At 47.6% G+C, this 288,358-nt stretch overlaps 2 protein-coding genes across 6 annotated transcripts; both read right to left on the minus strand.

Moving 5' to 3' along the window:
- Positions 1 to 7,631: 7,631 nt before the first annotated feature.
- l3mbtl1 (L3MBTL histone methyl-lysine binding protein 1) lies at positions 7,632 to 155,093 on the minus strand. 5 transcript variants are annotated; one of them, XM_072515026.1, is made up of 23 exons: positions 154,928 to 154,997; positions 121,175 to 121,292; positions 118,706 to 118,876; positions 117,296 to 117,504; positions 98,010 to 98,160; positions 82,383 to 82,533; positions 77,965 to 78,112; positions 67,845 to 67,959; positions 52,888 to 52,982; positions 49,192 to 49,296; positions 39,774 to 39,909; positions 35,966 to 36,057; positions 31,275 to 31,426; positions 29,999 to 30,075; positions 27,164 to 27,249; positions 26,914 to 27,024; positions 25,316 to 25,430; positions 24,470 to 24,572; positions 20,076 to 20,273; positions 16,669 to 16,730; positions 10,668 to 10,837; positions 8,723 to 8,785; positions 7,632 to 8,386 (listed from the first exon to the last, which is right to left on the minus strand). In XM_072515026.1, exons 3-23 carry the CDS (start codon positions 118,839 to 118,841, stop codon positions 8,252 to 8,254), a joined length of 2,610 nt encoding a protein of 869 aa, XP_072371127.1. In that variant the 5' UTR covers positions 118,842 to 118,876; positions 121,175 to 121,292; positions 154,928 to 154,997; the 3' UTR covers positions 7,632 to 8,251. The 5 variants fall into 5 exon arrangements, with proteins under 5 accessions (XP_072371127.1, XP_072371128.1, XP_072371125.1 ...); XM_072515027.1 differs by lacking the exon at positions 121,175 to 121,292 and having other exon boundaries at positions 10,668 to 10,765; positions 154,928 to 155,093; XM_072515024.1 differs by lacking the exon at positions 121,175 to 121,292 and having other exon boundaries at positions 154,928 to 155,093.
- A 2,584-nt stretch (positions 155,094 to 157,677) lies between these two features.
- Positions 157,678 to 181,394, minus strand: LOC140428492 (serine/arginine-rich splicing factor 6-like). Its single transcript, XM_072515029.1, has 6 exons — positions 181,181 to 181,394; positions 176,661 to 176,842; positions 175,956 to 176,074; positions 175,658 to 175,860; positions 172,809 to 172,904; positions 157,678 to 158,891 (listed from the first exon to the last, which is right to left on the minus strand). The coding sequence occupies exons 1-6, from the start codon at positions 181,285 to 181,287 to the stop codon at positions 158,519 to 158,521; spliced, it is 1,080 nt and encodes a 359-aa protein (XP_072371130.1). The 5' UTR covers positions 181,288 to 181,394; the 3' UTR covers positions 157,678 to 158,518.
- Between the last annotated feature and the right edge of the window lie 106,964 nt (positions 181,395 to 288,358).

The raw sequence follows: 288,358 nt of genomic DNA on the forward strand, positions 1-288,358 counted from the left end.
TCTGCCTCGCTCTGGGGACGTCTCACTCGCGTCGTCAGCCATGTATATGGTGGATAACCATTGCCACCAAGGATCCATCCAGAAATTGGACTGGCACTTCAAAAACCTGTAGGAGCGGTGAGTTATGCACGATGCGTAGTTAATGACAGCTCCCTTGGAAATTAGCACAGACCTGCATTATTCTCCTGTGGTCGCATGATAGTTGTATGATGATGGAGTGAAACCTTTTACAATTTACAAATGCAGCCTGTCTGTTGCCAGGGAGCTTTTGTTGCCACATCAGTACTATTGAATATACCTTGCACGCAATGAAACTCAGCTATGACACTGAAAGTGGCTGATCTTGCAGTCTGGCTGTCTTTATGGGTTGTGAAGTGGATAAAATTATTGGCCTTTACGATCCAGGACATCGGTCACCTCTTTTGCGTACCTATGTATGACAGTCTGTGAGATACCACATATCTCATCCATTGTGCCCTGGAAGTCCCCATGAGAAAGGAATTGAGTGCCGCTGGCTTGGAGTTCCCGCCAAATCAATGTGGCTGTATGTCTTGTTAATCCAACATAATTCGATCACCATTTCCCGGGACATCCTCAGACCGTCTCTGGCATCACTTCTCGGATATCGGAACATGGCTAGTTCTTGTCTTGCCGATGCCTTCCCTGGATATCTACGGCCAGACCAGCTTCCCAAACCAGCCTTGTCGCCTCACCTGTTGCACAGCAAGAGCTCTCCTTTTTTGCTTGCTCTCTTCCTGCTTCCGAGGTTGTATGAAAATTGGGTGAATGAGACCCATGGTTCTGGAAGTAATGCACTGTGAGAAGAGGGAAGACATAAAGCGCAATTTCATCCAGGATTTTCATTCATTTCACTGTTTATTTGGGAGTCAATACAGTGCAAAATAACTTACCCACCCAGAACAACCTGCCTCCCACTTCAAACAACTGGCATTCAGAAAAGCTGAGTTTCACACAGGACCTGGAAAATATCGAGAGTGTTATATTCTACTCCACGATCTTCCACCCTCCCACTTTCCACCCTTCCTTTCCTCCTATGCACCGACCTTCACTTGAACACTACCATTGTCGTGTTATGTACTCTGGGATAACACAGGCTGCAACTGGATGCAGCTTTAACCAAAAGATACTCAACCTTGAAGTTAGTTCAATTTGATTTATTGAACCAGTAGCACAGTTAGCACAGCTCTCTATGAGTTCGACTCTCTGCTAACCTAAATGTGGTTACTCTGTCTGTCTGAACCAGACTAGCTCTTAGCCACGTGCTGGAGGTGTGATACTGTACATACACCCTGACTCACTCTGTAGATGCTCATCAGTGGAAAGAGGTGGAGTATGAGTGCCTTCTGCCTTTTATAGTGAGATAACACCCCTGAGTGTCCTGCCTGCTCATTGGTCATGTCCTGTTCTCTGTGTTCATTAGCTGCCTGTCTGTATATCATTATCTGCATGTCTGCATATCATGACAACCATCTGTCCACCCTCCTTTCCCTCCTCTGCACCTACCTTCACCCAAACGCCAGCCCTCCAGCACCCTGTGCTACAGGAAATGTGCTTACCTCATGGACAACTGCACCAGGCTGAGCAGTGCATATTACCCTCAAACAATCCTCAGCTAGATGCCACGAGATTAACGTGCATCGCTGACTTTATCTGAAGGTAGGACTTAATTGTAAACTGTAACACGTTAATGAGTATTCATGGCACGTAAATGTATTACAAATAGGAACCTGACACAGGCCGACATAATTTTAAGCATGCCACAAAGATGTCGCTGACTTTATCATTGCACCTGAACCCACCATCAGGAAACCAAAACTTTGCTTCCCGCCTAATTAAGTCACCCTGCATGCCACGCTTCCCACTCATGTGGGCTCTGTAAAATTCCACCCTTAAGCTCCAAATGATTATACCACGCATAAGTGTCACAATTGTCTACAAAGACTGAAAGGTAATTGTAACAAATTATGCTCTGAACATTATACTTTTCAAATTATTAGGGCAGCACGGTAGCCTTGTGGATAGCACAATTGCTTCACAGCTCCAGGGTCCCAGGTTTGATTCCGGCTTGGGTCGCTGTCTGTGCGGAGTCTGCACATCCTCCCCGTGTGTGCGTGGGTTTCCTCCGGGTGCTCCGGTTTCCTCCCACAGTCCAAAGATGTGCGGGTTAGATGGATTGGCCATGATAAATTACCCTTAGTGATCAAAATTGCCCTTAGTGTTGGGTGGGGTTACTGGGTTATGGGGATAGGGTGGAGGTGTGGGCTTGGGTAGGGTGCTCTTTCCAAGAGCCGGTGCAGACTCGATGGGCTAAATGGCCTCAAAGAACAAAGAAAGAACAAAGAAATGTACAGCACAGGAACAGGCCCTTCGGCCCTCCAAGCCCGTGCCGACCATACTGCCCGACTAAACTACAATCTTCTACACTTCCTGGGTCCGTATCCTTCTATTCCCATCCTATTCATATATTTGTCAAGATGTCCCTTAAATGTCCCTATCGTCCCTGCCTCCACTACCTCCTCCGGTAGTGAGTTCCAGGCACCCACTACCCTCTGCGTAAAAAACTTGCCTCGTACATCTACTCTAAACTTTGCCCCTCTCACCTTAAACCTATGCCCCCTAGTAATTGACCCCTCTACCCTGGGGAAAAGCCTCTGACTATCCACTCTGTCTATGCCCCTCATAATTTTGTATACCTCTATCAGGTCGCCCCTCAACCTCCTTCGTTCCAGTGAGAACAAACCGAGTTTATTCAATCGCTCCTCATAGCTTATGCCCTCCATACCAGGCAACATTCTGGTAAATCTCTTCTGCACCCTCTCTAAAGCCTCCACATCCTTCTGGTAGTGTGGCGACCAGAATTGAACACTATACTCCAAGTGTGGCCTAACTAAGGTTCTATACAGCTGCAACATGACTTGCCAATTCTTATACTCAATGCCCCGGCCAATGAAGGCAAGCATGCCGTATGCCTTCTTGACTACCTTCTCCACCTGTGTAGCCCCTTTCAGTGATCTGTGGACCTGTACTCCTAGATCTCTTTGACTTTCAATACTCTTGAGGGTTCTACCATTCACTGTATATTCCCTACCTGCATTAGCCCTTCCAAAATGCATTACCTCACATTTGTCCAGGTTAAACTCCATCTGCCATCTCTCCGCCCAAGTCTCCAGACAATCTAAATCCTGCTGTATCCTCAGACAGTCCTCATCGCTATCCGCAATTCCACCAACCTTTGTGTCGTCTGCAAACTTACTAATCAGACCAGTTACATTTTCCTCCAAATCATTTATATATACTACAAAGAGCAAAGGTCCCAGCACTGATCCCTGTGGAACACCACTGGTCACAGCCCTCCAATTAGAAAAGCATCCCTCCATTGCTACCCTCTGCCTTCTATGGCCTAGCCAGTTCTGTATCCACCTTGCCAGTTCACCCCTGATCCCGTGTGACTTCACCTTTTGTACTAGTCTACCATGAGGGACCTTGTCAAAGGCCTTACTGAAGTCCATATAGACAACATCTACTGCCCTACCTGCATCAATCATCTTAGTGACCTCCTCGAAAAACTCTATCAAGTTAGTGAGACACGACCTCCCCTTCACAAAACCGTGCTGCCTCTCACTAATAAGTCCATTTGCTTCCAAATGGGAGTAGATCCTGTCTCGAAGAATTCTCTCCAGTAATTTCCCTACCACTGAAGTAAGGCTCACCGGCCTGTAGTTCCCGGGATTATCCCTGCCACCCTTCTTAAACAGAGGAACAACATTGGCTATTCTCCAGTCCTCCGGGACATCCCCTGAAGACAGCGAGGATCCAAAGATTTCTGTCAAGGCCTCAGCAATTTCCTCTCCAGCCTCCTTCAGTATTCTGGGGTAGATCCCATCCGGCCCTGGGGACTTATCTACCTTAATATTTTTAAGACACCCAACACCTCGTCTTTTTGGATCACAATGTGACCCAGGCTATCTACACCCCCTTCTCCAGACTCAACATCTACCAATTCCTTCTCTTTGGTGAATACTGATGCAAAGTATTCATTTAGTACCTCGCCCATTTCCTCTGGCTCCACACATAGAGTCCCTTGCCTATCCTTCAGTGGGCCAACCCTTTCCCTGGCTACCCTCTTGCTTTTTATGTAAGTGTAAAAAGCCTTGGGATTTTCCTTAACCCTATTTGCCAATGACTTTTCATGACCCCTTCTAGCCCTCCTGACTCCCTGCTTAAGTTCCTTCCTACTTTCCTTATATGCCACACAGGCTTCGTCTGTTCCCAGCCTTTTAGCCCTGACAAATGCCTCCTTTTTCTTTTTGACGAGGCCTACAATATCATTTGTCATCCAAGGTTCCCGAAAATTGCCGTATTTGTCTTTCTTCCTCACAGGAACATGCCTGTCCTGTATTCCTATCAACTGACACTTGAAAGCCTCCCACATGTCAGATGTTGATTTGCCCTCAAACATCCGCCCCCAATCTATGCTCTTCAGTTCCCGCCTAATATTGTTATAATTAGCCTTCCCCCAATTTAGCACATTCATCCTCGGACCACTCTTATCCTTGTCCACCAGTACTTTAAAACTTACTGAATTGTGGTCACTGTTACCGAAATGCTCCCCTACTGAAACATCTACCACCTGGCCGGGCTCATTCCCCAATACCAGGTCCAGTACCGCCTCTTCCCTAGTTGGACTGTTTACATATTGTTTTAAGAAGCCCTCCTGGATGCTCCTTACAAACTCTGCCCCGTCTAAGCCCCTGGCACTAAGTGAGTCCCAGTCAATATTGGGGAAGTTGAAGTCTCCCATCACCACAACCCTGTTGTTTTTACTCTTTTCCAAAATCTGTCTACCTATCTGCTCCTCTATCTCCCGCTGGCTGTTGGGAGGCCTGTAGTATACCCCCAACATTGTGACTGCACCCTTCTTATTCCTGATCTCTACCCATATAGCCTCACTGCCCTCTGAGGTGTCCTCTCGCTGTATAGCTGTGATACTCTCCTGAACAAGTAGCGCAACTCCGCCTCCCCTTTTACATCCCCCTCTATCCCGCCTGAAACATCTAAAACCTGGAACGTTTAGCTGCCAATCCTGCCCTTCCCTCAACCAGGTCTCTGTAATGGCAACAACATCATAGTTCCAAGTAGTAATCCAAGCTCTAAGTTCATCTGCCTTACCCGTAATGCTCCTTGCATTAAAACATATGCACTTCAGGCCACCAGACCCGCTGTGTTCAGCAACTTCTCCCCGTCTGCTCTGCCTCAGAGCCACACTGTCCATATTCCCTAGTTCTCCCTCAACGCTCTCACCTTCTGACCTATTGCTCCCGTGCCCACCCCCCTGCCATACTAGTTTAAACCCTCCCGTGTGACACTAGCAAATCTCGCGGCCAGGATATTTATGCCTCTCCGGTTTAGATGCAACCCGTCCATCTTATACAGGTCACACCTGCCCCGGAAGAGCTCCCAGTGGTCCAGATAACCGAAACCCTCCCTCCTACACCAGCTGTTTAGCCACGTGTTTGTCTGCTCTATCTTCCTATTTCTAGCCTCACTGGCACGTGGCACAGGGAGTAATCCCGAGATTACAACCCTCGAGGTCCTGTCTTTTAACTTTCTGCCTAGCTCCCTGAACTCCTGCTGCAGGACCTCATGCCTCTTCCTGCCTATGTCGTTAGTACCAATATGTACAACGACCTCTACCTGTTTGCCCTCCCCCTTCAGGATTCCCTCTACCCGTTCGGAGACATCCTGGACCCTGGCACCAGGGAGGCAACATACCATCCTGGAGTCTCTTTCACGTCCACAGAAGCGCCTATCTGTTCCCCTGACTATAGAGTCCCCTATAACTATTACTCTTCTGCGCTTTGACCCTCCCTTCTGAACATCAGAGCCAGCCGTGGTGCCACTGCTCTGGCTGCTGTTGTTTTCCCCTGATAGGCTATCCCCCCCGACAGTATCCAAAGGGGTATATCTGTTCGAGAGGGGGACAACCACAGGGGATTCCTGCACTGACTGCCTGCCCTTTCTGGTGGTCACCCATTTCTCTGCCTGCACCTTGGGTGTGACCACACTTACATAACTGCGATCTATGACGCTTTCCGCCACCTGCATGCTCCTAAGTGCATCCAATTGCTGCTCCAACCGAACCATGCGGTCTGTGAGGAGCTGCAGTTGGGTGCACTGTAAATTTGCCTCCTTCTGCACTGTAAATTTGATGATAAATATAAATGATTATAAGTTGTTGTGAACACCATAGCAGAAGCACTGATGTACAATGCTAACTGAAAGCTGGATACTAACTGTGTGAGTATCTTATGTAAAGTGGTAATAAAGCTAAGAGGGAAAATTTCCTCGGCATTGATAAAGGGCCTATTTGTAACTTCATAATAATAATAATCGCTTATTCACCACAATATTAGCCACATTAAACTTTTGCTAATTTTGTAAGTGATTTATTTTTTATACAGTGCAACTCACATTTTACTTGAAATACATTTTGCTCTTCCAAATTGGAAAATAAATTATGATACACACTCCAAAGTGACATTTTGAGCTTTTGGAAGTAATTATCAATGCGGTTTTTCTAAGTGAGATGATTTATTCAAAACTCTTTAACCCATGTAGACAATCTTTGCAGTAGTTAAGGAATACAGTTCAGAAAGCTTAATCGGAAACATGCACTATTCCAACCAAACAAGGATGAATCAGTACTCTAGCCCAGATATTTACAATGTATTTAAATTAGCAAAATGGTGGCCTTAATGCCTCCAGTAGAAATATAATCACTTGGAACTGAAGTATCAAGTAACCATTGCCATATTAGCAGGCAATACTTGCCATCCTCATGTGGAATGTCTTTATTCCCTAAATTAGCATCAATCTAGTTAACATAAATGGTTAAAAATCTGTTGTAAAATGGAAAGGGAACTAACCTGTGAAGTAGCTGATTGCCCACGATATATCGCCAACAATAAACATCAATGTTATGTTTGTTAAAGAGTAGAACAGAGCTGGAATATCTTTCCCTCACAGTGTAAGCAATGCTGCTGGTAACATTTACAGGTGAAGCGGGCTGAAATTTAAGTGCATCTCCTTACACAGTGACAAAAAACACTTTTGAGGACTGTCATGATATTCAGGTAAACATCATGGTGCAAACATACATACATACTGATGGACAGATCAACGGACCAATCAATACACACACACCACAGCCAATCACAGGCAAGAGCATACACACTATAAAACGGGGAACACGACACTTCCCGCTCATTCCAGCAGGAGACAGCTCAGGGCACAGAGTTCACAGCAAGCCACTCAGACATCCACCATGTGCTGAGTGCCACTCCAAGATAGTGTTAGGGATAGGTCCACAGATTAAAGGGTAATGAACGAACCACAGTAATCAGTTTACCATTGTAAATATTGTTAGTAATAAAACTGAGTTGTACCATCCGCAGCCGTGTTGGTTCGTCTGTGTAGCAGAGCACCCAACACGACAAGGACTAATTGTGGACTTTTAAAAGGTAGTAGGCAAATAATACCAACAGGGTTAAAGTCCCATAATATATGCAAATTTTAAACGGAAGGAGAAATGATGATTCAAAAAAACAAAGTTTTCTCAAGCTGCCCACATGTCTCAACGAGGCAAAATACTTTTAATGGATTGATACCAAATGTAAACTCAAAAACAATTAGAAAAGTTACATTCTGATTTTCTTCATGTAAGGCTTTGCCTTTGAAACATATACAAAATACATCACATTTTCTTTAGAATGGTTACCTGTAATTAAATTAATCTACAATTTGTTCAATGATTCAAAACAGCAATGCAACCAAATATAATTTAAATGCATTTTTTAAATCTGTACAACAATGCTGCCACAACTTTTAATTAAAACATTACTGATCGTTTCATGAAATTACATTTAAATTGCAAATTGTCACAGTTAAAATCCTTTCACATAATGTCTCACTGGTTTTCATAAATGGGAATATAATTGAAATATTCCATCACTGACCGAGAGATAAATCAAGCAATGTTTGCAACTTCACATACATACAGTCAACGACTAATACAACTTGTTTTGTTCAATTTCCTTGCCATTTAGCACAAATTTACCAGTGTAAAAGAAACATAAACCATTCATTATTAACAAAACGCAATTCTCAGTTCTTCCGGAGAAGTTTCATTTTGCTTGTACAGGATTGTGTTGCTCTTATATTCTCAGGAATGTCATGTTAGAGTATCATCTGCACTTTTGAACATAAGAATTGAGTTATAAATCTTTAATGCTGGACCAAGTTTAATGCTCATGATCTTCACTATATCCACCTGCGTTAGAAGAAGAAAAGCCTCCCCATCAATCGACTGTAAAATAAAAAAGTGGTGGAGTTCGTCAATACAGTGCAGGGTACGGAAATGAAAATGTCACATTACATGTCTTATTCCCAGAAATGTTCCTGTGAATAAATTTGAACAGTGATTCATGTTTTGACTGTTTAAGAAAATAATCATGTTGATATTGAGCTTCGGGAAATTAACTGCAAACTACAAACACTTGAAATTCTGCTGGTTTGAATGGCGGTTAGAAGAATTTCAGCCAAGCATTTATAGGCTGGAATCCAATAGCACCATCTCAGGGCTTTAATAAAATGGCACACCATGGTACTAACTATTGGGCGCACAAAGTAGCTCGTCTCCTACCTCTTCTTTGAAGAGCTTTGCCTGTTGCTCGCAACCAGTGAGTGTCCGAATAAAGCTTCCCACCTACAATAAGTAAATAATGTTGCCATGTCAGTAATATACTAAATGAACAAAATATGCACAATGGATTACTTTTATCTTTTATAGAAGTTTCCATAGTCGACAGACGTTATACAGAAATATAACTAATACCGAAGTTATTCGATTTTGTGTCATTTTGCAGACTTAACTGAGAAACATTAAATATGTGTAACAAAAACAGAAAATACTGGACAATCACAGCAGCTCTGACAGCATCTGTGGAGAGAGGAGGGAACTAACGTTTCGAATCTGGATGACGCTTTGTCAAAAGAAACTCTTTTTGAGACTCTTTTTGACAAAGAGTCATCCAGACTCTAAACCTAACCTTCCACCTCTCTCCACAGATGCTGTCAGATCTGCTGTGATTGTTCAGTATTTTCTGTTTGTATTTCTGATTCCAGCATCCGCAGTAATTTGCTTTCATTATTAAATATGTTCACTAGGATTTATCATTTTAAAATTCACAATATTATTTAATCGGACAGGCTTTTACAGATGTTTCTATACATTTAAATTATTATATTGTTTGAGGTGGATTGAAACTGGAAAACCAGGCATGAGTTTGATTCTTGAACGAGGATCAGCTTAAACAACTCCACCAATTACATTTTATGTCAAGAAATTGAAATTGAAGCTCAAATATTTACATACCAATAGCAGTCCACAATCATCCGACTAGTGGCTTTTCACAGTAACTACATTGCAGTGTTAATGTAAGCCTACTTGTGACACTAATAAAGATTATTATTATTAAAGTGAGTTTTGATAATCCACTTTTCCTTTGAATGGCTGTTCCCTGAATCCCCAAGACATGATGATGGAACTTGCCGGGCCTTCTTTGCACCTCCTGATTACTGCTCTGCAAAACTCTCCGCTCTCACTCCTGTGACTGAGCCTCGACCCCCGATGACCACGTGTGCTCCCAGTTGGCTGCCAGGCTGCTGCTGCTGCTGGCTATCTGGCCTGGCCTCTGCTCTCTTGCCGCCCAGCCCTGTTACTGCCCAGCCCAGGCTTCTCACTCTCAGCCCTGTTACCTGGTTGGCCTCTGGTCAAGTTGCCCCATTTCTGCTGCTCCCCGAATTCCCCGAGACACGACATTGGCACTTGCCTGGCCTACTTCACACCTCCTGACTGCTGCTCTGCTCACCTCTCTTCTCTCACTTTGATGGCCTGAGCCTTGACAACAGCGTGCATTCCTGGGTGGCTGCCTCTGTTCTCTTTGTTTGCTTGCCAGTCCTGGTCTAGCGGTCGAGAGTCACCCCTTGCTTCCCTTGATGGCCATTGGGCAGCACCTCCTCCTCACCTCACTGAATGCTTTGCAGGCTCGCACCCCGATGTTCGATCGGCGATCTCACTTTTCCTTCAGGCTACCTGCCAGACCGAATGCCAGAACCTGGCTGCTGCTTTGCCCCTTTACTCAATGGAAGTTCAGAAACTTCACATCTGTTCAGGAGATCCTTGTCTGAACTGCTCAAATTCTCCACCACCTCTCAACGTCTGATAAACTGTGTTCCCGCTCTAAAGGGGAGTCCACCAATCAGAGCCCGATGTTGTTCTGTTGCCTGCTGATAACTCATTCGAATTTCTTGAGCCGATCAGCAAATTCAGAGTTACCAAGCCTCTAATTGGTGTTCCCACCACAACCATCATCTCTCTGTATGGGGCTCCCCCATTGTCCGAGATCCCTCGCTGCAGCGCTGTGTGTTTCATTGAAAGTCCGCCTCTGTCGATGATTGCGAAAGATATGATAAATAATTGACTGCAAGGTCGTGCAGCTTTAGTTCAGAACAATTCCAGCATTCAAATATACGTTTGCATAATTTTTAAACTGCTGCATCTCATCTGCTTTTCTTTCACTTCTTACCTCTTCAGTGGTCCATTTGGCCACCTTGTTGGCACTAATTCCAGCTACGCCTGGAAGCAGCTTGCAGTGCTGTTCCCAGCACAAGGACAACGAACGAGCTGGATGTGGGGACATGGCAGACATAAAGACTGATTGATGCAAGTCTTGTTGCATACCATCTTTTGGAATGTCTAGAAATATAGCATTAGAAAAACACTAAGGCAATAATGATACATTTGAACCTTACTAAATATCCGTCACATTTATTCGCTATGTTTAAGGTTAATTTTGCCTTTTTATTACAAGTTATATAACTTCCATAACATGCAACTTAATGAAACAATTGGTAAATGCATTGGTACAAAATTAAGCTGGAAGATGTTACACAGAATGACATAGAGTGCACAACACACAAACCGACCATTCGGTCCAGCAGTTCAATGCAATCTTTTTGCTCTTTTCAGGTTTTTACCTATCCTTCCTCATATAATTCTATCCGAATGACCGCCTGGTTTCTTCACTCCTTTTTATTTATCTTGATTTCCCTTAAACGCGTCTATTCTGTTCACCTCAACACTCTCTGTTATGTATTCTCAGCTCTCTTTGGGTAAGGAAGTTCCTTCTGAATCCCCTACTGTATTTCTTGGTGACTATGTTATCATGGTGGCCTCTGGTTTTGCTCTTTCCCACAAGTGGAAACACATTCTCTCTGTCTACTTTAGCGACCATTCATTTTACTACCTCTTTACTGATTCAGCATAGCTTGTATGTCAGCTTGTTAAAGGATTCCTTGCTTTCTTATCACTGACCATGGACGGGTGTTATAACCCGCAAGTACCTTACGGTGTGGGAACAATTCATTTCCCCGTGGACCATGCAGGATATGAGCTCCCCTGTTAAGGGGTAGGGGGACTGCTAACCAATGTATAATTGTAGGATATACAAAGCCAGCCAGTTAGGCACCAGCAAGACAGACACAGATGGGATCTACCGCGTGATATATATAATAGTTATTGGAAATAAACTAAGTCTCATGGAACTGCTCTGTGTGGACCCCTTCGTGGCCTTATAAAAACGGGATTCTCCGATCTCGGTTGGAATTTTTCAGAGTAGCCCGTTAGCGGCAGGATTCGCAATGGCCCGCTGAATTCCACGTCGGGCCATAATCGTGATTCGTGCCGGCCCGCAATGCGGGCCGTAATGGGTTTCCCAACGTCCAACAAGCTTCCCGCCCAGACCCGGTGGGAACATGCGAATAGCTCATTGGAGCTGTTATGCATGTAATTTCCGGGCAGGACACCCAATTCACCTGATTCCTCGGATGCTCCCACCCCCCAGCCGCAAATCCTGCTGGTGTGAATTGGTGTCATAGAACATAGAACATAGAACAATACAGCGCAGTACAGGCCCTTCGGCCCACGATGTTGCACCGAAACAAAAGCCATCTAACCTACACTATGCCATTATCATCCATATGTTTATCCAATAAACTTTTAAATGCCCTCAATGTTGGCGAGTTCACTACTGTAGCAGGTAGGGCATTCCACGGCCTCACTACTCTTTGCATAAAGAACCTACCTCTGACCTCTGTCCTATATCTATTACCCCTCAGTTTAAAGTTATGTCCCCTCGTGCCAGCCATATCCATCCAAGGGAGAAGGCTCTCACTGTCCACCCTATCCAACCCCCTGATCATTTTGTATGCCTCTATTAAGTCTCCTCTTAACCTTCTTCTCTCCAACGAAAACAACCTCAAGTCCATCAGCCTTTCCTCATAAGATTTTCCCTCCATACCAGGCAACATCCTGGTAAATCTCCTCTGCACCCGCTCCAAAGCCTCCACGTCCTTCCTATAATGCGGTGACCAGAACTGTACGCAATACTCCAAATGCGGCCGTACCAGAGTTCTGTACAGCTGCAACATGACCTCCCGACTCCGGAACTCAATCCCTCTACCAATAAAGGCCAACACTCCATAGGCCTTCTTCACAACCCTATCAACCTGGGTGGCAACTTTCAGGGATCTATGTACATGGACACCTAGATCCCTCTGCTCATCCACACTTTCAAGAACTTTACCATTAGCCAAATAATCCGCATTCCTGTTATTCCTTCCAAAGTGGATCACCTCACACTTCTCTACATTAAACTCCATTTGCCACCTCTCAGCCCAGCTCTGCAGCTTATCTATATCCCTCTGTAACCTACTACATCCTTCCACACTATCAACAACACCACCGACTTTAGTATCGTCTGCAAATTTACTCACCCACCCTTCTGCGCCTTCCTCTAGGTCATTGATAAAAATGACAAACAGCAACGGCCCCAGAACAGATCCTTGTGGTACTCCACTTGTGACTGAACTCCATTCTGAACATTTCCCATCAACCACCACCCTCTGTCTTCTTTCAGCTAGCCAATTTCTGATCCACATCTCTAAATCACCCTCAATCCCCAGCCTCCGTATTTTTTGCAATAGCCTACCGTGGGGAACCTTATCAAACGCTTTGCTGAAATCCATATACACCACATCAACTGCTCTACCCTCGTCTACCTGTTCAGTCACCTTCAGTCAGTCCTGGGAAACGCGGACGTAGCGGCTTGCAATCCGAGGAGTGGCAACTAGGTGAGTACTCTCCCTATGAGTGCCTCCAGGCTGCCGAGGGGGGGTCCTACAATGGAGGTGGGGGTCAGGGCCTCTGCTGGGCTGGAGGAGGTCAGGTTGGTGGTCTTTCCTGGGATGGGGGCTCATTTGGCTGTTCTTCCCATCTGCAATCTTTAAACCCTTTAAACAGTCAGTATCTAAAAATTATGCTCTCTCATTATAAACTGAAAGTGTTGCCATCTGTACCTCCAAACTCTTTAAACAGTCAGTATGTCAAGTTCAAAGATTGGTGAGATGAAGGTAAAAGTAATCTCTTTAATATGGTGGAAACATTTCAAGTGGTTTTCTCACATGTCAATTTCATTGCCCATTAAAGTATTAAAGGCTGTTTGTATGCCTGAAGGCTAAAACCTTGGAACTGCATTGTTTACCTTCAATTTCATGCATCCTAAAATTATTTTGATTGATGGTGGAGGCAGTTTGAAATGTGGATTAAGGTTGTTTATTCATAGATCTTGCAGGGATCCATGAACTCAGGGGAGCAGGTGGTTTTCGAACGACAGTTTTTCTTACGAAGTTGCCTCTTTCTTCTCAAGTGCTTCCTATAAAGGACCCCCCTTCCCACCCAGCAGGCATTTTTATGGGGAGCTAGCCAAGGGCCTGGCCTGAATGGGGGAGGGGGAGAATGGGGGGGCTGAAGAGGAGACTAAGGTCCGGGATTCTCCGGTATCCGGCGGGGCGGGCTTTACCGGCGCCAAGGGGTGGCGTGAACCATTCCGCCGTCGGGCAGCCCGGAAGGTGCGGAATCCTCCGCACTTTTGGGGGATTGGCCGGCGTGAGTTGGTGCATGCGCAGGAGCGCCAGTGCGTTCCCAGAACCGCTGGTGTGATTCCTGTGCATGCGCAGGGGGTTTCTGCTCCGCGCCGGCCATGGTGGATCTTTACACAGGCTGGCGCGGAGGGAAAGAGTGCCCCCACGCCACAGACCCGCCTGCAGATCGGTGGGCCCTGATCGCGGGCCAGGCCATCGTGGCCCCCCTCCCCCGGGGCCAGATCCCCCCACGCCCCCTAGAGGACCCACAGGCCGCCCTCAGAGCCAGGTCCCGCCGGTATGGACCTGGTCTAATCCACGCCGGCGGAACTGGCCGAAAACGGGCGACCGCTCGGCCCATTGGGGATCGGAGAATCGTCAGGGGGCCACTGCCAACGGCCCCCGACCGGCGCGGCACGATCCCCGCCCCCACCAAAAAATTGGCGCCAGAGAATTCGGCAGCTGGCGTCAGAACGGGATTCAGGGCGCACCTCCGGCGATTCCCGACCCGGCGGGGGGTCAGAGAATCCTGCCCAAGGTGTGTGAAGGGGGGGATTGAGGATTGAGGAGGAGGGTTCCAGTGCCAGTGATCCAGGGAGGGGTGCTGCAGCAGCACTTTGAGATCAGCCGGTCTGACGGAGCAGGACCTGTGAGTGAGATTAGATTGAATGTCACTGAAATCCCAATTGAGGATAAAAAACTTTCAAAGTGTCATGGAATGGCACGTCAGGGTTGTTCCGAGTACCAACGAGATTCACTCGGGTTTTCGCGCTGGCGGAAGCACTTAGTCGCCGATCGGGCGAATTGTGTCCCTCTTCTCCTGTCGTCCCATTGCAAGCGAGAATGGAGAATTTGGTGATCCAGCCAAACGCGATTAACCTTCAGCGGAACCGGAGAATCCTCGCCACAAGCGAGATTGGAGTTTTCCGGCACATATTTTCAAGAGCAAAAATATATCAGTGAATACACTGGAGTTCCTCATACTCAACTTTTTTTCAAAAAATTGGCAACATAAAAACCTTCAGCTTGATAACTTATCGCCTGATTTAGTTGGATAATTAAAGTTGACTGAAAGATTTTTTTTACAAATTATTTCATTTTTGAACATTGACTTGCTAAAAATTTGATCAAAGCCAAAGAGGAAGGCAGGTGGTGGAAGACCCAAGGGGTGAGGCAAGCCGGGATAGATCATGAAGCAGGGAGAGTGTGCAATGGATAGAGTTTGCAGGGGTTAGAGCTCATGGTGGGGTGCAGCACGCTGGGTTGGATCATTCTGGGAGCATTGTGCGCAAGGGGTGGAGCAAGCAGAGAACCAAGTGTGCTGCGGGTGAAACAAGGGTGGTGGAGGAATGCGTATTGGGTGGAGCATGTAGGGCGGCAAGTGCACAGTGGGTGGAGCATGTACAGAATGGAGCACAATTTGTACCCGCCTGTTAGAGGTGGCCCCAGTGCTGTCCTGCAGAACTACAATTGGAGTTCAGGCACCTGAATATGTGCTCAAGGGGTTGCTCAGTGAGAGCTCTTGTTCTTGCAAAGTTGTCTTTATATCTGCAATCAATATCTCTTCCTGGGACCGTGGTAGGATTCAAGAGCCAGATGTACGACCTCCAAGGAACCAACCTGACGCATGCTCATCTCAGTGGAGGTCAGGAGGAATCAAGGACTGGTGTAGGGTAAAGACATTCAGACTACCTGCAAGTAAAGTGGGCATGGAGCAGTATTACTCACTGCCCATGGCCACTACCTGACGTCAAAGACCAGCTACATACTCAGTGAAACCCATTTCTGGTTCATGATGGGAACATTGTAGAATAATGTTTATACTGTCATTATTGATCTGCACGGGCAATTGCAACAATGCACCAAATCTGACAGTTCTTTTCTCTTGATCAGCAATCTGCATTGGGAAGGCAATGTATTACTGTCTCCTTGCAAAGAGAGCATTGTCGCCTGTTTGATGGTCATATGGAGAGCAAACTGACTGATATTGCTCACTTGGGCTATATGAAAGATTTTGACCTTTTGGTACATTTTGGTTCCATTCCCCAGCATCAGTGTCTTCGAAAGGGGAGGCGAAGAAAACACAGCAAAAAGGCTAAATATATTTGTTTTAAAATCAGAGCACAGTTTTGGCTTTTGTGTCATATGTTAAGGAAAGTTTGTGTACTTTCTTTCATTGAATTCTCATAATAATTTGTGGGCGTTGAATTCCATATGTTCTGCTCATTTTTCATGAATAGACTACAAAATGGAAGTGAAATTTTCTTACTTGCAGAGTATAAGGAAATACCCTTTCAAAAGTGCCATTATAGTGTTCAGTAAACGATTAAGTTACGATCCGGGATGGCAAACTTCATTTGCAAATATTAAATGCACTCACATTGCCTTGCCGTGTGTGCTATTTTTATTTGAAATGGCGAATGCCTGTGTACCATGGAGTGTTTGTTTGTGAAGTTGACTGATTGGAATTTCTACCCGTATAAATAAACTGCTGCTGAGATTTCAAATAAGAAAAATATAATTTGTACTAAATCAAATATTAAATATGTGATGCATCAAAGCTGCCAGAAATAATCATCCTGCAAGGCACCCTGCATTTCAACTCACTCTGAAAGCTGACTTTTAATTCCTCTTGCTGAAGCTTATGATACTTGGGTGGGCGACCAATCCTGGAAAAAAGCGAAAGAAAGTTAAAGAAAGATATATCAAACTGATGAGTGAATTCTCACTGATGTGGGGCCGGATTTCATGGCCGTTCACGCTGGCCGGGCTCTTACGGTCCCGCCGATAGCCCACCCCCGCTACGATGGGAAGCAACGTTGACAATGGTGGGACCAGAAGATCTAGCTGGCGGCCACTGGCAAGCCGCCTTCTACCTCTGCAGAACACGCCACGGAGGGGGAGGAAAATCCCGCCCGTGGTCATTGGTGGCTGTTTCTGTTGCTTCATTTTCCAGTGCGACTATCAATAATACTTTTTTGTCGGTCCCATGTGTGTATGTATACTTCTGTGTGTCTCTGCGCGATGATAGACAAATAGAAAATAGACAACATCCTATTCACTTGTTGAAAGAGAATATCTGATACCATGCTACCACAAAGTGAGGCACAAAGATTTAAAACATCGAGAACCAGCGTTTATTAAAAGGATCAAAGTACGGAGCGCTGTTTTCTTTTGACACTCAAGAGATCCAATGTGCTGCTTGCCAGTGTGGACATTTTAAGTTCATGTTAACTTTGCCTATAAATGAAGACCAACTTTGCATGCTATTTTCAGTAAGATGGTTTGTTAATGGACAAGATTCTAGATGTGGTATCCATGAGTAAATTGTTGACCGTTTCTCTCAATCACTTTATTGTCATGACGCATATTAATGTTTATGTTATTCCTGAGTTTGGCTGTCTGTGCAGTCAACTTTTATTTTAAAATAAATACAGTACTTTATCCGAATGCAAAATGTATGTGTTGGCGATCTGTGAAAGTACAATAAATACTGCAAAACAGACCAAGAATTTAAGCAGAGTTCAAATATAAGACATTTCATCCAACAGTTCAAATGTTTAATGACTGTTGACATCTTTACTAAAGTCTGAAAATAAAATGTCTGAACTTTGATTTTGCAGCAACATTCAGAAATTTATGATGAATCACATTGAGATAAATGTATTTTTGATGAAGCAACAGCTTTGTGTCAAAGAAACTTGACAGTACGATAAGAATTCCTCTTGTGCAATGATGCTGTAAATGTCTGAACATTTCCCATTGGGCCACGTCTACGAAAATGCTAAACATTTCATGAGAAAGATTAAACAGAGAAAATACAATGAATGCATTTATACTGTTGCTGCACATAGCAATCAGAGAACTTTTTTATCCAATATTTTAATAGGAATACATTTTCTAATACAATTTTATTAAACCATATGGTCAGTGCCTCATAGCATGATGGACCAGAGGAAGGAATTGTCCCATCCTGCTTGGGGCAGGTTTCCAGGTGCCCACCAGAGTGTGTGGCCATGGAGTGCAGCACTCAGCGCGAATCTGGCAAGACCTGCTGGACCAAGGTCTCTGTGGTGCTCACCAACTTTCCCTTGGTGGATCCGAGGCACTTGCATGGCGGAGCCATGGCATCAAACAGAAAGGGTTGGACTCCTCCATCATTTGCTCTAGTCTACTGAGTGACTGTTTACTCTCTGCCTGAGCCTAATCCAGAGATATGCCCCACTGAGGCATGTGTCTCTGTGCTGGTGGAGGTTGTGGTGAGTGCTGTGACGGTTCTTTGAGAGGTTCCTCTTCAGATGTGGTCTGAGGGCTCAGGCTGGGGCTCAGCTGCCTTGTGGGTCTGAAAGTGCTGGTGCCGAGAAAATAGAGAACGGAGTTTCAGTTCAGCATGGTAGCACAGTGGTTTGCACAGTTGCTTCACAGCTCCAGGGTTCCAGGTTCGATTTCCGGCTTGGGTCACTGTCTGTGCGGAGTCTGCACATTCTCCCCGTGTCTGCGTGTGTTTCCTCCGGGTGCTCCGGTTTCCTCCCACAGTCCAAAGATGTGCAGGTTAGGTGGAGTGGCCACACTAAATTGCCCTTAGCTAAGGTGGGGTTATTGGTTTACAGGGATAGGAGTTGTGGGCTTAAGTGGGGTGCTCTTTCCAGGAGCCGGTGCAGACGGGATGGGCCGAAGGACCTCCTTCTGCACTGTAAATTACATGATTAATGGGCATGAGTTATATAAGACTGCATGTGACTCACTGTGATTGTCAAGATGTGATGAGGTGGTGGAGTTGCGATGCATACTTGGTTGTTGGGAGAAGCCAATCTCCCCTTCCCCACAGGAGTGATCCCTGGGCTCCCCAATCAGCTCAGCTGACAGCCTCCTTGAACTCAGTGAGAGCAATGATATTGGTCATCCATTCCCGATCTGTAATGTTTCATGCCTGCTGTGTGTCAACATGGCCTGTGTGAAGACAAAAGGAAGGCTCGTGATGAGAAGGGATAGAACAGAGGTTGGGTGAAATGCATGTCCCCTGTGTGTGGTGAGTCCTCCCCAGAAGTCAGAGGATAGAGTGTGAACAACATGACTGATGGGATGGTGGTGATGTGAAAGCACCTGTGAGAGAATGGGTGTTGATTTGTGTCCCTCGCAAATGGATGTGTGAGATCCATGAAGAGAGTTACCATTTGACTGCATAATGCCTGATGAGAGTTTGATATTGGAGGTAGTTGAAGGGTGACTTACCCTGGTGGAGCAGGTGAGATCATTCCTCTTCCCGCATTGGATGGCATTTCGGGCATGGTTGCCACCTGTGTTGATCTGTGACACCCTCTGAGGCCAAAGATGTGAGGTTTTGTTGGTTCTGGAGCCATCCCTGGAACACAGGACACACCTGTGTACCCACATTTCTTTGATCAAGGCCTCAAGGGCCTAGTGAGTGAAGCAGGGTGCTGCCTTCTTCCTGAGGCTGTAAGCCTTGTTCTTCTGGCTGCCAGACACCTGTGATGGTCTCCTGGAGACAGATGGGCTGGAGAGAGTGAGATGCATACATTGGACTGGTGTTTAAATATGGCGGCCAGATTGGTGACCCTGCCAGCTGACAGCGAGCAGTTCAATCAGCTCCTGACATGTCAGGTGATTAAGTCTGATACTTGACTGTACATAAATAATGAGCTGCCAAGCGAGGTATTGGGCGCGAGTTCACGTCATTCCGTCCAGAGGGTGGGCGTGGTCAAAACTGCCCGCCATTGCACTTGGCCACATGAATGGAAAAATTGCCCATAGAGTTTAAGAGTAAGACCTTTTATCGTGTCACTCTGAAACATGTCATATTCCTGATTGCAATTCCCTTAGCTAAGGAATTGTATGGGCCCTAAACGGTTGAGTAAACGAAAACAATTATATAACCATGATAAACACCAGTCATTAATCAACTTCCTTTGATGCAGTTGTTTGGTTATATCACTTATGCAATTCTGTTCTATATCACTTATGCAATTCTGTTCTATGGCATTTACCATTATTACCTTCCATGATGTCTAGATTTCTTTCTTCGACCAAAAGACAAGAGATTTCTTTTTCGGGAAGATCCTTCTGCGTCTGACATCTCTACCTTCATCCTTGCTTGGTTCCTTTCAGCTAATGGACAGCCCGACAGGCGATGATGGGCAGTGAACTTCCCAGTAACGTGGCCTGAGCCATCACAGCCTGGAGTTGGACATTTCCTGAGGCAATCAATGTGCACAAAACAGGTTCAGTCACTACACTGCGTAAAGCTATTCCAATAAGTCTCAGTGTGGGGTAACATTGATGGAAATGAAAGTTCAAAAAGTATCTGAGCATGGAACATAAAAACATAATGGGCGGGATTCTCCGCTATCCGGTGGGGCGGGCCATACCGGCGCCGAGGAGTGGCGTGAACCACTCCGCCGTTGGGCCACCCGGAAGGTGCGGAATCTTCCACACCTTCAGGGGCTAGGCCGGCGGCGGCGGGGTTGGCGCCGCGCCAGCCGGCACTGAAGGGCTTGGCGCCGTGCCAACCGACGCCGAAGGGCCTCTGCCGGCCGGCGCAAGATGGCGCATGCGTGGGAGCGCCAGGGTGTACTGGCATCATCGCAGCGCATGCGCAGGGGGGTTCTTCTCCGCGCCAGCCATGGCGGACCGTGACACCGGCCGGTGAAGAGAGAAAAATTGCCCCCCCCGGCACTGGCCCGCCCGCGGATCGGTGGGCAGCGATCGCTGGCCAGGCCACCGTGGGCCCCCCCCCCCCCGGGGCCAGATCCCCCGCGCCCTCCCAAGGACTCCGCAGGCCGCCCGCAGAGCCAGGTCCCGCCGGTACGGACCCGGTGTAATATATGCCGGCGGGACTGGCCGAAAACGGGCAGTCACTCGGCCCATCGGGGGGCGGAGAATCGCCGGGGGGGGGGTGGTCGCTGCCAACGGCCCCCGACAGGCACCATGCAATTCCTGACCCCGCCAAAAATTCACGTCGCCCCCCCCCGGCGATTCTCCGACCCGGCGGGGAGTTGGAGAATCCCGCCCATAGTATCTCTTTCACTGAGTTGGATTCTGTCCTTCAGAGCAGGAACTGACTTTGTAAATGATAAACAAGATTACAACACACTTGAACTTAAAAAAAACCCGCAGCTGTTCATACCGATGCTTCCAAGACATTAGAAATTTGACGATTGGGTAGGGAAACATTGCATGTCTGCAAGCATGCAGGAACAAATCTGTCTCCTGGCATTCACAGGGCTTCACAAAGAACTCCAGGTATCCTGAATTAGAACTCTGCCGGGTGTAAGGACAATAATTACACATTATTCTTTCCAAGAAGTCCCGCTGCTTAAATGCCTGTCCCGCCGGCGTAGATTAAACCACCTACCTTACCGGCGGGACAAGGCGGCGCGGGCAGGCTCCAGGGTCCTGGGGGGGGGGCGCGGGGCGATCTGGCCCCGGGGGGTGCCGCCACGGTGGCCTGGCCCGCGATCGGGGCCCACCGATCTGCGGGCGGGCCTGTGCCATGCGGGCACTCTTTTCCTTCCGCCTTCGCCATGGTCTCCACCATGGCGGAGGCGGAAGAGACTCCCTCCACTGCGCATGCGCGGGAATGCCATCAGCGGCCGCTATCGCTCCCGCACATGCGTCGCCCGGAGATGCCATTTCCGCGCCAGCTGGCAGGGCACCAAAGGCCTTTTCTGCCAGCTGGCAGGGCGGAAATCAGTCCCGCGCGGGCCTAACCCCTCAAGGTTGGGGCTGGGCCCCCCAAGATGCGGAGGATTCCGCACCTTTGGGGCGGCGCAATGCCAGACTGATTTGCGCTGTTTTTGGCTCCGGTCGGCGGACATCGCGCCGATACCGGAGAATTTCGCCCCTGATCAGGATCATGAAATTCAAGATTGTTACAGAATTTCAAAGGCTTTGTTTGCTGGTCATTTTTAACTGCCTGGCTTTGGACAGTAGGATAAGATTAGAATCACCCCGAAAGATGCAAGGACTATAACTGCACTATAATCTGTGTTTGGGTTATCCGAGTTAGTGATTGAATCTGTTTCCAAAGCCACCTCTATGTTATGATTTACTTCACATAATAAAATAACAGCTTTACTATTTGTAACAGTGTGCTGAATCTTAATGTTTACATGTTTTTGTATTGTTGACATGGTTCATGTTGATATTATAGAGGTAATACTTAGTTCTGGGAAGATTTCTACAGTTTAATTATCGAAAATGGGATGTATGCAACTCAAGCAGTTTGGAGTCAATTTTATTTAAAGTGTTAAGGCCATGTTGACTTAAGGGGTTGACAGCGAGTAAGTTATGATCCTAAAACAGCATTTGGGCTTAAGTAGCTAGAGAAGTGGAGACGTGTGCTGTGATTTTGTGCCTCCATTCGATGTGAATCCAAATGGCAGCGTGGGCACAAAATATTGCAAGACTCAGAAAATGGGAATCTCGCTGGCAAGATCTCATTTTCTGATTTTCCCCACCCCTTGCCAGTGATGTAATGAGGTTTCCATGGACGAGAACCTCATTTCAATGAATAAATATGTAACTAAAGGTCTTCCCCGTTATATGGTGTCCTACTTGAGCATTTTGTCGGCTTCACGCCATGTTGGCGAGGTTTACATCGGCTTTTCAAAAACAGGAACCAGGCAACGGGAACACCCCCTGAGGCGCACAGGTAGGTACAGTGTCCAGGGGGAGTGCATGCTGGGCAGTACCCTGGCACTGCCTCCAGGCACTGTGCCAAGGGGCAGTGCCAGGGGGTTCCTCTGGGGAGCTCCATTGGGGGGAGTTCCCCTTATTTTGGGGGTTTTCCCTTGTGCATATTGGTAGCTGTTCCTCTTATCCGTGGTCATGATGTGGAGATGCCGGCGTTGGACTGGGGTGAGCACAGTAAGAAGACTTACAGCACCAGGTTAAAGTCCAACAGGTTTGTTTCAAATCAGAATAGTTCCAAAAGCTAGTGATTCAAAACAAACCTGTTGGACTTTAACCCTGATGGGGGGGGGGGGGGGGGGGGGCGGGGGGGGGGGGGGGGGGGGCTGCTATGTTTTTTTAAATCACAGATAAAATTTAGTGCATATGATTTAACGCTGTGGTCTCTGCCCCGCTGATGTGATAGTGTGAGCTATGCCGGGAGATTTCTTGTGCACCAAGTACTGCAAAATGTGGCAAGAAAAGCCACCAATGCAGCCTGCGAGTTGCTCACCGGTTTTCCCTTCTCAGCCAGCACTCCAGAGAGATGTTTTGCTTTGGGGGTTTGAGTCAAATTAGTTTAAAAGCTTGCAGTGAACCCTGAAAAGCTGCGTCATCATGGAGGTGGGTGGAGCTTAAGAAGGTTCTCTTGTTTCAATTTACCCACGTGCTCTGCAGTAGGGGAAGAGACCATGCTGAAAAGTGTCGCCAGTAGCAGGCCCCTGGCAGTAAGGGCTCAGAAACACCCTGAGACCTGTAATGGGAGAAGGGCCTGGGAGCTATTTGGTGCCGTTAGGGCAGGGTGGGAAATACTGGGCAGCCGAAAAGTTGATGAAAAGTCGCTGGCTCCTGGGATCAGAGAAGCTCCATCACCCTTTTAGAGTTCAATGCAGTTCAGAGACTGGAGTTCAGACACCTCAGGGCAGTGCCAGCTTAGTGAAGCTAGTGGTGTTCTAAAGAGTTGGAACTGTTCCAGTAATTAGAGGCAGGAGTGCAGCTTTCTGAATTCCATGGAATGCAGTATCAGAAGAAAAGTTTGAACCATCGGTGGAAGGGTGAGAAGTCGTTAAGACAGTCCTAAGTTGGAGTGGCTTTTGAGGAAATTCACAGAAAGTGAAGAGTTGAAATCTCTTATGAGAGAGACAGAATTTTAAAAACCAAATTCTAATTAAGGGGCAATTTGACATGGTCAATCCACGTACCCTGCACAACTTTGGGATGTGGAGGTGAGACCCACGCAAACATGGGAAGAAGGTGCAAACTCCACGTAGACAGTGACCAAAGGCCAGGATCGAACCCGGGTCCTCGGCGACGTGAGGCGGCAGTGCCAACACTGCGCCTCCCTGCCGCCCGAGAGAGAGAGTTTTAGCAAGATTTTGCGACTCACAGCAGTCACTAATATCTGGGCGGATTTCTAAGAAATCCATGGGATCTGTCTTGGTTGCATCTGCCATGCCGTGTACTGTGCAGTGTGTTCGGCCACAGTTCGCCTGTTAATATTAATCCTAAAGTTTTAAACTTTGTCTACTTTAAACAAAATGTAACTGAACCCTAACTGGATTGTAAAAATACACATGCTTTTAGTAAAGGAATGATAATTTTTAATCTACTAAACTCATTTACACTGACTGAGATGAACTGGACTGTTAAGTGTTAGTGATGTGGTAGGGCGCTGAGAGTCTTTGACCGTCAGCTCTTCCTAAAGTTAGCAGGTACTCACCGATGATGGGTGGTGTATTTAGAACCTTTTGAATGACTAACAGCTTTCCACCCTGGAGTTGGGCATCCTCTTTGCCCAGGTTCAGCTGAAGAATCTGTTACTTCTGTAAAAGAAAAGGAAGCATAATATTTAAACAAAGCTCCGGATCAACATTTTCACAAATTTGGCAGTTGTTATTCTGTGATACAATGGTACCTTCCAGTAATCTGAACATGATTTATTGAAAAGGCATGTTTTTTCTTGTCCAGGCATGAGGCACAAAATCAATGTTTCCTCTTGTAGGATAATCTAGAACTAAGGGGAGGCCCATTTAAGTCAGAGATGAGGGGGGAAAAAACTCTCTGAGGGTCCTGAGACTTTGGAATTCTCTTTCTCAAAAGGTGGTTGAGGCAGAGTCTTTGAATATCTTTAAGGCAGAAGCAGGTAGATTCTTGATAAGGGGGCAAAAGGTTACTGAGGACAGGTAACCCTGTGCAATGCGGAGCAGGTTGACGGGGCCGAGTGGCCGACCTCTGCTCCTAAATCCTTTGTACATATGCATGGTATGTATGCATGTTCATATTGGGAAAAATCTGCTGCGCTATAGAGCCTAAAGAATAATAACACCATATAGAAACAATCATTGCTTTAATCTTTGAAAAATACAACAATTCTATAGTTTCTCTTAGAAATTGCAAATTGCAGAGGTAATCTTAAAATTATTGATCTCACCTGAGCCTGCAACGATTTTGGTATAGAACATCATGCAGAATAAAATTCCAAAAACTACCTTTAAATTATACCCTGAAATTAATATGAAGAATTTTGATATTGGGAGCAGTGAGGAAGAAATGCTACTGTACTCACTAATTGGTGGTTGGAGAAAATGTCCTGTTCTGGCACACCACCCTGCAGGATGTATATCTGGATTATCAGTATCTACCCAATAATTGTAAACATGGCTCGATCCATCAAAATAGATCTGCATAGAAAATAAATTAACAAAAAAAAAATAAACTTAAAAGGAAAACTAAATGTTTAGAATTGTTTTCTTCATTCTTTCACGGGATGTGGATGTCAATAGCAAGCCCAGCATTTGTTGACCATCCCTAGTTGCCATTGAGAAGGTGGTGGTGAACTGTCTTCTTGAACTGCTACAGCCCATGTGGTGTAGGTACACTCACAGTGCTGTCAGGAAGGGGGTTCCAGGATTTTGACCCCCAAGGACAGTGATGATTCAGAAATTTAGTTCCAAATCAGAATAGTGCGTGATTTGGAATGTAACTTGCAACTGGTGGTGCTCGCATGTGGCTGCTGCCCTTGTCCTCCTCTTAAGTGGTAGCAGTCATGGGGTTGGCCATTTATTGCGATGCATCTTGTAGATGGTACACCCTGCTGCCACTGTGCAAAGGTGGTGCAGGGAGTAAATGTTGAAGGTGGTAGATGGGGTGCTGAACAAATGGGCTGCTTCGTCCTGGATGGCACTGAGCTTCTTCAGTGTTGTTGGAGCAGCACTCACCCAGGCAAGTGTAGTGTGTTCCATCACACTCCTGTTTTATGCCTTGTGGAGGATGGGAAGATTTTGGGCAGACAGGAGAGGGGTTACTCACCACAAAATTCCCAGCCTCTGATCTTCTCTTGGAACCACTGTATTTATGTGGCTGGTCCAGTTAAGTTTCTGTTTGGTGATAGGATGTTGATGGTGTGGAATGCAGCAATGGTAATGACATTAAATACAAAGGGGAGATGGTTAGATTCTCTCTAGTTGGAGATGTTGTTGCCTGGCATTTGTGTGACTTGCCACAGCTCAAACCTGAATGCTCCCAGGTCTTGGCTTCATGTGAATATGAACCGCTTCAGTGTCTAAGGAGTTAAGAATGGTACTGCACACTGTGCAATTATCAGTGAACATCTCTACTTGACTTTATGTTGTAGCAAAGGTCATCAATGAAGTAGCTGAAGATGGTTGGGCCTAGGATATTATCTTAAGGAACTCTTGAAGCAATGTCCTGGGGCTGAGGTGATAGGCGTCCGGAACCACAATCATCTTCCTTTTTGTTAGGTATGGCTCCAACCAGTGGGGAATTCTATCCCTGATTCCCATTGACTTCAATTTGGCCAGAGCTCCTAGATGCCACACGTGGTCAAATACTGCCTTGATGTACAAGGCAGTCACTCTCACCTCACCTCTGAAATTCGATCTTTTGTCCATATATGGACCGAGCTTGTAATGGGGTCTGAAGATGAGTGGCCCTGGCAGAACCCAAGCCGAGCGTCCGTGAGCAGCTAAGTGCTAAGTAAGCACCATCTAGTAATTTTCCATTTTTACCAGAAAAGAAAGGAATATTGATGTGACGGGACATCGACGCACAATATGGCTTGTAAGACAGAGAAATTCAATCAATTACTAAAACAAGCCATCAATCAAAATTGTGATTACTCCTGAGAAAATGCTTTTTGACTACCTTTAATCTGTGGACATCAGTATCTACAATTGTGGATACACGGATCAGCATTGGATTGCGCCTGTCTACAACTTCCAGCTTCATACTTTTCTGGAAACCATGTGGGGGTCGCTGAAACATAAGGAGAAAAGATCCAACTATGTATGAAACTTCAAAATCATCGTACAAAAAAAAGGTAAAATTTTCTTTCCAAAACTCTTTTTCGAAACACATCAAGCGAGTTTAGTAAGAACGAAAATATTCCACTTACAACTTTAAATGCACGAGCAGGAGCAGCAGTAGATCCGGTTTCTTCTAAATATCTATCCCACGAAAATTCCTCCGGGTGGGGGTAACCTAGGATATCAGAAATTGAAATGGTGTAGGTTTTCGGGTAGATTTTTACTTCTGAACCTAATATGCATGTCTCCAGTCAATTTCCTGCCTGAAATCTACATTAAGTGACAGCTGGCCACACCCGGTTGCTGCCAGGATCGAAACAACTTGTCCCACCACTTGGTCAGGGCAGAGAGGGGTCGGCTGGGGAGGTCTGAAATTTCTTAGTGGGTCCCCATGTGCCTCCTGGCTGCCTAAGGAAAATCCAGAAATCAAACAAGATTTACTTCTCCTTGGCTTTATTGTCTCCTGGACTCTTCTTTCCTCTAATTAGACCTTGCGCAAAAGCCACATCACTTGCTCACTCGGGCCAGTCTCAGTAATAATCCGAGCTCAATCTGTATATTTATGGGGGCCTCTCTGTGGTTTCTGGCAGGTGTTGGTCTCACTTACAGATTCAGTATGGGATGCTGCCTTACTGATTATTTTTAACTGTCCACATGCCTGCTATCTGCCAAGTAGACAGGTTTACAAATCATCCCATTAAAATCAAGGTGGGTGTGTACTGGAAAACTGGACAGTGGCCAATTTAGTATCAGATTTTTAAAAGTAAGAGAGAGAGATGATCAAGTTAATTACAGGTCACTTTGCTTAACACCTATGGTAGGGAAAATGTGAGAGTGTTTAATGAAGAACTAAATCATACCTGAATAATGACAAATAGAAACAGCAATTATCGACCTCAAAAGTGATACAGAATTCATTGAGGAGTTAACATAGTTTTTAGAAAAGCCATGGACAAGGAAACACAGGGAGGGATAGTAGGGCATTCATACAAACGTACACCTTTGGAGCAGGAGTAGGCCATTTGGCCCTTCAAGCCTGCTCTGCTGTTCAATAAGATCATGGCTGATCGGATTGTGGTCTCAACTCCACATTCCACCTACCCCCAGCAACCTTTGACTCCCTTGTTAATCCAGTATCTATCTAACCCTGCCTTAAAAATATTCAGTACCAGGGAAGAAAGTTCCAACCATTCAAGGCCCTCTGAAAGAAAAAAGTGTCTTCTCATCTCCATCTTACGTGGGAGATCCCTTAATTTTAAAATTGTTTAATTTTATCTTATTTTACGTAAGCTTGGGGCTGGTTTAGCACAGGGCTAAATCGCTGGCTTTGAAAGCAGACCAAGGCAGGCCAGCAGCACGGTTCAATTCCCATACCAGCCTCCCCGAACAGGTGACGGAATGTGGTGACTAGGGGCTTTTCACAGTAACTTAATTTGAAGCCTACTTGTGACAATAAGCGATTTTCAGCTTTTTCAGCTTTTTTCAGCTTAAAGGGAAGATTAGCAAACTGGATTGAAGGTTGGTTAAAAAGGAGAAAACAGAGACCGGGGTGGAATTTTCCGTTTTCTGCAGAGAGTACTGGCTGGGGTGAGAAAACCAGGGTGCAGCTCACAGGCTTCACATCTGAGATTTCCCTCCAATAATCCAGCACTCCGCAGAAAATATCTTCAGGCGTGACCTATGTTGCCATGCTAGCAAGGCAGAAAAAGCTGGGAATCCCAAAATAAAAGAGGCCTTTTTAAACACAGGAAACCCCCCTTGCCCACCCCCCCACCCATGCACATGAAGATCCCCTTCCCCCTACAGGCATGGGGGAATCCTGCCCCCACAGACACAGGGGACCCCTTTCACGCACATGGGGGGCCTCCCCACCCCTCCCAGACACATAGTGTGGAAGCCCTGCTAATCGATAAAGGGGCAAACCCCCCCCCTCCCCAATGGAGTTCCCCAGAGGTAGTGGCAGAAATGCTCCCATCACTGCTCCTGGCAGCTTGGCATTACCCCCCCCCCCCCCCCCCCCCACCCCGCACCCCCCTCCCGGCATTGCTCTTGACACTGCCCCCAGGTGGCAGTGCTAGGGTACTGTCCGGGCATGTCCCCCTCTCCCCTTGGAGGCTGCACTTAACTATGTGTCTCCAGTGGGTTCCCCCTGGCTTGGTTCCCGTTTCTGAAAAACAGTTGTGAAGGGGAGTGTCCTGAGATGAGACCCCTTAAAACCAGAAAGCCAGGATAACACTAGAATAGTTCAACATAAGTTAGTTTATTGAGGATTGGAACTGATTATCGAACGTATACCCAGTAATTATTATTAACCATTAAACATGTATTTTTAGAACATAGCAGTAATAAGCATTTAAACTCTGGCTAATAAGTAGTGGCCGCAATGGATGATGGGATTTGAGCTAACTTGACCGAGTTCTCAAAATTCATTGCTCAAGTTAAAATTGACAGCTCCAAGGATTGGATCGAGTCCAACTGGGGTGGGCTATTGGGCAGGTCTTTGTGTTTAGCTAAGAGGTATATTGATAGGGGATTGGGTTAAAAAGGGTCAAATGGAATTCAATGTCCATAATAATGCAGTGACATATTCTGGTGGGAAAAAAAGCAGTAATTATACACTTAATGAAATTAGACTCAAGGTTGTGGAAGAACTGAGGGATTTGTGGGTACAACGTTCCAAGGTATTAAAACAATGAGCTTCTGCTCTATCTTCTATTTGAAACCCAGCCCCAATCCAAGGTCCACTTTGTTCGCTTCCTTGGCTCTGGTGCACAATACTCCCACAAATCCTGCTTCTCTCCATTATTCTCTCATACGATAAACCTTTCTTCACCTGTTTGTGGACTGCCCTCAACTCAGTAATTTGGGCCTGGGCTGGAATTGGAAATTTAAAATTCTGTGCTGTTTGGGTTTTCTCCACTTACCTTGTGGAGGTGTCAATGGTTTACAATGCTGCTGGCACCAACCTACAGGATGGATGTATGGGCTGCTGGCGTCACACCTATTAGAAGAAACTGTGAATTAGAGGAAGGTTACCAATCCATCCTCTTGCTTCGATCTGCCGAAAAAAATTGGCGTTGCTGTTTTTAAGTAACAACTAGGAAATGATACAATCAAGCTTTGAGTTACAATGACAGCACAAAGTTGATCGGAGATCAAGAGCTGCTGAGTTGGAAACATAGCCGACAAGATAAGGTTTTACGAGAAACTGAGGGCTGGATTCTCTATTTCTGAGACCAAGGGCTGGATTCTCCGATTTGGAGGTTATGTCCAGAGCATGTGTCTAGTCTTACAACCAAAATGTCGGCGCTGCCCCCGTACCGATGCTCCGCCCGGGGTGGGGCTAGCAGCTGCACACGTAAAGCCACTGCCTGCCGATACGGACGCAGAATGTCCGGGTCAATGGCCGTGCGTGTGCACATAAGCGGCCGCACCGTACAACATGGCGCTGGCTGAGCGCAGACCCGGCCTGCCAAACACTGCCCCCCCCACCCTGTTACCCCGCTCGCCACCACCGGACTACCCCCGACCAGTTCCCCAGCCCCCGCCAAAGCCCCCGGTCAGCGGAACGGCCCCCACCCCAACTGTGGTGGCGCTGGACACAGTCCACAGCCGCAATGCGAGGTCCCCGAAAATGAGAGGACACGCGCCCCATGCCATCGGGGACTCAGCCCAACAGGGGCGGTGCATCGGGGGAAATAAGCAGCGGAACATCTCAGGCTACTCTTCATCACCTGAAGCATCTAATGGCTCAAGCACTGCATTAACAGAACCTGCTAAGTTTCCCCAGCGTTTTCTGTTTTTGTTTCAGATTCCAGCATCCGCGGTATTTTGCTTTTATTATATTGACAGAGTCTGCAGTGCAAGTCAATCTTTTCCGGTGGGGTAATGTTTAATTATGATGCTTAACCACAGAGAGAAAGGCTAAAAAGAACATTTTGTAAAAGGACGAATATGAATAAATAAAACTCCCTCAGCATAATGTAATTAAATTTTGCTCATATTTTAGAAGAAAGTTTATCCCACTCATCTGTGCCTACATCCCTTTTCTCAACGTTTAAAAGATCAGTCATGCTCTGGCAGTACTTTTCTTCCATCTTTGTTCTTTTCTACTCCATTTCATAATGTTTTTTCATCCTCCATTTTAATGTATTTTCCATGTTAACATTTCTGGACTCCATGACAAAATGCACGACCTACCAGTAATCGTATGTGTCATCCCAGTTATCAAAATGCACCAGGAACCTGTTTTCAACTATATCGGTCACTGTAGCAACGCAGATTAGGGATGGATTCATTCTGTCAACTGCTTCCAGTTTCATTCCAACACGGAAACCCAAAGGGGTAACCATCTGGAAAAAAAAATGATCATTAAAACATGGTTAAGGTCAACCCCATTTAGTCTAAGATTGGTTGACTCTGCTGTTTTCCACATTCACCTTTTACCGATCGCATTTCAAGTTTCAAATTTCTTTTTTGTCAATACAAGGACAAGAATCTTGGAAAGATTAAAACTACACATGTGCTTTTGATTGTAATTTTTCAGACAAAGTAGGTGCTGGAGGAAGCCACTCGGCCCCTCGAGCCTGCTCCGCCATTCAATAAGACCATGGCTGATCTGATTGTAACCTCAACCTCACATTCCTGCTTACTTCCAATAATCTTTCACCCCCTTGCTAATCAAGAATCTATCTCGCTCTGACTTGAAAATATTCAAAGATTTTACTTCCACTGTATTTTGAGGAAGAGTCACAACCTCTGAGAGAAAACAATTCTCCTCATCCCTGTTTTAAATGAGCAACCCCTTGGGCTGGATTCTCCCAAAATGGGACTATGTCGCTATGCCGGCGTAAAAACGTTGGCGTTGCACTCCCGGGTTTCCTCAAGAAAAATAACAGTCAATTCACTCACCTTCAGGGGACTGGCAGGGACCCGGAGTAAATCACGCAGCTTTAGCTGCGATACGGGCCCCCGCACTTCCGGTTTCGGCTCCAGCAGCCGCCCCGAGTGCCATTGCAGACTCGGACCACGGAGGCAGTTCCGAAATGTAGCCCCCGCCCCCCCCCCCCCCCCCCCCCCCCGATCGACCGCACGCCCTAGCATCAGACCAGCCCAATCTGTGCCCCGGCCGCCCGATGCCCGATTTCCCCCCCCCGCCCCCCCCCCCCCCCCCCCCCCGCAATCAGGGCGGCTGCGGACTCATGCGAGTTTCCCAAACTGCACTAGGTGGTTAGAACCACGCCGTCGGGAACTCAGCCGGCTGGGAGCGGAGGATCGCTGGGCGGGCCTCTGGCAATGGCTCCCCCAGCAGTGCGGAGTAATACGCGAACGCGCGGATTTTCAGGGCCCGGAGAAAAACCAGACTGGCGCCGGGTCCGATTTCGTCATGAAATTTGATTCTCCGCCCCCGCGCCAAACGCGATTTCGGTGCAGGGCTGCGGAGAATCCAGCCCCATATTTTTAATCAGTGACCTCTCGTTCTAGATTCTCTGACAAGAGGAATCCTCTCCTCATCCACCCTGAGAATACTCCTCAGAATCTTAAAGGTTTTGATCAAGCCGCCTCTTACTCTTCTAAACTCTAGTGGGTACAAGCTTCACCTTTCCATCCTTTCATAGGCTGTTTGGAATAACATCAGTCAAATAAGCATTAAAACTCCTCCCATTTGACTCTTCTTCAAAAATATGCCTGGCTCCATTCAATGATTTACTTTTTCAATTTGACTCACCAGCCACCTTCATGGCCTCTCAGAGTAAGATTGTCAACTAACTGCCTACTGGTGCTGAAGCTCCATTCAGCTTTCAGCTCTGCCAATGAACTAGGTTGTGATTAAAAAACAGATTTCTTTTGAATGCTGAGAGACTGGGCAATCTGTGAATTCAGAGGGACCTGGGTGCCCTTGTATATGAATCATGGGAAATTAACGTGTTTGTACAGCAAGACATTGAGAATACAAATGGGGCGGGATTCTTCCTCGGCTAACGCCATAATCGGGAAACGCGATTGGGCGGAGAATAAATTTTGACGCCGAAATCATAGCGGCCGCCAGTTCCACGTCAAATTGCAATTCTCCAGTGCCTCGACAACGGCGTCAATGCTTTCCAGAATGCACGTACAAAAAGCGCCATCAGCATATCATTAGTGGTCCTGATCCGGTATTCCTGGAGACCTCCGCTATGCTCTGCATCCACTGGGGCAAATTCCCGACGGCGAGGTTTACTTGTGCTTTTAAAAATCGTAAAACAGTCGCTGTGGCTGCCAAGGGAGAGAGAGGGGGTACGGAAAGTGTCCGTACAGCGCAGTACAGGCTCTTCGGCCCACGATGTTGCACCGAAACAAAAGCCATCTAACCTACACTATACCATTATCATCCATATGTTTATCCAATAAACTTTTAAATGCCCTCAATGTTGGCGAGTTCACTACTGTAGCAGGTAGGGCATTCCACGGCCTCACTACTCTTTGCGTAAAGAACCTACCTCTGACCTCTGTCCTATATCTATTACCCCTCAGTTTAAAGTTATGTCCCCTCGTGCCAGCCATTTCCATCCGCGGGAGAAGGCTCTCACTGTCCACCCTATCCAACCCCCTAATCATTTTGTATGCCTCTATTAAGTCTCCTCTTAACCTTCTTCTCTCCAACGAAAACAACCTCAAGTCCATCAGCCTTTCCTCATAAGATTTTCCCTCCATACCAGGCAACATCCTGGTAAATCTCCTCTGCACCCGCTCCAAAGCCTCCACGTCCTTCCTATAATGCGGTGACCAGAACTGTACGCAATACTCCAAATGCGGCCGTACCAGAGTTCTGTACAGCTGCAACATGACCTCCTGACTCCGGAACTCAATCCCTCTACCAATAAAGGCCAACACTCCATAGGCCTTCACAACCCTATCAACCTGGGTGGCAACTTTCAGGGATCTATGTACATGGACACCTAGATCCCTCTGCTCATCCACACTTTCAAGAACTTTTCCATTAGCCAAATATTCCACATTCCTGTTATTCCTTCCAAAGTGAATCACCTCACACTTCTCTACATTAAACTCCATTTGCCACCTCTCAGCCCAGCTCTGCAGCTTATCTATATCCCTCTGTAACCTGCTACTTCCTTCCACACTATCGACAACACCACCGACTTTAGTATCGTCTGCAAATTTACTCACCCACCCTTCTGCGCCTTCCTTTAGGTCATTGATAAAAATGACAAACAGCAATGGCCCCAGAACAGATCCTTGTGGTACTCCACTTGTGACTGAACTCCATTCTCAACATTTCCCATCAATCACCACCCTCTGTCTTCTTTCAGCTAGCCAATTTCTGATCCACATCTCTAAATCACCCTCAATCCCCAGCCTCCGTATTTTCTGCAATAGCCTACCGTGGGGAACCTTATCAAACGCTTTGCTGAAATCCATATACAACACATCAACTGCTCTACCCTCGTCTACCTGTTCAGTCACCTTCTCAAAGAAGAACATGCTGACAGTTTAAAGGGTTTAAAGACTGCGGATGGAAAGACCAACCAAATGGCCCGCATCCAGGAAAGACCCCCGACCCAAGACCCTCCAGCCCTGCCCAAACTCCCCCAAACCCCACATTCCATGAAGGACCCCCCTTGGCACCCTGGAGGCAATTGTAGGAAGGGTACTCATCCCCTTGCTCCCCCTCACAGTGCAAGGTCCCTGTTTCCCAGGATTGATGCCAGCGGGACTCTCGGTTGTGGGGCTTCGAGCATCATGCCAGGAGGCAAGTGAATAGGGTGTCCTGCCTACTAATGATATTAAAATTAGGTTTAATGAGGTATTTGCAATCTCCCGCCAGGTCTGGGCGGGAAACTCGCCGGGGCCAGAGGGAACCTTGTCGTGGCTGGAGGGGTGGGCCGGGAGACTCACAACGGGTTTGACGCCTGCTGGAAAACCCGTTTTTCGCCTCCCACCCGATTCACCGGGCCATCGCAATTCCCACCGCTGGCCCCAGAGAATCCCCCCCCCCCCCACTTAGTAATTGTTTGGGAGAATGCCATCATTATCTAGGGAAAGACAGATTTGTCCTAAAGGGATTGAAATGAAGGTTCACTAGTTTGGTTCCAGGGATGAGGGGATTATTCTATGAAGAGAATTGAGTGCACTAGGCTTTTATTCCCTGGGGGTTGGAAGAAAGAAAGGTGATTTTAGGAAGGACATGGGGAGTCCACACTGAGTAAAATATGAATGAAGTTTTATTTACACAAAACGATGTATACACTACTTGGTAGATCCCTACTGGGCTCCTCTCTGGTTGGTGCCTTTCTGGCTGATATACATTGAGCCATTGAGATACCCCGCCCCTAGCAGGGGAGCTCGTACTCCACAAGGAGGACCTGGAAGACAAGCATTCCCACCCCATGGGTCCCATTGCAAGATATTACAGTGAACATGTAAAACTCTTAAGAGACTTGGCAGGGTAGAAGCAGAGGATATATATCCCTTGGCTGGTCACAAACTCAAGAGTTGGCCATTTAGATCTGAGCTGTGGAGAAATTCCTTCACTCAGCGGGCTGTGAGCTTTTGGGATTCTCTGCCCCATAGAGCTGTGAATGCTCAACCACAGAGTATATTCCAGTCATGTTAGATTGTTGAACACAAAGGGAATCAGGGGGAGTAGGGGTGAAACAGACAGGTGTAGCTGAATTGAAGGTCAGCCACGATCTTACTAAATTGCGGAGCAGGCTTGAGGGGCAGTAAGGCCTACTCCTGCCCCTGGTTCCTATGATCTTCTGTTAATTTACAGGCGACTAAACTGGTTTAAGTTTAAGGATGTAACGGGAAAGCATTATTTTCAACATGAGGAGTAAGCCGATGTTGTTCAAACAGCCCAACATAAGAAATTGCTTAAAAACGGTGCTCACCGAATTGTGATTGATGAAGAGCTGCTTTGGTGCAACTTGGGACTTGGTTATCTTCAGATAGTTTGGCCAGTTGAACTCTTCCTCCTTGTACCCTGAAATATTAAAATAATGGCATTGTGGACCCAGCTGAACAAATCCTCTACTAAATAATTCCTTCCAGTGAAATAACAACAAACTGAACCCTGGATTCAAATTCATTTTCATGTTTGTTCAGTTGGATTATTTCTAATTTGTTTCAGCACCAAAAAATATTGATGGAGTTTTGTGTGTTGGTGTGGCGCCATCTGTTGGCAAGTGTATATTTTGGTTGCTGGAGAAGAATACCCCAAATGCTTTACATGACAGATAGATAACTTTACAGTCTAAAAGTTTAATCAAAGTTTAATAAAACATGAACTATATAGTAGAGCACAGCCAACTTGCTTATTTATTAATAGAGCAAATCTGCTAAAATCACATTATTGGTTCTGAATGACACTGTAATCTAATGCTATCTTATGGAATTTATCACAAATGGCTTCAAACAAGATGGGCGAGATTCTCCACTCCCGCGCCGGTTGGGAGAATCGCCTGGGTTGCCAAAATTTCCCGGGACGCCGGTCCGACGCCCTCCAGCGATTCTCCCAAGCGGCGGGAACGGCCCCATCGAGTTCCACGGGCCGCAGGCCGGAGACACCCAAAATGGCGATTCTCCGGCACCCCCGCTATTCTCAGGCCCGGATGGGCCGAGCGGCCAGGCCAAAGCGGCGGGTTCCCCCTGGCGCCATCCACACCTGGTCGCTGCCGTCGGGAACAGCGCGGGAACGCTGGGGGGGCGGCCTGCGGGGGGACGAGGAGGGATCCTGCACCGGGGGTACCTAAAATGTGGCATGGCCCGCGGATCGGTGCCCACCGATCGTCGGGCCGTCCTCTCTGAAGGAGGACCTCCTTCCTTCCGCGGCCCCGCAAGATCCGTCCGCCATCTTCTTGCGTGGAGGACTAAGAGAGGACGGCAACCACGCATACGCGGGTGACGCCAGTTATGCGGCGCAGGCCACGTCATCTATGCGGCGCCGCCTTTACATGGCGACAAGGCCTGGCGCGTGTAGATGACGCGGCCCCAATCTTAGCCCATTGTCGGGGCCTGAATCGGTCGGGATAGGGGCCGTTTCGCGCCGTCGTGAAACTCGACGGCGTTCACGACGGCGTGGGCACTTCGGCGCGGGAGTGGAGAATCCCGCCCAATAATCACAGTGACTAATGATACTATATAAACTTTTGTCTCATCTGTATTTTCTCGCCAATCTATAATTGCACTTCAGGATGATGTTTATGATTGGCCCAGTAGTTTTAGACCAGATCATTGTGATTTAACCCATGCAAAGTTATTGGCCCAGTGGGGTAATAATTAACCCCCAAATCACTTATGCTGATCATAGAAACATAGAAAATTGGAACAGGAGGAGGTCATTCGGTTCTTCGAGCCTGCTCAGCCATTCATTTTGAGCTTGGCTGATTATCCAACTCAATAGCCTAATCCCAATTTCAACCCCCCCCCCATGACCTTTGATACCCTTCGCCCTAAGTGCTATATCTAACTGCTTCTTGAAACCATACAGTGTTTTGGCATCAACTACTTCCACAAGTGGTAACGAATTCCATAGGCTCACCAGTCTCTGGGTGAAGAAATTTCTCCTCATCTCAGCCTAAATGGTCCACCCCGTATCCCCAGACTGTGACACCTGGGGCGAAATTCTCCCCCAACGGCGCGATGTCCGCCGACTGGCGTCAAAAACGGCGCCAATCAGACGGGCATCGCGCCGGCTCAAAGGTGCGGAATGCTCTGCATCTTTGGGGGCCGAGCCCCAACATTAAGGGGCTAGGCCGACGCCGGAGGGATTTCCGCCCCGCCAGCTGGCGGAAATGGCGTTTGTTGCCCTGCCAGCTGGCGGAAATGGCGTTTGTTGCCCCGCCAGCTGGTGCGGAAATGCGGCGCATGCGCGGGAGCGTCAGCGGCCGCTGACAGTTTCCCGCGCATGCGCAGTGGGGAGAGTCACTTCCTCCTCCGCCATGGTGGAGACCGTGGCGGAGGCTGAAGGGAAAGAGTGCCCCCACGGCACAGGCCCGCCTGCGGATCGGTGGGCCCCCATCGCGGGCCAGGCCACCGTGGGGGCACCCCCCGGGGTCAGATCGCCCCGCGCCCCCCCCAGGACCCCGGAGCCCGCCCACGCCGCCTGGTCCCGCCGGTAAATACCAGCTTTGATTTACGCCGGCGGGACAGGCAATTTCTGGGCGGGACTTCGGCCCATCCGGTACCGGAGACTTTGGCGGGGGCGGGATTCACGGCGGCCAATGGCCATTCTCCGACCCGGCGGGGGGTCGGAGAATGACGCCCTTGGTTCTGGACATACCCACTATCGGGAACATCCTTCCTGCATCTACCCTGTCCAGTCCTGTTAGAGTTTTGTGGCTTTCTATGAGATCTTATGTAGTTACATTGTATATGTTGTGTTGCCCTATTATGTTGATTTCTTTTATTCCCTTTTTTTCTCATGTCCTGAATGATCTGTTGAGCTGCTCGCAGAAAAATACTTTTCACTGTACCTCGGTACCCGTGACAATAAACAAATCCAATCCAATCCAATCCCCCCTCGTTCTTCTGAACTCCAGCAAATACAATCCTAATCGATTAAATCTCTCCTCTTACGTCAGTCCCACCATCCCAGGAATCAATTTGGTGCACCTTCGCTGCGCCCCCTCTAGTGCACAAACATCCTTCCTCAAATAAGGAGACCTAAACTGCACACAATGTTCCAGGTGTGGCCTCACCAAAGTACTGTATAATTGCAGCAAAACGTCCCTGCCCCTGTACTCGAATCCTCGCATAAAGAAGGCCAGCATACCATTTGCCTTCTTTTACTGCCTGCTGCACCGAGGGTCTTGGCAGCTTGACCACCACGATCGTGTTCACCACCCTTGTTGCTGCACGTCCAGGTCTCATTGCACATTCCCCTCTCTTAACTCATGGTCATTCAGATAATAGTCTGCCTTCTCGTTTTTGCTATAAAAGTGGATAACCTCGCATTTATCCAAATTATACTGCATCTGCCATTCATTTGTCCACTCACTCAATTTGTACAAATCACACTGAAGGATCTCTGCGTCCTCCTCACAGCTCACCCTCCCACCCAACTTGATGTCATCTGCCAATCTGGAGAAATTGGCCGGGTTTCTCCGTCCCACCTCACCAGGTTTCTGGTGCGACACGCCGCGGGATTCTCGGTTTCACTGGCTGGTCAATGGAGTTTCCCATTGTGGGGCAGTCCCACGCCGTCGGGAAATTCCCAGGCTGCCGGCAAAACGGAGAATCCCGACCGCGGAGAATTCAGCCCATTACATTTTGTTCCTTCATCTAAATCATTAATATATATTGTGAATAGTTGGGGTCCCAGCACCGATCCATGTGCTACCCCACTAGTCACTACCTGCTAATTTGAAAAAGACCCGTAATTCCTATTCTATTTTCCTGCCTGCCAACCAGTTTTCTATCCATCGCAATACACTACCCATAATCCCTTGCGCTTTAATTTTACACACTAATCTCTTATGCAGGACTTTGTCAAAAGCCTTCTGAAAGTCCAAATATACCACATCCACTGGCTCGCCCTCAACTCTACTACTTAAATCCTCAAACATGATTTCCCCTTCATAAATCCATGCTGACTCTGTCCGATCCTGCCACTATTTTCTAAGTGCTCTGCTTTAAAATCTTTGATAATGGGTTCTAGGATTTTCCCCACTATCAGACTGATGCCAGAACATCTCTCACCTTTAGGAAGATATAATCTGTGGCCTGTCTTCTCACACCATCCCGCAGGATGGATGTCTGGAGAGTCAGCATTCACCCAGAAATCATGGCACTCAGAATAACCATCAAAATGGAGTCGCAAGCGAAAACCACAAACCTTCAGGAAACAAGATATCGTTATGATTCTCCTATTATAAGTAGCCTTTCTTGCAGTTTAATAATTAAGTTACTTACTCTAAATCTTCTTGCCCTGTTTGGTAAATTAAATATCACCTTACAAATACCATGGATAATGTCAGGCATGCAAACTGGCCAGTTGATCTCATTCAGCCACCACTATGACCACCATTAATAAGTGGCAAACTAGAATTAACTGACAGTCCCAGCATCCATTTTCCTGTGCACGTTTATAGCCTCTCATCTTTTTAAAAAGACAGAATGAATTGAGTGATAACAACTGAATTTCCAATTGTTATGAACTAGAATAAAAATGTTCGTAACATGTAGTTAATCACATAATTAGTCGACCTGCCTCTCTTTAATGGGCAGCACGGTGGCACAGTGGTTAGCACTGCTGCCTCACAATGCCAGCGACCCGGGTTCAATTCCAGCCTTGGGTGACTGTCTGTGGAGTTTGCACTGTCCCCCCATTTCAGCGTAAGTTTCCTCCGAGTTCTCCACAGTCCAAAGATGTGCAGGTTAGGTTGATTGGCCATGCTAAATTGGCCCTTAGTGTCCAAAGATGTACAGGTTATGGGGAGAGGGTGGGGCCTAGGTAGGGTGCACTTTCAGAGGGTCGGTGAAGACTCAATGGGCCAAATGGCCCCTTATGCACGTAGGGATTCAAAACTGAGGATGAAGAACGTCACTTTATTTGTATTTTTCTACTGTTGTTTCACTAGTCCATGCTGCATTTCGGCTAAAAGAGGAGGTTAATGATATGGCCCCAGCAGATAGAAAGAGGTGTCAGACTGGCAAAACATGGGCGGAATTCTCCGTTGCATGACGCCAATATCATAATCGGCGATTGGGCAGAAAATCGACTCCGACAACGAAAGCGAGGCCGGCGGCAGTTTGATGCAGTCAGCCATGCATCTCCGAAATATCGTCATTGCATCGCGCGCAGTTGCAATGGCGTTGGAGCGTCATTGGCAGGCCCTCCCGCGATGCTCCGTTCCTGATGGGCCTGGTTCGTGACGGCGCGGGACTCGTCTGGTCTCAGCCGTGCGGGAACCCGGCGTGACGGCTGCAGACTGTGTCCAGCGCGCCACACTCGGCCGGGATCTGAGCCTCTGGCCGGGGGGGAGGGGGTGGATGTTTCCACAAGGGCTGGGGGAACTGGTCGGAGGGTGTGCTGTGAAGTTGCGGATGGCGGGTTGGGCTCGCGCCCGGTCGGCGCCATGTTGTACAGCGCGACCACTGCAGATCGTCAGCCGTGCACATGCACGGCACGGGACCCAGCCATTCTCCGGCATTTTTCGGCGCGGGAGCCAGGAGTTTCACCTGGCGCCGGTGCTCGCTCCTCACTGGACCCGGAATCAGTGAGAATTTCACGCAGAATCTTTGGTCGTAAAAGACCATACATGTTCCGTTGGCGTCAACACCTTGTTTCTGAAACGGAGAATCCAGCCCAAGATCTCTCTTCCTCTGAATCCCCTTTCCACCAAAGGAAAATAAACATCCTCCACCTGACATCAATTGCGATGAGATAACTTAAATTAGAAACCCAGTGGAACTCAGCAAACAGTTCTGTATACCACCACAATCAAACGTTAGTACTCTAAACACATCAGTGGTACGTTTTATTTGTGGTTCGGGATCATTAGCTTTCAAAACAGAAAAGATAGCCACATGAGTGCTATTATGTATGAGATCAGAAGATTACACAGATATTATGGGAATTGGCATTTCTCCAATCTCATGGTTACATTGCTTAATTAACCTGTGGGCCACAGCATAGAAAATAACCATCTGAATTAATATTTTCCATCAGATTTATATTTATATTAGAGTCATGGGGTTTTCCAGCACAGAAAGAGGCCCTTCGGCCCATGATGTCTGTGCTGGCAATCAAGCACCTAATTATTCTAATCCCATTTTCCAGCACTTGGTCATTAACCTTGTATGCTATGGCGCTTCAAGTGCTCATCTAAATGCTTCTTAATGTTGTGAGGGTTCCCGCCTCTGCCACCCTTTCAGACAGTGACTACCAGATTCCCACTATGCTCTGGGTGAAAAGTGTTTTCCTCAAATCCCCTCTAAATCCCCTGCCCCTTACCTTAAATCTATATCCTCATATTATTGACCCCTCTGCAAAGGGGAAAGGTTTCTTCCCATCTACCCTATCTATGTCCCTCATAACATTATACACCTTAGTTATATTTCCCTTCAGTCTTCTCTGCTCTAAGGACAACGACCTCAGCCTGACCAGCCTCTCTTCAGAGCTGAAACGCACCAACCAAGGCAACATGCAGGTGATTCTGCTTTGCACCCTTTGAGTGCAATCACACCCTTCTTATAGTGTGGTGACCAAACCTGCACACAATACTCCAGCTGTGGCCTAACAAATGTTTTATACAGCCTCCATCATAACCTCCCTGCTCTTATATTCTATGCCTCAGCTAATAAAGGCAAGTATACCATATGCCTTCTTAACCACCTATCTACCTGTCCTGCTGCCTTCAAGGATCTACGGACATTCACCTCAAGGTCCCTCGGGTCCTTTGTACTTTTAGCATCCTACCATTCATTGTTTATTCCCTTGCCTTATTCGTCCTCCCAAAATGTATCACCTCACCCTTTTCAGGATTAAATTCCATTTGCTACTGTTCTGCCCATCTGACCAGCTGGCTATATCATCTAGGGCGTTTCACCGCGTATTTACCATACCACCAATTTTTGGGTTAATTGCAAACTTACTGATCATACCTCCTACTTTCACATCTATGTCACTAATGTACATTACAAGCAGCAATGGACCCAGCACCAATCTCGGCGGTACACTACTGGACACAGACTTCCAGTCACAAAAACAAACTTCGACCATCACCCACCCTCTGCCCCACAAAGCCAATTTTAGATCCAATTTGCCAAATTGCTCTGGATCTCATGGGCTCTTGCCTTCTTGACCTGTCTCCCACGGGGACCTTGACAAAAGTCTTACTGAAGCACATGTAGACTACAACAATTGCCCTGCCCTCATTGACACACCTAGTCATCTCCTCAAAAAATTCAATCTAATTTGTGAGACATCGTCTCCCCCTGACAAAGCTATGTTGACTATCCTTGATTAATCATTTCCTCTCTCAGTGAATATTAATTCTTGCCCTCAGAATTTTTTCCAGTAACTCCATAACACTGATATTAGGTTCACTGGGCTGTAATTACCTGGTTTGTCCCTACTTCCTTTCTTGAACAATGGTACCACATTGACTGTCCTCCTGGCCTCTAACACCTCTCCTGTGGTCAGAGAGGATTTGGAAATTAGCATCAGACCCCTTGCAATCTCATCCGTCATCACCCACAGCACCCTGGGATCCAGCTCATCTGGACCTGGGGGTTTGTCCACCTTTAAGCCCACCAAAACCGCTAATACCTCTTCCCTCTCAATGTTAATTTGGTCGATTATATAACAGTTCCCCTCCCTGATTTCTATATCTACATTGTCCTTATCCACAGTGAATATTTGCAAAAAACATGAATTAAAAACCTCACCTAGGTCTTCTGGTTCCACATACGGATTGCTACTTTGGTCCCAAATGGGTCCAACTCTCTCCCTACTCTGGATATGTTCATTATCCGGATATATCAAGTTACTCTCCTGCCCTTAATATAGTTATCAGACAGCTTGAGACTTCCCTTTTCTTTGTTTCTTCATTACCCCTCTTCACAATCCCAAATTATTTTTTAAGTACCCCCCTGCACTTTCTATACTCCCCCAGGGCTTCCACTGTTTTGAGCTCCCTCTATCTGCCATAAGCCTCCCTCTTTTCCTGATCCAATCTTGTACATCCCTTGACATCCAGGGTTCTCTGGACTTGTTCGTCCCAGCCTTTACCTTTACAGGAACATGTTGGCCATGTACTCTCTCTACTTCCTTTTTGAATGACTCCCACTGTTTTGACATCGATTTTTCTACAAGTAGCTGCCCCCTGTCCACTTTGGTTATTCATGAAGGCCCCACCTTCTCAACCTTGCCTCGTGTCTGAGGTGTGGTGATCCTCAGTTTAAATCACCACCAGTCAGCTCTCCCCCTCAGAGGGGAAAGCAGCCTAAGGTCATCTGGGACTACAGCGACTTTACTTACTTTGCTTTGGCCAGATCCTGCCTTATCCTATTAAAATCAGCTTTACCCCAATTTAGACCACCATCTTAGTCCTTTTCCATAACTATGTTAAATCTTACCGAGTTTTGGTAACTGTCACCGAAATGCCCCCCAGTGACACTTCTATCATCTGCCTGATTTCATTCCCTAAAATTGGGTCAAGTACCACCCCTCTCTAGCAGGACTTTCTATGTGCTGGATTAAAAGATTATCCTGGATGTACCTGAAGAATTCTGCCCGCTATAAGCATTTCACACTTTGATTATCCCAATTAATATTGGGAAAGTTGGACTTCCGGTGGTGGCCATGAACTGATCTGTTGCACACAAAGTGGCTCCTGCTTGGAGGCTTTGGTTTTGGCCCTTTCTGCCCGGTTAATGGGTGGTTTTGTTGGAGATTGTGCAAAATAAGTGGTAGGAGTTGAATTCTCCACCAAAGTTGAATGTCGGCGGGTTGCCACACCCGGAAGAAATTGAATAAGAGTTAACACGAGGATATTATTGGTGACTACTAGATTATTGATATAGCTCACTCGCGTGTGCAAATTTAATTAAATTAATCGTGATACAATAAATTAGTTTTATTTCAATCTAATGATTGGTGGATTCTTTGTCATCAACTTGACTGACCATTCTGGAACAAAAGACAAAGAACCCGACATATTACCACCAAGGATAATATAACATGGTACTGAGCTATCGTTATTAATAAAGTAATCTTGAATCTGTCGAGCAGTAATCAATAATCTCGTAGTCACTAATAATATCCTCGTGTTAACTCTCTCTAATCTAATACTCTCCTCGTGTTGTTCTCAGATTTTCTCCTTCACTAATACTACCCAGAATTCCCTGAGGTCTCATTTATATACAGAGAAATGGTGGTGCCCTCTAGTGTTTGAATTACACAGAGATGTAATAATTAACTCTTCACTAGCTTGTCTATATACATATCATTACAAGGGAGCTCTGGCGGCATTAGTTAGAGATGTAAGAGGACTGGTCCAAGGCGATCGAGAGAGCGGTAGCCCCTCTTCACGGGACTTGAGAGGGGGGAGATGTGCCTGGAATCGCAAGGTGCCACGATCCGTGAGGTGGAAAGGGTGGTAATGGATCGCAGAGATTGGATTGTGGAGTTGGAGATGATGTGGGGACCAGCCTGTGAGGAGTTGAAGGTAAAAGTCGAGATCCGGAGAATCAGGCCATGCGGCAGAATTCAAGAATTTTGGGCCTGCAGGAGGGGGTGGAGGGAATGAGGGCCACGGCCTATGTCTCAAAGATGTTTACGAAGCTGGTTGATGAAGGGGTCTGTGAGCGGGCCCCGGAGGTGGACCGGGTCCACCAATCGCTACGGCAGAAGCCGAGAGCTGGGGAGCTGCTACGGGCAATGATAGGCCGAATGCATCAATTCCAGGAGAAGGAGAAGATTCTGAGATGGGCGAGGACGACGCAACACTGCAGTTGGGCGGGTCAGCGGATCTGAATATATAGGGTCATTGGGACCGACCTGTTCAAGTGGCAGGCAGCGTTTAACCAGGCCAAAGCGGTGCTCTTTTGGAACAGATTCGATTTGGGGTGTTGTACCCGGCCAAACTCTGGGTGACTTTGAAGGGGAGGGAACAATATTTTACGAAGCCAGAGTTGGAGAATGACTTTATTAAGGAGCATGGTTTGGAGAAAGGGTAATGGTGGGAATTTCTTGGTTTTTGACCTTCTCAGAAAACTGCACGGAGGACTGATCGGCAATAGTCCGAAGCTGAATTTAAAGAAGATCCCACCTCTATCAAATCTCTGGTTAGTTGTTTCATGGGTGCTTTGAGGCTACATTTTTAGATGGTGTGGCAAGTGGTTGTCCGTGGGATACTTCTATGGAGTGAATTCTGTGGCAGGCAAGAATTATTTCATGGGATTTTCCTGTTCTCAACTGGTGAACGTGGGAATTCTGCTGAGCTTCTCCTGAGGCTGCCGAGTCAGGAGGAGGAGCAGCAGCATCCGGGAAGACAGCACACACCTGCTCAAGCTGCAAGAAGTGGGCAAAGGAGGCATTGTAGCGTGAATCTGCAGAAAGAGAACTTCACACCTCAGCCTCACAGAGAAGCAATGTGTAAGGTGGCTGAGTGTATGCAGGAAGAATGTCACCTATTTGTGTGACAATTGGAGCCCAACATTAACACATGCACTGCACTGCTTGTGGCCATTGAGAGCTCTGTGGCTTGAAACCTTTCTGCCTCAGGGTTTCTTCAAAACTGCTTCTGGTGATAATACAACAATCTGACAGCAGTGATGTTGCATTTGTGAGGTGTTTAGGTTCTCTGTAGTGGCTGTCAAGCAGGATGAAAAAGCACTGGTATTTCCCCACATTACTGGCTTCCCTAGGCTACAGGGCATCATAAACTGCTTGAACGCTTGAATCACAAAGCAGGAATGTTTCTCAACGGAAAGAGTTTCCACTCATTCCATGTTCAATCTTTTTATGATTCCAAGTCGTTTTTTCTCCAGTTTTTCCAGACGCCAGGCCTTTAACTCGCTCCCCTGCACACGATTTCCATGGCTTGTCCTTCACGTGGGATCAGCATTTGGAAACGTGACCCTTTCTCCTGTGGTTGCCTGTTCCCTGTTATGGCAAGTGGGTTCGCTCCACAAATAAGCAAGGAGTGGATCAGAGTACGTAACCATTCTGAACTTCCAGGTTCCATTAGTGAGTGAACTTGTGGTCTTCACTCAAAACAACAGCTACCGCTGTATAGCATCGTCGGTACAGGAAATGTTGCAGGTATCTGACAGACAGAACAAAATAAAAGGAATGGATGGAATCCAAAATGGAAACAATGAAGTTTTTTAAAAGTTTATTCAGTCATGGGGTGCGGGCTTCATTGGCTCGGTCAGCACTTATTGCCCTCCCTAATTGCCATCGAGAAGGGGGTGATGAGCCGCCTTCATGAACCGCTGCAGTCTATGCGGTGTAGGAATACCTCCTGTGCCCTGAGGGAGGGAATTCCAGAAATGTGCAGGAACCAATCATTTAGGACTGAGATGAGGAGAAATTATTTCACTTACAAGGTTATGAATCTTTGAAATTTTCATCCCCAGAGGGTTGCGGATGCGCCATCATTGAATACATTTATGTCCAGGATAGACATACTTTTAGTCTCTCAGGGAATTAAGGAATTATGGAGAGTGGGCAAGAAAATGGAGCTGAAGCCCAAGGTCAGTCATGATCATTTTGAATGGTGCAGCAGGTTCAATTGCCCATGTCGTCTACTCATGCTCCTATTTCTTGTGCTCCTGCAACAATCAAGGAACGGCGATAAAGTTTCAAGTCAGGACGGTGTGTGGCTTGGAGGGCACTTTGTAGGTGGTCATGTTCCCATATGTCTACTGCCCTTGTCCTTCTAGGTGGTAGAGGTCACAGGTTTGAACAGAGCAGTTGAAGAAACCTTGGTAACTTGCTGCAACGCATCTTGTAGACGGTATTCTGCTGTAACTTTCATCAGTGGTGGAGAGAGTGAATGTTTAAGGTAGTGGATGGGATGCAAATCATGTGTGCTGCTTTATCTCAGATGGTGTCGAACTTCGAGGGTATTTAGAGCTGAACTCATCAGGGCAAGTGGAGAGTATTAGGCCACACTCCTGACTTGTGCCGTGTAGATAGTTGACAGGCTTTGGGGAGTCAGAATCCTTTTCCGCTAACCGTCTTTTGTAGTCACAGTATGTATAGGGCTAGTCCAGTTTAGCGTCTGGTCGATGGTGACCCTCAGGATGTTGAAGTAAGTTCATCTAATAATAATCTTTTATTGTCACAAGTATGAAGTTACTGTGAAAAGCCTCTAGTCGCCACATTCCGGCGCCTGTTCGGGTAAGCCGGTGCGGGAATTGAACCCGCGCTGCTGGCCTGGTTCTGCATTACAGACCAGCTGTCTAGCCCACTGAGCTAAACCAGCCCACCTGCAGCTTTAACAAAACATTGAGATTCAGGAAGAGTTTTAAAGATGAAGCGATAGACAGGTTTAATGTAGGATGCAGCGAAAAGCAGTTTGCACAAGTCAAAATATGGGTCATAATTCTCCGGACATTGCAATTCAATTTTCTCGCCGGCAACACACCCCCGCCAGCGGTTTCCGCGGCAGCCTGGGGTGGTTGCAATGGGAAATCCCATTGGCATTCGGCAGGAAGATAGTATTCCGCCGCCAATGAACAACACGCGGCTGAGAAAAATGCCCATGAATGTTCACATTCATGTACAAATTTCATATTTGTTATAGGACAAGAAACCAACCAAGACATGAATCAGAAAGGTATAAAGGTTATATTTTCTGTAGTCCACGGCAGTTAGGGTCTCATCTGAATGACACAAATCATTGTATATTCTAACTCACACATCTCCACACCACCCTGTGTGAATTGCTCAAACACATTCCTCCATTTGCTGTTCCATACCTGTTCACTGTAGCTCGCTGCAAAAACAATTGTTAGCATCTGTCACAAAAAAATGCAATATTCAAGCACTAATAAAGTAAATACTATTACCTACACTGTTGTCACATGCTTGTGTTCTAGTACATATAGATGCACAAATCTATTGTGCTTTTCCAATTTGAGTTTTAATTTCAACAATCCTCAATTGGATCTTTGGCAGGAGGCTCATTTATCAAACAAAATCAACAGGTAATTATCTAAAACTAAAAGCCAATTACCATATTCAAATCTGATACGTTTTAGATGGGTACTATGCAAAATGTTTTTTCAGAAACTGACAAATTTTCTGCTCGCTTCCTCATTATTTATATCCTGATCCTGTTCTTCCAATGTATCAGTTACTCAACTTTGTTAGTTAAATCAATACATGTAAGGGGCAGCACGGTGGTGCAGTGGTTAGCACCGCTGTCTCAAGGTCCGAGGTCCCAGGTTCGATCCCGGCTCTGGGTGACTGTCCGTGTGGAGTTTGCACATTCTTCACATGTTTGCGTGGGTTTCGCCCCCACAACCCAAAAAGATATGCAAGGTAGGTGGGTTGGCCACGCTAAATTGTTCCTTAATCGGAAAAAATGAATTGGGTACTCTAAATTATTTTTTTAAAATCAATACATGTATATTAAAAATAAAGTGAAGCTTTCTGTACCTCAAACACGGTGAGTACGAAGTACATCGATGGATGTGTAGGATCAATACCTTCTAATTTCATGTCAGCTCTGAAACCATTTTTATTCTGTGGGAATGACTGATACTGTTAAAAAAGAAAGTTGTAGTCACATTATAGAATAGTACAATGCATTACCATTTTAATAAGGACACGGGGGCCGGGATTCTCCCAAATCCCGGCCAAGTGTTGACGCCGGAGTAAACACCGGAGTGTTGCACGCTGGCATCAACTGGCCTCTTGGCCCAGCATGGTGCCCATGTGCTGCGCACTGCTCCGGCGCCGATACGCACCCCTGCATTGCCGGGGCAGGTTCGCGCATACGCGTGGTGGCCGTTTTCACGCCTGCGCCGCGCAACATGGCAGAGACACACAGCGGGCCCGCGCAGAAGGAGGTAGGCCCCCTCCAAATTGCGCCTGCCCGTCGATCGGTTCCCCCGATCGCAGGCCTGGTCGTCGTGCAGGCCCCCCCCCCGCAGTCAGATCCCCCCCCCCCCCCCCCAACCAGGACGGCCGCAGGTCCATGCTCCCGCTGGGTGGTACCAGATTGGAACCACGCGGAATTCGGCGGGTCAACCACGGAGAATCACCGTGGGGGCCTTTTTCAACAACCCCCGACCGGTGCCTCGTCGACTACCGCCGATTCTCCGTTCGCCAAAGAATTGCGTCCCGGCATCGGAGTGGCATGGCGGGAATTTCCAGTGTGACCGGCAATTCTCCGACCCGGTGCAGGCTCAGAGAATCCCGGCCTGGGAGTCCACACTTTGTGAAATGAAGAAATAAAGTTTTTATTTACAGCACAATATACAACCCCGTAGGTCGGTGCCTTACTGACCGATCTTTTGTGCAGATGTCTATAGAGATCCCCTGCATATCTGAGCTCTCTTATGGACAAATAGTAAAAAGGTAATGTCTGAATACCCTTGAAGCTGCTGGGGTATTTGCTTTTCCCAATTATAGTCAATTAACATTTGTATGTGCCATCCAAGGACAGTCAACCTACCCTTAGCATACTTAACACCCTTTGGTGCACTCTCCTCATCTGTACGCACACCCAAGTACACTTTCAGATCTTTTGCCATAACAGGCAGAACACCACTGGCCCACAGTAAGGAGTCACCAACATTCAGCTGCTTCCTCAGGTCTTCATGGCTTCTTTGAAGTCCACTTTGCTTGAAGTCTGTTGCCTTTGCAGTTTTCTCTAACTTTACTTCTGGAACCTTTCTCCTATCCCCCGCTGTGGCTACCTCTTCTGTAATCGTGCTCCTGTTCAGGTCACCTTCCTGTAGTTTTGTGCCAGTCGGCTGAGACTTCGGCCCTTTGAGGCCTTTTCTTCTGCGCAATGCACGCAGCGCTGTTCTCCAGCAGAAGAAATGATAGAAGACAAACTGGCCGGCGCTTGTGCAAACGACCTTAGAGAGGCTGTAGTCTGCCGGGAACTGTAGTTCCACAGCAGCCATGGCAAGTTCCTCGGGCTCAGGGGGGAAATCATGGAGCTGTTGGGGGGATCGCGAGGCTGTTCAGGGCAAGATCTTCAGCCTTATCTCTTGTTGCCATTTAACCAGAGTCTTAAACAGACAATGATAAATATGTTTTTGGGAGATAATGTTGTCCATTTTTGATTTACAATCTGACCCAAACGTGGGAAAGTCACTCACGTGGCACAGCCCTGGCCAGCAATGCGCAGTATTTACATGCACCTCTTTGCTAAACTCTCAGACGCACCACTAAACTTGCCCATTCACGACACCAGTCTTGCATGCTGATAACTAGTTCTGCCTTATAAGATACAAAATTATGTTGGTTAGCTTTGTTCTTTCATCTTTGTTCTCTTAATAAAATGCCACCAAAAGGAGATTTATTTTCTATTTTGGTGATTCTGCTTCTGCAGTACCTGCACCAGTCTCCTGGTCTTGTGGGACAGATGACAGCAGCAAAGTAAGAATTAAATTCCAGACCTGCTTACGGAATGCACATAGACACTGGGTCTATCTTTAGCTAGGGAAGATGTTGCTGTCTTTAGCTTTGTGAGATTAATGGTTCCTTTGCAGTTAGTTCAGTCTCAGGCGAAAGTGTTTTCAAACTGAACTACATGTGCTGGGTCAGGATCTGAGGCAGCCAAATAAATGGCACAATGCTGGTAAAGTACGAGCTCAGGAAACACATGGGGGCATACCTGCTTTAATGTATGAGGTCAATATTTGAATAGAAAGTTAGTCAAGTAATCAGAAACGCTTTAGGGAAAAATGTAACTTTGACGGCAGTGCAGAAGGAAGTATAGCAAAAAGGAGGTTCAGTTTACACCCCACCAGATTTTCTTTTGCAATGAGAAATTGAATCATACAGGAAATGATACAGGAGCTGCTACCCATATGGTGCTGCGACTAAAGTTCACTTTTTCTCTGTTTATCGCTATTCGTGTGGCCAACAAATGACTGGGGAAAACTTACACTTACATATTTGGGCAAAATATGAGTGTTATCGAATCATTACATTGTTTTACATACCCACGCCACCTTTTTCTATTCCATTGATTTCAATAAAAATTAAAATTAGGTTGAATGTAAAATTAGCTACCTGCTTACTATCCCTATTTTTCTGCCCAATGATAAAGTTGCAAATAGGACAACTATTTATTGCAATTAACTTTAAATTGCAACTTAGGTATTCTCTGTGTAATTTCTGTGAATAATGCATGTTAAATAATCAATCTCCAAAAATATTGCTGAAGTTAACTGTGATTCACTGACTTACAGCTCTAATATATCTAAATCATTGTCATTTGACAGACATAATGTAATACTGATATCCTAAAAGGTAAAGTCACCATGGTCCCAGATGACCATAGGTTGCTTTCCCCTTTGAGGGGGGACAGTTGACTGCTGGTGGTTTAACCTGAGGATCACCACACCTCAGGTGGGCAAGGTTGAGGAGATGGGGCCTTCATGAATAACCTCAACCGGTATGGGAATTGAACCCACGCTGCCGGCCTCACGCTGCATCATGAACCAGCTGTCTAGCCAGCTGAGCTAAACCAGCCCCCAATCTATCCATACATACAGCATCCTTGCTGAATAAGCACCATCGAATCACTCTGAGCAGAATTCAGCAAAACAATTCCCCCTTAAGGGGATTGTTGAAGGCTGATAAAACAAGGCCAAAGACAAGTTTGCTATTGATTTTTTTGGGGGGAGGGGGGCACCTCTCATTTCCTTCCCTCCAGTTACCTTCCAAAACACTCTTACACATATTTGGTGATGGTGACCAAAATGCCTGGGAGAAAGGTGAGTCAGTCCATTCTATACAGATATCGAGTCATTTTGATCAAATTTCGTATTTCGGTAAATAATTGGGTACTCTAAATTTATTTTAAAAGGGGGGCAGCATGGCAGCGCAGTGGTTAGCACTGGGACTGCGGCGCTAAGGACCCGGGTTCGAATCCTGGCCCTAGATCACTGTCCGTGTGGAGTTTGCACTTTCTCCCCGTGTTTGCATGGGTTTCACCCCCACAACCCAAAGATGTGCAGGTTAGGTGGATTGGCCACACTAAATTGCCACTTAATTGGAAAAAAATAAATAATTGGGTACTCTAAATTTATAAAATAAAACATTTTGTATTTTGGACAATACTGAGGCCAATAACCATTTTTTTTAACAAGAAATGTAAATTATTATTACCTCTCGAAAGAGCTTGACAGGAGCAGCAACAGCCTTTTCATCTTCTAAGTATGATGCCCAAGACCAAATCTTGTTCTTTCCAATCACAGAAGCAGCTGAAAGCAAATACACTAAAAATTTAAGGGTTCTCACTGTGGTGATATGCATAGCAATGTATATAGTTGGATCTATATGACTGCCGACCAGCAGGTGGAGGATAGAGATCCGCCATGTGACTCCACAGATCAGCAGTTGGTAGTGAGTCGTACTAGAGGACAGTCGCATTAGAAGTAGCTCCAAGAGAATTCACTTATTAGTTACCGTTTGTATTGAAGTTCGTTAGTTATCTTTTCATGTGTTCATTTTGCTAATAAACTATCTTACTCATTAAAGAACTAGATGTGCATCTTTACCACGGCCACAACACAGAACATAACACTCACTTTACTTTTAGACAGAGAAACATTTATTTTTCTGAATTCCAAAAGAATATCCAAACATACTGCTTAATGGTGCATGTAGTATTCCAATTTTCAAATTCTCTCCTTGCATCTAGTGGTGTGCTAAGGCAAACTTTTGTCTGTTTCCACAGCTAGCAATTCCCGGAACAGGTAGCTAGTCTTTCGCCAGAAGCTTATAGCTTTAGGGGCACCACTCCACATCAAGCGTGGCTGACCAAGAGTCTCTCCCGCTCTTACCACCAGTCATTGGTACATGTGGAAGGAATTGCAGGTTGGCATTATGAACATACCTCCCTTGGCCATCAAGCCCTGGGGTGGGACTCGAACCCAGATCTTCTGGCTCAGAGGTAGGGACTCTACCCACTGAGCCACAAGATCAATGGTGTAGTAGTACGGGAATTTATTAGGTTATAATTGAATGCCATATATTAAATTCCGTTAAACTATGAACTTAATCCAGGGTCAATTCACTCTAAGAATAATGTCTACACTGTAAAAGCTATCAGTGCAAATATGGGAGCTAGTTGAGACCAGAACAAAATATCACCCAAGGCTTGTGGAGTTAACACCACTTCTGAGTTCTTCATCTTTCTGGAACAATATGACAGTGCTGCACTATGGTAGCTATCCTGAAATTCGTTCACCATCTAGATTATGTCAGCACATTGTTTTACCAATATTTTATAGATCATAGATCACAGATCATAGATCATAGAATTTACAGTGCAGAAGGAGGCCATTCGGCCCATAGAGTCTGCACCGGCTCTTGGAAAGAGCACCCCACCCAAGGTCAACATCTCCACCCTATCCCAATAACCCAGTAACCCCACCCAACACTAAGGGCAATTTTGGATACTAAGTGCAATTTATCATGGCCAATCCACCTAACCTGCACATCTTTGGACTGTGGGAGGAAACCGGAGCACCCGGAGAAAACCCACGCACACACGGGGAGGATGTGCAGACTCCGCACAGACAGTGACCCAAGCCGGAATTGAACCTGGAACCCTGGAGCTGTGAAACAATTGTGCTATCCACAATGCTACCGTGCTGCCCTTTTTTAAATCTCCCTCTCTCTGACCCGCCGCCATTTCCCATTGGGACAATTTCACACTTGAGCTTTGAGAAAGTACAACAACTCTGCCCCACATTTTTTATTTGCTCCATGCATCTTTTCTTATTTGAGAGAAATTCTGACTCGGGCCCAGATGCAACGAAAATGGACTGTGTTGACACACAATGATTGGAGATCATTCCACAGGCACTCTATTATTTACGTTGCCAATTGTAGCAAACTGGAGGAGTGCCTGATTCTACTTGCACTGCTACCCAGAGTAACTCAATGTAATTTACTGTTGACTGTACTGATGTTTACCAGACCATAAAACACCACCTCTCTTTCTGGTCACTGAAAGTTTATGGGCCCCAGATCTAAAGATTTTATAGCACAGCCCATAATTTTATAAATCCTAGTGAGGAAAGGAGGTTACTTAAAATGATAGCACTCGTATCTATGATTTAAAAGGATGTGAGTTCCAGCTCCGCTGAAGGAGGTGGTCTAAGGGCTGTAAGGAAGGGTAACACCTCTCACAGGCAGGCTCAACACACTCTATGGAGTGGCTCATTCTGTGTCGTACCTCACCTTCATCCAGCTCTTTCCTGTGGCTCAAAGTAGTTGTTGGCATGCGACAGTGGCCTCGCCCTGTAAACCACTTTGCTGGACAGGCCGAACCAAGTCAGGCGGTCAGGTAGTCAGTGTTCCTACCCCAGCAGCTTAGCAATTTGTCTACTGTGGCATACAAACACTGGGTTCCAGCAGACTGGGTGGGTGAGATCAATCTAACCGCTTTATAATTTCAAAGCGAAACATCAAGATCTACTCTTCTAAATGCCCGCAGAGCATGAAGTGTCTCAATGTCTGCTCAACTAGGTAGTCACGATAGAAGCTCTCTCAGAGATACGTGAGAGTCACCTGTGTATAGTCAAAATTGACTCTCACTGCATTGAGGATGACTGGACAATCGTCAGCAGTATGGTGTACTCCACTGCTCTAGATGTCCCTGATCCCACCTCCCGTTAGCATCAGGAAAGCAGACAAACTTCAGTCATATTCAGACCAGAAAGACGGGCTCTGAAATCCACCTATGACTCCCATGCCACTAGTTCATCACCAATCCTCAGTATCTGCGGATCAAAACTCTCACAGAAAATGCCCAAGTTCTGGAAAGATGGGCAGAACACTTTAACCACATTGTCAACTGGCCTTCATCCATCAACGATGATGCAATCAATAGGTTGCCATCAACTGATCTCTTGATGACACTCCCACATTGTTAGAAACAACAAAAACTATCAAACACCTGTCCAGTGGCAATGCTCCATGAATGGATGCTGCCCCAGCTACAAGGCTGCAGGCCAATGCCTAAACAAGAGACTCATTGAAGGGAGAGCAATGAATTATTCTGCCAGAATACAAAGATGCCCCCTTTGTCCACTGTAGCCACCTAAAATGGCTGATTCCCGATTAATTTGGCCAAAACCCGAATTAAAATGGCGAACCGAAAAAGCTGATGGGAAAAGCAGCCAACAGGACACAAACGGACAGCTGCAGACAGAATAGCGTATTCGGCCCTGGGGAAGTCGGCCCAGATCGATACCTACGACTATTAGCAGCACATCAACACAGACATCTGCAGGTTAATCGGCTATCCCCGGGAACAATTGCAACATATTAGCAATTGAATGCCGGGCCAGACCTCTCGGCGCCTGCAGTGGCCGAAACAAAGACAGGTGAACGACCACCCCCCGATCGAGGAATCGCCCCATTATTGGAGCATATCGAACCCAGTGATTGGGAACAAGTCCAATCACTTGGGACTCAGGGTCAAGGGCTGCCCCAAGAGGCGGGAAGCCCCTCGGCCCTATAAATTGAGGGGCCAAGTTCAGATCTCTCTCTCCCTTCTTCTCCTGCTCGCAACCTTTGCAAGAACACCAACCAGAAACAGTAAGTCTGACTCCAGCGATCGCTACCCGATAGAGATTCCTAGCCATCGACCCGTATCAGCCTTTTGAATCCCGCCGGCCCGATCCAATTCGATAAACCATTTGTTTCCCTGACCTGGTGGGCCATCCCCAAAAGTTAAGTATTGGCCAGTAGTGGTAGATTTTGATATAGATAGTAGGATTATTGTGTAAGCATTGATTGCTGTACATAATAAATGACCGTTGATTTCAATCTTACTAAGCGGTGTGCTGACTTATTAATCATAACTCAAGCTTGAACCACGTGGCAGTATCAGAAAGATACCTGGCGACTCGTGAGCAAAGATGACATAATCAGAGCTAATAAAACTAAGGCTAAAAAGAGCAACATAATTGGCGACTCCGCTGGGACCCGAGATAGAAGCGGAAAACCACTCCGGGAGAACCCCAGAAATTTGAATAAGAATCCAATCGGAAACAAAAACAAAAAAAACCACAAGGGTTCAAGCGGTTCTGGTTAATAATTCACAATTCGGAAGTGTGTATGCATGCGTAACTAACAGGGTTATAAGGTAACACTGATAGATTTTGTTGCGTCAAAACTGTCGGAAGTCTGTATTTTCGGAAATTAGTGCAAGCCGTACCCGCATCTACGACACCACCTTAGCCCCCTGTTCCAAATTTGAACGTAGAAAGCAGATAAGAGAGATGGCCATGCAAGCAATGCAACGCCTCATGAACTCCGAAGAATTTGCGGTCGCAATTTGCGATCAGCAGCATTAAAGTGGGACAGTGTTCCCTTTGGGAAGCAGAAATTCGGAAATTTCTACAGGGCAAAGGATGGCCCGTGTGGAGCGGTTTCTGTAATAATGAAGACTCAGGTCCGGGAAGTATAGGGCATACTTGGTGGGAGAACATGAGTGAAATTCATAAGAAAAGCTTAGCAAAAGCACGCAAGCCAATGGCAATCGTGTCCTGCATGGCACAATTGCGAGGCACAGAGGAGGTCGTCAGGACGCTCCAAAAATAAATAGAAGGCATACATCGAATGAGTAAAATCGATGTATGCGAGATGGAAAAAGAGAACCTGGCATTGAAAAGGCAGTTAGAAGCCAAGGATGAAGAGGTGGCTGACGCCAAACGGGGTCACCAGTCTTGTCTGGCGCATTTAAGCAGTTTTCAATCCCAGTATGAGAAGGGATATCAGGACACGTAGCGTGCAGTCCTGGTTAAGAAAGAGACAGAGAAGCAGGTGGAGACGCTACAGAAGCAATGTAGTGATCTCAAGGCTGCCTTGAGAACGCTCCACGCTGCAACCACGGAACAAAGGCAGAGTACCTTAGACCATGTGAAGTGCCGAAAGCAAATTGCAGACCTGCAATCAATGCTTTCTGTCCAAAAGGGATTCCAAGACACCTTTGAGGAAAGTTTAGAACAGGAAGACGGCCCTGATTGGGAAGAATTGCAGGAGACAGCGCAGAGATATGTTCAGGGAACATGTGCGCAGGGAAAGCCCCAAAGGAGGAAAGCACCCCCACCCCCCACACAGCAGGTAATACAGGCTCCCATGAACCCTGTAACAACCCACCGCACAGCTGCAGCAGACGAGGCGGAAGTCTTATATTCCACCCCCCTCACAGTGACCCAATTACAGGACGTGTGTGCTAAAATCACACCGTTCCTCCCCGCTTCAGACCCACACCATTTCTTTGCCACCGTCAAACACCAGGCGACCTTGTACGGCCTGGATGAGAAAGAGCAGGTAAAGCTCACGGTCCTCAGCTTAGACCCATCGGTTGCAGCAGCCCTTCCCGACCCACAGAATGTAGGAGGATGCACCCTTGCAGAAATGCATACCGCGATCCTGGATGCGATCGGGTATAACCGGGGCGACCCCGTAGATGGCCTAAATAAGTGCAGACAGAAAAAGTCTGAACACCCCACAGCATTCGCAGGACGCTTGTGGATTCACTTTGAAGCCGTTTTCGGAAACGTAGACCGTGCCCATTTGTCCGCAGACAATATGGCCAAATGGACCCGCACCCTTATCTCCCATGCCACGGAAGCAGGACAGAATGCCTGTAGTAATTATGACCCCCTCGGAGGAGGCTCATAATGAGAAGTGGGTGGTCAAAAGATTGTCCCGCGTTTGGGAACAAGCGGCTCACTGTAAACCCGCAGCTAGAACCCCCGAGGAAAAACAAGCCGCCGCAGACTTGCAGGCAGTAAGAACCACTCTTCACAACCCCGGCTGGGTAAACGAGGGAAAGAGCAGCCCCCCAGCAAAACCGCGAGAATGCTACAATTGCGGACAATTGGGACATTTTGCCAAAGAATGCAAGGCCCCTAAAAAGCCACAGAGAGCCCAACAGACAGGCACTCTCAATAAGAAAAAGGCAGAGCCCATACATAGCGTTAGCGCCCAGTCCGATCAGACAGACTTGACCGGAATGGACTGACGGTGTACAGGCTCCCCCAGCTGGGTCTGCGATACCGTTTGGGATAGGTCAGGACGACCCATAGTCGCAGCAAAGGTTAGGGGACAGCCGATCGAGCTTCTCTGGGACACAGGAGGGTCCCGCACAACCTTAAATTCCTCCACCCTTGGTAAGGACACGTGGCCCATCGCAGCCACTATCACCCTCAGCGGCTTCACAGGCCACTCACAGCAGGGACACCCCCTGTACCCATCCAAATCGGAACCATTAACACAAAACACCCCGTAGTGTTAGTCGACCTGCCCCCAACAGCAGAGCACATTTTGGGGATCGACTTCATGAATTCTCACCACCTCTCTTTCGATCCAGTCAACCAATGTGTCTGGAAGATGGCGAAATCCGCTAGAGCCCCCGCAACGCTCAATATAGGGGATTATATGAACAAAATTAGCGCAGTAGGCGAGTTTTGGTTCAACCCCACCACACTTAGCACAGACCGACAGGTTAGGGCAGTCCTGCAAAAAAACAGGGCAGCATTCACGACCCACAAACACGACTGTGGACGGATGACCGGTTCCGAACAAATAACAGGACGGGACCCTAGACCCCAAAAGCAATACGGATTCCCCCTAGAAGCAGAGGGAGAAATCCTCAAGGTTGTAGAAAGTTTATTAGAGCAGGGCATCCTAAGATCGGTAGCCTCAACTAATAATGCCCCGATTTGGCCAGTAAGGAAGCCCGACGGATCATGGCGCTTGACCATATATTATCGGGAACTCAATAAAGTCACCCCCCGTAGCAGCCCCCACCGTTGCAACAAGTCCCGGGACCATGCTCAAACAGGGTCTCCATGCCCGATATTTCACGGTTTTGGACATCAGTAACGGATTCTGGTCCATTCCATTGGCAAAGGCGTGCCAGTAGAAATTTGCCTTCACTTTCCGAGCGCAGCAATACACGTGGACATGCCTGCCACAAGGCTTCCACAACTCTCCCTCCATTTTCCACCGACAGCTGGCAAAGGGACTAGCGAAATATTCTCGCCCCGAATGTCTGGTACAGTATGTAGACGATCTACTACTGCAGACAGACACAAAAGAAGAGCACATTGAGCTTCTGTCCGAACTCCTGGAATTACTACATTCCATTGGCTGTAAAGTCAACCCCAAAAAGGCCCAGATATTGGAAGAAAAGGTGGTACATTTGGGTACTATCATCACACACGGCAAACGCGAGATCGAGCACAAAAGAATTGACTCGATCGCTAAATTGCCCCTTCCCCAAAACGTTTCAGCCCTCCGGTCGTTTTTAGGACTGGTTGGCTACTGCCGAAACCACATTGACGGTTTCGCCAGCAAGGCAGCGCCCCTCTCAGAGCTCCTAAAGAAAGGAGCCCCCTGGGAGTGGCTTCCGCAACATACGGATGCTGTGGAATCATTAAAACAGGCGCTCATAGCCGCCCCCGCACTACAAGTTCCAGACCCGTTTTCCCCTTACGCAATAGAGGTAGCAACCACAGCCGGCACCCTTTCAGCCGTGCTCCTGCAGGAACGGCATGACCAGCTAAGACCCATGGCTTATGCCTCCCGAATTTTAGATGCTGTGGAGCAGGGATTCTCAGCCTGTGAGAGGCACCTGCTCGCAGTTTTCTGGGCAGTCCAGTACTTTTCATATATTACCGGACTGAACCCCACCACCATTTTGACCGAGCACACCCCCACCCAACATTTACTAGACGGACGACTTAAAGGCGGTACCGTCAGCCAAATCCGCGCTGCTAGGTGGACCCTTCTCTTACAAGGACGGGACATCACAGTCAAACGGACCAAAACACACACCTACTTAGTGGACAATCTACAGTACCCCGGAACCCCCCATGAGTGTGAAATCATCTCGCCCCACCATAATACAGGCCCCTTTATCGCGAAAACACCCCACAGAAAACTAGCCACTCCATCTCAAAAGCCCCCTCACCCGGACACGTGTGATCCCATTAGGATCTATGTGGATGGATCTTCCACAGTCCTGGATGGGCAACGCATAACAGGTTGTGGGATTTATGTGGAGGACGCGCAGGGACGCGCCCTCGAGGAAATCGCATTAAAATTACCCGGACACTTAGGCGCGCAGGCAGCAGAGCTTGCGGCCATCGCTTACATTATAGAGCACCCAGATTCCTTCCCCAGCCCAGCAGACATATATTCAGACAGTCTATACGTTTGCAACAGCCTCACCGAATTTCTACCCCTCTGGGAAACAAGAGGATTTGTTTCTGCGGATGGGAAACCCCTCCCCTCAGCCCCATTACTCCGCCATATTCTGAAAAAAGCCAAGAACAGGACTTTTGGCATTATAAAAGTCCGCAGCCACCATCGTTCCTCCCCCCCATGAAATGTAAAAGCCGACGCGCTGGCAAAAGCAGGATCCAGGCATGGGTATTTTTGGAAGCCCCCCGAAAGCGCCCCAGTGAATGCGCCAGTGAGTGCAGTTCAGGTCACGCAGACTAGGATTGAAGATCTAGTAGAGGCCCAGAAGCAGGATAGCTCTCTCACTGAGATCGTGAAAGGGAAGTTTCCAACCTCATACGAGAGGTACAGAAATATGATAACCACACATGATGGTGTGGCGTTGAGAGACACCCTTTATGTAGTTCCGAAGCAGGATGTTTATTCCATGATGGTCATGGACACCAGGGAATCGATCCCACCGCAGCCCACCTCAAACAGCTTTGTTGGTGGCCAAATCTCAAAGAGGATGTATCCCATTACATTGAGAATTGCCTCATCTGCGCACAGAACAACCCAGATAGATATGCCAAAAAGGCACAACTCAGCCACACCTCACCCGTTAACGGCCCCTGGACTAACCTCCAGATCGATTTTATAGGTCCATTGCCCCCTTGCAGTTTTGTTCTGGTGGTCATAGACACTTTCACAAAGTGGGTGGAAGCATTTCCAGCCCGCACCAACACCGCGAAAACCACAGCCAAAATCCTAACCCACCACATCTTTACAAGATGGGGACTCCCCCGCAGTATTGAATCGGACCAAGGTTCTCACTTTACTGGACGGGTCATGCAGAACGTCCTCACGATATTTGGCATAAGCCAAAAATTTCACATTGCGTACCACCCACAGTCGAGTGGTATAGTAGAGCGCATGAATCGGACCCTAAAAACCACCCTTAGAAAAATGGTCCAGCAGAACAACACCACTTGGGATTCTGACCTCCCCTTTGCGCTGATGTTTTTGCGTAACACTGTTTCCACCTCCACTGGTTACACCCTCATGACCGGACGCCCCATGAAAGGGACAGAGTACTTGTTGGGTTTAGACCTGACCAGCCCTGAAGTTACGGCCCTCACCCATGAGAAAGGCGTTGAACAATTACTTATAAATGTAAAAACGGCTCAGTTAGCAGCCGCTGTTAAACTGGGCACTAAAAAGAAACAGAGCAAGGCCTGTTTTGATAAGGCAGTACATGCAACGGAGTATAATATAGGACAACAAGTGATGGTGTCTGTGTATAACCCCAGCACATTTCTGTCTCCGAAATACTCGGGTCCGTACTCCATTACGGATAAAGTAAGCCCATCGGTATACAAAATCAAATACCAAAATGGTAAGACTGCGTGGTTTCACATAAACCAGCTAAAGGCTTATGGAGCACAGTCAAACCACGCCCACCACGTCATGCTTGACGCAGCAAACCAAACCCCGCCCACAGCCAACGTGACCACACCAACCCCCACCACGTCCAGCCCAGACACGGACTCGCCCCCGACCCCACCCTCAAAATTTACACTCCGCCCCAGAACGCCCACAGACTGCAGCAGCAGAGACAGCGACTGTGACTCTGACGACAGCCACAGCACGCCTCCCTACTATCCTGGTCCCACACCCAGCGACTCCGAGTTCGACTCCAGTGATCCCTTCCTCATCACTTTCTTAAACAAACCACACCACCGACCACCGAACCACACGGATGACCCCGACTTTGTCCCCACACAACTTGACGAACGCCATTGGCACCGCGACAACTCCTACAGACTCGTCCGCAACGACGAAAGCAACCCCAACTCATACCACGCAGCCCTCTCAACATTAATTCACTCCAGAATTTGGCACCCGGGAGAAGGGGACGACCTCGAGTCAGACCCCCAATCCGCCAACCCCTTTGCGACCCCGTTCGCAACAGAGAACTGAGGTGTCCACATGATGATTTAAAGGAGACACTTGGGGAAAAGTGTTGTCCTTCCTGATGGAACCTGAAGGATGTTTTACGTTGTTTGTATGTTTGTTTAAGTGTTGTTCGTCCGACAGGAGAATTTTTCTCACCGTCACACACCCATTCACCTGAAACCTTTTAGCTCTTTCCAACACCCCCACCGCCAGACGCTTGTTCAGCGGTACCAACTTGTCCACAGATACCTGGTCAACAGACCAGACGCTTGTTCAGCGGAACTAGCTTATCTGCAGATACCTGGTCAGCAGACCGGACGCCTGTTCAGTGGAACTAGCTTGTCTGCAGACACTTTAGCTGATACCTGTTCAGGTACCAGACGCCCGTTCTCATTCGAGGGTAGAAGCACAGCACTAGCTTTTCAGCTGGTACTGGTTCAAGTGCCAGATGCCCGATCTGATTTGACGGTAGAATCACAGCAGCAACCCCACCATGATGACTACATTTTTGCCCGTTCTTGTCGGTTGCTCAGGCAGTGGAGAAACGGCGTGAGACCCGCCCTGCCTGGGAACCCCCCCGCTGGTCAAAAACGCTTGGGTAGGGGACATACGGTATTGGTAGCTGTCCTACCCGGGGACTCCATCCAAATCTTACCTGTCGCGGCCCATACGCACCTCATTCTACCTTTTCCTTTCAAAACAATTTTATTTATTTAGGCGACCCTTGGGTTGCTGCCTCATGCTATTTACATCCAGGAACATTTGGATGATAAACTTAGCACTGGTTCACCATTGGGAAGTGTGCCGTGTCCTAACATTTGTTTTGAAAAAAAAATAATGGGGGGGGGGAGTCACATATAGTGACCAATTATAAGGGTTTAATTGGCCCCAAAAAGGACAGACACACTAACATACCGGATATTATACCAAGGTAGTTACAGATACTATGCTTGTTTTACAGAACTCCAGAAGCTCCAGGACCGGAGGAAAACAGAACACAAAGAAAAGTAAGAGGACAGCCATGAGGACTACTTTCATCGTGATCAAAATTTTTATGACAAACATTTGGTTGCGCGGGAACGCGGACCCCATTACTCCAAACCCCCCTGCCGTTAATGTTTTACTGCCCCGCAGTACCGAGGCCCCAGTCACCAGCCACGCTGCATTATCCTGGTGTGCCAAGTTCATAACTTGGTATTCCCTGTCGTACGTCATTGAAGCACTGTTAGCGTTGGCAATACTCTGCTGTGCAGTGCAGACTATGCGCCTCCGCAAATGGAGGAGAGCGTACCGCGCTCGAACCCCGGTATATCGGATCCGATCCCCTATATTCGGGTATGACCAGACCCCAGACCCCCGCGGCCTATGAGACCAGAATAATAAAACATGCACTTGCGTTTTTCTGTAAATAAAAGATGTACAAATCGTGTCATGAACAAAAAATGTATGATCCTGAGCTTGACTGCCAAGCCAGGAAAGAGTATATGGAATGTTATGATTGTTGTTGTATGTTTTAGAGAGATAGGATGACGCAATGCTTGATGAGTGTATTTAGGTAAAATTAGAGGTTCCAAGTTTTTATTTTGTAGATGCATGCCCCTGCCTGACATAGCGCCCTCAAGAATTGTTTAGGTAAATTTTTGTGCATAGCTAGGGTCAGAGTAGTGGCCATGTAGGAGGTGTGTCCCCCGGTCAGGGAACGGAAAGGACAAAATTTATGTGATCCTTCACGCTTCGCGTTAGGATCACAAGGAGGGACTGTAGCCACCTAAAATGGCTGATTCCCGATTAATTTGGCCAAAACCCGATTTAAAATGGCTAACCGAAAAGGCTGATGGGAAAAGCAGCCAGCAGGACACAAACGGACAGCTGCAGACAGAATAGCGTATTCGGCCCTGGGGAAGTCGGCCCAGATCGATACCTACGACTATTAGCAGCACATCAACCCAGACATCTGCAGGTTAATCGGCTATCCCCGGGAACAATTGCAACATATTAGCAAATTGAATGCCGGGCCAGACTTCTCGGCGCCTGCAGTGGCCGAAACAAAGACAGGTGAACAACCACCCCCCGATCGAGGAATCGCCCCATTATTGGAGCATATCGAACCCAGTGATTGGGAACAAGTCCAATCACTTGGGACTCAGGGTCAAGGGTCGCCCCGAGAGGCGGAAAGCCCCTGGGCCCTATAAATTGAGGGGCCAAGTTCAGATCGCTCTCTCTCTCCCTTCTTCTCCTGCTCGCAACCTTCGCAAGAACACTGACCAGAAACAGTAAGTCTGACTCCAGCGATCGCTACCCGATAGAGATTCCTAGCCATCGACCCGTATCAGCCTTTTGAATCCTGCAGGCCAGATCCAATTCGATAAACCATTTGTTTCCCTGACCTGGTGGGCCCTTCCTAAAGTTAAGTATTGGCCAGTAGTGGTAGGTTTTGATATAGATAGTAGGATTATTGTGTAAGTACTGATTGCTGTACATAATAAATGACCGTTGATTTCAATCTTACTAAGCGGTGTGCTGACTTATTAATCATAACTCGAGCTTGAACCACGTGGCGGTATCAGAAAGATACCCGGCGACTCGTGAACAAAGGTGACATAATCAGAGCTAATAAAACTAAGGCTAAAAAGAGCAGCACCACCTCTACAATTGGAAATGCACTTGCCAATCTTCCGACAATGTTAGATGAATGCCATTCTTCTACATTGCTGGCAAAATCTTTGCCAGAGGCCTTCTGAACTGCTTAGTGCAGCACCTCAACAAGGATCAGCTGCTAATGAGTCAGTGCGGTGGCAGAAAGGGCCAAGGAGCCTCTGATATGGTGTTTGCATTTAGACAGCTCCAGGAGAAATGGCAAGAACAGAACGTGGACCTCAACAGCACGTTTGTTAGCTCATGCGACTGATTTCTGGGATGTGGGGGTCATCCTATGAGGGAAGGTTGGACAGATTGAGCCTGTGTCCATTGGGGTTTAGAAGAATGGGAAGTGATCTTATTGAAACATATAAGATTCTGAGGGGACTTGACAGGGTGGATGCTGAAAGGCCACCCACACCCCACCCCGCACCACATTTCAACAACCATGCCGCCCACCATGGCCCACTGCCCAGCTCACACTGGTCATGGTGGGCAGCCTCCTGTGCTCCCCGCATCTGAGTGTCTCACACGGTGCATTAAATGTCCCCGAGGACAAAGCCGGCCGCAACCGCAGAGAGAGCCCACTGGAGGGTGCCGCCAGGCCTGCGGCCCCTCACCGCCGCTGACGAGGGCGTTGGACCTGGTCAGTGGGACCGGAGAGCGTGCAGTCGCCAAGGCGGAGGTCGGCGGGAGGAAGCACGTGAGCCCATGATGGATTGCGATGTCCCTATGGCACGGGTGCTTCCTGTTCCCCATGGCCGCAAGCATTCAGACCCTGGTCGAGACGAGAGCAGGCCTCTGTGACAGGCAGCGCAGGAGGTGCGGGAGACCTCGGAGCTCGTTTCGGCCGCACCCCTAACCCAAGGAGTAGCCTGGAGGCCATCGGGCACCCTGAGGAAGCAGAAGGTGCAGGAACCAGTGCCAGTGACTATCGCAGGGGAGGTGCAGAACACCGCAGCGCCTCTGAATCCCCCTTCCTGTCCCTGCCGTATCCGATGGGCAGCAGGCAGAACTGGGTGGCACCACACCACCTGGGATATCCGAACGACTGCCGGGCCGCTCCAGGCTATGTCACTCCAGAGGACGGCTGCCAAAGGGAACCAAAGTCACAGGATGGGTTTCGTAGCAGGCCACCGCCACTCCTGATGTACTGCCTGGGGAGTCAGACAGAGCATTACGGCCCATAAGGTCAGAAAGCTCAACACCATTTAAGCTGGCACGGGTGCAGTGGCTAGGATAGTGTTAGGGGCTAGGGCACATGTATATATCCCAATAAACACCTCCATACTCTAACGTTCCAACCTGCCTAGGTGCTCTATCTGCAGGATGCGAGGGATGGGCTGGGAGCAGAGGGTACGCTGGGTGAGTGGGAGGAGGGGAAATTGCTGGTAGGGGGCACAGATGCTGGAGGTGGGCACTGGCCAGGGCCCCCAGTGCAGCCACCGCCCACCACCCGATTTGCATGACTGCTCCTGCTCGTACAGCCTCAGTGCGACCGCCAGGGCTGCAACGACGAGGATGACGACAACCATGCCTGGCTGGATACCGAAATTCATTGTCCATAGGGGGTAAAGTGCGGTCATGTTAGCATGGTGGGTACCCCCGTGCTCAAAGAGGCCCAACGGGCTACACGTTGGCCATGGCCTGCATGCGAGCCCCTGCTCCCGCATGTACACCTCCCATCTTCCCTCTGGTCCCATCTGCACACCCACCCCCAGTCGTTACCCACCCCCGGCCATTACCCTCAGAACCTGCCCCCTCTGCCCCAGCAAAGCCCCAAATTGTTGCACCCCATCTGGCATTCCCTTCCTAAATCTCTCCACGTACCTCTCCTCCTTCAAGACTCCTTAGCACCAATCTCTTTGACCAAATTATTAGTAATTTTCTCCTTCTTTTGTTCAGGATCCATTATTGTAGATTGATGCCTCTGAAGGATATTTGTCTACATCAAATGTGCTTGAGAAATGCAAATTGTTCTCACCTGTTTTGTTCTCATGCTAAATCTTATGCACATTTTGACTTGTTAAAGCAGTTGAGGAGACAGCTGAGGGATCTATGGTCCGCTTTGTTATGACAATTGAATTACTGCCTGGAGTTTTGTCTGGTAGTACTTCGGAGGGTTCTACCAGAATTGAGTAACATTGGACTAGGTAAACAAGGAATAACGACTTGTAAGAAGGCGAAAAGGGTAAACATAAAATAAACTATTTTGCATTTTTCCTCAATTGGGTTCATTTGTTTTGAAGGGACACGGGTCATCGAAACTCAGAACATACTCGCTCCACTAACTGTGTAACTGGGTTCATTAAGTCGGCTTTGTGTGAAATCCATGAGACTGTTATCAATCGTGCAGTGATCTCTGATATTTTTTAAGTCTTCTTTTCTCTTGTCCTGGAATTCAAAGAAAAGTCAGATTTAGATTTTGGCATATTTGGTAAATTTGATGATCAGAATGCAGATATATTTTTTACATTAATACATGCCATAAGATGCTTATGTTGACAAAGGTGTGACTTATAATTCAGGAGTTAGCCCCGGATTTGTACGAAAAACACAATGAAGCCAAGCCGAGGTGAGACCTCCCTTAGGAAGTCGTGTCACAACAGGTGAAGTACAACGATGAAATGGGTTAAAAAATACTCAGACAGTTCACTGTCAAACTGTTCAAGAACCTCACAGTCCACCTGTCTGAATTCTGCATCGACATCCTCCTTCTCCAAAGTGAAGACAGATGTGAAGTACTCGTTTTACACCCTACCAATGTCCTCTAGTCCACGCACAGATTGATCCCTTGGTCCCTAATGGGCCTTACTCTTTTCCTAGTTATCCTCTTCCACTTAATATACTTATAGAATATCTTGGGATTTTTCCAAGTCTTACATGCCAATGTTTTTTCATGCCCTCTCTTTGCTCTCCTAAATGCTCTTTTGGTCGGTCCCCCCCCCCCCCCGCACAACCATCTCCCTTGCATTTTCCAAACGCCACAAGGGCCTCTGTAGATTTTCTCCCTTTGCACCTATTAAAATCCTCTCTTTTCCTTCCTATCCAGTCCTGAATATTCCTAGACATCCAAGGGGTTCTCTGGACTTGTTGCTCCTACATTTCATCCTCAAGGAACCATATTGGACCTGTATTCCCACCAATTCCATTTTCAACGCCCTACATTGTTCTGATGGGAGTTACGCCGAAGTAGCTGTTCCCAATCAACTTTGGCCATATCCTGCCTTATTTCAATAAAATCAGCCTTCCCATTCTTTTTTTGCAGACCATATTTTTCCTTTTCCATGGCAAATTAAAAACGTACAGTGTTGTAGTCAGTATCACTAAAATGCTCCCCCACTGCTACCTCGACCACCTGTCTGGATTTGTTCCTCAGATCTAGGTCCAGCACTGCACCATCTCCTGTTGCACCTTCGACATGTAGATATAAAAAGCCCTCTTGAATATATTTAGAATCATAGAATCACCACCATGCAGAAGGAGGCCATTCAGCCCATCGAGTCTGCACCAACCCTCTCAAAGAACACTCCACCCCCATAACCCAATAACCTCACCTAACCTTTTGAATACTAAGGAGTAATTTATCATGGCCAATTCACCTAACCTGCACATCTTTGGACTGTGGGTGGAAACCGGAGCACCCGGAGGAAACCCACGCAGATACAGTGAGAACGTACAAACTCCACACAGACAGTGACCCAAGGTGGAAATTGAACCTGGGTCCCTGGCACTGTGAGGCAGCAGTGCTAACAACTGTGCCACTGTGCAGCCCATGAAATCTGCTCCCTCTCAACCCTTTACAGTGTGGCTATCCCAATTAATGTTGGGGAAGTTGAAATCTCCAAATATAATTACTCTATTATTGTTTTTACATGCCTCAGTGAACTGTCTACATATCTGCTCCCCTATTGCCCGCTAACTAATTGGTGGTCAATAATACACACCCAGCACTGTGACTGCCCCCTTTTTATTCCTAAGCTCTACCCACAAAGCCTCATTGGGAGAAATTCCAATATATTGTCCCTCCTCACTGCAGTAACAGACTCCTTAATTAATAATACACCACCTTCTCTTTTGCCCCTTCCCCTGTCCTGCTTGAAGATCCTATTCCTTGAAATGTTGAGCTGCCAATCCTGCCCCTCCCTCAACCACGTCTCTGTGATAACAACAATATCACAACTCTAGTTGTCAATACACGCCCTTAACTCATGCCTTACCTATGGTACTCCTAGCTTTAAAGTAGAGGCCATCCAGCCTCGCCTTACTCCCATAAAACTCAGCACGTTGTGTCCCTGTTGCATTAACACTCTGTGTCACCTCCCCTTGCCGAACTAGTTTAAATCTTTCCCAACAGCACTGGCAAACCCACCTGCAAGGATGTTTGTCCCATTCTGGTTCAAGTGCAGACCGTCCACTTGTACAGGTGCCAGAATGATCCCAATGGTCCAGGAATTTAAACCCCTCCCTCCTGCAACAATTCTTGAGCCATGCATTCATCTGCCCTATTTTCCTATTTCCAATCGAGAGATTACAATATTTGAGGTCCCGTTCTTTAGTCTACTGCCTAGCTCCCTAAATTCTTGATGCAAGACCTCACCCCTCATTCTACCTATATCACTGGCACCAATGTGTGCCACGACTTTTGTACTTGGTCCAGTTTAGATTGCAAATTGGTTTAGAACTTCTCCGAGTTACTGCTTTCATGTCACTCTACACAATAGTGTTCAGTTTCTTTGTGGCCTGACAATTCAGTGGACACCATTAATTGGCTCTTCGGGGTCAAGGGAAATGCCGATTCAAGGGAATCATAGATTTGAACCTGGGAGGTGGGTTGGGAATTTTCAGAGTTGGGAGGAGAGGGGAGTTAGGGCATTAAAGAAATTGTTTCTGGGAGGCCTGTTTGCGAAATTGGAGGGGCTGGGGGAGAAATATGGGTTGGGGCAAGGAGTGATGTTTAGATATATGCAGGTCCGACATTTTGCCAGGAAGAAAGTATCGAACTTTCCAATTGCACCGGCCCCCACACTGTTGGAAGAGATATTGACAGCGGGCGGATTGGAGAAATGGATGGTGTCGCCGATTTATGGGGTTATTCTGGGAAAGAATAAGGTATCACTGGATGGGATTAAGGCAAAGTGGGAGGAAGAGTTGGGGGAGGGCATGGAGGAGAGGTTGTGGTGTGAGGAGCTATGAAGAGTGAATGCGTCAACGTCATGCGCGAGGTTGGGGCTGATACAGTTGAAGGCGATGTATAGGGCGCACCTCACAAGGGCGAGGGTGAGCTGACTTTTTGAGGGGGTGGGGGATGTTTGTGAACGCTGTGGGGGGGGGGGGCAAAATCATGTTCATATGTTTTGGTCTTGCCCAAAACTGGAGCGGTATTGGAGGGAGGTCTTTAGGGTAATCTCAAAGGTGGCGTATGTGAGACTCGAGTCAGGTCCCCTAGAAACCATATTCGGGGTGTCAGATCGGACGGTGCTGGAGGCGGGTGCGGAGGCAGATGTTTTAGCCTTCACCTCGCTGATTGCTTGAAGGTGGATTCTGTTGGGGTGGAGGTCGTCTTCTCCGCCCTGTGCCTCGGCGTGGCGGGGGGAACCTGCTGGACTTCCTAACACTCAAGAAAGTAAAGTTCGAGTTGAGGGGGAGGATGGAAGGGTTCTACAACTCATCGACCTTGTTCATCATGCATTTTCATGAATTGGATGACATTGAACATTGGGGGGATGGTTGGGAATGTATAAATTAACGATGATTCTTTTTTGTTGGTGTTTTGTATTCAAAATGTTGGGAGATGTTTGAGGGTGGGTGGGTTGACGGGGATTGTTGGCTAGGGGATTGACATTGTATTTGTTGTTACTGTTAATTATTTGTTATTGAAAATATGATGAAAATGTGAAAAAAGAGAGTAAAATTAATTTTTTTTTTAAAAACATAAATTGGCTCCCTTTGTAGATTATTACGAACTAGATTATGGCATGAATGTCACTTTAAATTTATTAACAGGAGTTTTCTAAGAAATCAGAATACTCTGGAAACCATCCAAAAATGTAAGTTATTTTCTCTTCTCTGTGCAGTGACAATTATGTAAATGATTACGACTGAATTTCTCAGATAAAGCCAGCTAACAGAATATATTAGTGCAGTTGCTATCATATGAGGTGGGGAAAGCACAGAAAACGTCTGCAGGAGATGTTTGTCAGTACCTGAACAAGAATCAGAATGGCAGCTATGAAATATATGCATAACAACAAGACAACCTTAGAGTGGAGCACATTATGGGATAGATTTTACAAATTTATGCTCTGGGCACATGTGTACGTGTCAGGAATTTGGTTGTGGAGGTCAGAGTACCCTGTAGGACTTTCCATCCGTTGAAATCAGTGGACGCAAAAACTTGCCATGATCTCACAATGCAATTCTGGCAAGCAAATCTCTTTGTTTTTTTTTGTTTTTTTTAAATATTTTATTGAAAATTTTTGGCCAACCATCACAGTACATTGTGTATCCTTTACACAGTAATATAACAATATAAATAACAATGGCCAGTTTTATAAACAAGAAATAAATAATATATAAACAAAAACAAAACTAAATGGCAACTGCCTTGTCCCAGATAAATATTCTCCAAAAATATGTTTTAACAGTCCAATATACAATTATCTATAACAACAACCTATACATATTATACTTATATATTAACATCCCTGAGAATCCCTCTGGTCCCCCCCCCCCCCCCCCCACCATGCTGCTGCTGCTGCTGTCTTCTTCTTTTCCATTCCCTCTATCTTTCTGTGAGGTATTCGACGAACGGTTGCCACCGCCTGGTGAACCCTTGAGCCAATCCCCTTAGGACGAACTTAATCCGTTCCAGCTTTATAAACCCTGCCATGTCATTTATCCAGGTCTCCACACCCGGGGGCTTGGCTTCCTTCCACATCAACAGTATCCTGCGCAGGGCTACTAGGGACGCAAAGGCCAAAACATCAGCCTCTCTCGCCTCCTGCACTCCCGGCTCTTCTGCAACCCCAAATATAGCCAACCCCCAGCTTGGTTCGACCTGGACCCCCACTACCTTCGAAAGCACCTTTGTCACCCCCACCCAAAACCCCTGTAGTGCCGGACATGACCAGAACATGTGGGTGTGATTCGCTGGGCTTTTCGAGCATCTCGCACACCTATCCTCTACTCCAAAAAATTTGCTAAGCCGTGTTCCAGTCATATGCGCCCTGTGTAACACCTTAAATTGTATCAGGCTTAGCCTGGCACACGAGGACGATGCGTTTACCCTACTTAGGGCATCAGCCCACAGCCCCTCCTCAATCTCCTCCCCTAGCTCTTCTTCCCATTTCCATTTCAGATCGTCTACCATAATCTCCCCCTCGTCTCTCATCTCCCTATATATGTCTGACACCTTACCGTCCCCCACCCATGTCTTTGAGATCACTCTGTCCTGCACCTCCTGCGTCGGGGTCTGTGGGAATTCCCTCACCTGTTGCCTCGTAAAAGCCCTCAGTTGCATATACCGGAATGCATTCCCTTGGGGCAACCCATATTTTTCGGTCAGCGCTCCCAGACTTGCAAATGTCCCATCTACAAACAGATCTCTCAATTGTGTTACTCCTGCTCTTTGCCATGTTCCAAATCCCCCATCCATTCTCCCCGGAGCAAACCTATGATCATTTCTTATCGGGGACCACACCAAGGCTCCCGTCTTTCCCCTATGCCGTCTCCATTGCCCCCAAATTTTCAGAGTAGCCACCACCACCGGGCTTGTGGTGTATTTCTTCGGTGAGAACGGCAACGGCGCCGTCACCATGGCTTGTAGGCAAGTCCCCCTACAGGACGCCTTCTCCAATCTCTTCCACACCGCTCCCTCCTCTTCTCCCATCCACTTACATACCATTGAGATGTTGGCGGGCCAGTAGTACTCACTCAGGCTCGGTAGCGCCAGCCTCCCCCCCTATCCCTACGACGCTGCAAAAATCCCTTCCTCACTCTCGGGGTCTTCCCGGCCCACACAAAACTCATGATACTCTTCTCAATCCTTTTGAAAAAAGCCTTCGTGATCACCACCGGGAAGCACTGAAACACAAAGAGGAATCTCGAGAGGACCACCATTTTAGCCGCTTGTACCCTCCCTGCCAGTGACAGGGATACCATGTCCCATCTCTTGAAGTCCTCCTCCATCTGTTCCACCAACCGCGTTAAGTTTAACCTATGCAATGTACCCTAATTCTTGGCTATCTGGATCCCCAAGTAGCGAAAGTCCCTTGTTACCTTCCTCAGCGGTACGTCCTCTATTTCTCTGCTCTGCTCCTCTGGATGCACCACAAACAGCTCACTTTTCCCCATGTTCAGCTTATATCCTGAAAATTCTCCAAACTCCCCAAGTATCCGCATTATCTCTGGCATCCCCTCCGTCGGGTCCACCACATACACCAATAAATCGTCCGCGTAAAGAGATACCCGGTGTTCCTCTCCTCCCCTGAGTACTCCCCTCCACTTCCTGGAACCCCTCAATGCTATTGCCAGGGGCTCAATCGCCAGTGCAAACAATAATGGGGACAGAGGACATCCCTGCCTCGTCCCTCTATGGAGCCGAAAATACGCAGACCCCCGTCCATTCGTGACCACGCTCGCCATCGGGGCCCTATACAGCAGCTGTACCCATCTAATATACCCATCTCCAAAGCCAAATCTCCTCAACACCTCCCACAAATAATCCCACTCCACTCTATCAAATGCTTTCTCGGCATCCATCGCCACCACTATCTCCGCTTCCCCCTCTGGTGGGGGCATCATCATTACCCCTAGCAGCCTCCGTATATTCGTATTCAGCTGTCTCCCCTTCACAAACCCAGTTTGGTCCTCATGGACTACCCCCGGGACACAATCCTCTATCCTCATTGCCATTACCTTGGCCAGAATCTTAGCATCTACATTTAGGAGGGAAATAGGTCAATGCGGGTCTTTTTCCTTCTTTAGGAGAAGCGATATCGTTGCCTCCGACATAGTCGGGGGCAGCTGTCCCCTTTCCTTCGCCTCATTAAAGGTTCTCATCAGTATCGGGGCAAGCAAGTCCACATATTTCCTATAAAATTCGACTGGAAATCCATCCGGTCCCGGAGCCTTCCCCGCCTGCATACTCCTAATTCCTTTCACTACTTCCTCTATCTCGATCTGTGCTCCCAGTCCCACCCTCTCCTGCTCCTCCACCTTAGGAAATTCCAGCCGGTCCAGGAAGCACATCATTCTCTCCTTCCCATCCGGGGGCCGAGCTTCGTATAATCTTTTATAGAATGCCTTGAACACTCCATTCACTCTCTCCGCTCCCCGCTCTATCTCTCCTTCCTCATCCCTCACTCCCCCTATTTCCCTCGCTGCTCCCCTTTTCCTCAATTGATGGGCCAGCAACCTGCTCGCCTTCTCCCCATACTGTACACCCTGTGCCTTCCTCCACTGTGCTTCTGCAGTACCCGTTGTCAGCAAGTCAAATTCTACGTGTAACCTTTGCCTTTCCCTGTACAGTCCCTCCTCCGGTGCCTCCGCATATTGCCTGTCCACCCTCAGAAGTTCTTGCAGCAACTGCTCCCGTTCCCTACTCTCCTGCTTTCCTTTATGTGCCCTTATTGATATCAGCTCCCCTCTAACCACTGCCTTCAGCGCCTCCCAGACCACTCCCACCTGGACCTCCCCGTTATCATTGAGTTCCAAGTATTTTTCAATGCACCCCCTCACCCTTATACACACACCTTCATCTGCCATTAGTCCCATGTCCATTCTCCAGGGTGGACGCCCTTCTGTTTCCTCCCCTATCTCCAAGTCTACCCAATGTGGAGCGTGATCCGAAATGGCTATAGCCGTATACTCCATCCCCCTCACCTTCGGGATTAACGCCCTTCCCAAAACAAAAAAGTCTATTCGCGAATAAACTTTGTGGACATAGGAGAAAAACGAAAACTCCTTACTCCTAGGTCTGCTAAATCTCCACGGGTCTACTCCTCCCATCTGCTCCATAAAATCTTTAAGCACCTTGGCTGCAGCCGGCCTCCTTCCAGTCCTGGATGTCGACCTGTCCAGCCCTGGCTCCAGCACCGTATTAAAATCTCCCCCCATTACCAACTTTCCCACCTCTAGGTCCGGGATGCGTCCTAGCATGCGCCTCATAAAATTGGCATCATCCCAGTTCGGGGCATATACGTTTACCAAGACCACCGCCTCCCCCTGTAATTTGCCACTCACCATCACGTATCTGCCCCCGCTATCCGCCACTATGGTCTTTGCCTCAAACATAACCCGCTTCCCCACTAGTATAGCCACCCCCCTGTTTTTCGCATCTAGCCCCGAATGAAACACCTGCCCCACCCATCCTTTGCGTAGTCTAACCTGGTCTATAAGTTTCAAGTGCGTCTCTTGTAACATAACCACGTCTGCCTTAAGTTTCTTAAGGTGTGCGAGTACTCGTGCCCTCTTTATCGGCCCATTCAGCCCTCTCACATTCCACGTGATCAACCGGGTTGGGGGGCTTTTTACCCCCCCCCCCCCCCCTGTCGATTAGCCATCCCCTTTTTCCAGCTCCTCACCCGGTTCCCACGCAGCTGTGTCCCCCCCAGGCGGTGCCCCCCCGCCCACCCCACCCCATTCCGGCTCCCCCCTCTCCCCAGCAGCAGCAACCCAGTAACTCCCCCCTCCCACCCCCCCCCCCCCCGCTAGATCCCCCACTAGCGTAGTTACACCCCCCATGTTGCTCCCAGAAGTCAGCAAATTCTGGCCGACCTCGGCTTCCCCCCGTGACCTCGGCTCGCACCGTGCGACGCCCCCTCCTTCCTGCTTCCCTATTCCCGCCATGATTATCATAGCGCGGGAACAAAGCCCGCGCTTCCCTTTTGGCCCCGCCCCCCATGGCCAACGCCCCATTTCCTCCACCTCCCTTCCTCCCTCCACCACCACCTGTGGAAGAGAGAAAAGTTACCGCATCGCAGGATTAATAACATAAAACTCATCTTTCCCCCCCTTTTTCCCCCCCTCTTCGCCCCCCATACTCGCCCCACCACTTTGTTTCAAACGTTCTTTTTTAATAACCCGCTTATTCCAGTTTTTCTTCCACAATAAAAGTCCACGCCTCACCCGCCGTCTCAAAGTAGTGGTGCCTCCCTTGCTATGTGACCCACAGTCTTGCCGGTTGCAGCATTCCAAATTTTATCTTCTTTTTGTGAAGCACCGCCTTGGCCCGATTAAAGCTCGCCCTCCTTCTCGCCACCTCCGCACTCCAGTCTTGATATACGCGGATCACCGCGTTCTCCCACCTACTGCTCCGAGTTTTCTTTGCCCATCTAAGGACCATCTCTTTGTCCTTAAAACGGAGGAATCTCACCACTATGGCTCTAGGAATTTCTCCTGCTCTCGGTCCTCGCGCCATCACTCGGTATGCTCCCTCCACCTCCAGCGGACCCGCCGGGGCCTCCGCTCCCATTAAGGAGTGCAGCATCGTGCTCACATATGCCCCGACGTCTGCTCCTTCTGCACCTTCAGGAAGACCAAGAATCCTTAAATTATTCCTCCTCGCGTTATTCTCCAGCACCTCCAGTCTTTCCACACATCGTTTATGGTGTGCCTCGTGCATCTCCGTCTTCACCACCAGGCCCTGTATATTGTCCTCGTTCTCGGCAGCCTTTGCCTTCACGACCCGAAGCTCCCTCTCCTGGGTCTTTTGCTCATCCTTTAGCCCTTCGATCGCCTGTAATATCGGGGCCAACAGCTCCTTCTTCATTTCCTTTTTAAGTTCTTCCACGCAACATTTCAAAAACTCTTGTTGTTCAGGGCCCCATGTTAAACTGCCACCTTCCGTCGCCATCTTGGTTCTTGCTTGCCTTCCTTGCCGCTGCTCCAAAGGATCCACTGCAATCTGGCCACTTCCCTCTCCTTTTTCCATCCGTTTCCAGGGGGGATTCCCTTCTGGTTTACCGCACAGTGCTTCTAGCCGTTAAAATTGCCGTTGGGGCTCTTATTAAGAGCCCAAAAGTCCGTTCCACCGGGAGCTGCCGAAACGTGCGACTTAGCTGGTCATCGCCGCACCCGGAAGTCAGCAAATCTCTTTGTTGAGAGTACAAAACATATCATCCCCAAAAAAAGTGCAGTGTACATATGCCATGTGTTTCCGAAATGTAAGTAAAGAGAAAACTTGCAGAAATATTTTGGAAAAATCATCATAACTCTATAATGTCAGTTACATGTAGTATTCCGAGAATTTCTCAGATTTATTTTTAATGAGCCGATCTCTAATTGCAGCACAGCACCATGTTTTGCATTTAAAGGTATTCAAAAATACTTTAAAGTATCCGAGGTTTTACTTTAAGTCAAATTACATCAGTTAAATATTGCATGAAGCATACCTACCACTTGCTCTGCTTCAATTAATTCAAAATCATATTCTTCATCTGATTCTGAACTAGGGCTCAGGCACACTTTCCTTTTCCTCTTTTTAACACGTTTTAATATTGCTCCCGCACTCCTCTTGACTGCTGCACTCCCCATTCTGAGTGACCTATTTATTAAGCAAAGGGAATTTGCATATTTTTGCCTCTATCGTATAAACATACGCAGAAGTAAAGAATACATTGAGTTGTTTATCAGCGGTTGTTAAAATGGGCAATCATATAACAAAGCAAGTTGATTAATTCCTAGAATGCCTAATATAACTAATCATATTTTAAGTTCTATACTTAACTGTCATGATATCCAGATCAGCATATCATGGTGCAATCACACACACACTGATGGACAGGCAGTTGGACCAACCAACACACACACAACATCGCAGCCAATCGCCAGTGAGAGCACACGCACTATAAAAGAGGGAACACCACAGTTCCCGCTCATTCTACCAGGAGATAACTCAGAGCACAGAGCTCACAGCGTGCCACTCAGACATACACCATGTGCTGAGTGCCTCACTAAGTTAGTGATAGGGCTGGGTCCACAGGTTAGCTGGTAAAGCACGTACCCAAGCCAGTAGTTAGTTGTTACCGTTGATTAGACAATAAAACAGAGTTGGACCATCTACAGCCGTATCGGACCATTTGTGCATTAGAACACCCAACACGACATGATACCAGTAGTAGACGCAAACCAGCAACTGTGAGACCTACCTACACCCTTTCAGAAATCCGCTATCCTGCTCCATGGAAAACATCGGCCTGCTGCAGCTGCTCCGAATCGCTGGCAATCTCGGCGTAAACTGGAAGCTGTTTAAACAGCGCTTCCAGCTCTTCCTGAAGCCACAGACAGGGAGAATGCTTCGGACACCAGGAAGATTGCCTTCCTCCTCTCCACGGCGGGGCAACAGGCCATCCACATCTTTAACTCCCTGGCATTCGCGGAAGGCGAGGACAAAACAAAATATAAGACGGTGCTTCTGAAGTTTGATGAACACTTCAGCGTGGAAGTCAATGAGAGCTTCGAGAGGTACCTGCTCCGGCAGCGCCTGAAGGGTAAGGATGAGCTTTTCCAATCTTACTTAACACACCTCCGAATCCTCGCACAGTCCTGCGGCTATGGGGCCAGTCCAACTCCATGATACGAGATCAGATAGTTTTTGGGGTCATCTCGGACACCCTGCGCCAGCAGCTCCTTAAAATAAAGCGACTCACCCTAGCGACTGCCATCGAGACCTGCGTCCTCCATGAGAACGCGACCAGCCGGTAATCCCAAATCCAGACGGCCGAAATGGCACATTACGGGCCCCATGAGGCGGAGCGGGTCCAGTCGATCGAGTACCTCCCGGCCTGCGGCCCGGACGAGGGCGGCCATTTTGCGCGCTTTCCAAGGCCTCCCGCGCTTGTACGCGCCAAAAGAGGGGACGTTGCCGCAGAGGAACGCGATGCGCAGGCGTGCTCTACGCAGGACTGCACCACGCATACATGGTGGCGCAACAAACGCAACAAACGCCATGGCGTCATGACGTGGAAGTCAATGAGAGCTTCGAGAGGTACCTGTTCCGGCAGCGCCTGCAGGGTAAGAATGAGCCTTTCCAATCTTACTTAACACACATCCGAATCCTCGTGCAGTCCTGCGGCTATGGGGCTACTCCGACTCCATGATACGAAATCAGATAGTTTTTGGGGTCATCTCGGACACCCTACGCCAGCAGCTCCTTAAAATAAAGCGACTCACCCTAGCGACTGCCATCGAGACCTGCGTCCTCCATGAGAATGCGACCAGCCGGTACTCCCAAATCCAGACGGCCGAAACGGCACATCACGGGCCCCACGAGGCGGAGCGGGTCCAGTCGATCGAGTACCTCCCGGCCTGCGGCCCGGACGAGGGCGGCTATTTCCCGCGCTTTCCGAGGCCTCCCGCGCTTGTACGTGCCAAAAGAGGGGACGTTGCCGCAGAGGAACGCGATGCGCAGGCACGCTCTGCGCAGGACCGCACCACACATGCACAGTGGTGCAACAAACGCAATGAACGCCATGACGTCATGACGTGCGGCAACTGTGGCTCCGCCCACTTAAAGCGGCAATGTCCGGCCAAAGCGCGACAATGCCTATGATGTGGCAGGATGGGCCACTATGCTGCCTGCTGTCGAGCAGCTCAACCTGCCAACTCCCAACAATTCCGCCAGACTTGCAGTGACGTGCGGGCAATTCAGCCCACCTTCACTGAGTCATATCCAGATAGTATGCAGACCAGCGATACCGCGTTGCGGTAATCCACAAGAACCGGATGTCCCCAAGTGGGAACCACCTGCCGCTGCCAGTGCACAGCATTGATCCGGGCGATGAGTTGTGTGCCACCCTGACGGTCAACCCGAATTCGTCGCCCACCTGAGATACTTGACTAATGAGCCTGTTAGCACATTGGACTCACTGAATTGTTTTACAGTACTGTTCACGAGTTTCTTTTCTTGTCGTTCATTGTTCCAGAGTTTTCTCTCGTCGTTTGCTGATTGCATTTGTTCTGTTATTGGTACAACGTCGTTGTTCTGTTGCACCTGACACCGTCCTCTGTATATAGTTTAGCCTCATGTACATGTTGTAAATATTGCACACACATACTCAGATGCACTCAGTACACATTTCTATTTATTATCATGTAGGCACATATCCTTTGTGAAAGGGGGGGATGTCATGATATCCAGATCAGCATATCATGGTGCATTCACACACACACTGATGGACAGGCAGTTGGACCAACCAGGACATGCATAACATCGCAGCCAATCACCAGTGAGAGCACACGCACTATAAAACAGGGAACACCACACGCTCATTCTACCAGGAGATAGCTCAGAGCACAGAGCTCACAGCGCGCCACTCAGACATAGACCATGTGCTGAGTGCCTCACTAAGATAGTGATAGGGCTGGGTCCACAGGTTAGCTGGCAAAGCACGTACCCAAGCCAGTAGTTAGTTGTTACCGTTGATTAGACAATAAAACAGAGTTGTACCATCTACAGCCGTGTTGGATCATTTGTGCATCAGAACACCCAACACGACATTAACCAGATAGTAATCAACATAATTTTAGCTAGAAGTCCGTTGCGCCTATGCACTGACCTCTGGGGAAAGAATCTGTTAATTTAAGCTTATTAAAAGACCTTGCCACATCTCAAATCTCCTCACATAAAATGAATTACTCGGAATCCATTGAATTATTGTAAAGACAAAAACTACAGCCAATTTCCACAGTAATCCAACAAACAACTAAGTGATTAGCCATTTCATCAATTTTTCATCATAATGGTTGTGAGAGATGTCCCTATTCTGTTCTGATAAATGCCTTGGTATTTTGAACACCGATTTCAATAGAAACAAACACCTCAGTTTAGCAACACTTCAGTATTACATATATGCATCAGTTTAGATTGCGAATTTAAGCACTCCACTTAGAGATTGATCCTTCAAGAGGCAAGAGGACCACCAACAATACCAACTGTTAATTCCCTGTTCATTCTGTCTTATTCAATGAGAACAGTTGAGGTTTAATGACCTATTTACCCCCACTGTGGTCCACTGGTCTCAGAAGTTTAAGGATCGGAACTATACACCCTCTGAATTCCCTTTCCTCCACTGAGATTAGGTTCAGTTTTATGAGTTTCTCCTCAACACTTAAGCTAAAAGGCTGAAATCATCCGCGTTGTCATGGTCACAGCGAGTATTCATTTAAAGAGAGCCACTGCACAGCTGTTTGGTTTATTTTTCAATTGCCAGCAGCTTGCTAGAAAATTTTCAAGTTGGGCTGTGATCTTAGGATGTGAAATTATTCCTGTGTTGTGGAGCGTATACTTTCCCATGCCAGTATATAAAATCCTGGAAATGTTCCAATGAATTGAGCTTTTCTTAAAATTTTACAATAGTACATCAAATTTCAATCTTTCCATTATCAACGTCTGTTATTATCAATAAGCCAGGCCTTGAAGAGTCAAGACTTCAATTGGATGGTATCATTTTGTTCTGGGGTTGTAACCTAAGGCTGGATATTAGAAGTACATTTTGTTCTAAATACACTGAGCTACACCTTTAGGCAGATTGGGTCAGGGTGGCACCGTACCTACATGCAAATAAATGCACTGGTTTGCAACTTCAGGTTGGGCCAGGTTTGTTGTCCGTACAGGTTGCACCTTGGGTTGGGTGCAATCATCAAGCAGAGTCAGCGATGTTGAGATCCTCAATTATCTGGCACTTTCTTTTATCCATCAATTATAAATGCCCCACCATTATTGTGCAAAGTTAAGGATTTATTCTAGATAATAGCAAAAGTGAAAAGATCTCCTGTACATTAGCAATGGGTAACTTTACATGCAAATATCTTACTTCTCTTTAAACTGCCGTAGGCAAAGCTCACTGCAGAATCTCCTGTTGCTTCTGGCTTCATTCACTGAATAAGAGTGACCACAGTTCACACAGCAGCAGGTACTTTCTACATGTGGCAGCTCATTCATGTAAGATACACCCGTCCGTTTCACTGTGGGGGACAAAGAATATAATAGAAAAAATAAAAATATTATTCATTAAAAACATACTCTTCTGATAAATGTATGTGCAAAATCCATCAACAGAACACACACTTTCGTTATTAACTGATTAATTAGCGTTGATTAAATGAAGGCTGCGTAGGTGGACACACATGTTAAATGGACGACCAGAGGTGCTACGAGGTAAAGAGACTGAGACAGGAGATCCTGTGGGTTTTACTCTACCTCAAGCATTCTCTGCGATTCTCCAAGATTTATGACTGATGATTTCTATCTGATGGTGAATCAAGATCAAAAAATATCCTCAAGACCACACATTGTGGGTGGAATCTTCCCTCCTACCCCCCCCCCAAACTCAACCCCCCCCCACCCCCCACCCCACCCACACGGCAGCAGAGGCGGCCTGCCTAAGCCAGCAGGAGGATCTTCCAGTCCCGCCGCTGTCAACAGGTCTTCCTGCTGTTTACACCCTCCACTACCGGTAACCCACGGCGGGGACACGCCATCAGCAGGATCGGAAGATCCCGTCAACGGGAACGGCTGGAAGATGTACTATGATTTTCTACAACAATTGCAACAATTGGTTTGCTACCTTCTGTTACTAAGAGAAGCCCCAATGAAGGAACAGCGCTCTGAAAGCTGGTGATTTCAAATCAACCTGTTGGACATTAACCTGGTGCTGTGACACTTCTTACAAAGATGTGCAGGTTGGGTGGATTGGCCATGCTAAGTTGCACCTTTGTGTCCAAACGCCTGTAGGTTATGTGGGGTTACAGGAATAGGGCAGTGAAGTGGGCCTAGGTAGGGTACTCCTTCAGAGGGTCAGTGCAGATGCAATGGGCCAAATGGCCTCCTTCTGCACTGTAGAAATTCTATGGTTCTATGATCTAGAAGGCACAAGTCAGGAGTGTGATGGAATACTCTCCACTTGCCTCGATGAGTACAGTTCTAACAAAACTCACAAATCTGTATACCATCTGAGACAAAGCAGCCCGCTTGATTGGCACCCCATCCACAAACATTCACTCCCTCCACCATCGACACACAGTGGCAGCAGTGTGTACCATGTATAAAATGCACTGCAGCAACACACCAAGGCTCCTGCAAAAGAACATTCCAAACCTGTGACCTCTCCCACCAAGGACAAAGGTTGGAGATGCATGGGAACGCCATCACTTGCCTGTCCCTATACAAGCCACACACCATCCTGACTTGGAAATATATCACTGTTCCTTCACTGTCACTGGATCAGAAAGCCTAGAAATCCTTTCCAAACTGCACTGTGGTGTACATGAGATGGACTGCGGCGACCCAAGTAGGCAGCTCACCACCACTTTCTCAAGGGCCAATCGAACCGGCAAAAAATGTTGGACTCAACAGCAATGCTCAATCCCAAGAAAAGACTAAAAGAATGAAATTAGAACCCAGTAGCTTTGCAACAAATTAGGAAAAATTAGAAACTTTTTGTAGGGCTTTGTGTTAATGTAAGCAACAGAAGAATTCTCTTGCCTTTTCTCACAAAAACATCATACCAGAAGACAATCTTAAATATTAGACAGTAGCATTAAGAAGTTAGGTCACGAGACTTCCGGTGACGGCGGGCAGGAGGCAGCCGCACAATGGAGGGCTCCAGTTCGGGAACGGCATTTTCGGGGCTTCAAGCCTGGTCCCAGGGTCCACGGAGGCGGCAAAAGCAGGGGGAAGGCACAGAGGCGGCAGAGTGAAGGCACAGTGAAGAAAAATATCGAGGGTGAGCAAAATAACGTCCGTAAGGAAAACAGCTGAAGGCTGTCGGGGAGTGGAAAGGTCACCGCGGGGTCACCAAGGAAAATGGAGGCTGGAGCACCAGGGGAGGCCGCATTGCTTATGGCTGAAGAAATAACTAAGGTGATGGCTGCGGAATTCGAAAGGCAGTTTACAAAATACATGGAGACAATGAGGAAGGAGATGAGAGAGGTTTTGAGTGCGCTGGTGGAGGAGGCGATCTCCCCAGTGACGAAGGCGGTGGCGAGCGCAGTGGCGGAGGTGCGAGAGCAAGAGGAGGCGCTGAAGGAAGTGGAGGAAACGGTATTGCAGCACGGTGATGAACTTGCCTCGATGGGGAAGGACATGCGGAAGGTGATGGACATTAACAAGGATCTGCGAGGAAAAATGGAAGACCTGGAAAACAGATCCAGGCGACAGAATTTGAGGATTGTGGGGCTGCCCGAAGGAGATGAAGGACCGAGGCCGACTGAGTATTTTGCCGCGATGCTGGCAAAACTATTGGGGGAGGGGGAGGATCCCTCCCGATATGAACTGGATCGGGCTCATCGGTCGTGGAGGCCTGTACCAAAGGCGAGTGAGCCGCCAAGGGCAGTGACTCTGTGCTTCCGTAGGTACAGTGTGAAGGAGAAGGTCCTGAGCTGGGCCAAGCAGAAGCGGGTGGTGCAGTGGGCTGGAGCTGGTATACATGTATACCAGGACTTTACGGTGGAGCTGGCGAGGAGGCGGGCTGCCTTCAACCGGATGACGAGGGCACTGTACATTAGCAAGGTGCAGTGCGGCATTGTATACCCAGTGAAGCTGAGGATGACTCACAAGCTCAGGGACTTTTATTTCGGAACGGCGGAAGCAGCGGAAGAGTTTGCGAAGGCAGAAGGACTATGGCGGAACTGACAAATTGGGAAATTTGCCAGGTAACCTCATGACTGTCTGTATTTTCTTCTTTTTTGTTTCACTGCGTGCGGGTGTAAGGGTTAAAGGAGCCAATGTTGTATATATTTGGACAAGGGAAGTGATGGGACTTTCACTCGAAATGAGGGCTCTTTGGGGTGTAGGTGGATATGTGGGGTTTGTGTGCTAAAAGGGGATTTCTGGGCTTCCTAGGGCCGGGCAAGGGGGAAAGGGACCCGGGCGGGCGCAAACCGGCCAGCGAACGGGAGTGAGGTGGGGGGAGGGGCTGCGGCCAACGGAGCCTGGCAGAACAGGGTCCGAGTGGTCTAGTCGGGGTGGAAAGTTCGGGGGAAGGAACCGAGGTTGGGGGGAGGAGTTTTACAAGAGGCAGTGGACGGGAGGAGTTGGAGACTGATGGGGGGGAGCTTACAACTCTTGGGTATCATGTACGGTACTCTTTCAGAGGTTGGAGGGCGTTGAGTGTAGGGGGGAGGAGGGGGAGTGGACTCTATAGGTCAATGGTGACCATGGGGGGTCCTGGATTCCTTTTTCTTTTTCTCCTTTGTTGCCACCGTGGGAGGGTTTGTTTTATTGGATGCATATATTGACAGGTGGGCCGTTGTTTGGGGTGGTGGGAGGATGGGATCGTTGATATTGTTAAGGGGATTGATTTTGTATTTGTTACCGTTTACTGTTTGTGGGTGGGGTGTGAATTTTGAAGGAAAATGTGAAAATGGAGAATAAAAACATTTTTAAAAAAAGAAGTTAGGTCACTTGCATACTATAGAATAGAACCATACCATTCCTACAGTGTAGAAGGATGCCATTTGGCCAACGAATCTGCACCAACACTCTGAAAGAACACCCAACCAAGGCCCACTCCCTCACCCCATCCCTGTAACCCCATCTAACCTGCACATTTTTGGACACTAAGGGGGAATTGATCAAGGCCAATCCATCTAACCTGCATATTTTTGGGCTGTATATAAATGGCTCTCCACATTATTTGTTGTATCATTTCTCAAATATTTTAATATTACAGGTGCTCAATAACTACTGAGAAGTGTATGTCTTTTTTCTCTGAAAGAAACACAATAATAAGTGTTTTACATTGATGTACCATTAACAGCAGGTGTATAGTTACAAACATCAGGTTAATTATCATTTTTATAGGACCAGAATGGACTATTCTTTTAATTAAAATCAGCGAGCTAATTAATTTCAACTATATTAACATAACTATACATTTATAATTAATTATCAAAGTTTTTCTAATTAAGCAGAAATGTAATGCTACCTAATTAAAAAACATGATTCCAATTAGTTACTTGCTCTTCACTGAATAATTAGTGAACAGATATATTAAAAACTAATTTCTAAATGAGAAGCAAATTTATTTTTATTTCTCTTCATCTCACTCCATCCACCAATGACCCCAACAGCAGAAAGATTCTTTTTGTGTACTGCTTATAACAAATTTGCAAATCCACAAGGCTACAAACCAAGTGTTGGAAAATTAGGTTATAATAGAATCCATAAATAATAAGTTTGGAGTGCAGTGCGAATTTTATTAAATACTATTAAGTAGTGGTAGCCGTATCTCTTATCACTGATCCGGCTGCTCCCGTGTCAACCTCCATAAATGTTGGACGTCTGTTCAGCCTTATGGTTAATTTAATGTGTTTTGATTTAACCATCGTTACACAATTTAGTTGTTCCTCGTCGGAGGGAGGTGGGGCTTCCAGGATGTGCATTCTCCTGTCCAAGCCTACGGATCCTTCTCGGAAATGTTGGTTTTGGACTTCTGTTTCTTCTGGCTCCGAATTCTGACAACAACTACAATATCTTGCCAGGTGGAATACTGCAGAGGCTGCCGTCTGTCTGGTCCTAATTTTCCCTTGCTTGGGAGCGGTTCTGCAAGTGGGTCTGGGTTCCTTAATATCCGAGTCGTTCCTGAGGGTGGCTATGCAGTTGCCTATCCCCCAGTGGTAGTTCCTTAATTCGGTTGCACTGGTGTGGGCGTCTACTTCCATCGGAGTACCCTGTAACACATGTGCTCCGTTCGCCACTTTTTCTAAGGAGAAAGTCAGCCGCGATGTTTGTTTGCAATCCAGCTTGGCCTCTGCTACCAGACATTTTTATATTGCTAAATTATTTATTCCACACACCAACCGATCTCGGAGCATCTCATTTAGCGTCAGGCCAAATTTGCAAGCCTCTGCTAATCGCCTTAATCTTGTTAAAACATTAGTGACTGACTCCCCCGTGTCTTGGAATGCTGACTAAAACCAGTACCTTTGCAGGATCAGAGGTGGCTTAGGGTCATAGTACTTTTTTACTAAGTCCGCCAATCGCAGGAAAGATTTTGTGTTCAGTGCCTCTGGAAAAGTGAGACTGTGTATAATGGCAAAAGCTGCCGGCCCACACGCGGTCAGCAGAATGACCCGTTGCTTTTCATCCGGAACTATATCGTTCACTCTGAAGAAGTATTTCATCCGCTCTACATATTGGGCCCAGTCTTCCACTGCAGGGTCAAAAGAATCCAGCTTTCCAAATAAACGCATTTGCCTGTCAATGGCTTGCCCTCAGTATGTGACGGCTGATAATGAGCAGGTTCCTTTGGGTCATTCCGTTTTCCTCATCGCCACTGTAATAAGTCCACAGAAGCAGAAGTCCCTTCACCAGAATTCCTTTTATTAACAAAACCAACAGCAGTACGACCATGTTCATTCAGCTTGCTATCTACACTGGGAGTGCAGATGATCTGACACACTGTTATATACAGAAAAGAGGTTCCCCGATTGGGCCACTAATCAATTGGTCAATCTCAAAGGCCTCATCTAAGTCATTACACCATATAATCCCTACAGTGCAGAACGAGGCCATTCAGCCCATCAAGTCTGCATCGACCCTCCAAAAGAGTACTCTACCCCACGCATCTGTCATGGTCAATCCACCAAACCTGCACATCTTTGGAATGTGGGAGGAAACTGGATCACCTAGAGGAGACCCACACAGGCACGGGGAGAACATGCAAATGCCACACAAATAGATAGGTGCTTGATGGCTGGCACAGACACAATGAGCCAAAGGCCCTCTTTCTGTACTGCAAGACTCTTTAGAAATGGGTTTATACTTTTGTTCTAGCCCATAGCAGAAGTCTCCGCATGAACTCACAGTGACAGAATAATATGGAGAAATGTACAGCCTAAAATGCATCCTGTAGGACACCAATGTACTTGTGTTCCAGAATTTCCCGTGCCCCCAGCCAAGCTGTTCCAGCCAGCTACAGCACTGGCATCTAACCGGCAATGTGGAAATTGTCCAGGTGTGTCCTGTACACAAAAAGCAGGCCAAATGCAACCCAGCCAATTACTGCCCCATCAGTCCACTCTCGATCATCAATCAGGCGATGGAAGGGGTCATCAACATTCCTATCACGCAGTACTTGCTTAGCAATAAGCTGCTCACTGATGCTGTTTGGGTTCTGCCAGTGCCACTCAGATCTGTGTTCTGTAGTCCTGCCACATCCAGCTGTGAATGTTGGTGAAGAATTAAACAACTCACTGGAGGAAGAGGCTCCATTGCCACATTACAGCCTTGGCTCAATCATGGACAAAACAGCAGAACTCCAGAAGAGAGATAAGAGTGACTGTCCTTGATATCAAGGCCACATTTGACAGAGTGTAGTATCAAGGAGATCTAGCAAAACTGGAGTCAATGGGAATCAGGGGGAAAGTCTCTGCTGGTTGGAGTCATACCTAGCATAAAGGAAGATGGTTGTGGTTGTTGGAGGTCAGACATCACTGCAGGGTTCCTCAGGGGACTGTCCTAGGCTGAACCATCTTCAACTGCTTCATCAATAACCTTCCTTCCATCATAAAGTCAGAAGTAGGATGATTGCTGCCGATTGCACAATATTAAACACCATTCACTACTCCTCAGGTACTGAAGCAGTCCATGTCCAAATGCAACAAGTTCTGGAAAATATCCAGACTTGGGCTGACAAGTGGAAAGAAATATTCATGTCACACAAATGCCAAGCAATGAGCCATTTCCAACAAGAGAGAATCTAATTATCACCCCTTGGCATTCAATGGCATTATCATAACTGAATGCCCCACTATCAACATCCTGGGGGGGGGGGGGGGGTTACCATTCATCAGAAACTCAACTGGACTATCTAGATAAATAATACAGCTACAAGAGCAGGTCAGAGGCTAGGAATCCTGCAGCGAGTATCTCATCTCCTGCCTCCCTCCACCACTGATGCATAGTGGCAGCAATGTGTAACATCCACAAGATGCACTGCAGGAACCCCCAAGGTTCTTACGATCGCACCTTCCAAACCAACAACCACCACCATCTTGGAAGGACAAGGGCAGCAAGTGCTTGGGAACACTACCTCACCTGCAAGGTTCCCTCCAAGTCACTCACCATCCTGACTTGGAACTATATCGCCTATCCGTCGCTGTTGCTGGGTCAAGGTCCTGTCCTTCCTTCCCTAACAGCACTCTGGGTGTACCTGCACCACAGGAACTGCAGTGATTCAAGAAGGCAGCTCACTACCATAACCACTTTGGAAATTACGAAAGAAAGCTAACGCAAAATATCAAAAAGGATAGCAAAAGCTTCTATAAGTACATAAAAGGGAAGAGCGTGGCTAAAGTGAATGTTGGTCCCTTGGAAGATGAAACCAGAGAGTTAATAGTGGGAAAAACAGAAATGGCGGAGATGCAAAATCAATATTTTGCCTCAGTTTTCACGGTGGAGTACATTAGTACTATCCCGATAGGAACGGGTAATTCAGAGGTAATAAAAGGGTGGAACTTAGAACAATCAGCATCACTAGGGAAACAGTACTCAACAAACTATTGGGATTGAAGCAGATAAGTCCCAAGGCCTGATGGCCTATATACTAGGATGTTAAAAGAAGTGGCAGTGGAGATAGTGGATCCATTGGTTATAATATTCCAAAATTCCCTGGACATGGGAAAGGTTCCAGTCACATGCAAAAATATTAATGTAAAAGGGAGAGAGGCAGAATGTAGGTAATTACAGACTGGTTAGCTTAACATCGGTTGTTGGGAAATAGTTAGAAACCATTATTAAATAAGTAGTATGAGGACATTTGGAAAGTCAAAACGCTGTCCATCAGAGTCAGCATGGTTTTATGAAGTGTAAATCATGTTTGACTAATTTGCTAGAGTTATTCGAAGGTGTAACAAGCCAAGTGGATAATGGGGATCCTGTAGTTGTAATATATCTGGACTTCCTGTAGATATTTGAGAAGCTGCCACACAGGTTAATACATAAGGTTAGATCATAGGGATTAGGGGTAATTTACGAACTTTGCTAGAACACAGAGTCGGGATAAATGGGTCTTTTTCTGGATGGCAAGATGTAACTAGTGGGGTGCCACAGGGTTCAGTTCTTAGGCCCCAACTATTTACAATCCATATTAATGACTTGGATACAGGGATAGAAGGTTCTATAGCCAAATTTGCAGCTGACACTAAAATAGGTGGGACAGTAAATTGCAAGGAGGAAATAAGAACCTTACAAATGGATATAGGTAGGTTAGTTGAGTAGGCCAAAATTTGGCAGATGGAGTTTAACGTGGATCAGTGTGAGGTCGTCCATTTTGGTCAGAAAAATGGAAAGGCAACTTATTATCGAAATGGGGAGAAACCTTGGGATGCTCCAGTGCAGAGAGATCTGGGTGTCCTTGTGCATGAGTCGCATAAACCTAGCATGCAGGTACAGCAGGTAATAAAGAAAGTGAATGGAATGTTGGCATTTATAGCTAAAGGAACAGAGTATAAAGGTAAGGAAGTGTTGTTGCAACTGTGCAAGGCATTTGTGAGACCGAACCTGGGGTATTGTGCACAGTTTTGGTCCCCTTATTTGAGGAATTGGAGGCAGTTCAGAGTCAGTTCACAAGATTGATTCCAGAGATGAGGGGTTTGTCTTATGAAGAGAGAACAGTTTACGCTTATACTCTCTCGACTTTAGAAGAAAGAGATCAAGTTGAGGTATATAAGATGATAAAAGCTATGGATAAAGTAGAGGTGGAGCGAATGCTTCCTCTTGTGGGCATTCTAGAATGAGAGGTCATAGCCTCAGGATAATAGGTAGTAAATTTAAAACAGATGAGGAGAAACTACTTCTTCCAAAGGGTCGTAAATCTGTAGAATTCGAATCCCCAGAGTGCGGTGAATGTTGGGACAGTGAGTAAATTTAAGGAGAAGTTAGAGAGATTTTGAATTAGTAATGGGTTGAAGGTTTACGGAGAATGGGCAGGACAGTGGAGATGAGGCCAGAATGAGATCAGCCATGATAATATTGAACAGTGGAGCATGCTCGAGGGGCTAAATTGCCTCCTCCTGCTCCTAGTTCTTATGTTCTAAGAAATAACTATTCTGTCTAATTCCACCTTCCAGCTGTTGGTTTGTAGCCCTTTAGGTAACAGCACCTCAAGCACTAATCTGGTGTTCTTGATTAATATGGGGATTTCTTGATTAATAAGAAGATCAGGACTTATGCAGAGAAGGCAGGAAAATGGGGATGAGGAACATATCAGCCATGATCGAATGGCAGAGCAGACCCAATGGGCCGAATGACCTAATTCTGCACTTATATCTCTGGTCTTATGGTCTCCTCAAGGGCAATTAGGGATGGGTGATTCCTGTGCACAAGCAAAATTGTCCACCCAGCAGAGACATTTTGTATCGTTACTCAAGCACTTACGAGTTCACTAATTATAGCATTCCTAATGTTTATGACATTATAAACTTAGCTAAAAGACTTCCTCTAATTCCTATGCTTATCATTTTGCTGACACATTTAAACTGTCTGCACTCCACATATTTTAGCTACAGCTAGAACAATACAAAGCAGCGAGAGAAAACGTCCATCCCAGAGTTTAGACAAATAATTTGTTCCCGGCATCTGCCTTTGCTCCTTGAACCAATGATCAGAACAAGTAGCAGGGGAAGAAGGACAAGTTCAACTTCTTTTCAGGGAATATCGGGGATGTACTTCACCAACAATCATGGCCCATGTCAAGGATCATTGAAGAAAAATGCATTCTATCAATACATATTGAATTACAAACACAATGCAAAGAAACAGATTTTTAAAAACTTACTTTTAATTTTATCAATGCACATGGAACACATGTATCTAAACAAAGATCACAGAGCAATCATAATCTCAAAAGCAGAATTATAAATACATATAATTTCATGGGATGTGGGCACTATGAGCAAGGCCAGCATTTGATGCCCATCCCTCATTGCCCTTGAACTGAATGGTTCGCTCAGCTACTTCAGAGGGTAGTTGCTGTAAGCCTGGAGTCATACATGGATCAGACCATGGAAGAATGTCAGATTCCAATTCCAATTGCCAGGTGGCAATTCCTTCCCTAAAGGACATTAGTGAATGAGATGGTTTTTTACAACAATCAATTGATGGTAGTTTATCAGGATTAGCAAGAGGATGGTAGTTTAGAGATTAGGCCATCACTGATCTACTCGGTTTGTAAATCCAGGTTCATTATTTGAATTAAATACCACCAGATGTCATGATGGTATTTGAGCCCACATTCCCAGAACGTTATTCTTGGCCTCTGGATTACTAGTCTAGAGACCTTACTACTATGCCTCCATTTTCCCCCTACCCACCCAAATTGGAGCTAGAAGCATAAACTATAGTGCATTGGCAGCACAAAACGATAGGCCAGAAATTATTAAATCAAGCAACCCACAAAATATTTATTTGCACCATCCCGCTCACTCCACCTACAGATTGCAAAGGTTTATATGAAAATATAATCAATGCACTCTTGTCAACTGCACTGTCCAGAATGACCTCATTCATAAATAACTCTGGAACAGGAGCAGACCATTTGAGCTTGTTCTACCATTCAATGAGAGCATGGCCGATCTGCAGCTGAACTCCATCTGTTGCCTTTGTCCCAAACTCCTTAATATCTTTGGACAACAAAATCTATCAATCTTAGCTTTAAAATGAACAATTGATCTGCTTCAATTTACATTTGTGGAAGAGAGTTCCAAATGTAGAAATGTTTCCTAATTTCACTGCTGGAAAGTCTGGCTCAAATTGTTACACTATTCCATCCAGTACTGGACACCCCACCCACCAGAAGGTTTACTCTCTGTGTACCCTATCTGTTTTGCTTAATACCTTGGAGTCTTTGGTCAAACCACTGTTTAGCTTTCTAGATTAGTACAACTGCAATTTGTGCAATCGCTCCTTGTAAGTTAGCCCTTGAAGTATAATTGTGAAAAACCGACACTGCATTCCCTCCAATGCCTATATATCTTTCGGAAGACATGCATGGTGCCAACAAGTCACAGTTGTCCTGGTGTCGATGAACCAGGGTTTTCTGTAGCTGAAGCTGGAGTAATTTGTTAGGTAATAATTTTTTATACAGTACACAAAGTTTGAAATCTGAGAGAATAAAGCCACAAGATGGTTTTAAACAAACAAAAAAACTTAACGACACAAAGTCAGAAAAGTCAAACCTTATACTCTAATATTCAGAACTAATATGACGTAATTATGAATTAACAGGCAAACGTTGGTTGAACACATCACACTACACATTAAATGGTGAATGCAACCAAGACAAATCCCTTGGATTTCTCTTAATTCCCTCAAAAGCCCTTCCGACCCCAAGTGCCTCTGTGACTGCTAACCTCCCAATGGTTCAATCTCTTCTCTTGAGCATGTCTTACATGGGATTCACAAAACTGCATTCCTGCCTCTAATGTCCAGCACAATTACAGCTCTTTCACAGAGGGCACTGCTCCTGGGTTTCCCCAAACTCCAGTCTTCTGACTCCAGCACACTTTAAATAGCAGAGACGGTCTCTTTGAGCCCTTGCGGGCGACATGGTGTCATAGTGGTTAGCACTGCTGCCTTACAACACCAGGGACCCGAGATCAATTCCAGCCTTGTCTGTGTAGAGTTTGTATGTTCTCCCTGTGTCTGCGTGGGTATCCTCCGGGTGCTCCGGTTTCCTCCCACAGTCCAAAGGTAGATTAAGTGGATTGGCCATGCTAAATTTCCACTTCATGTCCAAAGATGTTCAGGTTAGGAGGGGTTATGGGGATAGGGCAGGGAAGTGGGGCCAGGGTAGAGTGCTCTTTTGATGTTTGGTGCAGACCTGATGGGCTGAATGGCCTCATTCTGCACTGTAAGGAATCTATGATTCTAACTATCCCGGCACAGAACCAGCAACCTCCACCTTCTCAGCTCCCTAGGAATTGTCCTTAGTCCAAACTGCACCAAATGGCTAACAGGATTTCCCTGTGAGCAGCAAACCACAATGAGGTCCAAACTGCAGCCAACAGCAGCACCAAGTGGCTCCCAGGTTCCTCCAAGCCTGGCTGTCTGCAGCCTGCTAAATGCAGCACCTTTTCCATATGGAACCTTTTCCCTTGCTGCCAAACACTCAGACAAATTGAAAGCAGAGAACCTTCTTCAGCTCTACCCGACTCCATGATGATGTAGCCCTTCGGGGTTCACTGAATGCTTTTAAACTTACTGAACTTTAGCTTCCAAAACAAACCATCTCTAGACTGCACTTCTTTGCAAACAGTGTAGACAGTCTCCAGCTCTCTAGCTAAGTAAACCCACCTGCAGCTTTATGGCTTTTTCCCTTCTGCTCTGAAACTATCAAACACAAATGGGTAACGTGAACTGCCATTTTCTTTCAGGTGCCCCAGCAATCTCTAAGGCCCTAAATGTTAGTTACTTTACCTTCACAACAACAATATTCCCGGAACTAGATATTTGTCACATAGTTAAGCTGCATATTTCTAAAAGTCACAAACAGAATGATTATTTTAATATATTTGAACAATGGGGCTTCCATGGTTTCTAATACAATTATGTAGAAAAGTGTAAAACATTTTAAATTATTGCTCTTAGAGAAATAAATACTGTGGATCTATTCTCGCAGTAAATTCTCCACCTGGCAAAAACTTTATTTGGGGATAGATCTTTGTTTTGCTATGTTTCTTCTCTCCAAACCTTCCACCATATGTCATGAAAATGTATTGAACAAAATGTCAAACAAAAGATTATCAAGCCCATCAATGTTTATTCTGTCTGTTCTACAATGCAGGTTTCTGCAACCCTCTCGCCAACTGATTAGAGGAAATGGTTCTCTGTACGCTACTAAAAAGACCAAACAGAACTCCTTATGTTGTGCAATGTTTCCGAAGTAAAATAACGGAAAAATGTTTAAACAGAAACTCTATAATGAACTGTAATGCATTACTTCTGACATGATTAGTAACTTTGCGCAAGTCAAATGTTCTATAAACTGTTTACATACTCTTTTTACTGGCAGTTTAGAAAGTTGACCATCTATGGAACTTTAGTGGAAAAGTCCCACAAGGTGACCATTAGGATATCACAAGATTACATAGAATTTACAGTGTAGAAGGAGGCCATTCGGCCCATCGAGTCTGCACCGGCCCTTGGAAAGAGCACCCTACTTAAGCCCCACACCTCCACCCTATCCCGGTAATCCAGTAACCCCACTTAGCCTTATTGGACACGAAGGGCAATTTAGCATGGCCAATCCACCTAATCTGCACATCTTTGGACTGTGGGAGGAAACCGGAGCACCCGGAGGAAACCCACGCAGACAAGGGGAGAACATGCAGACTCCACACAGACAGAGAATCCAGGAACCAAACCTGGGACCCTGGCGCTGTGAAGCAACCGTGCTAACCACTGTGCTACCGTGCTGCCTTAAAGATGATGTGTCAATGGCTCACTTCAGGGTGATCTGAATGGTGGGTAAAGAAGATGGCCGGAATTTTCTGGCCGCCATGATTTATTTTTCCCATCGGCAGCGCACCCCACCCGCGGGTTTCCCGGAGGCATGGGGTGGCTTTAATGGAGAATCCCATCGACAAGCAGCTGGAACAGAGGATCTCGCCACCAGCGAATGGTACGCCACCGAGAAACATACAGCTGGGGGACTGGGAGAAACCTGCCCAATGATTAGTGAATTCACATATATATGTGTAAGCACAGCAAATAAATAAATGGGCTACTGCAATAACTATGCCCCAAAATACTAGAAAAGATTTTGCTGTGTACAATGTCCCTATGTATGTGTTTGAATTTGCAGTGCACAGCAGTGGATTTAATTAGGTGATTGCATATAGCTGGAGTAATACAGCCAAGTTCTTCTTTGGCCTCTTTCACAGAATTGGTACAGGCACAAAGGGCATAACTGCCTCTTTCTATGCTGTATAATTCTGTGATTCTCCCTTCTGCGCATTCTGGGAGTAGGACAAGAGAGGTAAAGGTACAATACCAGTGAACCAATACTACAGTCAACAATCTGCTGCCCACATTTGAGTATTGAGTTTTAACACCTTCCTCTACTTCTTCGTGATGAGCTGCAACCCCATCCTCCTCTGGAAGCATGATATGATGGGAATCTTGAAGACATGGATGCAGTAGAATAATGCATGGCGAAATGAGGACATGATTTTATTCAAGTGATATTGGACATTCTACCGCAAACTGCGGCCTATATCACAAAGAAATTGTCCAAGCAGTGTAAACAGCGTAAGAAGCAAATGGTTCTAGACCACAAATACATGCTTTAAAGGAACTGCATATATATAAAATTGCAGTACGTAATATACAATGTGCACTGATAATGCTTGAGACTGTAATCACAGAACTTGGTTGTAGAAGACTATGAAATATTGACTGGAATCGACAGAGTCTAAGTTGGATCATTGGGTCACAACCTGGAATGCTGCAGCTACACTTCCTTCTCACCAGACTACTTAGTGTCCTTTGGTACTTTGGTGTCTGACATTGACACCCTGACCAAAATAACTTTTTGTCCAGCTAAATGTTAGATACGCTTTTAACATTCATTCAACCATAAAAATTCTACTCGTGGTAGAATTCTTAATTTGGTGCTGAGGATTAAATGTTTGTCAATTGCATGATCAGAATTTTTAGAGCCACCTAGGATTATTTAGGTTTCTCCTTTCTATCTTGTGCCGTTCATTTTCTGCTGTGAACCAGTTGTACAGTACAAAGAAATATTCATTTTCACAGATCAAGCAGCTTATTTCTGATCATTAAGCTGGAATTTAAATTAATTATAACTGACCCCAGATTATATTCATTCTCTATGGTCTTTGGTGTTGTGCAAACAAAATAGCAGGAATTGAGAGCTGGTTCAGTGAATTATCCACTGGGGAACTGAGTCATTCAGACTTGGAAAAAGAGTGGTCTCTGGTGGTTGGTCTAGCATTAGTGTGTTACAATCTCCATATCCCTGGACGAGGGAGGAAAAAATTGCCCATGACTTCTAATCTTTATCCAAGAGCTCCTGCTGGAATTGCAGGCTGGGTGAAGGTATAACTAGATTCAGCCAAAATGTTCCTTTGCGGTACAATTGGCTGCTGATTTTCACTGTTGAGGCACAAACAATAACAATGACACCTAAAATAGCCTTGCCGCATGTGAAACTGTTTGCTAGTATGGTGTCATTGTCTTTAGGGGCAAGAAGAAAATTGTGGAAAAGAGTTAAAGGACTGGTGATTTCTCACCTTCCACCTGCAGAAGAGTCTAACATTTGCCTGGAAGGCTAACTGAAGAATAATTCCCAAAATGTGTTGCATTCTGTAACACTGTATACTATGATTGAACACAATGGCATTGATTGCACCACTGCAAAATTAACTTTAAGCTGAAGCCAGAAGCACCAATATAGATCCCAGTAGGTATATCTTACATTCATTGGGAGTGATTGTATTCCAGTCAGCCTCATTGCAAGCATCACTCTCGGCTTTCACTGTCGTCTCTACAGATACCTCTGTCAGTGACTCTGTCACAATGCCTTCTGTGCTGACAACCTCCAGGACGCCAAACTCATTCAATCGGAACTAAAATGTAAACAATGCATTATTTAATGCTTATCTAAAAATATATAAAGGCACTGAGAAAGAAACAATAAATGGTAGTAATCAAGTAGTATAATTGCACTATGATGTTTGTTCCATTTAATTCCCTTTGTTCTTAAAGAAAAATTAAAATAGTCTCCAAAATAATATTTTGTTTAGGGTTCAAAAAACTCGCGGAAAAAGGATCAAATCAGGTTCTTGATTTAATTCCAGTCAGAGAAACAGGGAGACCACACAATTAATGCACATATAACCAATTTAGTGCAGCTGCTTCTTGCTGTTGTCAGTATATATATATAAACGGAGATCATAGTGTCACGGGAAAGCAGTGGCATAGCGGTATTATTGTTGGACTAGTAACCCAAGCTAATGCTCTGGGGACCCGGGTTCAAATCCTACTGTGGCAGGTGGTGGAGTTTGAATGAGATAACAAACAAAAACAAATCTGCAATGAGAAGTCTAATGATGGCCATGAAACAATTGTTTCACTAATGCCCCTTTAGAGAAGGAAACCTACTGTCTTTACCTAGACTGGTCTCCCAGACCACAACAATGTGGTTGACTCTTAGATGGGGAATTAGGGATTATGCAATAAATGCTGGCCAGTGCCACCTACATTCTGTAAATGAACTTTAAAAATACAGCACAGAAGGTGACACATTCAGCCCAATGTGTCACTGGTTCTTTGATCAGTCCCAATCCTCTTTCTCCATAAGCTTGCTTATTTTCTCTTTTGAGTGTTACTACTGAATCTGCTTCCACATCCCTTCAAGCTATGCATTCCAAATTATAACAACTTAATAATAATAATTTGCTTATTGTCACAAGTAGGCTTCAATGACATTACTGTGAAAAGCCCCTAGTCGCCACATTCTGGCACCTGTTCGGGGAGGCCGGTACAGGAATTGAACCCGCGCTGCTGGCCTTGTTCTGCATTACAAGCCAGCTGTTTAGCCCACTGTGCTAAACCAGCCCCGAACCAACTTGTGGTGTAAAAAAAACTTGTCAATTATTTAAAATCTGTGCCCTTTGGTTCCCGTGGAAATAGTTTAGGCCCATAAAAGCATCAAAAGTATTGGTGATTGTTTTATGCAGAGCTGCATTTGGCACTGTGACTCATATATAATTCTAAAAGATCATTTTTATTTTTACAAACAACTCCATTTTGAGAAAAGCACCTGTAAAGACTAATAAACATCATACAAAGTGGGATGGTGTAATCTCTTTAAGATAAGTGTGATCAAACTATCCTTGTAATCATGCATCTAAACCATAAAATGGGTTTCACTAATCATTTTTTTCATTAACAAAACTAATTTTTTTTAAATGGCTGAGATAAACTTGGTCAAATATTTTGGGGCCAATTTTTCTGCATGTTGCTCTTGGACAGTACTTATGCTCCAGGTGCAAAACAAAATAAAAATAAAAAGGTTTTATAGCCTTTACAATGCTTGAGATTTTAAAAGATACCACCCACCGCCATCCTCTCTCCCTAACCAACCCCAGAGACTCAGCAAGACACTTTCAATAGGCATTTGCCAGGTGCCTCAATGGAAATAAGGTAGGAAGAACGATTTCTCGGCTACTACTTCAATCTCCTGGCATTGCACCTGCAAAACAAAGGTATTTCAAGAAGTTGACAACAGGAATACCTCCTCCTCAACTCCCTCAAATTAAAGAATTTGAGGAGAATTGGCAACAAAGGACCTTCCGGGGGCGGCACGGCGGCACAGTGGTTAGCACTGCTGCCTCACAGCGCCAGGAGGACCCGGGTTCGATTCCGGCCTTGGGCGACTGTCCTAAAATGTGCAGGAAAAGTGGATTGGTCATGCTAAATTGCCCCCTTAGTGTCAAGGGATGTGCAGGTTAGGTGGGGTAGTGGGTTGTGGGGATAGGCTAGGGGAGTGGGCCTAGGTGGGGTGCTCTTTCAGAGGATCGGTACAGATTCGATGGGCCGAATGACCTCCTTCTGCACTGCAGGGATTCTATGACCTTTAGGTCTTGTGAACCTCCAGCTTCCACTCTCCAACAGCAGAGGGAAGACAAAATGCAAGGTCATTCTTCAAATTCAGTGCTGTCCAGTGAATTTTATATAGACCTATCAAAAGCAGCACTTTGCACTTATTTCATTCTCATGTTGCTTTAGGTGATCTCCTGTATTAGAAACTCTCCAGTTTCATGCATAAGCAGCCTTTGCGTGCACATGCAATTCGGCAAAGTGATGACATCATGGCATTGTTATCTCTAAAATGCCTCCAGAATCCCATCCACAGCTGGTCAAGACATTTATTGAGATGTCCACAATGCTCCAGTAATCAAAATCAAATTGGAAGGCCAAGTGAAAGTGGGATCTTTGCTCCAATCACACCTGAAAGCAAGGGTAATTTTTATTGGGAGAACTGCGAGCAATTTAGGAACATAGGAACAGGATTGTTCTGGCACTCACTGAGGTCCTGGCTGATCTGTGGCCTAGCTTCATATACCTGCCATTGGCCCATATCTCTCAATTACTTTGGTAAACAACAATCTATAACAATCTCAGTTTTAAATTGAACGATTGATCTAGCGCCAATTGCCATTGGAGGAAGTAAGTTCTAAACTTCTACCACCCTTTTGTGTAGAAGCATTTTTTAACTTCACTCCTGATAGGTCAAGCTCTAACTTCTAGGTTGGTGACCCTGGAACTATTGTTGATTTAGTCATAAAAACCCACCTGGTTCACTAAAGCCCTGTATGGAAGGAAATCTGCCCTCCTTGCCTGGTCTGGCCTACATGTGACTCCAGACACAACAATATAGCTGACTCTCAACTGCCCTCTGAAATGTTCTAGCAAGCCACTCAATTCAAGAGCAATTAGGAATGGGCTGGCCTTGCTGACGACGCCCACAATCCATCAAAGAATAATAACAAAAGAAAAACTGTCCGTTTAATTTTGGTATAATTCTGGTAAATCTGAACTTGGCAGAACCTGGGCGCGATTCTCCGATGCCGTGCCGGTTGGGAGAATCGCCTGGCGCGCCATTTTTCCACGCAACGCCGGTCCGACGCCCTCCCGCGATTCACGCAAGCGGCGAGAACGGCCCCGTCGAGTTCTGCGCAGCGCAGGCCGGAGAATCGCCCGAGACACCCAAAATGGCGATTCTCCGCTACCCCCGCTATTCTCTGGCCCGCATGGGCCGAAGTCCCGACGGCATGACCCCAGTTCACGCCTTCACCGTTCACACCTGGTAAATAAAGTCGTCAGCCAGCTGTTCCGGAGCTCCTGCAGACCGGGTTGGCTTCCCCGAGAACGCTGCGGCCAACGGGTGGGTGAGAGGGGGGTGAGGGAGAGTGTGGAGGTGGGAGGGGGTGAGGGAGGGAGTGGAGGTGGAAGGGGGGTGAGGGAGAGTGTGGAGGTGGGAGGGGGGAGGGAGGGAGTTGAGGTGGGAGGGGGGTGAGGGAGGGAGTGGAGGTGGGTGAGGGAGGGAGTAGAGGTGGGAGGGGGGAGGGAGAGTGTGGAGGGTGTCGTCCATCCACGGATGCCACATCTCAGCCGCCCTGATATGGCAGGACTGTGACGAGGACACGGCCACAGGTTGTCGTGTGGCTGATGGGCACAGGAGACTGGCACACTGGTGAGGAGGACGGTGTGAACTGACCGTTGGACGCAGACAGTAACCAGGTGTTAGGCTGGCTGCGTACCTGCAGCACGACCAGGCCACCAGGGCACACAGGTATGTGACTGGTAAGTAGTGTTTCTGTTTTCTTTTTCTTTTCATTGGTATATTTATTTCTTTTTTTCTTCGTTGTTTATTTATTTATTTTTTCTTCGTTTTTGGGGGGGGGGAAATTGGAACTGTTGAAGTTAACCGAAGGTTTAAGACATGGCAGGAGATCTCAGACCCATGTCATGCTCCTTGTGTGCGATGTGGGAGCTCAGGGACACGTCCACTGTCCCTGGCTCCTTCACGTGCAAGAAGTGTGTCCAGTTGCAGCTCCTGTTAGACCGCTTGACGGCTCTGGAGCTGCGGATGGACTCACTTCGGAGCATCCGCGATGCTGAGGATGTCGTGGATAGCACGTTTAGCGAGTTGGTCACACTGCAGGTGAAAGGTACTGAGGGAGATAGAAAATGGGTGACCAAAAGACAGAGCAAGAGTAGGAAGGCAGTGCAGGTGTCCTCTGCGGTCATCTCCCTGCAAAACAGATATACCGCTTTGGATACTGTTGAGGGAGATGGCTCACCAGGGGAAGGCAGCAGCAGCCAGGTTCATGGCACCGTGGCTGGCTCTGCTGCGCAGCTGGGCAGGAAGAAGAATGGCAGGGCTATAGTGATAGGGGACTCAATTGTAAGGGGAATAGACAGGCGGTTCTGCGGACGCAATCGAGACTCCAGGGTGGTATGTTGCCTCCCTAGTGCAAGGGTCAAGGATGTCTCGGAGCGACTGCAGGACATTCTGGGGGGGGGGGGGGGGGGGGGGGGGAGGGTGAACAGCCAGCTGTTGTGGTGCACATAGGCACCAACGATATAGGTAAAAAACGGGACGAGGCCCTACAAACCGAATTCAGGCAGTTAGGAGTTAAACTAAAAAGTAGGACCTCTAAGGTAGTAATCTCAGGATTGCTACCAGTGCCACAAGGTAGTCAGAGTAGGAATGTCAGGATAGATAGGATGAATGCGTGGCTCAAGAGATGATGCAAGAGGGAGGGATTCAAATTCCTGGGGCATTGGAACCGGTTCTGTGGGAGGTGGGACCAGTACAAACCGGACGGTCTGCACCTGGGCAGGACTGGAACCGATGGCCTAGGGGGGGTGTTTGCTAGAGCTGTTGGGGAGAGTTTAAACTAATGTGGCAGGGGTTGGGAACCGATGCAGGAAGTTGGGAGGTAGTAAAACAGGGACAGAAACAAAAGGCAGTAAGGGGGAAAGTGTAAGGCAGGGAAGCCATAGTCAAAATTCAAAAAGGGCGACAGTACAAGGTACAGTGACTGAGGGGAGCTCAGTGAATAGGACCAGGAATACTAAAAGGAATAAAACGGGAAGTGAAAACATTAATGGTAAGCGACACGGCAGGTTGTTACATGAAGATATGGGTTCAACGACAAGGAAAATTAGGAGAAAGGTTAAGAGGAAATATAACTTAGGAGAGGTTACTGATCGAGGTATTAAGGTTCAGAACAGAGGTAAAAAAGCCAACGTAAGTGTACTTTACCTGAATGCTCGTAGTATTCGGAATAAGGTAAATGAGTTGATGGCGCAAATCATCGTGAATGACTATGATTTAGTGGCCATTACTGAAACATGGTTAAAGGATGGTCACGACTGGGAGTTAAATATCCGAGGGTATCAAACTATTCGGAAGGACAGAGTGGATGGTAAGGGAGGTGGTGTAGCTCTGTTATTTAAAGATGACATCCGGGCAACAGTAAAGGATGACATCGGTGCTATGGAGGATAAGGTTGAATCCATTTGGGTGGAAATCAGGAATAGTAAGGCGTAAAAGTCTCTGATAGGAGTAGTACCAAATAGTAACATTATGGTGGGGCAGGCAATAAACAAAGAAATAACTGATGCATGTAGAAATGGTACAGCAGTTATCATGGGGGATTTTAATCTACATGTCGATTGGTTTAACCAGGTCGGTCAAGGCAGCCTTGAGGAGGAGTTTATAGAATGTATCCGCGATAGTTTCCTAGAACAGTATGTAATGGAACCTATGAAGGAACAAGCGGTCCTAGATCTGGTCCTGTGTAATGAGACAGGATTGATTCAGGATCTCATAGTTAAGGATCCTCTCGGAAAGAGCGATCACAATATGGTGGAATTTAAAATACAGATGGAGGGTGAGAAGGTAAAATCAAGCACTAGTGTTTTGTGCTTAAACAAAGGAGATTACAATGGGATGAGAGAAGAACTAGCTAAGGTAGACTGGGAGCAAAGACTTAATGGTGAAACAGTTGAGGAACAGTGGAGAACCTTCCAAGCGATTTTTCACAGTGCTCAGCAAAGGTTTATCCCAACAAAAAGGAAGGTCGGTAGAAAGAGGGAAAATCGACCGTGGATATCTAAGGAAATAAGGGAGAGTATCAAATTGAAGGAAAAAGCATACAAAGTAGCAAAGATTAGTGGGAGACGAGAGGACTGGGACAACTTTAGGGGGCAACAGAAAGCTACTAAAAAAGCTATAAAGAGTAAGATAGATTATGAGAGTAAACTTGCTCAGAATATAAAAACAGATAGTAAAAGTTTCTACAAATAAATAAAACAAAAAAGAGTGACTAAGGTAAATATTGGTCCTTTAGAGGATGAGAAGGGAGATTTAATAATGGGAGATGAGGAAATGGCTGAGGAACTGAATAGGTTTTTTGGGTCGGTCTTCACAGTGGAAGACACAAATATATGCCAGTGCCTGATGGAAATGAGGCTATGACAGGTGAGGACCTTGAGAGGATTGTTATCACCAAGGAGGTAGTGATGGGCAAGCTAATAGGGCTAAAGGTAGACAGGTCTCCTGGCCCTGATGGAATGCATCCCAGAGTGCTAAAAGAGATGGCTAGGGAAATTGCAAAGGCACTAGTGATAATTTACCAAAATTCACTAGACTCTGGGGCGGATTGGAAATTAGCAAACGTGACACCACTGTTTAAAAAAGGAGGTAGGCAGAAAGCGGGTAATTATAGGCCAGTAAGCTTAACTTCGGTAGTAGGGAAGATGCTGGAATCTATCATCAAGGAAGAAATAGCGAGGCATCTGGATGGAAATTGTCCCATTGGGCAGACACAGCATGGGTTCATAAAGGGCAGGTCGTGCCGAACTAATTTAGTGGAATTTTTTGAGGACATTACCAGTGCGGTAGATAATGGAAAGCCAGATGTGGTATATCTGGATTTCCAGAAAACCTTTGACAAGGTGCCACACAAAAGGTTGCTGCATAAGATAAAGATGCATGGCATTAAGGGGAAAGTAGTAGCATGGATAGAGGATTGGTTAATTAATAGAAAGCAAAGAGTGGGGATTAATGGGTGTTTCTCTGGTTGGCAATCAGTAGCTAGTGGTGTCCCTCAGGGATCAGTGTTGGGCCCACAACTGTTCACAATTTACATAGCTGATTTGGAGTTGGGGACCAAGGGCAATGTGTCCAAGTTTGCAGACGACACTAAGATAAGTGGTAAAGCAAAAAGTGCAGAGGATACAGGAAGTCTGCAGAGGGATTTGGATAGGCTAAGTAAATGGGCTAGGGTCTGTTTTGTAAGGGCCACGAAGAATCCAGCACGAGTTTTGAGGATACAAAATAATAACGTTTATTTACTATAACAATATATACATAACAGTAGCAGTAACTTCCCTTGCTACCTTCTCCTTCCTGCTGGTTCCTGAACTGGCCAGCTTATTTATACTAGGAGTTTCTCTGCCCCCCTCATTGGGGACGTTCATACTCCCATAGGATTGTGGGATAGTCATTAGTCCCCAGCCAATCGTAAGTAGGCAGGTTATAACATCCCTCCCCCCCCCAAAGTCCAAGGAATCCACCGAAGACCCTGACGAAGGAAGGCGTCGAACTCGTTTGGCCGCAGGCCGGACGCCATTTGCACGCGGCGCTGGATCAGGCGGCGTGTAACGAGATGGAGACCGGCGCTTCCGTGATGAACGGCGCGGTTGTACATCCACGGCCTGTGGACCCGGGGATTCCCCCTCTGATGCATTCTGTGTCTCCATCTCGGAGTCAGAGTCTGCTGCCTCCGTCATGTCAGCGTCTCTATCTCCATTCGGTCCCGTAACGACCTGCGCAGGCTTCGAGTGAGGCACCAGTGGAAGATTTTGAGGACTACCTTCCCTTGTCTCTGGTCTTTGCGGCTGTTGAAATGAGCTCCGGGGGCGGGGAATCTTTTGAGGGGATGATCTTCTGGACCAGATGTGGTCTACATGTTTTCGCTGGAGACGACCCTGGGCTTGCACTTGGTAAGATATAGGGCCCGTTTGGCGAAAGATTACACCAGGAACCCATTGGGCACCACCAGCAAAATTCCGCACGAATACTGGGTCACCGGGCGCAAACTGCCGAATCGGACGATGCCGAGACAATCCCTGTCCCTGCCGTTCTTGTGTGCGGCGTACTTTTGCGCCAATGTCCGAGAAGACCATACGAAGGCGGGTGCGAAGTCTTTGGCCCATTAGGAGTTCTGCGGGAGCTACCCCAGTCACTGCATGGGGGGTGGTCCTGTACGTAAACAAAAAGCGAGCCAGTCTCGTGTCCATTGATCCGGAAGACTGCTTCTTTAGGCCTCTTTTGAATGTTTGCACTGCACGCTCTGCCAACCCATTTGAAGCCGGGTGGTAAGGGGCAGTGCGGATATGGCGGATGCCGTTCATCTTTGTAAACCTAGCAAACTCCTCACTCGTGAATGGAGTGCCATTATCCGTGACCAGCACCTCGGGGAGGCCATGCGTACTAAATGATAAACGCATCTTTTCAATTGTTGTGCAGGACATTGTCCCCTGCATCTTATGCACCTCCAGCCATTTGGACTGGGCGTCAATTAGTAGAAGGAACATGGATCCCTGAAACGGGCCTGCGAAATCTGCATGTAAGCGTGCCCAAGGCCGCCCTGGCCATTCCCAGTGATGTAGGGGCGCGGCCGGCGGAAGCCTCTGATGCTCCTGGCAAATGGAGCAGTTTTGGGCCACCTTCTCAATGTCAGTGTCGAGGCCTGGCCACCAGACATAACTCCGGGCCAACATTTTCATCTTGGTCACGCCCGGATGCCCATTGTGCAAGTCTGATAATATCAGCTCCTGGCCTTTCTCCGGGACAATCACACGCGTCCCCCACAAGAGGATGCCGTCTTCCACGCTGAACTCTGACAGCTTGGAGGAAAATGCCCGCAACTCGCCTGGGAGCTGTCTATGTTGCCCACCATACAGGACTACGTGCCGAACCTTTGACAAGACTGGCTCCGTCTGGGTCCACTCACGGATCTGTGATGCCGTGACAGGCAAGGTGTCCATAAAATTTAGGGTTGCAACCACCTCACCGGTCGTGGGGGTCGACATGGGGCCGGTCGATAAAGGCAATCGGCTCAGTGCGTCGGCATTTGCTATCTGCGTACCTGGTTTGTGCTCCAGAGAATACTCATATGCAGCAAGCAACAAAGCCCAGCGCTGGATCCGTGCAGAAGCAATGGGCGGTATTGGCTTATCCTCTCTGAAGAGTCCCAGCAGGGGCTTATGATCAGTCACGATAGTGAAATGGCGGCCGTACACATACTGGTGGAAGCGTTTCACCGCGAAAACCACTGCCAGGCCCTCCTTCTCGATCTGCGCGTACTTTTTCTCCGCTGCAGTCAATGTGCGGGAGGCGAAAGCTATCGGTCGCTCGGCCCCGTTCTCCATCTTGTGGGACAGGACAGCCCCAATACCATACGGGGATGCATCACATGTGACGAGCAAAGGCTTTCCCGGATCATAGTGGGTTAGTAACCCAGACGACGACAATTGTTGCTTTACCCGCCGGAAAGCGGTTTCTTGCGGCTGACCCCAAACCCAGGTGTGATTTTTCTTTAGCAGCAGGTGCAAGGGGGCCAGCGTAGTTGCCAGATTGGGGAGGAACTTCCCGTAATAGTTTACGAGACCGAGAAAGGAACGAGGATGCGAAGTGTCAGTCGGGGCGGGGGCATGTTGAATTGCACGCACCTTCTCTGCGACGGGGTGCAGATCCTCACGGTCTACCCGATAACCGAGGTAGACTACTTCTTTTGCCTGAAATACGCACTTTGTGTGACGTAAACGGACTCCAGACTCCAGATTTTCCAAATGCTCTTGCTCCGACGTCTCTGTAATCAACACGTCATCTAGGTAGACAGCCACACGTGGTAAACCTCTCAAAATGCCCTCCATAACACATTGAAAAATTGCGCAGGCAGAGGATACTCCAAAGGGCAACCGTGTATATTCATACAGGCCCCGGTGTGTGTTAATTGTTACATATGGTCGGGAGGCAGGGTCCTGCCATTGCAACCACAAATGGCGCAACCAGTCCCGACCCAACAGGCTGGGCCCATGGCCACGCACTACGATAAGTGGGAAACGCCCCTCCTGGCGTCCATAGACAACAGGGGTCATTGTAGTTCCTGCAATGTCCAGTGTTCCCCCGTGTAGGTGGCCAACCTGGCCTGTGAGTCAGTTAATGTAAGGGTCTGTATACCCTGCTTGATGCGGTCGAATGTCCTCTGGGCGATCACGGAGACCGCTGCGCCAGTATCCAACTCCATTTCCAGCGAGCTGCCACACAATGCAGCTGCAGGCAGTCATCCTCCGTCTCCACGTCCTCAGGAGTGGTCGCCGCAGGTTCATCCACATGGGAGGTACGGCCTCTGGGCTGGTCCCAGTTACGGCCCCTGGGCTGGTCCCAGTTTCGGTCGGAACGACGGCGCCTCTGGCGTCCCCAGGACCGCCGTCCGCGACGGGGTCGGCGCCTTCAAGTCTGACACGGACATGGCTCCTCATCCATTGGCTCTGGAGAAGGCTCCCTTCGGGGAGGAATGTCCGATGGCCACTGGCGTCGGTCCGGTCGTTGCCTCGCCCAAGGTACCGCAGGAGTGCGGGGGGACGTTTTTGGGCGGAAAGGGTTGCGCCCCAAGGCATGCACTTCCATTCCCTGTAGCTCCTGTACTCCTCGCTCTGCGCTCTCTCGGGACAAGCCTATTTGTATTGCCTGTTGAAAAGTCAATGTTGGCTCCGCTAACAACTTTCTCTGGGTTGCTGCATTGTTAATACCGCAAACCAAACGGTCCCGTAACATTTCTGACAAGGTCTCACCATAGTCACAGTATTCCGCAATCCCGCATAGCCTGGATAAAAAAATCGGCAAGGGATTCTCCAGGGGTCCTCTCAGCGGTATTAAACCGGTAACGCTGGACTATCATGGACGGGGTTGGGTTAAAGTGTTGCCCCACTCTATTCACAAGTTCGTCAAACATTTTGGTGTCCGGCGCAGCTGGGTACGTAAGGCTCCTAATCACCCCAAACGTATGCGGCCCGCAGGTGGTGAGCAATATGACCACCTGGCGCTCGTTTTCAGTGATATTGTTTGCCCGGAAATAGTAACGCATCCGTTGTGTGTACTGGTTCCAGCTTTCCAGCGCAGCATCAAAAACATCCAAACGTCCGTACAGAAGCATGGTATAATAGAAAACAACTTCCAACCTGTATCCAACAAAAATCCAGGGAGGTGGCTTCAGCAGTGTCCAGCTCCAACTGCAGGTAGGCGTGACTCATATCTAATTTTGTGAATGAGAGTCCACCTGCAAGTTTCGCGTAGAGATCCTCTATGCGAGGCATTGGGTATCGGTCGAGTCGGGAAACTGTATTCACTGTAAGTTTATAGTCGCCACACAAGCGAACTGTGGCATCTGGCTTCATTACTGGTACAATTGGTGCTGCCCAGTCAGCAAAACGGACGGGCCTGATAATACCCAAACTCTCCAAATGAGTGAGCTCCCCTTCTACCTTCTCGAGCAAAGCGTAAGGCACTGGGCGCGCCCGGAAATAGCGCGGCGTGGCTCCTGGTTCAACTTGGATACGGGCTACGGCCCCTTTTATTTTCCCCAAACCAGGCTGGAATACCTCTGGGTATCGTCCTAGCACCTCAGTCAACCCTCCAGAAACTGTTTGGAGGATGTCCTGCCATTGCAACCACAAATGGCGCAACCAGTCCCGACCCAACAGGCTGGGCCCATGGCCACGCACTACGATAAGTGGGAAACGCCCCTCCTGGCGTCCATAGACAACAGGGGTCATTGTAGTTCCTGCAATGTCCAGTGGTTCCCCCGTGTAGGTGGCCAACCTGGCCTGTGAGTCAGTTAATGTAAGGGTCTGTATACCCTGCTTGATGCGGTCGAATGTCCTCTGGGCGATCACGGAGACCGCTGCGCCAGTATCCAACTCCATTTCCAGCGAGCTGCCACACAATGCAGCTGCAGGCAGTCATCCTCCGTCTCCACGTCCTCAGGAGTGGTCGCCGCAGGTTCATCCACATGGGAGGTACGGCCTCTGGGCTGGTCCCAGTTACGGCCCCTGGGCTGGTCCCAGTTTCGGTCGGAACGACGGCGCCTCTGGCGTCCCCAGGACCGCCGTCCGCGACGGGGTCGGCGCCTTCAAGTCTGACACGGACATGGCTCCTCATCCATTGGCTCTGGAGAAGGCTCCCTTCGGGGAGGAATGTCCGATGGCCACTGGCGTCGGTCCGGTCGTTGCCTCGCCCAAGGTACCGCAGGAGTGCGGGGGGACGTTTTTGGGCGGAAAGGGTTGCGCCCCAAGGCATGCACTTCCATTCCCTGTAGCTCCTGTACTCCTCGCTCTGCGCTCTCTCGGGACAAGCCTATTTGTATTGCCTGTTGAAAAGTCAATGTTGGCTCCGCTAACAACTTTCTCTGGGTTGCTGCATTGTTAATACCGCAAACCAAACGGTCCCGTAACATTTCTGACAAGGTCTCACCATAGTCACAGTATTCCGCAATCCCGCATAGCCTGGATAAAAAAATCGGCAAGGGATTCTCCAGGGGTCCTCTCAGCGGTATTAAACCGGTAACGCTGGACTATCATGGACGGGGTTGGGTTAAAGTGTTGCCCCACTCTATTCACAAGTTCGTCAAACATTTTGGTGTCCGGCGCAGCTGGGTACGTAAGGCTCCTAATCACCCCAAACGTATGCGGCCCGCAGGTGGTGAGCAATATGACCACCTGGCGCTCGTTTTCAGTGATATTGTTTGCCCGGAAATAGTAACGCATCCGTTGTGTGTACTGGTTCCAGCTTTCCAGCGCAGCATCAAAAACATCCAAACGTCCGTACAGAAGCATGGTATAATAGAAAACAACTTCCAACCTGTATCCAACAAAAATCCAGGGAGGTGGCTTCAGCAGTGTAGACAGCTATTCACTTTTACCTTCGTCGCCAGTTTTGTAAGGGCCACGAAGAATCCAGCACGAGTTTTAAGGATACAAAATAATAACGTTTATTTACTATAACAATATATACATAACAGTAGCAGTAACTTCCCTTGCTACCTTCTCCTTCCTGCTGGTTCCTGAACTGGCCAGCTTATTTATACTAGGAGTTTCTCCGCCCCCCCTCATTGGGGAAGTTCATACTCCCATAGGATTGTGGGATAGTCATTAGTCCCCAGCCAATCGTAAGTAGGCAGGTTATAACAGTCTGGCAGATGGATACAATGTTGACAAATGTGAGGTTATCCATTTTGGTAGGAATAAAAGCAAAAGGGATAATTATTTAAATGATAAAATATTAAATCATGCTGCTGTGCAGAGTCCTGGGTGTGCTAGTGCATGAGTCGCAAAAAGTTGGTTTACAGGTGCAACAGGTGATTAAGAAGGCAAATGGAATTTTGTCCTTCATTGCTAGACGGATGGAGTTTAAGACTAGGGAGGTTATGCTGCAATTGTATAAGGTGTTAGTGAGGCCACACCTGGAGTATTGTGTTCAGTTTTGGTCTCCTTACGTGAGAAAGGACATACTGGCACTGGAGGGTGTGCAGAGGAGATTCCCTAGGTTAATCCCAGAGCTGAAGGGGTTGGATTACGAGGAGAGGTTGAGTAGACTGGGACTGTACTCGTTGGAATTTAAAAGGATGAGGGGGGACCTTATAGAAACATATGAAGAGAATAGATAGGATAGATGCGGGCAGGTTGTTTCCACTGGCGGGTGAAAGCAGAACTAGGGGGCATAGCCTCAAAATAAGGGGAAGTAGATTTAGGACTGAGTTTAGGAGGAACTTCTTCACCCAAAGGGTTGTGAATCTATGGAATTCCTTGCCCAGTGAAGCAGTAGAGGCTCCTTCATTAAATGTTTTTAAGATAAAGATAGATCGTTTTTTGAAGAATAAAGGGATTAAGGGTTATGGTGTTCGGGCCGGAAAGTGGAGCTGAGTCCACAAAAGATCAGCCATGATCTCATTGAATGGTGGAGCAGGCTCGAGGGGCCAGATGGCCTACTCCTGCTTCTAGTTCTTATGTATCCCATGCAACCCGGCTGACGAGGTGTGGAAGAACCTCCGCGTAACATGTCGTTTCTCTGCCGTCCACCACCCACCTGCAGGTCACCATGTCTGTCAACCAGACAGCGATGTTCACTGCCGTGGTTGGAGCCGCAGCTCTGCAGGTGGCCATCCGGCAGTGTAGACTGCGACGGCCCACAGTGGCTGCAGATGCAGCGGTTGCTGCTGCAGCAGAGGGGATGGCCGCGGAGTGGCCCGTCGTCGCCGCGCAGGCCGCAGGCGCTCAGGCCCGGAATGTCCAGGGGGATGCCAAGGGGAACATTGACCCCCCCGACGGTGAGGAATGCACAGGAAGCGGGCACTGATATCGACGTGCTTGGGGGGGGGAGGAGGAGGAGGAGCCACTAATGGTGGTGCCAGGGCGCCACAGGCGTCCAGCAAGGCCGAGGGTGTGCCGTGACAGAATGTCGTTCGAGGCCCTACCGGACATCACATGCAGGAGGAGACTACGGTTCAGCAGGGAGACGGTCGCATATATATGCCACCTCGTGGCACACCTCGCACCACTTGGAACGGGTGGAGGACACGCTATACCAGTCTCCGTCAAGGTGACGGTGGCCCTAAACTTTTACGCTACCGGTTCCTTCCAGGCACCGAGCGAGGACCTATCCGGGATCTCACAGGCATCGGTCCACAGGTGCATCAGGGCCAACGCTTTGTACGCCATCGCGGACAGGTACATTAAATTCCCCGAGGACCGAGCACAGCAGGAAGCACGGGCACGTGGATTCGCCAAGGTGGCCGGGATACCATTGATCCAGGGCGTCATCGATGGTGTGCATGTCCCCATGCGCCCACCTGCAGACAACAGGGAAGTGTTCATGAACAGGAAGGGCGCATACTCCATGAACATTCAGGTGGTGTGCGACCCCCACATGAAGATCATGCACGTGTGTGCAAGCTACCCCGGGAGTGTGCATGACGCCTACATTCTGGCACAGTCGTTCATCCCCGCAATGTTTGATGGATGCCCCCTCCGGCTGAGGGGTTAGTTGCTGGGCGACAGGGGCTATCCGTTGAGGTCATGGCTGATGACGCCAATACGGAGGCCTCAGACCAACGCGGAGAGCCTATACAACGAGGTCCATGCCGGTGTGTGGTGGAGTGGTGCTTCGGCCTGCTGAAGCTGCGAATCAGATGCCTGGACCGCTCCGGAGGGGCCCTGCAGTACCGGCCCGACAGGGTCGGTCGCATAGTTGTGGTCTGCTGTGCGCTGCACAAAATAGCCATGCAGAGGGGAGATGCACTGGTGGAGGAGTCGGAGGGAGAACCCGACGGCACCGGAGCTAACGCAAACGAAGGGGAGGAGGAAGAGGAGGAGGAGGAGGATGGCGTGCATCAGGGTGGGGGGAGGGGCGCAGGACACAGACAATGCCCGGGTGCTGGTTACGTCCAGGAGGCTGCACGAAGGCACCGTCGATGAACCACTCGTTATCCGCAGTGCCACTCGGTCACCCTCATGAGCCCCCTGGCACCGGACATAGCACAGAGTCTTACAAGTTAAGTGCAACAGTGAGTTTATTTGTGACATTCACATACAGATGCCCTATCCCCTACAACTAAACTGTACCCTGCACCCGTGCCAACTTATTATGTGCCTAACCTCTTTGCCTTACGGGCCCTACCAATACGTCTAGGTGTGTTCCCAGATGGTGCAGCAGGAGTGGAGGCAGACTGCTGAGAATCACGCCCTTCGACATGGCTCCCCGTCGGCACGCGTTTCCTGTGGCGGCCCGGCTTCGATGGGCCAGGCTGCTCGGCGGGCGTGCTGGATGGCGTGGTGCCACCCTGTCCTGCTCGCTGCCCACCAGATGCGCCAGGGACGGAACGGGGGGAGGCCGAGTGTGCCGGTACGTCCCTTGCTGGAGGTACCGGGACGGGCCCCAGAACCTCCTCTTCCCTCGGGGAGCCCGGAAGCCCCCGGGCCTCACTGTGGGACGGAGGTGTGATCGGAGACATGCCCCGTCGCACCACCGACACCTGGCGCTGCCAGTCCTGGAGGCCTGCAGCGGTATCGACCACGGTCCGAATGTTTGCAGAGACGGAGCCCAGGGAGTGCGACATTCCTGCCAGGGACTGTACTATCTCAACCTGTGAGTGCGCTACGCCATCCATCACATGCGCCAGGCGGTCTATGCTCTCTGCGACTGACTGCTGGGACTGTGCCATCGCCTGCTGGGACCGGGCCATGGCATGGTGAGACTCGGCCAGGGCCGGGAGAGCGGTGGCAATGTCGTGTTGGCTCTGGCGCATGGCTACCTGTGAGAGGGAAGCCCTCTCCTGGGCCATGGATGATGCGTGCACGTGAAGCCCAACGCCTTGCAGAACCTGACCCATGGCCAAAACCGTTTCACCCATTGCCTCCACCGCGGACGCCACCCGTGCGGTGTCGGCCTGGGTGGCTGCGATGAGCGGCACCACTCCCTGCTCCTGGACGCGAATGGACTCCTCCAACTGCATGTGCAGGTCCTGGAAGATGGCCCTCATCCCGTTATTCAGTCCCTCGGTGTCCATATGCATCGGTTGTCCGGGTGGGTCAAGTACATCCAGGAACCCGGGAGCCGTCTGGGCGGCAGCTGTTTGCTGGGCCTGGGCTGCCCTCCGGCCATCCAGCCCCTCGGCTGCTCCAAACTCCACCTGCTGTACCGGCTCGGCTGTGTGGTGCGCACCAGACCGTGACCCGGGAGCCTCATCACTTATCTGCCCAACCGAGGTGAGTGTCTCTGCGATGGTGGATGGTGTGGGAGACAGCAGTGCCGCTAGCTCGAGGTCATCGTCCGTTAGGAAGCCTGGTGTGTACTGGTCCCCCTCATGGCCCAGCGCAAGGTGCATGCGGCCCATGTCATGTTGCCCTTCAGGTGGCCGTTCTCTGTGCGTCATCGTCACTATCCGTCCTGAGCCCCTCAGTATTGTCTCTGTCCGTCGTATGTGCGTCCCCGTCCAGCGTCCCAGACTGAGAGGATGGCCCTCCTGTCCGACCGACTGCCACCCTCTGGGGTGCGTCCCTGGGTGCGCTTGAGGTTGGAGATGGTCGGCTGTGTCTTGGCCGAGACGACCCTGGACGTTCGGCGGCTGCCCTGGGGAACACAACGATACGGGGTTCGTTAGATACGCTGGGCCGGGTGTATGGTGGTGGTGGGGGCAGTGTGTGAAGGGGGAGGGGATCAAGGGTGCAGTGGCATGAGCATGAGGGGGCAGGGGATCGAGGGTGCAGTCACCAGAGTGTGAGGGTGGAGGGGATCGGGGGTGCAGTGGCCAGAGTGTGAGGGGGGAGGGGATCGAGGGTGCAGTGGCATAAGCGTGAGGGTGGAGGGGATCGAGGGTGCAGTGGCCAGAGTGTGAGGGGGGAGGGGATCGAGGGTGCAGTGGCCAGAGTGTGAGGGGGGAGGGGATCGAGGGTGCAGTGGCCAGAGTGTGAGGGGGGAGGGGATCGAGGGTGCAGTGGCCAGAGTGTGAGGGGGGAGGGGATCGAGGGTGCAGTGGCCAGAGTGTGAGGGGATCGAGGGTTCAGTGGCCAGAGTTTGAGGGGATCGAGGGTGCAGTGGCATGAGCGTGAGGGGGAGGGGATCGAGGGTGCAGTGGCCAGAGTGTGAGGGGGGAGGGGATCGAGGGTGCAGTGGCCAGAGTGTGAGGGCGTAGGGGATCGAGGGTGCAGTGGCCAGAGTGTGAGGGGGGAGGGAATCGAGGGTGCAGTGGCCAGAGTGTGAGGGGGGAGGGGATCGAGGGTGCAGTGGCCAGAGTGTGAGGGGGGAGGGGATCGAGGGTGCAGTGGCCAGAGTGTGAGGGGGGCGATGACGGGATGGGGGGGGGGGGGGGGGGGGGGTGAGGACATGCAGGGTTCTCTCACTTGCTTCTGCGCCTCCGACCTGGCATGTCGCGACCTCCCGGGTGGCGGATCCCCCAGCGAGGTCCAGGGCCCTCTGCTCGTGAACATTTAGGGGGTGCAGCACAGGAGAACCCCCTCCAGTTCTCATACACTCACGTTGGTTGTGAGCTGTCTTGTCCTGGGGGGGGGCGGGTTGGATAAAGCATCACAATTATGCGGGTATCATCAGGGCGTGCAGATATAGGCTACATTAATGCTGGGTGAGGAGACAATTGGAGCCACCCCATGGCATCTCTCCAGGGGGGGGTCCCGGTGCTCATGTGGGTCGAGTACAACGTTGTGCACCCTGATCCCCTCCCATCCACCCCCCCCCCCCACCCCACTTCCCCCCCTCGTCCCGTGAAACTCGACGGCGTTCACAACGGCGTGGGCACTTAGTCGCGGGAGTGGAGAATCGCTGCCCCTATGCTCCAGTATTCAGAAATATTGCCCCAATGTAACAGTCTCTTTAGTTTAGTTTCCACATCTTTGGTAAGCAAACTCAGACGCTGTTTTTCTTCATAGAATCATAGAAACCCTGCAGTGCAGAAGGAGACCATTTCGCCCATCGTGTTTGCATCAACCTTCCAAAATAGCACTCTATCTTGGCCAACTCCCCCACCACGCCGTAACCCCACCTAAGGGACACTAAAGGGCAATTTAGCATGGGAAATTCAACTAACTTTGCACATCTTTGGACCGTGGCAGGCAACCGGAGCACCCAGAGGAAACCCACGCAGACAAAGGGAGACTGTGCAGACTCCACACAGTCACCTCAGGCCAGAATTCAACCTGGGTCCCTGGCACTGTGAGGCAGCAGTGCTAAACATTGTATCACTGTGCCACCCTGCTATTCGCATCGGCATTACCGCTAATGGAATTCTTAATTTGTGAAATTTGGATCATGTTTATCTATGCTGGCCACACATCCACACAGCCAGCTGTCACTCATAAGCAGGCTCACGCCTACAAAATAACAATCAAAACTGGGAGAGATATTATCCAGGCACTGTACTTCAATGGGAGGTATTGCCTCACAGAGAAGCAAGAGGGGAAAAAAAATCAAAGACTGCAGGGAGAAAGGAAAATGTCGCTGCAATAGAAAATACTCTACTTGCTTCACCGGCTGTACCTGCTATTTCACACATTTTGGAGAAAGGATCAAAGAATGAATATCTTGTAATTTCAATCAGGAAAGCTAACCTTCAAGTTGCTCCCAGGTAAGGTAGCAATGCCGTCTTTCCATTCCAAAATACTGGTCATGTCACATTTGTGCAGTCCTGTAATCTGTGGACTAATTGCTGCAGTCAATGGCACGGCGTTGTCTGACTGTTCCACTGTGACTGGCAAAGAAACACCTTGGCTTTCTCTGGAGAAGCTCTGAGCTTTTCGATTACTCTCGGCTATATTGACTGGAAGTTATATTTGAAAGAAAGCAGACAAGTAAAATCCGGCAATTTATATATATTACATTTCACCACCTTACAACAAATTTACATTCCTTGGCATCTACAAACATATAAAATAAAACTGTAATAACAGCTGTTATACTGAGTGAGTTATACCAATATCATAATTATTTTGTCGTAACAGATTTAGTATCAACTTTACAATAGTTACAAACATGACTGGATTTAAAATGTATTTTGAAAAGCTATTTATCGTTGTTTAGAAACAAACCAATATAATTCAGGTCGCTAATGTTTAAAGACATTTTTAAGCTTAATACTTGATGGCTGATATAAATATATTTGATTGGGGTATGCAGTTTGCTTTGACCTAGACCAATTCACATCATACTGAACAGGAAATGCTAAATGTTGTTATTTTCCTCATTTGGCAACTCAACACAAGCCTACTTTACACCTCGTAGTGTATTTTTCTTATTTTATCCACAGGAACATTTCTCCCAATTGCACGATGGATTCCTCCTGTGCTGATGGAGAGATTATTTATCAACAAGGTTATTTCAGGCTCCCAGTCCCACGTGCAATATGTTGTGTAGTCAATTGTTTCTTCACAAAATCCTCACAAGTTGATGCCACTTAAGTAACAACCTGATATAGTCAGACTCAGGGAGTCATAGCTTACAGACAACGTACTGCACCTTCTAAACCCATGAACATTACCATCTAGAAGGACAAGAGTAGCAGACATATGGGAACACCACTACCTGGAAGTTCCCCTCCGAGTTACACACCATCCTGACTTGGAAATATATCGCTGTTCCCTCACTGTGGCTGGGTCAAAATCCTGGATCTCCGTCCCTAACAGCACGGTGAATGTACCGACACCACAGGGACTGCAACGGTTCAAGAAAGCCACTCACCACCACCTTCCGTGCATTCAGGGTTGGGCAATAAATGCTGGTCTGGCCAGCAACACCCACATCTCAAGCATGAATTAAAAAGATCTAGAATATTTGGAATGAGTGGAATTCGAAGCTTACTGATCCGGATTTGAATAATTTTGTGTTCTTTAATAATTTGTCAAATATGGCAGACTGATCCACCTTATGACAATTAAATCAAACAAATATTGTCGAGTGAAATAAGTTAATTTTACAATCCTTTTTATGTATAGATGTCCTTTATTATCCACACAGTAGCATACCTGGAATAATGAAGGCTTTAGTTGACAGGCAATCCTTTTGAGGAGGGCTGTTGCTGGTTACCACTTGTAAGCTGACTTCCCTCTGTGCAGTCACACTGCTAGGCATCAGGACCTCCAAACCCACTCTGTTGTTCATTCTACTAATGGTTCACCAGCTGATTGCAGCAGATTCTGGAGTGAAGTTTGAAAAGATTCAACAATCAGTCTTGCTCATAAGGCCACAAGTCGGGAATTGGTTGTTTCTTTGTTCGTAGCTTGCTATTGTGATGAATGTGGAGATTTAAGATAATGTACTATATGTATCTGGTGCAGTAATGGTTAAAGGTCTGGGGTAATGTGTGTATGTACCTGCTGCAGTAATATTTTTTTAAATCCTGGCTTAAAAGACAAGCAGACACTGTGGCAACAGAAGGGGTAATTAAGGCATCATAGAAATTAGATCATCCTTATTTCAAAGGGTTTGACAAAGGGTCATCTGGATTCGAAATGTTAGCTCTTTTCTCTCCCTACAGATGCTGCCAGACCTGCTGAGATTTTCCAGCATTTTCTTTTTGGATCCTTATTTCAAACCATGCTATTGTGAAAAAGGACAAGCCTGATGGATTTTTGTTATGATTTCTGGGGCGTTGATAATTAGAAACATTGGGTGCAATCTAATTAAAACAAAATCCATTCTGGACGGTATTAATAGGGTCATTCCCGGTGCTTGTAGCAACCCCGGGAACAACCCCGCTACTAATGGCACTTTGGTTTTTTTAGTGCCTTGTGGGGGGAATGCACCCCCGAGGCCGCACTCAGCATCATTTCCTGCACTGACGGACTCCAGCGAGCAGTACTCCTCCGTGCGGGAAGAGAGCGGGATGCCATTTTTAAATAGCGTGCCGATCTCTCGAATCCCGGCCCAACCCCGGACCCCACCCAACGCCCCGGCTCACCAATAAGGGTGTCATCGAGCATGCCCCCCCCCCCCCCCCCCCCCCCCCCACTCCCCTGCTCCGCAACTCAGATGAACAGGGCACTCCCGAGCCTGAGCACGACACGGTAAAATGCCAGCCTGGCAGTGCCAACTGGGTGCTCTGGAAGTGCCAGGCTGGGACTCAGGTGGCATGGCCAAGGTGCCACCCTGGGAGACTACCCCTGCCAGGTGCTGGCTGGGGTCTCCGTAGCGAGGCCAGTACTTGCCGGGGGTGTGAGCATGGCTAAGTGGGTTCTTAAACTCACTTAGCCTTGCGAGACTGGGTCCCACTCCAGATCCGGTTAGACCCTGTGAGGAGTCACGGCCATCAGGAATCCTGGGGATGCCACTCCTGGGATCTACCAGCCACGCCATGGTTCCGGCGGGAGGCAGCCGGTTGATCGCACCCATTGTGTTTAAACGTAAATAATCAGATCATCAGATTTGAATGGGATAAGGATGACGTAATTAATGGGAGGAGTGGAGCTGAAGCAGTCAACTTTTGCATCAGTCAGTTTAGATTCGACTGTGAACAGAAAAGCAGCTGTTGGAAAAAGCTGTGGTTTGACACAGGCAGGTATCTGTTCTGCAGGATGTTTGCTGAAGGATCTCTCTCTCACTCTCCAAAACATATCTATACAGCAAGTATTCCTGGGCGAAATTCTCCTACCCGCCCCGCCACATTTCTGCCCCGACTGGCCGGCGGGAGTCTCCGTCACGCTGGCCGGTCAATGGGGTTTCCCATTGTGGGGCAGCCCCACGCCGTCGGGAAACCCCTGGGCACCGGCAAAACGGAGACTCCCGCCGGCGGAGAATGACGCCCCCTGTGTTTGCTAACTGCATTTAAAAGTGGGTTTTGACCTGAGGTGGGTTTTGCTTGATTGGAGATAAGGAACATAGCAGTTGGGAATTAAAGTGTTTCAATTTATTGCTAAGCATTGTTTTTTTTAAGCTATATTTTCTGTGCTGTTATAGTTTAATACTGTGTTAATAATAGTTTATTTAATATACCATGGCTGGAATTCTCCGGTGGTCGGGATTCATTTTTCCCACTGCCCCGCCAGTGGGTTTCACAGCAGCATGGGGTGATTTCAATGGGAAATTCCATTGAATTGAGAAACACTCAGCTGGGGAACCGGAGAATCCCACACCATATCCCTATTGGTGCACTGAGTCATTCCTCGAGTGAAGTATTTTCTCATCAGCTTTACAAATTAAAAAATCATTGAGATTTCTGTCCGGTATCCTTGCCAATTTTGGGGTCTGGTCGAGGATCGTAATACCATGACTATTTCATTTCTTCACGGCTTCAAAAATCACTATATCCGAAGATTTCAAAATTCTTTGTGGATAATCGCAATTTGCAAAAGACAAGAACTCAGGAAGGGTTTCAGTTTATTATAAGATTAAAAATGGAAAGTTAAGGAAATACTCAGCAGGCCTGGCAGCACCGAGAGAGGGAGACAAACGGAGTCCTCACTGTCATCAGAGTCAGAATCTGGGCTGAGTCATACCAGCAGCATGGAGGCCGACTTTGGTGGTGGTCCGTGGCAGAGCTTTTACGATTGGCGCTTCAAGTGGCTGACCTGACACAGTCCCATCTGCCAGCTGATCAGGAGGAGCTCGGAGAAACTGCAACAAAGATGTGGGAAAATCTAAGAACAAGTGACAGGTGGCCTGGGGTGTGTGGGAGGGTTGATGCATTGGGACAAAGAAATGTGGGGATATGTTTTTTAAAAAGCTTATGGCGGAGGAGAACGATCACAGTCCAAAGTTACTGAACTCAATGTTGAGTTCTGAGGGCTGTAACATGCCTAATCAAAAGATGAGCAGACAGAATTCAACACAATTTTGGTCCAAGTATGTAACAGTTGTGGAACGCTTTCAAAACAACACCTGAAAATGACAATGAGTGTTGGCTGATCAGGAAACCTATATAGGACTCTGAAAGAAAAAAAGATTAACCTGTAGGAAGAAGAATTGTAGATATGAAGACACTGCCCAAATTTCAAGAATTAAACCAGGTGTCATATGAAAATAATTTCCGGTGAATCGGTGCTAATTGTTCATTCAGACTTTCAAGAAATCTAACCATTTCCATTGCTGCATTTTTCAGAACTGCTGAAGAGTAACTTTAAAACAATACAGGAATTTAGTTTGCATTTCTCATGTTTGCTTTCCAAGAAAGCACAGATGAAGGTTGCAGAACTAATTGGAAGTGCATCTGTTCTGACAATACTTCCTTCCACAACAGAGTCACAGTAATAAAAACAGAGAATGCTGAAAAAAACTCAGCAGTTCCGACAGCTTCTGTAGGGAGAGAAAACAGAGTTAAGCTATGGCAATGTCTTCGTTTTCCACACCAGTGGATCTCCTTCCACCACTGGACTCCACCATGTCCATCCTTTTTTCTGCATTTGTGCTGTAACCCCCTTCTCCTCCCTCCCAAAATCATCAGGATGTCCCTTGGCCTTAGCTTGACGAATGTGATATAAAATAGTTACTTTAGAGATATTAGTTACTGTAATGTAGAGATAGGCCAGTCTCATCCTGGTGAGTTCACAGACAAAGGATTTCAGACCGCATGGCAAAGCAAGGAGCAGGTGTGTCCAGCAAAGGAGGAGAAAAGGATGCTGGGTAATAGGGGGCCAGAGGAAGGGATGAGAAGTGAGCCAATCAGGATGTATGGCCAGGTCAGGAGGGTTACAGGATGACCTATGGGAATCGTGTATGTGAAACTTGATGCCATTTGAATGTATTTGCAGAAATCCCTTTGTCTTTTCCTTCATTCGTTTCCCGGGGTGTAGGAGACTCGCTGTGTCCTGTGCCTCTGTGAAATGAATCAGGCTTGCAAGTCAAATAAAATAACTAATGCTGTACCTGCAAATCCATCTCGACTTTTATTGAGGCCAGACTAACGGGTAAAGAAATTTATATTTGTCATTTGGTGCCGGAAACCCGGGATCTCTCAAGACGGTTCTGACCAACCGCGAAATCAGAATTAGACTGATTATGAACAGGAGGATGGGAAAAAAGGGCCCACAATGTACAGCTGGAAAATGACCACGCATTACTTTTTCCCCTCTTCTTATTGTCTGATTAGTCTGGTCACTCGCGGTTGGTACGGAAAGATCGTCTCGACGAAATCAAAGGTCAGTCTGTGGATTAGAAAATTAAACTGATGGGATATCATAATTGATAGTTCAGTTTTGGGTTAATTGTGTTGTTGATGAATTGATGGGACATCGGAAGATGGTTCAGTTCTACGAGTGTTTTGAATAACTGATGTAACCTCAGGATGAGGGTTCAGTTCAATGAGTGTTTTTAAATCTAAAGATGGTTCAATTCCATGTGTGATTGTTTTAAATCTATAGTTGATTAAGCTAAAATTGGTACCCTTGGACTGTAGTGGCGAAAAACGCAGTTCTGAGGACTAGTTGAGATTATGGGGAATTGCTTGGATAAATTTCAAAACAAAGAACATCCATAGAACTGGATGCTGCATGTTAGTTAAAGCAGAAGTCTCTCAAAGGGTTAACAGCAGCAGCCAAAGTTAAAGACGACAGACAGTGCTCCTCACACAGGCCTTGAGATAACAGCAGCAGCCTGTGGTGTAATCGGATACCTTTCCTTTGAGTCAGTGAACTCCAGCAAAGTTACGTTTTGAATTAAGTAAAGGAAACCAGTGGGTTTCTCCACCTCTTTGATAAAAGTTATTATTTACGAAAGCAATTGATTGAAATTGCCAGAATCTTAAGTTTTACTTACTGGAAATAATGTTTATCTCATTTTATTTGTGAATTAATAGAAACTGAAAGAAACTCACTGACACCATTTTAAAAAGTGTAAATCTGGAGATGACAGTTGACTTTGCGCCGGTATACATCACTGCAGCTAACTGCTCCCTCATTGATAGCGGCCAACATTTTTGAGAATGTAAGAAAAACTTGTTAAAAGAAAAATTGTTAAGATAAAGAATTAATTAAGTTGTAAATGTTATACAAGTTTGTGTTAAGCAAATCGTAAATTTAGTTCTGAGTTGAGATCAGAGCTAAGCTTGCAAGTTGCAGTAATTCAATTTGAATTTTCAAACATTTTAAGTTTTAAAAGAACACTGTTAGAACCTTTTCAATAATTTTGCCCAGGAGCAAAAAAACAAATTGCCATTGGTTATAAATAAGCAAATAAAAAATAAAAAATATAAAATAATAAAAAAGAAAGAGCCAAAGTATGAAAGCTAAAGAGTTAATTAGATTATGGAGACAATATTGTCAACATGAGAGGGATAAGATCATGTTATTAAGTTGGCAAGAAAATGCCCTTAAAATGGGGATTCCAATTAGTGAAGAAAAAAAAACAATGGGCTACGTAGTTCAATGGCTGGCCTTGAATTGACAGAGGCAGAAGATGAAAATTAAGATAATTTGACCAGGTCGGCTAGGATTTCGACTGCACCTGAAGCATTGTCTGCACTAATTCCAGAACCACCAGAGGAGAATCATTTATATCCAGTCACTGCTCCCCAGATTCCAATCATGCCAGTCACTCCAGCCCTTTTGGTTGATAGCGTGGGTCCCGATTTACCATCTTCACGATCAGTAGGGGAAGAGGAGCTCTGTTCCACGAGCCCAGTTAGCTCTAGGACCCGATCTCGGACAGCGAGAGAAGGGCTTGATCCTAACCAGAAACAATTAAGCATACCACCTAAATCCCTTCAGACCAAGGGGAAACCGCAAATTTTGAGAACAAAGGGAGATGCCAGGGATGATTCTGAAGAGAAAGAACTCCCTCTCGTGACAGGGAGGGACGTCGAAGTCTTGGAAGAACCAGAGGAAATAGCTAGAGTGCCCCCTGGTGAGACTTGGTGACAGTTGCCGATTAGGAAGATACCAAACCTTGACGCAGTGACTGCCGGGGCCCAGCCCACGATAGACGTTTATTTCCCATGGACACCCAGTGAGATGATGGCTATTATGGCTACAATCACAGATAGAAAAAAATCTCCTGCTGCTTTCGTGGATTCCCTGAGAACTACCATCTCAATTTATCAAGCTGATTCTAGGGACCTCTGGGCCCTAGTCCAGCAGGTTTTAACCCCAGCAGAGTACCGCAATCATCTTAATCACTTGAATTATGCTAGCCAGCCGCACTTCAGCAAGCCCATGCGTTGGACGACAATAGACGGACACAAATCCTGAATGCGTTGAATAGCACATTTCAAAAGCCCATAAATATTTCTGCTATCTTAGACCTCAAACCTAAAAAGATTGAAGAGCCAGAGGAATTTTTGGAACGTTTTAATGGAATCTACCGTGGGCAGTCAGGCGACTTGCCATATTAAAATGGTCAGAATTCCCCTCAATATTGTGCTATGTTAATGCATTGCCTACCATCTTCCGTGGCTACTGCTGTGAAATGTAATAACATGAATTGGACAGAGAACGACCCTTCCCAGATGGCAAGGGCAGTCAGATTTTATTGGAAGGAGGGTGTAGGCCAGGAAGGAGGCTCAGTGACTTCCGGGTGCGGCAATGACCAGCTGAATTGGACAGAGAACGACCCTTCCCAGATGGCAAGGGCAGTCAGATTTTATTGGAAGGAGGGTGTAGGCCAGGAAGGAGGCTCAGTGACTTCCGGGTGCGGCGATGACCAGCTGAGTCGCACGTTTCGGCAGCTCCCAGTGGAACGGACTTTTGGGCTCTTAATAGGAGCCCCATCGGCAATTTTAACGGCAAATAACACTGTGCGGTAATCCAGAAGGGAATCCCCCCTGGACACGGATGGAAAAAAGAGAGGAAAGTAGCCGGATTGCGGTGGATCCTCGAGAGCAACGGCCAGGAAGGCAGGCACAAAGCAAGATGGCGTCGGAAGGAGGCAGTTTAATATGGGCCCTGACCAACAAGAGTTCCTGCGGCGTTGCGTAGATGAACTCAAAAAGGAGATGAAGAAGGAGCTGTTGGCCCCGATATTACAAGCGATTGAGGGGCTAAAGGAGGAGCAAAAGACCCAGGAACAGGAGCTTCGGGTCGGAAAGGAAAAGGCTGCTGAGAATGAGGACGACATACAGGGCCTGGTGGTGAAAACGGAGATCCACGAGGCACAACACAAAAGATGTGTGGAAAGGCTGGAGGTGTTGGAGAATAATGCGAGGAGGTCTTCCCGAAGGTGCAGAAGGGGCGGACGTCGGGGCATATGTGAGCACGATGCTGCACTCGTTAATGGGATCGGAGGCCCTGACGGGTCTGCTGGAGGTGGAGGAAGCCTATCGGGTTATGGCGCGAAGACCGAGGGCTGGAGAAATTCCTCGAGCAATAGTGGTGAGATTTCTCCGATATAAGGACAGAGAGATGGTCCTCAGATGGGCAAAGAAAACTCGAAGCAGTAGGTGGGAGAATGCTGTGATCCGCGTATATCAAGATTGGAGTGCGGAGGTGGCGAGAAGGAGGGCAAGCTTTAATTGGGCCAAGGCGGTGTTGCATAAAAGGAAGGTCAAATTCGGAATGCTGCAACCGGCAAGACTGTGGGTCACACATCTAGGGAAACACCACTACTTCGAAACGGCAGATGAGGCGTGGACATTTATTGTCGAGGAGAAGCTGGAGTGAGCGGGCCAGAAAAAGAACGTTTGGGACAAAAGTGGGGGGGTGAATTTGTGGGATGAAGGGGGGAAAAGGGGGAAGAGAGGACTTCCCAAGTTGTTAAACCTGCGACCCTGTAACTTCTCTCTCTTCCCCATGTCGTGGGGGAGGGGGTGAGGGAGGATGAGGAGCTGAGGGCGCCGGCCATTGGGGGCGGGGCCAAAAGGGAAACGCAGGCTTTGTTCCCGCGCTATGGTAATCATGGTGGGAACAGAGAAGCAGGAAGGAGGGGGCCTCGCACAGTGTGAGCCGAGGTCACGGGGGGGAAGCCGAGGTCGGCCGGAGTTTGCTGACTTCTGGGAGCAACATGGGGGGTGCAATTACGCTAGATTGGGATCTAGCGGGGGGGGGGGGGTAACTGGGTTGCTGCTGCTGGGGAGAAGGGGGAGCTGGTATGGGAGGGGGGCGGGGCGGGGGGGCATACAGCTACGTGGGAACCGGGTGAGGAGCTGGATTGAAAAAGGAAATGGCTAGTCGTCAAGGGTGGGGGTAAAGAGCCCCCCAACCCGGTTGATCACGTGGAATGTGAGAGGGCTGAACGGGCCGACTAAGAGGGCACGGGTACTCGCACACCTAAAGAAACTTAAGGCAGATGTGGTTATGCTTCAGGAGACGCATCTGAAGTTGATAGACCAGGTTAGACGACACAAAGGATGGGTGGGGCAGGTGTTTCATTCGGGGCTAGATGCAAAAAACAGGGGGCTGGCCATACTAGTGGGGAAGCGGGTAATGTTTGAGGCAAAGACCATAGTGGCGGATAGTGGGGGCAGAAACGTGATGGTGAGTGGCAAACTTCAAGGGGAGGTGGTGGTATTAGTGAACGTGTATGCCCCGAACTGGGATGATGCCAATTTTATGAGGCGTATGTTAGGACGAATCCCGGACCTAGAAATGGGGAAGTTGGTAATGGGTAGAGACTTTAATACGGTGCTGGACCCAGGGCTGGACAGATCGAGGTCCAGGACCGGAAGGAGGCCGGCTGCAGCTAGTGTGCTTAAGGATTTTATGGAGCAGATGGGAGGAGTTGATCCCTGGAGATTTAGTAGACCTAGGAGTAAGGAGTTTTCGTTTTTCTCCTATGTACACAAAGTATTTTCACGACTAGATTTTTTTGTTTTGGGAAGGGCACTGATCCCAAAGGTGAAGGGGACGGAGTACACGGCTATAGCCATCTCGGATCATGCACCACACTGGGTGGACCTGGAGGTAGGGGAAGAAAAGCAACAGCTTCCACCCTGGAGAATGGACATGGGATTATTGGCAGATGAGGGGGTGTGTTTAAGGGTGAGGGGGTGTATTGAAAGGTACTTGGAACTTAATGATAATGGGGAGGTACAGGTGGGAGTGGTCTGGGAGGCACTGAAGGCAGTGGTTAGAGGGGAGCTGATATCTATTAGGGCACATAAAGGAAAGCAGGAGGGTAGGGAAAGGGAGCGGTTGTTGAAAGAACTTCTGAGGGTGGACAGACAATACGCGGAGGCACCGGAGGAGGGACTGTACAGGGAAAGGCAAAGGCTACATGTAGAATTTGACTTGTTGACTACGGGTAATGCAGAGGCACAATGGAGGAAGGCACAGGGTGTACAGTACGAATATGGGGAGAAGGCGAGTAGGTTGTTGGCCCACCAACTGAGGAAAAGGGGAGCAGCGAGGGAGATAGGGGGGGTGAGAGATGAGGAGGGAGGGATGGAGCGGGGAGCGGAGAGAGTGAATGGAGTGTTCAAGGCATTTTATGAAAGATTATATGAAGCGCAGCCCCCGGATGGGAAGGAGAGAATGATGTGCTTTCTGGATCAGCTGGAATTTCCTAAGGTGGAGGAGCAGGAGAGAGTGGGGCTGGGAGCACAGATTGAGACGGAGGAAGTAGTGAAAGGGATTGGGAGCATGCAGGCGGGGAAGGCCCCGGGACCAGACGGATTCCCAGTTGAATTCTATAAGAAACATTTGGACTTGCTGGCCCCGCTACTGATGAGAACCTTTAATGAGGCGAGGGAAAGGGGGCAGCTGCCCCCGACTATGTCAGAGGCAACGATATCGCTCCTCCTAAAGAAGGAAAAAGACCCGCTGCAATGCGGGTCATACAGGCCCATTTCCCTCCTGAATGTGGATGCTAAGATTCTGGCCAAGGTAATGGCAATGAGGATAGAGGATTGTGTCCCGGGGGTGGTCCATGAGGACCAAACTGGGTTTGTGAAGGGGAGACAGCTAAATACAAATATACGGAGGCTGCTAGGGGTAATGATGGTGCCCCCACCAGAGGGGGAAGCGGAGATAGTGGTGGCGATGGATGCTGAGAAAGCATTTGATAGAGTGGAGTGGGATTATTTGTGGGAGGTGTTGAGGAGATTTGGCTTTGGGGACGAGTATACCAGGTGGGTACAGTTGCTGTATAGGGCCCCGATGGCGAGCGTGGTCACGAATGGACGGGGGTCTGACTATTTTCGGCTCCATAGAGGGACGAGGCAGGGATGTCCTCTGTCCCCGTTATTGTTTGCATTGGCGATTGAACCCCTGGCCATAGCACTGAGTGGTTCCAGGAAGTGGAGGGGAGTACTTAGGGGGGGAGAAGAACACCGGGTATCTCTGTATGCGGATTATTTGTTGCTATATGTGGCGGACCCGGCGGAGGGGATGCTAGAGATAATGTGGATACTTAGGGAGTTTGGGGATTTTTCAGGGTATAAACTGAACATGGGGAAAAGTGAGTTATTTGTGGTGCATCCGGGGGAGCAGAGCAGAGAGATAGAGGATTTACCGTTGAGGAAGGTAACAAGGGACTTCCGGTAGCTGGGGATCCAGATAGCCAAGAATTGGGGTACATTACATAGGCTTAATTTAACACGGTTGGTGGAACAGATGGAGGAGGATTTCAAGAGATGGGACATGGTGTCCCTGTCATTGGCAGGTAGGGTGCAGGCGGTTAAAATGGTGGTCCTGCCGAGATTCCTTTTTGTGTTCCAGTGCCTCCCGGTGGTGATCACGAAGGCTTTTTTCAAAAGAATTGAGAAGAGCATTATGAGTTTTGTGTGGGCTGGGAAGACCCCGAGAGTGAGGCGGGGATTCTTGCAGCGTAGTAGGGGGGGGGGGCTGGCACTACCGAGCCTAAGTGAGTACTACTGGGCCGCGAATGTTTCAATGGTGTGTAAGTGGATGGGAGACGGGGAGGGAGCGGCGTGGAAGAGATTGGAGAGGGCGTCCTGCAGGGGGACTAGCCTGCAAGCAATGGTGACGGCGCCATTGCCGTTCTCACCAAAGAAATACACCACAAGCCCGGTGGTGGTGGCTACATTGAAAATTTGGGGGCAGTGGAGACGGCATAGGGGAGGGGCGGGAGCTTCGGTGCGGTCCCCGATAAGAAACAATCATAGGTTTGTTCCAGGGAGAATGGATGGGGGATTTGGAGCATGGCAAAGAGCTGGGGTAGTACAACTAAGAGATCTATTTGTAGATGGGACGTTTGCGAGTCTGGGAGCGCTGACGGAGAAATATGGGTTGCCCCAAGGGAATGCATTTCGGTATATGCAATTGAGGGCTTTTGCGAGGCAACAGGTGAGGGAATTCCCGCAGCTCCCGACGCAGGAAGTGCAGGATAGAGTGATCTCAGAGACATGGGTGGGGGACGGTAAGGTGGCGGACATATACAGGGAGATGAGGGACGAGGGGAGGATCATGGTAGATGAGCTGAAAGGGAAATGGGAAGAAGAACTGGGGGAGGAGATTGAGGAGGGGCTGTGGGCTGATGCCCTGCGTAGGGTAAACTCATCGTCCTCGTGTGCCAGACTAAGCCTGATACAATTTAAGGTGCTACACAGGGCGCATATGACTGGAGCACGGCTTAGTAAATTTTTGGAGGTAGAGGATAGGTGTGCGAGATGCTCGAGAGCCCAGCGAATCACACCCACATGTTCTGGTCATGCCCGGCACTACAGGGGTTCTGGGTGGGGGTGGCAAAGGTGCTTTCGAAGGTGGTGGGGGTCCGGGTCGAACCAAGCTGGGGGTTGGCTATATTTGGGGTTGCAGAAGAGCTGGGAATGCAGGAGGCGAGAGAGGCTGATGTGTTGGCCTTTGCGTCCCTTGTAGCCTGGCGCAGGATATTGTTAATGTGGAAGGAAGTCAAACCCCCGGGTGTGGAGACCTGGATAAACGATATGGCAGGGTTCATAAAGTTAGAACGGATTAAGCTCGTGTTAAGGGGTTCAGATCAGGGGTTCACCAGGCGGTGGCAACCGTTCGTCGACTACCTCACAGAAAGATAGAGGGAATGGAAAAGAAGTAGACAACAGCAGCAACCCAGGGGGGAGGGGTGGGGGGGGGGGAAGGGCGGGGGGAGGAATCAGACGGACTCTCAGGGATGTTATTGTATATGTATAGGTATTTGGTATATGTAATTGTATATTGGATTGTTGGGTTGTATTTTTGGAGAGTATTTATTTTGGACAAGGCAGTTGCCATTTAGTTTTGCTTTTTGTTTTTGTTTTCTTACTTATTTATTTGTTTAAAACTGGCCACGGTTATTTATATTGCTTTATTGTTGTGTAAAAGAAACACTACGTATTGTTATGTTTGGCCAAAAAACTTGAATAAAATATATTTTTTTTAAAAAGGAAGGAGGCTCAGTTACAAAGGTTAAGACTGAGTATGTAATGAAAAGGAATAATCTGAGACCCCAACAAGCGGCAGAAACGGTAGCTTACCAGCTGGAGCCCCAATATTGTGACTTTGGGTGAGTGGATCAGCGAGGGGGAGGATATCAACCCCACCCAAAGGGACCCTCAGCTCCTTTTTATGGCCCATCGTATGCACCAACAGCTTTACAACCGCCGCCCCCTCTGAGGGGCCATTGGTCTACTGGGAGAAAAGGACGGGGCAGATATAGAGGGAGCAATGCATGTTTTAATTGCGGCCGTGCAGATCACTGGCAACAGGAATGCCCCTTTAAAAGACAGGCAGCAGAAGGAGACTACCCGACCCAAAGGAGGGGGTACCCATCAAGGGGAGGACAGACGAGATACACTGACTTCTCCCAGGCAAACCCTTTCCCAACACAGGATTGACTAGCTAATTTAGTCATAAGGACTCTCCAATCGGACAGGGAACCTAGTATCTCTCTGCAGACAGGAGATTAACATCACCCATTTGTAATCGACACTGGAGCAGCCAATGTTTCGGTGCAATCAGAACTTCGACTACCACTATCTGACCACACGCAGCATTTGTCGGGGTTCCAAGGACAGGTGTGTGAGTATCCTATCTCTGAACCTGTGACAGTCACCTACGAGAATAAGTCTGCAGATCATCAGTTTGTAGTGACTACTGGATTGGACTGTAACTTGTTGGCCCGAGATTTACTGTGTATCTTCCAGCTACAGCTAGAGTGCGGAGACGAAGGGGTAACGGTTCAATCATGGAGGATGAGACAACAGTGCTATATTTCTATCACCCCCCAGTGGTGGACGTTAGACATTGAACATTCACTGCATCACGTTACCCTGGCCTATGACAAAACTGGACAAAACAGGGAGTTGGAGGACAAATACCGGCCATTAATTGGGACCGAATGGCCAGTCAAAGTTACAGCCACAGTCACGGGAAAAGAAGGTACAGCCGATTTTGTTACAATACCACCACATTTATGGCCACAGTCAGCTTCGGTAAGCCCTCATATTACACGTCAGGTCCACGACCAGTACCATGCCAGGGATCTGGGATCTATGGTAAGGAGGGCAGTGGATCATTCATATCCAACAGAGTATGCACTTCAAGTCACGCCAGACGGCACTGCCATAAAACATTTTGAGGTCCCTGAAACGATTAACACTCGACTGCAGCCCCGTCTATGGACAAATTAATCCGAGAGCTGTTGCAACAGGGTATTTTGGTCCCTTGCCAATCAGAATGTAACACCCCCATACTTGCTGTGCCTAAACCAGCCAAGCCAGACCAGTACTGATTAGTACAGGATTTACGTTCAATCAATGCAATCGCACAGCCGTTACATGCTCTCACTCTCCAACAGGATATTACGGTGTATAGCTCTCACTCGGTCATCGCACTACTGAGGCAACTGCAGACTCAGCATCTTACCGCAGCTCGTCAGAATAGGTATGAGATATACCTTTTGAACAATCCACGTCTGACATTTAAACACTGTACCACTATCAATCCAGCCTGTTTTCTTAGTGGTCCCCCTGTCCATGAAGACGCACCTGGCCACGACTGTTTAGCCTTGATTCAGGAAACTACCACAATAAGGGACGATTTGAGTGATATTTCGTCAGAACAACCTGACATGATTATGTGTGGTCAAATATCCCACCGGGGTTTAGTTAATGACCTACTACAGGCCCTCCTTATGCCCGCGCAGATTTCCGTCATTAAATGCGCTGCCCACACAAACGGTAAGACCCCAGTCGACGTTGGTAATGAACAAGCAGATTGCGCAAATTCAGCAAGTGATGGTGCCTAAAATGTTAAGTAAGACTAAAAGTTCTGCAATAAATATGTCTGCCTCTGACAAGCCAATGCCAACCATCTAAGACGTCATAAGGTTACAGGAGGACGCTCCTGAGAGTGATAAACAAATGTGGAAACGGTTAGGTTGTACATATGATTCTCTTTCCTCTTTATGGACCACGCCAGCACATCAGACTTGTATGTCTGATGTACTGGCTTTATGGGTCACTGAATGTGCACACTTTGCAACTCATTGTGGGGCTCGGGGGACTAGTGATTTGTTGCTGGACACTTGGTGGCACCCTAAAATGCAGGGGTTGGCTCAGAGTATCAGCACTCGGTATTTGATTTGTCAGCAATATAACACCGGCAAAGGTATCCCTTGTGGTATGGGGCAAACCCCGTTGCCCAGTGGTATCTTTGAGACGCTCCAAATGGATTACATTGAGTTGGAAAGCTGTCAATGTTATAAATATGTTTTGGTCATTGTGGATGTGTTCAGCAGATGGGTTGAGGCGTATTCGACTATCAATAATAAAGCTGCTACTGTGGTTAAAGTTCTGAAACAGGGAAATCATTCCCCGGTACAGTATGCCAGCTCAGTTGAGTTCTGATAACGGGCCTCATTTTCTTGGACAGATTAACCTGCCTCCCTTCCCCAGTGCTATTTTACAGGTGTGGAGCATGATGGGGTGGCTACGCACCGTCTGTGGGATCTTCGGCCTCACCTCGCTTGGAGTGTTATTGGCGACGGACATGGAAAAGGGAAATATTATCTACATTTGTAACCCCAACCAAACTACAAGGACATTTCATTTCTGCAAAGGTGATGTTCTTCGCTGCCCCCATATACGAGGACATGGTATCGACTCATGGAAGGTCATCAAAGTCAAGGACAATGCAGGTCTCATGAAGCAATTGCACCGGTCCCGGCGATGGGAAGGGAACACTACATGAACATTGCCTTGTTTTTGGAGTACATGTAAATTTGATTTTGGATGTGTTAAGATTGGTGCGATAAAGGTAAAATCAGACCATCAGGAGAGAGTAGGAAGAGGTTGTGGGAGAGAGAGGGGGACTAGAGAGAGGGCGGAGCGTGTGAGGAGGGGAGTACAACTAGAATGTAGGTTATCAGTGTCATGATATTCAAACACACACATCATGATAGACACACCAACAGACAAATCAGAACACACAACACCACAACCAATGACAGAAAGATATAAAAGCACAGACACGACCCCCGGTGGTCAGTATTAGCTGCAGAGGAGAACCAGGACACATTTATTGCCAAACACACTCAGGGAGACAGCACGTGCAGAGTATCCAGAACGAACTGTATTAAAAGAGTTATAATAAAATAGAGTTGTACCACATACAACTGTGTTGGCTCATCTGTGCACCAGAGCACCCAACACCACATGGTACAGGAGTGGATCGATACCTGCCGGCATACCTCAGTGTACACAGACAACCAGCAGTGCCCAGGCATGATGTACGAGCTCCCGGTTCCGCAGGCGCTCCAGTGCCACGGCGACCTCCGCGAAAACTGGCGGCGATTCCGGCAAATGTTCGAATTGTTCCTGGTGGCAGCTGAACTCAAAGACCTGGATGATAGGGAAAAAATTGAATTTCTCCTCACCATCGCCGGTGCAAGGGCAAGAGAAATATTCAGAAGGTTCAGGTTCTTCAGGAGGCAGCAAAGGTACGATTACCAGGCAGTCCTGGGCAAATTCTCCAAGTACTGTGAAGAAAACGCAATCCAATCGGCACATAAAGGTAAGAAAAGCTGCAGTACTCACCTCGTGGCTGGGATCCCGGAGCCCGAAATCCCGGGCCTGAGAGAAGGCTGGGTCGAGGTCGGCGGCCATCTTGCTAAAGGTATAACGCCAGCACAGTTGCGCGAGAAGTGCGCAGAACCGGAAGTTTCGTTTGCGCATGCGCGAGATGCTGCGCATGCGCAGTCAAGAAAACGGCCATCGGTAAAGGAACAGCGATCTGAGCATGCGCAGTCGCTTCCTATGTGCTACATACCGAGCGTCAGGATGTCAGAGGCCCCAGACTGCACCAATTTAAAAGGGAAATGTCCCAAATCCAATTTAAAAGGGAAACGTCCCAAATCAAAAAAACAAAAATCTGTTAAAGCTGTAAAACAACCTTCCCTCACCTGGAATGACAGCACAGTGCCGCAAATTGACCCAGGAGAAGAATTTGACCTCCGAAGAACCCTCCGACAAGCAGTTACCTACGCACAAGCCGATGATTCCGACCTTGAATACTTCGATGACGATCTTTACAGTGTTTACGGACCTCGCGAGCCCAATGATAGCTCCGTGGTCCTATATGACTATGACTCGGACGAACCTTTCGTGTTGCACATTGGCGGCCCCCACATTGAATCCGACGCAGATGCGGATTCATTTTTCGGATTTGAGGATCTTCAATCCAGCAGATATGACGTTCCAACTTATCAGTACCGGATGATGCTGCAGCCTGACATTAACAGACAGGGAGCGGTGCAAGCACACGGACAGTGCCCTGCTGCCACACAGAGCGTGGTCCACGTCCCGCTCAACGTTCCCGACTCTATGAAAGAAGACATGCAAGACTCCAGAGTGCAGTCCTCGCATGAACCAGAAGTGACTCCAGTGTCACAAGCTTCTACAGCAAGCTCGTGGACAGACTCCACAATTGCAGAAATGCAAGACTCCAGAGCGCAGTCCTTGCACGGACAAGAAGTGACTCCAGTGTCACAAGCCTCCACAGAGAGCTCGTGGACAGCCTCCACGATAGAAGCAACGCAAGACTCCAGAGCGCAGTCCTTGCACGAACAAGAAGTGACTCCAGTGTCACAAGCCTCCACAGAGAGCTCGTGGACAGCCTCCACGATAGAAGCAACGCAAGACTCCAGAGCGCAGTCCTTGCACGAACAAGAAGTGACTCCAGTGTCACAAGCCTCCACAGAGAGCTTGTGGACGGACTCCACGATGGAAGGAACGCAAGACTCCAGAGCGCAGTCCTTGCAGGAACAAGACCATGAGGGTCTAGCAACCTCTCCTGACCAACCAGCGGCAGACGATGCAAGTCTGCCATGCTCACGTGAACAGCAAGAAGGCTATAACAGCCTACCATGCTCCACTACACAGCAGCATGAACATGACGGTCTCTCATGCTACAATGAAGGGCACAGCGCTGAAGACTGTTCAAGCCCAACTGAAGACAAGCCAAAGGAATCGCCTCGTCCAAGCCCGAAGAAAAAAGGTTTATGCGCTGACCTTCAGGATCATTATAGCCGAACAGAGATTAATAATGCTGCACGGCCACAGAAGGATGCTGAGGATTTGCTAACGAAATTAATTGAATGTTTAACTTGCAAGGAGCAGACTGAGAATTGCCAGTGTTTTAGTACGGATCAAAAAAAATGGACAAGACATTGATGCTCAGGTAATGGAAATAACACAACCTGAATCATATCTACAGCAGGGACAAATGTCTCCCTTCAACACAACACTGCAAAATCCCAACTTCGGAGACCAGCAGTTAGTCAGTAATGACTCTTCAAACCTTGAGGGGAACATTAATTGCATTGAACCTATACACGCTCCACTGATTATTGAGCAGAACATTAGATCAAGAATCCTGAGGACACCGACATCGAGTAGCCAGATAACGAATTTAAAACCCACAGCAGTTTCAAGTGAACCAAGTGTGCTTTCCACTAATGGTGAAGATGCAGATAAGGTCGACCCGATTATCCATTGTACCACACTAACCCCAGTGATTAAGCAGTTATGTATGGGGAGTATAATGTGGGCAATTGAGAACAGTAAAAGAGAGACTGTGACCATGCCAGTCCCAGCAAAATCAGACCCAGGGACCATGAAGGCATGTACATTAGACAAAGATACATATGAGGCACCTGAGAAGAAAAGTGAAACGGAATGTTCTTTGGAAAATAGTACAATGTCGATAGAAACATTGGATCCTATATTCGAGACCATACCTATGGGAGAATTTGGGGGTAATAAACAAGGTTCTGCAATGTCTGGGGGAAGATTTAAAATTCCAAAGAAGAAAAGCCCAAATGAAGGACAACGGCAAGACAATGACAGTCCACCGACATGGTGTGCACCACCAGATGAAAACTCTGACACTTTACCCAACCCTAGTGAACAGCAAGCTGCTAATGAGGATCTATCCACGGGATGTGAGACGAGTGACGACAGCATCCCACTTCCCATGCAAAAGGTGCAAGGTGACAGACCTCGCCTAGTGCGTACCGAGGCACTCGACGATCACGGTGGGACCACTGACGACTGCGGTGGCAGCGCACCGCTTCCACCCTCGATGGCTCGACCCTCTCCACTGGTTGGTGCATTCCTGCATGTTCCGACTCCAGAAGTGCAGCTTCAGGGAATCTCGGCTGCCTCCAGTGAACCTGTTGGGACTCCGGACGGGGGGCATCGACGGAAGGCAGACCGGACTCCAGATGGGGAGCAGCCAAGCGCCGACTCTGATTTGCGCACGCCAGACCTTGCTCCGGACGGGCGGTGTCGCGGCCTCGGTGATGGCACGCTCAGGGTGACGGCGGATGCCACGGCGACAGGGAATGGATCGCGTGGCAGTCCCACTGGGTCGGCAGTGGCAACCAGCACCGGCGGTCCAAGATGGACACACCAATTCGCGCCATCGCCAGACGTTGATGCGAGCAACAATTCTCTCTCCAAGGCGACATGCTTCGACGTTTCTCTGCGGAGTCGCCCTTCCGGCACAGCAGGTGGCCGGAACCAGCGTACACGGTCTCGGCCAACTTCCACATCTGGCACAGTCATCGCCTTGCATGATATTAGTGATGGTGCTACTTCGATGGCAACGACCCATCGGCTACAAGATGCCGTCCACCACAAACATAAAAAGAAAACAGACTCCACCTTGTTCCTGGCATGCAGGGCGGATGGATTGGTGCGTAGGCGCAATCAGCGGGCTTTGTGCCGCCTTCCACGCTCGCAACTGAACCGTACGCACACGCCGGATCCTCCACTGGTTCCCAAGGATGACTTCGTGGAGATGCCACGGATCATGCCCCTTCCATCGCCACCAGAACCAAACCACAGCCAAGGCACCACTAACAAAGATGTTGAATGTTATATTTGCACGAATGAAAAAACCAAGCACTGCACGAAGTACAACAAATGGTAAAGTAGAGACTTCGGCAACAGCATCACCTCCAACAGTCCAAGGTGAACCAGTGTGACCCCAAATCTCCACAGCTGAACCGGCTTGAGGACCAGCCCATTCTTGAGGCGGTCACCCATTAGACTGGACTTATAACGCTGTTCATACGTTCAAAAAGTCAAACACTTCTGTATTATAACCTGTTGTTGTTTATTGTTCCAGATATCGTCTGACGGGACCAATGTTCAAGTTTTTTTTTTTTCTCTCGCATCCAAGTTTTGTTATGGTACAACCTTGTTAGTGTGACGCACCCGACATCGCCCCATGTAAATAGTTACGTCATAAACACACGCTGTACACAACACACACACACACTCTTAGATGCACTCACGACACAATTGTATTTATAACCACGTAGGCACTTATCTTTGTAAAAAGGGGGGATGTCATGATATTCAAACACACACATCATGATAGACACACCAACAGACAAATCAGAACACACAACACCACAACCAATGACAGAAAGATATAAAAGCACAGACACGACCCCCGGTGGTCAGTATTAGCTGCAGAGGAGAACCAGGACACATTTATTGCCAAACACACTCAGGGAGACAGCACGTGCAGAGTATCCAGAACGAACTGTATTAAAAGAGTTATAATAAAATAGAGTTGTACCACATACAACTGTGTTGGCTCATCTGTGCACCAGAGCACCCAACACCACAATCAGGAGATACACTTAATTCATTTAGAGGCCAAACTGAGGAAAACCCGGGTAGTATGAATCTCTTTTACCAGATTTACCACCGCTTGTATGGCCAGGGACGGGTTGTCTGCTACCCGAACCCCGCAGCGGTGTCTAGGTTATTTTCTGTTTCACCGCTTTGGGGCACTCCCCAAACGGTGGTTCATTGTCAGCGTTCCGAGCCACCGCCCGAGCAAGTCACTCTTCCTTACGATCCGGGTTCAGCACCACCGGCTATTTGCCTTCCCCTGCGTCGGGATAATTCCCACTCACAGTATGATAGGCTGCGACGGTGGAGGGCGTACATACCTAGCCACTTCACTCCCAATAGAGACTACCGGTCGTACGAGAATTGTTTCAGCAGTGAAGGGTACGGCTGTTTGCTGGTAGAGGTAGAAACGAATATAACATGTCTGTTCCCACCTGTACGGACAGGAGGTGTCATATCACCCAGGCGTCTGGCCAATGCGTTTGTTCTAACACCACCTGCGTTCCATTGAACGCCGGCCTCCAGCTCCTTTGTGGCTGGGCGAATGTCTCTCATATCACTGTTGGGACTAGGGCTTTCCGCATTGCTAGGCGGCCCGAATGGGCGTTCCAAAGCTGGATAAACTGGGCTACTGGGGATCCCTACGCAACCGATATACTCATTGTGATGCTCACCTGTACACGGAACAAGGATACTACCTTTTTTAAAAATGGTACAGCAACTAATGTTTTGTCACCCCCATTTCCCCGCCAAATTGCTATTGGGACTCTAGTCCCTACCACAGTCCCCTGCCCCTCGGCGTGGATGCTGCATAATCAGTTAGCACACCAGGCAGTCTCAGCTTAATTCTGCGAGAACTGGAAAAAAAACTCAGGTTCTCGCACCCAACCGGGGCCACTCAGCCGGGTGGGGAATTCGGAGCGTCTTGACACTGGGAGGTGGGGGGGGGGGTTCCTTGGCTGTCAGCGATAGGAATTATTTTATTTGTGGCCTTACCATCTTGGGAAATGAAACCTTGGGAGCCCTCGGGGCAATAACCAAGGAATTGTCTCAGCTGCGGTTGTTTGCAATGCAGAACCTGTATGCTCTTGACTATCTTCTGGCCCGTGAGGGTGGGGCATGCGCCATAGTACAGGGCAAGTGTATCATGGCAGTTCAAGACTTAACCGCCAACATCACTAAATTTATGGATCGCATACGGGATCACCTGGACGGGATGCAGGACCCTGGCTCTTGGGGTAACTAGGGATTTGGAGGTTGGAAGGACTGGTTGATAAATATGGCCATGTATTTAGCAGTGGCTATTGGCTGCATCTTTGTAGGCCCAGCCATCCTTAAATGTGTGATGGGTAGAATGCGGGGTGCACTGGAACAGGTCAACGCCCCTAAAATCTTGGCTGTCAAAATCCATGAGGGTGCAGCAGATGAAGGGGGGCTACGTCAGGAATTGGAAATGCAGCGACGGGTCTTTTTAGATGAAGGACCGTAGCTATGGATTGGATAGTTCGGTTATCATGGAATGATAAAAGGAGGGAATGACGAATGTGATATAAAATAGTTACTTTAGAGATATTAGTTACTGTAATGTAGAGATAGGCCAGTCTCATCCTGGTGAGTTCACAGACAAAGGATTTCAGACCGCATGGCAAAGCAAGGAGGAGGTGTGTCCAGCAAAGGAGGAGAAAAGGATGCTGGGTAATAGGGGGCCAGAGGGAGGGATGAGAAGTGAGCCAATCAGGATGTATGGCCAGGTCAGGAGGGGTATAGGATGACCTATGGGAATCGTGTATGTGAAACTTGATGCCATTTGAATGTATTTGCAGAAATCCCTTTGTCTCTTTCTTCATTCGTTTCCCGGGGTGTAGGAGACTAGCTGTGTCCTGTGCCTCTGTGAAATGAATCAGGCTTGCAAGTCAAATAAAATAACTAATGCTGTACCTGCAAATCCATCTCGACTTTTATTGAGGCCAGACTGACGGGTAAAGAAATTTATATTTGTCAAGCTTCCACTTCACTTCACCTGCACATTCAAAGTATCATGCTCCATCATTTCTGCTAAATCCTATGCAATGCCACCATTAAAGTATTTCTGTTGAAAGCACTGTCTGGGAAGAGTGCCCTGCAGTCAGCATTGCAGTGAAGCAGACTGGGAAGAGTGTCCTGCAATCAGCATTGCAGTGAAGCAGTCTGGGAAGAGTGCCCTGCAATCAGCATTGCGATGAAGCAAACCGGGAAGAGTGACCTGCAGTCATCATTGCAGTGAAGCAGACTGGGAAGAGTGTCCTGCAGTCAGCATCGCAGTGACGCAGGCTGGGAAGAGTGTCCTGCAGTCAGCATCGCGATGAAGCAGACTGGGAAGAGTGACCTGCAGTCATCATTGCAGTGAAGCAGACTGGGAAGAGTGTCCTGCAGTCAGCATCACAGTGAAGCAGACTGGGAAGAGTATCCTGCAGTCATCATTGCAGTGAAGCAGACTGGGAAGAGTGTCCTGCCGTCAGCATCACAGTGAAGCAGGCTGGGAAGAGTTTCCTGCAGTCAGCATCGCAGTGAAGCAGTCTGGGAAGAGTGTCCTGCAGTCATCATTGCAGTGAAGCAGACTGGGAAGAGTGTCCTGCAGTCATCATTGCAGTGAAGCAGACTGGGAAGAGTATCCTGCAGTCATCATTGCAGTGAAGCAGACTGGGAAGAGTGTCCTGCCGTCAGCATCACAGTGAAGCAGGCTGGGAAGAGTTTCCTGCAGTCAGCATCGCAGTGAAGCAGTCTGGGAAGAGTGTCCTGCAGTCATCATTGCAGTGAAGCAGACTGGGAAGAGTGACCTGCAGTCATCATTGCAGTGAAGCAGACTGGGAAGAGTGTCCTGCAGTCAGCATCACAGTGAAGCAGACTGGGAAGAGTGTCCTGCAGTCAACATTGCAGTAAAGCAATGTGGGAAGAGTGTCCTGCAGTCTGCATCACAGTGAAGCAGTCTGGGAAGAATATCCTGCCCTCAGCATCACAGTGAAGGAGTTTGGGAAGGGTGTCCTGCAGTCAGCATCGCGGTGAAGCAGTCTGGGAAGAGTGTCCTGCAGTCAGCATCGTAAAGTCTGGGAAGAGAGTTCTGCAGTCAGCACCACAGTGAAGCAGTCTGGGGAGAGTGTCCTGCAGTCAGCATCACAGTGAAGCAGTCTGGGAAGTGTGTCCCGCAGTCAGCATCGCAGTGAAGCAGTCTGGGAAGAGTTGTTCAGGCAGCGCACTCAGTTGGAGAAGAAAATCTACAGTGACGTCTCAGGAAAGCGGTAAGCTGATTGGTTGGTGAGTAGCTGATATTAAGAACTTTGTCTAAATGGCTGAAACTTAAATAACTGAAAAAGACAATAGTTAGGGAACAAAGCTGGAAAAATAAATGAGAAGGCAATCTAAAAGCAGAATGGGAAATAAAAAGATCTGATTGGGTGAGTACATTTATAATTCTATAATAACAAGGAACAGAGAAGAAAGCCCATAGTTAATATCAGTTAACGCTAGTTATATTATTTGATATTAAAAGGATACATTTAATTGAAAGAGTTCGACATGACAGGAGAGCTCCAAGCCATGGTCTGCTCTTCTCTTCTTGCTCCATGTGAGAGGCCAGGAACGTTTCCAGTATCATGTGTGCCGAAAGTGTCTCCAGCTGCAACTTCTGAAAGCCCGGGTTTCAGAGCTGGAGCAGCTGCTGGGGACAATATGGAGCATCCGCAAGGCGGAGAGTATCGTGTATAGCATGTATAGAGAGGTGGTCACACCGCAGGCTCACACTCCACAGGCAGGACGGGAATGGGTGACCACCAGGCAGAGCAAGAGATCTAGGCAGTGAGCACAGGAATCTCCTGTGGCCATTCCCCTACAAAACAGATATACCGCTTTGGATACTATTGAGGGTAATGATCTCTCAGTGGAAAATAGCAGGAGCCAAATTTGTTGCACTGCGGTTGGTTCTGCTGCAGAGGGAAGGAGTCAGCAATGTGGGAATGCAATAGTTACAGGGGGATTCAATTCTAAGGGGAATAAATAGGCGTTTCTGTGGCCGTAAACATGACTCCAGGATGGTGTGCTGCCTCCCTGGAACTAGGGTCAAGGATGTCTCAGAGTGGTTACAGGACATTCTGGAGGAGGATGGTGAACAGACAGTAGTCATGGTACAGATTGGTACAAGCGACATGAGTAAAAAAAGAGGTCCTAAAAGCAGAATATAGGGAGTAAATCAGCAAGTTGAGAGGTTGGACTTCATAGGTAGTGATCACAGGATTACTATCAGTGCCATGTGCTAGTCAGAGTAGAAATAGCAGGATATATTGGATGAATACTTGGCTGAAGAAATGGTGTGAGAGGGAAGGTTTCAGATTCCTGGGGCATTGGAACCGGTTCTCAAGAACAAGGAAAAAAAAAAGACAGCAAGGGAATAAGAAAAGTGTTAGGCAGAGAACTCCAGGGCCTGTATCAGATAATGACACTGTAAAAATTAGTAGGGGCGGGACAAGGGATGTTAAAAGGACTCGTCTTAAGGTTTTGTACCTGAACGCTCAGAGCATTCAAAATAAAATGGATGAATTAGTTGCTCGGATAGATGTAAAGGGGTATAATATATTTGGGATTATGGAGATATGGCTCCAAGGTGACCAATGATGGGAACCCGACATATTGGGCTATTCAATTTTGGGAAGGACAGACAGAAAGGAAAAGGCTGTGGAGTTGTATTGTTGATTACAGAGGATATTGATGAGGGGTTCTGGTGTGAGGTGCTCCGGAGGGTGAAAGCCTCCACCTCGTGTGCGAGGATGGGGCTGATACAGCTGAAGGTGGTGTGTAGAGCGCACCTTACAAAGGCGAGGATGAGCTGGCTCTTTGAGGGGGTACAAGATGTGTGCGAACATTGCGGGGGAGGCCCCGCAAACCACTTTCATATGTTTTGGTCCTGTCCAAAGCTGGAGGATTACTGGAAGGAGGTGTTTAGGGCAATCTCTAAAGTGATGCGTGTGAAACTGGACCCAGGCCCTCGGCAGGCCTTATTTGGGGTGTCGGACCAGCCAGGGTTCGAAACGGACACGGAGGCAGATGTTGTAGCCTTTGTTGATCGCCCGAAGGCGGATCCTGTTAGGGTGGAGATCAACCTCTCCACCCTGTGTCCTGGCGTGGCGGGGGGACCTGCTGGAATTCTTAACACTTGAAAAGGTCAAATTTGAACTGAGGGGAAGAATGGAGGGGTTCTACAATTCATGGGCGTTATTCATTATGCACTTTCGAGAATTGGATCACATCGAGCATTAGGGCGGTTGGGGGCTGGGAGGGTTGGGGGAGGGGGACTGTATGTGTTAATGGTGACTATGGGTGATTCCTGATTCCTTTTTGTCATTTGTTTATGTTAACATGCGGGCTAATGTTTGGGGTTTGGTGGGAGGATGGGATCGTTGTTATTGATATGGGAATTGACATTATATTTGTTATTGATTGTTGTTTATTGTTGGGTGTAAATTTGGGAGAAAATGTGAAAAAGGAGAATAAAAAAAATATTTTTAAAAAGAGAGGATATTGATACAATACTGAAGAAAGATATTAGCACAGACGATGTGGAATATGTATGGTCGAGTTAAGAAACACCAAGAGGCAAAAAACATTCTTAGGGGTGGTATACAGACCACCAAACTGAAGTGGTAATGTTGGGAATAGCATTAGACAGGAATTCAGAGATGCATGTGATAAAGGAACATTTGTGATTATGGGTGACTTTAATCTGCATATAGAATAGGTGAGTCAAATTACTCACAGTACGATAGAGGAAACATTGCTGGAGTGTATATGGGATGGTTCTCTGGACTAGTATGTTGAGGAACCAACAAGGAAACTTGCCATCTTGGACTGGGTGTTGTGCAATGAGAAAGGATTATTTGGCAATCTAGTTGTGAGAGAACCCTTGGGGATGAGTGACCATAATATATAGAATTATTTATCAAGGTGGATTGTAAGGTAGTTAATTCTGAGACCAGGATCTTGAATCACAATGAAGGTAACTATGATGAGATGAGAAATGAGTTGGCTATGATGGACTGGAAAACATTACTGCAAGGAAGGACAGTGGATAGGCAATGGCAGGCATTCAAGGAATGAATAGGTGAACTCCAAAAAGTTGTTTATTCCTATTTGATGCAAGAGTAGAAAGGGATCTGTGACCAAACCATGGCTTACAAGGGAAATTAGAGATAGTATTAGATTCAAAGAAGAGGCATACAAATTAGAAAGAAAAAGTAATATACTTGAGGATTGGGAACAGTTTAAAATTCATAAATGCAGACCAAGGGATTGCTTAAAAAGGGAAAAATACAATATGAAAGTAAGCTAACGTGGACTATAAAAACTGACTGTAAAAGTTTCTATAGGTATGTAAAGAAAAAAAGATTGATTAAAAACGAATGTAGGCCCCTTTCAGTCAGAAATGGGGTAATTCATAACGGGGAACAAAAAAATGGCTGAGGAAGTAAATTCGTACTTTGCTTCTGTCTTCACAAAGGAAGATATAAATAATGTACTGGAAGTTCTGAGTAACACAAGTTTTAGTGAGGAGCTGAAGAAAATTAGTATTAGTAGAGAAATGGTTTTGGGGAAACTAATGGGATTAAAGGTGGATAAATCTCCTGATATTCTTCATCCCATAGTACTTAAGGAAGTGGCCCTAGAAATAATAGATCCATTCGTAGTCTTTTTCCAAAATTCTTTGGACTCTGGAATAGTTCCTACAGATCGGAGGGTAGCTAATATAACCCCACTATTCAAAAAGGGAGGTAGAGAGAAAACAGGGAGGAGAGACCAGTGAGCCTAACATTGGTAGTAGGCACATTGCTAGAGTCCATTATCAAGGATTTCATAGCACAGCATTTGGAAAGCAGTGGTGTAATCAGACAAAGTCAGCATGGACTTACGAAAGGGAAATCATGCTTGACAAATCTACTAGAATTCTTTGAAGACGTAGCTAGTAGAGTTGACCAGGGAGACCGGTGGATGTGGTTTATTTAAATTTTCAGAAGGCTTTTGACAAGGTCTCACATAGCAGATTACTATGTAAGGTTAAAGAGCATGGGATTGCAGGTAGTGTCTTGAGATGGATAGCAAGCTGGTTAGCAGATAGGAAGTAAAAAGTTGGAATAAATGGATCTTTTACTGATTGGCAGGCAGTGACTAGTGAGGTAGCGCAGGGATTTGTGCTAGGACCCCAAAACTGTTCACATTATATAGTAATGACTTGGATGAGGAAACTAAATGTATTATCTCCAAATTTGCAAATGATACAAAGTTGGGTGGGAGGGTGAGCTGTGAGGAGGATGCAGAGATGCTTCAGCGGGATTTGTACAGACTGAGTGAGTGAGCATATGCATGGCAGATGCAGTATAATGTGGATAAATGTGAGGTTATCCACTTTGGTAGCAAAAATAGGAAGGTAGATTATTATTTGAATGGGTTTAAATTGAGAGAGATGGATACTCAGCGAGACCTTGGTGTCCTCGTGCATCAGTCATGAAAGTAAGTGCACAGGCACAGCAGGTAATAAAGAAGGCAAATGGTGTGTTGGCCTTCATAGCGAGCAAATGTGTGGAGAAGAACAGGGATGTTTTACTGCAGTTGTATAGGGCACTGGTGAGGCTCCACCTGTAGTATTGTTTGCAGTTTTGGTGTCCTTATCTGAGGAAGAATGTTCTTGATATGGAGGGGGTGCACTGAGGACTATCATATGAGGAGAGTCTAGATTGATTAGGATTATAATCATTGAAGTTTAGAAGAATGAGAGGGGATCACATAGAAACTTATGAATTCAATAGGATTAGACAGGGTAAAATCAGAATGAATGTTCCCGATGGTGGAGGAGTCCACAACTAGGGGCCATAATTTGAGGATAAGGGGTAAACCTTTTAGGACTGAGCTGAGGAGAACTTTCTTCACCCAGAGAGTGGTGAAACTGTGGAATTCACTACCACAGAAAGTAGTTGAGGCCAAAATGTTGCGTAATTTCAAGTAGGAGTTAGATATAGCTCTTGGGGCTAAAGGGATCAAAGGGTATGGAGGGAAGGTTGGATTAGGGTATTGAATTTGATGATCATCCATGATGATGATGAATGGCGGAGCAGGGTTGAAGGGCCAAATGGCCTCCTCCTGTTTTTATTTTCTATGCATGTTTCTATGAAAATCGTTAAGCTGACACCCAGTGAAGTACTGAGGGGGTGTTGTTCTGTCAAAGGTGCTGTCTTTCAGATCAGATATTAAACGAATGCCCCATCTACCTCTCAGGCAGAATTACTTTGAAAAGGAGCAGCAGAGTTATCAGTAATGTCCTGGCCAATATTTAGCTCTCAGTCAACATTACAAATGATTGGGTCATTGTGGCATTACTGTTTGCGGGAGCTTGCCATACACAAATTAGCTACTCTGTTTCCCAAATTACTTAATTGGCTGTGAAGTGCTTTGGGATATACTCAGGTCATGAAAGGTGGAAGACAAATAGAGTCATAGAATCCTGCAGATTGACAGGAGGTATGCGGGGACCCCGAGTGCGGAGCTCTTGAGGGAACAGAGGAGGCGACAGGCGGAGTTTGGGGTGGTGTCCACGGGTAAGGCAGTGGAGTAGCTCAGAAAGGCGAGTGGTGCGGTATATGAACATGGGGAGAAAGCCAGCAGGATGCTGGCTCAGCAGCTCAGAAAGAGGAAGGCGGCTAGGGCAATAGGTAAAGTGGTGGATGGAGGCGGTAACTTGGAAGGGGATGCGGCGGGTGTGAACAGAGCTTTCAAGGACTTTTATAGCAAACTCTATAGCTCGGAGCCCCCCGCGGGGCCGGAGGGGATGAGACGCTTCTTAGATGGCCTGACAGTCCCAAAAGTAGGCAGGGAGCTAGTAGAAGGGCTGGGCGACCTGATCAGAGCTGAGGAGATATTAAAGGCTCTTAAAGTCAGGTAAAGCCCCGGGGCCGGATGGGTACCCGGTAGAATTTTATAAAAAGTTCTCCGGGATCTTGGGGCCGCTGTTGGCCAAGGTTTTTAATGAGGCAAGGGTCAGAGGGGTGTTGCCCCAGACGATGTCGCAGGCTACCATCTCCTTGATTTTAAAACGGGACAAGAACCCGGAGTCGTGTAGGTCTTATAGGCCGGTCTCCCTTCTTAACGTGGATGCCAAACTGCTGGCAAAGCTTTTGGCCACTAAGATTGAGGATTGTGTGCCGAGTGTTATTAGGGAGGACCAAACAGGGTTCGTTAAAGGTAGGCAATTGGTGGCGAATATAAAAAGATTGCTCAAGGTGATCATGATGCCGCCAGAGGGAAAGGAGGTGGAGGTAGTGGTGGCAATGGACACGGAGAAGGCATTTGACTGGGTAGAGTGGGACTACTTATGGGAGGTGCTGGGACGGTTTGGATTTGGGGTGGGTTTCATCGACTGGGTCAGGCTGCCATATCAGGTCCCGGAGGAGAGTGTGAGGACAAACAGGACGACTTCCAACTATTTTAGACTGCACCGCGGGACGAGACAGGATGCCCCCTCTCCCCACTGCTGTTTACGCTAGCTATAGAGCTGCTGGCAATTGCTCTGAGGGCTTCAGAGGGTTGGAAGGGGCTGGTTCGGGGGGTGGGGGAGGGAGTATAGGGTTTCATTGTATGCAGATGACCTGCTTTTGTACGCTTTGGACCCGATGCCGGGGATGGACGGAATCATGGAGACCCTGGGGGAATTTGGCCGGTTTTCGGGGTACAAATTGAATATGACAAAAAGTGAAATGTTTGTAGTTCAGGAGAGGGGCCAAGGGGACCGGCTGAGGGAGCTGCCGTTCCGGTTGGTGGGGGCCAGTTTCAGGTACCTGGGAATACAAGTGGCATGGGATTGGGGTCGAATGCACAAGCTGAAGCTGTCCCGGCTGGTAGATCAAATGCGAGGGGAGTTTCGGAGGTGGGATGCACTCCTGCTGTCGTTAGCTGGGAGAGTACAGACAGTTAAAATGACGGTCCACCTGAGGTTCTTATTCGTGTTCCAGTGTCTCCCCATTTTCATTCCATGTTCATTTTTTAAGAGGGCAAGCAAGATCATTTTGGGCTTTGTATGGGCAGGCAAGTCCCCGCGGGTGAAGAGGGTGATGCTCGAGCAGAACCGGGAGGAAGGGGGGCTTGCACTGCCGAATTTCAGCAACTATTATTGAGCGGCTAACATAGCCATGATAAGGAAGTGGGTGGTGGTGGTGGTGGTGGTGGTGGTGGGGGGGGGGGGGGGGGGGGGGGGGTGTCGACTTGGGAGTGGGTGGAGGCAGCCTCATGTAGGGGTACCAGTCTGGGGGCGTTGGTGATGGTGCCTCTGCTGTTCCCGCCGGCGGGCTTCTACACCAGGCATAACGGTACCTGGGGGAGATCTCCCAGGCCATTGGAGACCCCTGGATGGTCGGGGACAGAGCATGGTGGCACCCTGGCACTCCCACTGGCACTGGGCATCTTGGCATTGCCAGCCTGGTACTTTGGCATTACCACGCTTGGCACTGCCAAGGTGCTCAGTTGGCACTGCCAGGCTAGTAGGGGCACTGCCAGGGTACCAGTGCCAGAGTATCCTGCTGCCAGTTTGGTACTGCCAAGGGTCACGGCCTGAGGTGGGCCACGTCCATAAAAGGGGGGGGGGGGTGAGGAAGGTTATGAAGGTAGGGGGGTAAACGGTGGGCATGAAGGAGTCTCATAAAGGTTCGGGGGCTGAAGGGTGAAAGCCCTGAAAAGTGGGGGGACCCAAAAGGGTGGGGGGGGGGGGGGGGTGGGAGGCACTCAGCGGCCCCATAGCAGGGTGTCCCCACTTGGTGGGCGGGGGGTGGGGTGTAAAAATGCCCATGTGTGCTTGGGTGATATTGTCAGTGGGTGGGCAATGTGGCGGACCCTCAAGCACACTTAGAGATAGAAGTGCACTTTTAAAATGGCAGCCCAATCCCTGAGGAGCCAGTCTCACCAGCGAGTTCAGCTCCCCATTGCTGAAAATATTTCTGTGCGCATTTCAACTAAAAGGGAACAAGGTCCCATAGCGAGGGTGTTTAGCTCTGTGTTTCTCTACGCTAATAAGGGGTCTCAGATGGGATCACACGGCTGAGGCCACACACAGCCCCGTTTTCAACACTGAACAGCTTTGCTCGCCGGAATTCATCAGTATAGCAAGAGATTAGGAGGCCATCTTTAAATGGCATCCAAATCTCCGAGGCCCCGAATTCGACCCCCAAACCCCCCACAAGCCCCAACGTACTATAGGAGGGTCCCCTGCACCCCCGCGGCCCTGCACCCTCCAACAGCCAGGCAGGACACCCCCGGCCTGATCGTCAACACACAGAAAATGCCAGCTTGGCACCTTGGCAATGCCAACCTGGCACCCTGGCAGTGCCCTTGCTTGCTGGCAGTGCTGATCGTCAACACACAGAAAATGCCAGCTTGGCACCTTGGCAGTGCCAACCTGGCACCCTGGCAGTGCCCTTGCTTGCTGGCAGTGTCATCTGAGCAGTGCCAGGCTGGCAGCCATGGTGCCAGACTGGCAGTGTCAGGGTGCTAGGCTGGCAGTGCCAGGGCGTCTAGTTAGGTGGACTGGCCATGATAAATTGCCCTTGGTGTCCAAAATTGCCCTTAGTGTTGGGTGGGGTTACTGGGTTATGGGGATAGGGTGGAGTTGTTGACCTTGGGTGGGATGCTCTTTCCAAGAGCCGGTGCAGACTCTATGGGCCGAATGGCCTCCTTCTGCACTGTAAATTTTATGATATATGAGGTGGCACCAGCAGTGCCAGAGTGCTGCCGTGCAAAAAGGGCATGCACCTGGGGGTCTCCGATCCCCTGGGAGACCCCCACGAGTGCCGTTCCGTCTGATCCCTGTTTGCGGGGACTAGTGGTGAATGGTGTTCGCCCGAGGTTTCCAAGGCGATTTACACTGCACCGTCTCATGAGACCGCGTTCGATCTTACGAGGTGTTGCGAGCCGGGTAGATCCCGGGAGCGGGGTTTCCCGGCTTCTATCGGCCATTCTGCGCCGTGCTGAGCCAAGCTGCTTTTCAGGCACAGTGTGGTCGTCGGACTGCACCCTCTAAGTGTGGGCTGGACTAGGGAGAAACTCCCCAAGGCCCAAAAAATGACTAAGGGCGGAATTTTATGGAAAGATTTCTAAGTTCATTTGTGGTGGGTTTTTCAGGGAGTTCCCCAATGCTATCAAACAACACTTAGTCACTTTTTTGGGCCCTGGGGAGTTTCTCCGGTATAGCCCACACTTCGAATATTTTTCAGTACTGAAGAGCTGATCTCAGAGGGGGGCCGCCATTACGAAAGGGTGCCCCGACCTCTAAGTGAGCTTGTGGGTCCCCCACCCATGGGCAATGTCACCCCCCCCCCCCCCCCACATACTTGGGCACTATCCCACTCCCGCCCCAAGTGAGGACACCTTTCTGTGGGGTCTCTTCTCTTCAGGCCCCCATGCCCCCTTAGAGGCTCCCTCCCCTTTCAGGTCCCTCACCCGGCACCCTTTCTCTACCAGTGTGGCAGTGCTCCTGCCAGCTTGGTAGGGTCAGCTAGGCACCTTGGCAGTGCCAGGTTGCCAGCTGGGCAGTGCCAATGTGCCTGTGTTCCAGGGGGAGGGGGGCCATTCTGACTATCCCTGGCCACCCAGGGCCCCGGGAGACCCCCGAGTGCCATTCCGCCTGGCAAATGTTTGTGTGGACCAATACTGAATGTCTCCCGGCTTCGTCCTCGCTGGGGAGGCTAAACCTATTAAGGTGGGTGCCGTTTGGTCACACCCCCTTTGAGCGGGATTCTGTTTTTGATGCCTCGCGTGCCGAGGCCTCTCCCGGGACCTACCTGCACCCGAAGTGTGGGTGAATACCGGTGTGGATCTCACCCAAAACGCCGGTCGGAAACACCCCACCAAACTCACCAAAATGACACTTGAAATGTTTTGGATGAAGTCCTCCCTATATTTCCAAGTTAGGATGGTGAATGGCTTGGAGGGAAACTTCCAGGTGGTGGGGTTCCCATGCACCTGCTGTTCTTGTCCTTCGAGGTGATAGTGGTCATGGGTTTCAGGAACCTTGGTGAGTTCCTGCAGTGCATCTTGTAGATGGTACACACAGCTGCCACTGTTCGTCGATGGTGGAGGCAGTGAATGTTTATGACTGGAGCATCCAGCAAGAAGGCTGCTTTGTCCTGGATGGTGTGAGCCTCTGTAGATGGTAGACAGGCTATGGAGATCAGGAGGTGAGTTACTTGCAACAGCATCCTTTCCCTCTAAACTGCTCTTGTAGCCACAGTTTTACATGGTGAGTCCAGTTCAGATTCTTGTCAATGGTAACCCCCAGGATGTTATTAGGAGATTCAGCGATGGTAACGCTGTTGAATGTCAAGGGCAATGGTTGAATTCTCTGTCATCAGATATTACCATTTCCTGGCACCTGTGTGGCACAAATGTCACTTGCCACTTCTGAGCCCAAGTTTGCATGTTGTCCAGGTCTTGCTGCATTGCCCGTGGACTGCTTCAGTGTCTGAAGAGTTTTGAATGGTGCTGAACATTGTGCAATCATCAGCGAGCATCCCCACATCTGATCTTATGATGCAAGGAAGGTCATTGATGAAACAGCTGAAGATGTTTGGGCTGAGGACACTACCCTGAGGAACTCTTGCAGTGATGTCCCGGCCCAGAGATGATTGACCTCCAGCAATCACAACCTCCTTCCTTTGTCTTAGGTAGGACTCCAAACGGAGAATTTTCCTCCTGATTCTCATTGACTCATTTTGTTCTGGCTCCTTGCTGCTACTCAGTCAGATGTTGCTTTGAAGTCAAGGGTAGTCACTCTCATCTCACCAGTGATACCACTTTTAACTATGAGCACACCCTCTGGACCCATCATTTGTTTATTTGTCTCACTATTGCCTCATTTTGTCTCAACATTAGCATCACCTTTGCCATTTAATCACTCCACCAACTCTCTCTTTTGCTCCTTTCTCTTCGCCTGCATCATACTTCCCACAACCACCCAACTTCTTCCGTCCACTCTGCACTTTAACAACTTATATTTATATAGAACCTTTAATAAAATAAAACACCCCAAAATGCTTCACCGGAACAATTAAAATTTGGGATGCACAAAAAGCCAGAATTATAGGACAACATATATCTTAGAGTGTTGTTGGGCTGAAGGGGATTGCAGACATAGGATGGGACAAGTTCAAGGAGGAAGTTGAAAGCAAGGGTAAGAATTTTTAAATCAAGTTCTTGCTTGACCAGGAGCTAATACAGGTCAAAAGCAGTTATACTACGGGAATGGGGCTTGTTCCACAGAATCTCTACAGTGCAGAGGGTGGTCATTCAGCCCATCGAGTCTGCACTGATACTGTGAAAGAGCACTCTACCTAGGGCCACTCCCCCACCCTATCCCCATAACCCTGCGCATTTATCATGACACTAAGGGGCAATTTAGCATGGCAAATCCACCTAACACGCACATCTTGGTCTGTGGGAGGAAACCCACGCAGACACGGCGAGAACGTGTAAACTCCACAAAGTCACTCAAGGCTGGAATCAAACCTAGGTCCCTGGCGCTGTGAGTTAAAACTTGGGCAGCAAAGCTTTGGATGACTTCAAGTTTACAGAGGGTAGAATGTGGGAGACCAGCCAGGAGTGTGTTGGAATACTCAGGTCCAGAGGTAAACAAAGACTTGAATGAGGATTTTAGCAGATCAGCTGATACAGGGGCAAAATCAAGCAATATGACAGTGGTGGAAATAGGTGCCCTTAGTGATGACAGAAACAGGCTGTCAGAATCTTACTCAAAAGCTGCCCAACTCTAATATCTTCTAGTTATGATAAAAGGGTCATCAACCTCAAATGTTTCTTCCACATTTACTTCCTGACCTGGAGTGTTTCCAGCATTTTTTAAATTTCAGATTTCAAGTGTCCATATGGTTCTTTTCTTTATTTGTTTTTGTCTTGTCAAACTAGGAAAGGATAGCTGTTTATCGATCAAAAAGTAAATATTTGTCAACAGCATTGCCCAGTTAATCGCTAGTTTACCTAGGTCTCATATCTCTGAAAAGTAAACTACTCTGATTATTTTTCCTTTTTTTAACATAACTCCATTCCCATGCCAATGAATTTAAAATCAATTATTCCCTGATTTAATCAACCACCGGGGAAATTTCATTGTTCCAATTAAGGATTTTAAAGTGTATAATTGTATTCAATTGAAATACAGCAATTTTTAAAAGCATTATAATAATTCGAGAATTTCCACAATCTGCTAATTTGCTGATTCTGGTATGTGCCTGTATTTAAACCAGACATCTCACTGCACTGTGGGATGAGACACGGCATTCAGCAAGCACTAAATCTGCTTTGTTTTTTTTTTAACTGCACAAATAATGCATAACACACGAATTAACTTCAAAATATACCGAATGACATAAATATAGGCTTGCCAATACGTCCCTTCATTGCCAGCACTCAGTAACATAAATGGTTGGAAAAATCAAATATCTCTTGACCGAATTTCTGAAAACGAATGCTAATTGCCTTAAAAACTACATTTACAGACTGCGGGGGGTGGGGGGATTAAAGCCAACGATAATTATGTCACCAAAACGCTGGTTTTAAATGGCAAAATGGATCCTGTGATCTGATCATTTTTCCCCCTTTAAACCCTTCGATAAAATCAAGCATTAAATCCAGATATACCTGTGAATGTCATGACCATTCATTAGGAATTATCATTCATATTTATTGACTAATAAAACCATGCAATGCGTTTTATTTCTTACCAAAATGGCGGAGCTGACAGCGAGCCAGAGAACAGAAGCCACAGTAAAATTAAGTGGGATACAGTTGGATACATATGAACACGCCGAATTGAGATTCGAGTGATGGATCCACTCTGTCGTGCCCCCCCCCCCCCTCCAATCTTCTGTCTATTAATTCTCAGCAGGGTTACAGTCAACGAAAAAGTTGCCAGCATTAGGAAGATATCGAATTGCCACAGCCGCACACATACACTGGAGCAAACGTGTGCGGAGCTCCCGTTGATTCCCTGACCACATGTGTGTATTATATAATGTTAGAAACTGACACCCGCGATATGACAATGTAACTTAAATGAATCAATTTGGTAGGAATATGGAAACAAATGTCAAATAAAAGCTGACGCTATTTGACCCTCTGGAACCGGTCTTTCCTCTTAACTGAAGTCTTTTAATGTTATTTTACTAAGAGTGAAATAATTTGCTTTTCTTACCGACACAATGTTCACTCGCCGCGTCTCAGCTTGCGGGGCTGAGTGCTGATAGGCGCATGTGCCGTGTTTTCAGCGGCGGAGTCACCCCCTTTCTGCAGATTTTTTTTTTCCAAAATGTTGGAACATCGGAAGCTTCCATCCTCAATTCCCATCGCTTCCATCTTTTTTTGCTCGATTTGGCTTTTTTTTATTAAAGGATTACTTTAAAATTTTAAGTCTATTCCTTAGATGCATTGGGAAACCAAGTGTTTATTTTTAACTTATAAGCCGCCGGGACTTGATTTAATCGCTTGCAATTTTATGATTAATGAAGGCACAGGAATTGTATCTGCCAACACCAGATTAAGTTGGATGCTGAGAGCCTACCACCGCGCTACAGGATTTGCACCTTGAGTTTACCGCAGCCCTATAACCAGCCAGCCCAAAGCGGTGGGTATTCCCAGGGTTGTCAGATTTTAAGTTTACAATTTTTAGTGCTGCTGCGTCCAAAGAAAACCTTTCGTGGTCATTGCGCTGTTTTGTTTGATCTATTTGTCTTTGCAAGTTCAATGCAACACTGGGGTCGTCTGTACCTGTCTTTATCGAGCTGAAATGCGATTTTAAAAAACTAATAACACATTGCGTGTAATGTGCTGTACCCAAGTCCTTCTCATCTCAACTTTCCGAAACAAAATCTTAACTTTTCTCAAAAAAAACTTCATGACTTTCCAAAACTGGTGCGACACACTCAGAACACCCTCGTCAACTTCAGTCACTGGGTTATTTTATTAACATTCCTTGAAGTACACAAGACCAAAATTCAATGCTTGCAAATCATTTTATGCGAAACTGAGCTATAAAATGAGTCTTTTGATTGCAACTAGCATTTTATATTCAAAGAATTTCTCATGTAGTACTTGGCACTATGCTTTCAGTTTGTGCGAATATTGGTTGTTGTGGCATGGAGGGTATGGCCAGAGCAAACTTAACACTGTATCCAGCCATCTGCACACCCAGGAATATATGCTCCAAGATTGCCTGCATCATATTGCTGTATTTTCCTTTTTTGAAATACTGACAAACCAGCCATGTAAGTGCATGGATGACTATTCTGAATATGAAACTGGGCCATGAACTGGTCCCAGTTGCAAATCTCAGCGAGGGAAAAGTCTCATGATTATTCAGGAGCAAATTATACACCCCAGTTTGAAAATAAAAAGTAAAGAAATACATTTGAAAATGTGTGTTGCTCTAATTACATGAAATTATTAATACACTTTACATGAAATCAACTGTCTTCATTCATATTTTGGAACTGCTTGGAACAACCATCCTCGAGACAACTTACCCACTTCTCCTTGATATTCCATTACTCTTTCACCAACACTCTAGGGGGGGGGGGGGGGGGGAGGGGGGAGGAGTGTTTAGCATCAACCAGATTAGGCTACCCACAAAATGTACTGGCTAGTAGGGACCAGAAGCTGGGTATTTTGGAGCAAAGTGGGTCACCTTTTGTCTCCCCAAAATCTCTACTGTCCCTTTGCCTGAATAGAGACAATTGCAACAGGCAAAGATGACACCAGTTAGGACAACATGATCAGTTTAATCAGCACCTCCTCCACCAGCCCACACATCCACCACTTCAGCAGCACCACGTGAACATGTCTCCCACCTCCCCATGAAGGATACCATGATCTCCCAAGTCATACATCATCCAGACTTGGACACACCTGTCGGGGAAATTCCTGGAGTTTCCGACCCAACAGCCCTGCGACTTCTTTACCAGAGACTACAATGTGAGCCTTGACCATTTTCTCAAGGACACTTATGAGTGGACATTAAATACCAGCCTTGCCAAACAGCCAAATGCCAAGAATGTATTTCAAAATATTTTGCAGAACCATATACTGCAAAAATGTTATTCAATTGTTTAACAGTAACCAGTTCGCAAGGCGAGAGATTAACAATGCAAGATGCAATGTTTTAAAAATGTTTTAAAAAATTAAAATTCAAACCCGAGTTTCAACTGACAAACCTTTTTATTCAAGATAAAAGCTGGTGTAAACGGGTTTTCAAAATCTTTGTACAAAGCAAGAAGCAAACACTTCATTTTTTAAACAGTAAAAAACAAAGCTGTTTTCCATCCACTTACAAATCACCTGAGGCCACGCATTATTGCAGTTTCAGCTAATGTCTGTTCACCTACAATAAGAAATTAATGCAGGAGTCAACTGCTGTCCCAAATTTACAGTAACTACATTAAATACTAATAAAGTAGGTGGCACTTCTTCGGAATTCTAGACCCCTGCTCAGCCAAATATTGCTCTGCCTGAGAGATGCAGTGTATTTTATAATCAATGTTTTGCCAGACAAAAGGAGATCTGATTTTGCTTTAACAAAAATGTTCACTCACAGTGAACATTCCATTTGGAAAAACGTGGTGCTGTACATTTCATCCTGGACGAAGTTGCAATGGGTATGTGGTTAGAAGATTGTAACAGCAGTGTGCATGTGTGCTGAAATGGATGCTAATTAGCTGTCAGCTGTACCTGTTACTTTCTGAATTTTGCTTTGAAAAAATGGCACTTTTGGAAGCTTAGTCCTAGGAATTCTTAGGTTTTATTATACTGAATATCTTTACTAGATGTTCCAACATGTTGTCATCCCTGCTGTGAAAAACTTGAAAATGTTAACTTCAAAGATTGTTATACTGTACTTATTAAACATTTAAGACAAAGCAGTGAAGTCTTCGAGAAATAAAATTACAAAAGTTGCAATCAAATGCTTTATTGAAACCATGCACATTTCAAATATGTTCCAGGTGTAAAAAAAATCATGCATTTGTAAATGCTGGTCTGCACAAAGATCAACAATCTAAATTAGGATGTTTACTTTCATTATAAGTGGAGGGTTGCGCATATTCAACTGTGAAGATTATGTCCCATACAATATTTGCAATGTTATTCAGAAAAGTCGTTTTAGCCTACAAAGCTCTTCACAGCTGCATGTAAGTTTGACAAGATTACATTGTTAATATGTATGGTTTAACTACATATACACCAACCACCACAGATTGGGGTACACAAGCCTGACATTAGATACTTAAGGAAGCATGATACACAATTATAACCTTGCCACCTCCATAAAAGTACTTCTATGCCTGCTGCATACAAAGTCATGCCAGTGAGCAGAATCAGTTTATTCAAACTTTTAAAGTTTCAATAGCATTACTTGTATATTTAAAAAGTAGAGTTTTGGCACTAAAATAAAGTGCAACTATCAAGATGTTTTGTGATAGTTCTTCATGCACAATATCTTGTGCAATACCCCAGCAATAAAATAGGAAAATAAAATGAAAGCTACCCTCAAATATCACATTACATTTTGAAAAGGTTATTAATACAAGAAAAAAAAGCAATGGCCATATTTGCACTTATTGCTTAACAGAAGTCAGTAATGAAAGTTTTATGTACAATCACCCCTATACTGTACTCTACACTAGAAAGAAAAACACCAGTTTGAAAAAATTTGCAGTCCCAAAGTTGCACTTACATATACAACTATTTTAAGGAAAACACCCAGCTCAAATTCAGCGGTCGTGAGCAATTGTTGCTAATCCTTAGAGCCTGATCTAGACCTAGACATTGATCTAGATCGGGACCTAGATACTGATCTAGAACAAGAGTTGGGGGGAGATGCATTTTCTGATCCTGGCAATGATTTGACTGGTGACATAGTAAGAGGCACTTCTCTTGATCTTGAGCGGGACTTTGAACGTGAACGAGACATTGATTTAGCATCTCCTTTACCATTTACTTGAGGGGATCTACGTTTGCTGTGAGATTTATCATTCAATTCAGATTTCGATTTACTTGGAGACCGGGAACGAGAGCCCTTATCAGACATGACTTTGGAGTTACATCTTGACCTAGATTTCCTTTCTGGAGACTTTGATTTGGACCTCGAACGATCCTTGCTATGTGACCTGTAATCAGAAATACAAAACAAAAAGTTATCACTGAATTTTAAAGCATCCGTTTTCTGCATAATAAATTTAGCAAGTCAGACAGTTGCAAGATATTAGACAAAAATCCAAATCAAATAGAATGTAAATGACTTGCAATAGTTAAATACAGCAGGTAGAGACTCTGCACAAAGATATAGATAAGTTAGGTGAGTGGGCAAAAATATGGCAGATGGAGTATAATGTGGAAAACGTGGAATTGTCCACTTTTCAGGAAGAGTAGAAAAGTAGTATATTTAAATGGAGCGAAATTGCAGAACTCGGTGGTAGAGGTGCCTGGTTCGCAAGTCACAAATAGTATGCCGATACAACAAGTGATCAGGAAGACAATGGAATGTTGCCATTTATTGAAAGGGTAATGGAATACGAAAGTAGGGAAGCTTTACTGCAGCTGCACTGGCATTGGTGAGACAACATCTGGAATACAAGTGTACTGTTTTGGTTTCATTATTTGAAAAATATGGAATTGCTTCGGATGCATCCAGGGATTCACAACCTATCGAAAAGACAGAGGGGGCAGGTTTGCCTTGTTAATTAGGAATGAAATTAAATCAATAGCACTAAACGACATAGGGTCAGATGATGTGGAGTCTGTGTGGGTAGAGTTGCGGAACCACAAAGGCAAAAAAAACATAATGGGAGTTATGTACAGGCCTCCTAACAGTGGTCAGGACCGGGGGCACAAAATGCACCACGAAATAGAAAGTGCATGTCAGAAAGGCAAGGTCACAGTGATCATGGGGGACTTCAATATGCAGGTGGACTGGGTAAATAATGCTGCCAGTGGACCCAAGGAAAGGGAATTCATTGAATGTTTACAGGAGGGCTTTTTGGAACAGCTGGTGATGGAGCCCACGAGGGAACAGGCCATTCTGGACTTAGTGTTATGTAATGAGCCAGACTTGATTAAAGATCTTAAAGTAAGGGAACACTTAGGAAGCAGTGATCATAATATAGTAGAATTCAATCTCCAATTTGAAAGAAAGGTAGAATCAGATGTAAAGGTGTTACAGTTAAATAAAAGTCTGTAACTACAGGGGCATGAGGGAGGAACTGACGAAAATTGACTGGGTGCAGAGCCTAGTGGGAAAGACAGTAGAACAGCAATGGCAGGAGTTTCTGGGAGTAATTGAGGACACAGTACAGAGGTTCATCCCAAAGAAAAGAAAGGTTATCAGAGGGGGGATTAGGCAGCCATGGCTGACAAAGGAAGTTAGGGAATGCATCAAAGCAAAAGAGAAAGCCTATAATGTGGCAAAGAGTAGTGGGAAGTCAGAAGGTTGGGAAGGCTACAAAAATAAACAGAGGATAACAAAGAGAGAAATAAGGAAAGAGAGGATCAAATATGAAGGTAGGCTAGCCAGTAACATTAGGAATGATAGTAAAAAGTTTCTTTAAATACATGAAAAACAAACGGGAGGCAAAAGTAGACATTGTGCCGCTCCAAAATGACGCTGGTAATCTAGTGATGGGAGACAAGGAAATAGCTGAGGAACTAAATAAGTACTTTACGTCAGTCTTCACAGTAGAAGACATGAGTAATATCCCAACAATTCAGGAGAGTCGGGGGCAGAGTTGAATATGGTAGCCATCACAAAGGAGAAAGTGCTAGAGAAACTAAGAGGTGTAAAAATTGATAAATCTCCAGGCCCAGATGGGCTACATCCTAGAGTTCTAAAGGAGATAGCTGAAGAAATAGTGGAGGCGTTAGTTATGATCTTTCAAAAGTCACTGGAGTCAGGGAAAGTCCCAGAGGATTGGAAAATCGCTGTTGTAACCCCCCCGTTCAAGAAGGGAACAAGGAAAAAGATGGAAAATTATAGGCCAATTAGCCTAACCTCGGTTGTTGGCAAGATTCTAGAATCCATTGTTCAGGATGAGATTTCTAAATTCTTGGAAGTGCAGGGTCGGATTAGGACAAGTCAGCATGGATTTAGTAAGGGGAGGTCGTGCCTGACAAACCTGTTAAGAGTTCTTTGAAGAGATAACAAATAGGTTAGACCAAGGAGAGCCAATGGATGTTATCTATCTTGACTTCCAAAAGGCCTTTGATAAGGTGCCTCACGGGAGACTGCTGAGTAAAATAAGGGCCCATGGTATTCGAGGCAAGGTACTAACATGGATTGACGATTGGCTGTCAGGCAGAAGGCAGAGAGTTGGGATAAAAGGTTCTTTTTCGGAATGGCAACCAGTGACGAGAGGTGTTCCGCAGGGTTCAGTGTTGGGGCCACAGCTGTTCTCTTTATATATTAACGATCTAGATGACGGGACTGGGAGCATTCTGGCTAAGTTTGCCGATGATACAAAGATAGGTGGAGGGGCAGGTAGTATGGAGGAGGTGGGGAGGCTGCAGAAAGATTTAGACAGTTTAGGAGAGTGGTCCAAGAAATGGCTGATGAAATTCAACGTGGGCAAGTGCGAGGTCTTGCACTTTGGAAAAAATAGAGGCATGGACTATTTTCTAAACGGTGACAAAATTCATAATGCTGAAGTGCAAAGGGATTTGGGAGTCCTAGTCCAGCATTCTCTAAAGGTAAACTTGCAGGTTGAGTCCGTAATTAAGAAAGCAAATGCAATGTTGTCATTTATCTCAAGAGGCTTGGAATATAAAAGCAGGGATGTACTTCTGAAGCTTTATAAAGCATTAGTTAGGCCCCATTTAGAATACTGTGAGCAATATTTGGCCCCACACCTCAAGAAGGACATACTGGCACTGGAGCGGGTCCAGCGGAGATTCACACGGATGATCCCAGGAATGGTAGGCCTAACATACGATGAACGTCTGAGGATCCTGGGATTATATTCATTGGAGTTTAGGAGGTTGAGGGGAGATCTAATAGAAACTTACAAGATAATGAATGGCTTAGATAGGGTGGACGTAGGGAAGTTGTTTCCATTAGCAGGGGAGACTAGGACCCGGGGGCACAGCCTTAGAATAAAAGGGAGTCACTTAGAACAGAGATGAGGAGAAATTTCTTCAGCCAGAGAGTGGTGGGTCTGTGGAATTCATTGCCAGAGGGCGGTGGAGGCCGGGACGTTGAGTGTCTTTAAGACAGAAGATAAATTCTTGATTTCTCGAGGAATTAAGGGCTATGGAGAGCGGATAAATGGAGTTGAAATCAGCCATGATTGAATGGTGGAGTGGACTCGATGGGCCGAATGGCCTTACTTCCGCTCCTATGTCTTATGGTTTTATGGTCTTATAGGACCCAATTCTTTTTTTTTTCCAATTAAGGGCAATTTAGCGTGGCCAATTCACCTACTCCACACATCTTTTTGGGTTGTGGAGGTGAGACCTACACAGACACGGGGAGAACGTGCAAACTCCAATTGGACAGTAACCCAGGGCTGGGATTGAACCCGGGTCCTCGGCGCTGTGAACCAAGGGTTCCAAGTTGACTACTATTCAACAGTTCTCAGTGACATATAAAGTACTATACCCGGTAAAAAGGGGAGATGAAATTTAGCCCTGAAAGCTACCCCAACATTACTGCTGCTGAACAATAATAACTATTCAGATAAGCAAGATCCCAAATGGCACCCAGCAGGTTACATAATACAGCAAAAATCCCCAAAGGGAGATTAGGCAAAACATCATAATTGAGCCTAATGAACAGTTGATGTTGTAATTCACAAATGTAGAGGAGGCGAGCAGGAGAAATACTTGAAGACATCAGAAGTAACAATTAGTTAACTGGAGGAAAAACAAGGCTATTTCCATATTCACTTGTACATGCATACTTCGCACCTGTACCAGTTATAAATGAACCAGCACACATCTACCCAAGTCCACAATAATTATGTTCCCATGCTAACTGTCAAGGTCTAAATTCTCAACCACTCACATTGATTACAAATTAGTGAAACAAATAAAGTACAGAATAGCGAGACAGAAAGGGCATGCAAAATAGTTTTGTGGCAAACTTCAAGAACTCTTAAATCTACTGTGTTTGATGCAACATTTGGAATTAAGTATCCTTCTTCTGGCAAGGTACGAAACATCAATTCCACAAATGATTTCTGAATATATTATTTTATTAAACATCCCAACTGTTCTCGTGTCTCGACTCTCCTGAACAGCTGACAAATTGAGAATAGGGATTTATAATTAACTACATAAATAATCCCACCTCTTCACCTACTGCACCCCAAAAAAGATGAAAAAGTGGAACGCTCAAAGGTCAATGTTAGAAAACAACCATTAGCACCCCGTTTCCCTGGGTTTCTGTGGCTATGACTCAGCTTTCATTCTCGCTCCACAGTATAAATATTTCCCACTTTCTCTGTCTTTAGTTTCGACAAAGGGTCATCTGGACTCGAAACGTTAGCTCTTTTCTCTCCCTACAGATGCTGCCAGACCTGCTGAGATTTTCCAGCATTTTCTCTTTTAGAAAACAGCTGTCTATTTTGGACTGCATGGTGTCCAGCCTTGGGCATATTATTTTTATTTGGTAGCCGAACAGGCCTATTCCCTAAGCAACTGCTAAGGACAGAAGGTGCACTGATTACAACGACAGTGCCAAACCCAAAAGTCTATAAAATCAAGAAGGGGCAACCAACAATAAGATCACAAGTGAGACCGAGTTTGTTGGATTTTAAGTCAGACTGCCAGAGTTCAGGGTTGCATGTGACATACCCATACTCTATTGGATTTACTAGAATTCTACTCATGGCCCCAACGTTGTGTTAGATTAGATGATCGAAACAGGTATGTATTATAAAAGCAAATTACTGTGTTGGAAATTTGAAATAAAACCAGAAAATGCTGGAAACACTCAGCAGGTCTGACAACATTTGAGGAGAAAAATATAACATTTGGGGTCCTGACCCTATATCAGAAATGAGTTTCTTTTTTGGTGGGGGGGGGGGGGGGGGTGTCACATGACATGAGCACAGCAGTGGTTGCATTTTTGCGAGCTCTGGCTTTGCTCACCTTTTAATCAGTCTTCTCATCCTTGTGCACATTTCTTTTTTGTAATTTGTTGGTTTATATAGTCTACACTATGTCCTGAGAATTGTTGCCCCGTGCTTTTTGCACTGCAGAGGCGAGTTTAAATGTTTTAATCCTCGCTTGCTCATGGCGGCTGGAAGGAGTTAGGGTGGCCCTGCCTTTAGTGGCACGGCTGCTTTTGAGCGGGCTCCTGCCCTGACGGTATGGTGTGCATCGACAGATGATGGCTGCCAAGGAAGATGTTGTTTTGGCTGAAAATCTCGGCTTCAAGGTACAGGTCGTCAAGGCCCAATACCGAGGGGCAGGGTGTTTTTATGGAGGCACACGAGGATGTCCTGGTGGGAGCCCTCCATGCTGATGGAGGAGGGAGAGGGGGAAAAACAGGAGAGGAATACTGCGGAGTCTGGTGCTCGAGGTGAGGCGGTGGAGACGTACCCAGCTGAGTTCCAGAGTTGGTTGCCATGTCTTGGGTATCTCGATCTCGAGGCTGGGCAAATTTAATTTGATGGGAGTACATCTAACCCAGTCTTTGAGGCCTGCGGTTAGTGTGGCCTTCTAACCCCTGTTCCTGTTCCAGATGTTGATCTTGAGAGGTTGGGGATGGCTGAACCGGTCGAGTCATACCCCGCCCAGATGTGAGACGGCATGGTGGAAGTAATGGTGTCTCGGTCATTGGATTCCTCGGGAGATCCTGAAGCGTGCTCATTGATCTTGATCCTGCCTCATCCTTGATTTTGGCTTTCTTTGTGCGCAAGTGAAGTAATTTTTATCCTGCGGATTGCCTTGCATTTCTGTATCTTGGTTATTATCGTGAACTTTGTTCCCTGTTGATCATATTATCTGCTTGATGTTATTTTTTCCCCCCCATTTACAGGGAAGTGAATAATGTTGGTATGATGGCCTGTACTGTTGATTATCCTGATTAAACAAGTTCATATCATGTTAAGCCGAATGTTGAATAAAGGATTTGTCCAGTTTTTATTCTTTATCCTAAAATGTATTTGGGCCTTATATCGTCTGACAATCCAATTTTTTCCCTCTACATTTTCTTTTCATTTGGATTCAGAACAACCGTGCCTCTTTCTTTTTAGGCCCAGGCAGACTTCATGTTATCCTGACAAGGACTGGATTATATTTGACTCTTCTTTTGGGTCGAGTCAGTCTTTTCTCCCGAATTGGGTTCCCATCTTTGGCTGTTTTTGTTGCTGTTACGGCTTCATTAAGGTCAAGGCTTATCCATTATAGGATGGTAGTTCCCATGATCCGGCTGGATGTCCCCTCTCCAGGTCTTCTCCTTTTCTCTGGGTAGGTATGGTATTATTTCTGGTGCAGCTTGGCCTGGTGGAGTGGTTGGGGAGAGCCTTGGGGAGAAGGGGCTGGCTTTCCCACCCAGGGTGCTCGCGATTTGGGCGTCTTGACAGTTCTTCTTCCTCGGTGCTACAGCCATTTTGTATATCCTTTCTTGCTGGGGGGGGGGGGCGGGGGGGGAGGGGGGGTGCCTGCATGTGTGTGTGTGTGTGGGGAAGGGGTGTCTGTGTTTGTGGGGGTGTGCTTGTGTGTCTCGGCAGGATGCAAGAGTTGGGGCTGCATGCATGTTCCTGGCGGCAGGTCCTCCTGAGATTTGTTTTGTGACGGTGCTGAACTAGACCAGGCCCAGCCCCATGACCGGTATCCGTTGTCCCAAAGGAATGGGGGTGCTCTGTCTCAGGGAGCCCGGTTTGGCTGGACCTGGCACCCAGGTGGTCAATGACTTTAGGATGGACCAAGCATTGTGCCCAAGAACCCCCTCCCCCAGGTAGGAAAGAGGTCCCCTGTGGTTCCGTTAATAGGCTCTGAGCCATTTTGGAATACCTCAGGTAGTCAGGTTATCCGAGCGATTCGTTCCGATAGCTCCTGTTCTTTCTCTTCATCCTTTTCTGAGACACCCCAGAGGTGTGGATTCTGTTATGTCCCTCATTTTGCACTTATTTTTTTACCCCCCCACCCCCCGAGCTACTTGTGATTATGCCAAGATGACGGGCGGATGTCAATGCTATGGTTAATTGAGTGGGCCTATAGTAGCTTTACTCCTTTTTCTTGAATGGTCCAGGTTGTCAGGGTGGGTTCCCTGGTACTGGGGATGGGGGGGCTGGCCCTCGTCTCTGGGACAGGGTCCCCGTTTCGGGCTGGGATCTAATGATCGCCTTCTTAACCTTGGGATTCAAGTACTTCCGGTGGCGATCGCGAACGGAGCGACCGCAGCAAAGACGCTCCCGCACAGCCACAAAATCATAGCTTTTTGGGGGGGGGTTCCCGGGAATTTTCACAAAAAAAAAAATCCTTAGGCCCCGCGAATTCGGCCCTGCCCAGGTGCCAAAGCTCCGATCCACGGAGCTGGAGAGGGAGGGGAAAAAAAAGGAGACTGGTCCCGGTGAGCTGCACGTGGAGGAGGAGTGGGAATCGCTCAGAAACGGCCTGAAAGTCAGAGCACGGAGAGGATCACAAGGACAAAATAAGAATTTTTAAATTCAACCTTCCTTGTTCCGCTCCTGCAAATTTTTTTTTTTTAAAAAAAGAAAAACTTTCAGAAAAAAAAAGAAATTGTTTTTTATTTTAAAAGGAAGACAGACAGAAATATGCTTCCAAATAATAAATTGAGGGGACGGCGAGATGTAAGAAGGAACAGCAGCGAAGGCGAAGGAAAAAAGCAGGCGCTGCGGCCGCGCAGGCAGACGACCCCACGGGCGAGGCGGAGGTTCAGGTGAATCAGGAAGCGGAAAAGCTGGCGGGCCGAGCGGGAACAGGACCCGGCGACCATCCCCCACACAGGGGGAGGAATGGAGAAGTGTGTTGAAAACAGAAATAAACGCCATAAAGGAGGAGATCAAAACGGAGATAAATGCCATGAGGGAGGCACTCAGGACGGAGCTCCGCACAATGATGAAGCAGATGCTGGCGGAGACAACAGAAAAAATGCAGCGAATCATCAACGGCCTGGAAAGGAAGGTGGAGGTGCAGGAGAAAACTATTCAGGAGTTGGAGAGGGCCACTTCGGACCAGAGCGACAGGATGGTAACTCAGGAAACAGAGGTGAAAAAGCTGGTAATGACCCAGGGGAGCCTAAGAGAGAAAGTGGAGGACCAGGAAAATAGGTCCAGACGGCAGAATGTTAAAATAGTGGGTCTGCCAGAGGGGATGGAGGGCAGAGATCCAACAGGCTACGTCACCCAAATGCTGGGCAAGCTAGTGGGAAGGGAGAAGTTTCCAAACGCCCCAGAAATCGACAGGGCGCACAGGTCGCTCCAACCCAGGCCCAAAGCTGGGGAGCAGCCCAGAGTGATTATCGTGAAGCTGCACAGGTTTCAAGACAGGGAAAAAAATCCTAAAGTGGGCCCAGCAGACGAAAGCGAGCACGTGGGAAGGGACGACCACAAGGGTGTATCAGGACATTGGGGCGGACCTGGCCAAAAGAAGGGCTGAATTCAACAGGGCCAAATCAGCACTCTACAAAAGTAATGTGAAATTTGGGATGTTATTCCCGGCCAAACTCTGGGTAACATTTATGGGGAAGGAGCTGTTTTATAACACCCCGGCGGCAGCGGAGGAGGTCGTTACAGCAAACAAACTGGGGGAGGGACAGCCACAACGGCCATCATGAAAGCGACGGGGATGGAAAAGAAAGGAAGAATCGGAACAAAGAACAGCGGGCAGACCACAAACAGAGACAATAAGACCACGAACTGTACACAGGTGTTGGTGCACTGTGCGGGACTGTGCTGACTTGTTCCCGGGCTCGTTCCACCTCTCAATGCAATTGGGGGGGGGGGGAGCGAAGCAAGGTGAAAAAGGCGGACAGGAGGGCGAGACAAGGGCTAGCAAAAGGAAGGTAAAACAGGACCAGAACAGGGCAAGTGCTGGGAGGGGGGCCACCGTGCTAGCAAGGAGGGCTAACACGGGAGGGCAGGAAGAAAGGAGGGCCGCGGCGCGCTTCTCAGGGGAGAGGGAGCGCCTGGCACAAAGAGAAGGGGGGGGGGGGGGCACGGCAGAAGGGGGTGGGGGGGAAGAACACAGAGGGGGGGGGGGGTGGGGGAGGACAGAGGAACAGGGAATAAGGGGTGGAGGGGGAGAAAAGTCAGGGGGAGAGCGCAGAACAAAAGAGAAGCAAAGGGAAGGGTGAGGTAGATAAGCAGCACGAACACAGGCCTCGGCAGGCATGGAGCAGGGCGAGGAACCAAGACAGAGCCACAAACAGCCACTCGGGAGGGCTTCAGGACGAAGGGAGACCCTGGAGTGCAGGGGCGCAGCCATGTGGCGTACACACAGCTGGCGGCCATGGTTGGTGCCCCCTGGACAAAAGGAAACCCTGGAGCCCGACCTCACGGTGAGAGCGGTGACCGTGACCTTTTTGTACGGCCCCCTAACGAAGGGAAACCCTGGAGGGCAGGGGTGCATCCACCAGTAAGTATGTGTGACCCCGCAGGACCGGGAGGGCGTCAAAAGCCCCCCACCAGGATTGTTACCTGGAGCGTAAGGGGGCTCAACAGCCCGGTCAAAAGATCCAGAGTCTTCACCCACCTAAGAAGCCTGAAAGCAGAAATAATCTACCTACAAGAGACGCACCTGAGGGAGAAGGACCGACGGCTGGTAAGGAAGGGCTGGGTGGGACAGACATACCACTCGTGCTACGGGACGAGGGCTAGGGGAGTAGCAATATTAATTAGTAAGAGGACGAGGTTTACGGAAACCAAGACAGTTACGGACCCAGGGGGACGGTACGTCATGGTCAGCGGTGTCCTGGAAGGGGCACCGGTCGTACTGGCAAATGTATAAGCTCCCAACTGGGACGACACAGAATTCATAAAGAAGTCCCCGACCTTGACACACACCGACTGATCATGGGGGGCAACTTCAACTGTGTACAGGACCCACTGACGGACCGATCAAACCCCAGAGCAGGGAAAAAGACTGGCAGGCTAGGGAACTAGGAGCATTTATGGAGCAGGTGGGGGCAGTGGACCCATGGAGATTCCTGCACCCGGGAGAGAAGGAATTTTCATACTTCTGACAAGTACACAAGGTATACACCCGCATCGGCTTCTTTGCAGTGGGGAAATCGGTGCTTCCAGGGATCACGGGAATGGAGTACTCCGCGATCGTTATCTCTGACCACGCTCCACACTATATGGATGTGAGGTTGGAGACAGGCCGTGCCCAGCGCCCCACGTGGAGGCTGGACACGGACCTCCTGGCCGACAAGGCCTTCTGTCAGAAAACATCGCGGGCCACAGGCGACTACGCGAGTAACAACCAAAACGGGGAGGTCTCACCCTCCACGTTCTGGGAGGCACTGAAGGCCGTGATTAGAGGAGAGATCATAGCCTACAAGGCAAGCAGAGATAGGGAAGAGAGGGTGGCCAGGCAACAACTGGTGGACTCCATCCTGGAAGTCGACAGAAAATACTCAGAGACCCCAACCGTAGGGCTGCTGGCGGAGAGGAAAAAGCTGCAAATGGACTTTAACCTGCTATCCACTAGGAAAGCAGTGTGCCAACTCCGTCAGACACGGGGGACCTGCTACGAACACGGAGACAAGATGGCCGCCTATTGGCTCACCAGCTGAGAAAGCAGGCAGCCACAAGGGAAATAGCGCAGGTAAAGGATAGCAGAGGCAGACTGGTAACAGAACCAAAGGAGGTCAATCGGGCATTTGAGACTTTCTACCGGGGACTGTACACCTCCGAGCCCCCCAACGGGGATGAAACTGTTCCAAGATGGACTGGAACTACCAGTTTTGGGGGAAGACAGATGGGCGGAGCTGGAAGCACCAATAGACCTGGGAGAAATCATGGAGAGCATCAGCTCCATGCAGGCGGGGAAGGCACCGAGACCCGATGGGTTCCTGGCGGACTTCTACAAAACATTTGCACCAGTCCTGGCCCCACACCTAAGGGACATGTTCGCGGACTCACTGGCAAGGGGCACCCTACCCCCAACACTAGCGCAGGCCACAATTTCACTGATACCCAAAAAAGATAAAGACCCGACAGAATGCGGATCATACAGACCTATTTCACTGCTGAACGCGGATGCGAAAATACTCGCAACGGTCCTGGCCAAAAGGCTGAAGGGCTGTGTACCAGAGGTAGTCGCAGAGGACCAAACCGGCTTTGTCAAGGGTAGGCAGCTCACAGAGAACATCAGGCGGCTGCTGAATGTAATAATGACCCCCTCTGGGGAGAGAACACCAGAGGTGATCGTCTCCCTGGACGCAGAAAAGACCTTCGACAGAGTCGAATGGAAATACCTCCGAGGTACTAGAACGGTTTGGGCTAGGAGCGAGGTTCACCGCCTGGGTGAGGCTCTTGTACAACGCTCCCAAAGCGAGCGTCCGAACTAACACCACCAGCTCTAAATACTTCCAGCTGCAGAGAGGAACAAGACAGGCTGCCCCCTGTCCCCACTCTTGTTCACGCTAGCCATCGAACCCCTGGCGATAGCGCTGCGGGACGCGAACAGCTGGAAGGGAATCCGAAGAGGAGACAGAGAGCACAGAGTCTCACTCTATGCAGATGACCTGCTCCTCTATGTTTCGAAGCCACAGGAGGGACTGAAGGCAATACTGCAAATGCTGAAAGAGTTTGGAACCTTCTCGGGCTACAAACGTAACCTGGGCAAAAGCGAGGCATTCCCAGTGAACCCAAACGGGGGAGGGAGAAAGCTGGAGGGGCTCCCGTTCAAAACAGCCCAGAACAGATTCCGCTACCTGGGGATCCAGATAGCCAGAGACTGGACACAGATCCACAAGTGGAACCTGACCAGCCTGGTGGAGGAAGTAAGAAGAGACCTTCAAAGGTGGGGCTCACTCCCACTCTCCCTGGCGGGGAGAGTGCAGACGATCAAGATGAACGTACTGCCAAGGTTCCTCTTCCTGTTTAGATCCATTCCGATCTTCATCCCCAAGGCCTTTTTCCAAAGCGTAGACAGTCTAATCATGGCGTTTGTGTGTGTGTGTGGGGGCGGGGGTGGGGGAAAGAACCCGAGAATCCCAAAACAGACACTTCAAAGAAGGAAAATCAAAGGGGGCTTGGCCTTACCAAACCTACAATACTACCACTGGGCAGCAACGGCAGAAAGAATGAGGGGATCGGTACAAGAACTTGACACAGATTGGGTACAAATGGAGGTGGCATCCTGTAAAGGAACGACCCACCGGGCCCTGGCTACAGCAGCACTCCCATCCCCCTCAACAAGATACACAAGCCCAGTGGCAGCGGCCACGCTGAGAACATGGACCCAGCTCAGACAACACTTCGGGATAACTAAAATGTCTCCCATGGCCCCCATCTGCAGCAATCAGATTCCCCCCAGCCATGCTAGATACCACCTTCAAAAGATGGAGGCGGGACGAGGGCACATTGACGGTCGGGGACTTTGACGTAGGGCACAAACTGGCGACACTAGACGAACTGACGAGGAAGTGGAGGTTAGCAAAAGGACAGGAAATGAGACACCTCCAAATAAAACACTTTCTCCGCAAAGAGACAGCGGGGTACCCCAGAAAGCACACTACTAGAGGACCTGATAGGCACAAGCAACGAGAAGGGGGGGCTATGTGGGAAAATATACGGACAGCTACTGGACAGAGCCTGGACTCCAGTGGACGAGATCAGACATAAATGGGAGGACGAACTGGGGACAGAGGTAGGATGGGGACTCTGGAGCGAAGCACTGAGCAGGGTGAACACCTCCTCCTGCGCATGGCTAAGCCTAATGCAGCTCAAAGTGGTGCACAGAGCGCACCTGACCAGAACCCGAATGAGCAGGTTCTTCCCGGAGGTGGAGGACAAATGTGAGCGGTGCCAGAGGGGCCCAGCCAACCACACCCACATGTTTTGGGCTTGCCCCAAGCTTGCTGGGGTCTGGACAGCCTTCTCCGAGGCAATGTCCAAGGTTGTGGGGGTGAGAGTAAAGCCATACCCAATAGTGGCAAGCTTCGGGGTATCAGAGCAGCCAGAGTTACACATGGGGAAGGGGGCCAACGCCCTTGCTTTCGCTTCCCTAATCGCACGCCGGAGAACGGGGAAGGGGGAGGAACCATAGACCGATCCAGAGGGCAATGAAAGGCATATAGGATCAGTTAAACGAAGGACAAACTAAACCGGTGTATAATAAAGGAAATTAGCGCAGGTGATAAAAATATGATGTGTATATATACAACTGTTTATAAATATGAGAAATGCCAATAAAAATATATATTTTTTAAAACCCTGGGCCTCATGGTTATTGGCCCAGTGGCCTGTTCCTTCTTTGGGCCTGGGATCCAGTGGATGGGGTTTGGTAGCTCGGGTCTTTGTTCCTTACTCTTTGCTTTTTTCTTAATTTTCTAAGAGACACCCTGGGTTTGAGATTTCCTTGGACTTGTGATACCTGTCCTCTCCTTTTGGTTATATGATGGTTCTCTGCTGTGTCCTGGGCCTGGAATGGAGTTTGATTGTGTTGTAGATTTCAGTCTAATCCCCCCTTAGCTGGGGTTCCCAGGGTTTTTTATTCCTATCATTATGTTTCTTTGAAGCTATGGGTGTGATACAACTCTGTGCTGTTGGCTATATCCTGCTTTGGTGCAGACGGATCACAGGCCAGTGGAGGGACTCAATCAGTCTTATTTGATCCTATATTTGCACTGACTTCTGTTGTGTGCTGTACCTGCTTTGCATTAATACCTATAGCTTTTTACTCTTTTTCTTTTGTTTTGATGTGATAATTGTAAAAAAAAACACAAACGTCAATAAACATGCGTTTAAAAAATCAGTTTCTACCATTTTGTATCAATATCAATTGAAAGAACAATTTCTGTAAAGTTAAAAAGCTTGATAGACCCAACGTACATTGGATACATAATTTTCCACGCAACAACAAAATCTAGCCCACACAGTCATTCAATAACTTACCGAGAACGGGATCGGCTCTTTGATGCGCTACCAGATCTGCTTCGACTGCTCCTACGACTTCTACTGCGAGAATGCCGACGACTTCGAGACCTAGATCTGTGAATTAAAAGATTACTAGAAAGCAATATGGCTACCCGCAATAACTGGGGTGTCTTTTTTTTTGCCAGTTGATTTATGTTGAAACATGCACCTCAGCTCAATTTTCTCCATAATCATATTTTCTGCTTGAGGACAGAAAGTTTGGCAAAAACGTAATCCCCACATTTATACCCAGATCAGTTTAAACATTGAATGGACAAGGAAGCTCACAACATGCCGCTGAAGTATACAGATCTCACAGACCAAAGTTAAACTGGTGTTCTGATGTAAAGCCAGTCATTCACAGCTAGAGGCGAGCACCGCCATTGACTTCAAGTGCCCAAGAAAGAGGTTACATTTTGAACAGGTACCAGAGCAAATTATTTCCAATGAATATTAATTATTAGTTTATGTGGTTTTCCAGCCTTAAAAAGGCTATCCCACTATGAGAAGAAAATGTTTCCAGTGGTAGCCACAGCACCATGAAACAAAATATCCAGACTTGGAGAAGTGTTTAAATGCACAGAGTTGCAATAACATAGTGACTTTAATCATGACCTTAGTTTTGAAAGTGAGTCACTATTGTAATATAGGAAACTCAGTAGCCAATTTTCATAATACGCTGCTACAAACAGCAATGTGATAATGACTAGATAACCAGCTTTTGTGACGCTGGTTTGAGGGATAAATATTGAGCAGGATATTGGAGAGAACTCCCTTACTCTTTGAATATGCCATGTGATCTTTCAATTCTGTGCGAAAAGGCAGGGATTTGTTTTAACATCCTGTTTGAAAGTTTACACTTCAGACATTTAAACACCATCAATAACGCACTGGCACATCAGATTAATATCGTGCTCAAATCTCAGGCGGGTTGGTCTGAATCCACCAGTTTTTGACTCAAGACTCGATCATTATACCCACTAAACAGCTGTTTATCTACAGCTACCAAATCCAGAAATTTACATTTATAATCTAGGTAAGACTTCAATGCAGCATGGGGGCAGGGGAGAGGGGCTGCATTTTTCAGAAGACATTAAAGCAAGACTACTTTCTCAGGCAGACAAAAAGAAAATGGCACAAGAAAACAGCTCAGTGCCCAAAACAAAATTTCCTCCAACCAAGCAGATTTCCTGGTCATTTAACTCATCTAAAATACTGATGCGTGTAAATTGGTTACAATTGGCTACATGATCCTGAGGCTGTGAAAGGCACTAGGAATGCAAGTTTCTTCTTTCAACCAGTCCATGTTCACATCTTTTCAATCGCGTCTCTATCCTAACTACAACACCAAGACTGCCATATCAACAATCCTATCTTGCATAGCTGAAACTTCTATTTTACTGCTTCAATTAAATATTCTCAGCTCCTTTCTTGTCCAGCTTCATTCATTTCCTTCCAACGGTCTGCATTTTCACATTATAGGGAGCTTTCCATGTTTTTGTGGCTCCAAATGCAATATTCCCACGTATTAGCCCCATCTTTTTCAATTTCTAAATGATCCAACATTCCCCTCACCATCTCTCTTAACTGGATTGCCCATTGGCACCACCATTCTGGATGTAGCTGTTCAGAATCTATCTCTGCTGCTTCTCCAGTAATTCATTTCAGTTTACTTGGTTCAGTATATCATCTATCAGCCAGCGTACTCCGAACTTGACAAACTCTTCAAAGCCATATGCTTGTGCATTTCTCCCCTTCTTCTGAAGTCCCTCATATCTTGCCTTTTCCAAACCTCCTCAACATTGGGAGGAAAAAACATTGAAGGTAAAAACAGGTCAGTCGACATCGGTACGGAAACGTTATGACTGACTGGGGTGTACAAAATTATGAGGGAGATAAGATAGGGTAGATAGGAAGAAACATTCTCCTTAGTAGAAGGGTCAATAACCAGGAGGCATAGATTTATGGTAAGGGGCAAGAGATTTAGAGAGGATTTACGGAAAAACTTTTTCTACCCAGAGGGTGGTGGGAATCTGGAATTTGCTGCCTGAAGAGGCAGGAACCCTTAGAACATTTAAGAATTTAGATGAGCACGTCAAACACCATAGCAAGGGGCTGCAGAATATAGCACAGTGGTTAGCACCGTTGCTTCAGAGCACAAGGGTCCCAGGTCCCATTCCCACTTGGGAGACTGTGCAGAGTCTGCTCTCCGGATGCTCCGGTTTCCTCCCACAAGTCCCGAAAAGCATGCTTGTTAGGCGAATTGGGCATTCTGAATTCTCCCTCAGTGTACTCAAACAGGCACTGGAGTGTGGCGACTAGGGGATTTTCACAGTAACTTTATTGCAGTGTTAATGTCAGCCAACTTGTGACACTAATAATTATTTTTTAAAAAGAAACACCATAACATGCAGCCAGGTGCTGGAAAACGGGATTAGGATAGGTCATCCGTCTAGCAGAGACACGATGGGCCAGAGGGCCTCTTTCTGTGCTGTAAAACTCTATGACTTAGGGTAGAATTCTTCAGAGCTCAAAACATTAACATGTCTTTTCTTTTTAACTGATGTTTCCTGCATCTTGTGTTTTACTCTCAATTCCAGCGACTGATCTTTTGTAAAGTCCCTTCAGATGTTCCACCATGTTAACCCAAACTATATAGGCGGCATTGCTGTGCACAATGTCTCTTGGATTTTATAAACTGATTCTCATAAAGCAGTTACTAAAATTTTGATGGGGCAAACTAATTCCAAAGATGCAGACACTTGCAACTTCATAGGAAGGTTGATCAAGTAAATACTTAACACACTTGCACAGAAAAGAGCACTCACCGCGATCGACTACCGGAGGAAGAGTGTCGATTGCGAGGCCTGTCTTCAACTAATCGAATCTTTCTTGCATTAATTTCAGTACCATCCAACTTGTCCAGAGCCCGTTTCATATCAGAGTAAGACCTGAATTCAATAACTCCTTCATTCATACGCTGCTTATGAGCGTCTGCGTAGGTCACTTCTCCCGCTTGTCTCATGAAATCCTCCAAAGTGGAAATAAAAAGGCAATCAGTCTGTGAACAATGGAACTTCAATGTAAAATATTACCTAGAAAATCATCTGTAATTCCAATACCTACTTTTAGATCTTGCCAGCTGCAACGACTTGAAAGATTTTCAACAATGAGCCTGAACTCTGTTCGGACAGGTGGTCCATATTTCTCCCGCCCATTTCTTCGATATCCATAACCACCACCGCCTTATAAGGTTTAACAGAAAGTCAGTAATCATTTAATTTATGACAACTCCAATATTTTAAATGAAAATAGATTAGAATATTAAGTAAACTCAGTTAATTACAATTTCATACATTTTGTATTTACACTAAATGCTACAATTATGTTACCATGCATGTCTGCATATATTTTGCCAAATATTAAAACTAAATATTACATTATGTACTTACATTCTAGCAGATTTTAGAAGTTTGGTACAACACACATATGGTAACAGGCACCTAGTTCAGATTAACCAGTAATGTCTAACCCTTGGCATCCTCATCACCCAGGGTCTAATGGCAAAGGCAGCTGTCGTCATGGCTTCCATTAGGTCAGCCAAACGCCAAAGGCTACATATTGAAAGGTAAAGCCAAGGTCAATCGGAACGGGCAGACATCTTAGCCTCACTGGATTCTTTCAATTAAAAGATCAAGGTCTCGTTAACAAGGTTTGGATGAACACTTTCATTGTTACACAATTTAAACAACAAAAATACCATTAGAAATTTTTTAAAGCAAATTCAAAAGTTAAACGCAGTTACACGGAGCAAGATATCAAACCACTCACTGCGACCGCCGCCGCCGCCGCCGCCGCCACCACCACCACCATAACCACCGCCATAGCTCCCATCACGACGTGGTCCTCTTGCATGCTCCACGATTATACGCTCACCACAAAGTTCTTTCCCATTCAGTTCATAAACTGCATCATCCGCATCACGTGCATCTTCAAACTCAACAAACCCATACCTGAAGGGAAACAAATCAATTAAAACATGGTACAACTTTCCCATGGCCGACTTGATGAACAGTAACATACAGGCTCCATATCCGTCAGCAATTTCTGTATCCTCAAAATGGACTCGGTTTGATATTTAAAAGTATGTTGATTTAAAATAAGGAATATGAATGAGCTGGAGGAGGGCAGTAGCGTTTGTCCCAAGTACAACTTAAAAAGTCAGTGAACTTAGGTCAAAATTCTTAAGATTTAAAGCGATTTCCTTTTAAAATCAGTACAGTATTAGCTCTCGGACAAGAGGATCCTAAAATTTAGAGTGCAGAAGGAGGCCATTCGGCCCATCGAGTCTGCACCGACCCTTGGAAAGAGCACCGTACCAAAGCCCACGCCTCCACCCTATGCCCGTAACCCAGCAACCCCACCTAATCTTTTTTGGACACTCAGGGCAATTTAGCATGGCCAATCCACCTAACCTACATATCTTTGGACTGTGGGAGGAAACCGGAGCACCCGGAGGAAATCGACACGGACACGGGGAAAACGTGCAGACTCCACACAGACAACGGGGAATCGAACCTGGGACCCTGGAGTTGGGAAGCAACCGTGCTATTGGGAATAGGATCACTTAGTCCTATTCCCCAAACCCATGTATCCAAATAACCATTGCCCTTTTAGAAATCAATATGGAATCTGCTTTCCCCACCATCTCTGGTAGGACAGTTCATATTCCAACACTGCAAATAAATTTGTCCCCAGACATTCCCTTGTTATTTTGACGACTTGATTCGTCAAACTTAAATTTGTGCTCTTTAGTCATTGAGTTTAAGCTCGTGAAAACAATTGTCACTATTTTCAGGGGCAGCACGGTGGCATAGTGGTCAGCACTATGGATTCATAGCACCAGGTTCAATTCCCGGCTTGGGTCACTGTCTGTGCGGAGTCTGCACGTTCTCCCAGTGTCTGCGTGGGTTTCCTCCGGCGGCTCCGGTTTCCTCCCGCAAGTCCCGAAAGACGTGCTATTAGATAATTTGGACATTCTGAATTCTTCCTCTGTGTAGCCGAACAGACGCCGGAATGTGGCAACTCGGGGCTTATCAGTGTTAATGTAAGCCTACTTGTGACAATAAAGATTACTATTATTTTCCGTTACTTAAAAACCCCACATAATGCACATGCTATAATTTCAATGTTCAGAACTACCTGTTTTGCACTTCAGATCAAAAATGCAAGTTTGAGATTAGTGTGGTTCTGTCCAACCACTTCCATAACCCCAGGTTTTGCAACTGGTCAAATACTACACACATTGGGGACTTCCACAAGTTTGAAGACCACAATTTGTTGAAAAAAAACCCTGTGTAACAGTAAAGGCCAGAATGTAAATAAAAAGTGGCCAATTTCGACAATGGAATTGATTATTATCGTGGCTGCCAAAATCCACGCAGAAGCAGACCACTATTTTAATAATTGGCAAATATATTATGAAAGTGGTCACAGGCGTAAAGTTGAATGCAAAAAAAGTTACTCTATACTTCAGAACAAAAATAGCAGTATACTAAACAAAGATGAAGAGGAGGGCTCTTTTTTTTTTTTTTATAAATTGTATTTGTACGGAAATGCATCAACTGCAATTTTCAATATGAAGGGCAGCATGGTGCCACAGTGGTTAGCACTGCTGCTTCACAGTGCCAGGGGTCGAGGTTTGATTCCGGCCTTGGGTGACTATGCGTGGAGTTTGCACATTCTCCCCGTGTCTGTGTGGATTTCCTCAGGGTGCTCTAGTTTCCTCCCACAGTCCAATGATGTGCAGGTTAGGTGAATTTACCATGCTAAATTGCCCCTCGTGTCCAATGGTTGAGTGGGGTTACGAGGATAGGGTCAGGGAGTGGGCCGAGGTAGGGTGCTCTTTCAGCGGGTCGGTGCACTCGATGGGCTGAATAGTATCCTTCTGCACTGTAAGAATTCGATGAAGTCAAACACATTTCAGTCAAAGCAGAGCAAAAATGGAGCAACAAGAAAGCAGAGGTTTATGCAGGATTTGAAAACAGTTTGGATCTTCCCCCAACCCTTGATTCCACATATCTCTCTTCCCACCATTTGTTCTCATGCGCGATTGCCCCCCAACTTTGTTCTTGTGCTCTTTTTCTCTCTACCCGTCACTTGTTCAGACTCTCTCAACCCTACCTTGTTCTCACGTGCTCTCTCCCCACCTTGTTCTCTTGCCGTCCTCTCCCACCACCCCCCCCCCCCCGCAACTGGGTCTCGCGCGCTCTTTCCCTCACCTTCTACTCGTGCACTCTCTACCCCATCTTCTTTTCGCCTGCTCTTTCCATCCACTTTGTTCTCACGCTCTCCAACTTGGTTCTCACGCTCTCCCCCCACATTGTTCTTGCGCGCTCTCTGCCCCCCACTTTGCTCTTGCGCATTCTTCCCATTTTGCTCTTGCGTGCTCTTCCCCACTTTGTTCTCGCGTGCTCTTCCATTTTCCTCTTGCGTGTTCTCTTCCCCCCACTTTGTTCTTGCGTGCTCTTCCCCCCACTTTGCTCGTGTGCTCTCCCCCCACTTTGTTCTCTACAGTCTTCCACCCACTTTCTTCTCGCTTGTTCTCTTCCCCCACTTTGTTCTTGCGAGCTCTGACCCCACTTTTTTTCGTGCGCTCTTCCCCCCTCTTGGTTCTCACGCGCTCTTCCACCCACTTTCTTCTCGCGCGCTCTCCCACCCACTTTCTTCTCACGCGCTCTTCCAGCCATTTTCTTCTCGCGTGCTCTTCCACCCACTTTCTTCTTGCGCGCTCTCTACCCCCCACTTTGTTTTCACGCGCTCTTACCCCCACTTTGTTCTTGCGCGTTCTCTTACCCCCACTTTGTTCTCCACACTCTTCCACCCACTTTCTTTTCGCATGTTCTCTTCCCCCACGCATTTTGTTCTTGCATGCTCTCTTCAACCGCACTTTGTTCTCCCGGATTCTTCCCCCCGACCTTGTTCTCGTGCTCTCCCCGCCATCGTTCTCGCACTATCTCCCCCTTGTTCTCGCACGCTTTTCCCCACCTTGTTCTTGCACACGCTCTTCCCACTTTGCTCTGCCTGCTCCCTCGTTCTTGCGTGCCCTCCCTACCCACCTTGCTCTGCCCTCTCCTCTTACCCACCTTGCTCTCACGCTCTCCACCTTGTTCTCACGCATGCTCTCACCCACCTTGTTCTCACACATGCTCTCACCGCCCACCTTGTTCTCGCACTTGCTTTCCCCACCTTGTTCTTGCTCTCCCCCACCTTGTTCGTGCACTCACCTACCTTGTTCGTGCACTCACCTACCTTGTTCGTGCACTCACTCTTCCCACTTTGCTCTGCCTCTCTGCCCCCTCGCTCTTACACGCACTCCCTACCCACCTTGCTCCTCTTCCCCACCTTGCTCTCACACTCTCTCCCTCACTTTGTTCTCACACATGCTCTCACCCTATCTTGTTCTCACGCATGTTCTCCCCCACCTTGTTCTCGCACTCTCTTCCCCCTCACTCTTGTGCGCACTTCCTACCCACCTTGCTCTGACCACTTTTCCCCACCTCACTCTCACGCATGGTCTCCCCACCTTCCTCTGCTCTCCCACCCACCCTTTACTCTCCACCCCTCTTCTCCTCCCCCTTTACTCCCTCGCTCCTCCCACCTTTACTCTCCTCTCCCTTCTTTAATCACTCATCTCTCCCTCACTCCTCCCACCTTTATTCACCCCCTCTGATCCCAGCTTTCCCATCTTTGCTTTACTCTGCCTGATCCCAGCTTTCCCATCTCCTCCCCCTTTACTCTCCATCTCTGCTCCTAGTTTTCCCATCGCCTCCTCCTCTACTTTCCCTCTCTGATCCCAGTTTTCCCATCTCTGCTTTACTCTGCCTCTGTTCCCAGCTTTCCCATCTCCTCCCCCTTTACTGTCCCTCTCTGATCCAAGCTTTCCCATCTCCTCCCCCTTTACTGTCCCTCTCTGATCCAAGCTTTCCCATCTCCTCCCCCTTTACTGTCCCTCTCTGATCCCAGCTTTCCCATCTCCTCCCCCTTTACTGTCCCCCTCTGATCCCAGCTTTCCCATCCCCTCCCCCCCGCCCACTAGTCTCCAGCCGCTGACTTAACCCCCAAATCGCCACCTCCTGCCGCCATTTTATCCCCAATCCACGCGGCGGCGAGGTGAAGGGAGTCCGGGATTCCCAACCGGCTCCTTCCAGATCCCGTTAACCCCGGGGCGGGTACTCCAGGCCGCAGCAAGTGTGGAGCGAATTGGAGTGAAGCGTGCGGTGAGGCGGCTGTGGGAGGCCGAGGCCGGGTCTCCGACTCCCTCCTCGGCCGGGCCGCCGTGCATCCCTCACCCGTTCTTCAGATCCACCTCCAGCAGCTTCCCGAAACCCTTGAAGAACCTCTCCAGGTCCTTCTCGCGAACTTGGTAGCTCAGCCTCCCAACGTAAACACGCGGCATCGTGTCTATTGACTGGTTTTATTTATTCCCCTCCTCTCCGCCTCCTCCGATCTCAAAGCCGCCGCCGCCTCCGGCCGCCGCTTTATTTCTCTTTGTGCTTCGTCAGTGACGTGGAACCCCGCTCGGCTCTCCCCCCACCACCCCCCCCCTTGGAATTTCGCCGCGTACGTCACCAATAGTTGTGTCTGGCATTGCCGTGCGTCATCACTTTGTGCGCGCTCTGACCACTGGGTATTGTAGTTCGTCCCCACACCTTGCTTGCCGCTTTTCTTTAAACTGACAACGGGTCACCTGGACTCGAAACGTTAGCTCTTTTCTCTCCCTACAGATGCTGCCACACCTGCTGAGATGTTTTAGCATTTTCTCTTTGGTTTCAGATTCCAGCATCCGCAGTAATTTGCTTTTATATTTATTGTTGGTTTTCTTTTTGGAACTGCGGCCCGCAAAGCCATGAAGAAATGGGTCATTGCAGATGCTGGAATCTGAAAAAAAAATTAGAAAATGCTGGATAGGTCTGGCAGCATCTGTGGAGAGAGAAGGGAACTAACTGTCCTTTTGAGTCTGGATGACTCCTTGCCAAAGCAATTTGTCGAAGAAATAGGGCGTGGTATTACAATATCAAATATTTTTAACTTCACACCCACAGAGAACAGCCAACAATTTGCACCTTAAACACTGCTGCTCAATTTCCCATTAAACAACTAGAAAATAGGGGGCAGCACGGTGGCACAGTGGTTCGCACTGCTGCCTCACAGCACTGAGGACCTGGGTTTGATCCCGGCCCCGAGTCACTGTCCGTGTGGAGTTTGCACCTTCTTCCCGTATCTGCATGGGTACATGGATACATAGAAGACAGGAGCAGGCCTTTTGGCCCTTCGCGCCTGCTCTGCCATTTATCACAATCATGGCTGATCATCCAACTCAATAGCCTAATCCTGCTTTCTCTATGCTTTCTCCCCATAGCTTTTGATCCCATTCACCCCAAGTGCTATCTCTAGCTGCCTCTTGAATATATTCAATGTGTTAGCATCAACTATTTCCACAGTAATGAATTCCACAGGCTCACCACTCTTCGGTGAAGATATGTCTCATCTCTGTCTGTGGTGAATGTATTCACCATAATGCATGACACGGTAATCATTGTATCCACCTAATGTAACCTGTGACTTGGAAGTGGTGATACGAGCTGCTTCCAGGTTGAGGCACGATTAATTGGACAAAGACGATAATTGAATCCAACTGAGGCTTTATTGCTATCAGATGTGTGGCATCCCACAGCTGCTGGCGAAATGGCTGCTGGCTGGAGGACACGCATATTTATACACCGCCTCCTGGGTGGAGCCAGCAGGCAGGGACTACCGGCGCAAACAGTGATGACATGGTCCTAGAAGGCTACGATTCGGACAAAGGTTTTTTCATTAGAAATGTGACCCCCGTACTGAATCCGACACAGATGCGGATTCGTTCTTCGGATTTGAGGTTCTTCAGCCCAGCAAATATGACATCCCAATTCGTGAGTTCAGGATGATGCTGCACCTGACACCAAGAGACAGAGAGCGGTACAAGCCCACAGAGAGCGGCCTGCTGCCACACAGAGCATGGTCCACGCCCCGCTCAGGGTTCCCGACTCTACGAAAGAAGAAATGCAAGACTCCAGAGCACAGTCCTTGCACACACAAGACGTGACTCCAGTGTCACAAGCCACTGCAGCGAGCTCGTGGACAGCCTCCACGATAGAAGCAATGCAAGATTCCGACGCGCAGTCCTTGCAGGAACAAGACCATGAGGGTCTAGCAACCTCCTCTGACCAACTAGCGGCAGACAATGCAATTCTGCCATGCTCAAGTAAACAGCAAGAAGACTATCACCGTCTACCACGCTCCAGTGCACAGCAGGACGACCATGACGGTCTATCATGCTACAGTGAAGAACAAAGCGACGATGACAGTCCAAGCCCAAATGAAGTACAACAGCAAGACAATGACAGTCCACCCACATTGTTTGCACCACCAGATGAAGACTCTGACAATTTACCAAACCCAAGTGAACAACAAGCAGCTACTGAGGCTCTACCCACTGTATGTGAGACGAGTGACGACAGCATCCCACTTCCCATGCAAGATGTGCAAAGTGACAGACCTCAGCTGGTGTGTACAGAGGCACTCGACGATCACTGTGAGACCACTGGTGACACCGGTGACACGACGATACTTCCACCCTCATTCGCTCGAACCTCTCCACAAGTCAATGCATTCCTGCATGTTCCGACTCCAGACGTGCAGCTTCAAGAAATCTCAGCTGACTCCAGTGAACCTGCTAAGACTCCGGACGGGGAGCATCAACAAACCAACACTGACTCAGTTAAAACCGACAAGACTCCAGATGGGGAGCAACCAAACGCCGACTCTGATTCACGTAAGCCGGACTTTAATCCAGGCAGGGAGTGCCGCAACCTCAGTGATGGCACGCTCAGGGTGACAGCAGATGCCGTAACGACAGGAGATGAATCACTTAACAATTACACTGGGTCAGTAATAACAAGCAGCGGCTACAGTCCAAGAGGAATACACCAATATTCACCACAGCTATATCCACACATTTTTTTCCACACCAGCAGTGCAGCCAATGACAGCTCATGCTGGACAAACCCAGTATTCAGGCATGCAGCAGCCAGCAGTCTATGCAGCATATTCTCAAACAGGCCAGCACTATGGATTGCCCACTAATGGAATCAAGACCGAAGGAGGACTACCGCAAGCGCAATCTGCACTACAGACTGGATGCCTTAGTTACAGCCCAGGGTTTGCTGCACCCCAGCCTGGCCAGACGGCACATTCCTATCAGATGCAAGGTTCTAGTTTCATACCATCACCAGGTATTTATGCGAGCAGCAATTCTGTTTCCAATTCGACAAACTTCAACGGTTCTCAGCAGGATCACCCTTCCAGCACAGCATGTGGCCAGGACCAGTATGTACAGTCTTATCCAACTTCACCATATGGCACATCCATGACCTCGAATGATACTGTTGATGGTACCTCTTCAACGTCAACACCTTATCAGCTACAAGATGCCATCCGACAGCACCATCACAAACATCGAAAAAAGAAAGGGATTCCAAATCAGACAGCGAAGTGATTTGACCACTTCTTGGTTTCTGGGGCACAGGGACGTTGATGGCGTTCATAACCAAGAGAGACATTTGACCATGATGCTTGATGGTTTTTGGACTCACACGAACGATTTGGACTTATTGTTTAATCACTGTTCCCATGACTTGTATATACCCTTACCTTATCTACCTGTTCTTTGTTCAATTTTCTGCAAGTGTACAGGATATATGAACATATAAAAAAGGGGGGATGTGGTGATGTGCATCAATGTAAATGCATGTAGGCTAGCTAGACACTAGAGGGAGCACTATAAGCATCACACACACACTCAACCAATAGATCAGATAGATAGGATATGACTAATGGACATTCACGATACACAGGAGGTGACACGACCACAGGGGGGCATTACACCAACCCATATATAAAGGACACCACACACATGGTCTGCCTCTTTCCAGTGGAGACAGTCAGTGAGTAGAGACACAGGGTTGATTCAATATTACACCCACCACGTGGATTGCAGCAGCTGGTTTGTCAGTCTGGGTAGCTACAGTAGGATTAGCAGTAGTGTCGAACCCGAGTAATTGAAGTGTAAAATAGTTTAATAAATGTATTAAAGTTATCTCCACGTCTGAACTTTCCTTTGTCAAGTGCACCACAAGGAAGCCGCTTATGTTACACCTACAACATAACAAATCACATGAAGGCTACGGACCGCTGGTCAGTGGGGAGAGTGAATCTCCTGCCGGCCAGGTAATGCCTCCAATGCCGCACAGCTTCAACGATAGCTTGGGCCTCCTTTTCGACGGTTGAGTGCTGAATTTCTGAGGCACGAAGGGTGCGGGAAAAGAATGCCACGGGCTTGCCTGCCTGATTCAGGGTGGCGGCAAGGGCGACGTCTGATGCGTCGCTTTCTACTTGGAAGGGCAGTGTCTCATCTACAGTGTGCATTGTGGCCTTGGCAATATCAGCTCTGATGCGGACGAAGGCCTGTTGGGCCTCGGCCGTCAGGGGAAACTGGGTGGACTGTGTGAGAGGGCAGGCCTTGTCCGCATAGTTTGAGACCCACTGAGCGTAGTACAAAAAGAACCCCAGGCAGAGTTTGAGGGCCTTGGGGCAGTGGGGGAGGGGGAGCTCCATGAGGGGGCGCATGCGATCGGGATCGGGTCCCAGAACTCCGTTCTGGACCACATAGCCGAGGATGGCTAAGCGGTTTGTGCTGAACACGCACTTCTCCTTGTTGTAAGTGAGGTTTAGGAGAGTAGGGGTGTGGAGAAATTTAGCAAGGTCGGCGTCGTGGTCCTGCTGATCATGGCCGCAGATGGTAACGCTGTCTAGGTACAGAAAGGTGGCCCGCAACCCGTACCGGTCGACCATTCGGTCCATCTCCCTTTGGAAGACTGAGACCCCGTTTGTGACGCCGAAGGGGACCCTAAGGAAGTGGTATAGGCGGCCGTCTGCCTCGAAGGCGGTGTATGGACGGTCCGATTTACGGATGGGGAGTTGGTGGTAAGCGGATTTCAGGTTCACCGTTGAGAAGACCCGGTACTGTGCGATCTGATTGACCATATCAGATATGCGTGGGAGGGGGTACGCGTCGAGCTGCGTGTACCAATTGATGGTCTGGCTGCAGTCCACGACCATTCAGTGTTTCTCCCCAGTTTTAACTACTGCCACTTGAGCTCTCCAGGGGCTGTTGCTGGCCTCGATGATGCCTTCCCGAAGCAGCCGCTGGACTGCGGAACTGATGAAGGTCTTGTCCTGGGTGCTGTACCGTCTGCTCCTGGTGGCGATGGGTTTGCAATCTGGAGTTAGGTTGGCAAAGAGGGAAGGTGGGTCGACCTTTAGGGTCACGAGGCCGCACACAGTAAGGGGTGGTAAGGGCCCGCCGAATTTCAGAGTTAGGCTCTGGAGGTTGCACTGGAAGTCCAGGCCGAGGATTAGTGCTGCGCAGAGGTTAGGGAGGACGTAGAGGCGGAAGCCGCTGAAATCTACGCCCTGGATCATGAGCGTGACCGTACAGTACCCCCGGATCGCTACGCAATGGGATCCGGAAGCCAGAGAGATTTTTTGGTTGGCGGGGTGTATCGTGAGGGAGCAGCGTCTTACCGTATCCGGGTGTATGAAGCTTTTGGTGCTCCTGGAGTCCAGCAAGCAAGAGGTCACATGTCCGTCGACGGTGGATGCGTTGGCCAGGTTATGCGGACGAGACTGGTCGATTGACATGGAGACGAGTCTTGATTGGTCGTCGGGAATGGGGCGGCTGGTGAGCCCGGGTCTGGAACGCTGGTGGTGCCCATGTGCTGAGGGGTAGACAAGATGGCGGCGCCCGAAGATCTTGAGGGTTACAAAATGGGGGCGCCCATGGAACGCAAGTTGCGGGGGTGGAACAAGATGGCGGCGCCCATGAAACGCACGTGTTGGGCGGAGGGGTAGATTGCAGCGCTCACTGGCTGCACGTGCTCTGAGGGGGGGGGGATGGGGGCGCCCATTGTCCATGACCGAGGGGGGTGGGGGCGATAGCGGCTACTGAGCGGGCCTGGCACACCGCGGCGAAGTCGCCCTTCTTCACGCAGGCGTTACAAAGTGCAGCGCGGGCCGGGCAGCGTTGGCGGGGGTGCTTCTGTTGGCCGCAAAAATAGCATCGGGGGCCCACGGGCTTCACTGGCTGGTGTGCAGCGCAGGCGTATTGGGTGGGCAGCGCCCCCGCTGGGGCGGCTGTCTGTGGGGTCCACGAACGTAGGAGGGGTGGGCCGCGCGGCTGGGGGTGTAGGACTGGACGTTGCACAGGGCGACCGCCATGGAGAGCGCTAGCGTTTTAGTCTCTGCGAGGTCACGCGTGGCCACTTCTAGGAGCTGCTGGCGCATGAGATCTGACCCAATTCCAGTCATAAAAGCGTCCCACATAAGGAGGTCTGAGTGTTCCATGGCCGTAACGGCCTGACAGTCACAGTCCCGGACTAGTGGGATTAGGGCCCGTCAGAAGTCTTCTATGGACTCACCAGGGAGTTGAGAGCGAGTGGCGAGTGCGTGCCTGGCGAAGAGTGTGTTCGTTTTCTGTGCGTAGTTGTCCTTGAGTAGAGTCATGGCTGTGGCGTAGTTCGGCGTGTCCTGGATTAACAGAAAAACTTTGGAGCTCAACCTGAAATATAAAATCTGAATCTTCTGAGCCTCCGGAACATGGGTTGGTGCCGCGTTGATATACGCGCTTCGAAGCAAGCTAGCCAGTGCTGGAAGTCCTTTCTGGCGTTGCTTGAGTGCGGATCCAGCTGCATGTGATCCGGTTTAATACGGAGGTCCATCCTTAGAAACTGGTAGCAATAAATTGAGGCACGATCAATTGGACAAAGATAGTTGAATCCAACTGAGGCTTTATTGCTATCAGATGTGTGGCCTCCAACAGCAGCTGGCAAAATGGCTGCTGGCTGGAGGACATGCATATTTATACCCCGCCTCCTGGGCGGAGCCAGTAGGCAGGGACTACCGGCGAACCTGTAGTACAGGTCATACCGTACATCACCTAATACAGGAGCAACAGTGGTTTACCACACAGGTACTGTACTGTAACCCCGGGGCTATATATAACCTGGCCACCTGCGGGTGGCACTGATCTGCACAACCGACTCTGGCTAGGCAAGTTCACGACTAATAAAGTCTTATGATCACTCGCTCTCTCTGCCTCTCTGTGAATTGAAGGTATATCACTGTCCGAAATGGTTTACCCTGAATCCTCAAACTGTGACCCCTCGTTCTGGACACACCCACCATAACCCAAAAAAGATGATCAGGGTAGGTGGATTGGCCATGCTAAATTGCCCCTTAATTGGAAAAAAAAAGAATTGGGTACTCTAAATTTATATTTAAAAAAACGAAAAAAGGAACATGCAGATCGCAATCATAAAATCCCTACAGTGCAGAAGGAGACCATTCAGCCCATCAACTCTGCACCGACCCTTCAAAAGTGCACTCTACCCATGTGCACTCCCCCATCCACCCTGCCCCACCCCCAGTAACCCCATAACCTAACCTGCACATCCCTGGACACTAAGGGGTAATTCGGCATGGTCATTCCACCTAACCTACATATCTTGGATTGTGGGAGGAAACCAGAGTACCTGGAGGAAACTCATGCAGACATGGGGAGAATGTACAAACTCCACACTGACAGTGACCCAAGGCCGGAATTGAATCCGTCCCTGGCGCTGTGAGGGTGCCACCATGCTGCCCGTATCTGCGTGGGTACAGAGAGACACAGAAGATTCTCTCCTCCCCTCCCCCACACTCTTCCTCCCACAATCATCTGGTGTGAGTTTCGGGTATTGGACAGAACAAGGGAAACACATAACAGTGTTACTTGATTATGTCAAGATCTTCCCGTCCCTCTTGTGATATAACCAGTTGAACTATCAAAACGGCCATTAAAATCTGGTGATTGGAATTCACTTCAAATTACCTTCTGCGTATCATGTGGTATAATTCACAAAGAAAGGGAACGCAAAATATCAGGGAATAGCACTTTGAAGGTGAGAACTCAAAGAGGGTGGGACAACATCTACGGAGACTAAGTTTGATCACCATGGGTCTACAGAAACAAGGTTATTACCTAACCAGAATAGTTATTATACTATAGGGATGCACGGGAGCACAATGGTTAGCATTGTTGTTTCACAGCGCTAGAGTCCCGGGTTTGGGTCACTGTCTGAGCGGAGTCTGCACGTTCTCCCCGTGTCTGCGTGGGTTTCCTACGGGTGCTCCGGTTTCCTCCCACAATTCACGAATGACATGCTGTTAGGTAATTTGGAAGAGTACCCGAACAGGCGCTGGAGTGTGGCGATTAAGGGGATTTTCACAGTAACTTCATTGCAGTGTTAATGTACGCCTCCTTGTGATAATAATAAAGATTATTATTATTGGAGCCTGCGTAATAAAGTTGTACTTGGACAACGCACTCGAGTCGGAATCACGAGGAATCATTTAATTGAGTTTAAAAGATTGCCAAAGATTTCAGATAAAATATTAAACTGATGCTTCATTTACCTTTGAGTGAGACCATGGGATATTAATTTGAAGATCAGTGGAGTCCTCTCCAGCGACCTGACCAACATTTAACCCTCATTGAATGTCACAAAAACATATCTGGTCATTTATATCATTGTTAATTCTGGGGTCATGTTTTGGCTACTCTATCTGCATTCATTACAATGGAAATTTAAAAAATTATTATTTCATGGGATGTAGGCATTTCTGGCAAGACCAGCATTTATTGCCCAGCCCGAAATTGCCCCTGAGAAACTGGTGGTAAGCTGCCTTCTTGAACCACTGCAGTTCATGTGATGTAGGTTCATACATGTCATGATATTCATATAAACATATCATGGTGCAAACACACACACACACTGATGGACAGATCAACGGACCAATCAACACACACGCAACATCACAGCCAATCACCAGTGAGAGCACACGCACTATAAAGCAGGGAACAACACAGTTCCCGCTCATTCCAGCAGGAGATAGCTCAGAGCACAGAGCTCACAGCGTGCCACTCAGACATACACCATGTGCTGAGTGCCTCTCTAAGATAGTGCAACGGCTGGGTTCACAGGTTAACTGGTAAAGTACAAACCACAGCCAGAAGTATACAGTAGATGTATCAAGAATAATAAAACAGAGTTGTACCATCTACAACCGTGTTGGTTCGTTTGTATAGCGGAACACCCGACACAATACACAGTGCTGTTAGGGAGGGGGTTCCAAGGTTTTGACCCAGTGACAGTGAAAGGTTGGCAATATAGTTGGTATGTAGCCCAGACAGGATCTTGCCAGCAGTTGCAGCATTTGCTATCCTTGCCCTTCTCGGCGGTAAAGCACGGGTTTGGAAGATGCTTTCAAGGGATCCTTGGTGAATTGCTGCAGTGCATTTTGTAGATGAGATGCACTGCTCCTGCTGTGCGTCAATGGTGGAGGGAGTAGACGTTGAAGGTGATGGATGGTGTGCCGGGCAGCGCGGTGGCCTTGTGGTTAGCACAACTGCTTCACAGCGCTGAGGTCCCAGGTTCGATCCCGGCTCTGGGTCACTGTCCGTGTGGTGTTTGCACATTCTCCCCGTGTCTGCATGGGTTTCGCCCCCACAACCCAAAAATGTGCAGAGTAGGTGGATTGGCCACGTTAAATTGCCCCTTAATTGGAAAAAATAATTGGGTAATCTAAATTTTTTTTAAAAAATGGATGGTGTGCCAATCAAGCCTGCTGCTTGGCTGCTTGGCGTTGAGCTTCAGGAGGTGAGTTACTCTCAAAGAACAAGGAACAATACAGAACAGGAGCAGGTCCTTCGGCCCTCCAAGCCTGCGCCAACCAAAAAAAACTAAACTAAGAACGTGTGCACTTACAGAATCCGTATCCTTCCATTCCCACCCTATTCATATTTGTCTAGATACCTTTAAATGTCGCTATCGTAACTGCTCCCACTACCTTCCCAGGCAGCGCATTCCATATATTTACCACGCTGATGCACGATCAACTGGACAAAGACGAGAGTTGAATACAACTGAGGCTTTATTACTCTCAGATGTGTGGCCTCCCACAGGAGCTGGCGAAATGGCTGCTGTACGGAGGACACACATATTTATACTCCGCCTATGGGCCGAGCCAGCAGGCAAGGACTACCGCTGTACCTATAATACCGGGTCTTACCATACATATCCTAATATATGTACAACAGTGGTTTACCACATTCACCCCCTGTTAAAATTGAGTCCGGCGGGGGTGGTGGGGAGCTATATACGCAAGTTTGAGTTTAATGTACAGCATTGCAAATTTTTTTTATTTTGAAGTCCAGTGGTTTGACAGTCCAGGACCAGATATAGATTTAGTCGGCCTGGGGCCTTGATGTGCCGCAGTGGTGGCGGTGATTCTGATGTTGGTCTGGTCCTCGGTGACTCCGGGAATGTGCCGAAATCCTCTTCATCCTCAGGTGTGGGCAGGGTGAGGACGGATGGTCCTGGGGGGGTTGCTGCTGGGAGCGCCGGGGGGGGGGGGGGGGGGGGGGGGGGGGAGAGCCGGGCCAGAGGTGTGTGTGTGTGTGTGTGTGTGGAACCTGCTGGTGCCAGGTCCCTGAGGGAGACAGTATCCTGGCGGCCGTCGGGGCACGCTACATAGACATACTGGGGGTAAGCGTGGACAAACTGCACCCTTTCCACCAATGGGTCTGCCTTGTGGAGTCGGACGTGCCCACGGAGGAGTACGGGTCCTGGAGCTGCGAGCCAAGTCGGGAGCAACAACCTGGATGTGGACTTCCTGGGGAAGGCAAAGAGATGTTCATGGGGTGTGTCGTTAGTGGCGGTGCACAGTAGCGACCGGATGGAGTGCAGTGCATCGGGGAGGATCTCCTGCCAGCAGGAGGCCGGGAGATTCCTGGACCGTAGGGCCAGCTGGACGGCCCTCCAGACCGTCCCCTTCTCCCTCTCTACCTGCCCGTTTCCCTGGGGGTTATAGCTGGTCGTCCTGCTGGAGGTGATACCCCTGCTGAGCAGCAACTGACGCAGCTCATCACTCATGAATGAGGATCCCCTGTCACTGTGGATGTAGGCGGGGAAGCCGAACAGAGCAAAGATGGTGTTGAGGGCTTTGATGACGGTGGCAGATGTCATGTCAGGCATGGGATGGTGAAGGGGAATCTGGAGTACTCATCGACCACACTGAGGAAATACGTGTTACGGTCGGTGGAGGGGAAGGGGCCTTTGAAGTCCACGCTGAAGCGTTCAAACGGGCGGGAGGCCTTCACCAGGCGCGCGCGGTCCGGCTGGTAGAAGTGCGGTTTGCACTCCGCACAGACCTGGAAGTCCCTGGTGATTGTCCGTACTTCCTCGATGGAGTAGGGCAGATTGCGGGCCTTTATGAAATGGTACAACCGTGTGACTTCCGGGTGACAAAGGTTATCGTGCAGAGTCCGGAGTCGGTCTACTTGTGCGCTGGCACATGTACCTCGGGATAGGGCGGCTGGGGGCTCGTTGTGCTTGCCGGGGCGATACATAATTTTGTAGGTGTAGCTGGAGAGCTCGATCCTCCACCTCAAGATTTTATCATTTTTGATCTTGCCCCGCCGTGTGTTATTAAACATGAAGGCTACCGACCGTTGGTCAGTGAGGAGAGTGAATCGCCTGCTGGCCAGGTAATGCCTCCAATGCCGCACAGCTTGGGCCTCTCTTTCGACAGAGTGCCAGATTTCGGAGGCATGAAGGGTGCGGGAAAAAGATGCCACGGGCCTGCCTGCCTGATTGAGCGTGGCGGCTGGGGCGATATCTGATGCGTCGCTCTCCACTTGAAAGGGCAGCGTCTCGTCTACTGCATGCATATCGGCTCCAAAAAGGTCGTAGGCATGTTGAGCCTCTGCCGTCAGGGGAAAAAGGGTGGACTGGATGAGTGGGCGGGCCATGTCCGCATAGTTTGGGACCCACTGGGCGTAGTATGAAAATAATCCCAGGCAGCGTTTGCGGGCCTTTGGGCAGTGGGGAAGAGGGAGCTCCATGAGGGGGCGCATGCGGTCGGGATCGGGTCCCAGAACTCCGTTCTGGACCACATAGCTGAGGATGGCTAAGCGTTTTGTGCTGAATTCACACTTCTCCTTGTTATAGGTGAGGTTTAGGAGAGTGGCGGTGTGGAGAAATTTTGCAAGGTTGTCATCGTGGTCCTGCTGATCATGGCCGCAGATGGTGACATTGTCTCAGTACGGGAAGATGGCCCACAATCCGTACCGGTCGACCATTCGGTCCATCTCCCTTTGGAAGACCGAGACCCCGTTGGTGACGCCGAAGGGGACCCTGAGGAAGTGGTACCGAGGCGACCATCTACCTCGAAGGCAGTGTATGGACGGTCCGCCTTACGGATGGGGAGCTACTGGTAGGCGGATTTGAGGCCTACAGTTGAGAAGACCCAGTACTGTGCAATCTGATTGACCATATCAGATATGCGTGAGAGGGGGTACGCGTTGAGCTGCGTGTACCTGATGATGGTCTGGCTGTAGTCCACGACCATTCTGTGTTTCTCCCCAGTTTTCACCACTACCACTTGGGCTCTCCAGGGTCTGTTGCTCGCCTCGATGATGCCTTCCCGAAGCAGTCGCTGGACCTCTGACCTGATGAAGGTCCTGTCCTGGGCGCTGTATTGTCTGCTCCTGGCGACGGGTTTGCAATCCGGGGTTAGGTTTGCGAAAAGGGAAGTTGGGTCGGCCTTTAGGGTCGCGAGGCCGCACACAGTAAGGGGTGGTAGGGACCCGCCGAATTTCAAGGTTAGGCTCTGGAGGTTACATTGGAAGTCCAGGCCGAGTAGCAGGACAGCGCAGAGATTGGGGAGGACGTAGAGGCGGAAGCCGCTGAATTCTACGCCCTGGACCGTGAGCGTGACTATACAGTACCTCCGGATCGCCATGGAGTGGGAACGCAGGCCAGTGAGATTCTCTGCTTGGCTGGGTATACCGCGAGGGAGCAGCGCTTTACCATATCTGGGTGGATGAAGCTTTCGGTGCTCCCGGAGTCCAGCAGGCAAGAGGTCACATGCCCATCGATCTTACCGCTGGTCGAGGCGGTGGCTAGATTGTGCGGGCGAGACTAGTCGATGGTAACTGAGACGAATCGTGGCTGGTTGTCGCTGATGTCGGATGATGGGGTGCCCGGGGGGCACGGGTCCTGGAACGATGGTGGTGCCCATGTGCCGTGGGGAAGACAAGATGGTGGCACCTGGTGCTCTTGGGGTGGACAAAATGGCGGTACCCACGGGCCGCACGTGGCGGGGGTTGAAAAAGATGGCGGCGCCCATGGGCCGCACGTGTTCCGTGGAGGGGAAGGTGGCCGCGTGTGGTCTGAGGGGGAGAAGATGGCGGCGCCCACTGGCCGCACGTGGTCTGAGGGGGGAGAAGATGGCGGCGCCCATTGTGCGTAAACGAGGAGGGTCGGGGCGATAGTGGCGACTGAGCGGGCCTGGCACACCGCGGCGAAGTGCTCCTTCTTACCGTGGGCCTTACAAAGGACGGCGGGGGCTGGGCAGCGTTGGCGGGGGTGTTTTTGTTGGCCGCAGAAGTAACATCGGGGACCCCCGGGGTTGGCTGGCTGGCGCGCGGCACAGGCGTATTGGCTGGGTAAGGCCCCCACTGGGTTGGCCGTCTGTGGAGTCCAAGATGCGTAGGAGGGGTGGGCTGCGCGGCTGGGGGTGTAGGCCTGAATATTGCGCGTGGCGACCGCCATTGGTAGCGCTAGTTTCTTTGTCTCTGCGAGGTCGAGAATGGCCCCCTCTAAAAGTCGCTGGCGTATGAGGTCTGACCCAATCCCCATAACAAAGGCGTCCCGCATAAGGAGGTTTGAATGTTCCATGGCTGTGACGGCCTGACAGTCACAGTCTCTGACTAGTGGAATTAAGGCACGCCAGAAATCTTCTACAGACTCACCAGGGAGCTGACAGCGAGTGGACAGTACGTGTCTGGTGAAGAGCGTGTTCGTACGCTGGGCGTAATTCTCTTTAAGTAACGCCATGGCTTCATCGTAGTTCGGCGCGTCCTGGATCAGAGAAAAGATGTTGGAGCTCAGCCTCGAGTAAAGGATCTGTACTTTCTGACCTTTTGGAATTGGGTCTGGTGCAGACCTGATGTACACCTCGAAACAAGCTAACCAGTGCTGAATGTCCTTTTTGGCGTCGCTTGATTGTGGATCCAGCTGTAGGCGATACGGCTTGATGCGGAGGTCCATCTTCTGAAAATCTTAGAGTAATAAATTGATGCACGATCAATTAGACAAAGACGAGAGTTGAATACAACTGAGGCTTCATTACTCTAAGATGTGTGGCCTCCCACAGCAGCTGGCGAAATGGCTGCTGTACGGAGGACACACATTTGTACTCCGCCGACTGGGCGGAGCCAGCAGGCAGGGATGACCGCTGTACCTGTCATACAGGGTCTTACCATGCATATCCTAATATATGTACAATAGCGGTTTACCACACACGCTCTGTGTGAAAAAACTTGCCTTCTGTTCTAAACTTTTCCCCACGCACCTTAAACCTATGTCCTCTAGTACTTGACTCTCCACTCTTCCATGCTGCTCATAATCTTGTAAACCTCCATCAGGTCGCCTCTCAACCTCCATTGTTCCAGTGAGAACAGACCGAGTTTATCTAACTTCTCCTCATAGCTAATGCCCTCCATAACAGGCGACATCCTTGTAAACTGCTTCTGTACCGTCTCCAAAGCATCCACATCCTTCTGGTAGTTTGGCGACTAGAATTGTACACAATATTGCAAATGAGGCCTAACCATGGTCCTGTACAGCTGCAACATGACTTGCCAATTTTTGTATTCAATGTCCCGACTGATGAAGGCCAGCATGCCGTATGCCTTCTTGACCACTTTACCCACATGCGTTGCCACTTTCAAAGATCGGTGGACATGCAAGCCCAGATCTCGCCCCCTGCCAATTCTCACAAGAGTTCTACAATTTACTGTGTAATTCCAACATGCATTGGACCTTCCAACGTGCATTACCTAACACTTGTCCGGATTAAATTCCATCTGCCATTTCTCCGCCCAAGATTCCAGCCAGTTTATATCTTGCTGTATCCTCTGACTATTCTCTTCACTATCCGCAACTCCACCAATTTTTGTGTCATCTGCGAACTTACTAATCAGACCAGCTACATTTTCTTCCAAACCATTTATGTACACTGCGAACAACAAAGGTCCCAGAATTGATCTCTGTAGAACGCCGCTAGTCACAGCCTTCCATTTTAGAAAAGCACCCTTCCACTGCTACCCTCTGTCTTCTGTGCCAAGCCAATTCTGTATCCAACTTGCCAGCTCTCCTCTGATCCCATGTGACTTCACCTTTAGTACCAGTCTACCATGAGGTACCTTGTGAAAGGCTTGACTGAAGTCCATGTATATGTTGAATCCCAAGTTTCTTTACCCGTCAGTCTGGCCTCAATAAAAGTCGAGATGAATTTGCAGGTATAACATTAGTTATTTTATTCAGCTTGCAAGCTAAACTTAGTCCACAGTGATACAGATAACATGTTGCTCTCTGCAGCTCCGGGGCCAAGTGAGCAAAGAGCTCCGTACTGATACATTCAAATGGCATCAAGTTTCACATACTCGACGCCCATAGGTCATCCAATGTCCCTCCTGACCTGTTTGATCTATTCTGATTGGCTCACTTCCAATCCCTTTCTCCGGCCCCTATCAATCCAGCATCACTCTCGTAGACACACCTCTTCCTGCTTTTTCCATGCGGTCTAAAATCCTTTGTCTATAAACTAACCAGAATCAAAGTGGCTTATTTCTACATTACATGAACTAATATCTCTAAAGTAACTATTTTATATCACATTCGTCATTCCCTCCTTTTATCATTCCATGATAACCGGACTATCCAATCCATAGCTACGGTTCCTCATCTAAAAAGATCCGTCGCTGCATTTCCAATTCCTGGCTTAGCCCCCCCTCACCTGCTTCACCCTCATGGATTTTAACAGTTAAATCTTTTTGGGCATTGATCTGATCCAGTGCACCCCGCATTCTACCCATCACACATTTAAGGATGGCCAGGCCCACAAAGATGCAGCCGATAGCTACCACTAAATCCATGGCCATATTTATCAACCAGTCCTTCAAACCTCCAAATCCCCAGTTACCCCAAGAGCCAGGATCCTGCATCCCGTCCAAGTGATCCCGTATGTGATCCATAAATTTAGTGATGTTAGCGGTCAAGTCTTGAACTCCCATGATACACTTGCCCTGCACTATGGCGCATACCCCACCCTCACAGGCCAGAAGATAGTCAAGAGCATACCGGTTCTGCATTGCAAACAACCGTAGCTGAGACAACTCCTTGGTTATTGCCCCGAGGGCTCCCGAGATTTCATTTCCCAAGATGGTAAGGCCACAAATAAAATAATTCCTATCACTGACAGCCAAGGAACCCCCCACACCTCCTAGTGTCAATACGCTCAGAATCCCCCACCCGGCTGAGTGGCCCCGGTTGGGTGCAAGAACCTGAGGTTTTTTCCAGTTCTCGCAAAATTCAGCAGAGACTGCCCGGCGTGCTAACTGATTATGCAGCTTCCACGCCGAAGGGCAGGGGACTGTGGTAGGGACTAGAGTCCCTATAGCAATTCGGCGGGGAAATGGGGGTGACAAAACGTTGGTCGCTGTACCATTAAATAAAAAGTAGTATCCTTGCTCCGTGTGCAGGCTAGCATCACAATCAGCATATCGGTTGTGTAAGGACCCCCCTAGTAGCCCAGTTTATCCAACTTTGAAACGCCCATTCGGGCCGCCTAGCAATGCGGAAAGCCCTAGTCCCAACAGTGATATGAGAGACATTCGCCCAGCCACAAAGGAGCTGGAGGCCGGCGTTCAATGGAATGCAAGTGGTGTTGTAACAAACGCATTGGCCAGACGCCTGGGTGATATGGCACCTCCTGTCCGTACTGGTGGGGAACAGACATGTTATATTTGTGTCCACCTCTACCAGCAAACAGCCGTATCCTTCACTGCTGAAGCAATTCTCGTACGACCGGGAATCCCTATTGGGAGTGAAGTGGCTAGGTATGTACGCCCTCCACCGTCGCAGCCTATCGTACTGTGAATGGGAATTATCCCGAGGAAGGGGAAGGCAAATAGCCGGTGGTGCTGAACCCGGATCGTAAGGAAGAGTGACCTGCTCGGGCAGTGGCTCGGAATGCTGACAATGAACCACCGTTTGGGGAGTGCCCCAAAGCGGTGAAACAGAAAATAACCTAGACACCGCTGCGGGGTTCGGGTAGCAGACAACCCGTCCCTGTCCATACAAGCGGTGGTAAATCTGGTAGAAGAGATTCATACTACCCGGGTTTCCCTCAGTTTGACCTTTAACTAACTTAAGTGTATCTCCCGGTAACCTACGTTCTAGCTGTACTTCCCTTCTCATACGCCCCATCCTCTCTCTAGTCCCTTTCACTTTCTCGTAGCCTCTTCCTACGCTCTTCTGACAGCCTGATGTTACCTTTATTGCACCACTCTTAACACATCCAAAATCGAATTTACATGTATTCCAAAAACAAGGCAATGTCCATATAATGTTCCCTTCCCATCGCCGGGACCGGTGCAACTGCTTCATGACTCCTGCATTCTCCTTAACTTTGACGACCTTCCATGAGTCGATACCATGTCCTCGTATATGGGGGCAGCGAAGAACATGACCTTTGCATAGGTGATGTATCCTTGTAGATTGGTTGGGGCTACACAGATACATAATATTCCCCTTTTCCATGTCCATCGCCAATAACACGCCAAGCGAAGTGAGGCCAAATATCACACAGACGGTGCATAGCCACTCCATCATGCTCCACACCTGTAAAATAGCACTGGAGAAGGGAGGCAGGTTAGTATCCGACCTTTTACAGTAGTGGAGATGGACTCAATTTACAGTGATGTAGGTGGACCCAAGCACTTCACCCCTCCACTTTAACTGCTGTGGGGGTGGTAAGGAGAACTTGGAAGGGCCCGTCCCATCGTGGCTCCGACCCCTTCCTAGTCCAATTTTTGACCATGACATAACTACCGGGCTGGACTGAAAGTGAGCTAGGTACTGGGGACAATGGCTGGTAAGCCGCGCGGACTTGGCCATGGAGTTCCTTTAGCACTTGCGTGAGGGCTAGAACATAGGTGGTCATTTCTTCAGTCATCTGGTGAAACTGAACCAGTCTGGGAACCTGCAGGCTCCAGGGAGTTCTAAGAGGCTTGCCATAAAGAATTTCGGCAGGAGAGAGCCGGGCCGGTCCCGCAGGTGTAACCCGCAGCTGGAAGAGGGCAACGGGGAGCAACTTAAGCCATGTGAGTCCCGTGTCTGCTCTTAATTTAGCCAATTTCGTTTTGAGGGTCTGATTGTGTCTCTCAACCAACCCGGCCACCTGCGGTCTATAAGCACAGTGTAACTGCTGGCGTATGCCCAACTGGGAGCAAAACTCCTTGTTAATTTGTCCAATAAAATGAGGCCCATTATCAGAACTTAACTGAGCTGGTATACCGTACCGGGGAATGATTTCCCGCATCAAGACTTTAACCACAGTAGCAGCTTTATTATCGATAGTCGGATATGCCTCGACCCATCTGCTGAACACATCCACAATGACCAAAACATATTTATAACATTGACACCTTTCCAACTCAATGTAATCCATTTGGAGCGTCTCAAAGGGACCACTGGGCAACGGGGTGTGCCCCATCCCACAAGGGATACCTTTTCCGGTGTTATATTGCTGACAAATCAAACACCGATTACTGATACTTTGGGCCAACCCCTGCATTTTAGGGTGCCACCAAGTGTCCAGCAACAAATCACTAGTCCCTCGAGCCCCACAATGAGTTGCAAAGTGTACACATTCAATGACCCATAAAGCCAGCACATCAGACATACAAGTCTGATGTGCAGGCGTGGTCCATAAAGAGGAAACAGAATCATATGTACAACCTAACCGTTTCCACATTTGTTTATCACTCTCAGGAGCGTCCTCCTGTAATCTTATGACGTCTTGGATGGTTGGCATTGACTTGTCAGAAGCAGACATATTTATAGTAGATCGTTTAGTCTGACTTAACATCTTAGGCACCATCACTTGCTGAATTTGCGCGGCTGTTCGCGCTGCACAATCTGCTCGTTCATTACCAACGTCAACTGGTGTCCTACCATTCGTGTGGGCAGCGCATTTAATAACGGAAATCTGCGCGGGCATAAGGAGGGCCTGCAGTAAGTCATTAACTAAACCCCGGTTGGATATTTCTGTGCCTGCCGAGGTAAGGAATCCCCTATTCTTCCAGAGTTGTCCGAAGTCATGAACTACCCCGAAAGCATATCGGGAGTCAGTGTAGATATTTACCGACGATCTCCCCCAAGTATACATGCACGGGTGAGGGCAAAACGTTCGGCTTGTTGAGCTGAATAAGGGGTCTGGAAAGCTGCCGCTTCTAGAATCAGACCATCCTGATCTATGATTGCATAACCGGACAGTCTCCGGCCAGTGGGGCTTACTAATGCACTGCCATCAACATACATAATCATGTCAGGTTGTTCTAACGGAATATCACTCAGATCGTCCCTTATTGTTGTAGTTTCCTGAATCAAGGCTAAACAGTCGTGACCAGGCGCGTCCTCATGGACAGGGGGACCGCTAAGAAAACAGGCTGGATTGATAGTGGTACAGTATTTAAATGTCAGACGTGGATTGTTCAAAAGGTATATCTCATATCTCAGGTTTGCACTGAGTGCTGTATTTGGTGCTTTTTGAGTGCGATAGTGAGAGTTTGGTGACCGAGGGAGTATAAGGCTTCATTTTTATCTAAAGTTTAATCTTTCTTTTATTTAGTTAATTAACTTAAAAGTTGCTGTTTGGTTTAGAAGAAGGTGAATTTTCCATCAGCTTTAAACAGGCTTCTACTTCTAGGCACTTGCAGCTGGAGCTTGTTAATTAGTTAATTGGATTAGGCCAGTTTTTCAGAGGCTATATTCACAGTATAAAAGTGCTTTGTTTGCACTGAGTGCTGAATTTGGTGCTTTTTGAGTGCGATAGTGAGAGTTTGGTGACCGAGGGAGTTAGGTGAGGAGGGAGTAAGGCGCTCCTTTCATTTTGTTTCCGACATTTCCGCAAAGAGTGCGAAGAGAGCCAGGAGTTTACAGGAAGTGTAGCTGACTGGGAGCAGGGTCGGAGGGCGGAGATCTAGTTAGTCCACATAGCAGCTATATTCTTTAAGGTAAGAGGGGATGGAGGCTAGGCCAGTTACATGCTCCTCCTGTAGGATGTGGGTGGTGAGGGATACCACCGGTGTCCCCGCTGACTATACCTGCGGGAAGTGCACCCAACTTCAGCTCCTCAAAGACCGTGTTAGGGAACTGGAGCTGAAGCTGGATGAACTTCGGATCATCCGGGAGGCAGAGGGGGTGATTGAGAAGAGTTACAGGGAGGTAACCACGCCCAAGGTACAGGACAAGAATAGCTGGGTTACAGTCAGGGGGAAAAAACAAACAGGCAGACAGTGCAGGGATGCCTCGTGGCCGTTCCCCTTCAAAACAAGTATACCGTTTTGGATGCTGTTGGGGGGGATGACCTACCGGGGGAAGGCCCTAGCGGTCAGGTCTCTGGCACGGAGTCTGGCTCTGGGGCTCAGAAGGGAAGGGGGGAGAATAGAAAAGCAATAGTTGTAGGAGATTCAATGGTTAGGGGAATAGATAGGAGATTCTGTGGTCGCGAGCGAGACTCCCGGAAGGTATGTTGCCTCCCGGGTGCCAGGGCCAGGGATGTCTCGGATCGTGTCTTCAGGATCCTTAAGGGGGAGGGTGAGCAGCCAGAAGTCGTGGTGCACATTGGTACCAACGACATAGGTAGGAAAAGGGGTGTGGAGGTAATAAACAAGTTTAGGGAGTTAGGCTGGAAGTTGAAAGCCAGGACAGACAGAGTTGTCATCTCTGGTTTGTTGCCGGTGCCACGTGATAGCGAGGCTAGGAATAGGGAGAGAGTGCAGTTGAACACGTGGCTGCAGGAATGGTGTAGGAGGGAGGGCTTCAGGTATTTGGATAATTGGAGCGCATTCTGGGGAAGGTGGGACCTGTACAAGCAGGACGGGTTGCATCTGAACCAGAGGGGCACCAATATCCTGGGAGGGAGGTTTGCTAGTACTCTTCGGGAGGGTTTAAACTAATTTGGCAGGGGAATGGGAACCGGATTTGTAGTCCAGCAACTAAGGTAGCCGATATTCAGGACGCCAAAGCATGTAATGAGGCAGTGGGGAAGGGAACACTGACAAAGGAGAGTATTTGCAGGCACGGAGATGGGTTGAAGTGTGTATACTTCAACGCAAGAAGCATCAAGAATAAGGTGGGTGAACTTAAGGCATGGATCGGTACTTGGGCTACGATGTGGTGGCCATCACGGAAACTTGGATAGAAGAGGGGCAGAAATGGTTGTTGGAGGTCCCTGGTTATAGATGTTTCAATAAGATTAGGGAGGGTGGTAAAAGAGGTGGGGGGGTGGCATTATTAATTAGAGATAGTATAACAGCTGCAGAAAGGCAGTTCGAGGAGTATCACCCTATTGAGGTAGTATGGGTTGAAGTCAGAAATAGGAAAGGAGCAGTCACCTTGTTAGGAGTTTTCTATAGGCCCCCCAATAGTAACAGAGATGTGGAGGAACAGATTGGGAAACAGATTTTGGAAAGGTGCAGAAGTCATAGGGTAGTAGTCATGGGCGACTTTAACTTCCCAAATATTGAGTGGAAACTCTTTAGATCAAATAGTTTGGATGGGGTGGTGTTTGTGCAGTGTGTCCAGGAAGCTTTTCTAACACAGTATGTAGATTGTCCGACCAGAGGAGGGGCAATATTGGATTTAGTACTGGGTAATGAACCAGGGCAAGTGATAGATTTGTTAGTGGGGGAGCATTTTGGAGATAGTGACCACAATTCTGTGACTTTCACTTTAGTAATGGAGAGGGATAGGTACGTGCAACAGGGCAAGGTTTACAATTGGGGGAAGGGTAAATACGATGTTGTCAGACAAGAATTGAAGTGCATAAGTTGGGAACATAGGCTGGCAGGGAAGGACACAAGTGAAATGTGGAACTTGTTCAAGGAACAGGTGCTACGTGTCCTTGATATGTATGTCCCTGTCAGGCAGGGAAGAGATGGTCGAGTGAGGGAACCATGGTTGACAAGAGAGGTTGAATGTCTTGTTAAGAGGAAAAAGGTGACTTATGTAAGGCTGAGGAAACAGGTTCAGACAGGGCATTGGAGGGATACAAGATAGCCAGGAGGGAACTGAAGAAAGGGATTAGGAGAGCTAAGAGAGGGCATGAACAATCTTTGGCGGGTAGGATCAAGGAAAACCCCAAGGCCTTTTACACATATGTGAGAAATATGAGAATGACTAGAGCGAGGGTAGGTCCGATCAAGGACAGTAGCGGGAGATTGTGTATTGAGTCTGAAGAGATAGGAGAGGTCTTGAATGAGTATTTTTCTTCTGTATTTACAAATGAGAGGGGCGATATTGTTGGAGAGGACAGTGTGAAACAGATTGGTAAGCTCAAGGAAATACTTGTCAGGAAGATGTGTTGGGCATTTTGAAAAACTTGAGGATAGACAAGTCCCCCGGGCCTGACGGGATATATCCAAGGATTCTATGGGAAGCAAGAGATGAAATTGCAGAGCCGTTGGCAATGATCTTTTCGTCCTCACTGTCAACAGGGGTGGTACCAGGGGATTGGAGAGTGGCGAATGTCGTGCCCCTGTTCAAAAAAGGAACTAGGGATAACCCTGGGAATTACAGGCCAGTTAGTCTTACTTCGGTGGTAGGCAAAGTAATGGAAAGGGTACTGAAGGATAGGATTTCTGAGCATCTGGAAAGACACTGCTTGATTAGGGATAGTCAGCACGGATTTGTGAGGGGTAGGTCTTGCCTTACAAATCTTATTGAATTCTTTGAGGAGGTGACCAAGCATGTGGATGAAGGTAAAGCAGTGGATGTAGTGTACATGGATTTTAGTAAGGCATTTGATAAAGTTCCCCATGGTAGGCTTATGCAGAAAGTAAGGAGGCATGGGATAGTGGGAAATTTGGCCAGTTGGATAACGAACTGGCTAACCGTTAGAAGTCAGAGAGTGGTGGTGGATGGCAAATATTCAGCCTGGATCCCAGTTACCAGTGGCGTACCGCAGGGATCAGTTCTGGGTCCTCTGCTGTTTGTGATTTTCATTAATGACTTGGATGAGGGAGTTGAAGGGTGGGTCAGTAAATTTGCAGACGATACGAAGATTGGTGGAGTTGTGGATAGTAAGGAGGGCTGTTGTCGGCTGCAAAGAGACATAGATAGGATGCAGAGCTGGGCTGAGAAGTGGCAGATGGAGTTTAACCCTGAAAAGTGTGAGGTTGTCCATTTTGGAAGGACAAATATGAATGCGGAATATAGGGTTAACGGTAGAGTTCTTGGCAATGTGGAGGAGCAGAGAGATCTTGGGGTCTATGTTCATACATCTTTGAAAGTTGCCACTCAAGTGGATAGAGCTGTGAAGAAGGCCTATGGTGTGCTCGCGTTCATTAACAGAGGGATTGAATTTAAGAGCCGTGAGGTGATGATGCAGCTGTACAAAACTTTGGGAAGGCCACATTTGGAGTACTGTGTACAGTTCTGGTCGCCTCATTTTAGGAAGGATGTGGAAGCTCTGGAAAAGGTGCAAAGAAGATTTACCAGGATGTTGCCTGGAATGGAGAATAGGTCTTACGAGGAAAGGTTGAGGGTGCTAGGCCTTTTCTCATTAGAGCGGAGAAGGATGAGGGGCGACTTGATAGAGGTTTATAAGATGATCAGGGGAATAGAGTAGACAGTCAGAGACTTTTTCCCCGGGTGGAACACACCATTACAAGGGGACATAAATTTAAGGTGAAAGGTGGAAGATATAGGAGGGATATCAGAGGTAGGTTCTTTACCCAGAGAGTAGTGGGGGCACGGAATGCACTGCCTGTGGAAGTAGTTGAGTCGGAAACATTAGGGACCTTCAAGCAGCTATTGGATAGGTACATGGATGATGGTAAAATGATATAGTGTAGATTCATTTGTTCTTAAGGGCAGCACGGTAGCATTGTGGATAGCACAATTGCTTCACAGCTCCATGGTCCCAGGTTCGATTCCGGCTTGGGTCATTGTCTGTGCGGAGTCTGCACGTCCTCCCCGTGTCTGCGTGGGTTTCCTCCGGGTGCTCCGGTTTCCTCCCACAGTCCAAAGATGTGCGGGTTAGGTGAATTGGCCAATGATAAATTGCCCTTAATGTCCAAATTGCCCTTGGTGTTGGGTGGAGGTGTTGAGTTTGGGTATGGTGCTCTTTCCAAGAGCTGGTGCAGACTCAAAGGGCCGAATGGCCTCCTTCTGCACTGTAAATTCAATGATAATCTATGATTAATCTAGGACAAAGGTTCGGCACAACATCGTGGGCCGAAGGGCCTGTTCTGTGCTGTATTTTCTATGTTCTATGTTCATACCTATTCTGACGAGCTGTGGTAAGATGCTGAGTCTTCAGTTGCCCCAATAGTGCGATTACCGAGTGGGAGCTATACACCGTAATATCCTGTTGGAGAGTGATGTTGGCAGCAGCCTGCAAACTATTGTATATCGCTGCCAAGATCTGGGTGCAAACAGGGTGGCCCAACGTCACTGGGTCGAGTTTGGAAGAGTAATATGCTACGGACCGGTGCTTGTCCCCATGTTGCTGAGTGAGTACCGCTGTTGAACATCCTTCCAGAACAGTACAGTATATCTGGAATGGTCGGCCGTATAGGGGCCTACCGAGGGCCGGTGCTTGTAACAAGGCCTGCTTCAAGCAACGGAAGGACTCGAGTGCCTCGGTGGTGAGAGTAAAGTTCCCCTCTTTACTAGTGTAAGGCGTCAGCAGCTTTGTATAGACAGCGATGTTTGGTATCCACTGCCGACAATAATTCATCATACCCAGCCAATGACGAACCTCCTTGGCTATTGTAGGGGCGGGGAATTGGCATATTGGTTCAATCCTACTGGGTTCGAGACTTCTTTCTGTGGCTGTAAGTAAAACTCCTAAGAACTTAACTTTTTTCTGAGCCACCAAGACCTTTGCTTGTGAAACAACATAACCCAACGAGGATAGGTGGTTCAATAATTGGATCACATCATCCCTATTACTGGGCTCGTCAGGACTTGCCACCAATATGTCATCTACATACTGCACTAGAGTGGAACCATGCTCCAATGTCAAGGCCTGGAGCTGGGTCTGCAGACATCTGGAGAAGAGTGTAGGTGAGTTGACGAACCCCTGTGGCAGTCGGGTCCAGGTATACTGCTGCCCATTGTAAGTGAAGGCAAACAAATATTGACTTTCAGTCGCAAGTGGGAGGGCGAAGAAGGCGTGCTGAAGGTCAATTACGGCGAAGACCCGGGCTTGAGCTGGAATTTGAGCCAGTATGTGGGCAGGGTTAGGGACGAGAGCATGTAACGGCTGTGCAATGGCATTAATTGAACGTAAATCCTGTACTAATCGGTACTGGTCTGGTTTGGCTGGTTTAGGCACAGCAAGTATGGGGGTGTTACATTCTGATTGGCAAGGGACCAAAATACCCTGTTTCAACAGCTCTTGAATTAATTTATCTATTGATGGATCAGCTTGAGATTTCAGGGGGTATTGTCGAATGGAAGGTAGCTTTACATGATCCTTAATCATCACCTTAATAGGTGTAACATTTGTCTTTCCCACTTGTGATGGGTATTCCGCCCAGACCTGTGGATTGACATATTCCAACACATCGAGTGTTAATCGTTTCAGGGACCTCAAAATATTTTATGGTAGTGCCGTCCAGCATGACTTGAAGTGCGTACTCTGTTGGATCCGAATGATCCACTGCCCTCCTGACCATTCGCCCCATATCCCTGGCATGGTACTGGTCATGGACCTGACGTGTAATATGAGGGCTGACCGAAGCTGACTGTGGCCATAACTGTGGTGATAGTGTAACAAAATCGGCTGTACCTTCTTTTCCCTTGACTGTGGCTGTAACCTTGACTGGCCATTCGGCCTCAAATAATGGCTGGTATTTGTCCTCCAACTCCCTGTTTCGTCCAGTTCTGTCATAGGCCAGGGTAACGTGATGCAGTGACTGTTCAACGTCTAACGTCCACCACTGGGGGGTGATAGAAATATAGCACTGTTGTCTCATCCTCCATGATGTAACCGTTACCCCCTCATCTCCGCACTCTAGCTGTAGCTGGAAGATACACAGTAAATCTCGGGCCAACAAGTTACAGTCCAATCCAGTAGTCACTACAAACTGATGCTCTGCAGACTTATTCTCATAAGTGACTGTCACAGGTTCAGAAATAGGATACTCACACACCTGTCCTTGGAACCCTGACAATTGCTGCGTGTGGTCGGATAATGGTAGTTTAAGTGCTTATTGCACAGAAGACATGGCTGCCCCAGTGTCGATTACAAATGAGTGATGTTGATCTCCTATCTGCAGAGAGATAATAGGTTCCCTGTCCGATTGGAGAGTCCTTATGGCTAAATTAGCTAGTCAATCCTGTGTTGGGAAAGGGTTTTCCTGGGAGAAGTCAGTGTATCTCGTCTGTCCTCCCCTTGGTGGGTACCCTCTCCTTTGGGTCGGATAATCTCCTTCTACTGCCTGTCTTTTAAAGGGGCATTCCTGATGCCAGTGATCTGCACGGCCGCAATTAAAACATGCATTGCTCCCTCTATATCTGCCTCGTCCTCTTCTTCCAGTAGACCAATGGCCCCTCAGAGGGGGCTGCGGTTGTAAAGCTGTTGATGCGTTCGGTGGGCCATAAAAAGGAGCTGAGGGTCCCTTTGGGTGGGTTTGGTATCCTCCTCCTCGCTGATCCACCCACCCAAAGTCACAATATTGGGGCTCCTGCTGATAAACTACCATTTCGGCCGCTTGTTGGGATCGCCAATCATCCTTTTTCATTACATACTCAGTCTTAACCTTTGTAACTGAGCCTCCTTCTTGGCCTACACCCTCCTTCCACTAAAATCTGACTGCCCTTGCCATCTGGGAAGGGTCTTTCTCTGTCCAATTCATATTATTATATTTCACAGCAGTAACCACAGAAGGTGGTAGGCAATGCATTAACATAGCACAATATTGAGGGGAATTCTGACCATTTTGATACAGCAAGTCGCCTGACTGCCCACGGTAGATTTCATTAAAACGCTCCAGAAATTCCTCTGGCTCTTCAATCTTCTTAGGTTTTAGGTCTAAGATAACAGAAAGATTTATGGGCCTTTGAAATGTGCTATTCAACGCATTCAGGATCTGTGTCCTTCTATCGTCGTCTAACGCATAGGCCTGCTGAAGTGCGGCATGACTAGCATAATTCAAGTGGTTAAGATAATTGCGGTACTCTGCTGGGGTTAAAATCTGCTGGACTAGGGCCCAGAGGTCCCTTGAATCAGCTTGATAAATTGAGATGGTAGTTCTCAAGGAATCCACGAAGGCAGCAGGAGATTTTTTTCTGTCTGGGATTGTAGACATAATAGCCATCATCTCACTGGGTGTCCATGGGAAGTAAACGTCTATCGTGGGGTTCGCTCCCGCAGTCACTGCGTCAGGGTTTCGCATCTTCCTAATCGGTAACTGTCTCCGAATGTCACCAGGGGGCACTCTAGCTATTTCCCCTGGTTGTTCCAAGACTTCAACGTCTCTCCCTGTCACTAGGGGGAGTTCTTTCTCTTTAAAAGAATTTGTTTCAGCTTCCTTTGTTCCCGAACCTTGTGGTTTCTCCTTAGTTTGGAGAGACTTAGGTGGTATGCTTAATTGTTTCTGGTGAGGGTCAAGCCCCTCTCTCGCTGTCCGAGATCTTGTCCTAGAGCTAACTGGGCTTGTGGGACAAAGCTCCTCTTGTTCTACTGATCGTGAAGTTGGTAAATCAGGACCCACACTATCACCCAAAAGGGCTTGAGTTACTGGCATATTTGGGATCTGGGGAGCAATGACTGGGTATATATTATTGTACTCTGGTGGTTCTGGAATGAGCGCAGACCATGCTACAGGTGCAGACGGAACTTTTAATGACTTTTCCAAATTATTGAATTTTTCTTTTTCTGTCAATTCAAGGCCAGCCATTGAACTACGTAGCTCATCTCTTGTTTGACCCGCGTCTTTCCTGTCTCTACTTGCGCTTTTTTTAAATGCACATTCCTTTTTCAAGATCTGTAATGTTTTTAGGTTACCCTGTTCACTAATTGAAATTCCCATTTTAAGGGCATTGTCCTGCCAGCTGGACAACATGATCTTATCTCTTTCCTCTTGACAATATTGCCTCCATAAACCAATTAATTCTTTTGCTTTCATACTTTGACTCTTTTTCCAAATTTGTCCCTGGATTTTCTTAACCATTTCTAAGTCTTTGGTGCCCCCTAGTGGCCATTCATCTACCATTTTAGTTCTCAACTGTGCTGACAATTTTCTAAAATCCTTCGCTTTGTCCGGATACTTATCACATAATATTTGCAGTGGCATGCCTGGATCATTTGTGCTATCCAAGGAATTCCTCATAATATCAACTAGTCCTCGGAACTGCGTTTTTCGCCACTACAGTCCAAGGATACAATTTTAGCTTAATCAACTATATATTTAACACACTCACACATGGAGGTGAACCATTTTCAATTTCAAATGTCTCATCGACCTCCCATAACCTAACCCAACCAAATTAACTCACAAATGAAGTTGAACCATTTACAATTTGAAATGTCTCATCAACAACATAGCCTAACCCAGCCGATTCAACTCACAAATTAAGTTGAACCATTTACAATTTGAAATGTCTCATCAACAACATAACCTAACCCCAGCCGAATTAACAATATGAAATCCCATCAATTAAAATGCTAATCCCCAGACTGAGCTGTGATTTTGTCGAGGCGGTCTTTCTGTACCAATCGCGAGTGACCAGACTAATCAGACGATAAGAAGAGTGGAAAAATCAATGCGTGGTCATTTTCCAGCTTTACATTGAGGGCCCCTTTTTCCCCATCCTCCTGTTCATAATCAGTCTAATTCTGATTTCGCAGTTGGTTCAGGACCGCCCTGAGAAATCCCGGGTTTTCGGCACCAAATGTTGAATCCCAAGTTTCTTTACCCGTCAGTCTGGCCTCAATAAAAGTCGAGATGGATTTGCAGGTATAACATTAGTTATTTTATTCAGCTTGCAAGCTAAACTTAGTCCACAGTGATACAGATAACATGTTGCTCTCTGCAGCTCCGGGGCCAAGTGAGCATAAGACAAAGAGCTCCGTACTGATACATTCAAATGGCATCAAGTTTCACATACTCGACGCCCATAGGTCATCCTATGTCCCCCCTGACCTGTTTGATCTATTCTGATTGGCTCACTTCCAATCCCTTTCTCCGGCCCCTATCAATCCAGCATCACTCTCGTAGACACACCTCTTCCTGCTTTTTCCATGCGGTCTAAAATCCTTTGTCTATAAACTAACCAGAATCAAAGTGGCTTATTTCTACATTACATTAACTAATATCTCTAAAGTAACTATTTTATATCACATTCGTCATATACATCTACTGCTTTTTCCTCACTATCATCTTTGTCACTTTCTCGAAAAACTCGGTGAAATTAGTGAGACACGACTCCCCTTCACAAAACCATGCTATCCATCACTAATAAGTCCATTTGTTTCCAAATGTGAATAAATCCTGACTCGCAGAATCTTTTCCAATAATTCCCCTACCACCGACGTAAGGTTCTCTGGCCTAGAATTTCCTGGATTAACCCTGTTGCCCTTCTCAAACAATGGAACAACATTGGCTACTCTCCAGTCCTCTGGAACCTCACGTGCAGCCAATGAGGATACAAAGATTACTGTCAAGGCCCCAGCAATTTCCTCCCTTGTCTCCCTCAGTATTGTGGGGTAGATCCCATCAGGCTCTGGGGACTTATATACTTTAATGCTTTTTAAGATGCCTGACACCTTCTCTTTATTAATATCAATATTTAAGCAGCTTAAAATTTACAGAATTATGATCACTGTTCCCGAAATGATCTTCTATTGAAACTTTGATCACCTGGCCAGTCTCATTTCCCAGCACCAGGTCTAATATGGTCCCTTCCTGAGTTGGGCTATTTACATATTGTTTCAAGAAACCCTCCTGGACGCTCCTTACACATTCTGTTCCATCCATGCCTCGAGCATTAAGTGTGTCCCAGTCAATATCCCAGTCAAGTTAAAATCACCCACCATAACAACCCTATTGTTTGTGCATCTTTCTAAGATCGGTCTGCATGTCTGCTCCTCTATCTCCCGCTAGCTGTTAGAGGTCTGTAGTAAACCTCCAACATTGTGACAGCACCCTTCTTATTCCTGAGCTCTAACCATGTTGCCTCGCTGCGTGAACCCTCCACGGTGTTCTTCCTCAACACAGCTGTGATATTCTCCTTCACCAATAATGCAACCCCCCCCCCCCTTTTGAGTCTCCCTCTAACCTGCCTGAAATATCTAAATCCTGGAATGTTTAGTTGCCATTCCTGTCCCTCTTTCAACCAAGTTTCTGTAAAAGCAACCACATTATTCCACGCACTAATCCAAGCTCCAAGTTAATCTGTTTTACCTGAAATACTCCTCGCATTGAAACTAATGCACTTCAGTCAACCAGCCCCGCTGCGTTGAACAACCAATCCCTGCCTGCTCTTCCTCTTAATATTACTGGCCTTAGTCTGTAGCTCTCCCTCAGTTATTTCTCCCGCTGACCTACTGCTCTGGTTCCCACCCCCTGCCATACTAGGCAGTTCAATCTGTTTCTCCGCCTTCCACTTTTCTTCTCACTAGTTTTTGTTTCTATCCTCTCTTTACTATCGTCTGACTTCCTGCATTGGTTCCCTTCCCCCTGCCACACTAGTTTAAACCCTCCCCAGCAGCTCAGCAGAATTCCCAGTGTCTGAACCTGCTCTGCCAGCAGCAGTATATATATGGCTGGTCCAGTTCAGTTTCTGATTAATGGTAACCTCCTGGATGTTAATAGTGGGGGATTCAGCGATGGTAATGCCATTGAATGTCAAGGGGAGATTGTTGAATTATCTCTTGTTGCAAATGGCCTTTGCCTACCTCTTGTGTGGCACGCATGTTACTATCAGCCTAAGCCTGAATGTTGTTCAGCTCTTGTTGCTTTTTGACAACATCTTCCTTTGTGCTGGGTATGACTCCAACTAATGGAGAGATTTCCCCCCGGCTCCCATTGTTTTCAGTTTGGCCAGGGTTTCTTGATGCCGCACTCAGTCAAATGCTGCTTTGATGTCAAAGACAGTCACCCTCACCACACCTTCAAAATGTATGCTTCAAAAGTGCTTCAATGACATTGAGCCATTTGTTTTCTTCACGTTCTTTTTAAATTAAGAACCTAATTTATTTTTAAAAATCTCCATCTCTTAGTCCAGGATTCTCTGCTCCCTCCCGCTGTGGGCATTATGATAGGCAGGAGTGGAAAATAACAAGGGCTAGAAAACTGGAATTATGCCCCCATAAAACCTTTTGCGATTATGCACTGCAGCCCTAAATGGTGAGCTACAATTCCCCCACGGCATGTTGGGAACATCATTTCAATGCATGATAAGGACTCCTCACCAGAATTATCTCCCACGTTGGGTCACCGGGGCACATCGGCAACTAGAATGACGGGTTTCAAAAGGTGTATAAGCAAAATGCACCTGGCAAACTACACTTTCCTCCAGGCTTCAGGGTTCGTTGCCGACCATGCATCGTGCAGCATTCACGGTTATCATTGCCAGGATTCGCAGATAGCACCATATTACTTTGTGGAGGGTGTCGCAGGCATGTTGCTTCCGACCAAACCTGTGGTAAGGCAGGAGCGGCTTTTAATGACTCTACTGGGGGGTAAGAGTGGGGAAGGTTGCATTCAGCCACATGACTGGATGGAGGGTGTGAGGAGTGGGGGGAGAAAGTATGTCACAGATTGACATACGCCACTTGGGGCTGAGTGAAGAAGCACCTCAGTTTACAATGTTGAGTTTGCAAAGACTGTCCTTGTCCCAGTCCAGGAAGATGGAGGGCGTGTCAGGCCAGTCTCAGTCATGTCCAGCATGTTGTGTGCAAGCTAGTATCATAACATCACACACCTCGGTCCGTGGGGTTTCTGCCAGCATACTGGGATGTAGATGGCACACTCATTTCGACGAGGCATCTGTAGCCTACAGATGAGGAAAAGATTGTGGTGGCATCCAAAGGCATGGGAGGGCTCTATGTTTAAATATGTAAGTGGCCTTAAGATGGGGAGGTATGTGGTCCACAGGGCATAGACACATCCACCTCAAAATGTCCAGAGGCTAACAAACGATATCCACCACAATCACAATGGGATCAAGAAATGCAGCGGTAGGATGGAGAGGTATGTGAGGGAGGGAAACCTGAACATTAAGCTCTTCCAGTACGATGGGAGGGTATCCACACTCACACAGGGAGGGTCTCAGAGGCTCAGCAACACCATTCTCCAACCTATAGCAATGGCACAGTACAAAATTAAAATGAGGAGAAGCTCTGCTGGTGGGGGCTCTGAGGCCAGATTAGAGGGTAGGTTCATGCACTGGGAGGAGGGGGGAGGGGGGGGGGCAATTAAAGGGGTACCCAACTGAATTGTTTGTTCCTAAATAAGGAGAAAAACACTGCTGAGACATAATAGGAACCTTTCAATGACAATACAGGGAATCAGGTAAATGAAACAATGATGCACATTCAAGCAAGACTAGTGCAGAAAGTGGCATTGTCAATGGCTCTGAATGTAATGGCAACATTGAACTTTTATGCCAGTGGTTCCTTCGAGGGCTCCACTGGGGATCTCTGTGGGATCTCTCAAGCATCCATGCACAAATGCATACATGAGTTAATAGATGCCTTTTTTTTTGCCAAGGCCAACAATTACATCAACTTTGATAGAGGTCAAGCAATCTAGAATGCGAGACCGCTGAGCTGTTGTGAGACTTTCAGTTTCCGACAAGTGCAGGGTGTCATTGACTGTACTCATGTGGCTAGAAAAGCTCCCTGGTAATATGCACCCCAATATATAAATAGGAAAGGCTATCAATTGCTTAATGTACTGCTGCTCTGTGACCATAAGAAGCTTAAGATTCAGGTTTGCACAAGATACTCGGAAAGCGTCTACGATTCAGACATCCTGAGTAGATTACAGATCCCAGACATCCTCAGAGGATCACACACGATCCAGGACTGAATCCTCAGTTACAAACAGCACTCACAAAGGACATGGCTGATGACAGCCCAGTGGTGGCCACAGAATCCTACAGAGAGAAGGTACAATGAAGCTCATGCCGCTACCCGAACATTGGTGGAGTATACCATAGGCATCTTAAAAATGTGATTCTGATTCCAAGATGCTGTACAACCTGGTGCTGCAAATGGGTGAGGGCTTGCCAGATACCAACATGGAGGAGATGCATGTCTCCTTCAATGAGGAACACATCGATGGGGTTGAAGGCACTGCATTCGAGGAAGCTGATGCTACAGGGGTAGAGACCACAGCATGGGCTAGAGGAGGGAGGCCTGCGTGTGAGATCCTCATAGTCACCAGATTCCATGAGGAGGATGACAAGTTGCAGTGAGTACCCACTTTGACAAGTGCTCTCCATCATGGGCCAACATGAACACCAGCGTTGTTATTCCTCTCGTGCCAACCTTCATATGAGAGTGAATTGTTCTGACCCTTTGAAGGATGATGAAGCCTCAGGAGCTAGTGTTCCTGCTGTAATGAGGTGCTAACTGGAGGAAGGAGTCCCGTACAGCATCAGACATCGGAAGGTGCTGTCTCTTCAAGTGTATCTCCAGCATCCCAGTTGCAATGGCAGCCTACAAGAGAGAGGAGCTGTTCCACTCTCTTCAGTGGGCTCGTAGCTGTATACCTTCAATCTGATAAAGTTCCTCAAGGAGACCCATCTGTAGGAGCGCTTCCGACCTGAGTATTGAGTGGGGTTCCTCCCTCATAATTATGGCTTAGCTTAATACACACCTCAGCAGACACATCTCAGTTTTAAGAGGTCTCAACCTGGTTAAGATGGCTTTATTACTCCAAGCTTGGTTCATGTACATGGAGAAAGATCTGGATAAATGCCACGATCAATCTGGCTAACATTGATAAAAACACACCAATTATGGCATTTTCCAAAAATCAGTAGCCCACCCCAGTTGGACTTGATCCAATCCTTGGAGTTGTCACTTCTATATTATCCAGTAAAATTTTTACTTTAAGCAAAAGGATGACTTGTGATCAGCTCATGATTTAATCCCACCCTGTCATCTGTTGTTTACCAGGATCTTGTAACCATTCTAAAGTAGCTTTTATGACATTCCCATCCTACGTATCGCAGTCAGTTCCTGTCCATCTCATTGTTCATCCAGGGGCGGGATGCCAAGGCTGGTTTCCTCTTTACTCCGTGGATTGTTTGAGACAGGATATTGGGGCCACTGATAAGAACTGTTTACTGAGTTGACTGTGTTATTTGCTGACCACACAATCCCATTTGTCTCAAAAACATGGGCAAGTTAGCTAGCTTAAATCCCATCATGCATTGTGGTCAATGCTTGTAGCAAGAGTTTAAATGCTTATTACTGCAATGTCCTAACAATACAGGTTTAATGGTTAATAAAGATTACTGGGTATACTTTCTATGATTAATCTCAATCCTTAATATACTAACTTATGTCCCCGTACGGGCCAGTAATGTTTTTATCAGGGGCTGGTTTAGCACTGGGCTAAATCGCTGGCTTTTAAAGCGGACACAGCAGGCCAGCAGCACGGTTCAATTCCCGTACCAGCCTCCCCGAACAGGCGCCGGAATGTGGCGACTAGGGGCTTTTCACAGTAACTTCATTGAAGCCTACTTGTGACAATAAGCAAATTTCATTTCATTTCATTTTCATGTGGAGCTATTCTAGTGTTATCCTAGCTATTGAGTTTTACGGTGTCTCATCTCTGGACACCCCCTTCACCATTTTCAGCAATGGGACAACGCATTCTGTGTCACCTCGATGGTGAGACTGATAGGCAACATTTAGGTCAAGGTAGCCAAGGACATTCCATAGGTGTGAATCTGTTCAGAGATGACTCAATCATCTGTGTCATCTTCTTCTCTATCACATTAATATCCATCACTCTTAGTTAGGGGTGCTGGCCTACTTTTATCTTCGGCTTACTATGCATGTGGATCATCTCAGAATGACAATGTTCAACAATTTGTATACTAGATATTAAAATGTTTCCTCTTTAAGACACCCATTGTGCCCTCATGGCCAGCCCTGGTCCTTGCGAGCTCCAACATTTTCAAACACCCATGAATCCCTCAAAGTCACAGGTCCTTGCTAATAATGAGCACACTTCAGTTTCAGTACACCCTTACTCATATCACTTTGCTCCTCTCAACATTATCTAAAGCTATGATGTGCATTTCCAGAGCATGCTCAAAGGCTACACTGAACGCCAAATATCACCATTTGCAATTTGCATCACTTGTCTCGGTGACTGTCTAGGTGATGGGTTGAACAGCGATGCATCCCAACTTTGTGATGAGACACATTCTCCCCGTGTCTGCATGGGTCTCACCCCCACAACCCAAAGATGTGCAGGGTAGGATGATTGGCTACATTAAATTGCCCCTTAATTGGAAAAAATAATTGGGCACTCTAAATTTGTTTTTTAAACTTTATGATGAGAGCCTTGTGGCTGCAATATAGACAATTACAGGTTGAGAAACACTCAAGGTTGTAGGTTTGAACACCAGGGCAATAATGGAACTGAGGCACAGAGCTTCGGCACCTTTTAGTGGCAAGGTGTTCCCGCTTATTGGTGAGTTCGGCAGATGTACACTAGCTTGACAGGCAGGAGCGCACATGAGCTCTGAGTATGGGCTCATAGCCTGAAAATCCTGCTAAAAGACAGAGAGCACATAGAGGTGCGTGTAAAATGACCGTTCTCCATGCATAAACACATCTTTCCTGTACATCACACCATCACCTTTCAGGAATGCAGGTGAGATAGGCAAACACCTCTGCCTCAATCTTACGCAGCCAAAAATAAACATGACATGACCCTGCAAAGTATGCGAACGAGGTTCTTTCCACAAGTACATTTTACATTAAGATCAAGGGCATCTCTGATGTTGGGAATTATCTGTGAAAGGGCCCCACACTGTGATGATATGGAAGTAGACTAAACAGACGAGAGATCTATGTTCGCGACATGTGTGTTAAATAAGGGGAAGGGACCATGGTATCACACCGGATTGACAGCAACTCAGCTCATCATATACAGGAGGCATACACAAGTGAATACATTTGGGAATACCATAAACATGTGTGAACACCCATGCTACCATTATGCTCCTAATTTTTTTACATTTCCTAACCCTATAACTAGGACTGGGTGAACCCCCGATCCTCAGTGGATTTGGAAGCAGCCTGCTGATTGCTAGACCCTGTTGTCTGTAATGACCTTGGCAGGCGTTCTCTGGAGTGTTGAGACCTGGAGGGCTCTGGCCTGCTTTGGGTGTCCTGCTTTGAGGCAGGTGCACCCTCTTCGGCCTGTGGAGCTGGAGGTGATGAATCACAGGAAGAGCGGAGGGAGATTGGCTGGGCTATCCCGGAGTCACCTGGGTGAATGGCCTCAGGATGACCAGCTGCTGGTCTTAGAGTCACAGGGCTTTACAGCACAGAAAGAGGCCCTTTGGCCTATCGTACCTCTGCCAGCCATCAAGAGCCTATTGATTCTAATCCCATTTTCCAGGACCTAGTCCATAGCCTTATATGTTTTCAAAGAGAAAATGCTGGAAAATCTCAGCAGGTCAGGGAGAGAAAAGAGCTAACGTTTCGAGTCCAGATGACCCTTTAGCAAAACTTTGTCAAATCCTTATATGTTTTGGCATTTTAAGTGCTCATTTCAATGCTTCTTAAATGTTGTGAGGGTTCCCACTCTTTAAGGCAGTAAGTTCCAGATTCCCACCACCCTCTGGGTGAAAAAGCTTTTCCTTAAATCCCCTCTAAATCCCCTGCCCCTTACCTTAAATCTATATGCCATGGTTATTAACCCATCTGTTGAGGGGAAATGTTCCTTTCTATCGGCCCGATCAATGTCCTTCATAATTTTGTACACCTCGTTTAACAGCCCTTCAGCCTTCTCTGCTCCAAGGAAAACAACCCCAGCCCAACCAGTCTCTCTTCATAGCTGAAACACTCGAGCCCAGGCACCATCCTGGTGAATTTCCTTTGCACCCTCTCTCGTGCAATCATGTCCTTCCTATAGTGTGATGACCAGAACTGCACAGAGTACTCTAGCTGTGGTCTAACGAGTGTTTTATTCAGCTCCATCATAACCCTCCTCCTCTTGTATTCTATCCCTCGGCTAGTAAAGGCAAGTATGCCATATACCTTTTAACCACATTATCTACCTGTCCAGCTGCCTTCAGGGTGGACATGCACTCCAAGGTCCTTTTGGTCCTCTGTACTTCCTAGCATCCTACCATACCAGCCTCCCCGAACAGGCGTCGGAATGTGGCGACTAGGGGCTTTTCACAGTAACTTCATTTGAAGCCTACTTGTGACAATAAGCGATTTTCATTTCATTTCATTTCATTTCATATTACCATACAGGAGGGAGATAGAGAACCTAGTGGAGTGGTGTAGCGACAACAACCTCTCCCTCAATGCCAGCAAAACTAAAGAGCTGGTCATTGACTTCAGGAAGCAAAGTACTGTACACACCCCTGTCAGCATCAATGGGGCCGAGGTGGAGATGGTTAGCAGTTTCAAATTCCTAGGGGCGCACATCTCCAAAAATCTGTCCTGGTGCACCCACGTCGACGCTACCACCAAGAAAGCACAACAGTGCCTATACTTCCTCAGGAAACTAAGGAAATTTGGCATGTCCACATGCCAAAGTCTTACCAACTTTTACAGATGCACCATAGAAAGCACCCTATCGGGCTGCATCACAGCCTGGTATGGCAACTGCTCGGCCCAGGACCGCAAGAAACTTCACAGAGTCGTGAATACCGGCCAATCCATCACACGAACCTGCCTCCCATCCATTGACTCCATATACACCTCCCGCTGCCTGGGGAAAGCGGGCAGCATAATCAAAGATCCCTCCCACCTGGCTTACTCACTCTTCCAACTTCTTCCATCGGGCAGGAGATACAGAAGTCTGAGAACACGCATGAACAGACTCAAAAACAGCTTCTTCCCCACTGTCACCAGACTCCTAAATTACCCTCTTATGGACTGATACTACACCCTGTATGCTTCATCCGATGCCAGTGCTTATGTAGTTACACTGTATATCTTGTGTTGCCCTATTATGTATTTTCTTTTCTTCCCATGTACTTAATGATCTGTTGAGCTGCTCACAGAAAAATATGTTTCACTGTACCTCAGTACACGTGACAATAAACAAATCCAATCCAATCTAACATTGTGTATCCCCTTGCTTTGTTAGTCCTCCCAAAATGCACCACTTTTCAGGGTTAAATTCCATTTGCCATTGTTCTGCCCATCTGATAAGCCCATCCTGTAATCTAAGGCTTTCAATAATTAATGTGTTAATGTATTAATGTACAAACATCAAGGGACCCAGCACCGATCCCTGTGGTACTCCACTGGACACAGGCTTCCAGTTGCACAAACAGCTTCAACCATTACCCTCTGCCTCCCCCAGTGAGCCAATTTTCAGTCCAATTTGCAAATTGCTCTGGATCTCATGGGCTCTTACCTTCTTGATTAGTCTCCTGATTATCATAGAATTTACAGTGCAGAAGGAGGCCATTCGGCCCATCGAGTCTGCACCGGCTCTTGGAAAGAGCACCCTACCCAAGGTCAACACCTCCACCCTATCCCCATAACCCAGTAACCCCACCCAACACTGAGGGCAATTTATTATGGCCAATCCAACTAACCTGCATATCTTTGGACTGTGGGAGGAAACCGGAGCACTCAGAGGAAACCCACGCACACACGGGGAGGATGTGCAGACTCGGCGCAGACAGTGACCCAAGCCGGAATCAAACCTGGGACCCTGGAGCTGTGAAGCTGTGGGTTGCTATCCACAATGCTACCGTGCTGCCCATAAATATGCGAAACCTGGACAAAAGCCTTACTGAGGTCCATGTAGACTGCATCAACTGTGCTGCCCTCATTTACACACCTGGTCACCTTCTCCAAAAATGCAATCACATTTGTTAGGCATGATCTCCCCCTGTCAAAGCCAGGTTTGAAATCCTTGCCTCTTCAAGTGGAGATTAATTCTGTCCCTCAGAATTGTTTTCAATAGTTTCGCTACCACTGATGTTAGACTCACTGGCCTCCTCCCTATGGGTGCCTGAGGCCCCTGGCTGACTCGAGGAGACGAGCAATTGAAGTGAGTTCTAGGTGCTCCACCACCCTCTTGTGTAGCCACGGAGGTGTCATTGGGACTCGAGCTAAGGTCCTGTTTTTTAGATGCCTTCAGGCACTTGGCAGCGGAGCCTATGAAAGAAAGAGATAGTGAGTGCATGGCAGGTAACTCTAAAAGAGGACAATACACTCACAGCATTGCTGTCAAGGGACGAGCTGCAGCAGGATCCTCATGTAGGTGTGGGCTACCGACTTCACCATTTACACACCCAATGGCCAGCTTTATGGCTTTGTTCTCAAAGGCAATGAGGACCTTGAGTTCTGGCATTCCACCTCCGATTTGGGATCTCTCCCTGCAATTGTGTGTGAACCAGTCCTGCATAAAGACAGATGGAGAGTGTGAGCAGGACCCATGCCAGTGCAGATGATAAGGATGCATGGCACGTGTGGGTGGTGAGTAGAGCCATGGACGGGGTAAGGATGCTGTTATATTACTGTAATAGGTTGTTACTCTTTGCTTTATCCTTCCAGAATGGTCCGATGGTGTGATTCTAAAGAAACACCCAATCTTCAACTCAAAGCAAAATAGATTTAATGAATAACAAATTAAATAATGTTGAGTTTGTTCACTCTTACAGAACTATAACTGGTAATAAAGTAATTCAGAATAAAGTATTAACTATATTTATCTACACCTGCTAACTCTGCTATTATCTTCTCTCTAATACAACTGCTGTCTAGTCACTCCTGGTTCGAAGAGACCCAGAGACCAAGATCCTTTGAGTTCACATATTTATACATGCATCTAGTGCTGCCATCTAGTGGTTATCTTACTCTATGATGTCGTCATTAAACCTTTATATATCTTCATTTTTACATATCACTACATCCCCTTTTTTTAACATATTTTCTGAGGTATAACAAAAAAAATGTATAACAATAAGACAATAAAATTCGATATGTATATATGTACAAAGCAAAACAAGTAATGATTATACAATAGACAGTGAATATTTTACAAGCTCAATCTATTTGGTTTCTTCCTTCGTCTCGTCGATCTTCTGAGTTGACAAGGAGGTGATGATGAAGTTTTAACTGGTTGGTGCATGTCATCATTAATTCTGGTGTTTGTCAAAGTGGCATGAAATATTGATTAATTCAGACTTAAGTCTGGAAAAATATCTTTATTTAGTCGAATATTTTGCAGTGCATGTCGATTTCTTCGCAGAATTGTACCGTCAGCTGTTTTTACAATGTATGAATGTGGTGCTGCTTGTCTTATGACTTTGGCAGGAGCAGGCCAACCTCCATCCGGTATTTTAATTCTAACGAGGTCTTCTCGAGTTAAAGTTTCCAGCTGAGTTGCATGCATGTCATAATATGTCTGTTGACGAGTACGTTGCTGTTCTATTTTCTTTAACACTGGCAAGTGATCAGGATTCTGTAGTTGAATGGATGGTGGTGTCGTTCTGAGTTCCCGATTCATCAACATTTGTGTCGGTGAAAATCCTGTTGCTCATGGAGTAGCTCTGTATGATAAAAGTGCAAGATAGATATCTGATGCAGAATCAACAGCTTTACTGATTAGTTGCTTTACGATGTGAACACACTTCTCTATCTTACCGTTGGACTGTGGGTAGTGAGGACTAGATGTCACATGTGTCAAATTGTACTTTCTTGAAAACTCGGCCCATTTGTTGCTGTCTAAACATGGTCCATTGGCTGACACAACAGTGGTGGGTATCCCATGTCTTACAAAAGTTTCTTTTGTGGCTTTTATGACTGATTTGTATGTTAGATCCAGTAGTTTCATGACCTCTGGATATTTGGAATAGTAATCAATAATTAATACATAGTCACGACCATTTGAGTGAAATAGATCAATGCCTACTTTGGCCCAAGGAGAGGTGACTAACTCATGTTGTTTCAGAATCTCCTTGCATTGCGCAGGTTGATGTTTCTGACAAGTCTCACAGGTTAGAACCATGTCAGTTGTGTCTCGATTTATTCCTGGCCAATAGACTGCTTGTCTCGCCCGTCACTTACACTTCTCAATCCCGAGGTGACCCTCATGAATCTGATCACGTATCATCGGTCGGAGACACAGGGGTATAACTATCCGGTCGAGTCTTAGGAGTAGTCCATCCACTATCATCAGATGAGCCTGAATGTTTCTAAACTGAGGACATTGCCCTTTTGGCCACCCATTCTTGAGATGGTGAATGATGCGTTGCAGCATAGCATCCTTTTTAGTTTCAGTTCTGATAAGGTTTAAGTTCTGATCTGATGCAGGGAGGTTTTCTGCACAGAGTGTGCTTGAGCTTCAATGTCATGTATGAACTCGAACGGTTCACTTGCAGACGTTATGGAGCGTGATAGCGCATCCGCTATGATTAAATCTTTTGCTGGTGCGTAGATGAGGTCAAAGTCGTACCTTCGTAGCTTCATCATGATTCTTTGGAGTCGTGGAGTCATGTCATGAGATCCATGTCAATTATATGCGCCAATGGTCTGTGATCCATCTCGACAATAAAAGTAGGGAGTCCATAGACATAGTCGTGGAACTTCAATATGCTTGTTAATAGTCCCAGACATTCTTTCTCGATTTGAGCATATCGACATTCTGTTGGTGTCATCGCTCTGGGTGCACATGCAACAGGAATCCATAATGAGCTGTCGTCTCTTTGCACGAGTACTGCTCCTATCCCATCCTGACTTAGTGGATATTTTTGTCTCCCTATTAGGATCAAAAAAGGCTAATATCGGTGCAGTTGTTAGTTGAACTTTTAAATCTTGCCACTCTTTTTGATGGTCTTCTGTCCACTCAAAAGGGGTAGATTTCTTGATCAAGTGTCTCAGAGCTGTTGTTCTTGTTGACAAATTGGGTATGAATTTGCCTAAGAAGTTGACAATGCCGAGAAATCGTAGTATTGCTTTTTTATCTTCAGGTACTATCATGCCTGGAATGGCTGAAATGTTCTCATCTTCTGGTTGCATATCATGTTTAGATATCTTATCACCCAAAAACATGAGCGTAGAAGTTCTAAAAGTGCATTTGTATCGGTTTAATTTGAGGTCATATTGTTTATGTGCTGAAACATTTGTCTTAGTCGCTCAATATGCTCTTCTTTTGTCAATGACCATATTATTATGTCATCGACGTATACCCTAACATATTCTATTCCTTCCGTCATTTGTTCTATGAATCTGTGGAATATTTCAGATGCAGATTATTATTCCGAAAGGCATTTGATTGAAAACAAAATCTTCCAAAAGGTGTATTAAGTGAGCAGAGTTGGCTGCTTGAGTCATCCAGAAACCTTGCGAGGCATCTAATTTTGTGAAGATGCGCACATTTGCCATCTTGCTGGTCATGTCCTCTCATTTTGGAATGGGATAGTGTTCCGGCATTATGTTTTTATTGAGATCCTTGGGATCAATACAGATACATAGATCACCTGACGGTTTCTTCACCTAGACCATCGAACTGACCCAGTCAGTCGGTTTAGTGACTCTTGAAATTATCCCTTGGTTCTGAAGTCGCTCTAATTCTTGCTTCAATCTTTCTCTTAATGGAGCAGGAATTCTCCTAGGAGGATGTACCACAGGTTTGGCATCCTTCCTTAACAAGATCTTAAACTGAATGGCAGTGTACCCATACCTTTAAAAACATCTGGATATTGATTTGGAAACTTTTAAATGGCATGACTCAATCGAAGAAATCAAATTTCCATTGTAGTCCTTCAGTCTTCAGGCTGCTGGAAGAATCTAAGGTGCGTGTTTAAGCTGGTTGAGATCCAGCTGTGAGAGCAAGTTAGCTGAAGCGTCAGTGTTCAATTTAAATTGAATTGGACAGTTATTAGCTTTAACAATTTGTTGCGGATTTTTTGTTACTTCATTGGATTCTTCACATTTCTCTATTATCCCAACAAAGAACGAGTTTTCCAGTGAGTATGTATCTGTATCGGATGAAAAATTCTCTTCTTCTTCTTTTGATTCCACACGACTAACATTAATCGGTCTAGAAACTTGTTCAGCAGATTTAAATGTGAGTGAAGATCTGCACTGAGTAGCAAAATGGTTTAATTTGCCACATTGTGAGCATTCTTTTCCTTTGGCAGGGAATGTTTTTTGGAAGTGGGAGGTTCCACACCTTGAACACGTCATTATGTTGACATCATTTTGCATGACACTTCTTCGCACATGCGCAGATCGGCTCTCGTCTATCTCGCATTTTTTCACAAAGTGCGCATGTGTAGGGTTTTAGTGCGCGCCCGCAAGCTGGCTGCCATCTGAAACGTGCATCTTCTTCAACTGCGAAACCGTTTTTACACACTCACCCTTGTGATAGGTTTTCGCGCCCTTTTCACAGAGGTACTACTCTTGGTACTGATTCTTACATTGCTGATGAGCAAGGCATTTTTCGATCGCTATTTCTAACGTTAAATCCTTTTGCCTCAGTAATCTTTTCCTGAGGTACTCATCATTGATACCAAACATTATTTGGTCCCGAATTAAAGAATCAGGCAGTGCTGAAAAATTACAGGATTGTGCTAGCAGTCTGTGATCTGTTACAAAGGTATTAAACGATTTCCCCTCGTTTTGCAATCTTTTATGAAAAATGAAGCGTTCAAATGTCTTATTTGTCTGGATCGTCGTCGAATTTGTTAAGTATACCATCAAAGTTAGCTTTGCCCTGACCAGCAGAGTATTGAAAAGAGTTGTAAATTTATATTGCATGTTGACCAGCCATAGTTAATAGCAGTGCAATTTGCGAGCATCTGTTGCATTAGTTAAATCTGATGCTTCCAGATAAATTTGAAATTGCTGTTTAAACAACCACCAGTTTGCATTCAAATTACTGGTTATCCTCAGGTGTCGAGGAGCTTGAGCTTTGTCGATCGAGTCGTTTGTCTTCGAAGGTTTTGTTTGCTGCGATACTTCTCGAGTCGAATAGCTGCTACGGTTATCTTCTTTTTCTGAGCTTACTATATTACTCGAGCTAGTTTACTAAAGCCAATTCCTGGTACCATCTTATATTACTTGTTTGTAATATGTCATTATTCTTTGCTTTATCCTTCCAGAATGGTCAGAAGGTGTGATTCTAAAGAAATACTCAATCTTCAACTTAAAGCAAAATAGATTTAATGAATAACAAATTAAATCATGTTGAGTTTTTTCATTCTTACAGAACTATAACTGGTGATAAAGTAATTCAGAATAAAGTATTAACTATATTTAACTACACGTGCTAACTCTGCTATTATCTCTCTCTCTAACACAACTGCTGTCTAGTCACTCCTGGTTCGAAGAGACCTAAGATCCTTTGAGTTCACATATTTATACATATGGTTGGCTTACTCTATGATGTATTCATTAACCCTTTATATTTCTTCATATATACATATCACTACAAATGCAAGCTCCAGAGGAGATGGATCCAGATAGAGGTGTGAAGGTGTGTGCGGGAATGAGTGGTAATGTCCATTGAGCTGGCAGCATATGAGATGCCAGTATATATGTGATGTGCTGGTGAATGTGTGAGTTTAGAGTGATTGACTTACCTTGGCGACATTGATGAGCTTGTTCAGCCTCTTTCTGCAATGGGTAGCTGGTCCCTTCTGTGCTGCGTTGGCGCTGACCACCACTGTCACCGTCCCCGTAGACAGACTGGTGAGGTTGATGGACCTCCTCGAACAATCGTGGCTGACCTCAACCGCATGCAGCAGGTATTCCAGTGATGTGTCACCGGATTCTGGAGCATCATGGTTCTTCCCTTTGGGAGGCATGTGTTACGTGGAGCAAATCTGGGCTGCAGACATTGAGACTGCTACGTATGGGTGCCGTTTAAATATGACACCCGGCGTGAGGAAGCTGTAAGCTCATGGCGGGGTGGGCAAATCAGAGGCCGCCCTCCTGCAATCAGGCGTGTTTCCTGTGCATGCATAATGAATGCAGCATGAAGTGAACAATATAGCGCAAAAGCCCGCCACTGCGTAAAATGCCGATTTACATGCCCCCCACGGCACAGAGCAGGAAATGTTTTTGCATTAAGCAGGTTCATTGAAGATTATTCAACAAAGAACTCTGCTGAAAGATAATCTGCGGGATTCTCCGGCGGCGGAAACCGTCGTCCCGGCGGCAACATACCAACGCCTGCGCGTTTCCCGACGGCTTGGAGTGGCCCACAATGGGAAACCCCATTGGCCAGCTGCTGGAACGGAGACTCCCGCTGACGGCGGGGTCGTGCCGCACCGGAAAACGGGGCTGCCGGACCGGAAAATCCTGCCCAAAGACCTGAAACGTTAACTCTGTGTTTATTTCCACTAATACTGCCTTACCTACAAATTATTTCCAATATTTTCTGTGTTCCCTGTATGGGGTTGGCTCTGTTCTCTTGAATTATGTGCCATCTTGCTGAGAAAAGAAGATAATTAATCTTGACATTATTGCAAGTTCACGGAGCACCACGTCAGAAGAAATAACTAATCAGCAGCCACCCTAGGTGTCAGTGAGTGATCATGCAGCTACATTGTGTTACAAAGATTTTATCTGTCAAAACTTTTGAAAGGTTTGAGTATGTCTAGGCTTTCGATTGCAGCTTGCTTGTTTGCCTTGACGAATTAGACTATTCATGATAAGAACTGCAAAAAAACTGAATTTGTGTAAGGACGTGACACAGACCAATGATGATCATGCATCAGGTTAATTAGTAACAGGTTTTGGCACGCATACTTGGATCATCTACTTTGTGAATGGTGCTGCTGTCATTACTCCTCATAAGCATTGATAGTTTGCTATGTTATGCCACCCTGGGAACGTGCATGGTCAATTCCAGCCCTGCATGTCCGGAGTCACAAGACAAGTGAATTATAGAATCATAGAATTAGTGCAGTGCAGAAGGAGGCCATTTGGCATATCGAGTCTCCACCGACCCTCCAAAAGAGCAGCCTACCTAAACCCGCAGCCCCACCATATCCCCATTGCCCCACATAACCTTCTCAACAATAAGGGACGATACAATATAGCGTGGCCAATCCACCTAACCTGTCCAGACTCGTCCACACCTGACTGTGTGAGGAAACCCACGCAGACGAGGGGAGAAAGTGCAAACTCCAGTCACCCGAGGCTGGAATTGAACCCGGGTCCCTGGCGCTTTGAGGCAGCAGTGTCAACACTGTGCCACTGTGCCGCCCTGCGGCAATTATAAATCAATAATTCTTATAGAAATTCCCAAAGTCTTTGTTCCTTGGCTGCCCAATAATTTCACTCACCAGATTTTTCAGTTGAAACACACTTGCAGTTTATTTGTAACAAGAAAAATGCTGAAATATGCAGTAAATGCAGCTGAATAAGAAGCTAACCTATTGCCCCTTTAACTGCCCCACCCGCTACCCACACACACAATGATAAGTTTAAAGGTCAAAAGATAAGAGTCTTTGCTTCCAATGGTGGTTCTGTCACAGGCTTTCCTCACCACACGCTAGTTGATCAAACCCTGTTTTTCAGCTGGTAATGGTATTCTTTGCTGAGTCACTCATTCAACACAATACTTACAGACAGCAGGCTTTCTGGAGATTTGCTTTAGTTCTTATCAAACTGGGCCTTCAGCTCAAGGTTCACACGCAGGCCTATTTCTTTTTTGAGACACTTCATCTCACATCAAATCCTGCTTCCAGCTCATGGTTTGACTTCAGTCTTTGCAGCCTGGAGAAAATGACACCTCAACCTACTGGAGAGAGAGTCAACCCTCATAGTGGCCTTCGGGAGAAAGTTTAGTTCGATATTTATGGAGAGAATTCATTAGAACTCTTCATCCCAGCTGCAGAAACAAAAGTGAAATGAAAAACAAGCCTTGTGTCTCTGAAAAACATATCAGCGAGATCAGATCCAATCACTGTCTGTTACCAGGCAGAGCACAGCCCTTTTGGTCAATTCATTGACTGTCAGTAAAATAAATCAAACTGAGACTCAGCCAATGTCAGTCATTTGTGCAGGTCAGTCCACAATTCCGGATCAAACCAGTACCCGCTTCTGCTCTAATAAAAGGCACTCGCCACTTTCCTTAAAGGCACATGCCCATAAATCATCATGGAATCATAGACTCTTTACAGTGCAGAAGGAGGCCATTTGGCCCATTGAGACGACACCGACCTTTGGAAAGAGCACCCTAACTAGGCCCACGCTCTGACCCTATCCCTACAACTGCACTAAGGGGCAATTTGGCATGGCCACGCCATGTAACCTGTACATCGTTGGACTGTGGAAGGAAATTGGAGCACCCAGAGAAACCCATGCAGTCATGGGGAGAAAGTGCAAATTCCACACAGATAGTCACCCAAGGCCAGAATTGAACATGAGTCCCTGGAAATGTGAGGCAGCAGTGCTAACCACTGTGCCACCATGCAGCCCCAAAGAGCACCCTTTCTAGACCTCGTCGTTACTCTACTTAACCCTTTGACACTTGGGGCAATTTTGCATGGCCAATCCACCTAACCTGCACATCTTTGGTCTATGGGAGGAAACTGGAGCACCTGAAGGAAATCGATGCAGGCACGGGGAGAATGTGCAAACACCTCACTGTCACCCAAGATTGGAATCGAACCCGGGTTCCTCGCGCTGTGAGGCAGCAGTGCTGACCACTGTGCCACCGCGTCACCATGGATCAAAAACGTAACAGAAAAAATAAAAGAAAGAGAAAATAATCATAGAATTTGCAGTGCAGAAGGAGGCCATTCAGCCCATCGAGTCTGCACCGGCTCTTGGAAAGAGCACCCTACCCAAGGTCAACACCTCCACCCTATCCCCATAACCCAGTAACCCCACCCAACACTAAGGGCAATTTTGGACACGAAGGGCAAATTTATCATGGCCAATCCACCTAACCTGCACATCTTTGGACTGTGGGAGGAAGCCCACCCACACACGGGGAGGATGTGCTGACTCCACACAGACAGTGACCCAAGCTGGAATCGAACATGGAACCCTGGAGCCGTGAAGCAATTGTGCTATCCACAATGCTACCGTGCTGCCCCATAAGGGAATAAACAGGAGCAAACAACTACCAGTCCATTTAGGGCGCTCTCACTGATAGAAACAATACAGGGCAGGATTTTGCTGTGTATTTGTATTCAGAATTTACAGGAAATGCAAATTAATGACCGTAGAAAGCTTTATCAACCTCAGAGTTTGCTGAAGGCAAGTCCATCATTTCAACACTAAGACCAGTAAATGATCCCTATAAAAATACCAACACACAATGTTGCCATTTGACTTTTTTAAAAATGTATTCGTTCACAGGACCTAGGTGTCCTGACCCAACCCTAATTACCCCCAGGAATGTGGCAGTGAGCCAATTTCTTGAACCACTGCAGGTCCAGCATAATTGTTCTTGAGATAGCTGAGTGGCTTACTCGGCTATGTCGGAGGACAATTCAGGGTCAACCACATTGCTGCAGGCCTGGAGTCACGTATGGGCCAGAATATGGCAGGCTTCCTTTCCTAAAAGATATTGGTGAGCCAAATAGATTTTTTAAACAACAATCCAGTAGTTTCATGACCACCATTACTGATACCAGCCTTTCATTCCAGATTTATATAATTAACTGAATTCATGTTTCCCAGCTGCCACAGTGGGAAACAAACTCAAACCTATGGGTTATTAGACCAGGCTTTTGACTTTGTGGTCTCTTCACATAAGCAATATGTCACCATACGCAGTTCCATGTCTTTGGACTGGCACTAGCTCTGATTTGGATCGAAGTATTAGTTACTTGTTCGCAAAAGAAAGGGAGCACTAATAGGTATTCTGATTCAGACGAAGAAGGAAGAAATAACAGACTGCGATGAGCTGAATATATGAAGTTCGAGAGTGTAGGCTCACGCACTACTGAGTTTTTGAACTCAACTGTGTGGCTATGTGGAAGGGCTGAGCAGATGGCAGGTGCTTCTCCAGAGGATGAGAATAGATCGAGCCAACAAAGGCTACTGCCAGATATTTCTTGCCCGTTGGCATGGAGTGCTGGTGACAGAGAGCTGGGAACAAGAAAGTTGAAAACTCAGCTCTGGTTGGTGCATGTCAGATAGAGTACCGTGTAAGAAAGAAAGGAGAAATTAACATGAAGAGGCAATGTGCCTCTGATTGAATCCTTTAACTTATTTTGTACTTTGAACATTTGCCGTGATTAATACATTTAGTAATTTAGTAGCCCTTGATGAAATGCATTATATATGTTTCAGCTATGTCATTTGAAAAGTTGCCAACATTAAGACATCTTTGCTCTTTGGTTTCACTGTGCACATCATTGTGCTCATCGCCAGCTGTGAAAACCAAATTGGGTCATCTGTTAATTCCACATCAGTGTATGATTTTATCATTTGTTCATCCAAATTGATTCACTTCCAAAAAATTAAGTTGGATTGAAATCTTTATTAATACAACAACTGGATTCAAGTAGTAAATCTTTCACTTTGCACAAACATCCCTTTAATTCCAGCAGAATAAATTTTTAGTGGTTACCTTTTCTGCCACTAAGTTCACAAAGATTTGATCAAGATTAATCATTGTATCGAAGGAACTAATCAGATCACATGGAGGTATGCATGCACAGCATTGATTAGAAAAATGAATTTATCATTCACCTAATTTTTGGTGATTAATAAACTGCTTGTTTCCATTGCTCGCAGCAGACTGTTGTCAAAATTTGTCAAGTAATTATATCTAACTAGTAACATCTTTTCCTTTTTATGTTTAGCTGCTACGTTTTTTCGTTGGAAGGATCCATTCACATTATTGTGCATCTTTGGCATTCCCCATCTCAGAGGGACCCATGTTCAATTTTGACTTTGGGTGACTGTCCGTATGGAATCTGTACATTCTCCCCGTGTCTGCGTGGGCTACCTCCTGGTGCTCTGGTTGCCTCCCACAGGTTAGGTGGATTGGCCATGCAAAATTGCCCTTAGTGTCCAAAGGTTACACGGTGTTACGGGGATAGGTGGGGGAATGGGCCTATGTGGGTGCTCTTTCCGAGGGTCGTGCAAACTCGAAGGCCGAATGGTCTCCTTCTGCACTGTAGGAATTATATGATTCTGTGATGATGTACGTTCCTCTGGTAATACACCAGATCAACACACTGCATGGTTTGGAACTGAATCTAGTGCCCAAAATGTGACTGTTTGGAATTGTAAAACTGTGAGAAAGGATCTACAATTGGCTTTCCCTTGGTTGCCCAGTGGCTTCTGCAAAGGAGGAGCACATTTGGAAAGCTTTATTCTTTGTGTCAGTCAGAGTGAACATGTAAACCTATTTTTAAAGGTGGATTTACACTTTTGCGGTATCTGGTGCACAGAGTAAATGTTTTGCCTCATGTAACAACAATTTAGCAATAACACTCCATTGCGTGCTGTAGTATTTGATGTTCACTGTCTAACAATGTATTGGGATGAGAATTTTTCCTCACCAAGAACCAAAGTCTTTAGCAAAGAGAAAACTGTATACATGTAGAAGCCGTACTACCTTAGCTTTTTTAACTTCTTTGGCATGAGAGTCATTTCATATCAAAGCATCCTGCATCACCATTAATGAATCCAAAGGTTTATTAAAAAATCCATTCTGTGAGTGGCAACCCTCTGGTAGGGCATGTGTTTTATGGCATGAAGTAGGATAATTGTACCAGTACTCCTAGAGTTCAAACATTATTGCTAATATGAATTCTGACTCAGAAATGATTGCACGTGACTTTGTGCAGTAGAGGAGCTTTAATTAGATTATTTTAAAAGGTCAGAAGAAATGTTTTTTTTACCTTTGGTGAGGAGTAATTATGGCTGCAGGATTAACTGTAGTACTATGTTACGGACAGGAGGGGGGGTTAATTCAAACAGCATTGATTTCATCCCTCACCACTTTTAAATGAACAGAAAGGTGTTTTCACTTATTTTCCCCTTTTGTAAGTATGTCCGAACCTTTCAGTTTTGGTGTGATCCAATTTCTATTAAAAACCCTACCAAAAGCACATGATAGGATGACCTCAAAGCATTAGTTGATTTGCACACACTTAAAACGGCAGAGGGGGGTCGCAATGTAGCCCCCTGTGCACACATACAGTAAAAGATGGATAGAGAGACAAAAGATATACAGGGCAACAACCACAGAGAAAAAAACAATTGTTTCACAAGGATCCAAAGTCCAACGAGTTATTCCTTCGCAGAACTCAACAGACTGAAAACCGATGCTGCATAATTCACTTTTCCAGCTGAGTTGACTTCACAGGATGAGCTAGGCAGGCAGAGATGAATCAGTGTTTTAAACGATGGCAGAAGCTCCAATAGAAACAGTGTAGGAGGGCCTGATATTCAGCCTGGGAAGAGCCCCTTTGATGTGCTGCTGCTAGTTAGATGGCAACATGTCAGACTGGGTTTGCAGTACAACAAGGCAACATAACTGGCACAAATGGCATGTGGTTCACATCAAACAATTCCCACCTCTTCATATTGTCTTTGACAAAGGGTGTGTATTCCTCATGTAGGTTCCTAAGAGGTTAAGTGTTCCAACCATTAAGAAATGAAAGGAAGATTGTGGGTTTCTTTGACCTAGCAGACATATAGGCCGGGATTTTCCAAAATCACGGCCAAGTGTTGAGGCCGGCGTCAAAACCAGCGCGAGCGACGCCGGCGTCAACGGGCCTCCAGGCCCAGGCATTCACCCTCTTCCTCAGGGGCTAGAATGGTGCCGGAGGGCTGTGCGCTGCTCCGGTGCCGAAAGCTGGCGAGGCACGGCCGAGGCAGGTCCAGCATGCGTGCGCCACGGCCGGCGTAGGTCCGCACATGCACGCCACGGCTGTCTCCGCGCTGGCCCCCAGGCAACATGGCAGAGCCGTACAGGGACCTGGTGCAGAGGAACATAGGCCCCGCCCCGCAATGTGCCCGCCCGCCGATCGGTTGCCCCCAATCGATGACCTGGCCACCATTGAGACCGCCCCCCCCGGAGTCGGCTCCCCCCGCTCCCCCACTAGGACGGCCCCCGCAGCCAATACGCCGAGGTCCCGCCGGGTACGACCAAACGCAAACGACGCTGGCAGGACTTGGCAGAACTCGGCTGGCACTCGGCCCATCAAGCGCGGAGAATCGCCCAGGGGGCCGCTTTCAATCGGAGTGCGGGAAATCGGCGACCCAGCGTCGGAGCGGCGTGGTGGGATTCGCGTGCCCCCCAGCGTTTCTCCGACCCGGCGCGTGAACTAAGAATCCCAGCCATAGACTCTGGTTAGCCAACCTGGATAAGAAATGTGGATGGCCTTTGTATAGTTCATAAGAACATAAGAACTAGGAGCAGGAGTATGCCACCTGGCCCCTCGAGCCTGCTCTGCCATTCAATGAGATCATGGCTGATCTTTTGTGGACTCAGCTCCACTTTCCGGCCCGAACACCATAACCCTTAATCCCTTTATTCTTCAAAAAACTATCTATCTTTATCTTAAAAACATTTAATGAGGGAGCCTCAACTGCTTCACTGGACAAATAATTCCATAGATTCACAACCCTTTTGGTGAAGAAGTTCCTCCTAAACTGAATCCTAAATCTACTTCCCCTTATTTCTAGGCTATGCCCCCTAGTTCTGCTTTCACCCGCCAGTGGAAACAACCTGCCCGCATCTATCCTATCTATTCCCTTCATAATTTTATGTTTCTATAAGATCCCCCCTCATCCTTCTAAATTCCAACGAGTACAGTCCCAGTCTACTCAACCTCTCTTCGTAATCCAACCCTTTCAGCTCTGGGATTAACCTAGTGAATCTCCTCTGTACATCCTCCAGTGCCAGTACGTCCTTTCTCAGGAGACCAAAACTGAACACAATACTCCAGGTGTGGCCTCACTAACACCTTATACAATTGCAGCATAACCTCCCTAGTCTTAAACTCCATCCCTCTAGCAATGAAGGACAACATTCCATTTGCCTTCTTAATCACCTGTTGCACCTGTAAACCAACTTTTTGCGACTCATGCAAATACACACCCAGGTCTCTCTGCACAGCAGCGTGTTTTAATATTTTATCATTTAAATAATAATCCCTTTTGCTGTTATTCCTACCAAAATGGATAACCTCACATTTGTCAACATTGTATTCCATCTGCCTGACCCTAGCCCATCACTTAACCTATCCAAATCCCTCTGCAGACTTCCGGTATCCTCTGCACTTTTTGCTTTACCACTCATCTTAGTGTCGTCTGCAAACTTGGACACATTGCACTTGGTCCTCAACTCCAAATCATCTATGTAAATTGTGAACAACTTGTGGGTTCTCTTTGCATTCGGTCTGTATAGCCCACACGTGTGCCGTTAGTATCTCTTCAGAAATAACAGGGTTCAGGTCTCCCTGATACTGCCAGAAAACTCCTTTCATTTGAGAGTCACAGGCAGACATTGCATCAGCCATTTCAAAAGGCCTTTGTTCAATTTTGCAAATTTTAGATATAGTCATGAGGAAATCTATGGGCACGATTCTCCCCCAGAAGTTGTAAGTTAATTTGTGGCGGTTTTTTCAAGGAGTTTCCAGCTGACTCTGCCGCTAATCAATGATACGTAGTCATTGGGCACTACGGAGTTTCTCACCGCTTTAGCCCACATTTAGAATTTTTGGGGGGCACTGGGGACATGAACGGGCCGCTATTTTGAAAGGGTGCCCCGATCTCAAAGTGAGCTTGTGGGTCCCTCACACCCCCCACCCATGGTCAATGACACCCCCCACACACATGGACACTACCCCACAACCCACAACTGAGGACACCCCGCTAAGGGGTCCCTGGTGGTGCCCCCTTCAGGCCCCCCAATCCCCCTTACAGCATCCCCTCCTTTCTAGAGCCCCCACCCATCATCCCCCCAATGTCCCTACTTACCTGCCCTGCACTCCACCACCATTCAACCCCCCCTCCACCCTTGTTTCATGGGCATGGGCCCCTCACCCCCTGACCCTTTGCAGTGCCACCCTTGCATTTGGGCACCCTTGCACTGGCACCCTGGCACACATGCATTGCTCCTGCTGGCTTGGCAATGCCATCCAAGCATCTTGGCAGTGCCAGGGTAGCAGTGTCAAGGTGCCAACTGGGCAGGTGCCAAGATGCCCACGTTCTAGGGGGAGGGCCGGGGGCCACCCTGAACTTATTCTGACTACCCTGGGGTCTCTGATGACCAAGGAGGACAACCCCCCCAGGTGCCATTCCATGTGGTCAACGTTTGTGTGGACCAGCACTGATCGGTGCCCGGCTGCAGCCTCCCTGGGCAGGCCGGTGAATTGATGGAGGCCGGTGGATCCCAGGTGAGAAGGTCATAAGTAGGTTTGAGTCCTACTTCCAGGAGCAGCGTTTGGTCACGCCCATTTGGGGCGGAGTTCCTACATCTCGCGGGACTCCGGTGAATCCTGCGAGGGAAGTATGCTGCCGGCCTCTCCCGGCATTCTCCGGCCGTGTTGTGCTCTCGCTCGAGCACAACGTGGCCGGAGAACCGCGCCCTGTGTCAATTTTATAAATATATACAGGGTGAATTCTTAGTCTCCTCACAAATAAAACAAAATATCACAATCCCAGTTTTGTATGGACTAGGCCATGATAGATTTCTTGGGAGAAACACACAATGCTCTCCATGGGCCAGACTCTAACTCAATGGGTGGGGATTGGAGAGATTTCAAAATCGGGCAACAACTATATATTTTGGCAGATTCCTCAATCAAAATAAGTTGCATCACCTTCATCAAATCTTTTGGGTGCTTCTGTTTCAATGGACTATCATTTGGTATCCATAAAGTCCATAGCATCCCTACAGTGCAGAAGGAGGCCATTTGGCCACTCAAGATGCACCAACCCTCCAAACGTACACTCCACCTAGGCCCACTCCCCCGCCCTACCCCATAACCCCACGCATGCACATCTTTGGACACTATGGAGCAATTTATCATGGAAATCCACCTAACCTGCACATCTTTGGACTGTGGGAGGAAATTGGAGCATCCAGAGGAAAACCACGCACACATGGGGAGACCGTGCAAACTCCACACAGACAGTCGCCCAAGGCTGGAATTAAACCCGGGTACCTGGCGCTGTGAGGCAGCGGTGTTAAACACTCAGCAGTGCTATCCACTCAGCGTCCGGTAAGCTTGAGGATTCTGCTTGTAGAAATAGGTGGTGAAATAGATTTTGAGCAGTGGCAGCTACCAGTGGCAGCAACCGCCCAGGAGACACCTTGCAGGAGGGTTTGGCCTTCTCCTAACTCTGCTGAAGATGACAGAGATGTGGACGTTAAAGATACTATTGAAAGGCTTGCAAAGAATTTCACATCGCAGCTGAAGACATGGAGGAATCCACCACAAGGCTGTGTGATTCTCTGAAGGCTACCCTGGTGAGTGTCACCACCTCCCGTGGATGCTGCAGCTGAGTTTTCACAACAGGAGTCAATGTTCACAACCGTTGCACATTTGATTAAAACTCAAACAACTGTGATGCAAACTGTGAGCCTGAAACTGCGCATCCCCTAGAAGAGGCAGATATTCTGCTTCGAGAAACAAATGTGCAAATGAATGAGGGCTTTGAAGGTGTCATCGCCTGCAGTCCGCTCTCCCACAGGTTAATGGGAATGCTGGGCTCCGGCAGCCTGGGAGCGGCAGAGGGGCAGAAAAAAACGGCACCTGGTTTCCTCTCTCGGGAAGTTAGCAAATCTGCTATCTCGCCTGCTCTTCAACCAATACCGAACACAATGCCAGAAAACCCCATGGTCAGACTGCCCTGACACCAACTGAAGTGCTGCTGTCTGGTGTGGGACCCTCATTCCTCACGATGTCAATGGTTATCAGCTACAAGCAGTTCAAGGATCACCATGTGAGCAGCAGCAACCTACTGTCAACTCTGCTGAAGCCAGTGGAAGGCAATTCATAGAAGTAGTACAATCGGTAAAATAGTACACTTCAGTAAATCCTCCAAGTGAAGCACAATAGGTTGATCAGAGGGCGGCACAGTGGCGCAGTGGTTAGCACTGCTGCCTCACAGCGCTGACGACCCGGATATGATCCCTGCTCTGGGTCACTGTCCGTTTGCACATTCTTCCCGTGTCTGCGTGAGTCTCATCCCCACAACCCAAAGATGTGCGGGGTAGGTGGATTGGCCACGCCAAATTGGTCCTTAATTGGAAAAATAAAAATTAAAAAAAACAATAGATTGATCACTTGGGTGACAAAATATATTTACTATGCAATATTTGGGGGAATTTTAACTGCCCCCCCCAGGACAGGCAGGAGAGAGAGAGGGGGGGGGGGGGGGGGTGGTCAAAAATCCAAATTTTTTAAATCGAACCCCAAACAGTCACAGCCCCATTGTGGGTTTTAACGGAGACAGTTTGGCCGGCCAGCGACTATTCTGTTCTTCAGAGACAGTTTTTTTTAATGAAACTGTTTGTCTCAAATTTTAGCAGTTTTACTCCTAATGCTGGTAAATCAAGTTTCTCAGGTATTAGAAAGCCCAGCAACTGAAGGGAAATGAGAATGGCTGGAGTGATCAACTATGTGCCTTTATGGCACTACTTGTGAGCCAGGAGGAACATCCCCTGGCTAGCCTGTTTCCCTCCCCATGAACAGAACCCACTCCCAGCATGTGATGGGAGTCCTTAGGCCAGTCCAACCCCCCCCCACCCCCTCCCCCCCGATCTACTTACAGACCACAATCTCCTTTCTGGCCTGCGTAAATCTCACAGCCACGATCCCCTCTCTGCTCCCAGAATCGTAGAACGTACAGTGCAGAAGGAGGCCACTGGGCCCATCACGTCTGCACCGGCCCTTGGAAAGAGCACCCCACTCGAGCTCACACCTCCCCCTATCCCCGGAACCCAGTAACCCCACCCAACCTTTTTTGGTCACGAATGTCATAATATACACCAGTATAACATGGTGCAGACACACACTGATGGACACACAGTGGACCAATCAACATACACAACACCGCAGCCAATCACCAGTGAGAGCACACGCACTATAAAGACAGGGGGCATCAGAGTTCCCGCTCATTCAAGCAGCAGCTAGCTAGGAGCACAGAGCTCACAGCCTGCAACACAGACATTCACCATGTGCTGAGTGCATCAACTGGTTAGGACAAGGCAAAGATCTTTAGTTAAAGCTAGGATCGTATTTACCCACAGTTCAAGTATGTTTTAAGTAGTTAACCTTTTAATAAAATAGTGTTGCACTACTTCAAGTGTTGGTGACCTGTATATGATCCAGAACACCCAACACATCATGATACCAGGTGTGGTTGCATACCAGCACTGCTTAGACCTACATGCAAGTGATCTGCCTTCCACCAGCATTCCGTCATCCTGCAACATGGACAACATCAGCCCGTCGCCGCCGCTCCGCATCGCTGGCAACCTCGGGGCCAACGGGAAGATTTTCAAACAACGCTTCCAGCTCTTCCTCGAAGCCACGGACAGGGAGGGCGCCTCGGACGCCAGAAAGATTGCTCTTCTCCTCTCCACGGCCGGGGACCATGCCATCCACATTTTCAACTCTCTCACCTTTGCAGATGACGAAGACAAGACAAAGTTCAAGACGGTTCTCCACAAATTTGACACTCACTGCAGCGTAGAGGTGAATGAAAGTTTCGAACGCTACGTGTTCCAGCAGCGTTTGCAGGGTGAGGACGAACCTTTCCAATCCTTTCTAATGCATCTCCGCATCCTTGCGCAATCTTGCAGCTACGGGCCCACCTCCGACTTCATGATACGCGACCAGATTGTTTTCGGTGTTCAGTCGGACCCGCTACATCAGCAGCTCCTCAAAGTAAAGCAACTCACCCTAGCGACCGCCATCGAGATCTGTGTCCTACATGAAAATGCCACCAGACGGTAATCCCATATACAAGCGGCTGAAACGGCACGGCAAGGTCCCCACGAGGCGGAACGGGTCCAAGTGATTGAGCACCTCCAGGGCCTCAGCCTGGATGAGGGCGGCCATTTGTGCGCTTTTCGCGGACTCCCGCGCTTGTACGCATCAAACTAGGGGACAGCGACGTGGAGGAACGTAATGCGCAGGCGTGCACCACGCATGACCGCACCGCGCATGTGCGGCGGCGCAGCGAACGTGCTGACGTCACGACGTGCGGCAACTGTGGCTCCGCCCATGTAAAGCGGCAATGCCCCGCAAAATCTCGACAATGCCTACGATGAGGAAGACTTGGCCACTATGCTGCCTGCTGTCGAGCAGCTCAGCCTTCCAATTCATATTGCTTCAGCCTGCCTCGCAGGGACGTTCAGGCAATTCAACCCACGGTCACCGAGTCCGATTCCGACCTGCCACACAGCAGTGACACCGAGGACCCGAAGGCGCCTTTTCGAGTCGGTGTCGTAACAAAAAACAGGCTGTCCCCGAAGCAAAGACACCAGCCGCTGTCGGTATACAGCATCGATCCAGACGATGAGTGGTGTGCCACCCTGACGGTCAACCGGTCCCAAATAAGATTCCGCCTGAACACTGGTGCCTCCGCCAATCTCATGGCGTGGTCTGCTTTCCAAAGCCTTCATGTCAAACCAACCATTCTTCCATCGGCCTGCCAGCTATTGGACTACAATGGCAACATTATTCCTGCTACCGGCTCATGCCAACTCAAAGTGACGCACAAGTCACGAAAAGCCTCCTTCCTTTCGAGATCGTGGGTTCCTCGAAGGACTCTCTGCTTGGCGCACAGGCGTGCAAGCTGCTAAACCTCGTTCAAAGAGTTCACTCTCTCTCTCCTGATGACACGTCTGCCTTCCAGGATGCTAACTTCAGGGCGCAACTCAACGCCATCATCGACCAGCACCGCGACGTCTTCGAAGGCATGGGCACGCTCCCATATACTTACAAGATCCTACTCAAACAGAACGCCACGCCTGTGGTGCATGCACCTCGCAGAGTCCCAGCACCCCTCAAGGACCGCCTCAAGCAGCAGCTGCAGGACCTCCAAGACCAAGGAGTGAACCATCTACGGAACCATCGACTGGGCCAGTTCCATGGTTTGCGTAAAAAAGCCTTCCGGTGAGCTCAGAATCTGCATTGATCCAAAGGATCTGAATCGTAACATAATGAGGGAGCATTACCCAATCCCCAAGCGCGAAGAGATCACATGCGAGATGGCTCGCGCCAAGCTCTTCACCAAACTTGCCGCCTCGAAAGGATTCTGGCAAATTCAACTAGACAGATCCAGCAGGAAACTGTGTACCTTTAACACCTCTTTTGGCAGTTATCGTTCCAACAGGATGCCGTTTGGGATCATATCAGCATCAGAAGTTTTCCACAGGATCATGGAACAAATGATGGAAGGCATTGAAGGTATTCGCGTCTATGTCGACGACATAATCATTTGGTCCACCACCCCGCAGGAACATATCAGTCGCCTCCAGCGCGTGTTCAAACGCATACAGGAGCAGGGCCTACGCCTCAACAGAGCCAAATGCTCCTTCAGCCAGACGGAACACAAGTTCCTAGGGGACCACATCTCCCAGTTGGGTGTGCGGCCGGATGCGGACAAGGTGGCTGCCATCACAGCCATGAAAAAGCCAGAGGACAAGAAGGCAGTCCTCCGATTTCTGGGCATGGTCAACTTCCTAGGGAAGTTCATCCCTAACCTCGCCTCTCATACCACAGCTCTCAGGAACCTGGTCAGGAAAACGACAGACTTCCAATGGCTTCCTGCCCACGAGCGCGAATGGAGAGAACTTAAAACCAAACTGACCACGGCCCCGGTATTGGCCGTTTTTGATCCAGCGAAAGAGACAAAAATTTTGACCGATGCCAGCCAATCTGGCATTGGGGCAGTGTGGTAGTATGCATTAGGGGTCATGTGGGACTGTGAAGCCGTGATGTCATTGGCTGACAGATCCCGGGTCCTGGTTGGCTGTTGATCCCTATCTCCGCCCGGAAGGCGGAGTATAAGAACCAGGAGTTCTCCCCCGCAGGCCAGTCTGTTGCTGAACTGCGGGGAACAAGTCACGCTTAATAAAGCCTCATCGACTTCATCTCTATTCGTCTCTCGTGAGTCTTTGTGCGCTACAATTTATTAAGCGTGCTTAAAGGACTATGGAGCTCAGGATCATCTCGGAATGCCTGAGGATCAGCCCCCACGCAGTGAACTCAGCAACAGTTTTTAAACACTGGCAGACTTGTTTCGAAGCCTACCTCCGAACGGCCCCCGGCCGGGTCACAGAAGACCAGAAACTACAGGTCCTGCACTCGAGGGTAAGCCCGGAGATTTACCCTCTCATAGAAGACGCAGAGGATTTCCAGACGGCGTTCGCAGCACTAAAGAGCATCTATGTTCGCCCAGTGAACCAGATCTACGCACGCTACCAACTCGCAATGAGACGGCAAAGTCCCGGAGAATCGCTAGACGAATTCTACGCCGCGCTGCTAATTTTGGGACGGGCCTGCAGCTGCCCGCCGGTAAACGCGATTGAACACACGGACATGTTAATTCGCGATGCTTTTGTTGCAGGTATGAACTCTCCCCAAATCCGCCAAAGACTTTTAGAAAAAGAGTCGCTAGGACTCTCAGAGGCACGGGCCCTTGCAGCCTCCCTAGATGTGGCCGCACAAAACGCCCGCGCGGACGGCCCCGACCGCGCGGCAGCCCCTTGGGCTCCGTGGACCCCCGTGGCGACAAACCCCCCCCCCCACCCCACAGGCTTGCGCGGTTCAGACGCCAAGTCGTCCCGGGGGGGCCCGCTGCTATTCCTGAGGCCAGGCGAAACACCCCCGGCATCGCTGCCCGGCCCGCGCAGCGATTTGCAAGAGCTGCGGGAAAAAGGGCCATTTCGCGGCTGTGTGCCGGTCCCGGGAGGTCGCCGCTGTCCCCGGAGAAGAATGAGTCCTGCGCGTTTCTAATGCTCCCCAACCCCCCTAGCGCCCCATGTACGACCCGCAGGCGCAGCCATTTTGGGTCCTGGCCACCGCTGTCCCTGGAGAACAAGGAGTCCTGCGCGTTTCAAACGCTCCCCAACCCCCCCAGCGCCCCATGTGCGACCCGCCATTTTGGGTCCCGGCCACCACGAGGGGAGGAGGGGCGCCCCCATCTTGGGACCCCCCAGCCCTGTGCGATGCATGGGGGTGGCCATTTTGTCCACCCCCGCCGCCATCTTGTGACCCCCCCAGCCATGTGCGATGCATGTGGGCGGCCATTTTGTTCACCCCCGCCGCCATCTTGGACGGCAACAATGGACCCCAGCATCGATGGCTCAACGGGGTTCGAGGAAGACGCTGAAGCACTACGACCACGTCTGGCCTCAATGACGCTGGACCAAGCACGGCCCCGGACGCTCCAGACGACGACAACAACGGTGCTGATCAACGGGCACGAGACACCATGCCTGGTCGACTCCGGGAGCACAGAAAGCTTCATCCACCCCGACACGGTAAGACGCTGTTTTTTGACCATCCGTCCCAGTGCACAAAAGATTTCCCTAGCTGCAGGATCCCACTCCGTACAGATCAAAGGCTTCTGCATAGTGACCCTAACGGTGCAAGGGAGGGAGTTTAAAAACTACAGGCTCTACGTCCTTCCCCAACTCTGCGCGCCCACATTACTGGGATTAGACTTCCAGTGCGACCTGCAGAGCCTAACCTTCCAATTCGGCGGCCCAATACCCCCACTCACTATCTGCGGCCTCGCAACCCTCAAGGTTGAGCCCCCATCCTTGTTTGCAAACCTCACCCCGGATTGCAAACCCGTCGCCACTAGGAGCAGACGGTACAGCGCCCAGGACCGGACATTCATTCGGTCCGAAATCCAGCGGCTACAGAAGGAAGGCATAATCCAGGCCAGCAATAGTCCCTGGGGAGCACAGGTGGTAGTAGTAAAGACAGGGGAGAAGCAAAGGATGGTCATAGACTATAGCCAGACCATCAACAGGTACACACAGCTAGATGCGTACCCTCTCCCCCGCATATCCGACATGGTCAATCGGATTGCCCAATATAAGGTCTTCTCCACCGTGGACCTCAAGTCCGCCTACCATCAGCTCCCCATCCGCCCAAGTGACCGCAAGTACACAGTCTTCGAGGCAGACGGGCGATTATACCACTTCCTAAGGGTCCCATTTGGCGTCACAAACGGGGTCTCGGTCTTCCAACAAGAGATGGACCGAATGGTTGATCAACACGGGTTGCAGGCCACGTTCCCGTATCTCGACAGCGTAACCATCTGCGGCCACGATCAGCAGGACCACGACGCCAACCTCCAAAAATTCCTCGAGACCGCTAAAGCCTTGAACCTCACATACAACGAGGACAAGTGCGTTTTTAGCACAAACCGGCTAGCCATCTTGGGATATGTAGTGCGCAATGGGATAATAGGCCCCGACCCCGAACGTATGCGCCCCCTCATGGAATTTCCCCTCCCTCACTGCTCAAAAGCCCTAAATGCTGCCTGGGGTTCTTTTCATATTACGCCCAGTGGGTCCCCCAGTACGCAGACAAGGCCCGCCCCCTAATACAGACCACGACCTTCCCTCTGTCGACAGAGGCTTGCCAGGCCTTCAGCCGCATCAAAGCGGATATCGCAAAGGCCACGATGCGCGCCATCGACGAGTCCCTCCCCTTCCAGGTCGAGAGCGACGCCTCCGACGTAGCTCTAGCGGCCACCCTTAACCAAGCGGGCAGACCCGTGGCCTTTTTCTCCCGAACCCTCCACGCCTCAGAAATCCGCCACTCCTCAGTGGAAAAGGAAGCCCAAGCCATAGTGGAAGCTGTGCGACATTGGAGGCATTACCTGGCCGGCAGGAGATTCACTCTCCTCACTGACCAACGGTCAGTAGCTTTCATGTTCGATAATGCACAGCGGGGCAAAATTAAAAATGACAAGATCTTAAGGTGGAGGATCGAGCTCTCCACCTTCAACTATGAGATCTTGTACCGTCCCGGAAAGCTGAACGAGCCGTCCGATGCCCTATCCCGCGCCAACGCACAAATTAACCGTCTCCAAACCCTCCACGAGGACCTCTGCCACCCGGGGGTCACTCGGTTCTACCATTTTATAAAGTCCCGCAAACTCCCCTACTCCGTGGAGGAGGTCCGTACAGTCACCAGGAACTGCCACATCTGCGCAGAGTGCAAACCGCACTTTTTCAGGCCGGATAGAGCGCACCTGATCAAGGCTTCCCGTCCCTTTGAACGCCTCAGTCTGGATTTCAAAGGGCCCCTCCCCTCCACCGACCGCAACACATACTTCCTGAACGTGGTGGACGAGTACTCTCGTTTCCCTTTCGCCATCCCCTGCCCCGACATGACAGCGGCCACAGTTATTAAAGCCCTTAACACCATATTCACACTGTTCGGTTGCCCCGCATATATCCATAGCGACAGGGGGTCCTCCTTCATGAGTGACGAGCTGCGCCAGTTCCTGCTCAGCAAGGGTATAGCCTCGAGCAGGACGACCAGCTACAACCCCCGGGGGAACGGGCAAGTAGAGAGGGAGAACGGCACGGTCTGGAAGACCGTCCTACTGGCCCTACGGTCCAGGGATCTCCCAGTTTCACGGTGGCAGGAGGTCCTCCCGGACGCTCTCCACTCCATCCGGTCGCTGTTGTGTACTACCACTAATCAAACGCCTCATGAGCGCCTCCTTGTCTTCCCCAGGAAGTCCTCCTCTGGAACGTCGCTGTCGACCTGGCTGGCGGCCCAGGACCCACCTTTCTCCGGAAACATGTGCGGGCGCACAAGTCGGACCCGTTGGTCGAGAGGTTTCACCTCCTCCACGCGAACCCGCAGTACGCCTACGTGGCGTACCCCGACGGCCGACAGGACACGGTCTCCCTGCGAGACCTGGTGCCCGCCGGCAACACGCACACCCCCCCGACACCAATCACCCCCTCCCTGCCACCGGCACACCCCGCGACCGCCCCCTCCCCGGGAGGATCGGTCCTCCTCCCATGTCCGACCAGGAGTGAAGCAGAAGCGGACACCGTAAAGCTCCCGGAGAAGACAACACTGGAACAAGCACCACCACCACCGGGACTGAGGCAATCGACAAAGACGACCAGACCGCCCGACCGACTCGTGGCATCGGTGTAACACTAGAATGTTGTGGACTTTCACGAGAATTTTTTTTCCTTTTTTTTCCCTCTTACGAATACTGTAAATAGTTCAAAACAAAAAAACCCTGTACATAGCCCAGTGTAGGGCACTGTGATGCCATGCAAAAGTTTTTTTTCCTCCCAGGACCAGCCTTGTAAACCCCTACCACCATGCGAAGCACCACCCCGCCGGGTTCATTTTTAACAAGGGGTGAATGTGGTAGTATGCATTAGGGGTCATGTGGGACTGTGAAGCCGTGATGTCATTGGCTGACAGATCCCGGGTCCTGGTTGGCTGTTGATCCCTAGCTCCACCCTGAAGGCGGAGTATAAGAACCAGGAGTTCTCCCCCGCAGGCCAGTCTGTTGCTGAACTGCGGGGAACAAGTCACGCTTAATAAAGCCTCATCGACTTCATCTCTATTCGTCTCTCGTGAGTCTTTGTGCGCTACAGGCAGTGCTCCTGCAATGCGATGAGGCCTCATCATGGGCCCCCGTTGCATATACGTCACGCGCCATGACACCCACGGAACAGCGCTACGCGCAGATAGAAAAGGAGTGCCTGGGCCTTTTGACCGGTGTCGTCAAGTTTCATGATTATGTGTACGGCCTTCCCGAATTCACCGACGAGACCGACCATCGCCCGCTGGTCAATATAATACAAAAAGACTTGAACGACATGACGCCTCGCCTCCAGTGCATTCTGCTCAAACTCCGGCGATACGACTTCCAGCTCGTATACACCCCGGGCAAAGACCTGATCATAGCCGATGCTCTGTCCAGGGCAGTCAACACCCCGTGTGACCCAGTGGGATTCGTCTGCCAGGTTGACGCCCATGTGGCCTTCGTGGCCTCCATTCTACCGGCCACGGATGAACGCCTCGTCCAAATTCACCGCGTGACTGCGGCTGGCCCCTGCTACAGCGTCTCATGCGCCACCTAACAGACGGGTGGCTCAAGGGCCAATGCCCGCAGTTCTACAACATCAGAGACGATCTGGCGGTCGTCGATGGTGTCCTGAAGCTGGACCACATTGTTATCCCGCACCGCATGCGCCAGCTTGTCTTGGAACAGCTACACGAGGGCCATCTTGGCGTGGAGAAGTGCCGCCGACGGGCCCGAGAGGCAATGTACTGGCCCGGCATCAATGACGACATCGCCAACACAGTGCTCAACTGCCCCACCTGTCAGCGGTTCCAGCCGCCCAACCACGTGAGACCCTACAGCCCCATGAGTTGGTCACGTCCCCTTGGTCCAAGGTCGGCATCGTCCTGTTCCATGCGCTGGGCAGGGACTATGTTCTGATTGTAGACTATTTTTCAAACTACCCGGAGGTGGTACGTTTGCACGACATCACATCGTCTGCAGTCATCCATGCCTGTAAGGACACTTTTGCTCGTCGCGGCATCCCACACACTGTAATGTCGGACAATGGCCCCTGCTTCGCAAGCCAGGAATGGTCCAACTTTGCCAGGAGGTACAACTTTGTGCATGTGACATCCAGTCCCCTGTACTCCCAATCCAATGGCAAAGTGGAGAAGGGCGTCCACATAGTCAAACGGCTCCTCTGCAAGGCTGCCGATGCGGGATCCGACTTCTACCTCACCCTGCTGGCCTATCGCTCGTCCCCACTGTCCACTGGCCTGTCGACAGCCCAGCTGCTCATGGTTCGCACCCTGAGGATGACGGTGCCGTCCATTCACGTCCCAGACCTCGACCACGTTCCGGTCCTTCAACGAATGCAACTGTCTCGTGCACAGCACAAGGCGGCTCATGACTCCCATGCAGCTGATCTCCCTGCCCTGGCTCCAGATGACAATGTCCGCATCCATCTTCTGGCTGGTGGCTGGTCTGCAACTGCTGTGGTTCTTCGGCAGGTGGCTCCCCGCTCGTTCCTGGTTCGTCTACCAGATGGTTCCATTCTGCGCCGTAATCGATGGTGTCCTGAAGCTGGACCACATTGTTATCCCGCACCGCATGCGCCAGCTTGTCTTGGAACAGCTACACGAGGGCCATCTTGGCGTGGAGAAGTGCCACCGACGGGCCCGAGAGGCAATGTACTGGCCCGGCATCAATGACGACATCGCCAACACAGTGCTCAACTGCCCCACCTGTCAGCGGTTCCAGCCGCCCAACCATGTTCCGCGCTCACTACGTGATCCTCCGCCAGTGCCACACCCTCCTGTTGTCCCTGACCTGGACTATGCAGAGATTCCGGTTACTCTGCATCCTCCTCACTCTGACGCAGTCCAGCCCGCTCCTCAGCCGGTGGCTCCTGACCCACCCTTGAGGCGATCAACCAGAATTCGTCGTCCACCTCAGAGACTTAATTTGTGAACTTTGTGCACTAATGGACTCTCTGGTCTGTTCTGTTCTTCCGTTTGATCGGTCAAGTGGTTTGTATATAGTGTTCATCTCGTTATTTGTGTGACACACTGTTTTTTCTGCACCACGCACCTTCCCATGTAAATAGCTTAGTTTTATGCACATAGTCCTGTAAATATTTCGCACACACGTAGTCAGGAACATTTACCACACACTATTTATTGTCACGCAGGCACATTTTTTATATAAAAGGGGGATGTCATAATATACAACAGTATATCATGGTGCAGACACACACTGATGGACACACAGTGGGACCAATCAACATACACAACACCACAGCCAATCACCAGTGAGAGCACACGCACTATAAAGACAGGGGGCATCAGAGTTCCCGCTCATTCGAGTAGCAGCTAGCTAGGAGCACAGAGCTCACAGCCTGCAACACAGACATTCACCATGTGCTGAGTGCATCAACTGGTTAGGACAAGGCAAAGATCTTTCGTTAAAGCTAGTATCATATTTACCCACAGTTCAAGTATATTTAAATAGTTAACCTTTTAATAAAATAGTGTTGCACTACTTCAAGTGTTGGTGACCTGTATATGATCCAGAACACACAACACATCAACGAAGGGCAATTTATCATGGCCAATCCACCTCACCTGCACAACTTTGGACTGTGGGAGGAAGCCGGAGCACCCGGAGGAAACCCACGCAGACACGTGGAGAACGTGCAGACTCCGCACAGACAGTGACCCAACCTGGGAATCGAACCTGGGACCCTGGAGCTGTGAAGCAACTGTGCTAACAACTGTGCTACCGTGTTGCCCTATTATCCCTCATGCCCTCTCCAGGTTACCAAATATTTCTCCAGATCCTCCACTATATCTGCCCAGCTCATTATCTCTCCCTCGCTTCCTCCTTTCCTACATTCTCTTTACTTCCCAGCTGCTGACCTTCCCACTTGACAACGAGCCAGCCTCTTAATCTGCCAAGCTGCCGCAGGAAATGGGGTCAAAATATTTAGCTGATGTCCTGCCGTTAAGTTCAAGAGCCCCTCCTGGAATCTTGCATTTACAGATATACAAGCCATTGCATCTCAATCCCCTTTAGGCCTTTACTTCCCCACCTCCTGTTATATATCAGGACCATTGTGATTGGAATTAAAATCAACACCTTGATTACGTTTGATACTTTTGGTCTATAGTTTCTTTTCTCTCTCATCACAACTTCTTAATTTACATTGTCAACATTTGATTGAGTTAATTTAATGGTTTCAATATTGCTGAAAAAATAGATACTCTGTCGAAGCTTTTCATCTTGCACTCATCAGCTTCCTCGCCAAAAGGTGGTAGATGGCCAGAAGTTGCTGTTGAGATTGGTGGTTGAAGCAGAAACCATTAACTAATGTAAAAGCCATGATGTGGAGATGCCGGTGTTGGACTGGGGTAAGCACAGTAAGAAGTCTTACAACACCAGGTTAAAGTCCAACAGGTTTGTTTCAAACCACTAGCTTTCGGAGCACTGCTCCTTCCTCAGGTAAATGAAGAGGTAGGTTTCAGAAACATTTATATAGACAAAGTCAAAGATGCAAGACGATACTTTGAATGCGAGCATTTGCAGGTAATTAAGTCTTTACAGAGCCAGAGAGAGGGGTAACCCCAGGTTAAACAGGTGTGAATTGTCTCAAGCCAGGACAGTTGGTAGGATTTCGCAAGCCCAGGCCAGGTGGTGGGGGGTGAATGTAATGCAACATGAATCCAAGGTCCCGGTTGAGGCCGTACTCATGCGTGCGGAACTTGGCTATAAATTTCTGCTCAGCGATTCTGCGTTGTGCGCTTCCTGAAGGCCGCCTTGGAGAACGCTTACCCAAAGATCAGAGGCTGAATGCCCACGAATGTTGAAGTGTTCCCCGACTGGAAGGGAACATTCCTGCCTGGCGATTGTCGCGCGATGTCCGTTCATCCGTTGTCGCAGCGTCTGCATGGTCTCGCCAATGTACCATGCTTCGGGACATCCTTTCTTGCAGCGTATGAGGTAGACAACGTTGGCCGAGTCGCACGAGTACGTACCGCGTACCTGGTGGGTGGTGTTCTCCCGTGTAATGGTGGTACCCATGTCGATGATCTGGCACGTCTTGCAGAGATTGCCATGGCAGGGTTGTGTGGTGTCGTGGTCACTGTTCTGAAGGTTGGGTAATTTGCTACCTGTTTGTAATCCAAGCACATGGCGAGACCATGCAAACGCTGCATTTAAATAATGAGTATCATTTTTTCCAATTAAGGGGAAATTTAGCGTGGCCAATCCACCTACCCTGCAAATCTTAAATAATAAGAAAGATTTAGTTTACATAACAGGGAAAAATTATTTTCACTTATGTTCACAGTTCTCTGTCCAAAGGCAGGTCCGACCCACAGCTCCACGATGTCCACCACAGGTAGGGCAAAGAAGGCAGGTCCCAAAATCACTCCAGCCGCAATAAGGGATCAAACCCCGTGCTGCTGGCAACAATCTGATCCACACTGGTTGTCCAGGCAACTGAGCCATCCGGCCTCCCAGAGAGCCTGAGTTGCTGTGACAATATATATTTACATTCTTTTCATGCATGTTTTACATGGAGCTGTGGATAGTAATGGGAAAGGCTCTGACTTTTTTCCCATCACATGTCTAACCAGGAATCTCTCCCAATCTTACTGCCTGCTATTGGCTTATGCTGGAAGGGTGTAGAAGTCGATGCTCAACCTGTATGGCCACCTTAAGAACACACCTTCCTTGGTCATCAAGTTCTGAACCCTTCTGGCTCGGAGGCAAGGTGATACCCATTGCTTCACAGAACCACCGCTCACAGTAATGAGAGAGGATCAATTTACCGTCAATACGACAAGAACAAAATGAGAAGTTATTAAAAGTACATTTTTGAAGGAGGTAGAGAGAGCTGTGTTTTTATACTGACATAAAGTCACCAATCACTCATGAGGGATTGGGTAAACGCACTGTGCATTCATTTATTAAGACAATGCACACAAAAACATATATATGAGGATAGAAATCTTGAAGGCATCATCTGCAGAGCTGTGCACACTGTTTTCTGCCTGGAGGCCAAAGTGAAACTGAGACTGGATCACATGTCACATTTCCCCTCTAGTGATGGTATGCCGCTATCCCTAAAAGGGTGGTTATAACAGACAGAACATGGAATGCCCTACCAGAAACAGTGGAAGTAGTATCTATAAAATGGAAGATGGATAAATATTTGTAAGTGAATGAAAAATCTATATCGGAAAAGGTCAGGAAAATAATATTAAATCAACAGCTCTTTGTGAGAACTGTTGTAAAAAGATAAATGGCTTCAATTTGTGCTGTAGAATTAAACAATTCTTTGATTCTATTTAGTCGCACTGCTTAGGAATTGGCAACAATATGGCTGTTTTTTTTATTCCCCTGGGTTAGGGTTATACAAAAGATCATGTTCCACACTGATGAGTCTGCGGCAGCGTTTCAATTCTTCCAGCTTTCTTTCATCTCATTTGTTTAGATAGTTCAAGCTGATTTGTGGCTCCTCTTTCATCCCCTTGACACTATTTGGATTGAACATTATTAGGCAATGAGCACCTTGCCTACAGCTGCACCAGCTTCAAATTAATCTGGCCTTGTTCAGCATGACTTCAGTCACAAGGAATCCCAAATCCTGCTGCCTAAAATGGGCTTTCCTCCTTTTCTTGGGGGTCCATTACTGCTGGATCTGCTCATTCAGTGTTTGCAGCTCCACATGGCAAATCTAAAAGCAAAGCGTTTCAAGGCTGACTCAAATCGTAGATCGGGTTTCTTAATGAACCGATGCTTCACTGCAAGCCGCTCGGACAGGAATATCACAAATAACCCACGCGGATAGAGAGTATTTCATAAGTATACGCTGTACATTACAGCTGTGTGGATCCACCAAAGTAACAGCAGTAAGCCAGATGATTTCATTCATCTTTTTTATTCACATGCATGGTAAGTACAGATGAAGGAACCAAGACTATTTCTCCCTTCTAGTCACATCTTTTCATTTCATGATAGACCGTCTCCAAATGCCCTCCTCTCCATTACTTCATCCAACTGCACTATTAATGATGGCAGAATTTTGGTCTTAAGAAGGGCCAGGATGCAAAGGAGGGTGTGTCCCCCCGTCCGTCCCCCCCCCCCCACCCCCTGTGCCCGATACCAGCGCAGGAAGTAAAAGCTGCAAGGCTACCCATCAGGCATGGGACTCCCATTGCTGTGGGTAAAATATCAGTGGGCTTGTCGTGGGATGAATCACTTTAGGGCCTCTGCCTGATGCCTCTCCTGCCCAGCAAAATATGGGAGACCGGTCGGGTGGGTAGGAAAGTATCAGGTAGGCCACCCTCGGCCATCAAATCCACAACCAGGTGTGACGTTGTACGAATTAAGTAATGGCATGATGGGAAAACTGGTCAACTATTCGTTACAATGTAAGGAAAGCTGACCTAGACATTTCAATGTACCAGACCCCTTTGTAAGAAATGCTGATCTAGCCATTCCAATATACCAGACTCCTGTAAGACCGATAAGGCTGACTCCGCATAACCTAAAGCATCAATAAGATCAGAGAAGGTCAAGATATTCCAAAATGCCTGACCTCTCTAATTTCTGATAAGGCTAACTCGTCATAACCCAGGGTGGTATGAATAAGACAAGATAAGGAATGGATGAGTCTCCTCCGACCGTTTAATGTTCTATCAAAGGACAAGATAATGGTATGAGGGATGAGACAAAGAGTCCTAGAAGATCAACAGGTCATGCCTGTTTCATGACATTGCTTACCTTTCTACTTCCGATCGAATTCCTGACTAAGCTGTAGTCACGCAATCTTGATAATGATAATGTATAAATACTGAACTGATTTTCTGTAAAAGCGCGGACTTGAGAAGGAATCAGCAGTGGTAGTAACTGCTCTCCGTCCTCAAGTTTCAGCCAAAACTGCATGCGGTCTTTTCGTAAATAAAGGCTTGTAATTATTACCATAACAAACTGTTGTTGTGTCTTTACCACAGTCAAAGAAGCGGGAAAATATTGACTTCTACATTTGGCACTGCTGAGCAAAAACCAATACCCTGAGTGAATTCCGTGGTAGACTGAAGACGTGATCGAGCCACGACCCGGAGGAATGAGACGGACGGCGGCACAAGGTAAGATTCACCTTGGTCTCTCTCTCTCTCTCGGATCGGTGGTATGACCCCTCATCCCTGACGGAGGAAACTAACAGGTGACAGTTCTTGAATCTAAATTGGACTGTGAGTAGAGTGTTTAGGGTCAGGGACCCGATTGCGGTTAGCCACAGGTCAGGGATCTCTTGATCTCGTTTTCGATCTGGATCAGGGTTATACAGGCTTAAGTTTGGGTCAGGAACCCTGTGATTTGATTTTTGTTCCAGGAATTTGTTTTGAACATTTTTTTGCCAGGGGCACAGTATACTGACGTTATGGGACAGAGTTTAGACAAAACAGGGGGCAATTCACCTTTGCTTTTTATGTGTTCAGAAACCCCTTCTCAAGAACGTAATTACCGACGATTATCTGCTGCACTTAATCATAAATTGGATAAAGATATTTGGCCAGTAGGCGGCACACGGAACTTGGAAAATTGCACTCCAGCAGAAAAAGCTATTTGGACAAAGAATGCAGGTTCCAAGTGGAAAACTTTAATCTCAGAATGGAAAAAAGAGTCGAATAGGCGCCACGAACAATCACTATTAATGAGTTGGAGGGATAACGCCCGTAAAAAAGGGATTGATGGGTGTGTGGACGGTAAATCAAAAAATTGGGAAACTTTGGGACAGGAAGCATCATGAGACAAACGATAGGGCAGCAGTAAGAAAGCGCCGAGTAATAGGCAGGTAGGGCTAGCCCATTAGATTAAACAAAAGGAGGATCCTCCCAGTCGCCCTGGCATGCTGATGTTTCCCTATTCAGGCGATAAAGAGGAAGAGGAGGAGTTGGTCCCCAGACGCTCCCTTTATCCAGCGCTCCCCACTGCTTCTTTGCCACCATCCCAAGTCCAACCTCCCCCTTATGGTCCCGCTGCCAATGAAATTCTCAGCGGACCACGCTGACAAACCCACGGCTACGATTTACATAGAAGGCGTGCCCATCCCCTTCTTGATTGACACCGGCGCGACTAATTCTACGTTAGACTGGACATTAATTCAGAAGCATAGATTTCCCCTCTCTGATAAGCATGTGGAACTTGCTGGTTTCATGGGGGAAGGTGCTGTTTATCCACTTACGAAGCCGCTCTCTGTTCAATTTGAGGGCCGGGAATGTTGCATTCCTTTCACGGTTACCCGGGTTCTCGATGTTAACCTGGCTGGACGTGATTTGCTGTGTCCCTTGCAGGTGGAAATTGTTTGCCTTGATAACGGCATTACAATATTAGCTATTTCCCCCTTTCTACTACTCCACAGTGGTGGTCGGTTGATTTTGATCCCTCCCACTTTTCACCTCCCTTAGATATTCCCGATCCACATGTGACTCTTTGCTACGATCATACGGGATGCTCGACTGAATTGGAGAGCATTTGCCAAGAAGCCTTCGGTTCTCTACATTCCATTTCCTTTGTTGGTCTCGCTGAGGGTGAAGAAGGTTCTGCCTTTCTTGTTGCAGTACCCCACGGCCTCTGGCATCAGGCGGGTCTCGTGGCACCCCACGTGACCCTTACTGTCAACGAAGGCTACAGTGCCAAATCCTTGGGATTTCTGGCAGCTGCACTACGAGGACAAGCTGATCCTTCCTTTACTGGACGGCAAACCTTCCCGAAGGCACTTTAGAATTTTTCCCCCAACCATTTTGTTTAGCTGGTACATTGCACCACCATCGATCAGTCCAGTCTCCGATTTTGGGAGACCCCGCAGATTTATGGGCGGCTTCCAAACAGGAGGTTGGTCTCACTAATGTACCTCCCGTCGTGATTAAAGTCAAGCCTGATATGCCCTTGCCCTCCATTTCACAGTACCCTTTACGCCCCGAGGCTGAAGAAGGAGTCTCGGTCATGATTCAATCTTTCCTTCAACAGGGAATTTTGATACCATGCCAATCGTCCTGTAACACCTCAATTCTTCCAGTTCCTAAGATAGGAAGACCATCCGAATGGCGTTTGGTCCAAGACCTCCAACGTATTAACCAGATCGTGGAACCCTTACATCCTATAATCCCAAACCCAGCTACGATCCTTAGCAATGTCCTACCTGAAGCGACTGTTTTTACCCTTGTGGATTTACAGCATGCCTTTTTTGCGATACCCCTCGCCCCTGAATCACAGTATTTGTTTGCCTTTACATTTAAGGGCAACCAGTACACTTGGACTAGGCTCCCACAGGGCTTCATTCATTCTCCAACCCTTTTCTCCCAGGCACTGCACTCCCAGTTAGCGACATTATCACCCCCAGGTGGCTCCACCATCATCCAATATGTTGATGACTTACTCCTTGCCAGCCCTGACTTTGTCGCTAACCAGCGTGACACTGTTTACCTGCTCATCCATATCCATTCGTGGAGATATGTGATCCCGCCTGCTGAAGTTCATAAAGGCCAACGGCAGGTCAAATTTTTGGGTGTCTAATAAGTGCTACTGATTGCTCCCTTACCCAGGAACATATTAATCCTATATTGCAGACCCCATTTCCTACCTCGTCCAAGCAGGTGCAAGATTTTTTTAGGACTGGTGAACTTTTGCTGACAATGGATTCTGAATGTTATGGTCCAAACTAAAGAACTTACGCCTTACTCCTCTCAAAATGCTCCTCTTAAGTTTAAACTCCCCGATTCGGCGAAGCAATCTTTTGTTACTCTCAAAGACAACCTGGCTACTGTCCCAGCGCTGGTATGACCTATGTATGACAGACCCTTTCAGTTGTACGTTAATGTCCTTGATGAATGTGCCACTGGTGTTCTGACACAAGAACACGGTGACCGGCGTCGCCCGGTCTCCTACTATTCTACTAAATTGGATCCTGTAGCTTGCGGTTTACCTCCCTGCACCCAAATTCTTACGGTTGTCCATTTGTTAGCACAGGTGGCTTCTAATCTGACCCATCACCAGCCAGTACAAGTGCATACCTCGCACTCTATTGTGGCTCTCCTAACATCTCAGCAAACCCAGCATCTGACTCAAGCTCGCTTGAGCCGCTATGAGGTTTCACTATTACAGAACCCCTACCTCTCCTTTCATTACTGTTCTACCTTAAGTCCTGCAGTGTTCCTCGAACAGCCCCCCGATAACCTTGCTGACCCACCGCACGATTGCTTAGGAATCACTTCCTTACCGCCCTTCGCCCGGATTTAAAGGATCGGCCTATTGAAAATCCAGATCTCATTTTTTATGTTGATGGAAGTTCCTCCATTTCTCTCACTGGTATCCCACAGTCAGAATATGTCTTTATAACAGACACTGACGTTCGGGAAGCACCTGCCTTCCAGACCCTTGTCTCTGCACAGAAAGCCGAGTTATTCGCCCTGACTCGAGCATGTATCTTGGCCGCAGATAAAAGTGCAAACGTTTACACCGATTCTAGGTATGCCTTTGGCGTGACCCACGATTTTGGCCGCCTCGGGCAACAACGAGACTTTCTCACCTCTGCGGGAGCTCCCATTCAAAACGCTCTTTGGGTTAAAAATCTCCTCGATGCTATTCAGCTTCCCCATCAATTGGCAATTATTAAATGTGCTGCGCACACGAAGGGGGACACTCCTGTTCAATTAGGGAATGCCCGTGCTGATTCAGCTGCTAAGGCTGCGGCTACATCAGCCTCTTTGATTGTTCCCAGTGGGGCTAATCAGGCTTTAAATCAGGTAACTGCATTAGGAATGAAGGGCATGCCAGAGATAACTGAGGTTCAAAATTTACAAAGGGACGCCTCTGATTCTGAGCGCGCACTATGGAATTCAATGGGGTGTTGACACTCCTTGACACGGGACCTCTGGCTTACTCCAGTTGGTCAAATTTGTATTCCGAATTCTTTATTGCCGGTACTTATTGATTATTTGCATTTTTGTACCCATCTTGTCAAGGAGGGAATGGTACAGCTACTCCTGAAAACTTGGTGGCACCCAGATTTGAATACAGCAGCGCAAACGCGGCTGGATTGATGCCTCATTTGCATGAAACATAATAAGGGTAAAGGCATTAAATGCCCTCCAGGAACCACTCCCTTGCCAGATGGCCCTTTTGCCTGTATACAGCTTGATTTTATTGAATTACCTAAAGTACAGTGATATAAATATTGTTCAGTAATAATCGATGTGTTTTGTAAATGGATTGAAGCCTTCCCCACCACGAATTGTACTGCACATACGGTGGTGAAGTTGTTGTTAACAGAAGTCATTCCTTGTTTTGGGGTACCCAAAATGGTGAGCTCAGACAATGGACCACATTTTGTAGCTCGGATCAATACTGAATTGTGTGAAGCACTCGTAATTAAACAGCAACTGCACTGCGCGTACCTCCTGCAAGCAGCAGGAATTGTGGAAAGAGCCAGTGGGACTTTAAAAGAAAAATTAACTGAATTAACTGAAGAAACCGGGTTAAATTGGCTAAAGGTATTACCCTTGGCATTGTTTCACATGCGAGTGACTCCACAGGACTGTCAGCTGCAGAGATAGTCTATGGTCGGCCAATGAGGACTCCCTGGGATGCCCATGAAAAACCCCTGGAGGGAGTAGACCTCCATGTGATGGGGGAACAGATGCAGAACTATTTGAAGCAATTAACATTTTCTCTGAAGTTTCTCCATTCACAGGTGAAACAGGCTCATCTCCCAGTGACAAAAGGGACAGCCGTCCCTCGATATCCAGTGATCGAACCCGGAGACTACATATTGGTGAAGAACTGGGATAGAAAGAAACTAGGACAATGCTGGAGCGGACCCTTCCTAGTACTACTGACTACACCGACATCCGTCAAGCTTGAAGGACGTTCAAGTTGGATACATCTATCCGATTGCAAGAAGGTAGTCTCCAACCCAGACGTGAACACCGGATGACGATCTCCATTATAATTTTTGGACTCTGGACTATTTAGCCTTATTTTAACCGTCCATTCGAATAATGTTCAAGGTTCCATGTGTTTTAATAAATCAGGAAAAGGAAAGTTGATGGGGCAAAGTAGTGCAACCTTACAGTTGACTGACAAGGACCGGTACCAAGCGTATCCAACAAGGGCATGTTTAACTGTGATTGGTCCAGGGTATGAAATATAACCTCTAATAGCTCCTGGGGCCAGACATCCCCAATCCCTTGGATGACGTTAGCTGATGATTTTACGGCCTATAATGGAACATATTTCATATGCGGCACGAAAGCATACCCGTGGCTCCCCATTGATTGGACAGGATCCTGCTTTCTAGGATATGTCGTACACCAAATGCATCACCTACCCACCCTTAAGCACTACCCCTCGCGAGGCAAACGGACTATTACTAAAACGGAACAGTTCTTCATGATGGCCTTTCCATTGTATGGAACGGGCAAGGCAGCCAACAAACTGATCCACATGGCCTCAGCATTGGAACAACTGACGAACGTAACGGCAGCAGAAGCCAGGGAAACTGGACAGGCACTGGCCGAGGTCTCAGCTGAGCAGGTGGCTGTCCGGACAATGGCATTGCAAATTTGACTGCCTTTGGATTATCTGTTAGCCTCGCAGGGAGGAACGTGCACTCTTGTAGGTCAAGAGTGCTGTACTTATATTCCAGGTGGCTCTGAAAATATCACCAGCCTGGCCGACCACATTAAGAGACAGGCTGCTCAAATTCAAGAGATTGGCAGTGAATTTCATGACTATAACCCGCCGGATTGGCTAGGATGGTTGGGTCACAGATTATTTGATTGGATCTTTAAGGCCTTCATGCTACTACTATTAATGCTACTATGGATAGGATTGCTTGGTTGCTTGTGTAAATGCATTTTCAATCGAGTCATGGATATCCCTATTTAACTAGTTGTCATGATATGACAAAAGGAGGGAATGTGATGTTGTACGAATTAAGTAATGGCATGATGGGAAAACTGGTCAACTATTTGTTACAATGTAAGAAAAGCTGACCTAGCCATTTCAATGTACCAGACCCCTTTGTAAGAAATGCTGATCTAGCCATTCCAATATACTAGACTCCTGTAAGACCGATAAGGCTGACTCCGCATAACCTAAAGCATGAATAAGATCAGAGAAGGTCAAGATATTCCAAAATGCCTGAGCTCTCTAATTTCTGATAAGGCTAACTCGTCATAACCCAAGGTGGTATGAATAAGACAAGATAAGGAATGGATGAGTCTCCTCCGACCTTTTAATGTTCTATCAAAGGACAAGATAATAGTATGAGGGATGAGACAAAGAGAAGATCAACAGGTCATGCCTGTTTCATGACATTGCTTACATTTCTACTTCCGATCGAATTCCTGACTAAACTGTAGTCACGCAATCTTGATAATGATAATGTATAAATACTGAACTGATTTTCTGTAAAAGCGCGGACTTGAGAAGGAATCAGCAGTGGTAGTAACTGCTCTCCGACCTCAAGTTTCAGCCAAACCTGCATGCGGTCTTTTCGTAAAGGCTTGTTATTTTTACCATAACAAACTGTTGTTGATTCTTTACCATAGTCAAAGAAGCAGGAAAATATTGACTTCTACACAGGGAACCAAATAAGTCCCCCCTTGAAAAAAGGGATCAAATTCTTACATTCTTCTTATTCTGCGCAGTTTGGCACCAAAAATGGCGATGTGTTGGGTTCAGTTAGAAAAGCAATGCATTTCTCCCCAGAGAAACAGACAGGTTTCCCGATGAGATTTTCTGAAACTTTGCCATTGTTTTGAAGGGGGGCATAGTTTGCTACGCCATTGGGAGGGGCGGGGCCTAATCACACCGACAACCCCGGCACAACAGAGATGAGGGCACCCTTTTAAAACACCACGCCAAACTCAAAGTGAAATTAAAGATCTCTCTTCACCCCCCACCACAGACATCAGGACCCCCCAACCCCCACTGATGGCATGTTTCCCCCCATACCGAACATTGATTGCATGCCTGATATCCCCATCCGCAAATATTAATTGCCAGCATTGGGGCATCGGGGCCCTCCTAATGGGCCGCTGCACATGCCCTGCGCCCTTCAGGCCCTGCCCCCTGACATGGCCCACTGGCAGTGCCAACCTGGCAGTGCCAGGGTGCCAGTGGTCATGCCAGAGCATTGCCCTGCCTTATCCCCGACTACCTGAGGGTACAATGGCCACCGAACCATCCCCTCCCCCCCTCGTCGGCATGGTCACCACATCTGGTCTCCATTTGTGGGGATAAGTAGTGATTCTCACCGGCATCACGCAACACCAATGGGTGGGAACATAGCACATCCCCAGAAGTTTCGGCATCAAGCTGACTTTGCATATTATAGTCTATTTAAATGCATGGTAATCAAATTCACGCCCTCGCTGGGCATGAATCTGATTACATAGACTGGGATGGCCCGGGAGCATTTGCGAACTGTTTGGCTTCCGCCGCAAGTCCCGTTTCAGGGCTGTCCCAGCATTTTCCCGACATAGTGGGATTTGTGCCGGGCACATTACCTTGCTTATTCTCTTTTCAAGATGAAGAGACTTCTCCAGCATTGCTTTAAAACTAATTTCTCCAGCACAATTGACAACAAACTTCATAAAAATCACACCCCCTGACCTGGAGCTCAACTTACCAGGAGTGTACATTGTCACATCCTGAAAACAGGAAAGGAAATATACATTTATGTCAATCTGGCTATGTTCTAAAATTATTGTTGTGTTTTAAAAAGGCTTTTCCCTGACATGCCTGACTCGCCAAGACTCATATCAGAGGCAATTTTAACCTTCAGCAAACCAGCAGGGGCCTTGGGTGGGATTCTCCGACTGCCTCCGCCCTGTGACTGTGTCTGAAGTCAATGGACTTTTACATGGTCCATGCCCCACCTGTGGTGATCTTGCGGCAGGCAGGGCGGAAGAATCCAGCACTCGATATCTTTGTGGTGCTAATGCCCTCTGTGACTGCAGGAAATCAAATTCCAAGGAAATGCACCACCACCTTTTACATTTCTACACCAGGGCTCTTGCCAATGGGGACGGGATGGCTGCAAGGAAAAAAGGGATCCTGACCCATCTATTAAACCTCTCAAAATTCCAGAGGTGGACAAATACGTCCTTGTCCAGTACCCAGGAGAAGCAGTAGGAGGTGTGACAAATGATCTCCCCAAGCTGCTAGAAACTGTAATATTGCCGCATGGAACTGAATTCAGGTGGCACGGTGGCATAGTGGTTAGCACTGCTCACAGCGTCAGAGACCCAGATTCATTTCAACTTTGGGTGACTGTGTGGAGTTTGCACGTTCTCCTCGTGTCTGCATAGTTTTCCTCTGGGTGCACCGGTTTCCTCCCACAGTCGAAAGATGTGCAGGATAGGTGGATTGGCCATGCTAAATTTTCCCTTTGTGTCTAAAGATGTGAAGGTTAACTAGGGTTACGGGGTCAGGACGTAGGAGTTGGCGTAGGTGGGGTGCTCTTTCGGAGAGTCAGTGCAATCTCGATGGCCTGAATGGCCTTCTTCTGCACTGTCGGGGTTATATGACTTCTATGACTTGAATTGAGGTTCAACAGGTAGCATCAGAAAAAGCTCTGTCCAGGTAAATTGCCTGGCCCTCACCTACACTGTGTACCACTGGAAATATCAGACCTCCTGTATCAGTGCTTCTGAGACTAATTTATCTCTGCGTGCCTTCTCCCATCATGGAAGCACTCATTTCTAGAGATATGGATCACCCTGCAACAGTCAGCACGCTAACCTCTGAATGAGTACACCGTTGGATTTTTGATACTGGACTCTGGACTCACGTGAAATCATAACTCTTATTTTATCACAGTCTGGCCCTGTTCCCCTTTCTTTCTCTTATCCCTCTTTTTATTTCATGAGCGCAAAAGGAGGGCAGCACGGTGGCGCAGTGGGTTAGCCCTGCTGCCTCACGGTGCCGAGGTCCCAGGTTCGATCCCGGGTCTGGGTCACTGTCCGTGTGGAGTTTGCACATTCTCCCCGTGTTTGCATGGGTTTCGCCCTCACAACACAAAGATGTGCAGGCTAGGCGGATTGGCCACGATAAATTGCCCATTAATTGGAAAAAATGAATTGGGTACTCTAAATTTATTTTTAAAAAGAAAGAAAAAAATGAGCGCAAAAGGGACGGATGTTGCAAAACCCATTCCCGTATTTTGTGTGTGTGCAAAATAAACGAAGCCTCTTATTCTGCCGCATCTCGGGGTTGTTGGGGGGTTATTGATAGGGACTAAGATCACTCCAAACTGAAGGGTTGGGGAAAATACCTCAACACTTTTCTATCCACAGACGGGCAGTGAGAGGAAAAATCAGGGCTGTTTAAATCAATCCTCCTCTTGCCCGTATCAATGTTAGAAAGTCTTGGGAGCCTGCAATTAATTCCTATTTATCTTTCCTCTTTAGCAAGTCTGTCCACCAGCAAGGTTAAGCAATTAACAAAGAAAACAGAATCCGAAGATATGGAGTCATAGCCTTTTACAGCACAAAAAGGGGCCCATCGGCCCATTGTGTCTGTGCCGCCCATCAAGCACCTATCTATTCTAATCCCATTTTCCAGCACTAGGTCCATATACTTGTATGCTGTGGTATTTCAAGTGCTCATCTAAATGCTTCCCAAATGTACTAAATCACTGAAGTGCAGAAAGGTGTTCTATCAGTCCGTAGCTTGCATACTGCACTTCATTCTCACTACTGTAACCAAAGTAAAACTTCCAGGTCCTGGAAGCATTTTACAGAAGAACTAAAGGTAAGGTAAAGTCGCCCTAGTCCCAGATGACCATCGGCTACTTTCTCCTTTGAGGGGAAGAGCTGACTGGTGGGGATTTAACCTGAGGATCACCACACCTCAGGTGAGGGACAAGGTTGAGAAGGCAGGGCCTTAGAACTATGACAATCTTCATTATCACTTGTACATCGACAACTTCCTTTGACCAAAGAACTTTTTTTTTAAATTTCCCGTCTGTCGCACTTAACTATATTTCATTTCATCTGACATTATTGACTCTGTGACAGCTTTTGTCTGTGTTTTCCTCCAGCTATTTAGCTATTTTATCAAATTGATTGCATGCCCAATTCTCAACCTTGTATCATCTGGTCAATTTGTATTGCTTTTCTGAACTGAGACAATTTATGAGCATTAGAAACATTTTGATACATTTTGGTGGGAAGAATGAGGAGGGACATGCCAAATCATACAATTTTCATGGAATCAAAATTTACAACACGGAAGTGGGCCGTTTCGCTTATCAGGTTTGCGCTGATCGTAGAATAGCAATCCAGCCTTAACCCACTTTCCAGCTTTTGTAGGTTTATAGCTTTGTAGTTTAGAGTACTTCAAATCCGTACCCACTGTTAAAACCCCCACAAGGACTGATGCGCAATCAATTACTGTCGAGACAAGGTGAGTCATAACTAATAGGCTTTAATCTGCTAGAACTGTTCCCCAGCAGCTTCGATACAGAAAGTGAAGGCTGCTGGGATGGCATCGGTTCTTATACTCCGCCTCTCAGGGCAGAGCTATGTACATCAGCCAATGGTAGACTCCTGGGTCTAGCCAATGGTCATCCACCTCTCAGGTACCGCAATATCTGGTATTACCACAAGGACCAAATGGATAAACCATGTTGATCTCCCCGTAAGACTCGTGGTGTGCGGGCCTCCCAGTTAGGGGAAGGAGGCCACCCAGCTGGAGTGTGTTACAAACTAATGTAGAAGCCGGCCAAAGCAGGGCCTGGTGTGGTTAGTTCTCCCAGCAAGGATTGTACCGGGAGCGAGTTGCTGCCTTGAGCAGAATATTGTATACAGTTAAATAAACCTCTGTTCTGGGACTGCTGGTGGCAGCCGTGGTGTGAATGGTTGCACACAGGGCAGCTCCGGCTTGACGGAGTTGGTTTGGGCACTTTATGCCCGTTAGTGGGGTAGCTCCGTCAGGAAAGGTGTGCAGAAGGGGTAGAGGGAGAGGTTCTCCCCAAGATTGGCATGTCCACTGGCTACCAGACCGGCAAAAAACAGTCAAAGACCTGGCTGAGGAGTTGGAGGGGTCCTGTGGCGCAGCAACAATTGTGGTGGGGGAAGGGTCGTCACCAGTGGGAAAGCCCCAGATGGAGCAGCTAATGGCCTTCATCAAAGACGTATTTCACCAGCAAAGGTAGGAGATGCATGGCGACTGGTTGAAGGCCATTGAGGGAGCAGTAGCATCTCTGTGAGGATCGATGGATCGTGTGGAGAAGTGCCTTGAGGCACAAGTGGCGACGATACGCGAGGTGGAGAAGGTGGTGTCTGATCAAAGCAATTGATCGTGTCTCTGGAGGTGGAGATAGGGATCCTGGGGGATCTATGCAAGTCGCTGAGAGTGAAATCCGGGAAGATGGAGAACAGGTGCAGGCAGCAGAACCTGCGAATTGTGGAGCTGCCAGAGGGTATAGAAGGAACAAGCGCCACAAAATATGTGTCGAGGATGCTGGCCAGGTTGGTGGAGGCGAGGGTGCTGGACAAGGCCCCAGAGGTGGACAGGACCCACAGGTGTCTAAGGCAGAAACCGACAACGGGGAAGCCACCACAGGTGGTGATTGTGCGGTTGCACAAGTTAGTGGAAAAGGAGAAGATTCTGCGGTGGGCCAGGGAGAAGTAAGACTGTGAATGGGAGGAGAATCGTGTCTGAAAATACCAGGTCATGGGTGCAGGGCTGGCGCAGAGGCATGCTGGATTCAACATGGCCAAGGCAGTGTTGTACCGAAGGAAGATTCGATTTGGGGTGCTGTACCCGGCGAAACTGTGGGTCACATTTGAAGGCCATGAGTATTATTTTGAAACACCAGAAGAGGCCAATGACTTTATAAGGATAAACTGGGGGAGAACTGAGAGTCGGTGTGAGATGGAGGAGCTATATCTGCAAAGGTTGGATGTTAAGACTACTGTATATTGCCAGAGGTTGGGAGTTTTTTTTCTTTGGGGAGTTATGAGTTGTAAGTGAGTAATCACCACCACCCTACCCCCTCTGCTGTTTTGTGGTGTTTTTCTTTTTGGAGGGGCACATTTGTGATTTTGGGTGTTTTTCCTTTACGGGTAAGGGGTGTGTATGGTGGGGCCGGTTGGGTGGGGTTGCCGATAAAGGGGGGCCATTTGCTAAGGTGGGGAGAGGGTCGGAGGTAGCGTGGGACATGCCTCCAGGTTTTATGTCTTCTCAATGCTGGACAATATGGTGAGAAAAGCCAGCCATGCAGCCAGTGTGCTGCACACTTCTTTTCTCTCTTGGTCCAGCACTAGAAACAAAATTGGAAAAATAATAATCTTTATTATTGTCACAAGTAGGCTTCCATTAACACTGCAATGAAGTCACTCGCATGTGCAAACACACAAACACATGTACATGCATACACAGAGAGACTCAGATACATGCGCACACACAGGCATGCGCACACACAGACATGCACACACACAGACATGTGTACACTCAGACATGCGCACGCACAGACACATGCAGACACAACCATACACACAGTCACACATATAGTAGTTGTCACACATACAGACACCCACCCATGCACACATGCACACACATATACTCATGTACCACACACGCACACACATGTGTGCACACACAGAGTACCACATTTGTACCACAATGCACTCACACACACACAGACATGGAGACACACAAATGCACATGCACACACACAATACACGCATATGCATACAGATAAACACGCACACAGAGACACACACAATCACACAGAGGTGTGCCTACACAGACATGCACAAAAAGATACGTGGGCACAGCCATACAAAATCAGCCGCACAGAGACACAAATGTACACACACATTTACAAATACACACACACTCATACAAAGATACAAATGCACATACAAACACACACTCACACATTCACCAATGCACACACTCACACAAAGATACAAATGCACACACAAACACACACACTTACACATTCACAAATGCACACACACTCACTCATAGACACACACACAGAATCACACACACACAGTCACAAACACACACACACAGAAACACAAACGCACACTCACACACATTCACAAATGCACACACACTCACACATTCACAAATGCACACAGAAACACAGTCACAAATACACACACACTCACACAGAGACACAAACACACTCACTCACACAGAGTCACAAACACGCACACATTCACACAGTGCCACAAATGCACACACACTCAAACAGGGTCACAAATGCACACACATTTACACACACACTCACACAGAGACACAAATGCACCCACACTTAAACACACACTCACACAGCGACACAAAGGCATGTGCACTTACACACACACTCAAACAGAGACACCAATGCACACACACACATACACCCACAGAGACACAAATGCACACACACAGACACAAATTGAGACGCACTTACTCACACACTCACACAGTGCCACAAATGCACATACACTCAAACAGGGACACAAATGCACACACATTTATACACACTCACACAGAGACACAAATGCCCCCACACATAAACACACACTCACACAGGGACACAAAGGCACACACACATACACCCACAGAGACACAAATGCACACACACAGACACAAATTGAGACACACTTACTCACACACTCACACAGAGACACAAATGCACATACACATAGAGACACAAATGCACACACACGTACACATACTCACACAGAGATACTAAATCACACACACTCACAGAGACACAAATGCACACGCTCACAGAGACACAAATGCACACGCTCACAAAGACACAAATGCATACAAAGAGACACAAAGGCATACACACTCACAGAGACATCAATGCACACACACTCACACACACACATGCACAGAAACACAGGGATACAAACTCACACACAGACACACATATGCATACTTAAACACACATGCACATACATGCATGCACACACATACACATGCATGTATGGTTAAGTATGCAGGCATGCACACAACCATAAACACATATATAGACACACACATGCAGGTACACACTCAGATGCATATAGATGTATTCACAATATCTACAGCACACACATGCACACACACAGGCACACACAGACACAAACACAAGACACACACATGTGCACACATAGGCATAGACACAGACATGTGCATACGTAAGCACAGGCACATATACACGCAGACACATGTGCACACACAGACACATGCACACAAGAGAGATGTACACAGACACACACACACGCATACACTCACAGAGACACACACACACATGTGCACACACAGGCACAAACAGACAGACACATCCACACATCCGCAAGCACACAAAAACACACACACAGAAACACACACAGAAATGCACATACATATGAGCACGCACACACACGCATATATGCACCGGTATCAGATATAAGGGGAGTTAGAGTCCAATGGAAAAAAGGTATGAAAAGATACAGCGAAGTTTCCTTTGATGTCCTTGAGGCATAGATTTTGAATGCTTAGGTTGATTTAGATTAGTTGGTTTTTTGGATGTAGTCAGATGTAGAAGATATTGCAATTAGTATGAGATCTCAGTTCACTGGTGGAGTTGGCTTCTCGAAACAAGCAATACTGCTTTTTTTCCCAAAAGAGAGAGAGGGCAGTCCTCAGTCTTTTCCTCTGCTGAAGACTTTCTGAACAGCGCCTGCATCACTTGCAATTTCTCTCGACAGGATGAGCAACCTTACCTTGAAATATTTTTATCATTATGTATTCAGATACTCAAGACGTTTTGGGTGCGTCTTGTCTGTGGCAGCCATTGTTTCAATATCCAATACTTTACATTTTTAATACCTCGTCCTCAGACAGTTATGAGTTTCAATGGGTGTTTGGAGGAGAAGAAATGTCTCTCTTCACACTCCCAGGATGATGGTGATTTGTTTGTTTCTCACCTTCACCTTGGAATGTGGCCCTGCATTTTAAGCAGTTTGTTCTGTCTCAGTTCAAACTACAACATTTCCATTCAGTTGAAAGAACATGGGCAGGATTCCCCATCGGCCATCGCTGAAATCGGGAAACACAATCTCGCGGAGAATAGGTTCCGATGCCAAAATGGCAGCAGGCGCCGAATTGACGCCAAATTGCAATTCTCCGTCGCCTCGACAGCCGCGTCAGTGCGGTCCAGAACGCACGTACAGTAAACACTGTTTGCATATCATTTGTGGGCCTGACCCGGTATCCTCCAGGGCTTCCGTGACTCCCAGCCTCCGATGGGCCGAGTTCCCGGCTTTGCGGTTCACTTGTGCTTTTAATAATCGTGAAACTGGCTCGGTGGCTGAAGAAGGGGAGATGGGAGGTAGGATTAGATAGGCGCGAGCGTGGGGTGCTGGGCCAGACACTGGCTGTGCTAGCTGGGGTGGGGAGTGGTCCTGCCAGGGCCGGGGGGGAGGGGACTGACAGAGGAACAGGCCGAGTGGCCGTGGTGACCCCTCACGGGACTGGGGTGGTGTCCAGGCCTGCAAGGCAGCCATCTTGCTGCGCACCCCACTGACCACCCGCCTTGGACCCTGGTTCTGCAGAGTGACACCAGCCGTATGGATGCTCCTCACCCCTGCAACCAGCCCTCCGTCATATCCGCCCACCCAGTTCGACGCATGCAGTCAAGGGTGGGTAGCTGGAGGCCTCAGTGGCCAGGGCACCTGGCCGTGGTGGCCATGGGACGGTACGGTAGCACAGTGGTTAGCAATGTTGCTTCACAGCTCCAGGGTACCAGGTTCAATTCCCAGCTTGGGTCACTGTCAGTGCAGAGTCTGCATGTTCTCCCCGTATCTGCGTCGGTTTCATCTGGGTGCTCCAGTTTCCTCCCACAGTCCAAAGATGTGCAGGTTAGGTGGAGTGGCCATGCTAAATTTTCCTTATTGTCCAAAAAAAGGTTAGGTGGAGTTAGTGGGTTACGGGGATAGGGTGGAGCTGTGGGCTTAAGTGGCGTGCTCTTTCCAAGGACCGGTGCAGACTCAATGGGCTGAATGGCCTCCTTCTGCACTGCAAATTCTATGATTCTATGGTATATATACCTGCATGTGGTGCAGAGTGAGGGTCCGGCCGCCCTCCGGGTTGTGGGTGGGGTAGGGTTATTTGGGTGTTGAACAGGGTTAGTGTCAGGGGCACCGTGCTGCCCACTCACCCTGGCTGCCCTGAAGAGGTCGTGCAGTTTTCTTCCAGCACTGCCGGCCGGTCTGGACAGTGTTGCTGGTGGAGCCGACCACCTCTGCCACCTGTGCCCAGGCACGGCGAATGGCAGTGGCTGGCAGCCTCCTTCCTGGGCCGGGATACAGGGTCAACCGCCTCTCCTTCACCGCTTCCAGGTGGGTCTCCAGCTCGGTGTCCCGGGGTGCCACTCTCCTTGCTGCCATCTTGTTGGCTGAGATGAGTGTGTGTGGGGAGTGCAGTGTGTCTACACAGCTACAGCTTGTCAGCCTCCTGGGTCTTCATCGCGAAACTGGCCAATCCGGCATCGTTTCTCATGAGAATCGACTGTGTTCCATGTGGCGCTGGTGCCAGCCCCTTCACCTTAGTTGAATCGGTCCTGGTGCAGCGCCAGTTTTGCTGTCGTGGAACTCCATGAATCCTGCGCCGGCGTCAACACTTAGTCTCAGAAATGGACAATCCAGCCCTATATTTTCAAAAAAAGGGGTGGCATTGACTTGTGACAACCCTTACTCATGTGACCACATAAATTTCCTTTGTACCCTCTCTTATGCAATTTAAAGGTGGTACAAGAAAATAATGTTAAAGGTGGTATAAGAAAATAATGTTACCTCTGCAGAAACCAATAACTTTTAAAAAGAAATTCCGGCTTCCAGTTAATGGTTGAAAGAATGACACAATAAGGTTTTACATTTTCAGACCTTTACTGTAACAAAATACTGAAAGCACTTTGACTGAACACAACCTTTGTCAGCAATTTATATATTAAACTACAAAAAATAATATCCTATCCGCTTTTTATTTTTAAGACAACCGAATAAACACATTTTACATGTATGTTTTACACCATCCTTCATGCGGACATTCAATTCTCCCAGAATCAGTCCAACTTGATTCTTAGCTCCCTGGGGTTCACTTCTGTTCTTTCTTAGCCCGGTTACCTCTTACCCCAGAACTGTCCTTCATGGAGAGAGTATTACTGGTGTTCCTTCCTCTAGCAAAAGTCAGACAAATCTTCCAGCTTCAATTTAACTCCTCATGAATTTAATCTTTTCAATCTGGGTGTAAGCTTCCATCGAGATTCAGGCTCAGAGACCATCAAGATTTTTGGCTTTAAGCTGCTTGCTCTGTCTTATACCGTGGCAGACTAACCTTGCATGTAATATTCAGTGTAAGTTTCAAGAAAACCTGTAATGCAAACCACAATGGCCTCCCTTCTGGCAAAACCTTCCCATCTCAAAGTCAATGGTGATGGAAAAATGAATCATACGGACCTTATATTCAGGTAGAGATGCTGATCAGCTATCTTTGAGAACTCAACTTTCTTTTATCTTGGAAGTAAATGGACAGTTTAAGAACAACTATTTACAACCTAACATTCCCAACATTTTTCTGGGATATTCATTGGAATCTCATCGCCTATCCACTGTTAGCAAACAGGCTGCTGACATTGTCTCCAGGTGTAAATACCTTACACCTTCTTCCCAGTAAAACAAGGCCCTCTATAATCTCTAACAACCAAATCACCCAGGTTTGCTATCAGGCAGATTTCAGAACAGATCCCATACTCCTCTTCATTTCCCCCTAAATTTAAAGCACAGTCTCAAAACATAACAGTCTTATGAATCTCATAATTGTAACAAGATATCTGGTGCAGTTTGTGCACAAATCTTTGAAGACATTAAGGGTATGATTCAGAGACCCCGTTGTGCCCGGCGAGCATCTAGTAGCAGGTGGATCGTGCACGAGCCCCAAATCGATTCCAGCCAGGCCAATCACAAGTCACCCGATTCGTTCCACCTGGCGCGATCTGGATCTTGCCCTCATTGGATGTGATCCAGATCTGAATATTTAAATGAACCTAACTTCACATTTAAATACCCAAACGCTGGATTCAGCAGATGCCCAGGGCTCACCGGCTCTTCTGGGGAACCTCACCAGGGTGCCATTTAGTACTGGTCCACACACACATCGACCAGGTGTAATGGCTCCTGGGGGGTCTCCCAGGCAATTGGAGACCCCGGGTGGTCTGGGCAGGGTAGGGTGGCATCATGGCACTCCCAAGGCACCTTGGCATTGTCAGCATGGCATTTTAAGAGCCACTTGGTCACCCTGCAAGAGTGCCAGGCTACCCAGGTGCCAGGTTGACACTGCTTGGAGTCGGGCGGGGGGGTGGGGGGGGCTTGCCAAGTAAAAAGGAGTTGGCGGGGTTCCTGGGGGCCTCTCCCCAAGATGCCAATGAAGCGAAGGGGCCTGAAAGTGGAGGGGTGGGGGGAGATCAGGACTTCTGAGAATGACGCCGTGATCTAAGCTCACCAGCAGGAAATGCCTCTAAATGCGACCTTGGCAGGAAGAAACTCACCGAAGCCCAAAAAAATGGCAAAGTGCCTTTGATAGCGGGATGGTTTTCAGTGCTACAGCCGCCAAGAAAGTCCCCACTAAACATGCACGACAGCGGACATTAACTTCAGTCCGCTGAATCGCGCCCTAAATCGTTTGCAGGGCAGGTTAACAAAGCAGTTCATGAAGAATATGAGACACCGGACTTTATAAATAGATGTGTAGAGTACAAAAGTCAGGATGTTATGCTAAATCTACATAAAACAGTGGTTTGGTCCTAGCTGATGTATTGTGTGGAACTTAAAGAATACGATAGGAGTCCCACCCGCCGGTTAGAACACCAGTGGGAGCTCTGCATCACCTTTGTGGCCTCCTGCAAATACCAGCTAATCAGGCACTTACCTGGACAACGTTGGGCCTTCTACTCAATTAAACCCTCCCTCCAATTAAATTCTGCCTCCCGAGAACAGCTGGCCGTTCAGAAGCCTGCTGCTCTCCAGTACCAGCAGCACCAGTGGGAGTGGTGGCCACTACCATTACTGCACCCTGGCCTGCAGGCAGATTGGCCATGGACTCTAGATAAAAGTCAGTGTGGATGGAATGAGATTTGTGGGGAGGAAGTGGTCAGGAACCAAAGGTAGGGGGGATGGCTTTCAGCAGCCACCCAGTTTCCAATGCTGGGCCCCTCGATCAAGTACTGAATGGGACTTGAGGGACCCTCTGCTTGGTTGCTCGCAAATGCAACAGGTGGCAGGATGAGGCCCTCAAGTGACCCCTTAAGGACTTCAATTGGTCTCTGTGAAGGAAGGAGGGAAGGCAGAAAAGTCTCCACCCAGAACACTGCTGCCTGACCAAATGGCATTCCCCTCCTACACATTCGAACATGGCCTGAGGCAGGGCGGAACTTCAAATTCCACCCATTCTGGGCACCACATTTTAAGAAAGAAATGAAGGTTTGGAAATGGTGCAGAAGAGATTTATTAGCATGGGATGAGTGCTCAGCTCCTTGGTTGGACTGGAGAAGCTAGTATCGTTCTCCTCATGAGATGAGAAGACTCAGAGGAGATTTGAAAGAGATATGTAAAATTCTGAATGGTTTATCACGTAAATAAAGATAAACCGTTTCCAAATCCTGAAGGGTAAATTACTGGAGGGTACAGATTTCAGGTGGATGGCAAAAGAACCAGAGGTGACATGAGGAAAAGTGTTCTTTTTCTGCAACAAGTGGTTAGGATTTGGAGTGTACTGCCTGACAGGGCAATGGATACAATTTCAAAAAGAGCCTTCAAAAGGAATTGGATAAATAGATCAGGAGAAAAATTGCATTGATGAGCAGAAAAAAATGGGGAGTGGGAATAATAGAGCTTAACAGTCTGTGAATGGTCTCATCCTGTTTTGTACTGTTCCATGATTCCAAACAATAACTAAAATAACAAAATAAGTGAATAAAGAAATACATTTCTCTCATCTGACACTACTTCTCACAATTGCATCTCCTTCTGTCATTTCCTTATCAAGCTTGGAGTTTCAGCCTGGATACTCACTGCCTTAAACTTGTATATTTTATGGGGTGGGAATGATTATTGCCCCATGGTCCTTGCGGAATACAAGCTCCCCCACTGTGTGTGTGGGGAGAACTCTAATTAACTAATGTATAAAAGGTCAGGCACTGACCAGATAGAGGAACCCAGTTGGGAGCTACCAGGCAGTGTATATACCATACTGTGAATAAATCTAGTTATTTTTATCTGAATGGCCATAAATTAGGAGAGGGAAATGTGCATTGAGACCTGGGTGTCCTCATACACCAGTCACTGAATGTAAGTATGCAGGTGCAGCAGGCGGTAAAGAAGGCAAATGGTATGTTGGCCTTGATAGCGAGAGGATTCGAGTACAGGGGCAGGGATGTCTTGCTGCAATTACAGGGTCTTGGTGAGGCCATACCTGGAATATTTTGTGCAGTTTTGGTCACCTTATCTGCGGAAAGATGGTCTTGCTCCAGAGGGAGTGCAGCAAAGGTTTACCAGACTGATCCCTGGATGGCGGCACTGACGTATGAGAAGAGGTTGATTCGGTTAGGATTGTATTCGCTGGAGTTCGAAAGAATGAGGGGAGATCTCATAGAAACCTATAAAATTCTAACATGACTAGACAGGATAGATGCAGGAAGGAAGTTCCTGATGGTGGGTGTGTCCAGAACTAGGGACCACAGTCTGAATATACTGAGTAGACCATTTAGAACAGAGATGAGAAGAAATGTCTTCACCCAGAGAGTGATGAGACTGTGGAATTTGTTACCACAGGAAGTAGTTGAGACCAAAATATTGCATGTTTTCAAGATGCAGTTAGATAGAGCACTTAGGATGAAGAGGATCAAAGGATATTGGGGGGAAAGTGGGATTAGACTATTGAGTTGGATGACTAGCCATGATCATAATGAATGGTGGAGCAGGCTTGAAGGGCTGAATGGCCTCCTCCTGCTCCAATTTTCTATGTTCTATGTTTACTTTATGCGGTGTGGACTCCCTGTGTCCTTATTAAACATTTATGCTTTATAATACCTCTCTATTTGCAAGGTGACTACATTTAATCTAGAATGCACCTCCCAGAAACGTTTCTTGTGTATGTTGTGGAATGTAGCCAAGTTGGTTGTCAAGCTCAGTTTCTTTCTTGACATTTCATGTATATGTATTGCTCCAGGATACTTCACAGATCTAGAATAACCTACATCATACACATCTCAAATCTTGATTATGATCCCATCATTTCCACAATCCTGACTGTGGTGTTACCCACAGTTACCAATTCTGGAAATAATTTCTTTCTTTATCTGTCCTATCTTGTAGATTGAAGCCCATTCCGTCACCCCAAACTCCCACTTAACCAATGTTCCCTCTCACCTTCTGTCAAAGAATCTGATAGCATCTCACTCAATCTCTCATTGCTCAAATCGTCTTTTACTTAGAGTCTAACTTACTTTTTGTTTGCAAGATCCCGCCTGAAGAGTTACTCAGGAATTTGCAGTCTGGGATTTGCTCACTTCCTTTGGAAGGATTGTTTACTTTGCACACTAGCCCTGAGGCACACCATTTTGTGACATGTGGAGTCCACTGACTTCCAGGATTCTGCTAAACAATCAGTGAAATTGCAATGGGTGTGGTATTTTAACAGTGAAATTTCTCTTCCCCTGTTCAGTATCCCGTGACAGAAACAAAACATCACTGCAGACCGAGAAAAATGCCTTTGATATAATAGTAAGAAGTCTTACAACTCCAGGTTAAAGTCCAACAGGTTTGTTTCGAATCACTAGCTTTCGGAGCACAGTTCCTTCCTCAGCTGAGGAAGGATCTGTGCTCTGAAAGCTAGTGATTCGAAACAAACCTGTTGGACTTTAACCTGGAGTTGTAAGACTTATTACTGTGCTCACCCCAGTCCAACGTCAGCATCTCCACATTTTGAATATAATGTAATAAGGATACTCAATACTGACATATTGCATTTCTACATGAGTCTCCACGTTTAATAGATATAAAAATGCTTCTAGCATGGAAATTAGTTTGTGATTGCTTTCCGAACTATAATGCAAGACAAAAAAAAAATCCTATTGACCTACAGCTATACTTTGGAGATTTCATTTGCTGGCCCAATTAATCCCAGCCCTGCACAATTGCAGACAAATTTATTGGCAGTGAGAAATGCTGCACAATGAGGTTGATACTGACATTAGGAGAATAACACATTATTCATTTTGCTGACACAGTTCTACATCACGGCTTTAGAGTCTTTTTAACTCTGGAACTAAAAGATTCTTCAGAAATCTTTCTTTGTCAAGAAGGTAAGAGACATTTTTAAACCGTTTTTGGTGGACTACTCTCCAACTGATACCTTTAGTAGCCCATGGTAGAAGCAGCACTGAAAATTAAACGAAAATAGCAAAACAGACCGCTCGAGGCAGAAATCACCAAAATAGTTTTTTTTTCCCCCTGTCTTCACTAGTGCCATTGTACGCATGGGAATGGCCAGAAGGGCGATGGCAAAGAGTTCATATAGATTACTCTGGACTGTTTGAAGGATGAATGTTTTTCATTGTGGTGGACGTGAAGTCACCATTATGAATACTATGTCCTTGGAGAGAACAATAGAAAGACTGGGTGAGATTTTTGCAAGATCCGGTTACCTTGAACAACTTGTTAGTGACAATGGACCACAGTTCATTTTGCAAGAATTCACAAATTATCGAAAGGAGAATGGAATCCAACACATCCGATCCTCCTCATCATCACCCTGCCACAAATGGGCTGGTTGAAAGGTTTGTTCAGGCAATGAGTCAATCTGTGAACATGACGTTGACTCTGGTAGCGACAACTGCAGATGATGTTCAACCTAAACAAAAAACACCAGATGTTTCAGTCAACACGAAAACATGGACACCTGAGGTCCACCGACAGCCACACAGAATTTGACTTCCTCCAAAATGTCTAACCTTTTGATTGTTGTGTTTATTAATTGATCATATTGTAAATTTTGCTTGTTCCATTGCAGGAACCTCTAGTGTAAAGGTGGAGGAAAGCATTGTGTATTCATGTTTGTTCCTAGTTGGATCAGGTCACATTAAGAGTCCGATCACGTAATGTATATTGATAACACCATCGGCTGTTTGAGTGGGCAAACGGGCAGTCTACCTTTAACGCCTGTTGAGCAAACACCTTTCCAATAAAGCTCTTGTTTGTTTGTACCTTCATAGTCTGGGAGCCTACCTTTTAAAATCACCACACTTCTATCAGGTGTTATTATTTCTATGCCTGTTAATTTTATAAGAATTCCATAATATTCTGAAGGGTATGGTTACTTATACACGCAATTTATCTCTTAAAATAACAGGGAATGCTACAGAATTAGGATGATGTCTTGTGAAAGTTCTGATAGCTTTGAGCAGCAAGTGTTTAAAACTAACTTTGAACAAATGAAAGCCTGTTCATGCAGCAGAATGAGTTTGGATCCTAGTGGCAACGTTGGACTAACTATGAACTGCTCAAGAGTTGCATGTGGACAGTTGCTTGTATATTGCATTTATGTTCCTGGCTAATCATCGCTTTATATCAGAAGGTAACTATGGCCCAAACAATGAAAAAAAAATTCTGATTCTGGAAGCCTTCTCCTCAATTTCGCTATCAAGCCCTCACCACCAAACATAGCTTCTGGCTATCACCTTCATCCTTACTACCCCATGATGACCTTCATGAAGTTGGATTAGGACATGTTCCCTTAACACTGTTGAAATGATGACCCTCATTCCCCAGAGGAGCCAACCAGCCTGTGCGGATAGTTTGAGACTTTGGGTAACATATGGCTTCAACTGTGGGTTTGATCCCGCAGTCTTGCCATGAAGTGCCATGTCGATAACTTCTGACAGCAGTGGATTTTTTCTGGTATACTTCTTAACTGGTCCTGTGGTTACAGGAATGTTATTGACTTCTTCGAATTAGAAAATATTACCACTCAAACTATTCATTGACAACTCGTTAGGTAAAGGTAATGTAGAGAGTCCATCAGCCTTCCCATGGAGATTTGATTCATGATATGTTATCATATATGTATGTGCTGACAACAGCAATGCCCATCTCTGCATCTGGCTCGCTGCTGGAGATGGAACACCAGTGTCCAGCCCAAGTATTGTTGTCAATGGTTAATGATCTGTTAGGAAAATAAATTTCCGTCCATATAGGGATTAGTGAAAACGTTTGATTACAAAAATGGTGCCTCGAGCTTCCTTCTCTATCTGTGCAAAGTTCATTTCTGCTTTATTCAAGGATCTTGATGCAAATGCTATTGGCTTCTCGTCACCATTGGGCATTATGTGAGAAAACCCTGCTCCCACCCCATAAGATGATGCATCAGAAGCAATAGTAACTTTGGATCAAAGTGTGTCAGGACCTCTGACTTTAACAATGCCTCAGTTAAGGCTTTTACTTTGAAGGCGATTTGTGCAGTCCCTTTGAATCTCTGCCATGCCCCAGGTATTCAATAGAAGATTTGAAGAATTCACATTTATCCTTTGGTACTCGTAGTCCATAATACTCTAATCTCTGGAATGTAGCATCTAAATTTTGAAGACACTCTTCTTCATTCTTTCTAGTGACTAATGTATCGTCTAAGTAGCACTGGACTACTTCTGGTCTGCTCAGAATTTGGTCTATGGCATTTTGGAACAACACAGATGTGGACACAATGCCAAATGGAAGCCTTTTATGCTGAATAGCCCTTTGTGTATCTCAATTGTTAATTGTAATTGTTGTGAATCTGGACCCACATTTATCAGGAGATAAGCTTGACTAACGTCAACTTTACTGAAATGCTGGCCTCCAGCCAACCCAGCAAGTAATTCATCAATTAAGGCAGAAGATACTGCTGTGAACATAGGACTGCATTGATAGTGACAGTAAAATTGCCACATATGGGGACTTCCGGTGGTATTATGTACGGGGGAGACGTGCACAAGGCGGCTCTGCTAGAGCACTGAACTTATTGCCCTTTTCTTTTAGTTCCAGGGATATTTTCGTTTGAAAATCCAAATATTTAATGGGATAAGGATCCTGTATAGGTGAAATGCCAGACAAGTCAGGGGGGGGAAAGGAGAAAAGAGAATCATAGAATTTACAGTGCAGAAGGAGGCCATTTGCCCTATCAGGTCTGCACCAGCCCTTGGAAAGAACACCCTACTCACGCCCATGCCACCACCCTATTCCCGTAACCCAGGAACCCCACTTAACCTTTTCAGGCACTAAGGGCAATTTAGCATGACCAATCCACCTAACCTGCACATCTTTGGACTGTGGGAGGAAACCGGAGCACCCGGAGGAAACCCACGCACACACGGGGAGAATGTGCAGACTCCGCACAGACAGTGACCCAAGCAGGAAATCGAACCTGAGACCCTGGAGCTGTGAAGCAATTGTGCTAACCACCATGCTCCCGTGCTGCCCAGTCCTTTTGTTCTGGGGAAATGGGCCATTAGAATGAAAACAAGCGGGGGTTTCGATCACATCTAGCTATCTGGGTTGCAAATACACACTCAAGCTCTGAGTGTGTCTGAGTCCTGGGTTGGCCATAATTCCCATGGTCCTTTGCAGGTGGCCATCTGAGATGGCTACAAGGGTTAAAGGGGCAATATACAAATAGGGGGAGGAAGCCAGTAGGATGTTAACACATCAACTGAGGAAGCAGGAGGAGGCGAGAGAAATTGGGAAAGTAAGGGACATGAAGGGGAAGGTAGTGGTGGACCCGGAGGCGATAAATGATATGTTTCGCGAATTCTATAGTTGATTCTATGAATCGGAAGCCCCAGCTGGGGAGGAGGGTATGAGGCAATTTTTGAAGAGGCTAGAGTTCCCGAAAGTAGATGAGGAGCTGGTGGAATGCCTGGGCGGCCAATTGGGTGCGGGGAGGTGATAGACGGGTTGTGGGCGATGCGATCGGGTAAGGCCCTGGGACCTGATGGATAGCCAGGGGAGTTTTATAAAAGGTTTTCTGGGTTACTGGGGCCGCTCCTGGTTAAGGCTTTTAATGAGTCTAAGGAACTGGGAGTGTTCCCCCCAGCACTATTGCAGGCATCGATCTCTCTCATCTTGAAGCGGGACAAAGACCCGGAGAGCTGTGGATCGTACAGGCTGATTTCCCTTTTGAACGTAGACACTAAATTGCTGGCAAAGATCTTGGCTACACATATCAAGGATTGTGTCCCGGAGGTAATCTGGGAAGACCAGACGGGGTTTGTGAAGGGCAGGCACCTGACGTCCAACATTAAACGGCTCCTGAATGTTATAATGATGCCAATGGAGGGGTGCGAGGTTGAGGTGGTAGTAGATATGGATGCAGAAAGGGCCTTTGACCGGGTGGAGTGGAAGTACCTATGGGATATTTTAGGCAGGTTCGGGTTTGGACAGAGGATTGTAGATTGGGTCCGGTTGCTATACCAGGCTCTGGTGGCGAATGTAAGAACCAACCGGGTCTGGTCAGATTATTTTAGTCTCTGTAGGGGTACACGACAGGGGTGCCCGCTCTCCCCATTACTGTTTGCCCTGGCCATAGAGCCCTTGGCAATGGCCCTTAGGTCATCGAATGTTTGCCGGGCGATAGTGAGAGGGGGGTGGAGCAGAGGGTCTCGCTCTACGCAGACGATTCACTGCTTTATATCACAGACCCATGGGGGGGGATGGCTGGAATTATGGAGACACTGGAAGAATTTGGGCGGTTCTCAGGCTACAGGTTAAACATGGGAAAGAGCAAGGTCGAGGGCATTTTCTCACCTTTAGAGTTTGAACTCCGACGTGGTGTAGCTGCAAGACTCACATGCCGGTCAGAGACCAGACAAGGTTGCGGAATGGGTAGGTGGGACGAGTTTGCCGTTCGAGCTTTGGTAGGGCCCAGGGTGTGGCAATATTAATCAATAAAAGGGTTCAATTTTCTGGCACTAAGATCTGGGCTGATCCCTTTGGTAGGCATGTGATTTGTCTTTGGTGGGCACTTTGATGGTTCTGGTTAATACCTTTGCTGCAAACTGGGACGATAAGGATTTTATTTATTTTTTTTTTAAATTTAGAGTAGCCAATTATTTTTCTTTTCCAATTAAGGGGCAATTTAGCATGGCCAATCCACCTAACCAGCACATCTTTGGGTTGTGGGGGTGAAACCCACGTAGACATGGGGAGAATGTGCAAACTCCACACGGACAGTGTCCCAGGGCCGGGATTCGAACCTGGGTCCTTAGTGCCGCAGTCCCAGTGCTAATCACTGCGCCACATGCCGCCCCTATAAGGATTTTATTAAAAATCTGCTGGCCTCCACCCCCGATTTGGATTAGCATCAGCTTATTTTGGGTGGTGACATAAGTAGTTTTCTGGATCCCAGTCTGGATCGGTCCAAGCTCAAAACTCTGACTCCATCAGGGGTGACCAGAACGTGGTTGTTTTCAGGAAGGGGGGGGGGGGTGGTGAGGACGGAGTAGTGGTGGTGGGAGTGCAAATCTGTGGTGCTTTTTCCACCCTGGTGATAAAGCTTTTTAGTTTTTCTCCCATGTGCACCAGATATGCTCACGTATTGACCTTTTTGCAGTGGATAGGTCTCTCCTCCCTTTGGTGATACTCAGCGATTGTGACTTCGGACCATGCCCCACACTTTGTTGATTTGGCACTAGAATCAGGACCACATCAGCATCAGCCATGGAGTCTGGATACAGCATTATTAGTGACAAGAGATTCAGTGAATGCATGCCTGCTGCATTTGGGGAATATATCAAATTTAATACAAGTGGGTCTATCTTACCTTCCACGCTGTGGGAAGACCTGAAGGTGGTTATCAGGAGGAGATAATTTCCTACAAGTGTACATGGTAAAGACAGTGAGGGCAGAGCAGCAGAGGCTGGTGGACTCCATTCTTGAGGTGGATCACCAGAACTCACCTGCCCCTACCCGGAGTTGTTGGTAAGTAGGAAAAAGCTGCAGACACAATTTGAACTATTGTCAACGGATAGGGCGGTAGGCCAGTTGCGATGCTCGAGGAGTATGTTTTATGAATACGGGGAGAAGGCCAGTCACCTCTTAGCTCACCAGCTGAGGCGACAGGCAGCTTCCCGGGACATCGTACAGGTACTTGATTCAAACGGCAGCCTGGTTTCCGCCCCTGCTCGGGTCAATGTGGTTTTTAAATCACTCTATCAGGGTCTCTGTAGATCGTAGCTTCTGGCTGAGGGTTCAGTCATGACTGATGTTTTTAGATAGATGATCCATCCCAGCTATGGAGGGGAAGAGGCGTAAGGAGTTGGAATCCCCATTGGGCCCAGAGGAAATTATGAAATGCATTGGGTTAATGTGGATGTTAAGCTACTTGCCGAAGTGCTAGCACTACGGTTGTAGTCTTGCCTTCCAGAGGTGATCTTGGAAGACCAGACAGCCAATATACATCATCTGCTCAATGTTATCATTTCCCCCTCTTCGGTGCCAAAACCACAGTTGATTGTTTCCCGAGATGCCGAAAAGGCATTTGATAGGGTGAAGTGGGAATATCTTTTTGAAATTCTTGGGAGGTTTGGATTTGGACAAAAGTTTATATCCTGGATTTGTTTACTGTTTGGGCCCGCACTGTTAGTATTCGCACAAATGCTTTGAATTATGGCTACTTCCTGCTGAATAGGGGCACGAGGCAGGGATGTCTATTGTCTCTGCTCCTGCTTGTTTTGGCAATAGAACTGCTCTCCACAGCGCTGAGATTGTCTGTTAAGTGGAGGGGAATAAATCGGGGAGGGGTGGAGCATAGGGCATCCTTGTTCGCAGATGACTTGCTTCTTTACATTACGGACCCAGTATCCACTATGGACGGGATAATGAAGCTGTTTGAGAGTTTTGGCTCCTTCTCTGGGTACAATTGAACTTGGATAAGAGCAAATGGATCCAGGTTAGCCCCCCCCCGGGGAGGAGAGCCAATCTGGAACGTTACAATTTCACCTCACCAGAACTAGCTTTTGTTTTCTGGGTATCTGTATGGCCCATGATTGGGCCTCGCTTCACAAATTGAAATGTATTGGTCTGGTTAATGGTGTCAAATCGGACTTACAGAAGTGGGACAAGCTCCTCTATCTTGGGTGGGCAGTGTTCAGACTATTAAAATGAATGTACTCCCGAGATTTTTATTTCTTTTTCAATGTCTTCCCACTTTTCTCCCCAAATCCTTCCTGGTCAAAGTTAATAAATTAGTGTCCTCATTTATTTGGGTGGGTAAGACTCCAAGGGTCCATGGGGCTTTACTCCAGAGATCGGCAGTCAGGAGGCTTGGCTCTACCTAATTTATTATTTAACCATTGGGCAGCCAGTATTCAGAAGATATTGTTGTGGTATGTGATATTCGGGACAAATGGAGGTTAACTCCTGCAAGGCTTCTGGCTTTGGTGCAATAGTAACCTCATCATTGCCTTTCTCTCCGGTAAGATTTTCCCTGAATCCGGTAGTGGTGTCCACTCTGAGAATTTTAAAGCAGTTCAGGCAGTATTTTATGCACTTTGCTAGTCCCCATCTGCAACAACCACCTTTTTCTTACAGTGGGTTTGGACTCGACGTTTAGGTCATGGGAGGGGAAGGGCTTGGAGAGGTTTGGAGGCCTGTTTGTGGAGGGAATGGTTGCCAGCTTTAAGGAGATGTCGGAGAAATTTCAACTGCCTTGTTCTAGTCTTTTCAGACACACGATTTTTCATGCAAGGCTTTTCCCTCTTTCCCATTGGCACCACCCACCTCCCTGTTGAAGAGGACTTTCTTTGGCCGGGTCTGGTGGGGGGACTATTTTGTGCTTATACGATTGGATCCTATCAACGGAGCCAGCTTTGTTGAATGTGGTGAAGGTGAAATGGGAGGGTGAGTTGGGTCCTATTCTGGATGTTGAGGTATGGAGTGAGACCTTTCACAGGGTCAACTCCATGTCCTCATATGCTTGGCGTAGTCTGATCCAATTCAAAGTGGTGCACAGGGCACATCTGACGAAAACGAGGATGATCAGATTCGTCTCTAGGGTGGAGGATAAGTGTGAGCGTTGCTCCTACTATCTGTGATTTTTAAAATAAATAATTGTTGAAATAAATGGATGGCAATTATGGGATTTTAATCCATGAATTTCAGAGATGGGGATTTTGCACCATGGAATCACATTTCTTAATGCTTCAGGTCTTTCTTTCTGTGCACAGTACAAAGTCTGACAACACCAGGTTAAAGTTCAACAGGTTTGTTTCGATGTCACTAGCTTTCGGAGCGCTGCTCCTTCCTCAGGTGAATGAAAGAAAATGAATGGACCATCAGGCACAAACCTAGGTACTGGAAACAAGAATGGCAAACCTAGCTCTGTCGAACCTGAAAATCCCTCCTCACTAACATCTGGGGGCTTATATCAAAATTGGGAGAGCTGTCACACAGACTAGACAAGCAACAGCCTGACACAATCATACTAACAGAACCGTACCCTACTGATAACGTCCCAGACACCACTATCACCGGCCCTGGGTATGTCCTGTCCCACCAGCAGGACAGATCCAGCAGAGGTGGCAGCTCAATGGTATACAGTCGGGAGGGAGCTGCCGCTGGGTTTGCCATTCTTGTTTCCAGTGCCTAGGTTTGTGCCAGATGGTCCATTCGTTTTCTTTCATTCACCTGAGGAAGGAGCAGCGCTCCGAAAGCTAGTGACATCGAAACAAACCTGTTGGACTTTAACCTGGTGTTGAAAGACTTCGTACTGTGCTCACCCCAGTCCAACGCCGGCATCTCCACATCATTTCTTTCTGTGAGCTAGTTATATGAAGACAGGAGTCTATTAGAATCAGGGAGAAAGTAAAAACAGAGAGAGAAGAAATAATTTTGAAACAAATTAAATAAAACTGTATATTTCCGCCAAAACATTATTTAAGGAGCCCTGTAGTAATGGCCAGGATGTTATAGTAGGAGTAACAAGAAGGCTATCTCTGCTCACTGTTGTTAAGAAGTATATTGGACAGCAACGTCCAGTCCGGATATGTTCAGTTAAACCTGGGAATCTGGAAGTTACTGTCCAATTCACCTTCACCTCCCACAAACCTAGTTACACCAGTAACTTGCTGAGGTATTCATCATTTAAGTACATGAAACACAGGAAGTTAGGTACTTACTAGATGCCTATCAGACCGGCCTGATAAAGTTAGGACAATCTATTCAAGTGTGAGTGAATTTTTAATGGTGGGATAAGTCTTAACATCTCCAGCACTGAAAATTCCCTTCATAGTTTAACAACTGTTGGTGAATTTTTTCACTTCTTTCTGTCTCTTAACTCTCTCTCTCCCTCTCAAAATTTTAATTTTCTTTCCCTCCCTGTATTTCACTTTCTGTACATGACTTGACATTGAATTAAATATTCTAACTTGCACTTCCTGGTTCAGAATTTTTAGGATGGTGGGTTTCCCCTTCCCGCTATCTGAGGAGTTGGCGGAGAACCCATCCCTGCCTACACTGCCTACTCCGCAACCATTTAATGATCCAACAAGCATGAATTGACTGGAGGTGGCACTTCTGGCTCTCACTTTGGGACGTTATCTGTCATACAGACTAGTCAAGCAACAGCCTGACATAGTCATACTAACAGAATCATACTCTACAGATAACATCCTGCACTCTTTATTGAACCAGGGTTGATCCCCTGGCTTGGTGGTAATAGTAGAGTGGGGGATATGCTGGGCCATGAGGTTACAGATTGTGGCTGAGTACAATTCTGCTGTTGATGTGTCACAGTGCCTCAAGGATGCCCAGTCCTGACTTGTTAGATCTGTTCTGAATCTATCCCATTTAGCACGATGGTTGTGCCTGCCACCTGACATAATGGAGGGAATCCTCAATGTGAAGATGGGACTTTGTCTCCACAAGGACAGTGCAGTGGCCATTCCTACCGATACTGTCATGAACAGATGCATCTGCAGCTGGCGGGTTTGACCTGAAGTCATGAGACGTCACGAGGTCCTGAGTCAATGTTGAGGACTCCCAGGGCAGCTCCCTCCCGACTGTATACCATTGAGCTGCCACCTCTGCTGGATCTGTCCTGCTGGTGGGACAGGACATACCCAGGGCCGGTGATAGTGGTGTCTGGGACGTTATCCGTAGGGTACTGTTCTGTTAGTATGACTGTGTCAGACTGTTGCTTGACTAGTTTGTGTGACAGCGCTCCCAATTTTGATATAAGCCCCCAGATGTTAGTGAGGAGGGATTTTCAGGTTCGACAGAGCTGGGTTTGCCATTCTTGTTTCCAGTGCCTAGGTTTGTGCCAGATGGTCCATTCATTTTCTTTCCTTTTTATTAACTTATTGTAGCGGTTTGATACAACTGAATGGTTTGCTAGGCTATTTCAGAGGGTATTTAAGAGTCAACCACATTGCTATGGATCTGGAGTCACACGTAGGCTAGATCAGGTGAGGACAATCGACAATGATTTTATGGTCATCATTAGACTTTTTAATTCCAGATATTTATTGGATTCAAGTTCCACCACCTGTCGTGCTGGGATTCGAACCAGGGTCCCCAGAGCCTGGGTCTCTGGACCACCAGTCCAGTGACAATACCACTACGCCACCGCTTCACCAGCACATTTTTGGATTGTGGGAGGAAACCGGAGCACCTGGAGGAAACTCATGCAGGCATGGGAAGAACGTGCAAACTCACCCAAGGCCGGAATTGAACCTGGGTCCCTGGCGCTGTGAGGTAGCAATGCAAGCCATTGTGTCATTGTACTGACCCAGTCGAGGCAAGAATGGGCTGACCAGCCTAGGCCTGGTCCATTCCAATGTAAAATCTCGGAATGTTGGGCCGGGCGGGAGCCAGGTGGGAAAGGCATCCAAGAAATGTTATGACTATCCCCCACCAACAAACCCACTGGCAGGGTAACCTAAACTTCTGTCCCTCGTTTATACTCTGCAACCTCGTCTGAAGTTGAGGACACATGCTGTTCCTTGTCCTGTTCACATAAATCCATTACAAGGGTTGCGACACTGTATCAGACTCACGGTGATTGTATATTGTCAAGCAAAAGCCCATAAAAAACAATCTTGAGGCAGCTGTAAGGAATAACGGCGAGCTTTCTTTATTTGCTGTTCTCATCTTCAAGCCGCAGAATGTTCCAGGAATCCATCTTCGTTCTCAGAAGGTCCACCGTCCGGTCTCAGAGTGCTCCCCGGAGATCACCCTTCCTCTCCAGGGGGCCGACCTTCTTTCTTCAATAGTGGGTCAGCGCTGTTAGACGTCTTTTCGATGTGGCACCCGGACACGAAGGTGGAATACATGCAATCCAGGCGTAAAACACCCGGGTGCATAATTAATGAGGTCAGCGCTGGAAGATTCAACGTATTTTCCCACCAGCGTGGGCAGCAGGAAACACTTCACATTCCTTCCCCCACAATGGAACTTTGTCTCGAAATGGGAGAATTCCACCCATAATGTTTTATTGCTGTTAATATTACTGTTGTGCCAGGTGTCCCAACAGTAACACATCTGCATCACTTGAAGACTCACAATGATGAGCGTGTTACACTTGTATAATACTTTCATACTTACTGTTGTATCTCCTTTCGGCTCCATTGATAGCAGTAGGAGACCAGTGGAAGTCTTACATAATTTCAGGATTATAATTCTGACCTCAGCAGTTTTAGCGACAAAGAGAATAGAAAGGTTTTTTTCAGAGCATAATATCTTCTCTCCTCAACAGAAGGAAATAATTTATAGACAAAAGGCTAATTGGTAATTCAGAAAAAAAACTCTCAGCGCTATTTTCAACACTTTTTGAAAACAGTCGGCATCTCAGTTCCATTAACTGTTAATCTTTTCAGAGTTATATTAAAATGTACTTTTGGCTGCCCTCCTAATGGCTCAGCAAATTTATTTATTGAGCAGTTGAGCTCAAAGGATCAAGAAGGCTCCAGTTCCATCAGCAGTCCGTACTGCATTAGCATTATAATTATAATTGGTCTCCATGCCCCTGGGTTAGGGAAGGAGATAAGATCCCCACTCCTGATCACCATCCAGCAATCCTATTAATTCTACATAGGTGTTGTAGATGGGTTAGGACAGGGTCAAGTCAGTTATGGTGGCCCTAGTTGAAGGCTGCTGACACAGGCTGTCAAGAAGTGAATAATTATCAGAGGAAAACCGAACCTTTTTAGCACGTCAGATCCCAAGAGCATAGCAAGTAATTTTACAACAAATGTCAAAGGCCTGGAATTTGTGATTGTAATGAGGACAAGATTGTCACTGCTATTACTGTATAAAAACTGACAGCAATCTCTGTGACAGCACATGCTGTCAGTGAGAGCAGGCTCCTCCACAGGGTGTACCGCTGTGGTCTTCACAGGTTACACCAACACAGTGAACTTAATGTGAGCTTCAAGTTATTACATACTTTTCTGGCTCTGTAAAAATCTTCGCAAAAGCTAAGCCTTTATGAATGAAGTGTAAATTAGTTTTTAATGGTGCACTATGTCACAATTACAGATTCATAACCTCTCAGGCTCTGAGAAAAACTAATTTTAGGAGTCTGAGGTGTCATGCCCTTCATTCCGTATTAAAAAGTCTATACATTTTAAGATAATAAAATAATTGATTTTGCGATATATCACCGCCTTAATCCCATGGACAAATCCCAATCTCTATTTCACTCATTGTAAAAAGTGAATGATAATCATTGAATCATTGCTTTATACTTCCTGGTTTGCTGTCTGTGAAAATTCTTCAATCTGATGAAGTGTATTTTTTTTAAATGTAGAGTACCCAATTATTTTGTTTTCCAATTAAAGGGCAATTTAGTGTGGCCAATCCACCTAACCTGCACATCTTTGGATTGTGGGGGTGAAACCTATGCTGACACGGGGAGAATGTGCAAACTCTACACGGACAGTGACCCAGGGCTGGGATTCGAACCCCGGTCCTCAGCGGCGCAGGCAGCAGTGCGAACCATTGTGCCACGTGCTGCCCGTTATCTGATTATGTGTTAAAACTGCATAAGAGTGGCATGGCAGCACAGTGGTTAGCACTGTTGCTTCACAGTGCCCGGGTCCCAGGTTCGATTCCCGGCTTGGGTCACTGTCTGTGCGGAGTCTGCATGTTCTCCCCGTGCCTGCGTGGGTTTCTTCGGGGGGCTCTGGTTTTCTCCCACAAGTCACGAAAGATGTGCTTGTTAGGTGAATTGGACATTCTGAATTCTCCCTCAGTGTACCCGAACAGGCGCTGTAGTGTGGCAACTAGGGGCTTTTCACAGTAACTTCGTTGCAGTGTTAATGTAAGCCTACTTGTGAGAATAATAAAAATTATTATTATGATGATTTCACTGTTCTAGGGTGCCAAGAATATTCTAAAGGTGACACTAGAATTAAGATGAGACCATAACAGGGGGAAATCAATGCCCTCTAACTCTTTGTGGGAGCTTTCTTTGCGATCAGCAAT

Source organism: Scyliorhinus torazame, chromosome 8 (genome assembly GCF_047496885.1).
Source record: "Scyliorhinus torazame isolate Kashiwa2021f chromosome 8, sScyTor2.1, whole genome shotgun sequence".
In the NCBI taxonomy this organism is placed as follows: Eukaryota; Metazoa; Chordata; class Chondrichthyes; order Carcharhiniformes; family Scyliorhinidae; genus Scyliorhinus; species Scyliorhinus torazame.

Bases quoted from the DNA above. Each gene is read 5' to 3' on its own strand.
- l3mbtl1 (XM_072515024.1), bottom strand. From the start codon at position 118,841: ATGAACAACAGAGTGGGTTTGGAGGTCCTGATGCCTAGCAGTGTGACT. The intron at 36,058-39,773 runs GTGAGAGATGTT...TTAATATTTCAG, and splicing joins CAGATTATATCTTCCTAAAG to GGTACAAGGAGGAAGAGTTC. The intron at 24,573-25,315 runs GTGAGTACAGTA...TTTCTTTTACAG, and splicing joins TTTTCTCCAACCACCAATTA to AAGTAACAGATTCTTCAGCT.
- LOC140428492 (XM_072515029.1), bottom strand. From the start codon at position 181,287: ATGCCGCGTGTTTACGTTGGGAGGCTGAGCTACCAAGTTCGCGAGAAG. The intron at 172,905-175,657 runs GTGAGTGCTCTT...TTTAATTCACAG, and splicing joins TCCTCCGGTAGTCGATCGCG to ATCTAGGTCTCGAAGTCGTC. The intron at 158,892-172,808 runs GTAAGTTATTGA...TTCTGATTACAG, and splicing joins AAGAGCCGATCCCGTTCTCG to GTCACATAGCAAGGATCGTT.